Source organism: Neoarius graeffei, chromosome 12, assembly GCF_027579695.1.
Source record: "Neoarius graeffei isolate fNeoGra1 chromosome 12, fNeoGra1.pri, whole genome shotgun sequence".
Classification (NCBI taxonomy): domain Eukaryota; kingdom Metazoa; phylum Chordata; class Actinopteri; order Siluriformes; family Ariidae; genus Neoarius; species Neoarius graeffei.
The window spans coordinates 9,557,689-9,803,072 of NC_083580.1; the positions used below are offsets into that span (position 1 = coordinate 9,557,689).

Consider the following 245,384-nt stretch of genomic DNA (forward strand, 5'->3'; position numbering starts at 1 on the left):
ATTTTCTGGTCCACAACTCAGTGACACTGTATTTTTCGTCTCCGTCTCTATCCATCACGTGAAATAGTTTAGATTAATGATTTGGTTAAGGACACGTGAACTTGGCATTTTTTCTAGTAATAGGCATGTAATGTAAAAATGACATGTAGCAATTATGACAAACGTCTATTTCTTCAGGATGATTCATGTGCATCTGTATCGTACATACAGCAGTTATTATAGGCAGGGACAGGGTGTGTGCGAGATGTTTCCGGCTTCTTATATACTCGGGTTCACTTCAGATGTACCACTGATATTTTAATATCTGTTATTTTAAAAAAGGATCAAACATTCAGCTTGCATTGCTGCACTTCAGTCTTATTTAATTTCATTTTACAAGAGTAAAATGTGAATAACAATAAGGAACAAAAGGTGAAGTAAGAAAGAAAGAACAACTTTATTCATCATCACACATTTGTGAAATTCCTCCCTGCACTTAACCCATCTGAAGCAGTGAACACACACATGAGCAGTGGCGATCCTAGAGTGATTTACTCCCTGGGCGAAACCCCCTGCTGGCCCCCCCTGGCCCAACCCGACACCCACCTCCCACCCACCACCTAAGAAAACACTAACTTCGTCTAGAACACACACACAACCCCATACACAAACTCACAACAGCTATTTTCAAGAACAAATTTCCAGTTTTAATGACTAGTGCAATAAAAAATACAAAGATAAACAATAAAAGAAACAATAAACAAAAAGACTCAATGACTTTGCATTACAGCTATCCACAGCTATTTAAGAAAGCACAACTGCACTAGGGCGGCACGGTGGTGTAGTGGTTAGCGCTGTCGCCTCACAGCAAGAAGGTCCTGGGTTCGAGTAACCGGGGCCGGCGAGGGCCTTTCTGTGTGGAGTTTGCATGTTCTCCCCGTGTCCGCGTGGGTTTCCTCCGGGTGCTCCGGTTTCCCCCACAGTCCAAAGACATGCAGGTTAGGTTAACTGGTGACTCTAAATTGACCGTAGGTGTGAATGTGAGTGTGAATGGTTGTCTGTGTCTATGTGTCAGCCCTGTGATGACCTGGCGACTTGTCCAGGGTGTACCCCGCCTTTCGCCCGTAGTCAGCTGGGATAGGCTCCAGCTTGCCTGCGACCCTGTAGAAGGATAAAGCGGCTAGAGATAATGAGATGAGATGAGACAACTGCACTACAGCACCACCCGATGGTCAAAATATTGCACACGTCAGTCAGTTTTACCAACAGAGTGCACAATGAATTACCATAGAGTACCATTCACCATTATTATTAACAAGAAGACTTAAACCTCCATTAAAGTCGCACCATATAAATAACAAAAGAAACAGTTAAACAGTTAAACAATCACAATTACAGAATAACATGAAGTGACAAAAGATCTAAAAATACTATACATTAAAGTGGCAAAAATGGTAAAACGCAATCATGTATCATAAATAAATGAACTAACGACAGAGAAGAGGTAAATCCTATACATATTACTGTACACATAAGAAGAAATAAACACTATTGTGTATCATAAATAACAAGAAGTAACAAATGAAGAAGTTAACACTCTTTAAAGTGGCAAAAATGGCAAACCACTATAATTTGTCATAAATAACAAGACGTGCAAAAGAAGTAAAAGGAAAACAGTCTATATACATTTAAGTGGCAATTATATGCAGGATGCAAAAGTGAAAGCACAACCTAAAAGTTGGCTTTTCTGGCCTTCCTGGATGCAAATTCTTCCACAATGTCTTCATATGAGATTTGTTCCCCTAAGGCGTGGTTTATGCTGATCACAGCAAGGCCACTGAACCGTTCCTGTGACATTCAGTGCGTTTACATGCACATAGAGAGAATCGAATTTCTGCCATTGCTCGACTGAAATCGAAGTTCCAAATGCCATATATACACCTTAATTCGGCTGAAATTGAACCGAACTTGATTTCTTGGAATCGAGCTACATGACCTAGATTATGTGATTTCTGCCGAGCTACTTTGTGCATGTAAACCCTATCGAGCTACGTATTCGAGCTACTTACTTCAGCGCTGCCCCTTCCGGAAGTGACGAGTGACGAGACCACAAGCGGGAAACACAACAGCCTCGGTCGGCATGACAACGAATCATGACAACGGCATGAATCTTTTTTCTTTTTGTGGCATTGTTTGCACTGTTAAAATTTAGCTCACTTACTGTATCACCAAATACATCTGTACAGCTGTTGCATAGCTGTGAATTGTGTACATAAACAAGTCATTGTATTTGTGTGTGTGTGTGTGTGTGTGTGTGTATATATATACAGTGGGGCAAAAAAGTATTTAGTCAGCCACCAACTGTGCAAGTTCTCCCACTTAAAAAGATGAGAGAGGCCTGTAATTTTCATCATAGGTACACTTCAACTATGAGAGACAGAATGGGGGGAAAGAATCCAGGAAATCACATTGTAGGATTTTTAATGAATTAATTGGTAAATTCCTCGGTAAAATAAGTATTTGGTCACCTACAAACAAGCAAGATTTCTGGCTCTCACAGACCTGTAACTTCTTCTTTAAGAGGCTCCTCTGTCCTCCACTCGTTACCTGTATTAATGGCACCTGTTTGAACTCGTTATCAGTATAAAAGACACCTGTCCACAACCTCAAACAGTCACACTCCAAACTCCACTATGGCCAAGACCAAAGAGCTGTCAAAGGACACCAGAAACAAAATTGTAGACCTGCACCAGGCTGGGAAGACTGAATCTGCAATAGGTAAGCAGCTTGGTGTGAAGAAATCAACTGTGGGAGCAATTATTAGAAAATGGAAGACATACAAGACCACTGATAATCTCCCCCAATCTGGGGCTCCACGCAAGATCTCACCCCGTGTGGTCAAAATGATCACAAGAACGGTGAGCAAAAATCCCAGAACCACACGGGGGGACCTAGTGAATAACCTGCAGAGAGCTGGGACCAGAGTAACAAAGGCTACCATCAGTAACACACTACGCCGCCAGGGACTCAAATCCTGCAGTGCTAGATGTGTCCCCCTGCTTAAGCCAGTACATGTCCAGGCCCATCTGAAGTTTGCTAGAGAGCATTTGGATGATCCAGAAGAGGATTGGGAGAATGTCATATGGTCAGATGAAACCAAAATATAAAACTTTTTGGTAAAAACTCAACTTGTGTTTGGAGGAGAAAGAATGCTGAGTTGCATCCAAAGAATACCATACCTACTGTGAAGCATGGGGGTGGAAACATCATGCTTTGGGGCTGTTTTTCTGCAAAGGGACCAGGACGACTGATCCGTGTAAAGGAAAGAATGAATGGGGCCATGTATCGTGAGATTTTGAGTGAAAACCTCCTTCCATCAGCAAGGGCATTGAAGATGAAACATGGCTGGGTCTTTCAGCATGACAATGATCCCAAACACACTGCCCGGGCAACGAAGGAGTGGCTTTGTAAGAAGCATTTCAAGGTCCTGGAGTGGCCTAGCCAGTCTCCAGATCTCAACCCCATAGAAAATCTTTGGAGGGAGTTGAAAGTCCGTGTTGCCCAGCGACAGCCCCAAAACATCACTGCTCTAGAGGAGATCTGCATGGAGGAATGGGCCAAAATACCAGCAACAGTGTGTGAAAACCTTGTGAAGACTTACAGAAAATGTTTGGCCTCTGTCATTGCCAACAAAGGGTATATAACAAAGTATTGAGATGAACTTTTGCTATTGACCAAATACTTATTTTCCACCATAATTTGCAAATAAATTCTTTAAAAATCAGACAATGTGATTTTCTGGATTTTTTTTTCTCATTTTGTCTCTCATAGTTGAGGTATACCTATGATGAAAATTACAGGCCTCTCATCTTTTTAAGTGGGAGAACTTGCACAATTGGTGACTGACTAAATACTTTTTTGCCCCACTGTGTGTGTGTGTGTGTGTATATATATATATATATATATATATATATATATATATATATATATATATATATATGTATGTATGTCCAACATCTGAAGAATGTCAATAAAAACAAAACAATTGAACTTTGTGTGTTTATTAAGATATAATTTAAATTGTAAGCAAAAAAAAAAAATTTTTTTGTAAGCAAAAAATGGACTTTAGAAAAATATACAATTGTGCAAAATAAGTTGTCTTACAAAACAGTGGTCTGCGCAGGACAGTTTGTAGCCATACAGTCTGTTAGAGCAAGCCTAACAGCTTGAGCACGGAACTTGTGAACACAGAACTGCCAGTGTTGACAGATTGGGCGGTTTTAAGTGCATTTTGGCGGATTTGAACATGTTTAGGGCTGGAAAACGTCAGCAGTATCTGGCAACACTGCTGATAACTTTGTTTATACTCTTGAATAGCTCTTCTTCATGACGACAACCGGAAGTGTACCAACACGATGGGGCGTGTAGTGCCACCTGTGGCTCGGGTGCACAATGTACCTCACAGAATAGCTCGATTTCCTTGTGTGCATGTAGAATTGGATTTCTCTGGCACCCATGCTGGGACCCTTAGCTCGATTACCGACAGTAGCTCGATTTGGATGTGCATGTAAACGCACTGATTGTTGACCTTAGGTAAGTCTTGATCAGTTTTAGCTTTGAGAAGCTCCTCTCTGCCTGAGCCACAGTGACAGGCAGAGTGGCAGCAATTCTGAGTCCAGTCCAGAAATTGGGATAGATCTCTGATAGCTCCTTCTCGTGCATGAATGTGATCAGCTCAAGGGGGGTCACAGTTGCTGACGGCAAGTCAGGAAAGTTCCTGATCTCCTGCACGAGCTCTTTGCTGTTCAAATCAAAGTGCCCTCCAAAATGTAAGGTGGTGGCTAGTGCCTCACACTTGCCTGCCAGCACCTCATTTGACAGATTTTCAAAAGCTGTTAAAACGCCAAATCTGTTTCCCACATTTTCCAATGTGGAAAATCTTTCTTTAATGGCTGCCAGGGCTGCATCCACAACCACATTGAAAAAGCCGTTTTGAAGTTGTTTGGATTGTTCTGCTTTTCTGTTCTCTCCTCTTTCTCGCGCGCACACGCACACACAAAAGCGTTTGCTCAATGTAATGTAATGTGGTCTGCACATTTGAGAGGCGTCTTGAGTTTGTGTCCTATGCATTGTGGCACCATATTTGGTTTGTTATTTAAATTATACGGGGTTTTGTGCCCACAGCAAACGTGACACATGATGGCTTTTGCTGCATGTTACACTTGTGTGTGTAACACTGCTGCAAACCCTTAATTACAATTGAGCTACAAGAACTGACCAACTTCAGGTATTGACGCCTCTTGTTATGATGACGTCACCTGCGCAACTTTGGTATTGGGCTTCCCCATCCAAAATGTTCACCCCCCCGCCCGTCTTGTTTTTGTTTTTTTTGGGGACCGTTTTTTTTTTCGCGCCCGCGCTCGTGCCGCCCCCCCGCGATGCCGCCACCCCCCCCGCGATGCCCGGTCAGACCGCCCCCAGGACCTCCCCTACACATGAGCAATGAGCACACACACATACCCAGAGCAGTGGGCAGCCATGCTAACAGCGCCCGGGGAGCAGTTGAGAGTTAGGTGCCTCGCTCAAGGGCACCTCAGCCCAAGGCCGTCCCATATTAACCTAACCGCATGTCTTTGGGCTGTGGGGGAAACGGAGCACCCTGAGGAAACCCATGCAGAACATGCAAACTCCACACAGAAAGGCCCCCACCGGCCGCTGGGCTTGAACCCAGAACCTTCTTGTTGTGAGGCGACCGTGCTAACCATTTACACCACCGTGTAATCACATTTTCTGTCGTGACTCCTGATTCATTATAAATCACAAACATCAAGTCATTTTCATAAGTGTTACCTAATACTGTATTTCCTTAATGTTGGGGTTTTTTTTTTTGTACATAATGCCCCAAAACACTTCTTTATAGAAGCTTTCATAATGATATTATATCTCATTATCTCTAGCCGCTTTATCCTTCTACAGGGTCGCAGGCAAGCTGGAGCCTATCCCAGCTGACTACGGGCGAAAGGCGGGGTACACCCTGGACAAGTCGCCAGGTCATCACAGGGCTGACACATAGACACAGACAACCATTCACACTCACATTCACACCTACGGTCAATTTAGAGTCACCAGTTAACCTAACCTGCATGTCTTTGGACTGTGGGGGAAACCGGAGCACCCGGAGGAAACCCACGCGGACATGGGGAGAACATGCAAACTCCACACAGAAAGGCCCTCGCCGGCCCCAGGGCTCGAACCCGGACCTTCTTGCTGTGAGGCGACAGTGCTAACCACTACACCACCGTGCCGACCATGATATATTTTTGACATTAAAATAGATGCAAAAATGTAAGGAGAAAAAAAATCAATTGCCATTCTTTATAAATTAGAATTGTTTGATGACACCAATTCCTTTTCTTTTCCTTTATTTCTCCAATACTTTGATGTATTTATTTATTTAAAAAAAGCCAGTGATTTTGAATGTTTTGTACACTTGTATATCTAAGGATGTAAAAAAAAAACCAAAAAAAAAACTTACTTTTGTACAAATGTTACATAAAACCTTTTAGATTTTCCTTTAAACCTCACCCCTGGCTTCTGTGCCAGAGCCATAATCCTGCGAAATTACGATAATTTTAGAGTGGATTATCATACCATGAAAATTTAAAACTGTAAAAACTCCAACTTGGCATCTGACAATACATCTTTTGAATTAAAAGTGCAATAGCTGATTTTTTTAAAAAAATTATTATTCCTTACTTATAGAAATAACCTGGAAGATACAGTTTGTAGAATCTCATTCATTATCTCTAGCCGCTTTATCCTGTTCTACAGGGTCGCAGGCAAGCTGGAGCCTATCCCAGCTGACTACGGGCGAAAGGCGAATGTGAGTGTGAATGGTTGTCTGTGTCTATGTGTCAGCCCTGTGATGACCTGGCGACTTGTTTGTAGAATATGATTTTAAAAAATTCCAATGGCTTAAGCAGTGGCCTTAGCAAAAATGTATTAAGTAGCTGAGAAACTCCATTTGGAAAACTAACCTCAGGTCTGAAATGCTTCTGGTTTGTGATTGGATTGGCCTTCTGTCCGTCATTTCATACACATTATATGGGTCGACTAAAATTCTATAGGCGGAGCTTCATGAACAATCTGAATAATTCAATTACTGCAGGAATCATTGTGGGAACCATTCAAACGCAGGGCTGCGTTAACCCTTGCCGAGGCCCTGGGCAGACACCCCCCCGAGGCCCCACCCCCGCCTGTTGTCAACTGCGCTCAGCAAATTCACCCCCTCAGACGTGCCAGTCTAACTAGACACAGAAACTTAAATAATGACAGTGGCACAATTAGAAATACTATTGAACGATAAAACTTTATATCCATCAACACCTATTTAATCGAGAAAAAGCAATGGTGAAATAGGCAATTGCATGGTGAAAAAATCCATCAGACATCACGGTTAACAAGTCTGGTTAACTAAAGTTGAGCCTCAAGAAGCCTTTGAATGAGTGAGTCAATGAACAACACGTCAAGAACATAACCTAGGCCTACAACAGTTTCTTTAGTATTCAGAACAAGAACATTCATTTGGTATATAACCGTTCGTTTTCATTTTGGAATCCAGGCGACTTTTAACTTGTGAAAACAAAGAGCGATAACAAAGAAAAATATCTTGCTTCTCAGAAATAAATCTCAAAATGTTAGGCTATGTGAAACATTTCATCCTTTCACACACGTAATGTCCCAAACAGCAGTGGCACACAGCTTTGCGCATTCAGTTTGACAGCCATGGGTCAACTTACAAGGGCACTTTCCTACTTTTCTGGAAAGCGAAGTCATTAATTAAATCATTGAACTCAAACTGGCGTAGCGTGTGAAGACATGGTGGACAGTGATCATATTGACAGTGACGGGTGATTTATGTGACGGGACAAGGTGGGCTTCCTTATGGGTGGCGAAATGCATAAAAAAATGTTATCAATATGATCAAAACTTCTGAAAATATCGTTTCATATTTTCCAATCCAGGGGCGGCACGGTGGTGTAGTGGTTAGCGCTGTTGCCTCACAGCAAGAAGGTCCGGGTTCGAGCCCCGTGGCCGGCGAGGGCCTTTCTGTGCGGAGTTTGCATGTTCTCCTCGTGTCCGCGTGGGTTTCCTCCGGGTGCTCCGGTTTCCCCCACAGTCCAAAGACATGCAGGTTAGGTTAACTGGTGACTCTAAATTGACCGTAGGTGTGAATGTGAGTGTGAATGGTTGTCTGTGTCTATGTGTCAGCCCTGTGATGACCTGGCGACTTGTCCAGGGTGTACCCCGCCTCTCGCCCGTAGTCAGCTGGGATAGGCTCCAGCTTGCCTGCGACCCTGTAGAACAGGATAAAGCGGCTACAGATAATGAGATGAGATGAGATGAGATGAGATGAGATTTTCCGATCTCGCTACCTCCGAGGCCCCCTAGTGGCCAAGGCCCTGGGCAGCTGCCCATGAAGCCCATTAGGATAACGCATCCTTGTTCAAACGTCAAACCCACCTAACTGTTGAAAAAAATAAGACTAATCTTACTTAATGTACTTTTAAGCACTTTCTGGTTGAGAGACAGATAGGTCTACTTACTAAGTGATATGAGGGTACTTCAAAAAGTTCTCGACCTTGCCCAGAAAACGTCACAGGTGAAAGATTGTTCTTGCATTATTTTTCAACATAGTCTCCTTTAACTTCAATGTACTCGGTCCACTGATGTTCAAGCTTCGCTATCCCTTTGCGGAAGGTCACATATTGAGCCTCCAGAATCTCCTTAAAGTGCCATTCCACCATTGGATGTATTCTTTGGCATAAAATACAATATATTTTATGACAACATGACTAGACAGAGAAATCTTTTAGCTTCAAAATGATATATCAAACATAATTTTTTGACAATGACAAGTATATTAATTTTGCGACCAAAGTCACCTACCCTTTTAATTTCCACGCGGTAGTGAAACGTGATGTCATTGGCAGGTTCCCCTTCTTGTGTACCACGTGTCGGTCTATTTTTAGACCAGGAAACCCCCAAAGTGAGAGAGTCATTTCTCCTCGTATATGGGGGCCAAAAAAATTGTGAAAAATTGAGTTAATCTTTCAGTTAGCTAGATTTATTGGTATTAGCTAGATTTATTGGTATTATTTTTATTGCGTTCTATCCGCCATTGCTGATAATATGTGCCACGTCACACGGTACACAAAAAGGGGAACCTGCCGATGACATCACGCGCGGAAATTAAAAGGGTAGGTGACTTTGGTCGCAAAATTAATATACTTGTCGTTGTCAAAAAATTATGTTTGATATATCATTTTGAAGCTAAAAGATTTCTCTATCTAGTGATACCATTTATATATGTTGTCAAAATATATTGTATTTTATGCCAAAGAATACATCCAATGGTGGAATGGCACTTTAACAGCATGGATGACTTCATCACTTCTTTATCACTCTGAAAATGGCGACCACGCGAGTGGGATTTCAGTTTGGGAAACAGATAGGAGTCAGGCGATGCCAGGTCGGGTGAGGAAGGTGCATGGGGCAACAGTTCAAAGCCACATTTGGCTGCTTCTACCACTGCCACCTGTACTGTGTGGATGGGCACATTGTCCTGGAGCAATACCACACCAGCTCAAAGCTTTCCTCTCCTTCCTTCTTTCAGTTGTCACAATTCTGATGCAAGTAGTCCCCATCAATGGTTTGACCCTTTTTCAAGAATTCGGTCATGAGCACTCCCTCACTGTCCCAAAACACAGAAGCCATCACCTTGCAAACAGATGCCACTTGCTTGAACTTCTTGGGAAGCAGAGAACTGGTGTGTTTCCACTGTTTCCTATGATTCTTTGATTCAGGATCAAAGTGGTCTCATCCTGGGTCACAAAGCTCCTCAGGAATTTGGCTAGATCAGCCTGAAAATGAGCCAAAAGTGTCTGTGAAATTTCCAATCTCTTCAACAGATCTGATCTGGTGTCAACATTCGGGGCACCCACCTTGCAGACAGTTTGCTCATCCCCAAGATGTCAGTCAAAACAGTGTGAACTGAGCCAACACTGATGTCCTTGGTTTCCGCTATGTGTTGGATAGTAACACGTCTACCATTCATGACCATGCGGTGAATGGCCTCCACTTGATCTGATTTTGGGTGTCTCAACTGTGCTCTGTGATCTTCAGTGCTCTCCGTGCCCCACTTGAAATCAGTAACCCACGTCTTTACTGCTGAATAGCAAGGGGAGTCCTCACTAAATTTGTTGACCGTTTCTTGGTGGATTCCCTTGGGGGTCATTCCTTTCCTATGCAGATACTTGATCACAGCTCTGGCTTCTTTTTTGCCCATTTTTTGGTTTCCCTCTCACCTACTGATTTTCAAAGAGTGTCACCTTCAAAGAAATTATTACATACATTTGAGTTTTTTGTGGACAGTGATATAAGGCTTTATAGTATACAGTTATGCCCAAAAATGGGAGTTATGCCCATTGTTTCCGGGTGAGGCTGAGAACTTTAAGTACCTCATATATAAAATCAGTCTGGCATCTCCCTCACTGCTCTAAACAGATCAGTTTATTCATCATTTCAACCTGAACAAAAAGCTGAGGTCATTTATTTTTCCATTCTTGGAGATTGAAGCAAATTTTGGAAGTTCCTTGGCCAGTCTGGAAGGTTTGGGATCCCTACTTGTATATCGATGAAACTATTAAATAATCAGCAGTGTAAGACGTTGTAGTAAATATGAATGAATTATTTGTCCTGTCTTTGGTCATGATATCATCTTGTTTTTTTTCCCCTCAGTTCATTCCTTCATTCACTCACACAAATGCAGTCACTTAAGCACCATCTGCTGGACGACTGCATAAAGAAAACTATAATCCTGTGTATTTCCTGAATCTTAAATACTGAATAAAGTTCAAAATACTATTATTTACACCACAGTGAAGTTGAATTCTTGAATCTAATTTGTCAAAACAAGTTCATTAGTTTTCTGTCATAGCGGTTCTGATAGTGTCCAGTTGCAGGTTTATATTAATACGCACCTTCTAGTAAATTATCAATTCTATAGTAACAAGTCATTCATTGGGACCTGTGATGAGTGAATAAAAATATGTTATTTAACAAAGGAACATGTATAATCCTCATCTCATTATCTCTAGCCGCTTTATCCTGTTCTACAGGGTCGCAGGCAAGCTGGAGCCTATCCCAGCTGACTACGGGCGAAAGGCGGGGTACACCCTGGACAAGTCGCCAGGTCATCGCAGGGCTGACACATAGACACAGACAACCATTCACACTCACACCTACGGTCAATTTAGAGTCACCAGTTAACCTAACCTGCATGTCTTTGGACTGTGGGGGAAACCGGAGCACCCGGAGGAAACCCACGTGGGCACGGGGAGAGCATGCAAACTCCACACAGAAAGGCCCTCGCCGGCCACAGGGCTCGAACCCGGACCTTCTTGCTGTGAGGTGACAGCGCTAACCACTACACCACCGTGCCGCCCATGTATAATCCTTGATACGAATATTTGTTTTCATTAGGAAATGTTTCTGTCATACTGATGGAAGGAATGTAATACAGTAATTGCAAAATTCCTGTAGTAAAAGTTGAATGAACCACTTCACAATGTGCTTTTGTGAGAAAATAATAAACTTTGGGGTCATCATCCTTACAGTCATAGCTTAATGTTACTAAGAAGATGTCAGGTCTGCCTGGAGAGAAGAATCATGGTGCAAAACATTCTTCATGAACTAGAAATATACCACAGAACATTTTAATTTATTTATTTTATTTATTTTTTTGACAATATAAAAGCATAACTTGAAAGGAATGGTTTAACACTGGCTAGGACTGTTAATAACTCGTGTCTTCGTTATTTGAAGGAATGGATTTAAAAAAGTTTTCAATAGTCATGGCCTAATCTTTTATTTCCTGAAAGGCCTAAAGTCCAGTTTGCACGTCAGTCTTATTTCATTTGATGTCATTCTCAGGAAATAAAACATGAATGGCTGTGAGTAACAAAAGGTGAAGTGGATACTTTTGCTCTCATTACTCCTGATCCATTGTGAGCGCAAACCCAAGAATCTGTCAGGCTGCAAAGACAATTGCAAACGCAAGTTGACTTTATTACAACATATCAAATCCAAAGAATTGGACATTCTTTGTTAATTATACTTCTCTGATGATCCCAAATTCCTTTTCTTTTCCAATATTACTCTTTTTTTAATTTCTCAAATAGCCTGCTATTCTAATGTGTTGCCTTTGATACTTAAAATAATTACATATAATATATAGAATGAGCGTTTTACTGGGAAATACGCCATTTGTATTTTTCATATGAGCTACATCCGGGACACGGAGAACCAAAACTGTGACATAGTTCTCTATATGTCACTCATGAGGAAATCAATTAATTGTTTTGATAAATTTTGGGGGGCGGCACGGTGGTGTAGTGGTTAGTGCTGTCGCCTCACAGCAAGAAGGTCCGGGTTCGAGCCCCGTGGCTGGTGAGGGCCTTTCTGTGTGGAGTTTGCATGTTCTCCGCGTGGGTTTCCTCCGGGTGCTCCGGTTTCCCCCACAGTCCAAAGACATACAGGTTAGGTTAACTGGTGACTCTAAATTGACCGTAGGTGTGAATGTGAGTGTGAATGGTTGTCTGTGTCTATGTGTCAGCCCTGTGATGACCTGGCGACTTGTCCAGGGTGTACCCCGCCTTTCGCCCGTAGTCAGCTGGGATAGGCTCCAGCTTGCCTGCGACCCTGTAGAAGAATAAAGCGACTAGAGATGATGAGATAAATTTGGGTACTTTTTGTTTGTGAATGTGTCTATATAATAAAAAGAAAATCACATGTTTACTCGAGGATATGAAGTTTATGTTATGTTGAAAAATATATCATTAATATATACATTCACCACTCAAAGAAAAACTTCATATCTTTGTGCAATATCCTCTATTTATAAATCCATCCATCCATTATCCATAACCGCTTATCCTGTGCAGGGTTGGGGGCAAGCTGGAGCCTATCCCAGCTGACTATGGGCGAGAGGCAGGGTACACCCTGGACAAGCAGCCAGATCATCGCAGGGCTGACATATAGAGACAAACAACCATTCACACCTATGGTCAATTTAAAGCTACTCATTAACCTAACCTGCACGTCTTTGGACTGGTAGGGGGGGACCGGAGCACCCGGAGGAAACCCACACAGACACGGGGAGAACATGCAAACTTCACACAGAAAGGCCCCCGTCGGCCACTGGGCTTGAACCCAGAACCTTCTTGCTGTGAGGCGACAGTGCTAACCACTACACCACCATGCCGCCACTTTCAAAATCAAAATTGAAAAACACTTCATACCTTTATTCAACGTTTGTTAATTAGAATGGTGTTTAATCAACACAACCAAAACTACATTAATTCCAATATTCATCTCATTATCTCTAGCCGCTTTATCCTTCTACAGGGTCGCAGGCAAGCTGGAGCCTATCCCAGCTGACTACAGGCGAAAGGCGGGGTACACCCTGGACAAGTCGCCAGGTTATCACAGGGCTGACACATAGACACAGACAACCATTCACACTCACATTCACACCTACGGTCAATTTAGAGTCACCAGTTAACCTAACCTGCATGTCTTTGGACTGTGGGGGAAACCGGAGCACCCGGAGGAAACCCACGCGGACACGGGGAGAACATGCAAACTCCACACAGAGAGGCCCTCGCCGGCCCCGGGGCTCGAACCCAGGACCTTCTTGCTGTGAGGCGACAGTGCTAACCACTACACCACCGTGCCACCCACAGTCATTATTAATAATATTATTCTCATAGTCAGATAATAATGGTCAAAATTGTCCAAACATGATTCTTTTAGTGAATCTTTTAATTTTTTATTTGTTATTTGACATTTACATTCACCGGCCACTTTAATAGGAAGTTGTTCTTGATTCTAAGATGCCTGTTCTTGGCTGCAGGAATGGAACCCAATGTCATCTTCTGCTGTTGCATGTTGAGATGCTTTTCTGCTCACCACGGTTGTAAAGAGTGATTATATGAGTTACTATATCCTTCCTGGCAGCTCAAACCAATCTGGCCATTTTCCTCTGACCTCTCTTATCAACATAGTGTTTGCTTCCACCCACAGAACTGTCGCTCACTCAATGTTTTTTGTTTTTCGCACCATTCTGTGTAAACTCTAGTGATTGTTGTGTGTGAAAACCCCAGGAGCTCAGCAGTTTCTGAAATACTCAAACTGGCACCAACACCCATGCCACAGTGAAAGTTACAGAAATCACAATTCTGATGTTTGAAGTGAACATTAACTGAAGCTCTTGATTTGTATCTGCATAATTTTATGCATTGGGCTGCTGCCAAGGGATTCGCTGATTATATAATCGCATAAAACAGCAAGTAGATGGGTCTTCGTAATAAAGTGGCTGGTGAGTGTATATCTTCACTTTACAGTTTTTCTCACTTGCTAAAACACTAAACCCTATTGTCTGAACCAAATGCTCAGTTACCTGAACCCACTGATTGAATCAGTCACTCTTTTGGCAAAACCATAAGCACTTTTCACCTGTTTAGACACAACTTGCCAACACATTTTCATTGTGATGCACCCGTGCTGCATAATGGTGAGCACAGGTGACAGGTGACAAAAGTCAAACACAATTAAAGCACAGGTGTCACCACTTGAACACAACTAAAAATTGATCACACATTTGGCTAATGATGTGAGGGAACATATAAGCCAGTTCAGAGAGCACTGGTTTGTGAGGCCCTACAATGGATAAAAATCTGAGAGGAAGTTGAGGTGGTTGGCAAAGACAAAGAACAGTAATATCTGATGAAATCAGAGCTACTGTGGTTGACCATGTTCTTGTCCATGGTATGAGCATGAGGGAGGCTGGAGAAAGGGTACAACCAAACATCAGTAGATTCACTGTGTCCACCATAATCTGAAGATTTAGAGAAGAGAACAGGTAATTACCTTTTTTGACATTGTAGTACAGTATGTAAATGCTGATAGCAATTACTGTATGATATACTATATACTGTACCACAGTATACTTTAAGTATATGTTTCAGTACATCACTGTACCAATGTACTGTAGTATTGTAATGGAGGGTTGGTCTAACTGTTTGTAGGCCTAGTATTCCATGTATATTTTCTGTAACTGCATGTTCTCTTTTTGTAGAATTGAAAGACTGCCACATGGGGGTGGGAGGACAGGTATGTTCTCCCCACACCAAGAGACCCTAATTGTTGATGTGGTCCATAAGAACAACGCTGTTAAACTGAGTGAAATTGAGCAGAAGATCATTGAGGACCATGTAAATTTTGAGGGTATCAACATTGTCAACCTCTCTACTGTTGATCATGTCCTCAAGTGCAACAGGCTGCGCATGAAACAGCTGTACAGAGTGCCCTCTGATTGCAACTCAGAGTCAAAGAGCAAAGATTCCAGTATGTACAGGTTGGTATATATCCAGACACAATGTTGATTACTCTAAGTAGTGATTTACTGTAGTGGCCTAAATCACTTTTTCTGCATCACTTACAAAACTATATCTATTTCTACCGAGGGTTTTTCAACTGGATGCAATGGAAAGACCCCATGAATACATCTACATGGATTAAGCTGGGTTTAATCTCACCAAAAGGAGAAGGAGAGGCCGTAATGTGATTGGCCATTGTTGGTGTCCCTGGGCAGTGTGGTGGCAATGTCACATTATGTGCTGCCATCAGCAATCATGGGGTTGTCCACCATCATGCCAACCTGGGGCCCTACAACATGCACCAGCTCCTCATTTTCCTCAATCACGTGTGAGATGCTCCGTTAGGGCAGCAGGATGAGCATCCCATCTATGTTTGGGACAATGTGAGTTTTCACAGAGCCCTCCAGGTTAGAGAGTGGTTCAATATGAACCAAGGTTTTATCAATCTTTGCCTTCCACTGTACTCCCCTTTCCTAAATCCCATTGAGGAATTCTTCTCCTCATGGCGGTGGAAGGTATATGAACGCCAACCTTACACCAGGGTAAAGCTCCTGCAAGCCATGGAACTTGCCTGTGGTGACATAGGTGTGGAGGCATGCCAAGCCTGGATACGGCATGCCAGTTTTTTTTTTTCCCCCGTTGCCTGGCCAGACAAAATGTGGCCTGTGATGTGGATGAAATCCTGTGGCCTGACCCAGTACGGAGACATGATGCTGTGGCTGAGTAATGCACTTTTATTTGTATATTTTTGTACTTTATTTTTACATGGGCTTACTGTACATAAGTGGCAAATGCACAAGATTTCTGCTTGTGCATTTACATGTAGCACTTGTAAAAACAAGATTTCTGTTTTTTGTCTTTTTGTACAAGTGCTAAATGCACAGTTTTGTTTTGCAACATGCATTTAGCCTACAGTGAACATTTATTTCTCCAGCTTCATGTCCTGAGCATTGTGTCTTCTATTTTTCTATGTAGTGTTTAGTTACTGCTCAGTGTTTTTAACTTTGACTCAGGCATGATTTGACAACATAGTTCAGTTTTGAGCACAGATTGAAATGATGTAATGCTGCTTGAGTGCCAAATCAACACAAATTAATAAGAAAAGGTCTAGGGTCAGCCATCAGGTTCCCAGTTCATTAAAAAGAGGAAAGAAGAGGAGGAGAAAGGTGCATAAGATAAAAGTATGGAGCTATGTAATCTCTTTATGAATATATTATGGTATGGTAGCAGATTTGAATAACTTCACACAAATGTTTTCACTTACTGACAGAGTTTATCCTTCTTACCATTATAGCTCACAAATGACTTTCTGTCAGTACAAGGCTGATTAAACCATTCCCCCCTGTACTTCATGGCAACACACATTTCTGTTCCATTGTAGTTATCAGGTTCCCAGTACCATCCTCTGAACTCTCTCTCCCCTTCCTGGTAGAAACTGTCATCATCCAGAGACCATCTCCAGCTGTCCATCTCATCATGCAATACAATCCAGGCTAAACCTGAGTAGCTGCCATTTACTGTGTTAAGGAGTGTTCATTTCCTCAATGTTATCAATGGTAGCCACGTCATTTAATTCTCTCGGCAGTATCTCTGTGCTTCAGTCCAGGTCTTCTCCTCATTAACAAAGTGATACTGACGAGAGGATCCTGATGGTATTGCTAGGATAAGGAAAACAAAATGCAAGTTACAGTGTTTGCTCATGGTGGTGTAGTGGTTAGCGCTGTTGCCTCACAGCAAGAAGGTCTGGGTTTGAGCCCCGTGGCTGGCGAGGGCCTTTCTGTGTGGAGTTTGCATGTTCTCCCCGTGTCCGGGTGCTCCGGTTTCCCCCACAGTCCAAAGACATGCAGGTTAGGTTAACTGGTGACTCTAAGGCCCTGTCCACACGGCAACGGATTCAGGTAAATCTGATAAAATTGTTTGTTTCGGCCTGGTGTCCACACGGCACCGGCGTTTTGGGTGCCCCAAAATGAAATCTTTTGAGAACGGGTTCCAGAGTGGAAAAATCTGGCAACGGCGCCATTGCGAAGTCGTCTGGATGAGTAGAACGGATTTGTTTATGATGACGTCACAACCACATGACTGTCAGTGCTTCACGCTGGGTAGAAGTGTAACGAGCTCGATGCGAGTTGTCAACAAATCCTATAACTTGGTTCATGAAACGCACTTACAAAATATTTTCACTGCTTTCCAAAAACAATCCTGCCAGCAAAAATAGGGGAAAAAAAAGGAGCGATCTCACCTCTTCAGATGTTGGTTTAAGTCCGACAATACGTTCCTCAAAAAGGGTGTAGAAGAACAAAGTAATCCATCAACATGTAGCATTCAATTTATTCCGGACCATTAAAGAATTCTGGAGGATATCAGAATGTTGGCATACCGGCTTCCATCTACCCCCATTCATTCCTCTTTCCGCGTCTTTCATTTTACGCTACTGATTAATAACCAAAACTTTATGTGGCTGATGCTACAGAAGAAGGGGTTTATGCGCATGTGTCTACTTCTATTGTTCTGGTGTCTCCGATGGGACCGTCTTACAGCGCACGTAGAGGTGTGGCATGTGTATTGCATCGTTTTCAGCAAGCGTTGCGTTGCCATATGTACCTGATATTTTACTGATCCGTTGCCCATGTGGACGCGATATTTAAAAAAAAAAATCTCGTTGCCGTTGTCGTGTGGATGTAGCCTAAATTGACCGTAGGTGTGAATGGTTGTCTGTGTCTGTTTCAGCCCTGTGATGACCTGGCGACTTGTCCAGGGTGTACCCCGCCCATGGGCGTAGTTTATGGTGTGGACATGTCCATACCACTTTTGAAATTACCTAAAAATGTCCCCACCACTTCTTCCCAAATCGCACAAATACTGTAGCTTTACGCAATGCTCAAGTAGACCTATTTTCACGAACAGCCTCCGAGTCATATCCCCAAAGAGTATTTTGGGAAACAGCGATTGATTGGTACTTTCCCTATTTGGTCCCACCTATGTGTAGTCCTGGGATGTTTGTTTTACCATAGCGGAATAATTTGAAAGGAAACACACAACGCATGAGTAGGAGACAGTTAACTGTGACCGGTTGTTCAGGAGGAGGTATGAAATCAATTACCAACGTTTCCTGCAGAGATCTAAGGCTTAAGTAGGCTATCTATGGCATTCTAGACCTTGAACTAATCTATTTTAGCGAAAAACAACTGTAACGTAGATGCTACGTTAAATGCCACACTGAAATGCGCTTGTGTTATTGCTGGTCACGTGGTCAACTTGCAATATAACGTTATTTCAGCAGGCAGATGGATTAGCATCATGGACACTGGGACAAAAAAAAGAGATACAAGGTCTTATTTCTTGAATGTAAGTACTAGGCTATCTAGACAGCTATGCTAAGCCTTGGTAACTTGATGGAGAAAATACTTCATATGATAATTCATGTAAGCTTATTAGCTAGGTAGCCTACCTTATTTTCGAAATTTGCATAGCATTATGTGAATTCCGGGGCGGCACGGTGGTGTAGTGGTTAGCGCTGTCGCCTCACAGCAAGAAGGTCCTGGGTTCGAGCCCCAGGGCCGGCGAGGGCCTTTCTGTGTGGAGTTTGCATGTTCTCCCCGTGTCCGCGTGGGTTTCCTCCGGGTGCTCCGGTTTCCCCCACAGTCCAAAGACATGCAGGTTAGGTTAACTGGTGACTCTAAATTGACCGTAGGTGTGAATGTGAGTGTGACTGGTTGTCTGTGTCTATGTGTCAGCCCTGTGATGACCTGGCGACTTGTCCAGGGTGTACTCCGCCTTTCGCCTGTAGTCAGCTGGGATAGGCTCCAACTTGCCCGCGACCCTGTAGAACAGGATAAAGCGGCTAGAGATAATGAGATGAGATGAGAACTAAAAGGAGAGAGCCAGAAGGTAACACAGGCATGAGGGAGCCCCAGGACATAAAGCAGCAGCCACTACACCGTCAACAAACTCGAGTGAGCAAGCGAGTGGGGACTGACAGCATCCATACATCCCAGTTTACCAAAACACTCTATGTCTGAGGACTCTCCAGATCTACTCCTTTAACTCATAAACACCATTAACAAAAGGCTTGTGTTAGGACTGGGACTGTTTTGGCCTCTAGAGTCCACTGTTATTTCCTTTTCTGGCCATGTTTGTTTTGGGCCTCTAGAGGTCACCACTGTGTTCTGTGTTTTTTGTTTGTCTTATTGCCTGTTTCCTGCCCCGCCCTGTCCTTAATTAGTTTGTGTATTTATACCCCTGAGTTCAGTCCTCTTGTCATGGAGTCTTTGTGCTGTTATGTTTAGCTCCAGTTACCTCTGTTCTGATTTTCTCGCCCGTGTCTTTGTACTTTGCTTTCTTTTGGACTTTTTGTTTACCATTTTGGATCCTCTGAGTGTTTGTATTTTTGCCTCTTCTTTTCTGGTTTTTTGGCTGTTTGTTTCTTTGAACTTTTGTTTTTTCTCTGGTTATCTTCTGAGCATTTGGATTATACTTTTGTTTTTGCCTTGGATTGTTAATAGTGTAAAAATTGTAAATAAACCTTTTGATACTTTTTCTACTTCTGCCTCACGCCTCTGCATTTGAGTCATCCTAGTGGGGGTTTGCTGGATTATCACACCAGCGAACCAGGTTTGAATCCCAGCAAAACCCTAACAGCTTGACTAAACAGATTTGTTTTCAGCCTAGACTTAAATGCACACTGCATGATTTTAGCCCGTTTCTCAGTCAGCAATTATTTGGGGTGATTACTTGCTGCATACTCTCATGATGACTGCTTATGTAGTGTGCACAGTACACAATCTTCTCCCCTACAGCACCAAAGAAATGATTGCAAGGGCTCCTCTCAATCATACACTACATAAATGGTGAGGAGATGTACTCAATACTGCATGCATAGAAAGGCTGTAAGGTCTCTCTTTTCTCACATTAGGCTACTAAAGCATGTCTAACCCAAAACCTGTTGTGATTGTGAGGAAGGACTAATCACATTGGACAAATGAAACACAAGAAAAAAATATCTTCAAATAAGTTTAGCATCCTAAAGTGACCTTCATGAAACATTAAGGTTAGAACTAACAAAGTTATGCAGACACAAATCAAGAGCTTCAGTTAATGTTCATTTCAAACATCAGAATGGGAAAAATTGTGATCTCAATGTGTGACTTTCAAGGCAAGTTTATTTGTATAGCGCATTTCATACACACAGGCAATTCAATGTGCTTCACAAAAAATAAAAGCATGGGTGTTGATGCCAGTTTGAGTATTTCAGAAACTGCTGAGCTCCTGGGGTTTTCACACACAACAGTCTTGAGAGTTTACACAGAATGGTGCGAAAAACAAAAAACATTGAGGTGAGCGACAGTTCTGTGAGTGGAAACAAACACCTTGTTGATAAGAGAGGTCAGAGCAGGGGCAATTTCTCAGAGACAACAAGGGAAGCCGAGCTTCCCCTAAAATTCTCTCCCCAAACTGCGGCATCTATGACGTTGAATTCTCATTAAAACAATAACTTGCATTACATAATATATGCCCAAGATTGTATTTACGTTCATAACTATCCTGTAACTTATTTGAGTGATGTCTGACGAACTTGCAGTTCGCTACGAGAATCACCTTTGCTGCCAGGCTGTAACCAGCATTGCCAGATACTGCTGACGTTTTCCAGCCAAAATATGTTCAAAACCCACCAAAATGCACTTAAAACCGCCCAATCTGGCAACACTGGCTGTAACCTCTCTTACTTCAATGGGCTCTATGGACTGGCAGCTGGGTATCCGTTGCAGTCTATGAGAGGGCTCTGAACAGCCAATTTCGGGTAGTTGTTATTGGTTAAAATCGACAAAATCGTCACTTCCAGGGAAGCCGGGCTTCTCTGGGACTAACGAGACAGTGGGCGGGGCAAGAAGCCGGGCTGATGAAGGATTATTTGAGGTAGTGTTTGAAAGACATGAGGAGGGCGGGCTCTGTACTTCGGCGTTGGTGAGGAACACGGTAAGTGCATGATCAGTCAGTCCCTAGCGGATGTCGAGAAAGTGTAGTCTTGCGCCAAAGTGCTGTCCGAATTTCTTTTCATATAAACGTTTCTTCTCATTGATGTCTCTGTACATTACTCTGTAAATAAATGTAAATATTACTCGTTGTGCTCCGTTAACTTTCATCCATTCTATCAGTTTGATCATTCGTGAATTCACTTGTTTATTTCATTTGTAGTTCAATCTGGTTGTAGGCTAGCTTGAGCCTTATTGGGATCTGCAGTGCTAGCTGCTAACAGAAATTGGTGAAGTCTCTGGAAAGCACAACCAGCTAGTATGACAGGGTCACAGACCATTTTCTGGAAAAGGAGCGGAGGGCAGAATTTGTGTATAAATAGTGTGCATCATATAATGTTCATGAATCTGAAGTGTGTATATTGTTCAGTAATGTTAAGAGAATGGTGGGCTCTGTGTTATAGGTTATACCTGGGTATAATATTCAAGGTTCTGTGTGTTGCATAGCCTACCTGGTTATGAATTTCCAGACTGTGTTGCAGAAGATGTTCAAGGATGTGTTGCACAGCTGGTTGTTGTGTTAAAGACTCTGTGTTGCATATCAGGGTATGATGTTCAAGGCTCTTGGTTGAATAGCCAGTGATTTTTGGATGTTTGATATTTTTGATTAAGGATATGAGGCACTAGCCTGGCAAGCCAAACTATAACATGAAATGTACAAGCAAAAATACTTTCTGCCACTAGGTAGGGTTGTCTAGTTCACTATGCTAATGGGGCACACCTTTCTATGCTTTGATATCCGGCCTACAGGTTTTACGATGAATGCGTAAAATGGGCTTCCCCTGTTTTAAAAACCAGCAGCCGCCACTGGGTCAGAGGAAAATGGCCAGATTGGTTCGAGGTGTCGGGAAGGATATAGCAATTCATAGCAACTCTTTACAACTGTGGTGAGCAGAAAAGCATCTCAGCATGCAACAGCAGAAGACCACGTTGGGTTCCACTCCTGCAGCCAAGAACAGGAATCTTAGAATCAAGGACAAGTTCCTATTAAAGTGGCCAGTGAGTGTATCATATGCGCTCACTGGCCACTTTGTTAGATCCACTCACCCGCCTGCTGTTTTATACCATTATCTAATCAGCCAATCTCTTGATAGCAGCACAATGCATAAAATCATGCAGTCATGCACACAGATGGAGCATGTCCATCAGATATATCACTTTGGCTTTTTCTACTTTCCTGAATACATTCCACATTCCTTCAGTGCATGTGTTAACTGATAAGGGTGCCACAGTCTGCATCTGACTTATCATATCTTTCTTGTTTGCAATGCAGGTATAAGGAAGCCTTTTCTCATAGAACAAAGAAACGATTTGACGTTACTTTATTTTTGTTCAAGGCTTGAGCAAAAATTGCTTTCCAGCAACCAGTAACACTATGTATTTTGTTTGAAAAAACAACATTTTCAGGAAAGAAAATATGTCTTGTAGTTGCATTTGAACCAAAAGACAAAATTATGGCTTTAGTTTAATCTTACTATGATTTATTACATTAGCAATTTGTAGTTTGCCATCACTAACCTGCCTACACAATATACATCTTTCATATTGGCTGGCGTTGAGTGGTATATCAGATATATTCCATTCAGCTAGCATGATATCGAACAAGTTGAAGACGAGTTCAAGATCATGCTAGCTGAATGGAATATATATGATAGACCACGAAAAAAGCCACCCAATATTATTATTATTATTATTATACATTCATATTAGCATACTTGAAGGCCAACGCTAATTTACCTAACAGCACCAATGCTAACAGCTAGTTGGTGCAGTTAGCATCAGGGGTTAAATTGGGCCGGGGCTGTCCGGGGCTGAGCCCCGGCACATAAGCTCGGAGTGGATGGCATATGATCACGCACACATCAAAAGCAACAAACGATTTTCAGTTCTGAATAATTAAATATCGTTTTATTAATCAATAAACCCATGACTTTTATGAGATAGATCATAGTTTTCCTGATAACAAGACGACCTGTCAAAGCTATTTAGAACAGAACTTGCGATCAGAGATTCTGGTTTCTGGAACACTGCGTGGGTTGCCAATTCCGCTTTTTATAAGCGACTTTGGGGTTTCTTTTTTTGTGAGCTCGCTTTAAAAAAAAATCAGAAGTCGTGGTTTGCGGGTTTTTGGGCTTGTATTTCAGCGTTGTGACTTGTTTATAATTTTCTCCGTACACCGTCTCCCCTTTTACCTGCATACGATCCTATTGTTTAGCAAAACACATACTGTCTAAAAATAAAAACACAACATATTTAGATCAGTATTATTTTTTCCCCTCTTCAGTATTATTTGATATTTTGTTTTTAATAATAAAAAATATGATAATGATTATGTTCACTGTATTGTTAATATTATTAGTGTTTTATTATTTATTGTTAATATTTAATTTAATGTTAATTTATTATTATTTATTGTTAATATTATTAGTGTATTATTAGTGTAATTATTATTGTTATTATGTATTCAATTATTTATTTGGCATGTGGTGCTTTTTGTATTGTCTAGAACATACATAAGATGAGCATATTATAGCAGCAAAATAGAAGCACAATCATTTGAATGCAGCAAAAGTTTTGCTGCATTCAAATGATTGTGCTTCTATTTTGCTGCTATAATATGCTCATCTTATGTATGTTCTAGACAATACAAAAAGCACCACATGCCAAATAAATAATTGAATACATAATAATAACAATAATAATAAATTCTTCCAATGTTATAGTGTTGTTTGTATTTGGTTGCATTCACTGCATGAATATATTTGATTGACAATTTGACTGACAGTGTTTTGGCATATTTAACATTTATCCTCCAAAATAAATCAACTGTTTTGGTTTAAGATTGTGCAAGCCTTCAAATTTTCTCACTGAACATTTCTCCTTCACATTTTTCACCTGTAGGCATGTGACAAGATTTAACATGATATTGCTCAACCTACCTCTGTAAAGTCAGCTAACAACTTATTAAAATGCACCAGAATTCAGCAAATAACATGTATGATAATAAAAAACTTCTGGGGGAGGACCCCCAGACCCCCCACTAATCATTTCCTTCAAACCAATGTACAACAACCTGTACAATCTGTTACATTGGCCAACCAATCTACATTCAAACTGCCATAATGTGTAGGGGGGCACTACAAGACACACATAGGCCTACAACACACAGATAAGGTGTATATCTCTGTGCAATATGATATGGTTATCAAATTAGAGGGTTATTTTCCAAAAAGTATATTGGGGCAGGGCGGCAGGGGCGGGTACGAGGCAGAGCTCCCCCACATAACCAATCCCAATTTAACCCCTGGTTAGCATGGCAGTGCAGTCACCTTCCAGCCAGTGTAGCATTTCAGTAGTGTTAGCAAAGGCCAGTGGTAGCTTACCCACGAGTTGGTGCTGTTAGCGCGGCAGTGGAGTCACTTTCCAGCCGGTGTAGCGTTCAGCAGTAGTGCTAGTGAAGGCCAACACTGGCGCAGTCAAACCAATGCTATCGAGAGCTAATAGCGCAGGCTAACGACTGAGAAACTAAGATTTCTGTCTCCAGACTCTTCTTCCACACAGTATTTTTCACCCATACTTAAGTATTCATTTCCCTCTGTAATTTACTTATTTTTAAAATCAACATTGACAACTACACACAACGGAGCGACCTGGCAGCCAAAATTCTCTCAAAATCTTCCACTTTTAATGAACCAAACCTGGCGGCCATGTTTGTTTACAAATTGTCACAGTCGCTCACTAGCGTGGAAGTTTTACATCTCTGGCATGTCTCTTTTTCAGTTTTTTGATGTCCGTTGGTACATTTTTCTCTTGTAAATATGCGTCAGGAATATCTAATGAAGTCTTAGTAGTCTTTCGGGTGTTCAGCATGTCTTTAGTTTCAGTTTTCAGTTTATTTATTTAGTGTTTAATTATAGCATAGCTAATACTGGATTAGCCTCGTCTTTTCTCTTTTCCGACGGACAAAGAAACGGTTCTGCGCATGCGCAGCAGAAAAGTTTTTTTTTTTTATCTTCGCATGAGCTCCAACATGTGACGTCATGTTGTCTTGACAACGTGCGATATTGTAACAATACTGCATGCTCATTCTCCATTGGGTAGAGTGACGTAATTCATGTAGGATAAGCGATATGCTAAGAATATTGCATGCTATCAAACCAAATGAATGAAACCACCTAGAAGGGAATAGAATACATGTTTTTATTCCATGGAAAAAGTGTCTTGTATGTATAATAACCTGTCTTACTTGATGCTTTTACAAAAAAGTCATTTGCTTTGTGATAATGCTAAGCATGTGCATTGACTCAAATACTGGCAGCTCAACATACAGGTATGCTATACTGTAGATTCAAAGTACAAATAGTAGTGCCTCTAAGCCGATTCATTTTTATGGAACTACCAAACACCATATTGCTGTTGTTGGTTTTATTCTTTGTGGTGATTATGTGAAAAAACTGGGAGTCTTAGTGATACAGTAGGTAGCATTGCGTCCTCACAGCTCCTGGGTTCATGGTTTGATCTGAAGCTTGGGTTACTCTCTGTCTGGCATTTTGCATGTGCTCAGCATATTCAAAACCATACCAGTAGGTGAACTGATGAAATACCACATCACACCTGGTTTTCCAAGCATAAGCTCTGATTGTAATTTACTCGCAGTTACTTCACAAGTCTGTGGCATTAAACAAGAAATTAAATAGAAACCAATCGCTACAAAATGGAATGTAATTTTTAGCTAAAATCTATTTATAAAGTACTAATTCACAATACTACACTGTGTAATAGCAACCTGGGTTGAATGTTTATCCAGTAGTTCAGAGCTTAGCTGTCAGCCTCTCACAGTACTCAAATGCTTTGGCTCCAACGGCTTGATCTCGAGCCGCTGGAGCTGGGAGGACAAGGGAGCAGTCGCTGTCAAAATATTTTCCAGAGATCCCTTTGGTCTCCTCCGCCACTGCACAGTATATTGTACTGACAGCACCTTCTTCAGCAGACTAGAGAGAAGAAATATGAACACAAACATACAGCATCTGACTCAATGTAAATCTTTGTTCTTTGGCTCCGAGTGTAATCCACTGTTATATGACTGAGAGTTACAAGCTGAAGCAGTTTAAACTTTACCTTAAAGAAGAATATTCCCACCATGTTGAAGATTAATCGAACAATCCAGTTATAGTGTCTCATAACTTCAGTCATAACAATACCTGGGTGGAGCGAGTTTGCTGTCACACCTAAAAATCATGAAGAAGAAGAAGAAGAAAGTAAAGAAAGTTTAAGACTTAAATTCATTTAAGGGTTAGATCACTTAATTACAGAGACGTCTTAAAACATGAAGACACTCAACATTTTTACTAATCAGAATAAAAATTCTTACTCTATCAAACAGATAATTTTGCAAAATTTGCAAATTTATCTGCCAATACAACAAGACTATATCAAGCTTGAAATTAGTAAAAAAATGTCCAGAAATATGTTTAATCATCATATATTTGGTTTTATAATATAAAATAGTAGATAAATTGGACGATAGTTAAACTAGAAGGGCACTCGGTAGAACGCATATCTCCGCCAAGCCACGTATTATCAACATCAAAATCAAGTCACTTGGACCTTGGATAATACCAAAGCTGTCCACCAAATTCCATCCAAATCCATTAACTACTTTTTGAGTTACGTTGAGAAAAGACAAAAAAAAAATTCCTGGATCCACATTTATACATATTCGGATTTGCATCAAAATCTAATCACTTGTTCTTTGGCCCATGGGCCACCTTTCCTCAAAATTTCATCAAATCCATTCAGTACTTTTTGAGTTACGTCGGGAACAGGCAAACAAACAAACGGAAGCAAAACCATAATCTCCTCCAACAAAGCTAGCAGAGGCAATAAGATCATTTCACTTGCCAAGATGTTATCTTTTTTGAAGTGTAAAGCTTTTTATATATATTAACAAGATCAATAACATATTGGATTATTTCACAAATGGGGCATGCCACCACAAAATGAGTCCAGTGTTGCAAAAGTTCATTCCAAGATATTGCGATTTGAAAAGAGAATAGCATTGAATAATGATCCACATTATTCACATTATTCTAATTTTGCCGTAATACATTCCTTAATCTATAATGTATCCGATAGTGTAATTGTAGCGGTTCGCTATGAATGAGTGGAGCACAGAGGACGGCAGGACAGAGATCAGGTTGATACACTTTTATTGTCACACTTTTCAGTCTAACAACTATGTTTTACGTTTACAGACACCCACACACACTCGGCGTCTGGATCCGGGGAGAGACCCTCTGCTCTCGCTCTCCCTCCTTAAATAGGGCGCGGTCACTGGGAAGACACACACAAACACAGGTTAATTGCCGTCAGGTGTAGTGATTCTGCCACTTACCTTCCCTGACTCCGCCCTCCTGTCTCAGACCGGCGCTTGACCACGCCCCGCTACCACATACCCCCACCGCCTGACTCAGGCCGGGCGGCCGTCCGGCCCGCAGCCGACTCCCCCCCCCAACGGGAGAGGAAGTCCGCCACGACCATCTGCGCCCCCGGCCTGTGGACCACCTTAAAATTGAAGGGTTGGAGTGCCAGATACCAACGGGTGATCTGCGCGTTGGCATCTTTCATGCGGTGGAGCCACTGGAGGGACGCGTGGTCCGAACAGAGGGTGAAAGGGCGCCCCAGCAGGTAGTAATGGAGGGCGAGGACCGCCCACTTGATCGCCAGACACTCCTTTTCAATGGTGCTGTAGCGCCCCTCATGCACTGACAGCTTCCTACTGATGTAGAGGATGGGGCGGTCCTCCCCCTCCACCTCCTGGGACAAAACTGCCCCCAGCCCTCTGTCTGACGCATCGGTCTGCAACACAAAGGGAAGAGAAAAGTCAGGGGAGTGTAAAAGTGGCCCCCCACACAGTGCAGCCTTTACCTCAGAAAAAGCCCGCTGGCATTGCTCCGTCCACTGGACCGGATCTGGTGCCCCCTTTTTAGTGAGATCAGTTAGCGGGCTGGTGATGTCCGAATAATTAGGTACAAACCTACGGTAATAGCCAGCCAGCCCCAGGAACTGTCTCACCCCCTTTTTGGTCTTGGGCCTCGGGCAGGCCGCAATCGCTGCCGTCTTATTAATTTGGGGACGCACCTGCCCATTGCCCAAGTGGAAGCCCAGATACCGTACTTCCACCTGCCCAATCGCACACTTCTTTGGGTTGGCTGTGAGCCCCGCTCGCCTCAGCGACCTAAGGACGGCCCTCAGATGTTCAAGGTGCCTCGGCCAGTCATTACTATAGATGATGATATCATCTAGATAAGCGGCCGCATAAGTGGCGTGGGGGCGGAGGACTCTGTCCATCAGCCGCTGAAACGTAGCGGGCGCCCCAAACAGCCCAAACGGAAGGGTGACGAATTGGTGTAAACCAAACGGTGTGGAAAAGGCCGTTTTCTCTCGAGATAGGGGAGTCAAGGGGATCTGCCAATATCCCTTCGTCAAATCCAGTGTCGAATAAAAGTGAGCAGTGCCGAGTCGATCAAGCAACTCATCAATACGAGGCATTGGGTACGCGTCGAATTTAGACACCGCGTTGACTTTTCTGTAGTCCACACAGAACCGGACCGACCCATCGGCCTTGGGTACCAAGATCACCGGGCTGCTCCAGTCACTGTGGGACTCCTCGACGATGCCCATTTCGAGCATGGTCTCAAGTTCTTCCCGAACCACCTTTTTTTTGTGTTCGGGTAGTCTGTAAGGGCGGCTACGCACTACTACCCACGGGGGCATCTCTATGTGGTGCTCTATGAGGTTAGTGCGACTGGGCAGGGGCGAGAACACATCCGAAAACTCGGTCTGCAACTGGGCGACCTCCGTGAGCTGGGTCGGGGAGAGGTGGCCTCCACAGGGGACCAGAGGGGTACGTGATGTCAATGCCCCTTTTTGAACCTCCGGCCCCAGCTCCGCCTTCTCCGGAACCACCGACACCAATGCCACAGGGACCGCCTCCTTCCAGAGTTTAAGCAGATTGAGGTGGTAAATTTGTAGCGCCCCACCCCTGTCCGTTCGCCTCACCTCGTAGTCGACGTCCCCGACTCGCCGTGTGACCTCAAAGGGTCCTTGCCACTTGGCGATCAATTTGGAGCTCGATGTGGGCAACAGTACGAGTACTTTATCTCCCGGTGTGAACTCCCTAAGGCGCGTACCCTTGTTGTACAGGCGGGCTTGCCCTTCCTGGGCCTGCCGCAAATTCTCCTGGGTTAGGTGGGTGAGCGTGTGGAGTTTTGCGCGCAGGTCCATAACGTATTGAATTTCGTTTTTACTTTGGGAAGGTTCCTCCTCCCAATTTTCCCGCAGCACGTCTAGGGTGCCGCGCGGCTTACGCCCATATAATAATTCGAACGGGGAGAACCCCGTGGAGGCTTGGGGAACCTCTCGCACTGAGAACAACAAGGGCTCGAACCACTTATCCCAATTATGTGCGTCCTCACTTACAAATTTTTTAATGATATTTTTGAGGGTGCGATTGAACCGTTCCACTAAACCGTCCATTTGTGGGTGAATCACACTGGTGCGGATCAGCTTAATCCCCAATAAACCATACAGTTCGCGCAGTGTCCGTGACATAAATGTAGTGCCTTGATCAGTCAGAATCTCTTTCGGGATTCTGACTCGGGAGATGACGCGGAAGAGCGCCTCCGCAATACTGCGTGCTGAGATATTGCGCAGAGGCACTGCTTCCGGGTATCGCGTTGCATAGTCCACCAGAACTAATATAAAGCGGTACCCCCGTGCTGACCGATCTAATGGCCCGACGAGATCCATTCCAATTCTCTCAAACGGGATCTCGATCAATGGAAGAGGGCGCAAAGGCACTTTTGGAATGGCCGCTGGATTTACTAACTGGCATTCGCGGCATGCTGTACACCACCTCCGAACATCGCCGCGAATCCCCGGCCAGTAGAAACGGGCCATTATTCGGGCTAGTGACTTATCCTGCCCTAAGTGTCCAGCCATGGAATTAAAGTGAGCCGCCTGGAATACCAATTCCCGGCGGCTCTTCGGAATTAAAAGCTGCGTGACTCGCTCTTTAGTTTGAGTGTCCTGCGTCACTCGGTATAACCTATCCTTCATAATCGCGAAGTAGGGGAAGGACGGGGTGGCGTTCGGCTGGAGCGTTTGACCATCGATTACTCTTACTTGGTCAAACGCATGTCGCAGAGTCTCGTCTCGCGACTGCTCTAATGGGAAATCTGTGAGGGATTCCCCAAGAGAGAGAGGAGGGGCCGGCGGCTCCTCACTCTGATGCGGAGATGATGTAGACGGCTCTGTGACAGCTGCTCCCGCCAAAGCGACACCGGGACCTCCCCCCGTTAAATGGCAGGACCCACTCTTGACTAAGTGCGTCATTAAATCCCGAAATCCTGGCCGATCAGTCCCCAAAATTAAAGAGTGGGTAAGGCGAGGATTAACCGCCGCCTTCACTATAACTTTTTCCCCTCTGAAAAAAATGTGGACCGACACCAAAGGGTAGTTGTGAACGTCCCCGTGCACACACAACACCTTCAACCCCTGTGCTCCCCCCAGTGCCTCGTTTTGAACCAGGCTTTGGTGAATTGAGGTCTGATTACAGCCCGAATCCACCAACGCCTGATATGTATCCCCTTGGATACTCACCGGTATGCGATACGCTCCGGCCCAATCGAGGGCGGCCTCTGGCGCGTCAGGGATCCGAACCACCGCGCCCACTTCCATCACCGTGCACTGCTGTTGCAGGTGGCCCGGTCCCCGCAGCGCCAGCAAACTGGCCCGGGCTTTCCCGCTGCACCGGTGTTCTGGGGCTCACTCACCTGAGGGGGGGGGAGAGACAGACACAGAAGGGAGAAACGGGAGGGCACCATGGGTGCGGCGGGCCGGCTGGGGTGGTGCCGGCCCCCGCGGTGGGGGAATGGGGCGAGGACGGGACACAGGAGGAGGGGGAGAGAGAGAGAGAGAAGAGGAGAGAAGAGAAGATGCCATCTGCTGTCCTGCCGCCGGAACAGCCGCCAAATGGTCCTCTGCCAGCTCGACTGCCTGATCCAGCGACGCCAGGCGGTGGCACTGGACCCACTCCGCAGTTCCTGCTGGCAAGCGAGCAATGAATTGTTCCAGCACCACCTGGTCGATGATCCCCTCGGCGTCACGGTTGTCGGCCCTCAACCACCGCCAGCAGGTGTCCCGGAGCTGCTGGCCAAACGCGAACAGCCGGCCGACTTCCTCCAAGCGCAACGCGCGGAAGCGCTGGTGCTACTGTTCTGGGGTGCGCCCCACGCGCTGGAGGACGGCCCGGCGGAGGTCCGCGTAGGCCAGCCGGTGGTCGGCGGGGAGCTGTAGCGCAGCCAGCTGTGCCTCTCCCGTTAGCAGGGGGAGGAGGCGCGCCGTGCACTGCTCCATCGGCCACTCCAAGGCTTCTGCGACTTGCTCAAAGAGCGTGATGAACGCCTCGGGGTCGTCCTGTGGGCCCATCTTGGTGACGGTGAGGGGCGACGGGCCCGCGGTAGGAGCGCTGGTGGACCCCGCCGATGCGAGGAGGTGCCGGAACGCCTTTCGGTCTTCTTGCTGGGCCAGCACCAGGGCCTCGAAGCGTCGCTCTTGTTCCTTTCGGAGGGTGACAAGCGCCTGGTGCTGGCTTTGCTGGGCCATGGCGAGGGCGTGGACCAGGTCGGCGAACGGGGAGGACTCCATGGGGCTGATCGGCTGGTGCTCCACGTCCCGGGTTTCGGCACCACTGTAGTGGTTCGCTATGAATGAGTGGAGCACAGAGGACGGCAGGACAGAGATCAGGTTGATACACTTTTATTGTCACACTTTTCAGTCTAACAACTATGTTTTACGTTTACAGACACCCACACACACTCGGCGTCTGGATCCGGGGAGAGACCCTCTGCTCTCGCTCTCCCTCCTTAAATAGGGCGCGGTCACTGGGAAGACACACACAAACACAGGTTAATTGCCGTCAGGTGTAGTGATTCTGCCACTTACCTTCCCTGACTCCGCCCTCCTGTCACAGACCGGCACTTGACCACGCCCCCACTGCCACAGTACTAAAAAATGTTTTCATTTGTCCTGTCTTTCAGGATTTGAACAATATGGCCAGCTTTCTCACTGATGCCCTGTGCAATGGATATAATTTAAACAGTACAGGATCCAGGGAAATAACAAATAGTTCAGTCATCGGGATTCATATAGAGGAACTTGAATCTATGGTCTTAACACACTTGCCTCGGCACAAAATGATCTCCTGGCAAATAAAAATATCTTGAATATAGTCCAATTTACCTAGTATTTTCTTTTATAAGATTACAATAAGCCAAAGATATGTAGGATTACTAAACCTATTGTCACAAACATGGCCATCCCAAACTCTCATTCACTCTCTATGAAGCAAAACACTGTATGCAACTGCCACAATAAAATTATAACATTTAAACCGAAATAGCAGACTTTTATAAATGTTAAAGGCTCTGATTGCAAAGTTGAATTCTGGGTAAAATGTTCTATTTCTATTGCTGCTGGAGTTTCGAGATGTTTTACTGCTGCACACACACACACACACACACACACACACACACACACCCCATGTATCCTGTGTGTGAATGTTTTGCTGAGATAAAAGGCGTCCCGGATTTTATGATTCTGGAGATTGTCGAAGCAAGTGAGCAACACTATTATGTGAGCACCGTGGGGCGTTTGACCTACTTTTAACCAAAACAAGTTGGTGTGGACAAACATGGCGGACTCGGCTCTCCCGCCAGTGGAAAAGAAAAGGAAAGCCTGCCTAGTGAGTGCAACTGCAAGATAAAGCAAGGTTAGATGATATCATTTTTCTGGACAGATAACTAAATCATTCTAGCTAGCACTTAGCTATCTTAGCTTTAGGGCCTCTGCATGCTCTTGCGACAAGGCTTTCGCAGATAGCTTTTCGCAGACAGTTGTAATTTATCGTTGAGCGAGGAGTAATAGGCGTGCGCGATGTTATTTACCGCCACAACACAAGGGGGCGCGAAGTCGCGAAATCGCTAGGAGTAGTTGGTGGGTGTGGTTAGTGGAGTGTTTATCCTCCGGTTACTTATAATGACTAGAACTGGAGTCGTATAGATGTACGTACTTCCTCACTTCCTCGATCAACCGCTCTTCGTGCTGCTCCATCTTCGCTCATGTTTTTAAAAATGGCGGTAGTGAAAACAAACCAAACCGGGAAAGTAGGGAAGCGGAAGTGCGTGTACAGCGTATGTAGAGTGGACCAATCAGAGCCCTCTTGTCTGCGATGCTGTCTGCGAGGCTTCTGCGGTGGTCACAATTTTTGGGAGGTGCGCGCAGAGCGTCTGCGAAGGGGGGGCTACGAAGACGCCATCTGCGACGCCATCTGCGAAGACTGCGTTGTCAGCATAAATTGGCCTTTAGAATGCATGGGCTCGACTCCACAGTAGCGAGTATGTAGTTATACACCGAATGTTTTGATCTTGCAGAGAAAAAAATGAGAACACAAAAGCAGTAACGGAGAAAAAATATATTTGTTTTTTATTTCACGGATCGATTTGTGAATGTCAACCACAAATTACATCCCTGCAACTCAAAACCCTCTGAGGTCGATACAGATTTACAATGTTTTCCACAGCATGCAGAATTAGTTCATAATTAGTTCCATAATTATGCTAATTAGTTCAAGCTCTTCATGTTGGGCTGTTTCCGTATAGCCATACTGTTTACTTCAGGTAGGATATTCGGTCCCAAAATGGTGAAAAGCGACCCTCAGCGCATCAAAATGATCACATCTTGTCCGCATGATATTGTTCTCGTGAGACATGGGAAAATGCCATGTACAATAAAAAAAATAAAAAAATTTCAGATGACTTTGCAGTCAGCACCTTTACCTTCCTTGCTTATGTACAAATACGAAAATAAAGTTCATTTCCGGTTTTATAACTCTTACACATTCCTATCGGGAAACAGTGTTATTGAAGAAAAAATATCTACATTTAGTCACAGATGTCATCTTCAAAATGCATTAAGGGTGTGATTCTAACATGTGTGCAAGTCATAAAAAGTGCACAGCTACGTGGTTTTCAGTCTATGCGGTTTCTCCCCTTCACTTATATCAATGACTTATGTGGCATGAAGGGAGTCAAGTGCATCAGGCAAAGCAAAACCAAAATCTGGGCGTGCCTTATGTAAATACCATGCATTCTAACCTTGACATATGTGCTTTTCAATGTATGCACTTCTGAGGGCTGTAGTAAATCAAGCCAAGTGGCCAAACACTATATTTACCCTTTTAAGTCCGAGATAGACTATTTTAAATATTATTATACATGTACAAAAAGTTAAATTCCTAAATTTGTGTGTCATTTGTTTTAAACTACAGTAACATTAATTGTAACTTTATGATACAATGTTAAACAGAAAAACCTGTTTTACACCACTTGGTGAACAAACCTGGTAAACAGTTAGCTTCATTAGAATAAAACAGAAATATCAATTATGAATCAAGAGCTTCAGTTAATGTTCACAATGTTCATACATCAGAATGGGAAAAATTGTGATCTCACAGTGAAGTGTGACTTTCTTTCGCCGTGGCATGGGTGTTGGTTTGAGCCAGATGGACTGCTGGTTTGAGTATTTCAGAAACTGTTGATCTCCTGGGGTTTTCACACACAACTGTCTCGAGAGGTTACACAGAATGGTGCGAAAAACAAAAAACAATGAGTTGAGTGAGCGACAATTCTGTGGGTGGAAACAAACGCCTTGTTGAGAAGAGAGGTCAGAGGAAAATGGACAGATTGGTTCGAGCTGCCAGGAAGGATGTAGTAACTCACAGCAACTCTTTACATTCGTGGTGAGCAGAAAAGCATCCTATTAAAGTGGCCAGTGAGTGTATATATTTTTGCAAACAAGTCTTATGTCTTGCACTTCCTGTAGTAACAAACAACCGAAAATGCACCAACATGGGCTCTTGGATAGCTAAATATAAATACTATAGGTGTATTATTATAGAAATATAACAGCCAATTTAGTATTTCTCGCAGTGAGTTTGGCTACTTATTGCACTTTGTATTTGTGATTCCCATTCCATTCCCAACCTTCGTCATGGCAAGCTACAGATTTGAGCCAATATATTGGGAACCACATGCCTTTACCCCAGTGGCGGCTGGCCCATAGCAGAGACTCAGATTGTTTTGCAGGTCAAGGGGCCCATAGGGCCCCTCCTGGGAAAAAACAGGGGCCCATTTCTACAATGGGGGGCCCAGTGATTATCCTTCAGTTGAAGCGAACCTAGTGAGCGAAGCAAGCCCTGGGGCAGCCCAGGGGCTGTTTTTTTCTTCTCAATTCTGTTTTTTTTTGGTATTAGAAGCCATATGAAGCAATGTAGATGACAAAAATCAATGCTTCAACCAAATATATTGAGATACTGTTTAATCAGTGGCAATATTTTGGAATTCAACCACAGGCCACTATATATCACATCTATATTATCTCCTCCTTGTAAATTATAGCACAAGAATGGGTTTGTTTTTTGCATGCTGTGACGGTCTAATTCTTCTTGTCTCTAATCATCTCTACTTCTAATTTCAGAGAATCAGATGGGATGCTGAATCTTCAATCTTGGGTTCAAATTCAGGCTATGAAGTTTGAAAATTAATAATGTCTGATACTAATGATACAACAGTTGATTAAATCATCAGAATCAGGATGTGTGTATATGTGTCTATGATTGTTCTGCATGCTGTTCAGTATTTTGTGATGATAGAAAATAAAACAATTGAACCCAATCTCTGAACATTTCTTTAATGTTTAACAACCATAGTAACAACTTATACAAGTAATGATCAGATCATCTGACATCTTAGTTTTGATTGATTCAATTTCTGGTGTGTTGCTGCCTGCAGTACACTGTAGTAGTAGTAGTAGTAGTGGTTGCTGTTGTAGTAGTTGATGTTGCAGTAGTAGTAGTTGTTGTAAATCTAGTATGACTAATTACCTTGGGTATCAGGGGTATCAGTTTTTTTCAGGTGAATGTACTCTCTTTCTGCCGAAGAATGACAAAATAGATGTATTTTTCTTTTTTTTCTTATCCATGTTTTCTTGTCTCTTTCGAATATTCGTACATAGACCGTAAGACGCCATCTAGCGAAAGACTTGGATCAGGTTTTACTCGCTTGGGACGCTACAAACGGGGCGGCGTAAATACACGAACGGGTCTGACATATATTCAATATGGCGGCGGTCAAAACAAATTCATCCGATGTTGAAATCTGTTGAGTATCCAGATAATTATGTTGGAAGTTGCATATTTGTGCAAGATTTTCGATATTGAGACCATGAAGTCAAGTAATACGCCACGAAACGTTCCAAATAGGGTATAAAATGCTCGCATCCATATTGGCCCCTGCCCCTCTCGACAATGCGTTCATTATTCGAAATAGTGCGTCTTAGACGCAGGCGCGCCAACAATCTGAGTCTCTGCCATAGGGGGCGCTCGGGCACCGCCCTCCCAGATGTGGAGGGGGGGGGAATATATATATATATTTTTACAAATTTTATCATCAATGTCAGTTTTACTTAAAAGTGTGTGCCTACATGCAATCTGAATTATTTAAACATTTCCACCAACTGACTCTCATTCAACAGTGAATTTCCACCGACAGACTCGTATCATTTCTCTTCTTGGGCGCTCGTCAAAACGCCCCAGAAGTGCAGCGAAATAGCCAATTGTGTATGGTTGCTAGGGAAAAATAATAAATATTTGGCCAATCAGCATCGCCGAATTTAATGGTTTTGGGGCGCTGGAAATTTCACCCCTGCTACAGAAAATGTGGGAAAGTTTTGGATTGCTATGGTGATAAACTTGAGGTCTCAGGTCAGTCAGTCAGAGAGATGATGGCGACGACGACAGTTGAGGGGCAGCTTCCACCAAATTCGATGAGATCTTTGTTGAACTACCCTTTCGCAAGAAGGACGATGGTGGAAAAAATCCGTGTTAAGGAGCTGGGACCCGACAAGCCCGAAATAAACATCACCCAGCCAACCAAGGAGAAAGTTAAAGCCTACAACAGGACTTTTTGCAGGAGTTGGTTCCAGGGTAAGTCGTGGCTGACAGGCTATGGAACAGCCAATGCACTTTTTTGTTTCCCCTGCATCCTTTTCAAAAGTGACAGGTGTGATTTGACGTGGACACAGTCTGGATAAACTGACTTAAAGCACTTCTCCGAACGCATCAAGAAGCATGAAAGATCAAGAGTTCACATGGAAAACTGCGTAAAGATAGCTGTGCCCGGAAGGATTAGCATAGCGACGCAGCTACACGATGGGCACCGCATTGCTGTAAGAAGGCACAATGAAGAGGTAGATAAAAACCGTCATATTTTATCTAAGATCATCGATTGTGTTAAATTTTGTGGTGCTTTTGAACTATCAATGCGGGGACATCTTTCTTGTCATAGTTTGTATTCACAACAAGAGTGTCAGCACTGTGTTTCACTCCCTCTCTCTCTCTCGTTTCACAGAAATACACCTAGCTCAGAACACACACACACACACACCTCATTTCATAGTCACGCTCTCACACAGAAATCTTACACTCACCTTAGAATTAGACACACACACCACCTCTCTCTCTTTTCATACAATCACTCAGTCCCACACTCACCTTAGGCCAAGTTTACATTAGACCGTATCTGTCTCGTTTTCTTCGCGGATGCACTGTCCGTTTACATTAAAACGCCTGGAAACGCCGGGAAACGGGAATCCGCCAGGGTCCACGTATTCAATCCAGATCGTGTCTGGTCCGGTGCTGTGTAAACATTGAGATACGCGGATACGCTGTGCTGAGCTCTAGCTGGCGTCATCATTGGACAACGTCACTGTGACACCCACCTTCCTGATTCGCTGGCGTTGGTCATGTGACGCGACTGCTGAAAAACGGTGCGGACTTCCGCCTTGTATCACCTTTCATTAAAGAGTATAAAAGTATGAAAATACTGCAAATACTGATGCAAATACTGCCCATTGTGTAGTTATGATTGTCTTTAGGCTTGCCATCCTTCCACTTGCAAGTGGTAAGTGACGCGCATACCCGATATGCACTGAGAGCACACACACAGCGGCTCAGTCCCAAATCACTGCTCGTGCGCTCCACTCGCGCGCTCTGTGAGCTGCGCAGGGCCGGAGTGCGCACCCTCCAGAGGGCACTCGCTGTTCAGGGCGGAGTGATTTGGAGCGCAGGATGCCTGCGGAGCCGAGCGTATCCGTGTATTGGCGTTGCTGTGTGCACGCTAATCGTGTATTGGCGTTGCTGTGTGCACGCTAATCGTTTTAAAAACGTTAATCTGATGATCCGCTGATACGGTCTAATGTAAACCCCACCTTAGAAACCCCCCCCCCCCCCCCACTCATTCACACACACACACACACTGCTTTGTATAGATTCAGCTGAAATCATACCCTTGCTGTAAACTTCTCTCAAGAACTTGAGTATTGTATTTGATACCGTTCCTTTCCAAAGCATAAATGGAGCCTAATATAGCTGTAAATTGTTAATTTACTTTATCTGTGAAACTGTTGATTTTGAGAAGGAAATTAAATTATTATTGTGGAATTGTTGTCATTTTCTGACTGTTCATTTGAATGCTTATACTGGACTCAGCAGGGAAATCTATTGGCACACCAGCCCCAACAAGAATTATTTTCACCAGCCGCCACTGCTTTACCCACAGCTTGATTTTCTTTCTGACTTTCCAGAATCCCAGGGCAACACTTACGGTACTTCCTGGTCCTCACCGACAGCTTTTGTTGTTTCCTGCATCTGATTCTTTTGCTTAAGTTGCCCACGACTTTTGAAACAGCTGAGCTCATTTTTAATCAGGTGTTCAGGAGTTTTGGCATTCCTGAAGATATTATGAGTGACTGAAGGGTCTATTTACATCAAAACCTTCATGGAGAAGCTAGGAGTATCCATAAGTCTCACCTCTGGCCATCATGCCCAGTGTGAAACAGGAAATTGGTCGCTTCCTGATAAAATTCTGCACCGACAATTAAGCTGACTGGCTCTGCATCATCGTAAGGACAGAATATGTCCAAAACTCCCTCTGGCAATCTGCTTCACTTCCTTTCAGTGTTTACTTGGATTCCAGCCTCCCCTGTTTCCATGGAATGCCAGCAAAAGAGAGTGGGAAACCGGGTGCTCCGGTTTCCCCCACAATCCAAAGACATGCAGTTAGGTTGACGTGGGGTGGCCTTGGGCTGAGGTGCCCTTGAGCAAGGTACCTGACCCCTGACTGCTCCCCGGGTGCTGTGTGTGGCTGCCCACTGCTCTGGGTGTGTGCGTGCGTGTGTTTACTGCTTCAGATGGGTTAAATGCACAGGATGAATTTCACTGTGCTTGAAGTGTGCATGTGACAAAGTTTTCTTTTCTTTTTCTTTTCAAAAGGGCTCGGTCACATCAGTACCAGAGTCTGATTCAGGCTCCTGTCACAATGCCTGTCACAAGCTATGAATCCTGACTACTCTTATGCCCACATTCCCCATATTACTCATTACACATACCAGAACTCAATCATTTCACAATCATGTAGCCACAGAACAAACGGACATTCAATTCTCTCCCTCAGTGTGAAGTACTGTGTGTGTCTAGTGTTCTATTCCTGTTATTGCCAACCCTGGTTCACTGCTTATCTGGTTTTCAAGTCAAGTTTCAAGTCAAGTTTATTTGTATAGCGCTTTTAACAATAAACATTGTCGCAAAGCAGCCTTACAGAATTTGAACGACTTAAAACATGAGCTAATTTTATCCCTAATCTAATCTTTTCTGTTTATTGCCTCGCCTAGTTCACATTGTTTGTTCATTGCCTGAATACTGCATGTTCATTTATTCTGATTTTCTGCTGGCGATTTGGATCTGGCAGATTCTATCGTAACTGGCTCCATTAACCACTTGCCCACAAAATAAGAAATTTTTTTGTCCTTTTTTCAGTGAGGTAATATTTTCAAGATTGAAAATATGGTATTTGGTCTTCTAAAACAGCACGTCATTTAAAAATACACTGAGTATATCAATAAAAGATTTTTAAAGAATAAAGTTCTATTTCTTTGACATATCTGACAGACATAACTCCCATTTTAAAAATCACTTTCATTATCCCTGTTGCTATCGTCAGTGAATTTCTGTCAGATGACCTGACGATAGACTCAGCCATTATGGATCTTTGGTAGTTATCGTGTGGAAGCAGGCTTTATAATTTTTGGGTGTCAACAGATAGAGTTGAAATAGATTAACAGCGAAAAAACTATTTCGTTCACGAGAGAAGCCCACAGTTATTTTTAAAAAATGCTATCGTCAGTCTGTCAGTCAAATGCACCTGACGATAGCAAAATTCAAGCCCTCACCACGCACATGTTGACTGACGCAAAGAGGAAATTCTACTGCGCATGATTTTTGTGACAGCAGACATTTACTTCCGGGCAAGACTTGGAGTTCTTGGAGACAGCTAGATTTCATCAAATAAGGGCCCGTTTACACGAGGACACTGTCGGGTAAAAACGACTAAATATTTTATCAGAAGTGCCTTTCGTTTACACGAGGACGGCGTTTCCAAGGCTGAAAAACGGATAAAATTGAAAACGCCTTCCAAAGTGGATAAGTTAAAAACGGCCCCCGTTGCGTATCCGTCTAAACTACCCAATACGCGAAACTCCGCTCGGATCTGCTCACGTCGGGTACGCGTTTACGTCATACATATGTCATATACTGCACATGCCAGCCCGGGAAGTAAGAAAGTAAGTAAAAAAGTAAGAGCATGTCTGATTACATCGATCCAACGGACCTTCAAGCTGCTCTGTGTTTTAATGCAGTAGATGTGTTTTCCTGCTCACCTGCCCAGCTGGAGCTCCTCAGTTTGGTGTCGCCAAGTTACACACACACGCACGCGCGCGCCGCCTATTCAAGCCGCTCGTGAAACCATAAACCCGAGACTGAAAACAAAACTAGCAGCCAAACGGGTTTATTTTGCTGAGATGGACACTGCCTTTTCTCTTCACCGAAACAAGAGTGAGTGTTACTTAATAAAGGCAGATTAAAAGAGTTTCGGTTTGCTCCTGCTCCTCCCTCGAGCACTACAGTACCTCAGCCGGTGTTCTGAAATTTCTTCCTACCTATAATTTCTTCCTACCCGGTGTTCTGTAAAGTTATCCTAGCAAGTTCTCATACAGACCGTTTTATTATTCAAAACAAGTCATTACAAATTATTTGACTCGGCCAAAGACTCGACCAATACGCACAAAACATAAAAATCGGCAAATGCGTGAAATTCTCACCGATTTTCTATCAGCCCAGCTGATCGGTGGGACAAAACTGTTGAATTTTCCTACCCTCCTGGATTTCGCGCATGCGTAGTAGGCTTGGTAGGATAACTTGACAGAACAGCGGCGCAGATGTGCAGATCAGACAAGACGGAAGACGTTGCGCATGCGTGCAGACATAGCGGAGACATTTATGCGTCACCGTATAGACGCAGATTTCCTCCTTGAAAACGGTCGTGTAGACGCGGAAAAAAGTGAGAACAAAAACGGACTTTTGCGTTTTTGTTTTATACCGTCCCCGTGTAAAGTGGGCCTAAATCAAGGTAAGATTTTCAGTCAGCTATCCTGACGATAGAAATTTTTGACGATAGAAACATTGAGAATATATTTGTGCATTCATATTTAAATTTTTCTGGAGGAAAACTATCGTAAGTTGAGATAAATCAGAGCCACTTGCGACCCTTTCAGCCGACAGGCCATTTCAATGTGTTATTTCCCCGCGAAAGTGACACAGTCGTGTCTATCGTCACTGTTCTGACAATTATTGTTGATATTTCAATTTGGAAAATAAATTTTCTTTTTTATTTCAATATTTTATTTTATTATTTGATTCAAGTGATGAGGTATTTAATATTATTACTAAATTTGTCAGATTAATAATGTAAGAAACAGTTTTGTTGCTATTGTCATCTAGAGTGTCTGTCAGAATATGATGGTAGACGTTAGTTTGTCTGTCAGATTTTGATGATAGAAACCGATGTGTTTCTATTGTCATTTAGCATGTCTGTCATGTCAGGCTTTTATTAATTAGTTACCAGGACTACTGTCCTAAAATTTACTGTGAATGTCCAAGACCCCAAATGCTACTAGAAAAACTTAATAGAATGATCAAAATAATCAGTTCAGCAATTTAAGGAGATGGGACTTAACTGGCCTCTGTTATGGTAGAATCTGCCATCTGTTTGCCAGCTTTCATAAAGCTGTATTTTACTGACACTTGCATGTTGTATCCGCATCAAGCAGAAAGTACTCTGGTTTTAGCAGCAGAGTTATTTTTATTTTTCATTTAAGTCCTTATGTCTAGGAAGAAACAAAAACATCTGCCAAGAGAATAAGAAACTGTAAAGCTTGAAACATTAAAAAACATTGAAAAACAGAATACTATTACATTTGATTGATAATTTCATTACAAGAAATACTGCATTAGACAAATCTGCCCATATTCAAGATATGTTTTTTTTTTAATGGGTAATACAGCAGCAGCTACAATTATCGACACCTTAACGATCTTTTGGCCGTTGCAAAAGTAGAAAAGTCTTTCAATACGTAAACTGTGCATGAATAATTACTCAAACTTCCACTGGACAAAAGTGAGTTGATTCCTACCCGCAATCATCTTTTCTCACCTTCTCTTTTAGACCCTGCATTTCGCTTGTGGGAGAGAAATGGCATACAGACGTTCAACGAATTATACACAGGCAGAGTTTTTGGTAGCTTCACAGATCTATCAGCTTCACATGATTTGCCCAAAACACATTTATTTAGATAATTTTCTAATTAGGCATTGTGTCTTAAATATTTTTTCTGATTTCCCCTCTTGTTTCCCAAATTTATCAAGGTCTTCTGTCATTTAACACAGCACTGCTCTAAAAGCTGTGCTGTCTGGGAGCCAGAGCTGGGCCTAGAGTTTGAGGAAGACTTCTTGGAGAGAGCCATTAATGCAGGGGTGGGCAAACTTTTTGGCTCAGGGGCCACATTGACTTTTGAAATTTGCCAGGCGGGCCGGGCCAGCACCAAATTCATACATATCGAACATAAACCGGAAAAGCTTTAGTGTTATTGTAAGGCCTTCACTGACAGAGACCCAAATGCAGATCAGATTAACATTTATTTTAGTTCTCAGTCAACAAAGGCAGAGCAGAAAAATGTTTGCAGTTCAATAGATTGGCACTGGATCCATCCAGAAAAGTAACACACACACACGTGACAGTAAGAAAAGTAGCACACTTAATTCTTAAATTACATCTTTGAGCTGCCAGGATGAGTAGGATGCCAGTGTATTTGTATATTTGTATCATTTTATACATAGAGTAGAGTGGGGGAAAAAGCCCCCGTGGGGTTATACGCCCCCGGCCTGTTTTACCCAAAATAACCACCAGATGGCGCAAAGTTACATTTCTATTGTTGCTATGGACTGGCTTGACAACGGGGATATACAAATATCCACTGTGGATCGCATATCAGCAACGCAGCGGAGAGAAATCAAATTTCATGGTAAGTGATATAATTTTCAGATATCAGTAAAACTGTATTTAGATAGCTGCTATTTCGTCAGATATCACAGCTGTGTATGTGGTATGAGTAGACAAGTCAGTACGTTAAAAAAAATACATTAGGTATAAAAAGTTGAATCACATTTTGAAAGTAAGACCCTTTTTTGTAAAAGTGTAGTCTGTGGGGTAAAACGCCCCCTTAATGGCGGGGTAAATGGCCCCCAAGGGGCATCGTTTCCTTTTATCATAATTACTGTATTTCATACATTTCTGAATAGCAGATACATAGTTTTTAATAACATCTCGCTTACCTGGTTGAGTAAAGCAAGTAATTTGAACTTAATATTAAAAATAACTGAAATTAAAATGCAAAATATAATAAAATAATGCATCTATTCATTAATTCAGGGATATTTTCTTGTTTCTTTCACATTATAGGCTTAAGTAAACACTTTTGCTATCCAAACAGATTTTTTTGAGTGAGGGGGCCTATTGCCCCACCTCAGGGGGCCTTTTACCCCACTGGGGGGGTAAAAGGCCCCCTTGGCACAATGTTTGTTTTTGTTAAAAAAAAATTAAGTATTAACTTTAGGCAAACTTTAGGTGGCATTATTGTTCATGTCACTGTTGTCAAAACTATGATTAAAACACATGGTTCATTTCAACTTGGAGAAAAACTGAATTTTCCTTAAGGGGGGCTTTTCCCCCCCACTCTACAACTAAATTACATATCAGTACATATCATTTTTGTACATTTCACTGAACTCGTAGATTTACACCTGAGTGTTTTTTTTTAACCATCCACTTCCAGCCTGCCAGTACAACCAACCACCATTAGTAGGAGAGGTACCACACCATTCCAAAATGTTTGCAGTTCAACAGTTTGGGTACCACACCATGCCAACATGTTTGCAGTTCAATGATTTGGCACTGGATCCATCCAGCCCACAAAATCAAACAAAACAGCTCAAGAAAGCAAAAAACTCCAAACTGGTTTTCAGGTTCAAAGCCACTCACTGAAATATTTCCAGTCCTCAAAAAAATCAAAACACAGGTTCCAAACAGGTTTTCATATTCCAAAAGGCCATTCATAGATCAGAATAACCTCCACAGGCAAAAGTCCAGGAACAGATATAAGCAGAAGCAAGGTCAGCTGCTCATAATACACCTATAATAGCAGACAGGGACATAAATGAGAGGCGGAGCAGACACCCAAAAGCACATGGTACTTAAAAACAAACACCAGCACTACAGCAGCCACCCACGACAACCAAAATTACTAAGAGTTATACTTTTTATATTATGTCTGTAAACATGTGATTACCATCTTATTACAGCTCCAACATAGTTTTAAAAAGAGAAAGTGTTAATACTCACATTCACTCAGCAACCGCTGAGCTGTATTCGTTCGTTCTTGCGCTGACTGGTTGTTAGCATAATTAGCATGCTTGGAGGAAAAGTGCCGTTTGATGTTACATTCCTTTAAAACTGCAACGGTTACTTTGCAAATAAGGCATACAGCCTTTGATCGGACTTCAGCAAAAAAATATTTAGTTGTCCATTCTTTATTGAACACCCTGCACTCACTGTCCATTTTTCTTTTTTTAGGACCACTCATTGTAAAGTTTTATCCTGTGTTCTCGAGATCATCAGTGGCACGGGCACCAGAATGACTTCCATGGCACGCGCTGCACCACTCTGCAAATGTAATCTTGCGTGAATACGACTGACTGGAAAGACGGATCTGTTAGGGTTTTGCTGGGATTCGAACCTGGTTCGTTGGTGTGATGATCCAGCAAACCCCCACTAGGCCACCAGGGGAATGACTCAAATGCAGAGGCGTGAGGCGGAAGTAGAAAAAGTAACAAAAGGTTTATTTATACTATGTACACTATATACAATCCAGGGCAAAACAAAAAAAACAAAACAAAAACAAAGAGTATAATTCAAAAAGAAAAAGGCAAAAATGCAAAAGCTCAGAAGATCCACAAAACACAGTACAAAGGAAACTGGAGATAAACATAACAGCACAAAGACTCCGTGACAAGAGGACTGAACTCAGGGGTATAAATACACAAACTAATTAAGGACACAGGTGAAGATAATCAGGACAAACAGGCAATTAACAAAAAAACACAAAACACAGGAACAGTGGCGGCCTCTAGAGGCCAAAATAAACATGACACAAAAAGGAAATAACAGCGGCCTCTAGAGGCCAAAACAGTCCTAGTCCTAACAGGACCCCCCCCTCTAGGAGCATCTCCTGACGTTCCCAGGGCGATCCGGATGGGCCGAATGGAAGTCCCGACACAGTTCTTTATCTAGGACATCCCGAGCAGGAACCCAGCAGCGCTCCTCAGGACCATAGCCCTCCCAGTCCACCAGATATTGCAACCCGCCGCGGACCCGGCGGGAGTCAAGCAGGCGATGCACAGTGAACACAGTCTGCCCCTGGAAGATGCGGGGGGGTGGGGGGTTCCTAGGGGCAGGGGCATACGTAGACGTCAGTACAGGCCGCAACAGGGAAACATGGAAAGTGGGGTTGATCCTCAGAGTCCGGGGCAACTGGAGCCGGTAGGAGACAGGGTTCACCCTGCGCACCACCTTGAAGGGGCCAATGTAGCGAGGAGCAAGCTTGCGGTTCTCCACCCGCAGCGGAAGGTCCTTAGTGGACAGCCAAACCCGCTGCCCAGGGCGGAAAGTGTGTGCAGGTCTTCTGTGGCGGTTGGCCTGAGTCTGGTTGGTTCTGGAGGTCTGTATGAGGGTCTTCCTGACCTTGCTCCAGGTCTTGCGACACCGTCTCACATATTGGTTGACCGAGGGCACCCCCGCGTCCTCCTCCTGGTCCGGGAACAGAGGTGGCTGGAACCCGAATTGGCACTGGAATGGCGACAGCTTGGTGGCCGATGACTGCAGGGTGTTGTGGGCGTACTCTGCCCATGGCAGCCAGGTGCTCCACGATGTCGGGTTATCCATAGCCAGGCCTCGCAGGGTGGTTTCCAGGTCCTGGTTGAGCCTCTCCGTCTGACCATTGGACTGTGGGTGAAACCCAGAGGAGAGGCTGGCAGTGGCTCCGATGACCTTGCAGAACCCGTGCCACACTCGGGAGGAGAACTGGGGCCCCCGGTCTGAGACGATGTCCTGTGGAAGACCAAAGACTCGGAAGACATGATTAAATATAAGTTTCGCTGTTTCAAGAGCAGAGGGGAGTTTGCACAGAGGTATGAAGCGGCAGGCCTTGGAGAATCTGTCAACAATGACCAAAATGACCATGTTACCTTGTGACTCAGGGAGACCCGTGATGAAGTCGACTGCCACGTGGGACCAGGCACGCCGGGGAATGGTCAGAGGATGCAGGAGACCCTGAGGACGCTGTCGTGGGTTCTTGGTTCTGGTGCAAACCTCACAGGACAGGACAAATGACCTTACTTCCTGCTCCATGTTAGGCCACCAGAAGCGTCTTTTCAGGAAGTCCAGGGTCCTCCGAGCTCCCGGGTGGGCGGTGAGAGGGGAAGAGTGACCCCACTGGAGAACCTTGGCCCGGGCTTGATGTGGGACGTACAAGAGGCCCGGTGGGGAGGAAGAACGGCGGCCCTGCTCTTGCTGAATACCTCCTTGAGATCCCAGTACTCTGTGGGAACTTGAGATAACTCGGTGAGATCAGGGGGCTCGGCAGGAGACACAGAAGAGCTAGAGAGAAGACAAGAGGCATGGCATGCAGGGCCCCATTCCACAACCTGGCTTGTTACCCAGTCTATGCGAGGGTTGTGGCGAGTAAGCCAAGGAAGGCCTAGAATAACTGGGAACTCAGGTGAAGGAATCAGGTGCAGGGATATTTCTTCCTTGTGACCTTGAGACTGGAGGAAGACTGGAGAAGTAACTTGGGTGACTCTTCCATCACCTAACGCTTGGCCATCGAGGGCAGACACAGACAGAGGGACTTCAAGAGGTGCAGTAGGTATATTGATGCTTTGGGCGAAGTGAATATCCATAAAGTTCCCAGCCGCCCCTGAGTCTATCAAAGCTTGACAAGAGTGGACAGACTCACCCCAGGAGATGGAGACCGGGATGTAGATTCCTTGGCCAGGGAGTCCGGGAGAGAGGGTAGGCCCCGTCACAACCCTCCCTCGGCTGGACGGGGCGGTCCTTTTCCCAAGAGTTCGGGACATGATGCTCGGAAGTGACCAGGCTTGCCACAGTAGATGCAGCACTTATCCCTCCTTCTGCGCTCCCTCTCAGATGCGGAGAGGCGAGTACGACCCACTTGCATGGGTTCTGGACAGTCACTGAAGGAGGTAGATGGTTTCCAGGTAGAGGTAGGGAGGCTGGGGGGGCTCAAGGCTTGGTGGCGTTCTCTCATCCTGTTGTCCAGACGAACAGCATGTGAGATGAGGGTTTCGAGGTCACTTGGGCATCCAATAGAGGCCAGACCGTCCTTGATAGGGTCAGACAGACCATGGTGGAAGGCTGACACCAGGGCAGTCTCGTTCCATCCACTTACTGCTGCGAGCGTTCGGAACGAGATGGCGTAATCTGCGACGCTTCCTCCTTGCCGGATGGACATGAGCTTTCGGGCTGCGTCGGTACTGATGTCTGTCTGATCGAAGACCCGAAGCATCTCTTCAGAAAACAGCTGGAAGTCAAAGCACTCAGGTCCCTGTCTCTGCCAGATAGCAGTAGCCCAGGCTCGCGCCTTACCAGCTAATAAGGTTATCACAAAGGCAATCTTGCGGCGATCCGTAGTGTAGGTGGTAGGCTGAAGCTCAAAGGTGAGTTGACACTGGGTAAGGAACTCTCGGCACTCACTGTGCTTGCCGTCATACCTCTGTGGTGCAGGAAGGCTGGGTTCACAAGGTGAAGAAGGCAGCATGGCAGGAGGCACTGGAGCTGGATCAGGAGCAGGATCAGGATGAGGAGATGCAGGCAGAGATGTCAGCTGTGCCAGGGTTTTCCCAATTTGCTGAAGCAGTTCCTCGTGGCAAGCAAGGGCCTCACGTTGGCTGGTGAGCGTACGTCCATGAGCGTCCATGGTCGCTCCGAAGTGTGTCAAAGCTGCCATAATTCCCTGAAGGTTGGCCGGGTAGACAGTTGAAGCAGCCTCTGCTGAGTCGGTCATGACGGAGTCTTTCTGTTAGGGTTTTGCTGGGATTCGAACCTGGTTCGTTGGTGTGATGATCCAGCAAACCCCCACTAGGCCACCAGGGGAATGACTCAAATGCAGAGGCGTGAGGCGGAAGTAGAAAAAGTAACAAAAGGTTTATTTATACTATGTACACTATATACAATCCAGGGCAAAAAAAACAAAAAAAAACAGTATAATTCAAAAAGAAAAAGGCAAAAATGCAAAAGCTCAGAAGATCCACAAAACACAGTACAAAGGAAACTGGAGATAAACATAACAGCACAAAGACTCCGTGACAAGAGGACTGAACTCAGGGGTATAAATACACAAACTAATTAAGGACACAGGTGAAGATAATCAGGACAAACAGGCAATTAACAAAAAAACACAAAACACAGGAACAGTGGCGGCCTCTAGAGGCCAAAATAAACATGACACAAAAAGGAAATAACAGCGGCCTCTAGAGGCCAAAACAGTCCTAGTCCTAACAGGATCTCTAGAACACCTGTCTGCTCAATCGCGTTTATATGATTGTCTTCCGCGGGCTGGATTAAAAACGCCAACGGGCCGGATGTGGCCCGCAGGCCGTAGTTTGCCCACCTCGGCATTAACGGAATACGTCATTCTTCATCGTGTGCCCATTTGGGCTTGATTCAATTTAAAATTGTGCAAAGATTGCATCTGTCGAGTTCAAGGCTATCAAAAATATACCCTGACATTGAGGACACCTGTGTGAAGTGTGGAGGCACACCTTGTCACTTGACTCATATGTTTGTGTTATGCCCCAAACTTGAATATTACTGGAAATTAATATTATTAAGGTGTGGAGAGGGTCCACACCTTCCGGTTTCTCGGCGTCCTCATCTCCGCCGACATCTCCTGGTCAGAAAACATTACAGCAGTCATTAAGAAGGCTCAGCAGCAGTTACACTTCCTGAGAGTCCTCAGGAAGCACAACCTAAACTCCAACCTACTGCTGACCTTCTACCGCTCATCCATCGACAGCCTGCTGACGTACTGTATCACAGTATGGTACGGCAGCTGCACTGCTGTAGACAGGGTGAGGCTCCAGAGAGTAGTAAAGGCAGCACAGAAGATCATCGTCTGCCCTCTCCCCTCCCTGATGGACATTTACACCTCCCGCTGCCTCAGCAGAGCTAAGAACATTATCAAGGACAGCTCCCACCCTGGCTTTGATCTGTTTGACCTGTTGCCCTCAGGGAGGCGCTACAGGTGCATCAGGACAAAAACAAATAGATTCAAAAACAGCTTCTTTCCAAAAGCCATAACCGCCCTGAACTTGGATATGCTCTGACTTTATAGTCTAACCCCTCTGTGCAATACTTCATAATGTGCAATACTTTATAAGGTGACTCTCTCTGTGCAATACTTTATAACAGACATGTGGACTCGAGTCATGTGACTTGGACTTGAGTCAGACTCGAGTCACCATTTTGATGACTTGAGACTTGAAATCCCTAGATGAGGAATGACTTGCAACTCGACTCGGACTTGCACGCTGTTGACTCGAGACTTGACTTGGACTTGACAGTTTTAGCTTGCAGTGACTTGGCGTATCAGGTATAAATATTCTTCCCTCGATTTTGAATCCAAGTACACTCGTTATTATTTGAATGCGGTGTAGCTCCTTGTCCTAGGCTACGGCAGCTCAATCCACTAGCACTAGGTGTCACTCAAGCACTTCAACTGGTTCAAATGAAAAACCAAACTGTGATGGGCAACGAGGACGCTGAATGATGAACGGACGGATAAAAACATGATTCCCTGCGTAATTTCCTTTGGATTTAAAGAATACTCCAATACAGATGGCAAACGCATTGCTACGTGCAGAACATGTGGAGCCACAATTTCGGACAGCCAGTCAACCACATCAAACTTCGCTCGTCACCTGAGGCTGCATAAGGACAAGTAAGTAACAAAGCTAGGCTACAGCTAGCAAGAATCTGTACAGGCTAGTTGGTGGCTAGAAGTGGAATGTGTTAATATATTAACGCTGTCAAGGATTTGTTTTGCTTTGCTGAATATAAAATAGTGAAGTAGATTTTTTATTGGATTGCTTTTGTGTTCAGTCTAGTGTTAGATTATGTGGGCTAGGCTACCAGTTAACACACATTGGGAAGGCATAGCCAGAAGGTGGTGATTTGGTCAGAGCAGAGAACATTTACAAGATTGTTATAAAGGCTCTGGTCAGAACGACACAGACTTATGATAAGAACCGGACAGCAAAGGATAAAACGTGAATCAAATAAACAGTTACCCAGGCTGCAAACTAAGTATGTAAAACAGAAGTTCGCTCTTTGCAATGGGAAAGTCAGTGCTTGTCACGAAAGGCATTTAAACCACTGAGACGAGATGACTAGCAATGCAAGTTAAACCAGGCGTTTAACTGTTTGCTACGTACTGCACCAAGTCGTGGACGCTGTGCGATGTGTGTTATTAGTGCTGGGATTACGTGTCAGAGACATTCAATTCTATTCTCTTCCTCTCTCTGGTGTCATGTAGGCAATGTGAATAATGGGCCATTTGGGCTATGTAAAATTTAAGCTCAGCTGACGTTTTATAGCGCAGTACATCCCGACAGATTGGAGTGTAGCCTACTCCGACGCGAAGCATTATCCCACAGTCTTACCCAAACGACAGGGCACACAATGCCTCTATAGCATGGCTTTACCAGTGCATTTATTAGTCTCTGGTGAGAAACCAAATTCGCCAAAAGCACGCAACTTGGATCTGGAGGATTCCGCTGAACATTCTGAAATTCACAACTGTTTATTCTACTTTATTATACGGCTCTCTAGAATGTTGCCAGGGTTTCATTCTCACATTCTGGCCAGAGCCCTAGAGGACTCTGATTCTGGCTACATCGTCACAATGTTCTGTGTTTACTGAGGCTACCGGTATTTTAGCGAGTGTTTAGTGAATGCATTGTGGTCTAGCTAAACTGCTTAAGGGAACATCCTGGCTGGCTTGTATTAAACATTATACTGTTTACAAACAAATATGTTCAGATTAAATGAACTCAGACTTTGATATTGAAAATGATAAAAACATGTTAATGTCTACATGATTAAAAACAGAAAACAAGTAGGCCTACTAATTTTACTTTTTTTTTTCTTGTTTAGATTTGCAGAATATCTGAAGAACAAGATCATCCCAAGTGAGACAGAGCAGCCGTCCATTTCTGGATTCCTTACTGCAAAAGACAGACAGTACAATGCTACCCACCCACAACAAAAAGCCATCACAAATTCAATACTAACAGATTTGGTCATTGGATGCAACATCCCTCTCTCAGCAGTGGAGAACAGATATTTCCGGAATTTTTTGTCAGTTAGTTGGTCTCTCTCACACACACAAACGTACTCAAGCCACGTTGTATTGTGTTAAAGGCATGTCATGTTGTATGTTGGGACAGTGCCTAACTTCAGAAGGAAAACCATTCTTTGATTCTAAAAGTACACAGATCATCTGTTAGCTTGGACTTTGAGTTTCATGTCTTAAAATGCACATGAAAAGCATTTTTATGTGAAAAATGACATGAATGAAATGAAAAGAAAATGATTTTTGTTACACAGTACCAGTACTAGTTTTGTTTAGAATTTTGTTTTAATTTCTCACTAATTTTCCAATAAAAAAATTAAGGAAATGGTCATACTTTCACTCATTCTCACACCCTTAGCCTCAGATGTACACTGACTCACTCAAACTAAACTCACTGAAAATTTAGGATGCTTTACTAACGTTAACTAACTAATCATTGTCTCCTCTGAGATTCTTTGATTGTCTTGGGGCACAAGCTCCAAAACATTTTAAAATGGAAAAGAATAGGTGTACTGTAGTTACTTGTGCTGACTCTATGAATCATTGACATTACATTACATTTAGCAGACATTTTTATCCAAGGTGACTGGCAAAGGAGGACATACACTGCAGTGTGGAGAGGTAATACATTTGCGATCAAAAATGTGTTGATTGCCTGTAGAATAAATGGTGACTTGTTAGGGACTTGGAAAAAAATGAGACTTGGACTTGGACTCGACTTGGCTTGGGTAGGACTTGGACTTGGACTTGACTTGGTCAAAAGTGCCTTGACTTGTGACTTGACTCGGACTTGAGTGGTAGGACTTGAGACTTACTTGTGACTTGCACATTAGTGACTTTGTCCCACCTCTGCTTTATAATGTGCAATACCTCACTCCATAATGTGAAACACAACACATACACCTCAGGACTGTGCACCTTACCTTACCCCCCTTACACCCTCTTTTTTTTTTCTCTACACGCTGTTTGCACTGTTATTGGAGTTGCTTTTAATCTCATTGTACATGTGTATAGTGACAATAAAGGCATTCTATCCTATTCTATTCTAACTCCATCTTTAAAATCCTCTCAGAAATATTAGGAATCACTCTGGAACCATGCCCTCTTGTATCGATATTTGGTGTTTCACCCAGCCCACATGTCCTCAGCAAGACCCATGCAAATGTTGTGGCCTTCGCCACCCTACTGGCTAGGCATAAAATTCTACTTAACTGGAAATCACCACGGCCCCCTCTTCTATCTGTCTGGTTGAAAGACCTCATGTTTTTCTTAAAATTAGAGAAAGTCAAATTCACTCTACGTGCGGACACAAGTAGATTCTTCAAGCACTGGAGTCCTTTTATAGAATACTTTACTGACATAAGCCTCGGTCACAACCGGCCGTACGTGCTCCTACGGCCGGTCTACGTGCAAAAAACGCAAGAAACGCACGGAGGGCGCACGTGAAACGCACGGAGGGCGCGCGTGTGATGTGCTGATTTTCGAGCCGTAGACTGGCCGCAGACTGGCTGCAGAGGTTCTTTGTCATGTCAAACAAACTCTATGGGCGCTTACGTTTTTTTCAGGTTGCAAGACAAACTTACGGCCAACGTGCGTCTTTCTCCATGAACAAAAAAAACGCAGCGATTTGGGAAACGCCAAAAATCGCACGGCCAAAAAATCATACGTCCGGTTGTGACCTAGGCTTTACAAACACTCCCATGATCTAGTATGTTTAAGACTACTTACCAACCCACCAACTTTTAACTGTTCTCCTTTTATACTTAGGATATACAAGTATATCTAATCTCCTCAATGGTACTGTAAAGTCTTCCTATTCATCACTTTAGGGCCTCTATTACTCTCTTGTTATGATGTTATCACAAATACACCATAACTGTGATTGTTATGCAGATAACCACCAAGGATCTGGCCACCGGTGTTCCCCCCCCCCTTTTATTTTTGGGTGTGTATTTATTCTTTACAGTTTATTTGTCTTGTTTTTGCTTTGTTCTCATTTTTTTGTTCGCCTTTACTGTTAATGTTTTAGATGTCCTTGCTTGTGATTTGTGCGCCTGTGATTTATTTGTATGCCTGTTTTGTGAAGGGATGGGGATGGTTGGGTGGGTGGGCGCGAGGGGGTGGGGTGGTGGGAGTTTGTGCTCTTTGACTTTCATACGAATATTTGTACTGTAAAATTTTACATTTGTGCTTTAAAAATGAATAAATAAATCTTGACCAAAAAAAAAAAAAGTTGATTACTGATTACTTGGCGTATCAGATCATGTGACACCGTTCCACAATTATCGACACCTTTGTCCACAGTTATAGACACCCAGATGATTATTTATATTAAAAAAATAATTGGTATGTGGTATTAACAAAACATAGTTTTTATTTAAAATTTGACATATTTTGTACTAAATATAAGTCTTTTATATAAATACTGTATGTCCCTGAGGGAACCCCCCCCCCCAAAGGGATCAATAAAGTTTTATCCAATCTAATCTACAACCCCAATTCCAAAAAAGTTGGGACAAAGTACAAATTGTAAATAAAAATGGAATGCAATGATGTGGAAGTTTCAAAATTCCATATTTTATTCAGAATGGCACATAGATGACATGTAGTCAGCTGGGATAGGCTCCAGCTTGCCTGCGACCCTGTAGAACAGGATAAAGCGGTTAGAGATAATGAGATGAGATGAGACATAGATGAGAAAATGTATCACTTAAAGAGAAAAATTAGGTGAATTTAAATTTCATGACAACAACACATTTCAAAAAAGTTGGGACAAGGCCATGTTTACCACTGTGAGACATCCCCTTTTCTCTTTACAACAGTCTGTAAACGTCTGGGGACTGAGGAGACAAGTTGCTCAAGTTTAGGGATAGGAATGTTAACCCATTCTTGTCTAATGTAGGATTCTAGTTGCTCAACTGTCTTAGGTCTTTTTTGTCATATCTTCCGTTTTATGATGCGCCAAATGTTTTCTGTGGGTGAAAGATCTGGACTGCAGGCTGGCCAGTTCAGTACCCGGACCCTTCTTCTACGCAGCCATGATGCTGTAATTGATGCAGTATGTGGTTTGGCATTGTCATGTTGGAAAATGCAAGGTCTTCCCTGAAAGAGACGTCGTCTGGATGGGAGCATATGTTGCTCTAGAACCTGGATATACCTTTCAGCATTGATGGTGTCTTTCCAGATGTGTAAGCTGCCCATGCCACACGCACTAATGCAACCCCATACCATCAGAGATGCAGGCTTCTGAACTGAGCGCTGATAACAACTTGGGTCGTCCTTCTCCTCTTTAGTCCAAATGACACAGCATCCCTGATTTCCATAAAGAACTTCAAATTTTGATTCGTCTGACCACAGAACAGTTTTCCACTTTGCCACAGTCCACTTTAAATGAGCCTTGGCCCAGCCAGAGAAGACGTCTGCGCTTCTGGATCATGTTTAGATACGGCTTCTTCTTTGAACTATAGCGTTTTAGCTGGCAACGGCGGATGGCATGGTGAATTGTGTTCACAGATAATGTTCTCTGGAAATATTCCTGAGCCCATTTTGTGATTTCCAATACAGAAGCATGCCTGTATGTGATGCAGTGCCGTCTAAGGGCCCGAAGATCACGGGCACCCAGTATGGTTTTCCGGCCTTGACCCTTACGCACAGAGATTCTTCCAGATTCTCTGAATCTTTTGATGATATTATGCACTGTAGATGATGATATGTTCAAAGTCTTTGCAATTTTACACTGTCGAACTCCTTTCTGATATTGCTCCACTATTTGTCAGCGCAGAATTAGGGGGATTGGTGATCCTCTTCCCATCTTTACTTCTGAGAGCCGCTGCCACTCCAAGATGCTCTTTTTATACCCAGTTATGTTAATGACCTATTGCCAATTGACCTAATGAGTTGCAATTTGGTCCTCCAGCTGTTCCTTTTTTGTACATTTAACTTTTCCAGCCTCTTATTGCCCCTGTCCCAACTTTTTTGAGATGTGTTGCTGTCATGAAATTTCAAAATGTCTCACTTTCGACATTTGATATGTTGTCTATGTTCTATTGTGAATACAATATCAGTTTTTGAGATTTGTAAATTATTGCATTCTGTTTTTATTTACAATTTGTACTTTGTCCCAACTTTTTTGGAATCAGGGTTGTAATCTAATATCTTTTATATAAATATATCGATGTTGGTGCTTATGTAAATGAGGAACGAATTCTAATGTTTGTAAACAAATTAACTGATCATCTTTACCCTGTGTCAAAAAATCATTTAGTTCCACTTTCTAAGTGTTTTCATAGATCACATTTTGTTAATCATTCATTGTTGCATTAATTTCTAGTTTTATAGTTTACCAATAAATATGTCATTAGGCAGTTGACATTGTAACCACATGAAAATCCAGGTCCAAGGTCGCAGGTCGCATTCCTTGAACCAAAATATAAAATGTCTGCTGATCTTGTAATATGTGGTAGATATTTACAACAAACTGCAAAGAAATATTTTCTGAATGGAATAGAAAAATCTGAATATTTCAAGCATGTCATTTTTTATATGCTAGGAATTTAATTCTGGTCTAATTCTATTTATTGCACTAGGGTTCCGAATACTCTATAAACATCCCATTCTGTTATGAATCAGAAAAAAATTATTATATATCACAGCACTTTTATTTTTTTAAAGTACTTCTTCTACTTCAACAATGTTACACATAGATCGATCCATAACAGTTGTAAATGTGGCTTAATTCCACAGGGTGTCCATAATGGTGGACACCGGTGAAAGTGATCATTATCGACACCTCACGTGACTTCTCAAATGTGCGTTTAGATACAAAATGCCGACTGTCAAATGAAAGAGTAAGAAACTAAGTAGGTTTTGACAAGAATATCATGAAGTATTGGTACATTTGATAAGTAAAACCATGCCCATTATCTTTCCACCATGCTTATCTGTGATGATAGCGTCCGGGTTTTTCTCAAATTGCTGATCATGCTAAAAAAAATTCCATCTCAGGTAACGAGCTGTATCATCAGACGACAAGCTCAAAGGGTGAAGGGGGTCTTCTGGTTGATTAATTAACCAGTAATAACTTTTGTAACTGAAACTCACCTTCGTAAAATTGTTTTTTATTGGTAAATCTGAAAAGATGTTGATAATTATGGACTGTCGATAATTGTAGCCACCGCTCTACTTATTTTAAAATAATATAGTAGCAAGGAAAGGGATGTAGTTGTTTATGTAAATGCTTTTATAACTGGTGCACACTGTAAAATATAATAAGTTGACTTTAAAAAAATATGCAAAGTCGTTGCCTCAAAAAAAGTCATTTATGTTGATTTAGATACATTAGATTGGGTTAACTTATTTTTTGTGAGTTTGCAGTACTCAAATTAACTTAGATTAGTTTGATTACATTAACTTATTTATTTTGAGTTTGCAGTACTCACATAAACTTATATTAATTTGATTACATTAACTTATTTATTGTGAGTTTGCAGTACTCATCTTATATAATTTTGATTACATTAACTTGTACTGTAAACTTAAAATAAATAAGTTAATGTAATCAAAATTATATAAGATGAGTACTGCAAACTCACATTAAATAAGTTAATGTAATCAAATTAATATAAGTTTATGTGAGTACTGCAAACTCAAAATAAATAAGTTAATGTAATCAAACTAATCTAAGTTAATTTGAGTACTGCAAACTCACAAAAAATAAGTTAACCCAATCTAATTTATCTAAATCAACATAAATGACTTTTTTTGAGGCAACGACTTTGCATATTTTTTTTAAGTAAAGTCAACTTATTATATTTTACAGTGCATCCATCAAAATGGTCTGATACTTGACTCGCGTTTAGTCTGCAGTGTTGTTCTGTACCTGTTCCCTGTAGCCTTTGTGCCAACTCATTGGTCCAGAGAATATTGTGGAGCTTTGTGTGGTTGTACACCGAGTCCATGCTGTATGTCAAATTCTCGCCATGGAAATGCGAGAAGTCTACTTTGCCGTTCTTGTGGTTAGCTGAAGAGACATTCACGATGCGAGCTGGAGCTGATTTCTTCAAGAGATCTGGCAAAGCAATAAAGAGAAATGCACACCACTAAAACATCTGAGTCAGTCCTCAAACACAGATGTGAGACAGATGTTTTTGAGGACTGACTCAGATCTTTACGGCCAGATTCAAATTGTAATCAGCATGCAAATAGTTTCTTTCTTTGGGCGATTAATCAGTGGAATAGGCTTCCAGGAGATATTGTTAATATAGAGGATAACACAAAATTTAAGGCCGCTTTACGTGATCACCTCATTGAAAATGGAAGGTGGTTTTAGGAAATTTTAAATTAGATATATATTATTTATAGCCTTGAACTTTAATTTAATTTATTTATTTTATTAATTCATTTTACAAGTTTTATATTACTTGTATTTATATGTTTTATTTATATTAATGTGATGCATTTAATACGCTTTATCAGTTAATAAAGTAGAAGTAATAGATGTAAGGTCTGACCTAGAAGGAGATTGGTGAGCAGGAAAGGTCCGATGTGGTTGGTAGCAAAAGACACTTCCAATCCGTCAGCAGTGATTCCCTTGGGTAGGCCTACACACAAGTCGTTTGTCTTAATTATGTATTATTATTACACACACACACACACAGTACCAGTCAAAAGTTTGGACACACCGTCTAGTCCAGGGGTCTCCAACTTTTCTGGGACTGAGGGCTACCCGAAGGATGAGAAACTATATGGAGGGCTAGTCATTCAAAATAATTTACTGAAAATAAATGAAAGGCTTAACATCCCTTTAAAATAAGACTATGTAGGATTATGTGCTTTTAATTAACAACAATCAAGGAATAGAAACTGGCATTTTAACATGAACATTTTAATTATGAATAATCATAATCTCAACATATCAATACTGTTAGGAATTACCAACTTTTTTCTTGCAAATTCCAAAGTTTAATTATGCTAACCCTTATTAGCTAATGCTAATAAGTTAATAATGATAATAATGAACATATTCTGTTGTATTTTGTTGTTTCTTGTCATCTCATGTTGGGAAAGTACATTTGCCCTCTTTTAGAATTCTTTTAGAATTATATAAACAAAAAGTCATTCTGATATTCCCACTGCAATTAATAGCTGTTACATAAAAACAAGTCTGGAAATGCCAAAGGCACAATAAAAGGCTATAATTTTCAACACACAACAGTTCTGTGAAAATTAAAACGATTCAAAATCCACTCCTTAGAAAACTGCGCTGCAACAGTAATATAACACTCGCACTTCTAACACAGCATACAAGTTGAAACTCGTAACTGCAGATTCATAACATTCAAGAACTCATTCTCTTAGCATTCTCTTAATATTCTTTTCTTTTCTAAGTTTTAAAATGCATTTCATGCATTGATTTTTGCATGCGAATGGTTCCTAGTGGGAAGCTGGACACTGCATTGAGTCCACCAGCGCACTGTAGTCAGGGCTGTAGCTTGACACAGCAACTCTGATTGAATCTTCAAGGTGTAGATCAGTTAAGCAAGTTCTGTGTTTGTTTTTAATGAAATTCATGTTAGATAAAGCTGACTCACAGAGATACGTCGGACCAAACAGACACGCAACTTTCAAGGCTACTGTGTGCACACCTTTGTATTTTTCTGAGTCCACAAGATACCAGAAGTTTGAGGATCCCTGATGGGCTTTGAGAGTAATGTCATTTTGCAACATAATGATTTCCATTTCACTCTCATCAGCATTCAAGTTGAATACTTCACCTAGTTGTTCGGAAATGTATGTGATGTCACATTGCATGAAAGGATTCGCAATGAATGCAACACAAGGCTGCAGTTTATCAAAGTCATGAAATCTTTCTTCAAACTCTTGCCCAAGCTGAGATACATTACCGTTCAAAAGTTTGGGGTCACCCAGACAATTTTGTGTTTTCCATGAAAAGTCACACTTTTATTTACCACCATAAGTTGTAAAATGAATAGAAAATATAGTCAAGACATTTTTCTGGCCATTTTGAGCATTTAATCGACCCCACAAATGTGATGCTCCAGAAACTCAATCTGCTCAAAGGAAGGTCAGTTTTATAGCTTCTCTAAAGAGCTCAACTGTTTTCAGCTGTGCTAACATGATTGTACAAGGGTTTTCTAATCATCCATTAGCCTTCTGAGGCAATGAGCAAACACATTGTACCATTAGAACACTGGAGTGATAGTTGCTGGAAATGGGCCTCTATACACCTATGGAGATATTGCACCAAAAACCAGACATTTGCAGCTAGAATAGTCATTTACCACATTAGCAATGTATAGAGTGTATTTCTGATTAGTTTAAAGTGATATTCATTGAGAAGAACAGTGCTTTTCTTTCAAAAATAAGGAAATTTCAAAGTGACCCCAAACTTTTGAACGGTAGTGTATTAGCTGGGTGTACTTTTCTACAGCCCCGTCTAAGGCTACAGACGTAGGGGCATTTCCATTCAAAACTGACTGCACAGGTGGAAAGTGCACGGATTTCTTACTTTGCAAATGCACAGAGAAAATGTTCAACTTTGCTCTGAATGCGTTCACAGCACTGATCATGTCCGATACAATCTTACCTTTGCCTTGCAGTTCACAGTTCAAGTGATTCAGTTTCCCTGTGATGTCTGTCAGAAAGGCAAGGTCAAGCACCCACTCAGTGTCCTGGAGCAAAGTAGTGTCCTGCCCTCTGGATTCCATGAACTCTTTGATTTTGTCCAGAAGTGACAAAAAACGCTGCTGAACTCTACCCCTGCTGAGCCATCGTGTCTCTGTGTGCAGCAAGAGGTCACCGTACTCAACTGACCTCTCCTCCAGAAGAAGTTTGAATGCCCGGTGTTGTGTGGCATTCGCACGGATACTGTTGACAATCTTCACTACCAGAGTCATGACGTGATCAAAACCCATCACTTTGGCACAAATTGCCTGCTGATGGATGATACAGTGGTAACTGAGGAAATGGGGAAAATCTGGATCGCTTCTTCTAAGACCAGAATGACGGCCAGTCATCACGGCGGCGCCGTTGGTAGTTACCGATACCAACTTTTGAAGTGGGATGTTTTTCTCTGTAAAATAGCGCTTTATAGCCTCGTAGATGTCAACAGCCCTTGTTGTGGTTTTCAGGGGCAGCAAAGTAAGCATCTCCTCCTTCACAATGAAATCACTGAACACCATTCTGACGAAGACCATCAGCTGCGCCGTGCTGGTTTTATCCACCGACTTGTCACATTGGATGCTAAAGTACCTGCATGTACTCATGTCACCATTCAGCTGTTCCACCAAGTTAGTGGACATTGCTGATACTCTCCTGGCGATGGTGTTGGCACTTAGCTGAACATCCACAATGGCAGTGAGGATCTCCTTCTCATACTTGTGATCTTTAAACAAAGTGTCTGCAACCACTGGCATCACCCCTTTGAGCACCTCTCTGTCCGAAAATGCCTTTTTGTGCTTAGCCAGGTAGTGTGCTGCTCTGAAGGAAGCTTCCGTAGCCGCTTTTGATTGCTTTGCCGGCTTGGTGAAAAAAAGATTGTTGTCTGCCCAAAGCTGTCTTGAAGTCACGAGTCTTTTGAGCACATAATGGGCTGCCTGGAGGGTAGCTAGCATCAAACGTTCTGTGGCATGTACAACCCCGATTCCAAAAAAGTTGGGACAAAGTACAAATTGTAAATAAAAACGGAATGCAATAATTTACAAATCTCAAAAACTGATATTGTATTCACAATAGAACATAGACAACATATCAAATGTCGAAAGTGAGACATTTTGAAATTTCATGCCAAATATTGGCTGATTTGAAATTTCATGACAGCAACACATCTCAAAAAAGTTGGGACGGGGCAATAAGAAGCTGGAAAAGTTAAAGGTACAAAAAAGGAACAGCTGGAGGACCAAATTGCAACTCTTTAGGTCAATTGGCAATAGGTCATTAACATGACTGGGTATAAAAAGAGCATCTTGGAGTGGCAGAGGCTCTCAGAAGTAAAGATGGGAAGAGGATCACCAATCCCCCTAATTCTGCGCCGACAAATAGTGGAGCAATATCAGTAAGGAGTTCGACAGTGTAAAATTGCAAAGAGTTTGAACATATCATCATCTACAGTACAGTGCATAATATCATCAAAAGATTCAGAGAATCTGGAAGAATCTCTGTGCGTAAGGGTCAAGGCCGGAAAACCATACTGGGTGCCCGTGATCTTCGGGCCCTTAGACGGCACTGCATCACATACAGGCATGCTTCTGTATTGGAAATCACAAAATGGGCTCAGGAATATTTCCAGAGAACATTATCTGTGAACACAATTCACCGTGCCATCCGCCGTTGCCAGCTAAAACTGTATAGTTCAAAGAAGAAGCCGTATCTAAACATGATCCAGAAGTGCAGACGTCTTCTCTGGGCCAAGGCTCATTTAAAATGGACTGTGGCAAAGTGGAAAACTGTTCTGTGGTCAGACGAATCAAAATTTGAAGTTCTTTATGGAAATCAGGGACGCCGTGTCATTCAGACTAAAGAGGAGAAGGATGACCCAAGTTGTTATCAGTACTCAGTTCAGAAGCCTGCATCTCTGATGGTATGGGGTTGTATTAGTGCGTGTGGCATGGGCAGCTTACACATCTGGAAAGACACCATCAATGCTGAAAGGTATATCCAGGTTCTAGAGCAACATATGCTCCCATCCAGACGACGTCTCTTTCAGGGAAGACCTTGCATTTTCCAACATGACAATGCCAAACCACATACTGCATCAATTACAGCATCATGGCTGCGTAGAAGAAGGGTCCGGGTACTGAACTGGCCAGCCTGCAGTCCAGATCTTTCACCCACAGAAAACATTTGGCGCATCATAAAACGGAAGATATGACAAAAAAGACCTAAGACAGTTGAGCAACTAGAATCCTACATTAGACAAGAATGGGTTAACATTCCTATCCCTAAACTTGAGCAACTTGTCTCCTCAGTCCCCAGACGTTTACAGACTGTTGTAAAGAGAAAAGGGGATGTCTCACAGTGGTAAACATGGCCTTGTCCCAACTTTTTTGAGATGTGTTGTTGTCATGAAATTTAAAATCACCTAATTTTTCTCTTTAAATGATACATTTTCTCAGTTTAAACATTTGATATGTCATCTATGTTCTATTCTGAATAAAATATGGAATTTTGAAACTTCCACATCATTGCATTCCATTTTTATTTACAATTTGTACTTTGCCCCAACTTTTTTGGAATCAGGGTTGTAGAAAAATGTCGTCTTCCACATCGTGTCTCTTAGCCAAGGCTACGGCAGCTCCACAGATCAGACACACACTACATTCACCAACTTGAGTAAAGAAGAACTCTTTCTCCCATTCATACTGAAAGTGGTAAGTCTTCTTTTTCTTGCTCTCTGACATCACCTTTAAACACTTTTACAAAACTACCTTTTACAGAAAATTTACAACTTATCGCACTGCGTTGATCACTATCCATTGGCGGGCTAATGACTGAGGACTGAACGCAAAGGGGAGTTGGCGCGGTGGCATAGTAGGCTAAACTTTGACCCGGCAAAGAAAATTATCTACATTAGGCTTCTATTTTAATATAAAAAATGTTAGGGGGATTTTTAGAATATATTTCTGGATTAAACTTCAAGGCGTCTTAAAACATGAAAACAATAAAAATATATATTTTTATTTTTAAAGATTACCAAATATGATTTGAACAGTGCAGTAGTCACTGGCTATTTTTAGAACATCCATCACGGGCGCCTCCCAGGCTCCCGGCGGGCTACCTGGTGCCTGCGGGCACCATGTTGGCGAGGCCAAGTCTAGTCACCTTCCAGGTGACTACATCATGAAGCTGTTTAAGACAATGCCAATAGTGTGCAGAGCGCCATCAAGGTAAACGGTGGATACTGTGAAGAATCTAAACTATCAAACTTTTTTGTTTATGACATTATCCAGATGCTATTTCATATACCTATGTCATAAAAACTATGAATGAATAAGTGTGTCCAAACTTTTCACTGGTACTGTACAAACAATGATCGAGGAGTTGAAACAGATAAAATATCTACAGATTTCCAAGTTGGAAAACACATAGTATTGTACATTGTTTACCTGAAGCCCCTGCGTTATTGACTAGTATATGAAGCTCTTTCTCTCCCTCAAGGATCTGAGCAGCAAACTTGCGGACCGATTCGAGGGAGGAGGTGTCGATGATTCGCAGGTGCACGTTCTGATTGCCACTGCGCTGACGAATCTCTTTCAGCGCTGCCATCCCGCGAGCCTCATTCCTACATGCTAGGATCACCCTTGCCCCGCGACAAGCAAAGTCCAAGGCAATGAATTTTCCTATCCCTGGGAGAGAGATATACACAGAGAGAGAAAAAAAATCAGTGTAGACTGGTTAGACAAAATGACAAAAATGATTATCTCTACTATATAATAAATAAATGAATATTTTCAAGCAACTCTGAACCCTATAAAATGCTGAAATCAGAAACCAATTCTATTATGTTCTAATTCTCTAATCTGGCCAAAAAAAAACAAAAGAAGAAGAAATCGTGCTTTCCACTGAGTCAGTTGGTCCTGTAAAGCCAGTATCTCACTGGGCTGCGACAGCTTGCGAACGTCATTCGCGAGAGAGTTTCAAAAGTGTCTTGAAACATTCGCGGGGCTTCTAAATTTCCTCGCATGAGTCGCTGCATTTTGAACATGTTCAAAAAATTTGCGTGACAAAATTTTTCTCAAAATAGCCACAAATGCATCGCTGGTGTCGCAAAGCTGTCACGAACCCTTCTCAAGTCAGTTTCCGTGAGGCTTCCTCTACTTCCCTGCCTGCCGAGGGAAAGCCAGGCTGTGACAGCCTGCGACTAGTTGGAGACACAACAACTGCAGTAAAATATGTGAATATCAATTCAGTGTGATTCCAAGTGAAAACTGTTGCTAATTCGCATATTTTATCGCAATTGTAGTCTCTCCAACTAGTTGCAGGCTGTCGCAGCCCAGTGAGATACTACCCTAAGACTCACAGTGCTAAAAACTGAATGTTGAAATGAGCACCAAAAACAGGAAGTGTGTAAATACTAGAAAAGCTAAACATTGTTGAGACATAATGACTTCTTAAGAATATTTCAGTGCAAGCTGTACAAACATATCTAACCCTCTGACCTATTTAATCAGTGCAAGCTGTACAAACATATCTAACCCTCTGACCTATTTAATCAGTGTCCTGATTAAGTAGGTCAGAGAATCATTTTAATTTTTTGTATTTTTTTGCTACAACAGCTAATAACACAGAATAACACAGCTTCCTTGTACAAATAGGACCACAGATGTGCATATCTGGGTTCATGGGTGGGTCAGTACTTTATTAAGCTACAAATAAACCACAGCCACCTATAAATAAAGATCATATCAGTCTTCACCAGTAATTATGGTAGAGTTAATTAGGTACTACAATGTAGATATCGTAGCATGTTTCAAAAACCCTATGTATCATAAAGCATTAGGAATACACTCATGCTTCAGTACTGATTCATTGCATGGCAGTAACATGTATCACACGGTATTGAAGCTTTTCCCTGCTTTTTGGGAGATTTGCCATTTTATATGAAAGCCCAGTGGAGAAAACCCACCCTTACCAGTACATCCATCCACCTTTATCACATTTATTGATGGCAATGAACTCATCAGTATCTTTCTGCCAGGGGCCCAACACACAAGGACATCTCAAACCTTGATAAGCCATGTCCGTTGTTTTGAAGCAAAATGTAAATGCAACACAAGCATTGCCTTAATCTTGTTCTTCAATCATTTTTAAATCAGATTCCAGACGCACATTTAATTTTAGCTTGCACTTGGACCACAGTAGTGATTGTGTCATGAGCTATTGCTGTATGTGACACTTTCATCCTCTTATTATCTGAACAATGCACTGCTTAGGGTTAGTGTACCACTGATGTATGTATGTATGTATGTATGTATGTATGTATGTATCCTAGAGGGTACAGAATACCCAGAATCAGTGGCGGCTGGTAGTCTTTCAAACAGGGGAGGCTGGTCGGTTATGATATTTCCAGATTTTAAAAGAAAAAACACATCAATTTTGCCCATACTCTTGCCTCTGATCTGGCTGATTGTTGGCAGGGTCACAAACTGTGAAATAACAGGTTCTTTTGGCCCATTAGCCTACTGTCCAATATACATGATGGTGGTGTTGGGGGGGTATATTTTAACATTTTATATTTTAAAATTGTGGCATGTTATTTAAAAATTGACCTCGGCTGTGTTTTTGTTTAAAAATATTTTCCAAATTGTAGCGGTGTTTAATTCATATCCAGAAAAACATATATTCCAATATAATATACTCAGCATAAACATTTTAAATAGATTCTATATTTTTGGTCCATCCATGACATATTACTAAAGTAGCCTATTTACTGTTGTTGATGTGGGTCACTTGCTGTTAGCCAATTCACTTTCTCGTACCAGGAGAGCTGAAAGGAACGAGTATTATTCCCTACCTTTTTCACCAAGTCAATTTGAGGCGTTGGTCTACCCTGCTCTTTAATTTTAATTTTTTCCTCGAAAGGAAGACTGGCAAATGGCCTCGCCAAAATTAAATCAGCAATGCTTGGCATCCGTGCGCAGCTTTCTTGCTAGCTGACTAGCCCCCTCAAGTTCAAGTTCAATCACTCAAATAAACGACATTTCTGGAACTAAGATAGCAAACTTGACAACACTATATTTACACTTTATTTACAATGAAAATATATACAAACTAAAAAAGCTGGTAGAAACCGTATGTAATGAATGAAATCGAAATGTAAGCCGATCTCTTATAATACACCACAGCACTTGCGAATCCTCATGGGACTGAACTGATGTTGCCAGATACTGCTGACGTTATCCAGCCCAAAATATGTTCAAAACCCGCCAAAATGCACTTAAAACCGCCCAATCTGGCAACACTGTGCTGCCTGTCTATAGGTGAAACGAGCTGTCAATCAAAGAAAATATCCGGCAGCTTTCACCAATCTCCTCGCGGAAACTGCCATGTCCCTCCCATGTGAGGCTCGGAGTCTGTGGGCGGGCATTTTCGCAGTATTTGTCCAATAACCGTCTTGCATTTTTTTTTAAAGATTTTTTTTGGGCTTTTTTCACCTTTATTGGATAGGACAGTGTAGAGACAGGACAGGAAATGAGCGGGAGAGAGAGACGGGGAGGGATCGGGAAATGACCTCAGGTCGGAATCGAACCCAGGTCCCCGGATTTATGATACTGCGCCTTAGCCACCTGAGCCACGACACCTCACCGTCTTGCATTTTGAGATTGAAAAGCACATAGCTCCCAAATGCCATTGAAGTCCATTGAGGCTGGGAGTCCGTGAGACTCCGTGGGCGGGCATTTTCGCAGTATTTGTCCAATAATCGTCTTGCATTTTGAGAGCACATAGCTCCCAATCCACTGAGGCTGGGCTGCATCGCGCTGTCACGAGGGGGAAAACTCACGCACACATTAGGCAAACTGGGGAAAGTTATAACGGAATGATTTCGTACTGTAGTTGGGTTGAGCACATATTTTTCTATGATTCTGGATCTGAAATAGCAACGTTATAAGGTCGGCTATAACATAAGCCTAGCGCAATTCATCCTACATGATGTTCGTCATTTTTAGAGGAGGCTGAGCCTCCCTCGTTGTCTTAGAGCAATCGCCCATGCCCAGAATGCACTGGGTAGAGTATAGCTAGTGAATACCAGTGAACACTCAGAAATAAAGCTACAAAAGTGTGCTGTTTTTTGTCACATGGTATCATTAAGGTGTGTACCTTTTGTACGTACAGTATATTTACCTGGAAACCTTTACAAAAAAATAAATACATGATTAGACAGTAAGGACCATAAATCCTAATGAAAAAGGTACACAGCATGCATTTTATTTTATATATACACGGCACCACTTTGAACAGTTTTTGAAAAGTATCTTTGTTATTATTATTATTATAGGCATAGAAACACTTTTGCTACTAATACTATTACAATTACTACCATTACTGCTACTATTATTACCATTACTACGACTACTACTAGAGTGGTGGCTATAATTATCAACAGTCCATAATTATCGACACCTTTTCAGATTTACCAATAAAAAACAAATTTTACAAAGGTGAGTTTCAGTTACAACAGTTATTGTATTATTGTAACGCCCTGTACAAGAAAGGCCAGAGCAGACTCCACCTGCTGTGGAGACTCAGGGCCTTTGGAGTACAGAGTCCACTTCTGGACTCTTTTTATGACTCTGTGGTGGCATCAGCCATATTCTATGGAGTTGTCTGTTGGGGAAGCAGTATCACAACAGCAGAGTGGAAAAAACTCAACAAACTGATTAGGAAGGCAGGATCTGTCCTGGGCTGTGCACTGGACTCAGTGGATGTAGTGGGGGAGAGGAGGATGTTGGCCAAGTTGTCATCCTTAATGGCGAATACCTCCCATCCACTGCAGGAGACAGTAGCAGCATTGGGCAGCTCCTTCAGTGACCGGCTCCTCCATCTGCGGTGTGTTAAGGAGAGATATAGCAGCTCCTTCCTCCCTATTGCTGTGAGACTGTACATCCGGCACCTCACCAAGCACAGCACCAGACACTCCTCACAATAATGAACAATACTGTCCAGATCATTTCTACATCCATAGAAACCCCTCTGAACATATACTGTGTGCACTGACTATCAGCATCAGTACTTTACAGCAAACTGCTAGCTACACATGGTTAAAATGGCTCTTGTGCAATATACCGACTTACTTGTGCAATACTATCTGGGTAATACTGGTAATAATACCTGTGCAATACCACCTTTGTAATACATTTATGTTAACTATATATCTGCAAACCGGGCGGCACGGTGGTGTAGTGGTTAGCGCTGTCGCCTCACAGCAAGAAGGTCCTGGGTTCGAGCCCCGGGGCCGGCGAGGGCCTTTCTGTGTGGAGTTTGCATGTTCTCCCCGTGTCCGCGTGGGTTTCCTCCGGGTGCTCCGGTTTCCCCCACAGTCCAAAGACATGCAGGTTAGGTTAACTGGTGACTCTAAATTGACCGTAGGTGTGAATGTGAGTGTGAATGGTTGTCTGTGTCTATGTGTCAGCCCTGTGATGACCTGGCGACTTGTCCAGGGTGTACCCCGCCTTTCGCCCGTAGTCAGCTGGGATAGGCTCCAGCTTGCCTGCGACCCTGTAGAAGGATAAAGCGGCTAGAGATAATGAGATGAGATGAGATATATCTGCAAACCTGTTAATTTATGCAAATTTGTTAATTTTTTTATCTCTAAATTTGTAGTTTATTTATTTTATATATATATATATATATATATATATATATATATATATATATATATATATATCCTTTTTTGTATGCTTAGTACTTTTGCACTACTCCTTCACTGCCTTATTTTTTTCTCTTTATATATTTTGCTGCTGTAACAATGTAAATTTCCCCTTGTGGGATAATAAAAGGCTATCTCATCTTATCTTATCGGTTAATTAATCAACCAGAAGACCTGCCTCACCCTTTGATCTTGTCGTCTGACGACACAGCTCATTACCTGAGGTGGAATTTTTTTTTTTAGCACGATCAGCAATTTGAGGAAAACCCGGACGTTATTATCGCAGGTAAGCATGGTGGGAAAATAATGGCCATGTTTTTAATGATCAAATTCACCGATATTTCATAATCTCCTTGTCGAAACCGACTTTGTTTCTCACTGTTTCATTTGACAGTCGCCATTTTGTATCTAAACGCGCATTTGAGAAGTCAAGTAAGGTGTCGATAATAGTGATCACTTTCACCGGTATCCACCATTATCAACACCCTGTAGAATTAAGTGACATTTACAACTGTTATGGATCGATCTTTGTGTAACATTGTTGAAGTAGATGAAATACTTAAAAAAATAAAAGTGCTATGATTTATAATTTTTTTTCCTGATTCATAACAGAATGGGATGTTTATAGAGTATTTGGAATCCTATCTGTGAAGAAACTCAGTCATCCAGGTACATAGTAATCTGTGGTTGGTTGAAGAGAGCAACTGGACTTGCTTGAAGATTCTTGAAAACGTTTCATCTCTCATCCTAAAGGCATCCTCAGTTCTGTTTGACTAATAGGGAGTATCCAGTATTTATCCTCTCATGGATCATCATAGAATCCGAATCAGAATGCTGATGGCTGCATTGTAGGTGGCTGATAAAAGATATCATAGACAACCACCTCTGTTCAATGATGGCTAAGATGTCTGCCAGTTTTCTGGAAGTCCTCTCATACTCCCGCACCAGTTGAAAGGATCTCATCCCAAAGCACATAGAAACATATCTGTGAAGAAACTCAGTTATCCAGGTACATAGTAATCTGTGGTTGGCTGAAGAGAGCAACTGGACTTGCTTGAAGATTCTTGAAAACGTTTCGCCTCTCATCCTAAAGGCATCCTCAGTTCTGTCTGACGTCTATGTGTCAGCCCTGTGATGAACTGGCGAATTGTCCAGGGTGTACCCCGCCTTTCGCCTGTAGTCAGCTGGGATAGGCTCCAGCTTGCCTGTGACCCTGTGGAACAGGATAAAGCGGCTAGAGATAATGAGATGAGATGAGATAGGGAGTATCTAGTATTTATCCTCTCATGGATCATCATAGAATCAGAATGCTGATGGCTGCATTGTAGGTGGCTGATAAAAGATGTCATAGACACCCACTTCTGTCCAGTTGCTCTCTTCAACCAACCACAGATTACTATGTACCTGGATGACTGAGTTTCTTCACAGATATGTTTCTACGCACTTTGGGATGAGATCCCTTCGACTGGTGCGGGAGTATGAGAGGACTTCCAGAAAACTGGCAGACATCTTAGCCATCATTGAACAGAGGTGGGTGTCTGACATCTTTTATCAGCCACCTACAATGCAGCCATCAGCATTCTGATTCGGATTCTATGATGATCCATGAGAGGATAAATACTGGATACTCCCTATTAGTCAGACAGAACTGAGGATGCCTTTAGGATGAGAGGCGAAATGTTTTCAAGAATCTTCAAGCAAGTCCAGTTGCTTTCTTCAACCAACCACAGATTTGGAATCCTAGTGCAATAAATAGACCAGAATTAAATTCCTAGCATATAAAAAACGACATACTTGAAATATTCAGATTTTTCTATTCCATTCAGAAATTTTTTTTTGCAGTTTGTTGTAAATATCTACCACATATTACAAGATGAGTAGACATTTTATATTTTGGTTCAAGGAATGACATGTGACCGTTGACCTGGATTTTTATGTGGTTACAATGTCAAGTGCCTGCTGATATTTATTGGTAAACTACAAAACTAGAAATGAATACAAACAACAACAACAACAACAACAACAATGAATGATTAACAAAATGTGATCTACGAAAATACTTCAAAAGTGGGTAGAAAGTAAGTGGAACAAAAAGTTTTTTGACACAGATTAAACATTCAGTTCATTTGTTTACAAACATTAGAATTCGTTCCTCATTTACATAAGCACCGGCATCGATATATTTATATAAAAAATATTTTGTATTAAATATAAGTCTATGTCAAACAAATTTTGAATAAAAACTATGTTTTGTTAACTTAAAGGTGGGGTACGAGATTTTGGAATAACGGTTCCCGCAAGCCATATTTTGAAAAGAAACACGCCCGCCCTCGCCATGCTCCCACCCCCCGCGTCTCCACCCCTCCTCCCCCTTATAAAGCCTGAGAAAATCAGCCTTTATAATGGGTGTCTATTGCGTTACACACCAGTGGAGCTCGTTAAAGGTGGGGTATGAGATTTTTTTCAGGAGTATTTTTTACCATATTGCTTGAAAAGCTCCTCACACCCATGTTGCAAGCAGTACAATAGAAGGTTTGACCCAAAAACGAAATATTTTAATTCAGTCTACAGTGTAAAATAAAGGAAAAATGCCATCCAATCATATCGAGGTACCACCTCAAAATGATTGGATACTGACACGCCAATCAGGCTGAAGCCCGCAAGCAGCCCATCCCTTCTGTGTGTGTGTGTATGTGTGAGAGAGCGAGCAGCCCCTCCCCAAACCCGCGCGCTGCGATCAGAGTGTCACACAGAGCGCAGGATTTTCTCAGTGCGCTCCATACAAACAATGGGGATTTACATGAAAACGGAAGGAGATATTCACGAAATTCTTTCGCAGTGAGTGCCACGAGGCTCTCCTGAACACTCTGATGTAATTTTTTTTGTCTGTAGTGTAAAAAATGAGGTCACTAGAGCGAGTTAAAAATGAGTGACTTTTCTGCCAAGTTTATAATGGCAGTCTATGAAGCTGCGCGGCTGTCCTCTCCTCACTTTCAGGCTTCTAATTCAAAAACTGCAAGTCCTATCATGTAGGTAGACACATTGTGTGAATCAGGACAAGTGTGGCTACTACTTTTGAGAAAATTATGTGTGTGGAGTGAAAATTGGGGCTGAAAACACAGTTTAAATGAGAAAGTTTGAGCTATTTTTCCAAGCTCTCTACACTCTAACTTAACGAGCTCCACTGGTGTGTAACGCAATAGACACCCATTATAAAGGCTGACTTTCTCAGGCTTTATAAGGGGGAGGAGGGGTGGAGACGTGGGGGGTGGGAGCATGGCGAGGGCGGGCGCGTTTCTTTTCAAAATATGGCTTGCGGGAACCGTTATTCCAAAATCTCGTACCCCACCTTTAATACCACATACCAATTCTCATCTCATCTCATTATCTCTAGCCGCTTTATCCTTCTACAGGGTCGCAGGCAAGCTGGAGCCTATCCCAGCTGACTACGGGCGAAAGGCGGGGTACACCCTGGACAAGTCGCCAGGTCATCACAGGGCTGACACATAGACACAGACAACCATTCACACCTATGGTCAATTTAGAGTCACCAGTTAACCTAACCTGCATGTCTTTGGACTGTGGGGGAAACCGGAGCACCCGGAGGAAACCCACGCGGACACGGGGAGAACATGCAAACTCCACACAGAAAGGCCCTCGCCGGCCCCGGGGCTCGAACCCAGGACCTTCTTGCTGTGAGGCGACAGCGCTAACCACTACACCACCGTGCCGCCCCCACATACCAATTATTTTTTTTAATATAAATAATCATCTGGGCAAGCCTCTGTAAAGGATCATCATGTTGTCGTCGTGCGGAGGCTGAGTACTCTAAGGACCCAAAGGCGAAGCTAGCAATGATTCAATCACGCTAGACTGGCAGAGGCGAAGAGGAAACAAAGAATGATCCAAAACCGGTGTCTGAACTAGGCTTGCCTACTCCCGGATGCACACCTCTAATTCATGAATAGAAGAAAAAGGAAATACCATACTGGCTCGGTCGTCGCCCAGGATAATAAGGACCGCGGCCCTGCAGCAGGGAATCCTGTGGGACCGATAAGTGAGTTAGGTCCCCACCACAAACGAGAAGAAGCCATCTTACTAGGAAGCATTATTAAGATCTTGACAGTAAATGTTGAAGGACTCTCGATGGCTAAATGTGAATACCTGTTTAGACTGCTTCATGAACATGACATAGATATCCTAACTCTGCAAGAGACACATGTCAGAGAGAATGCTCCACCCTCAAAATTCTCAATTCCAGGGTACTCAATAATAACAAAGGAAGACCATGTACAATATGGGACAATAATATATGCAAAAAACCCTACAATAATAGAAGTCATAGAATCCTGCATACATGATGAGAATATACACAAGTCCATCATTAAAATAAGGGAGGTAACAATTGCAAACATATACAAACCCCCACAATCCTCATGGCCTGAACCCCCACTACCAAGCCTACAGCATCCAGCTGTAGTTCTTGGCGACTTTAATAGCCACCACCATGAGTGGGGCTACCAGACCTGCAATGAAGCAGGAGAAGCGGTTGTGAGGTGGGCAAATGATAGTAATATGCACCTAATCTTCAACCCAACAGATCGTGGCACTTTTCTCTCTGCCCGATGGCAGAGAGAATACAACCCTGACCTCGTCTTTGTAAGCAAAGACCAGAACCAATCACCTCTTCCCATCAGGAGAGAAGTACTGACAGACTTCCCAAACAGCCAGCATCGCCCAATCCTTGTAACAATAGGCAGGACAATACCAATTATAAGTTCACTACCAAAAGCGAGATGGAACTTTAGAAAAGCTGACTGGGAGACATATTCAACCTACATAGATAGACTATGTAAAAAAATGCCAGCAACAGCCAACAACATATCATGCTTCAATAAACTTATCCTAAAGAGCGCAAAACTTAACATCCCCTGTGGATACAGGAAAAACTATATACCCTGCTTTTCAGAGAGGAGCAATGAGCTCCTCTTGGAATATGAGAGAACCCAGGACCCCGACACTGCTGACAAGCTACTCAGCTCATTGGAAGAGGGTAGAAGAGCTAGATGGGTGGAAGCTACGGAGAACCTGGATTTCAGACACTCCAGCAGACATGCCTGGAACATGATCAAGAAACTTGACTCAAATAACTCCCAGAAAAAAGCTTCAAAACCCCCAATTAGTGCTGATGAAATAGCTGCTGAAATAAAACAAAGGAGCAAACGCCAATCAAACTACCCTTTCGAAACCAACATACGTAAAAAATACCAGCACAACTTCAGAAACAGCCCTAACAGAACTGAACTTGCCAGAGACATTACAGTTTCAGAGTTCACAACTGCAATAAAACAAATAAAAAATGGCAAAGCTGCTGGAATAGATGGCGTGTACCCAGACATGCTGACCCACCTCGGAAAAAGTGCAATAGCCTGGATGGCAACAGCCCTATCATCTATTCTGGCTGGCAGGGACCTCCCTACTCCCTGGAAACAAGCAAAAATAATAGCCCTCCTAAAGCCAGGAAAACAGGCTGATATTCCAAGTAGCTACCGGCCTATTGCCCTCTTGTGCTGCGGATTCAAACTACTCGAAAGAGTGCTTCTTGCTAGACTACAGCCTGTCCTAAATGCACATATTCCACCAGAACAAGCAGGTTTCAGAACCCAGCGCAACACAGTAGAACAAGTCCTAGCTCTCACCTCCTACATTGAATCAGGATATGAAAACAAACAGAAAATTGGTGCCATCTTTGTAGACCTGTCAGCCGCCTATGATAGTGTAGCATGAGGGGCTCATGTTCAAGCTGTCGTCATATGTAAAATGTAGAGCCACACTGAGGCTGCTTCACAAAATGACAGGAAACCGTAGCCACTTTGTATGTATCGCTGACCAGATGAGCAAACCCAAACAAATACAGAACGGAGTCCCCCAGGGTTCAGTGCTTGCACCTACTCTTTTTAACATTTATATAAGTGACATGCCACCCACAGAATCCCTAAAATTTGGATACGCAGATGACCTAGCTATTGCCACACAGGCACGTTCATTTGAAATATTAGAAAATACCCTAACAAGAGACGTGGAAACACTATACATCTTTTTTAACAAATGGTACCTGAAAATGAATGTCACAAAGACTGTTAGTTCTGTATTTCACTTAAACACTCACCTAGCAAATCAGAAGCTGCAAGTCCGTGATAACATTGGAGGAAATATTTTGCCTTCAGACTTAACCCCAAAATACCTGGGGGTTACTTTAGATCGAGCGCTAACATTTAGACAACATTGCGAGGCCACAGCACAGAAACTCAAAAAGTGATGTGCAATAATAAGAAAACTAGCTGGTACCAACTGGGGAGCATCACAGTCTGTCTTGCGGACTTCAGCTCTTGCACTGTGCTACAGTGTTGCTGAGTACTGTGCTCCAGTCTGGAGCCGCTGCTCCCATACCAACAAAACAGATGTTCAGCTGAACTCAGCCATGAGAATAATCACAGGTTCCATCAAAGCCACACCTACAGCCTGGCTCCCTGTGATGGCATCAATCGCCCCTCCACACCTGCGCAGGGAACAAGCAACCCAGCGCCAACATGAGCGTATACAACTGCTGGACGAATCTACCCCGGTGAGAAGGGTACTTGGCTCTGCCCTTAACACCAACAGACTAAAATCACGAAAACAATTCTTCAAAACAAGTAATCCAAATTTCAACATAAATGAATCCTGGAAAAGAGACTGGGATTCGAACATACCACGGGGAGGAGAAATAATTACAAACCCAACAGACCCACTCCCAGGCTTTTCAGCCCTCTCAAGACGTGAGTGGGTCCAATCCAATAGAATTTTATCAAAAAGTGGACGAACCGCTGTGAACCTCTATCAATGGGGGTATCCTGACACTCCAACATGTTCAAAATGCCAACAGGCACCACAAGACATGGACCACCTGGTCCTTCACTGCCCACAAACAGCTATACCTGGAGGTTACAATTCAATTTATGAAGCGGGTCCAATATTCCAACAATGGTGCACTAACATAGAGGTGTGAAATAAACCATACGAAACTACTATCTGGGCAAGGGCGTAGGTTTGGTATTAACATTGGTGGGGACATAAACCCAATGCTAACCCCTAGTGGCGCCAACTTCAGGTCAACATTAGAGGGTTACAACATTTTGCTCCATGGTGTTCCACCAAAAGAGTATCCATCATCTCTCCAAAATCCAGACTTTTAAATTTTGAAGTTCATAACTGTAGTAATTCATGAATAATAATAATTCAAAGATTCTTTTTTGTCAATTCACTATATATCCAGGACATATAGGAGACTCGAAATGCCGTTTCTCAAAGAACTAGAGACCAGAGGTTTAAGCTGTGACACGTGGAAAGTGGGGTGAGTACGTCACATAGTGAGTGGTAATGCCAGTCTGATGGAACATGGATTGATTACCTTGCTGATGAGGAAGGGTCCCTAGGTATCTGGGGGCCAGCTTGTGGGAGACGGTTCTGAGTGGCAGATGGCGTGTGGAGAGCATGACTCGCTGCCCCACCCGGTAGGTGGGTGCCTTAGAGCAGCGTTTGTTGGCCTGCCTCTTGGATGCTAGGGCGGAGCGAATGAGTCTTCTCTGGGCCAATGCCCACGTCCTCCTGCAGCGGCGTATGAAGGTCTGGGCTGAGGGTACGGCGACCTCCTCCTCTTGGTTGGGGAAGAGTGGTGGTTGGTAACCTAGGGAGCATTGGAAGGAAAAGAGACCTGTGGCAGATGAAGGGAGAGTGTTGTGAGCGTACTCGACCCAAGGTAAGTACTTACTCCAAGAACCAGCATCCCTGGACGCCATGCACCTGAGTACCACCTCCAAATCTTGATTCGCCCGTTCCACCTGGCCGTTGGTTTGAGGATGGAACCCTGAGGAGAGACTACAGGAGGCCCCAATGAGTTTGCAGAAGGCCCTCCAGAACTGCGCAGTGAACTGAGAACCCCGGTCAGAGACGATATCAGTGGGGAGTCCATGTAGGTGGCAAATGTGAAGGATGAGTAATTCGGCAGTTTCTTTAGTTGTGGGAAGCTTGGGCAGAGGGATGAAATGGACTGTCTTGGAGAAACGGTCAATAACTGTGAGGATGCATGTGTTCCCACCTGAGTTGGGGAGTCTTGTGATGAAGTCCAGGGCAATGTGAGACCAGGGTCGATGAGGAAGCGGGAGGGGTCTTAGCAGGCCGGCAGGGGGTCGATTGGCTGTCTTGTTCTGGGCACATGTGTTGCAGGCTGCCACGAACTCCTGGACGTCTTCCTTGATGGATGGCCACCAGAAGCGCTATTGGATGAGTGCCAGGGTTCGAGCAGCTCCCGGGTGACAAGCCAACTTAGAGCCATGACCCCACTGCAGCACCTGGGTTCGCACAGAACAGGGAACAAACAGATGGTTAGGTGGTATGTTGCTTGAATTACCTTCTCTGGGGTCCTGCTCCAGGGCCTTCTGCACCAATGTCTCTACCTCAAGTAGGGCGGCCCCCACCAGACAGCATGGAGGGAGGATGGTTTCGGGCATACTAGACTCCTCCTGGTGGGCAGAGAATATCCTGGACAGGGCATCGGGTTTGCCGTTCTTGGAGCCTGGGCGGTAGGAGAGCATGAAACGGAACTGGGAGAAGAAGAGAGACCATCAGGCTTGTCATGAGTTAAGGCGTTTGGCGGACTTGAGGTATTCTAGGTTTTTTTGGTCGGTCCAAACAAGGAAGGGAAGATCTGACCCCTCGAGCCAGTGCCTCCACTCCTCCAGGGCTAGCTTGACAGCCAACAGCTCTCTGTCGCCGATGTCATAATTTCGTTCAGCAGGGGACAGCCGGCAAGAGAAGGAGCAGGGGTGGATCTTATTATCGTTGGCCCTCTGGGAGAAAATGGCTCCGACCCCGGACTCGGAAGCGTCAACCTCCACGATGAACTGTTTGGTCGGATCGGATATGGTGAGAATGGGTGCTGTGGTGAACTTGTGCTTGAACATGGAGAAGGCTTTCTCTGCTTCCTCCCCCCACTTGAACAAGGTCTTAATCGAGGTCAAGGCAGTGAGAGGTCCGGCCACCATGCTGAAAGCACGGATGAAGTGCCTGCAGAAATTGGCGAATCCCAGGAAACACTAGAGCTCTCGTCGTGAGGATGGGGTGGGCCAGTCAGCGACTGCCTCAAGCTTGAGGGGGTCCATCTGGATCCTAACCGGGGAGATGATGAACCCCAGAAACGAGACAGAGCTCTGGTAGAATTTGCACTTTTCCGTCTTGACAAACAGCTTATTTTCTGGCAGGCGCTGGAGGACCTGCCAGACATGGCCCCCATGTTCCTCCAGGGAGTGAGAGAAAATCAGGATGTCATCCAGGTACACGAAAACGAAGATATTAAGAAAGTCCCTTAGGACATCGTTGACGAGTGCCTGGAAGACTACGGGCACGTTGGTCAGGCCGAAAGGGACCATGAGGTAATCGTAGTGGCCAGTGGTTGGTGTTAAAGGCCATCTTCCACTCGTCCCCCTCCCTGATCCTGACAAGATTGCGTAAGTCCAACTTGGTAAATATCTTGGCTCCCTGGAGTAGTTCAAAGGCCGTGGCCATGAGCGGTAGTGGGTAGCGGTTCTTGACTGTGATGGCGTTGAGACCTCGATAGTCAATGCAGGGGTGGAGCGACTTGTCCTTCTTTTCCACGAAGAAGAATCCCACCCCTGCTGGGGAGGAGGAAGGGCGGATGATTCCAGCTGCCAGAGACTCAGAGATGTACTTCTCCATAGCTTGCCTTTCGATGGGCGAGAGAGAGTAGAGTCGCCCTTTGGGTGGCACCGTCCCGGGCAGGAGGTCGATTCTGCAGTCATAGGGTCTTTGAGGAGAGAGGAACACTGCTTGGGTCTTGCTGAAGACGAGTCTTAAGTCCAGGTATTCCGGAGGCACGTGAGAGAGGTCGGGAAACTCGCTGGCTGAAGGCTGCGGTGGTTTGGCGGGAGGCAGAGCGGAGTTCAGGCAGAAAGTTAGGCAGGAATGGCTCCAGCCTAGGATGGTGTTATCGGCCCAGTTTAGGTGGGGGTTGTGCTGCGTTAACCAGGGTAATCCTAGGATGATGGGTACGTGGGGGTTGTTCATGACGTGGAGTTGGATGGTTTCAGAGTGGTTGCTGGAAATCCTCAGGGTGAGCGGGACGGTAAGGTGGGTGATGGTGGTCAAGCCGGTGCCATTGAGTGTGTCAGGACTGTGAGAGGGATGTCGAGGGCGAGTAGAGGGATTCCCAAATGCTTGGCGGTGGAGGAGCAGATCAGGTTCCTGTCCACCCCTGAGTCGATGAGGGCCTGGAGATGGTGATGCTGGTTGTCGTGAATGATGATGACAGGGAGTAACGGTCGATCAGCGGGGGACTGGTTCCGAGCGTTGCCCACCAGGGCCCCTCGATTCGCTGGTGGTCTCGTTCCTTTTAGCGGGCAGGCTCGGCAGATGTGTCCTCACTGACCGCAGTAGAAACAGGCCCCTGTGCTCCGCCGGCACTGTTGTTCCTCCGCTGACACCCGTACCCGGTCTACCTGCATGGGTTCGATGGACGAGGCGGGAGGTGGAGAAGAGGTGAAGCTGGGGTGGGTCTTCTCTCTCCTCCGTTGCTGGAACCGGGCGTCGATACAGTTGGCAAGGTCCGTGAGACTGGAGAGGTCCGACAGCAGTTCCTGCGATACCAGTTCATCCTTAATGGTGTCGGACAGGCCATTCAGGAACGCGTTGACCTGGGCACTCTCATTCCAGCCGCACGACACCACCAATGTCCGGAACTTGATGCCGTAGTCCAAGGTAGACCGGGACCCCTGCCGCAGCTCCATGAGTTCCCTAGCCGCCTCCCGGCCAGACAGAGAACAGTTGAAAGTTCACCCCATCTCCTCAGAGAAATCTTTGAAACTGGAGCAACAGGGAGCATCGGTGTCCCAGACCGCTGTTCCCCACTCCCTGGACTTGCCGGTGAAGAGCGTGATGATATATGCCACCCGGGAGTGTTCTGTGGGGAAGGTCAGAGGTTGCAGCTCCATGATCAATGAGCATTGAGACAGGAACGATCTGCAAGTACCTGGCTCTCCATCGTAGGGCTGAGGTGCTGGGAGTCTCAGTTCGCGGAGAAAGGCAGTGGCAGGAGCTGAAGTTGGAGACAGCTGGGCAGGGATAGGCACGGCTTGATAGCGCTGCATCTGTGTGGTGAGGAGGTCGAGTGAGTTGGACAGGGTGGCGAGGTTCTGGGTGATCTGCTGGAGGTCTTGTTGATGGGTCCCGAGGAGAGTCCCTTGCTCCTGGATGGCCGTTCTCAGATGGGTGAGTTCCACTGGATCCATGTTTGGCCAGAACATACTGTTAGGGGTGGTGGAGGTGTGGTGAGACAGGATCCAAAAGCAGAACACAGACCGTTATCCAATAAATAAGGTGATTTAATCCAGGGAAAAAGGGCGTGGCAAAAAGGTAAACAAACAGGACAAAAAAAAACAAATGGCAAAAATAGTCCGGGAAAAAAGAGACAAAAAAACTTGACAAAGACATGAGACAGGTAAGGACAAAAAACACTAGTGCAAAAAACCATGAACAAGAACAAATGTGACCCCTCACCGAATCCAGGGACGCATGTCGGCTGAAACGAATCCGAGATAATCGCAAAAGAAGCATTTTTTTTTTTAAATTTGTGATTTTCGTTTTTTTCCATCATGTACAAGTTGAGATCTTGAAGAATGCAATCAGTATTTCAGATAATAGATTGTTTTGTTGGAAAAGCATACATTTTTTGTTGCAAATTGTCTCGTTTTTGTCAGGACTGTAGCTTGCTGGGGGGTGTGGGTAAATTACCATATGGGCCATTCACATGATGATTTAAGTCTTTTTTTTTTTCACCAATCAGCTGTATGATACAAGCTGAGCTCGTGGCTACTTAAGCTGCATACAGGCATGTAATTTCACTATGGAATGAGCAAGCTAAACAGAGCGCAGAGGAGCTGAAACACCACGAAGCAAACAGATGCACAGTATTTACATCGGAGATAACCATTTCTAGCAAAAAAAACGCAACCTCGTTTTCCAGATTGAATGGAATACTTGAATGATCGGATGATACACGGACCGTTCTAGGACTACATTCCATCGGAGGCATTGATGTGTGCAAGGCGACGTTTCTCTTTCTGATGGGGTAAGTTTATTAATCTAAGGCTGTGTGGTTATTTTTGCATGTAACAGAATGTTGTGGTTTGGTTAAGCCTAGGTCACAACCGGACGTACGATTTTCTAGCCGTGCGATTTTTGGCGTTTCCCAAATCGCTGCGGTTTTTTTTGTTCATGGAGAAAGATGCGCGTTGGCCGTAAGTTTGTCTTGCAACCTGAAAAAAACGTAAGCACCCGTAGAGTTTGTTTGACATGACAAAGAACCTCTGCGGCCAGTCTGCGGCCAGTCTACGGCTCGAAAATCAGCATGTAACACGCGCGCTCTCGTGCGTTTCACGAGCGCCCTCCGTGCGTTTCTTGCGTTTTTTGCATGTAGACCGGCCGTAGGAGCACGTACAGCCGGTTGTGACCGAGGCTTTACATGAAACTAGCGTTGTGTTAGTTGTTATCATCGTGCTATCTTTCTTACGGTGTGAGTAATTTTTCAACCACAAAACGTTAAAGTATACTTTAGGACTTATTTTTGTACTTCATAATTGTTTTGGGCATACTTTGCATGTAAGGAAAATTGACGTGGTGATCTTTGTTTACATGAAAGTAGCATCGTGCTAGCTCGTAGGGGGTAGAGCTTTCCTTAATGTCATGCAGATGAGCACCATTATGTGCCCGCCCTACACCCAGAGTAACTGAGATGGAAAACTTTGAGGGCGATTTTCTCCCTTTTCTGTTTTAAGAGGTATACACTTTCAAAAGGCCACACATTCTTCAAATATTGTCAGGTCTCCACATGGAAGGCATCATTGGAAAGCTTAGAAACTGTACTTTCTGAATCTGTCAATAACTCAAAATGCCCCCGGGCGGACATGTGTCCCTGGATTCCGTTATCTGACACAAATGCTAGTGCAAAAAACCATGAACAAAAAAAAAACCTTAGTGCAAAAAAACAAGAACCAGAAAAACAGCTAGAGCAAAAACCATGAGACGCAAAAAGGCACAGAAACGGCTAGAGTAGCAAACGAGACGTTCTGGCAAAGTCAGAGTCTGAGAATGGCGTATTTATAGGCAGCGGTGAAAACCAGGAAGTGAATACAGGTGAGGTGGAATTCCCGTCCCGGATCCGAATCGGTGCTGGTGTGAGAGCGCCGTAATCTCCGGAGTGGATGTCCGGGGCGGAGCATGACAGTAAAATGTATTTTTTTCAATTCAGAACACGCTTAATGACTTCTGTAATGTTAAATGAAATGAATGACAGACAAGGAGACTGGTTAATAAAGACATATGAACTTTAGTTATAGTGCATTATACTTTCCTTTCCATTATACCTATACTTTTATACTACATTATTCATTCAAGCCTATATCTAAACTACTGCAATATTCACAATATTCACACTTTCAACCCAAACCCATCCAGTCCAGCCCTTGCCCTTACATAAAAGAGCCAAATACATACGATTTAATAATGTTTTTGTGACCTTAATGAACACCAGTTGTTGTCAATATCAAGTCAGATTGTTATTTACATGCCACACAAACTTAGAAAACAGTCATATTCGTATGTTGTCGTTGTTACACACTGAATACAAACTGTTGTTAACTGATTCATTTTACAAGTTAATCTAACGTTACATTCCTCAAGGACAGCTTGCTAGCTAGCAGCCGGTCACTGCACTGCAACCGCACTTGCTAATTGACATGGTAGCCTAACTGCTTGCTGTTTTCATGACCACACCCCCAGAGCGAATATTCATGAGTGAATTTTGCGTGGTGTTTCGCCCAGTGGAAACCTACAGTACGGAGCGTGATTTTTTTTTTCTTCAATCAGAAATATTGGTAGGGACATATCAGCCATCGTTTGATATTGGTAGGGATACATCCATACCCAATTCTACACCTATGGGTGGGGTACACCCTGGACAAGTCGCCAGGTTATCGCAGGGCTGACACATAGACACAAACAACCATTCACACTTACATTCACACCTACGGTCAGTTTAGAGCCACCGATTAGCCTAACCTGCATGTCTTTGGATTGTGGGGGAAACCGGAGCACCCAGAGGAAACCCAAGCAGACATGGGGAAAACATGCAAACTCCACACAGAAAGGCCCTCGCCGGCCGCTGGGCTCAAACCCAGGACCACTTTGCTGTGAGGTGACAGTGCTAACCACTACACCACCATGCCGCCAAAAACAAAATGTCATCTACGAAAATACTTCAAAAGTGAGTAGAAAGTGGAACAAAAAGATTTTCTGACACAGTTTAAACATTATCAGTTCATTTGTTTACAAACATTAGAATTAGTTCCTCATTTACGTAAGCACCGACATCGATATATTTATATAAAAGATATTCTGTACGAAATATGTCTATGTAAAACAAATTTTAAATAAAAACTATGTTTTGTTAACTTAATACCACATACCGATTATTTTTTTTAATATAAATAATCATCTGGGTGTCGATAATTGTGGACAAAGGTGTCGATAATTGTGGACAAAGGTGTTGATAACTGTGGACAAAGGTGTCGATAATTATGGACAAAGGGGTTGATAACTGTGGACAAAGGTGTCGATAATTGTGGACAAAGGTGTTGATAATTGTGGAATGATCTCGATAACTGTGGACAAAGGTGTCGATAATTGTGGAACGGTGTTGATAACTGTGGACAAAGGTGTCAATAACTGTGGAATGGTGTCAATAACTGCGGACAAAGGTGTCGATACTTGTAGAACGGTTTAATGTAATCTGAAACGCTCAGTAATTGGGAATCAACTCTTTTTTTCCCCAGTGTAAGCTGGGACAAAGTACAAATTACAAAGTACAAATTGTAAATAAAAACGGAATGCAACAATTTACAAATCTCAAAACCTGATATTTTATTCACAATAGAACATAGACAACATATCAAATGTCGAAAGTGAGACATTTTGAAATTTCATGCCAAATATTGGCTCATGCACAGTTTACGCATTGAAAGTCTTTTCTACTTTTGCAATGGCCAAAGGATCGTTAAGGTGTCGATAATTGTAGCTGCTGCTCCTATTACTCTTACTATTACTCCAAATACTATTAAAATTACTCCTACTACTCCTGATGCACAGGTGATTATAATACTTTTACTATTACTCCAAATACTATTAAAATTACTCGTACTACTCCTACTGCACAGGTGATTATAATACTCTTACTATTACTCCAAATACTATTAAAATTACTCGTACTACTCCTACTGCACAGGTGATTATAATACTCTTACTATTACTCCAAATACTATTAAAATTACTCGTACTACTCCTGATGCACAGGTGATTATAATACTCTTACTATTAAGATTCAAGATTTTTATTTGTCATATACACAATAACAGACACAGCGGTTTATTATTGGGTAATGAAATTCTTATTTTGCAACTGCCCGACCAAACTACGCTTACCAAAATAAAAAGAAATATATATATATAAAATATGAAATATAAAATATAAAGTGCATATGGAATGCAAAATATAAAGGTAGAGTGAAAAATGAAGATAACATTTTAAAAAAAAGGAGAGGCAAACAAACAAACAATGTGCAAACAGAGACATAGATATACTGTGCAATGTCTTAAAAAAAAGGAGAGGCAAACAAACAATGTGCAAACATAGAGGTAGATATACTGTGCAATGTCTTGTGCAAAATTGCTAATATAATCCATGGCTCAAAGCCTGATGGAAATATAGAGGTAGATGGTGATTATGATCCGTGGTTCAAAAGCCTGATGGAAATATAGAGGTAGATGGTGATTATAATCCTTGGTTCAAAAGCCGGATGGCCTGGGGGTAAAAACTGTTACTATTACTCCAAATACTATGAAAATTACTCCTACTACTCCAGATGCACAGGTGATTATAATACTCTTACTATTACTCCAAATACTATTAAAATTACTCCTACTACTCCTGATGCACAGGTGATTATAATACTCTTACTATTAAAATTCAAGATTTTTATTTGTCATATACACAATAACATACACAGCGGTTTATTATTGGGTAATGAAATTCTTATTTTGCAACTGCCCGACCAAACTATGCATACCAAATAAAAAAAAAAAAATATATATATATATATATATATATATATATATATATATATATATATATATATATATATATAAAATATGAAATATAAAATATAAAGTGCATATGGAATGCAAAATATAAAGGTAGAGTGAAAAATGAAGATAACATTTAAAAAAAAAGGAGAGGCAAACAAACAAACATTGTGCAAACACAGAGGTAGATATACTGTGCAATGATTTAAAAAAAAGGAGAGGCAAACAAACAAACATTGTGCAAACACAGAGGTAGATATACTGTGCAATGTCTTGTGCAAAATTGCTAATATAATCCGTGGCTCAAAGCCTGATGGAAATATAGAGGTAGATGGTGATTATGATCCGTGGTTCAAAAGCCTGATGGAAATATAGAGGCAGATGGTGATTATAATCCTTGGTTCAAAAGCCTGATGGGCTGGGGGTAAAAACTGTTACTATTACTCCAAATACTATTAAAAATATAGCTGCAAGCAGCAATGCGGGGCCAAGCAGCCACATGCTAAGAGATTGATGTTATGTTGGAGAGATGGTCATAACTTGTGCTGACCTTGAAATTTTTAAATGACCTTCAATGGGGCATCCAACAGTGTGATCAGGCATTGGAATTTTGTTTCTAACCAAAACACAACATGAGATAAGAGCCAAAACACATTTTTACAAATTATAGCGCCCCCTATTGGTCAATTTGCACCAAATTTGGTCAGACCCTTCTGGAGGGGTGTGGCTTTATGTCGTTAAGTTTGGTTGAGATATGTCAAAGGACTGCCGAGATATGAGCTCACTTCCTGTTTGGCATCTTCGCCACTAAATTTGATTGGCTGCTGTGCAGTGACAGTTTAATCAATCGCTCCAAAAAATAGACCCTATATGCAGCATAGTCTGAAGATGGTCCATGTCAATTTTCATGAAAAACGGTCAAAAAAAATGTAGAAGTAGCATTTTATTCAATTTTAATAAATCCAAAATGGCGGAAAATCTACCCAGGCGGAAAATGACGTCATAGGGTGCATTGGAATCGGCTTGGCCCAAGGATTCCAGGGATACCAAGTTTTTGAGAATCGGGTGTACGGTTCAAAAGTTATGAGCAAAAATGTGTAAAACTTTGACCAGTTGGTGGCGCTAGCGAGTTTGAGGTGGCAACATGAAATTTACTGAGAAGAATCATGAAACTGTCCAGAATCAGTGTGCTAATTTCATAACTTTTTACCATACGGTTCTATAGGCTGCCATAGACATCCTATACGGAAGATGCTTGAAATAATAATAATAAGAGGAAGAACCATAGAAACACTAGAGGTGCCTGCAGCTCCGCTGCTTGGCCCCTAATTACTCCTACTACTCCAGATGCACAGGTGATTATAATACTCTTACTATTACTCCAAATACTATTAAAATTACTCATACTACTCCTGATGCACAGGTGATTATAATACTCTTACTCCAAATACTATTAAAATTACTCGTACTACTCCTGATGCACAGGTGATTATAATACTCTTACTATTAAGATTCAAGATTTTTATTTGTAATATACACAATAACAGACACAGCGGTTTATTACTGGGTAATGAAATTCTTATTTTGCAACTGCCCGACCAAACTACGCATACCAAAAAATATATATATATATATATATATATATATATATATATATATATATATATATATATATATATATATATATTAGTGCTGTCAAAGTTAACGCGATAATAACGCGTTAACGCGATCTCAGTTTAACGCGATTAAAAAAAAAAATAGTGCCGTTAACCCAAATTCTAATTTGGCCCTGCGAGTCACCCGTAGTTCCTGCTGAGGCTTGTCGCGCGCTGCGTTTAACTGTACCAACAGGTTTACCATCCAAACGAGATCACATGGGATTACCTTTCACAAGTGAGACTGGAAAAATACTTTTCAATACTTTTCCTTCAGTCTTCAGGTTCCCAGCTCATCTCCACCGGGTAGATGTATAGATATAAGCAGTGAGCATTAGATAATACAGTGCCACACTATGATGAACGTTTTTGAACGTATGATGAATGTTTTTATTTTTGTTATCTGTTTTTTTCTTCTTTTATGGCAAATACTTCTCTTCAAAAGAAACTAATGAAGAGTAAAATAAAACATTTTTTTTATTTTCACAGTGATATGCACTTTATTTTTCATCTCTTGGTTTTCTCATCTAATATGGAAGTTGTGGATGTCAGTGGCTGTGACAAGACGTGTTATGCTCTGCAATTAAAAAAAAAAAAAAACATTGGTACAAAGCAAGCCCATTCACTTTTTTATGCTGATAAGAGAATTCCAATAGTTTTTCATGTGACAAAAATGTGCGATTAAATTGCGATTAATCGCGAGTTAACTATGACAGTCGTGACATTAATCGCGATTAAATATTTTAATCGCTTGACAGCACTAATATATATATATATATATATATATATATATATATATATATATATATATATATATACATATATATATATATATATATTAGTGCTGTCAAGCGATTAAAATATTTAATTAATTAATTAAATTAATATGTAACAAAAATGTGCGATTAAATTGCGATTAATCGCGAGTTAACTATGACAGTCGCGACATTAATCACGATTAAATATTTTAATCGCTTGACAGCACTTATATATATATTATATATATATATTTTTTAATCGCGTTAAATTGAGATCGCGTTAACTTTGACAGCACTAATATATATATATATATATATATATATATATATATATATATATATATATATATATATAAATAATATGAAATATATAAAATATAAAGTGCATATGGAATGCAAAATATAAAGGTAGAGTGAAAAATGAAAATAACATTTAAAAAAAAGGAGAGGCAAACAAACAAACAATGTGTAAACATAGAGGTAGATATACTGTGCAATGTCTTGTGCAAAATTGCTAATATAATCCGTGGCTCAAAGCCTGATGGAAATATAGAGGTAGATGGTGATTATGATCCGTGGTTCAAAAGCCTGATGGAAATATAGAGGTAGATGGTGATTATAATCCTTGGTTCAAAAGCCTGATGGCCTGGGGGTAAAAACTGTTACTATTACTCCAAATACTATTAAAATTACTCCTACTACTCCAGATGCACAGGTGATTATAATACTCTTACTATTACTCCAAATACTATTAAAATTACTCGTACTACTCCTGATGCACAGGTGATTATAATACTCTTACCATTACTCCAAATACTATTAAAATTACTCGTACTTCTCCTGATGCACAGGTGATTATAATACTCTTACTATTACTTCAAATACCATTAAAATTACTCGTGCTACTCCTGATGCACAGGTGATTATAATACTCTCACTATTACTCCAAATACTATTAAAATTACTCGCGCTACTCCTGATGCACAGGTGATTATAATACTCTTGCTATTACTTCAAATACTATTAAAATTACTCGTGCTACTCCTGATGCACAGGTGATTATAATACTCTCACTATTACTCCAAACACTATTAAAATTACTCGTGCTACTCCTGATGCAAAGGTGATTATAATACTCTTACTATTACTCCAAATACCATTAAAATTACTCATACTGCCCCTGATGCACAGGTGATTATAATACTCTTACCATTACTCCAAATACTATTAAAATTACTCGGACTACTCCTGATGCACAGGTGATTATAATACTCTTACTATTACTCCAAACACTATTAAAATTACTCGTGCTACTCCTGATGCAAAGGTGATTATAATACTCTTACTATTACTCCAAATACCATTAAAATTACTCGTGCTACTCCTGATGCACAGGTGATTATAATACTCTTACTATTACTCCAAATACTATTAAAATTACTCGTGCTACTCCTGATGCAAAGGTGATTATAATACTCTTACTATTACTCCAAATACCATTAAAATTACTCATGCTACTCCTGATGCAAAGGTGATTATAATACTCTTACTATTACTCCAAACACTATTAAAATTACTCGGACTACTCCTGATGCACAGGTGATTATAATACTCTTACTATTACTCCAAACACTATTAAAATTACTCGTGCTACTCCTGATGCAAAGGTGATTATAATACTCTTACTATTACGCCAAACACTATTAAAATTACTCGTGCTACTCCTGATGCAAAGGTGATTATAATACTCTTACTATTACTCCAAACACTATTAAAATTACTCGTGCTACTCCTGATGCACAGGTGATTACAATACTCTTACTATTACTCCAAATACCATTAAAATTACTCGTGCTACTCCTGATGCACAGGTGATTATAATACTCTTACTATTACTCCAAACACTATTAAAATTACTCGTGCTACTCCTGATGCAAAGGTGATTATAATACTCTTACTATTACTCCAAACACTATTAAAATTACTCGTGCTACTCCTGATGCAAAGGTGATTATAATACTCTTACTATTACTCCAAACACTATTAAAATTACTCGTGCTACTCCTGATGCACAGGTGATTACAATACTCTTACTATTACTCCAAACACTATTAAAATTACTCGTGCTACTCCTGATGCACAGGTGATTACAATACTCTTACTATTACTCCAAATACTATTAAAATTACTCGGACTACTCCTGATGCACAGGTGATTGTAAGGGTACCTGTGTTCGCTCCAGTGACGATAGCTGTTTTGCCCGTGAGCCGCACGAGACAAGCACGCGGGTCCCACCTGCCCCTGCGCTGCGCTCGCGTCACCGCTGCCAGCACGAGCGCGCAAACCATCCACAGGGGATGTGAAGTGAAGTCGGAGATCTCCCAAGACATTGAGCAGCCTGGATGAGAAACCTTTATTCGTCACTGATGTGTTTCTCCCCTGGATGGTGTGTTTCTCCCCTGGAAGTGTCGAGTTTGGCACGAAGAAACCGTTTTTGTAGCACACACTGCGAATCCCGCATGCACTTTTGGACGTAGATCACCGAATTATAAAGCAAAGTCCAAAAGCTGAGTCAACTCATTGAATCGGTTCTTTTTCGTGGAGTCGACTCTCACAGCTGAAGAATCTCATCTCATCTCATCTCATTATCTCTAGCCGCTTTATCCTTCTACAGGGTCGCAGGCAAGCTGGAGCCTATCCCAGCTGACTACGGGCGAGAGGCGGGGTACACCCTGGACAAGTCGCCAGGTCATCACAGGGCTGACACATAGACACAGACAACCATTCACACTCACATTCACACCTACGCTCAATTTAGAGTCACCAGTTAACCTAACCTGCATGTCTTTGGACTGTGGGGGAAACCGGAGCACCCGGAGGAAACCCACGCGGACACGGGGAGAACATGCAAACTCCACACAGAAAGGCCCTCGCCGGCCATGGGGCTCGAACCCAGGACCTTCTTGCTGTGAGGCGACAGCGCTAACCACTACACCACCGTGCCGCCGTCATAATATAGAAGTCGTCATAATTTACACAAGAACACGTCTAAATGGCATAATTAGGGCCCGAGCACCGTTCGGTGCGAAGACCCTATTGTTTTTCGAAGGATTATTATTATTATTATTATTACAACCCAGGAGTTTGCATGTTCTCCCCGTGTTCGCGTGGGTTTCCTCCGGGTGCTCCGGTTTCCCCCACAGTCCAAAGACATGCAGGTTAGGTTAACTGGTGACTCTAAATTGACCGTAGGTGTGAATGTGAGTGTGAATGGTTGTCTGTGTCTATGTGTCAGCCCTGCGATGACCTGGCGACTTGTCCAGGGTGTACCCCGCTTTTCACCCGTAGTCAGCTGGGATAGGATCCAGCTTGCCTGCGACCCTGTAGAACAGGATAAAGCGGCTAGAGATAATGAGATGAGATGAGATTATTACAACCCCGATTCCCAAAAAAGTTGGGACAAAGTACAAATTGTAAATAAATACGGAATGCAATGATGTGGAAGTTTCAAAATTCCATATTTTATTCAGAATAGAACATAGATGACATATCAAATGTTTAGACTGAGAAAATGTATCATTTAAAGAGAAAAATTAGTTGATTTTAAATTTCATGACAACAACACGTCTCAAAAAAGTTGGGACAAGGCCATGTTTACCACTGTGAGACATCCCCTTTTCTCTTTACAACAGTCTGTAAACGTCTGGGGACTGAGGAGACAAGTTGCTCAAGTTTAGGGATAGGAATGTTAACCCATTCTTGTCTAATGTAGGATTCTAGTTGCTCAACTGTCTTAGGTCTTTTTTGTCGTATCTTCCGTTTTATGATGCGCCAAATGTTTTCTGTGGGTGAAAGATCTGGACTGAAGGCTGGCCAGTTCAGTACCCGGACCCTTCTTCTACGCAGCCATGATGCTGTAATTGATGCAGTATGTGGTTTGGCATTGTCATGTTGGAAAATGCAAGGTCTTCCCTGAAAGAGACGTCGTCTGGATGGGAGCATATGTTGCTCTAGAACCTGGATATACCTTTCAGCATTGATGGTGTCTTTCCAGATGTGTAAGCTGCCCATGCCACATGCACTAATGCAACCCCATACCATCAGAGATGCAGGCTTCTGAACTGAGCGCTGATAACAACTTGGGTCGTCCTTCTCCTCTTTAGTCCGAATGACACAGCGTCCCTGATTTCCATAAAGAACTTCAAATTTTGATTCGTCTGACCACAGAACAGTTTTCTACTTTGCCACAGTCCATTTTAAATGAGCCTTGGCCCAGAGAAGACGTCTGCGCTTCTGGATCATGCTTAGATACGGCTTCTTCTTTGAACTATAGAGTTTTAGCTGGCAACGGCGGATGGCACGGTGAATTGTGTTCACAGATAATGTTCTCTGGAAACATTCCTGAGCCCATTTTGTGATTTCCAGTACAGAAGCATGCCTGTATGTGATGCAGTGCCGTCTAAGGGCCCGAAGATCACGGGCACCCAGTATGGTTTTCTGGCCTTGACCCTTACGCACAGAGATTCTTCCAGATTCTCCAAATCTTTTGATGATATTATGCACTGTAGATGATGATATGTTCAAACTCTTTGCAATTTTACACTGTCGAACTCCTTTCTGATATTGCTCCACTATTTGTCGGCGCATAATTAGGGGGATTGGTGATCCTCTTCCCATATTTACTTCTGAGAGCCGCTGCCACTCCAAGATGCTCTTTTTATACCCAGTCATGTTAATGACCTATTGCCAATTGACCTAATGAGTTGCAATTTGGTCCTCCAGCTGTTCCTTTTTTGTACCTTTAACTTTTCCAGCCTCTTATTGCCCCTGTCCCAACTTTTTTGAGATGTGTTGCTGTCATGAAATTTCGAATGAGCCAATATTTGGCATGAAATTTCAAAATGTCTCACTTTCGACATTTGATATGTTGTCTATGTTCTATTGTGAATACAATATCAGTTTTTGAGATTTGTAAATTATTGCATTCCGTTTTTATTTACAATTTGTACTTTGTCCCAACTTTTTTGGAATCGGGGTTGTATTTTTCTGTTGCACTTGGCTTTATCTGAGGCATTTCCCATGCACGAAAACTCATGAAATTTGATACACACATCAGTCATTGTAACCGCTTCTCAGCCAGACGTTTGGCCCCTGGCATGGCCCAGGGACTTCATAGCGCCCCCTAACTGAAACAAAACTCTTCAGAACTTATGACTAGAACCTTACTCAGAACCCTTAGATCCATGGGTGCAGATCCCGGGGGGGACATGACCCCCCCCAATTTCTGAAAAACATGAATTGTCCCCCCCCAATAAAATTCCCCTAAATTATTAAAAATTGTACAAACAAATGTATTTTCAGACAAATGATTCCCTGTGCAGTACTTTTTGAATGATGTGGCAAGCCTCTACGAAGTTGTGATTTATGGTTGCATGGTATGAGTTGCATACGGGCAAAAAAAAAAAAAAATCACTTTTGTGTCCCCCCCAATCCTGACATCGGATCTGCACCCCTGCTTAGATCAGTACAAAAATGACATGAATCATGATAGTTGTCCTAGCAACCTCATAAGATCTTACTAGAGGAGATGCCTGTCAAGCAAAACATTCAAAACCTTTCAAACTATGGGTTTCATACCATGAATGGTCTTGCCATACTTTGAATTGTATGGCTAGAGCAATTCAGCATTATTAGGGCCCGAGCACCGTTCGGTGAAAAGACCCTATTGTTTTTCGAAGGATTATTATTATTATTATTAATTTATTTAATTAATTATTATTTATTTTTCTGTCGCGCTTGGCTTTTCTCTCTCTCTCTCTCTCTCTCTCTCTCTCTCTCCCTCTGACAGACACACAAACACACACACATACACAATAATAGTGACCTGCCATCATTGTGCATTCTGTTGCAGACATATGAAAACTGCATGTACACACACACACACTGCAGACACAGGAAAGCTAAGATGACTTAAGAATACAGCGTGAGATACAGATAAGGAGGAGACACATGTATAGTTTTGTACATATATAAATGTACATTTTCACACCACAGAAACACACACCCTCGCGCACCGACAGCTTCCGGCTGATGTACAGCACGGGACATTCCTCCCCCTCCACCTCCTGGGACAGAACCACCCCCAGCTCTCTGTCCGATGCATCCGTCTACAAAATAAAGGGGAGAGAAAAGTCAGGGGAGTGTAACAGTGGTCCCCCACACAGTGCAGCCTTGACCTCAGAGAAAGCCGGCTGGCATTGCTCCGTCCACTGGACCGGATCTGGTGCTCCCTTTTTAGTGAGATCAGTCAGCGGGCTGGTGACGTCTGAATAATTAGGTATAAACCTACGATAGTAGCCAGCCAGCCCCAGGAACTGTCTCACCCCTTTTTTGGTCTTGGGCAGGCCGCAATCGCTGCTGTCTTATTAATTTGGAGATGCACCTGCCCATTGCCCAAGTGGAAACCCAGATACCGTACTTCCACCTGCCCAATCGCACACTTCTTCAGGTTGGCTGTGAGACCCGCTTGCCTCGGCAACCTAAGGACGGCCCTTAGGTGTTCTAGGTGCCGCGGCCAGTCATTACTGTAATTAATGATATCGTCTAGGTAGGCGGCCGCATAGGTGGCGTGGGGGCAGAGGACCCTGTCCATAAGCCGCTGGAACGTAGCGGGCGCCCCAAACAGCCCAAAAGGAAGTGTGATGAACTGGTGTAAGCCAAATGGTGTGGAAAAGGCCGTTTTCTCTCGGGATAGAGGAGTCAAGGGGATCTGCCAATATTCCTTTGTCAAATCCAGTGTTGAATAAAAACGAACCGTGCCTAGTCGATTGAGCAACTCATCAATACGAGGCATTGGGTACGCGTCAAATTTAGACACCGCGTTGACTTTCCTATAGTCCACACAGAACCGGACCGACCCGTTGGCCTTGGGAACCAAGACCACCGGTCTGCTCCAGTCACTGTGGGACTCCTCGACAATGCCCATTTCAAGCATGGCCTCGAGTTCTTCCCGAACCACCTTTTTTTTGTGTTCGGGCGGTCGGTAAGGGCGGCTGTGCACTACTACCCCCGGGGGCGTCTCAATATGGTGTTCTATGAGGTGGGTGCGGCTGGGCAGGGGCGAGAACACGTCAGAAAATTCTGTCTTCAACTGGGTGACCTCCGTGAGCTGGGTCAGGGAGAGGTGGTCTCCATAGGAGACCGAAGTGGTGGGCGATGTCAATTTTCTTTTTGGAACCTCCGGCCCCAGCTCCGCCTTCTCCAGAACCACAGACACCAATGCCACGGGGACCTCCTCGTTCCAACATTTTAGCAGATTGAGGTGGTAAATCTGTAACGCCCCACCCCGTCTGTTCGCCTCACCTCATAGTCAACGTCCCCGACTCGCCGTGCGACCTCAAAGGGTCCTTGCCACCTGGCGATCAATTTGGAGCTCGACGTGGGCAACAACACGAGTACCTTATCTCCCGGTGTGAACTCCCTAAGGCGCGTGCCCCTGCCGTACAGACGGACTTCATGTTCTTGGGCCTGCCGCAAATTCTCCTGGGTTAGGTGAATTTACCTGATACATATCAGGTATCGCATACCTGATACATATCTCCTTGGATACCCACCGGTATGTGATACGCTCCGGCCTGATCGAGGGCAGTCCCTGGCGCGTTGGGGATCTGGACCATCGCACCCACCTCCATCGCCGAGCACTGATGCTGGAGGTGCCCCGGTTCCCCGCAGCGCCAGCATACCAGCCCAGGCTCTCCCTCTGCACCGGTGTTCCGGACATCACTGTAGGTATCATGCCGCCATCTTGGTCTAAGAACTACAACTACCAGGCAACTTCCGCGTTGACTACGTCACGCATGGGCGGGACCACGCGCATCATTCCTCAGGTTTCACATAAGAGACTTGGAAAACTTCATTTTTCTTTGTCTCTAAGTTCTGATCCCGAACGGAACGGACCTAAGAAGAGACACTCGCCATCAGACGTCTGAACCGCGCGTTTCCTCCTTTATCTAACTCTGATTAAGTTAGATTTCAGAAACACGCGATCATCAACTCAAGCGAGTTATTAACCGGTTTACAAGTATTACTTGTCTTTTAAACGTGTACGCGGCTGCGAGCAAAAGGCAGTTTTCTAAAGAGCTCTTCTCTTTTCTTTCTTTTAAATCCGTGCACGGTGTTGAACAAAGACTTTTCGTCTTATCAACTGCGAAGCTTCTCCAAAGAACCTCTCCAAGCTCCAGTGAACATCTGATTCGTCAGAGACTTTCCTCTCACTGAAGCGCAATCTTACGCCTCGAATTTCTGCAGACAAAGGCGAGACTTTTTGCAGTAAGAAAAGGCACTGGGAAATAATATTAGTCTTAGTAATTAATTCACTAAGTGTGCACACTGTGCATTATTATTGATTTTCTATTATTTGGTACTATTGATTTTCTATTATTTGGTACTATTGATTTTAATTTGGTTAATCAATAAGTCTTGCACTTTCTCTCTCCTAACATTCTGATTTTCAATTAACTCACTCGTATCGTGACCTCATTAAGATTTCAGAATGTTTTGCCTCTAAAAAGGGCCTTTGCATGCTTAGGAAGAACCCCTCCTCCTTCCCCTTTGTTCCAAGAGGTCCTGTATCTCAGATTAGAATTAAATATCATAAGTTCTAAGTTTAATTCAACCTTGATAGCAATTCTCCTGTTTACATTTAAAGCCATATAAACTACAGATGACTGTTTGAATGTATTTTAACCATTAATTTCTGGTTTTTGACACACATAGTTTACTAGGCTTGAAGAAAGCACACGGTGTAGCTAGCCTTTCTTTGTCTAGTTAGTATACCTAGCTAATCACTGGGCTATACACACACACACACACACACACACACACGTGCTCACTAAACTTTGAGGATCCCCTCCTCCAAGATTGCAGATAAGACACCCTGGTCCGTCTTGGCACGAACGGGGGCACACACATACACACACACACATATCAAGATTGCAGATAACAACATAGCTCACAAGTTAAAACTGCTTACACACACACACACAGAGACCTACTCTGTTATAAAGATTTCATTCTGTTGGCATTCAATTATTAAATTCTTACTTTCCTTTTTTTATTGATTTCCCTTTTTATCTTGTTTATAATAAACTCCATTAATATTGAAATCGTGTATGGTGTCAATCTACTGTTTCAATATGCTGAAGTCGCACACATCGTCAAAGAATTCTTAAGGTGTATGAATAATTAATTAGATGCAGTTTGGTAAGTGATAAAATTTGAATTATCAAATTTTAAACGGGGCGGCACGGTGGTGTAGCGGTTAGCGCTGTCGCCTCACAGCAAGAAGGTCCTGGGTTCGAGCCCCGGGGCCGGCGAGGGCCTTTCTGTGTGGAGTTTGCATGTTCTCCCCGTGTCTGCGTGGGTTTCCTCCGGGTGCTCCGGTTTCCCCCACAGTCCAAAGACATGCAGGTTAGGTTAACTGGTGACTCTAAATTGACCGTAGGTGTGAATGTGAGTGTGAATGGTTGTCTGTGTCTATGTGTCAGCCCTGTGATGACCTGGCGACTTGTCCAGGGTGTACCCCGCCTTTCGCCCGTAGTCAGCTGGGATAGGCTCCAGCTTGCCTGCGACCCTGTAGAAGGATAAAGCGGCTAGAGATAATGAGATGAGATGAGAAATTTTAAACGATTCTTCACTTGATTCACTAAATGATTCACTTGATTCACTAAATGATTCATTGAACGATTCACTGACTCGATTCACTGAATGATTCACTTCAACCAATTCAAATGAGACTGATTCTATGGTATGATTCAATTCAAATGAGTCAAATTAAACGATTCAATAGGATTGATTCATTTTAACTATTAACCTTCAAATTTAATGAGACTGATTTCATTTAATTATTAAAGATTGATCATTTGATACCAATCTACATATTCATAATCATTAATTACACCAACATCACTCACCTGAGGGGGAGAAGACACAGACAAGGAAGTAGGAAACGGTAGGGCACCGCGGGTGCGGTGGGCCAGCTGGGGTGGAGCCGGCCCCCGCCTCGGTGGTGGAGGAATGGGGTGAAGACGGGGAGCAGAGGGAGAGAGAGAGAGAGAGAGAGAGAGAGAGAGAAGAGAGGGGAGAAGAGGAGACACGCTGTCCTACCGTTGGAATGTCCACCATATGGTCCTCCGCCAGCTCGATTGCCTGATCCAGCGACGCCGGGCGATGGCACTGGACCCACTCCGCTGTTCCTTCCAGAAGTCGGGCGATGAATTGTTCCAGCGCCACCAGGTCGACGATTCCCTCGGCGTCGCGGTTGCCGGCCCTCAGCCACCGCCGGCAGGTGTCCCAGAGTTGCTGGCCAAACGTAAACGGCTGGCCGACCTCCTCTAGGCGCAGCGTGCGAAAGCGTTGCCGTTGCTGTTCCGGGGTGCGACCAACACGTTGGAGGATGGCCCTGCGGAGGTTCGCGTAGACCAGCCAGCTGTCGGTGGGGAGCTGCAGTGCGACCAGCTGCGCCTCACCCGTTAGCAGAGGGAGGAGGCATGCCGCGCGCTGTTCCACCGGCCAACCCCACGCCCCTGCTGCCTGCTCAAAGAGAGCAAGGAAGGCTTCAGGGTCATCATGCGGACCCATCTTCATTAGAGTGAGGTGGGGAGGGTCAGCGGCGGCGGTGGTGGTGGACCCCGCTGACGCAAGCAGGTGCCAGAACCCCTGGCGATCTTCCTGCTACGCCAGCACCAGGGCTTCGAACCGTTGTTCCTGCTCCTTCCGGAGGGCGATCAGCGCCTGGTGCTGGCTCTGCTGGGCCGTGGTGAGGGCATGGACCAGGTCCGTAAAGGGGGAGGACTCCATGGGGCTGTTCTCTTCTGCACACCGAATCCCGGGTTTCAGCATCACTGTAAAATCTGAGCAGGTGGGTGGAGCACAGAAGCACGGCAGGCCAGAACTGAGTTCTTATAAAACTCTTTATTTTTTCGCTTTTCAGCGTTCAACATTCACTCTCCCAGCCACACATGCACGCACACGAGTGTTCGGGTTGGGGGAGAGCTACCTTTCTCTGCTCTCCCTCTTCTCTTATAGGGCGCGGTCACTGGGGAAGACACACAAACACAGGTTAATTCCCATCAGGTGCAGTGATTCTACCACTTACTTTCCCTGGCTCCGCCCTCCATTCACAGACCAACGCTTGACCACACCCCCACTGCCACACTTGAAAAATAAAAAAAATATATGTTCTTACCATCAAATACTTTCATTCCATATCTTGTTGCTTTTTTATTTTGGGGGGTTTTGTTTTCGAATACAGTTTTTATTTCACCCTCGGTTGGTTGAGCAACACGCTCTGCCATTTTGTGTTTCTCTACTCAGGGTATAAGAGCTGATATCCTAGTAGTAGAGTAGCCAATCACAGCACGTGATTTCTCATATCCAGTGATTGTGGATAGAATAAGCAGTATTACGAATGACTTGTACTTGTGAAATATTTTGTGTCGAAATAGTTATTTCTTAAAATACTAATATAATTAATTACTTTTTTATATATCAAAATCTACAAAATTTGACAGAGAATTTTACAGTACATCTGAGAGCTGTTAAAGGAAAAACCAACAGTGTTTTTTTCCCTCCCACAAGTTCTTAGTCCAACACATGCCTCCAGAACAGTATCAGTGCACCACAGTCCAGGTTCAATAAATCTCTGGAACTACACTGGAGTGATAAACACCATTTCTCTGAAACATACAGTATTTCTTTAGTTGGTATTTTGATGATAATATTGGAGAGCTCTGTCTAACATTTCACCTCAGAATCTCCCATCAGCTTTCAAATGGGTTGGGATTTGGTGAGTGTGAAGGCTATGACATATGTTTTCATCATTCTCATTCCTGCCCTTTGGATAGGGGCAAAAGCACACAAACAGTGCAACTGTATAAGAACTGGACCCTTGATACAGAAGACAAGAATACACAAATTATAGTGTGACTTGTAGACGGAATTGTGTACGCATTAACCTGATATTCATTACTGTCATTACTGTTATAACTGTTTATGAACTCAAAGAGGAACTGATTGATTTGGACGGCAGCTTTCTTTGGGGAAAAATATAACATTCATACTAGATACTTACATAATCCTAATATTTGATTTGGTTGACCCCTTATGATAATAGACTACTGTGATTAGGGCTGTAATATTGACCAGAGTTAGCACAAAAAAGTCAAAACAGGAATGTTTTTGCTTACATATCCAAAAAGTCCCCATATTTCTCAACACTAATCAACATGAACAAAAACTGAACTAAATACAGAAACTAGTCTATTATTGTAAATAATACTAATAGAATAGTCAACTAAAAGATTGTTCAAATAAATGTTTGTCACACTTAGTTATTGAGTAACACTGAAACTTTAGTTTGAACAAACTTCAAAGTACATAGATTTCACATCAATTCAAAGCTATGATGCAATTTATTTATTTAACAGCATATTGAACTTTTTAACTGAACATTTAAAGGACACATGGGCTGGGAATAACTGCAATGCTTTAAAAATACACCACTCTGCCAATACCCAGTCCTACTGCTACCCAGAAGGCTATAGGGCTGTTTTGGGGGCGGGGTCAAGAGACATTCTGAACAGCGAATGACATAAACGCATAGGGCACATGCACAGCATCTGCCATGTTTTACAGCAGGAACACACAATAGTTAGAGTTAGAGTCTAATAATTATAATAATAAGAGAATGCAAGAAAAAGTGGAAGAAGAACACACAAGTATACTGGAGGAGGGTATGGTTGAGGAGCCAAACAAAGCCAGAAGATTAATCCCACGCTGGATTGAGAAGAAGTATGTTCGAGTTGGCCTCGCAGAAATTCTCAGCACATTTGTCATGATGGTACGATGACTCAATTCATATCAAATACACATTTCATAAAACCACATGACCATTCCACCATCTGCCATATCATTGTAATTGAGTTTTTAGATATAATTAGACTATTTAAGTTTTGCATTTTGAAAGGAATTCATTTGGAACAGTGAAAGAACATTTCCACGTAGACATGAAGTCACATTCACATACAGCCGCATGCACATCATGGGTTCTGTCAAAATCCTATTTTTAGAAGCAAAAAGGAATCCAAAGGATCTGATGTTCCCCCGACAGACATTTACATGTTACTCCACAGATGTCTGTGTGTGTGTGTGTGTGTGTGTGTGTGTGTGTGTGTGTGTGTGTGTGTGTGTCTGTCAGAAGAATGTAGTTCATCTTTACATACAAAATACTATCTATGGGTGAAAAAAGTATTCAGAAATTATGCTTAAATGAAAGTATAGAAAATGAATCAAAGTCCAAGCTGTGCAGTGTGTCCCGGAATGTGCAAAAACAGGTCACATGATGAAAGAAAGAAAGATAGATAGACAGACTGATTGACTGATTCCAAGCTGGGAAATTGTTTATTTCATCAGACAAAACGCCTATAATGTCTCAACACAGGTATATCATGACAGGACAAAAAGGGATGTGAAATGGAAAGAAATAGAGGATAACTTACACTTTCCAGGTGTGTAGCTATCTAATTAGCATGCAAATGTTCTGTTCACACAGTTTATTTGCTATTAGGACAATATGACATTTTTTGACAATGTGACTATGTTTATGTTTTCCATTTGAAGAACTAAAGTTATCAGACATGCGAAAAGAAAAACACACACTGTACAACATAAACTAGAATTTAAACAAAGAATATACAATATACAGATAAAAATGCAACAATTAAAAAAATATATATATCTATATATAGTGGGGCAAAAAAGTATTTAGTCAGTCACCAATTGTGCAAGTTCCACTTAAAAAGATGAGAGAGGCCTGTAATTTTCATCATAGGTCTACCTCAACTATGAGAAACAAAATGAGAAAAAAAAAATCCAGAAAATCACATTGTCTGATTTTTAAAGAATTTATTTGCAAATTATGGTGGAAAATAAGTATTTGGTCAATAGCAAAAGTTCATCTCAATACTTTGTTATATACCCATTGTTGGCAATGACAGAGGCCAAACATTTTCTGTAAGTCTTCACAAGGTTTTCACACACTGTTGCTGGTATTTTGGCCCATTCCTCCATGCAGATCTCCTCTAGAGCAGTGATGTTTTGGGGCTGTCGCTGGGCAACACGGACTTTCAACTCCCTCCAAAGATTTTCTATGGGGTTGAGATCTGGAGACTGGCTAGGCCACTCCAGGACCTTGAAATGCTTCTTACAAAGCCACTCCTTTGTTGCCCGGGCGGTGTGTTTGGGATCATTGTCATGCTGAAAGACCCAGCCATGTTTCATCTTCAATGCCCTTGCTGATGGAAGGAGGTTTTCACTCAAAATCTCACGATACATGGCCCCATTCATTCTTTCCTTTACACGGATCAGTCGTCCTGGTCCCTTTGCAGAAAAACAGCCCCAAAGCATGATGTTTCCACCCCCATGCTTCACAGTAGGTATGGTGTTCTTTGGATGCAACTCAGCATTCTTTCTCCTCCAAACACGACAAGTTGAGTTTTTACCAAAAAGTTCTATTTTGGTTTCATCTGACCAAATGACATTCTCCCAATCCTCTTCTGGATCATCCAAATGCTCTCTAGCAAACTTCAGACGGGCCTGGACATGTACTGGCTTAAGCAGGGGGACACATTTGGCACTGCAGGATTTGAGTCCTTGGCGGCGTAGTGTGTTACTGATGGTAGCCTTTGTTACTCTGGTCCCAGCTCTCTGCAGGTCATTCACTAGGTCCCCCCGTGTGGTTCTGGGATTTTTGCTCACCGTTCTTGTGATCATTTTGACCACACGGGGTGAGATCTTGCGTGGAGCCCCAGATCGAGGGAGATTATCAGTGGTCTTGTATGTCTTCCATTTTCTAATAATTGCTCCCACAGTTGATTTCTTCACACCAAGCTGCTTACCTATTGCAGATTCAGTCTTCCCAGCCTGGTGCAGGTCTACAATTTTGTTTCTGGTGTCCTTTGACAGCTCTTTGGTCTTGGCCATAGTGGAGTTTGGAGTGTGACTGTTTGTTTGAGGTTGTGGACAGGTGTCTTATACTGATAACGAGTTCAAACAGGTGCCATTAATACAGGTAACGAGTCGAGGACAGAGGAGCCTCTTAAAGAAGTTGTTACAGGTCTGTGAGAACCAGAAATCTTGCTTGTTTGTAGGTGACCAAATACTTATTTTACCGAGGAATTTACCAATTAATCAGTGGCGGCTGGTAGTCTTTCAAACAGGGGAGGCTGGTCGGTTACGACATTTCCAGATTTTAAAAGAAAAAACACATCAATTTTGCCCATACTCTTGCCTCTGATCTGGCTGATTGTTGGCAGCGTCACAAACTGTGAAATAACAGGTTCTTTTGGCCCATTAGCCTACTGTGCATTATACATGATGGTGGTGTTGGGGGGGGTATATTTTAACATTTTATATTTTAAAATTGTGGCATGTTGTTTAAAAATTGATCATTATTGAAAGCAGCTCTTTGTCAGGAACCTCAGCAGTAGAGCTGGGTGCCACACATATCATTCAATGACACTTTCCTTATATTTTACTTATTTTGACTGAGAAATGTTTTATTGACAATTTTGATAACCCTTCACTTTTAATCCAGGTCTGTAGTATGAAATGTTCTCGGCTGTGTTTTTGTTTAAAAATGTTTTCCAAATTGTAGCTGTGTTTAATTCATATCCAGAAAAATATATATTCCAATATAATATACTCAGCATAAACATTTTAAATAGATTCTATATTTTTGGTCCATCCATGACATATTACTAAAGTAGCCTATTTACTGTTGTTGATGTGGGTCACTTGCTGTTAGCCAATTCACTTTCTCGTACCAGGAGAGCTGAAAGGAACGAGTATTATTCCCTACCTTTTTCACCAAGTCAATTTGAGGCGTTGGTCTACCCTGCTCTTTAATTTTAATTTTTTCCTCGAAAGGAAGACTGGCAAATGGCTTCGCCAAAATTAAATCAGCAATGCTTGGCATCCGTGCGCAGCTTTCTTGCTAGCTGACTAGCCCCCTCAAGTTCAAGTTCAGTCACTCAAATAAATGAAATTTCTGGAACTAAGATAGCAAACTTGACAACACCATATTTACACTTTATTTACAATGATAATATATACAAACTAAAAAAGCTGGTAGAAACCGTATGTAATGAATTAAATCGAAATGTAAGCTGATCTCTTAGATTACACCACAGCACTTCCGATTCCGCATGCGACTGAACTGAAATTCACCGCTGCCTGTCTATAGTTGAAACGAGCTGTCAATCAAAGAAAATATCCGGCTGCTTTCACCAATCACCAGTCTCCTCGCGGAAAGCTTTGCCATGTCCCTCCCATGTGAGGCTTGGAGTCCGTGGGCGGGCATTTTCGCAGTATTTGTCCAATAACCGTCTTGCATTTTGATACTGAAAGCGCATCGCTCCCAAATGCCATTGAAGTGCACTGAGGCTGGGAGTCCGTGGGCGGGCGTTTTCGCAGTATTTGTCCAATAATCGTCTTGCATTTTGATACTGAAAGCGCATAGCTCCCAAATGCCATTGAAGTCCACTGAGGCTGCGCTGCATCGCGCTGTCACGAGGGGGAAGAACTCACGCGCACATTAGGCGAACTGGGGAAAGTTATAACGGAATGATTTCGCACTGTAGTTGGGTTGAGCACATATATTTCTATGATTCTGGATCTGAAATAGCAATGTTATAAGGTCGGCTATAGCATACTGCAAGCCTAGCGCAATTCATCCTACACGATGTTCGTCATTTTTAGAGGAGGCTGAGCCTCCATTGTTGTCTTAGAGCAGGGGTTCTCAACCTTTTGCAACCTGGGCCCCACCAAAGCTGGTTCATTGCAGCTGGGGGCCCCTCTTCTCGCCCCGCCCCCACCCCCCCCAAACACACTCACCCACAGTGACGCCACCCAACCTACAGTACCTTATATCGACCGATAGATAGATAGATAGATAGATAGATAGATAGATAGATAGATAGATAGATAGCCCTGGGCTAGATTATTATTATTATTATTATTATTATTATTATTATTATTATCATCATTATTATTATTATTATTATTAGTAGTAGTAGTAGTAGTAGCAGCAGTAGTAGCATTATCCATTCCATAGAAATACATAGGCCTATTATCATTATTAGGCTATTGTTATAATTGGCAGTAGCACCACATTTCTAATCTGCTTTCGGGCATTATTATAATTATAATTATTATAATAATAATAATAATTATTATTATTATGGCCTATTATCATTACTAAGCTGTTGGCAGTAGTACAAGACTTATGTTCTTTCAGGCATTATTATTATTATTAGGCCTATTATTATTATTATTATTATTATTATTATTATTATTATTATTATTGCTGTTGTTGGTTGTTGATATTATTATTATTATTATTATGCTATTATTATTAATAGGCATCATCATTATTATTATTATTATTATTATTATTATTATTATTATTAGTGTTTTTATTAGGTATTTTATTAGGCTTATCATTAGCTGGCTATTGATATCATTGGGAATTGGGACCAGGCGTGAATTTAGGTTTTACTTTTTACTGTGCCTTTGTGATCTGCATTTGCGTTAATGCGAGACCTGAGCCTGCTTTGCCTTACAAAGATCCTCGATTCTTGGCGAAATGTTTGACAAGCACAGTCTCAAGTCATCCTCAATTTGCGCACGATTGCGATATTTCGTTTTGAGCGCAGTCATTTTTGAAAATCCTGGCTCACACAAGTAGGTCGATGCGAATGGGATGAGCAGTTTCAAGGCTACGTCACACAGTTGCAGGTACTCCTGCATCAATGCTGCCCAGAATGTCGAAAGAGGGCATGAGGTGAAGACTGCCTTAAGTCTACTGTCACTCTTCAGCTCAATAAGCTGTTCCTGCATGTCAACTGGAAGTTCGTCAGCAGTACACACAAATGGATCTCGAACCCACGCAAAAGAGCGATAATCCTCTGTGAAGTATGCCGCAAACTGTTTTCTCATTACCGACAGGTGCTCTGACGCTGCTTGAAAGACAGATGAGAAATCGTGGGAAGTGCCTGCATTACTGATAAAGTCTGCAAGGCTTGGGAACATATCACAGTTCCCCCGACTGATGCGGCCACACACACAAGATTTTATGATAGATTGATGATAGATTTTATAATAGTATTGATTTGTATGTAATAGTCCAATGTCCTGCATTTTGACATGGGTAAATGTGTTGCATCTGCTTAGCTACTATAGCCTGTTAGCCCCAGATTTTTTTTTTCCTCCATACATGAAGCCTACTCGCGACCCCCCTGGAGTACCTCCGCGCCCCACCAGGGGGGCGCGCCCCCCCAGTTGAGAACCACCGTCTTAGAGCAATCGCCCATGATATGCAGTTAAAGCGAGATGGCCTTTCAATTTCATAAAATCGGTGAAATTTAGTTCCTTCTTGTCAGTAAACCTGCTGAAACTGTCCAAACTACAAACATGGACTACACTCCCCAAAACTCACAGCACCCTCTATCTCCAGACTATTGAATTCAGCTGTCACTCATCATCCTAATTAGTCCCCCTGCCTATATAAACTCTCTCACACGCTACTCCAATGTGAAGTATTGTTCTGCTCTCATCAGGTCATACCAAGCCTTGTTGTTTCTGACGGACTCGCGTTATTCTGACTCTTGCTTCTCTCTTTCCTGTTTACGCTCTTTGTCTTTTCCCCTGAACGTTGTTTGCCGATCGCCCGACCCTCACGTGTTCTACGACTTTGATTCTCGTCTCATATTTTGGCTCCGTCGCTGTTTGCTCCTTGTTACTCTTCTGCACATACATCTGTAAGTGCCTGCATCGTGACATCTCTGAAATTTGGTTATTGTGAGATGTTTATTTCTGTAATATCTCACAAAATATCAGGCCATTGTGTGGCTGGGAAGTTATTTAATTTGAGGGGATTTCCGAGCAAATAATGTGCACGAAATTGCTCGCTTCGTGCAATCAAGCAGACAGAGGAAGTCTGCGCAGGTTTACCTTTGACTGTGCACTGACAGTTACATCATTCTGTGGCTAAACGAACAGCTGATCACACCGAGCACTCGCTGACCGCTGATTATTTATTAGTTTGGTCCTGCATTTCCTTTCCTTCACAACATAATGTCTTTTTCTTCTCGCTTCCCATTACTGTAGTCGGTCTTTCACGTTTCATTCGCACACTCACATCCTCCATCTTTCTGTCCCGTTTCAAATTTGTATCCCACAATGCCTTGCGTGAACGGGGAAAGCCCACCGTGTGATGTATGATGTAGTATCTTGAATTGAGTCAGGGTGAAGCAGGAAAAAATAGCAGAGAATTTAGGGCCATATGGCGCTAAATTCATTAATTGTTCTATAAAAAAAAAAGAAAAATTGGAAGAAGTCTGTGATTTGTATTCAGTAGCTCTCGGTCGACTAAACAAAAATAATTGAGTGTCGGGGAAAATTCTTTTCATGACCTCATCTCATCTCATTATCTCTAGCCGCTTTATCCTTCTACAGGGTCGCAGGCAAGCTGGAGCCTATCCCAGCTGACTATGGGCGAAAGGCGGGGTACACCCTGGACAAGTCGCCAGGTCATCACAGGGCTGACACATAGACACAGACAACCATTCACACTCACATTCACACCTACGGTCAATTTAGAGTCACCAGTTAACCTAACCTGCATGTCTTTGGACTGTGGGGGAAACCGGAGCACCCGGAGGAAACCCACGCAGACATGGGGAGAACATGCAAACTCCACACAGAAAGGCCCTCGCCGGTCAATTTAGAGTCACCAGTTAACCTAACCTGCATGTCTTTGGACTGTGGGGGAAACCGGAGCACCCGGAGGAAACCCACGCGGACATGGGGAGAACATGCAAACTCCACACAGAAAGGCCCTCGCCGGCCCCGGGGCTTGAACCCAGGACCTTCTTGCTGTGAGGCGACAGCGCTAACCACTACACCACCGCGCCGCCCCCTTTTCATGACCTACACTTGAAAAATCTGAAAGGTAGTCTAGCTTTAATGTTGACAAATTAGTGAAATTTACCTCAGCATGCTTTTTCAAACAAATGCACTCTGGGTAGGCTAAGGAGATGCCTTGTTTTATATATATAAAAAAACTTTACTTATATCAACATGCTACAGTAAATTATTTTACTGAGGTATGGCCAGGGACGCGCATCTTCAAGTTCCACACTGCAGTCTGGTGGCTTATCCATCATCAAACTCACATGAATAGCTGTATCGCTAAGTACACTGTGTAGGATTACATAAGGCCACCGGAGATGATGAACTGGCATGATTCTTGATAGATACTTCTGTCTATATTTATGAACCTTATGACTGGATACTAAACTGTCCCAAAGTTGAAGACTCGTCTGTAGTGGAAAATCTGCCGACTCTAACAAAGCGCTGACACTAGAAAAGCTTGACCATATCAACGATTAGACATTTGTCTTTATTAAATAAAACACAAACACATGAGTTGCTACTATAGAAATATAGGCTATCCCTTATCTTTAATACACTTAGCCTGTCATAAGCTTGAAAATTTTACACACTAGTATGCAATCTCGGCTGTATGCTGGTTTCTTGAGGAGATGCAAACTTTTGAACACCATGACACTGAGCTTTTTCAAAGCCAGATCACTGGATTGATAAATGTTTCTCACATTATGTCTTTAAAATGTATTAGAGATTAATTTTTAAAGGTTAGTAGAGAGTAAATATGGTTTGTAGATGGCAATTTCTAAATCCAGCCACTGGGGGTGCATAAGCGTACTTTTGGTGCCGGTCCCAGGCCCGGATAAATTGGAGAGGGTTGCGTCAGAAAGGGCATCTCACGGTAGTGAGACCAGCTATGATGTATGGATTGGAGACTGTACCCTTAATGAAGAGACAGGAGGCAAAGTTGGAGGTAGCGGAGTTGAGGATGTTAAGGTTTGCGATGGGAGGTTGGACAGGATAAGGAACGAGCACATCAGAGGGACAGCGCATGTGGAGAGCTTGGGAATTAAGCTAAGAGAGATGAGACTGAGATGGTATGGGCACATCCTGAGAAGAGATGCAGAGCATGTTGGAAGGAGAATGTTGAGGATGGAGCTGCCAGGCACACGAAAACGAGGAAGGCCAAAGAGGAGATATATGGATGTGGTGAGAGAGGACATGAAAGTGTCAGGTGTGGTAGAGAAGGATGCGGAAGACAGGGAGCAATGGAGACAAAAGATCCGCTGTGGCGACCCCTAATTGGAAGCAGCCAAAAGAAGAAGAAGAAGAAAGAAGATGGCAATTTCTGACAAATGGCCTCAATGTGGAAAATATTTGGTTCTTGGTTGTATTTGGGTATAATTAACAGTTATTCAACGAAATCGAGTCGTATATGAGCTGATAGCCGATGAGGCGCGTAGCACTGAGTTGGCTATAAGCCGTGTATGACAAGATTGAATGTAATAACTGTTTTATTCTATCCACATTCACTGGATTTTGAGAAACAGAACATTTTTTTATTTCTTGCAAATTCAATAAATAAAATCTTTATACAAAATGTCTGACAAAATCATTTCCGCTTAGAATGTAAACAAACCGGCGAAATGACAGGGTCAATTTGTGAAAAATGCTAAAATAATAATTCTTGAAAAATAAAAGATACATTCTTACCATCAAATACTTTTATTCAATATTTTGTTGCTTTTTTTTTGTATTTTTGGGGTTTTGTTTTCGAGTAGAGTTTTTATTTTGTCCTCGGTTGATTCAGCAACACGTGCTGCCATTTTGTTTTTCTCTACTCACGGTATATGAGCTGATAGCCTAGTAGTAGAGTAGCCAATCAGAGCACGCGATTGCTCATATCCAGTGAATGTGGATAGAATAAAAAGTGTTAGATATTTTCCAGAAAGGTAGAAGTCAGGCTCACAAAACTAAACAAGAGTGCTCTGAGAGCAAAATATCCCCTGCTGGCAACTATGCCATAACTCTGGTAAAATGCGACTTAACTGAACGAAATTGCAATATGTGTATTACCGACATATACCAAAAAATCCTGTCAAGTTTCGTGAAATTCCTCCAAAAATTGTGAGAGTTTTTGATTTTCAGAAAGTGAGTACCCTTCCTGGGACAGATGGATGGACATCGCCACAACATTATCTCCCTTCAGGCCTTTCAATCAGCGGGGATAAAAACTTTTTGCCAAATTACATGAAATTCCTCCAAACATTGTGAGGGAAGTTGATTTCAGAAAGCAAGCACACCTTGAAGAAATTGCCAAAGTACAAGTTTGTTAATAATCAAGGGCATAACTCTGGTAAAATGTGCCCAAATTAAATGAAATTTCAACATGCGTATAACTGTCATATAACAAAGCCTTTTGCCAAGTTTTGGTGAAATTCCTCCACAAATTGTGAGAGGAGTTCATTTCAGAAGAACCTACATCCTCATGAAATTGTCAAAGTACAAGTTATTTAATCAATGGTCAAAACTCTGGTAACATTTTCACAAACAAAATTAAATCGCAATATGCATATTACCGTCATATAACAAGGCCTTTTGCCAAGCTTTGAGAAATTTGTCCAAAAATTGTGAGAGGAGTTGATGTCAGAAGGCAAGCGCACCTTCATGAAATTGTGAAAGTACAAGGTTGTTAATCAAGGGCCAGAACTCTGGTAAAATGCGACCGAATTGAACAAAATTACAATATGCGTACTACTGATATATATCAAAGCATCCTGCAAGTGGCAAGTTTTGTGAACTTCCTCCAAAAATTGTGAGAGGAGTCGATTTCAGAAGGCGAGTAACCTTCCTGGGACGGACGGACAGTGCCATGACATAATCCCCTTCGGGCCTTTCAGCCAGCGAGGGATAATGACCATTAAATAAATAAAAAATATATATATTTTTAGTCACACACATGCTGCACTGTATACAAGCTCTTTAAATATCTGGTCTTGGTTAATAATCTGCAGAACTTTTAAATTCAACGTCATATATTAATGCCTATGATGTATATTCAGAGACCTAAAAATCAGTAGATGGCTGATGTCTAGTTTATCTGTTGCCTGTACCTTGAACTGCATTTGTTTTGACACCGGTTATCTTCTGGTGATATGGACGTTTGCCCTCAACTCTGAGAATTTTTGTTTATTTTTCAGGTGTTTGGTATAGGTTCTGTTGCTCAGGTAATCACAGGAGAGGGTGCTTTTGGAGAGTTCCTGAGCATTAATCTGGGTTTCGGGCTTGGTGTAGCAATGGGGGTGCATGTTGGTGGGAAAGTTTCAGGTAAGCTGCTGAAACATGTATCTGCATGTATTTATCTGTCGAGATGTTTTTCTTTTTTTATAATCTGTGGAAGTAATCAGTGACTTTTGGAACTCTGTTCCAAGTCTGATAAGATTATAAGATCACATCAGTCCCTGCCACCCAAGTACCTGCACTTAGGTTTACCTCTTACTAGGGTTGAATTCTTTCTTGTGCACATTTTGTTAAAAGCGTCTGCCACATGATAAATATATTTATATACAACCCCGATTCCAAAAAAGTTGGGACAAAGTACAAATTGTAAATAAAAACGGAATGCAATAATTTACAAATCTCAAAAACTGATATTGTATTCACAATAGAACATAGACAACATATCAAATGTCGAAAGTGAGACATTTTGAAATTTCATGCCAAATATTGGCTCATTTGAAATTTCATGACAGCAACACATCTCAAAAAAGTTGGGACAGGGGCAATAAGAGGCTGGAAAAGTTAAAGGTACAAAAAAGGAACAGCTGGAGGACCAAATTGCAACTCATTAGGTCAATTGGCAATAGGTCATTAACATGACTGGGTATAAAAAGAGCATCTTGGAGTGGCAGCGGCTCTCAGAAGTAAAGATGGGAAGAGGATCACCAATCCCCCTAATTCTGCGCCGACAAATAGTGGAGCAATATCAGAAAGGAGTCCGACAGTGTAAAATTGCAAAGAGTTTGAACATATCATCATCTACAGTGCATAATATCATCAAAAGATTCAGAGAATCTGGAAGAATCTCTGTGTGTAAGGGTCAAGGCTGGAAAACCATACTGGGTGCCCGTGATCTTCGGGCCCTTAGACGGCACTGCATCACATACAGGCATGCTTCTGTACTGGAAATCACAAAATGGGCTCAGGAATATTTCCAGAGAACATTGTCTGTGAACACAATTCACCGTGCCATCCGCCGTTGTCAGCTAACACTCTATAGTTCAAAGAAGAAGCCATATCTAAACATGATCCAGAAGTGCAGACGTCTTCTCTGGGCCAAGGCTCATTTAAAATGGACTGTGGCAAAGTGGAAAACTGTTCTGTGGTCAGACGAATCAAAATTTGAAGTTCTTTATGGAAATCAGGGACGCCGCGTCATTCGGACTAAAGAGGAGAAGGACAACCCAAGTTGTTATCAGTGCTCAGTTCAGAAGCCTGCATCTCTGATGGTATGGGGTTGCATTAGTGCGTGTGGCATGGGCAGCTTACACATCTGGAAAGACACCATCAATGCTGAAAGGTATATCCAGGTTCTAGAGCAACATATGCTCCCATCCAGACGACGTCTCTTTCAGGGAAGACCTTGCATTTTCCAACATGACAATGCCAAACCACATACTGCATCAATTACAGCATCATGGCTGCGTAGAAGAAGGGTCCGGGTATTGAACTGGCCAGCCTGCAGTCCAGATCTTTCACCCACAGAAAACATTTGGCGCATCATAAAACGAAAGATACGACAAAAAAGAACTAAGACGGTTGAGCAACTAGAATCCTACATTAGACAAGAATGGGTTAACATTCCTATCCCTAAACTTGAGCAACTTGTCTCCTCAGTCCCCAGACGTTTACAGACTGTTGTAAAGAGAAAAGGGGATGTCTCACAGTGGTAAACATGGCCTTGTCCCAACTTGTTTGAGATGTGTTGTTGTCATGAAATTTAAAATCACCTAATTTTTCTCTTTAAATGATACATTTTCTCAGTTTAAACATTTGATATGTCATCTATGTTCTATTCTGAATAAAATATGGAATTTTGAAACTTCCACATCATTGCATTCCGTTTTTATTTACAATTTGTACTTTGTCCCAACTTTTTTGGAATCGGGGTTGTACTAGTCAGTAAGGTTCTCAAGTTTTCTCATGTCCAAATAAAATGTTTCGGTAACACTAAATCTACATATCATCAGCATGAGCCCATCATGACAACAGACATGAACCTAGATAAATGAGGAATAAAACACGATGGCGTGGGCTGCTGTAGGAAAACAATCAACAACAAAGTGATGTGGTGTGATGCGGCTGCGGCCCGTCCTGAAGCACGGTTACCATTATCACCCTAAAGTTAATTAATTTGGAATAACAAGTCCCAAAATGTTTTATTTCTCTTATACCAGAGCAGTTTTCCAGTCCTACTAATTTACGTCCTGCACCAGCCTCTCTTTCACCTGAAGTTAATAAGACAAAAAAATGTGGCTTATGTTGGAAAGTTCATGATATGATCTTTTCTTGGAAAAAACCCAACAACTTAATCCAGATGTTGAAGAAAGCATTGTTAACTGACACCTAAAGCTAGGTTGACCTTTCGATTTCATAAAATTGGTGAAATTTAGTTCCCTTTGAAATTTGGTCATTGTGATAGACTGGTACCAAAATCCAGAATTGTGACACCCAAAGGCATTTTTGAGACAAAGTCGGCAAACAGTCTTATTTTGTCAATTTGGGTGTGCTGAATTCAAATCTGCAATATGCAGAGCTCTATCTGACCTCTGTTGACCTCTAGAGGTCATTGAACTTTGGGCCTGTAAACGTCTCAGCTGAACCCAGTTTCTCAGCTTTCTAAGGAATGAAATGTACTAAAATGATTAATGAAGTTAGCAAATGGCCTTGTTTGTTAAATGTTTGGGTGCTGAATTCATTTTTCATTTGTAAAACGACATATGACCTCTGATAACCTCAAGGTCATTAAACTTGGCCTATAGGCCTATGCATTTAACGGCATTTTTAAACTGACTTTACTCCCCCAAAAAGAATATGAACAGACAAAAAACAAATAGAAAGGAACAAATACAACATTAAATGCCAGTCCATGTACATGTGACTTACTTTTCACAATGAGAATGCCTAGGCGATCACCTTACATAACATTGCATTACATTTAGTGGTTATTGTTTATACAAAGCTACTGAAAAAAGGACAGATTCAGCAGCATACAAAATGTGGGGGCATACAGGGTATACAGGTTAATCAGGGTTAGTATATATGAGAGTTTTTTTCCTTGTTGCTTGTTTTTTGTTTTGTTTTGAACGGGGTAAAGCCTTTACAAAAAGCAAACAACAAATGCTGTTAAATGCATAGGCCTATAGGCCAAGTTTAATGACCTTGAGGTTATCAGAGGTCATATGTCGTTTTACAAATGAAAAATGAATTCAGCACCCAAACATTTAACAAACAAGGCCATTTGCTAACTTCATTAATCATTTTAGTACATTTCATTCCTTAGAAAGCTGAGAAACTGGGTTCAGCTGAGACGTTTACAGGCCCAAAGTTCAATGACCTCTAGAGGTCAACAGAGGTCAGATAGAGCTCGGCATATTGCAGATTTGAATTCGGCACAACCAAATTGACAAAATAAGACTGTTTGCCGACTTTGTCTCAAAAATGCCTTTAACTCCTTAAATAAGCACTTTTTTGAATTTTGGTACCAGTCTATGATAGATGTTTATTTCTGCAATATCTCACAAAATATCAGGCCATTCCGTGGCTCTGAAGTTATTTAATTTCAGGGGATTCCTGAGCAAATAACGTGCATGAAATCGCTCGCTTCGTGCAGTCAAGCAGACAGAGGAAGTCCGTGTACGCATGCACAGGTTTACCTTGACCATGCACTGACCGTTACATCACTCTGTCGCTAAACGAACAGCTGATCACACCGAGGTGCTCGCTGACCACTGATATTTATTAGTTTGGTCCTGCGTTTCCTTTCCTTCGCAACATAACGTCTTTTCTTCTCGCTTTCCCTTACTGTAGTCGGTCTTTCATGTTTAATTCTCACACTCACGTCCTCCATTTTTCTCTCCTGTTTCACATTTGTATCCCACAATGCCTTGTGCGAACAGGGAAAGCCCACCACGTGATGCATGACGTAGTATCTTGAATTGGGTCATGGTGAAGCAGGAAAAAAACAGCGGAGAATTTAGGGCCACATGGCCCTAAATTCATTCATTGTTCTATTTAAAAAAACCTAATAAAATTGGAAGTCTGGGATTCAAATTCAGTAGCTTTTGGTCCACTAAATAAAAAACAATTGGGTGTCTAACCTACAACTGAAAAATCTGAAAGGCAGTCTACCTTTAATAAATGTGTATTTGGGTTTATGTCAGGGATGGTCTCAAGACCACTTTTTGAAGGTCTTGGTCTCATCTCAGAATCAACTGCATTTTTACTCAGTGTCGGACATAAAGGACTCTGTATTTTATTTCAAGGCCGGTCAAAACCACAACTGTGGGGATTTCACGAAATCGCCTGTGTATTGTCTGATTTATTTGTTAACACCATTGCTGTGATTGGATGAAAATCTTCCTGCTTCAAATGCAACCAATAATGTGACTCATTGCTAATTTGAAAATTTTCTTCCTGTTAATGGCCGTCACCCCTCCCCCACCCCCTTTCACACCCAAAGGTCTGGTCCTGGTCTTGACTTGATCTCAACCCCTCAAAGTCTTGGTCTCGATACACTTTGGTGTTGGTCATGACTTGGTCTCGGTTTAGGTGGTCTTGACTACAACACTAATGTACAGTATGTGTCAAGTAGATCTATGAATGCGATCCCTAAGTAAAGTATTGCAGAAGAAAATATGACTTTTTAGATTTATGATAAATATTTAGCATTGCCAGTTGCTGAAAATTTTACTGTTTATCTTTTAAAATCTCCAAATCATCAGTGGTCTTGTATGTCTTCCATTTTCTAATAATTGCTCCCACAGTTGATTTCTTCACACCAAGCTGCTTACCTATTGCAGATTCAGTCTTCCCAGCCTGGTGCAGGTCTACAATTTTGTTTCTGGTGTCCTTTGACAGCTCTTTGGTCTTGGCCATAGTGGAGTTTGGAGTGTGACTGTTTGTTTGAGGTTGTGGACAGGTGTCTTATACTGATAACGAGTTCAAACAGGTGCCATTAATACAGGTAACGAGTCGAGGACAGAGGAGCCTCTTAAAGAAGTTGTTACAGGTCTGTGAGAACCAGAAATCTTGCTTGTTTGTAGGTGACCAAATACTTATTTTACCGAGGAATTTACCAATTAATCAGTGGCGGCTGGTAGTCTTTCAAACAGGGGAGGCTGGTCGGTTACGACATTTCCAGATTTTAAAAGAAAAAACACATCAATTTTGCCCATACTCTTGCCTCTGATCTGGCTGATTGTTGGCAGCGTCACAAACTGTGAAATAACAGGTTCTTTTGGCCCATTAGCCTACTGTGCATTATACATGATGGTGGTGTTGGGGGGGGTATATTTTAACATTTTATATTTTAAAATTGTGGCATGTTGTTTAAAAATTGATCATTATTGAAAGCAGCTCTTTGTCAGGAACCTCAGCAGTAGAGCTGGGTGCCACACATATCATTCAATGACACTTTCCTTATATTTTACTTATTTTGACTGAGAAATGTTTTATTGACAATTTTGATAACCCTTCACTTTTAATCCAGGTCTGTAGTATGAAATGTTCTCGGCTGTGTTTTTGTTTAAAAATGTTTTCCAAATTGTAGCTGTGTTTAATTCATATCCAGAAAAATATATATTCCAATATAATATACTCAGCATAAACATTTTAAATAGATTCTATATTTTTGGTCCATCCATGACATATTACTAAAGTAGCCTATTTACTGTTGTTGATGTGGGTCACTTGCTGTTAGCCAATTCACTTTCTCGTACCAGGAGAGCTGAAAGGAACGAGTATTATTCCCTACCTTTTTCACCAAGTCAATTTGAGGCGTTGGTCTACCCTGCTCTTTAATTTTAATTTTTTCCTCGAAAGGAAGACTGGCAAATGGCTTCGCCAAAATTAAATCAGCAATGCTTGGCATCCGTGCGCAGCTTTCTTGCTAGCTGACTAGCCCCCTCAAGTTCAAGTTCAGTCACTCAAATAAATGAAATTTCTGGAACTAAGATAGCAAACTTGACAACACCATATTTACACTTTATTTACAATGATAATATATACAAACTAAAAAAGCTGGTAGAAACCGTATGTAATGAATTAAATCGAAATGTAAGCTGATCTCTTAGATTACACCACAGCACTTCCGATTCCGCATGCGACTGAACTGAAATTCACCGCTGCCTGTCTATAGTTGAAACGAGCTGTCAATCAAAGAAAATATCCGGCTGCTTTCACCAATCACCAGTCTCCTCGCGGAAAGCTTTGCCATGTCCCTCCCATGTGAGGCTTGGAGTCCGTGGGCGGGCATTTTCGCAGTATTTGTCCAATAACCGTCTTGCATTTTGATACTGAAAGCGCATCGCTCCCAAATGCCATTGAAGTGCACTGAGGCTGGGAGTCCGTGGGCGGGCGTTTTCGCAGTATTTGTCCAATAATCGTCTTGCATTTTGATACTGAAAGCGCATAGCTCCCAAATGCCATTGAAGTCCACTGAGGCTGCGCTGCATCGCGCTGTCACGAGGGGGAAGAACTCACGCGCACATTAGGCGAACTGGGGAAAGTTATAACGGAATGATTTCGCACTGTAGTTGGGTTGAGCACATATATTTCTATGATTCTGGATCTGAAATAGCAATGTTATAAGGTCGGCTATAGCATACTGTAAGCCTAGCGCAATTCATCCTACACGATGTTCGTCATTTTTAGAGGAGGCTGAGCCTCCATTGTTGTCTTAGAGCAATCGCCCATGATATGCAGTTAAAGCGAGATGGCCTTTCAATTTCATAAAATCGGTGAAATTTAGTTCCTTCTTGTCAGTAAACCTGCTGAAACTGTCCAAACTACAAACATGGACTACACTCCCCAAAACTCACAGCACCCTCTATCTCCAGACTATTGAATTCAGCTGTCACTCATCATCCTAATTAGTCCCCCTGCCTATATAAACTCTCTCACACGCTACTCCAATGTGAAGTATTGTTCTGCTCTCATCAGGTCATACCAAGCCTTGTTGTTTCTGACGGACTCGCGTTATTCTGACTCTTGCTTCTCTCTTTCCTGTTTACGCTCTTTGTCTTTTCCCCTGAACGTTGTTTGCCGATCGCCCGACCCTCACGTGTTCTACGACTTTGATTCTCGTCTCATATTTTGGCTCCGTCGCTGTTTGCTCCTTGTTACTCTTCTGCACATACATCTGTAAGTGCCTGCATCGTGACATCTCTGAAATTTGGTTATTGTGAGATGTTTATTTCTGTAATATCTCACAAAATATCAGGCCATTGTGTGGCTGGGAAGTTATTTAATTTGAGGGGATTTCCGAGCAAATAATGTGCACGAAATTGCTCGCTTCGTGCAATCAAGCAGACAGAGGAAGTCTGCGCAGGTTTACCTTTGACTGTGCACTGACAGTTACATCATTCTGTGGCTAAACGAACAGCTGATCACACCGAGCACTCGCTGACCGCTGATTATTTATTAGTTTGGTCCTGCATTTCCTTTCCTTCACAACATAATGTCTTTTTCTTCTCGCTTCCCATTACTGTAGTCGGTCTTTCACGTTTCATTCGCACACTCACATCCTCCATCTTTCTGTCCCGTTTCAAATTTGTATCCCACAATGCCTTGCGTGAACGGGGAAAGCCCACCGTGTGATGTATGATGTAGTATCTTGAATTGAGTCAGGGTGAAGCAGGAAAAAATAGCAGAGAATTTAGGGCCATATGGCGCTAAATTCATTAATTGTTCTATAAAAAAAAAAGAAAAATTGGAAGAAGTCTGTGATTTGTATTCAGTAGCTCTCGGTCGACTAAACAAAAATAATTGAGTGTCGGGGAAAATTCTTTTCATGACCTCATCTCATCTCATTATCTCTAGCCGCTTTATCCTTCTACAGGGTCGCAGGCAAGCTGGAGCCTATCCCAGCTGACTATGGGCGAAAGGCGGGGTACACCCTGGACAAGTCGCCAGGTCATCACAGGGCTGACACATAGACACAGACAACCATTCACACTCACATTCACACCTACGGTCAATTTAGAGTCACCAGTTAACCTAACCTGCATGTCTTTGGACTGTGGGGGAAACCGGAGCACCCGGAGGAAACCCACGCAGACATGGGGAGAACATGCAAACTCCACACAGAAAGGCCCTCGCCGGTCAATTTAGAGTCACCAGTTAACCTAACCTGCATGTCTTTGGACTGTGGGGGAAACCGGAGCACCCGGAGGAAACCCACGCGGACATGGGGAGAACATGCAAACTCCACACAGAAAGGCCCTCGCCGGCCCCGGGGCTTGAACCCAGGACCTTCTTGCTGTGAGGCGACAGCGCTAACCACTACACCACCGCGCCGCCCCCTTTTCATGACCTACACTTGAAAAATCTGAAAGGTAGTCTAGCTTTAATGTTGACAAATTAGTGAAATTTACCTCAGCATGCTTTTTCAAACAAATGCACTCTGGGTAGGCTAAGGAGATGCCTTGTTTTATATATATAAAAAAACTTTACTTATATCAACATGCTACAGTAAATTATTTTACTGAGGTATGGCCAGGGACGCGCATCTTCAAGTTCCACACTGCAGTCTGGTGGCTTATCCATCATCAAACTCACATGAATAGCTGTATCGCTAAGTACACTGTGTAGGATTACATAAGGCCACCGGAGATGATGAACTGGCATGATTCTTGATAGATACTTCTGTCTATATTTATGAACCTTATGACTGGATACTAAACTGTCCCAAAGTTGAAGACTCGTCTGTAGTGGAAAATCTGCCGACTCTAACAAAGCGCTGACACTAGAAAAGCTTGACCATATCAACGATTAGACATTTGTCTTTATTAAATAAAACACAAACACATGAGTTGCTACTATAGAAATATAGGCTATCCCTTATCTTTAATACACTTAGCCTGTCATAAGCTTGAAAATTTTACACACTAGTATGCAATCTCGGCTGTATGCTGGTTTCTTGAGGAGATGCAAACTTTTGAACACCATGACACTGAGCTTTTTCAAAGCCAGATCACTGGATTGATAAATGTTTCTCACATTATGTCTTTAAAATGTATTAGAGATTAATTTTTAAAGGTTAGTAGAGAGTAAATATGGTTTGTAGATGGCAATTTCTAAATCCAGCCACTGGGGGTGCATAAGCGTACTTTTGGTGCCGGTCCCAGGCCCGGATAAATTGGAGAGGGTTGCGTCAGAAAGGGCATCTCACGGTAGTGAGACCAGCTATGATGTATGGATTGGAGACTGTACCCTTAATGAAGAGACAGGAGGCAAAGTTGGAGGTAGCGGAGTTGAGGATGTTAAGGTTTGCGATGGGAGGTTGGACAGGATAAGGAACGAGCACATCAGAGGGACAGCGCATGTGGAGAGCTTGGGAATTAAGCTAAGAGAGATGAGACTGAGATGGTATGGGCACATCCTGAGAAGAGATGCAGAGCATGTTGGAAGGAGAATGTTGAGGATGGAGCTGCCAGGCACACGAAAACGAGGAAGGCCAAAGAGGAGATATATGGATGTGGTGAGAGAGGACATGAAAGTGTCAGGTGTGGTAGAGAAGGATGCGGAAGACAGGGAGCAATGGAGACAAAAGATCCGCTGTGGCGACCCCTAATTGGAAGCAGCCAAAAGAAGAAGAAGAAGAAAGAAGATGGCAATTTCTGACAAATGGCCTCAATGTGGAAAATATTTGGTTCTTGGTTGTATTTGGGTATAATTAACAGTTATTCAACGAAATCGAGTCGTATATGAGCTGATAGCCGATGAGGCGCGTAGCACTGAGTTGGCTATAAGCCGTGTATGACAAGATTGAATGTAATAACTGTTTTATTCTATCCACATTCACTGGATTTTGAGAAACAGAACATTTTTTTATTTCTTGCAAATTCAATAAATAAAATCTTTATACAAAATGTCTGACAAAATCATTTCCGCTTAGAATGTAAACAAACCGGCGAAATGACAGGGTCAATTTGTGAAAAATGCTAAAATAATAATTCTTGAAAAATAAAAGATACATTCTTACCATCAAATACTTTTATTCAATATTTTGTTGCTTTTTTTTTGTATTTTTGGGGTTTTGTTTTCGAGTAGAGTTTTTATTTTGTCCTCGGTTGATTCAGCAACACGTGCTGCCATTTTGTTTTTCTCTACTCACGGTATATGAGCTGATAGCCTAGTAGTAGAGTAGCCAATCAGAGCACGCGATTGCTCATATCCAGTGAATGTGGATAGAATAAAAAGTGTTAGATATTTTCCAGAAAGGTAGAAGTCAGGCTCACAAAACTAAACAAGAGTGCTCTGAGAGCAAAATATCCCCTGCTGGCAACTATGCCATAACTCTGGTAAAATGCGACTTAACTGAACGAAATTGCAATATGTGTATTACCGACATATACCAAAAAATCCTGTCAAGTTTCGTGAAATTCCTCCAAAAATTGTGAGAGTTTTTGATTTTCAGAAAGTGAGTACCCTTCCTGGGACAGATGGATGGACATCGCCACAACATTATCTCCCTTCAGGCCTTTCAATCAGCGGGGATAAAAACTTTTTGCCAAATTACATGAAATTCCTCCAAACATTGTGAGGGAAGTTGATTTCAGAAAGCAAGCACACCTTGAAGAAATTGCCAAAGTACAAGTTTGTTAATAATCAAGGGCATAACTCTGGTAAAATGTGCCCAAATTAAATGAAATTTCAACATGCGTATAACTGTCATATAACAAAGCCTTTTGCCAAGTTTTGGTGAAATTCCTCCACAAATTGTGAGAGGAGTTCATTTCAGAAGAACCTACATCCTCATGAAATTGTCAAAGTACAAGTTATTTAATCAATGGTCAAAACTCTGGTAACATTTTCACAAACAAAATTAAATCGCAATATGCATATTACCGTCATATAACAAGGCCTTTTGCCAAGCTTTGAGAAATTTGTCCAAAAATTGTGAGAGGAGTTGATGTCAGAAGGCAAGCGCACCTTCATGAAATTGTGAAAGTACAAGGTTGTTAATCAAGGGCCAGAACTCTGGTAAAATGCGACCGAATTGAACAAAATTACAATATGCGTACTACTGATATATATCAAAGCATCCTGCAAGTGGCAAGTTTTGTGAACTTCCTCCAAAAATTGTGAGAGGAGTCGATTTCAGAAGGCGAGTAACCTTCCTGGGACGGACGGACAGTGCCATGACATAATCCCCTTCGGGCCTTTCAGCCAGCGAGGGATAATGACCATTAAATAAATAAAAAATATATATATTTTTAGTCACACACATGCTGCACTGTATACAAGCTCTTTAAATATCTGGTCTTGGTTAATAATCTGCAGAACTTTTAAATTCAACGTCATATATTAATGCCTATGATGTATATTCAGAGACCTAAAAATCAGTAGATGGCTGATGTCTAGTTTATCTGTTGCCTGTACCTTGAACTGCATTTGTTTTGACACCGGTTATCTTCTGGTGATATGGACGTTTGCCCTCAACTCTGAGAATTTTTGTTTATTTTTCAGGTGTTTGGTATAGGTTCTGTTGCTCAGGTAATCACAGGAGAGGGTGCTTTTGGAGAGTTCCTGAGCATTAATCTGGGTTTCGGGCTTGGTGTAGCAATGGGGGTGCATGTTGGTGGGAAAGTTTCAGGTAAGCTGCTGAAACATGTATCTGCATGTATTTATCTGTCGAGATGTTTTTCTTTTTTTATAATCTGTGGAAGTAATCAGTGACTTTTGGAACTCTGTTCCAAGTCTGATAAGATTATAAGATCACATCAGTCCCTGCCACCCAAGTACCTGCACTTAGGTTTACCTCTTACTAGGGTTGAATTCTTTCTTGTGCACATTTTGTTAAAAGCGTCTGCCACATGATAAATATATTTATATACAACCCCGATTCCAAAAAAGTTGGGACAAAGTACAAATTGTAAATAAAAACGGAATGCAATAATTTACAAATCTCAAAAACTGATATTGTATTCACAATAGAACATAGACAACATATCAAATGTCGAAAGTGAGACATTTTGAAATTTCATGCCAAATATTGGCTCATTTGAAATTTCATGACAGCAACACATCTCAAAAAAGTTGGGACAGGGGCAATAAGAGGCTGGAAAAGTTAAAGGTACAAAAAAGGAACAGCTGGAGGACCAAATTGCAACTCATTAGGTCAATTGGCAATAGGTCATTAACATGACTGGGTATAAAAAGAGCATCTTGGAGTGGCAGCGGCTCTCAGAAGTAAAGATGGGAAGAGGATCACCAATCCCCCTAATTCTGCGCCGACAAATAGTGGAGCAATATCAGAAAGGAGTCCGACAGTGTAAAATTGCAAAGAGTTTGAACATATCATCATCTACAGTGCATAATATCATCAAAAGATTCAGAGAATCTGGAAGAATCTCTGTGTGTAAGGGTCAAGGCTGGAAAACCATACTGGGTGCCCGTGATCTTCGGGCCCTTAGACGGCACTGCATCACATACAGGCATGCTTCTGTACTGGAAATCACAAAATGGGCTCAGGAATATTTCCAGAGAACATTGTCTGTGAACACAATTCACCGTGCCATCCGCCGTTGTCAGCTAACACTCTATAGTTCAAAGAAGAAGCCATATCTAAACATGATCCAGAAGTGCAGACGTCTTCTCTGGGCCAAGGCTCATTTAAAATGGACTGTGGCAAAGTGGAAAACTGTTCTGTGGTCAGACGAATCAAAATTTGAAGTTCTTTATGGAAATCAGGGACGCCGCGTCATTCGGACTAAAGAGGAGAAGGACAACCCAAGTTGTTATCAGCGCTCAGTTCAGAAGCCTGCATCTCTGATGGTATGGGGTTGCATTAGTGCGTGTGGCATGGGCAGCTTACACATCTGGAAAGACACCATCAATGCTGAAAGGTATATCCAGGTTCTAGAGCAACATATGCTCCCATCCAGACGACGTCTCTTTCAGGGAAGACCTTGCATTTTCCAACATGACAATGCCAAACCACATACTGCATCAATTACAGCATCATGGCTGCGTAGAAGAAGGGTCCGGGTATTGAACTGGCCAGCCTGCAGTCCAGATCTTTCACCCACAGAAAACATTTGGCGCATCATAAAACGAAAGATACGACAAAAAAGACCTAAGACGGTTGAGCAACTAGAATCCTACATTAGACAAGAATGGGTTAACATTCCTATCCCTAAACTTGAGCAACTTGTCTCCTCAGTCCCCAGACGTTTACAGACTGTTGTAAAGAGAAAAGGGGATGTCTCACAGTGGTAAACATGGCCTTGTCCCAACTTGTTTGAGATGTGTTGTTGTCATGAAATTTAAAATCACCTAATTTTTCTCTTTAAATGATACATTTTCTCAGTTTAAACATTTGATATGTCATCTATGTTCTATTCTGAATAAAATATGGAATTTTGAAACTTCCACATCATTGCATTCCGTTTTTATTTACAATTTGTACTTTGTCCCAACTTTTTTGGAATCGGGGTTGTACTAGTCAGTAAGGTTCTCAAGTTTTCTCATGTCCAAATAAAATGTTTCGGTAACACTAAATCTACATATCATCAGCATGAGCCCATCATGACAACAGACATGAACCTAGATAAATGAGGAATAAAACACGATGGCGTGGGCTGCTGTAGGAAAACAATCAACAACAAAGTGATGTGGTGTGATGCGGCTGCGGCCCGTCCTGAAGCACGGTTACCATTATCACCCTAAAGTTAATTAATTTGGAATAACAAGTCCCAAAATGTTTTATTTCTCTTATACCAGAGCAGTTTTCCAGTCCTACTAATTTACGTCCTGCACCAGCCTCTCTTTCACCTGAAGTTAATAAGACAAAAAAATGTGGCTTATGTTGGAAAGTTCATGATATGATCTTTTCTTGGAAAAAACCCAACAACTTAATCCAGATGTTGAAGAAAGCATTGTTAACTGACACCTAAAGCTAGGTTGACCTTTCGATTTCATAAAATTGGTGAAATTTAGTTCCCTTTGAAATTTGGTCATTGTGATAGACTGGTACCAAAATCCAGAATTGTGACACCCAAAGGCATTTTTGAGACAAAGTCGGCAAACAGTCTTATTTTGTCAATTTGGGTGTGCTGAATTCAAATCTGCAATATGCAGAGCTCTATCTGACCTCTGTTGACCTCTAGAGGTCATTGAACTTTGGGCCTGTAAACGTCTCAGCTGAACCCAGTTTCTCAGCTTTCTAAGGAATGAAATGTACTAAAATGATTAATGAAGTTAGCAAATGGCCTTGTTTGTTAAATGTTTGGGTGCTGAATTCATTTTTCATTTGTAAAACGACATATGACCTCTGATAACCTCAAGGTCATTAAACTTGGCCTATAGGCCTATGCATTTAACGGCATTTTTAAACTGACTTTACTCCCCCAAAAAGAATATGAACAGACAAAAAACAAATAGAAAGGAACAAATACAACATTAAATGCCAGTCCATGTACATGTGACTTACTTTTCACAATGAGAATGCCTAGGCGATCACCTTACATAACATTGCATTACATTTAGTGGTTATTGTTTATACAAAGCTACTGAAAAAAGGACAGATTCAGCAGCATACAAAATGTGGGGGCATACAGGGTATACAGGTTAATCAGGGTTAGTATATATGAGAGTTTTTTTCCTTGTTGCTTGTTTTTTGTTTTGTTTTGAACGGGGTAAAGCCTTTACAAAAAGCAAACAACAAATGCTGTTAAATGCATAGGCCTATAGGCCAAGTTTAATGACCTTGAGGTTATCAGAGGTCATATGTCGTTTTACAAATGAAAAATGAATTCAGCACCCAAACATTTAACAAACAAGGCCATTTGCTAACTTCATTAATCATTTTAGTACATTTCATTCCTTAGAAAGCTGAGAAACTGGGTTCAGCTGAGACGTTTACAGGCCCAAAGTTCAATGACCTCTAGAGGTCAACAGAGGTCAGATAGAGCTCGGCATATTGCAGATTTGAATTCGGCACAACCAAATTGACAAAATAAGACTGTTTGCCGACTTTGTCTCAAAAATGCCTTTAACTCCTTAAATAAGCACTTTTTTGAATTTTGGTACCAGTCTATGATAGATGTTTATTTCTGCAATATCTCACAAAATATCAGGCCATTCCGTGGCTCTGAAGTTATTTAATTTCAGGGGATTCCTGAGCAAATAACGTGCATGAAATCGCTCGCTTCGTGCAGTCAAGCAGACAGAGGAAGTCCGTGTACGCATGCACAGGTTTACCTTGACCATGCACTGACCGTTACATCACTCTGTCGCTAAACGAACAGCTGATCACACCGAGGTGCTCGCTGACCACTGATATTTATTAGTTTGGTCCTGCGTTTCCTTTCCTTCGCAACATAACGTCTTTTCTTCTCGCTTTCCCTTACTGTAGTCGGTCTTTCATGTTTAATTCTCACACTCACGTCCTCCATTTTTCTCTCCTGTTTCACATTTGTATCCCACAATGCCTTGTGCGAACAGGGAAAGCCCACCACGTGATGCATGACGTAGTATCTTGAATTGGGTCATGGTGAAGCAGGAAAAAAACAGCGGAGAATTTAGGGCCACATGGCCCTAAATTCATTCATTGTTCTATTTAAAAAAACCTAATAAAATTGGAAGTCTGGGATTCAAATTCAGTAGCTTTTGGTCCACTAAATAAAAAACAATTGGGTGTCTAACCTACAACTGAAAAATCTGAAAGGCAGTCTACCTTTAATAAATGTGTATTTGGGTTTATGTCAGGGATGGTCTCAAGACCACTTTTTGAAGGTCTTGGTCTCATCTCAGAATCAACTGCATTTTTACTCAGTGTCGGACATAAAGGACTCTGTATTTTATTTCAAGGCCGGTCAAAACCACAACTGTGGGGATTTCACGAAATCGCCTGTGTATTGTCTGATTTATTTGTTAACACCATTGCTGTGATTGGATGAAAATCTTCCTGCTTCAAATGCAACCAATAATGTGACTCATTGCTAATTTGAAAATTTTCTTCCTGTTAATGGCCGTCACCCCTCCCCCACCCCCTTTCACACCCAAAGGTCTGGTCCTGGTCTTGACTTGATCTCAACCCCTCAAAGTCTTGGTCTCGATACACTTTGGTGTTGGTCATGACTTGGTCTCGGTTTAGGTGGTCTTGACTACAACACTAATGTACAGTATGTGTCAAGTAGATCTATGAATGCGATCCCTAAGTAAAGTATTGCAGAAGAAAATATGACTTTTTAGATTTATGATAAATATTTAGCATTGCCAGTTGCTGAAAATTTTACTGTTTATCTTTTAAAATCTCCAAAGAAGTGGTTCATGAATAAGCATTTTTGTCTTCTGATCTTGTCACTCAGGTGCTCACATGAACGCAGCAGTATCATTTACTATGTGCGTAACTGGTGACCTGAGCTGGAAGATGCTTCCATTGTATATAGCTGCACAATTTCTGGGCTCCTTTATGGCTGCGGCAACAGTTTTCATCCTGTACTATGGTGAATGTACATGCACATTCAGATTTAAAACTAGAAAATATTTAAATGACCACTACAACATTTCAACTTGTTTACAGATGCCATACACCACTACTGCAGTGGAAACTTTACGGTGTCTGGCCCCAAGGCAACAGCAGGAATCTTTGCCACTTATCCAGCTCCTTATCTCTCAATCCAAATTGGATTTTTGGACCAGGTAAGACATTTTGTAATAAGTGAAAAACCTGTCTTATTTTGTCATGGAGAGATAACAAACTCTTCAACAAAAAGAGAAAAAAAGTTGGGTCATGACCACACTGTGAAACAGAAGGTCATTGTGACTTTAGAATTGGAGCATACCAGTATTTCTGTCTACCTCATTCAGGTGCTTGGCACTGCCATGCTGTTGTTATGTCTGCTGGCTCTGGGAGATAAGAAGAACCAGCCTGCCCCAAGTAATGGAAAGCCTCTGATTATTGGCGTGCTTGTATTGCTGATTGGAGTTTCCTTTGGCAGCAACAGTGGCTATGCCATCAATCCCACCCGGGACTTCGGGCCAAGACTCTTTACAGCAATCGCAGGATGGGGATTAGATGTATTCAGGTAAATAGAATGCACAATAGATTTTGATTAGGATAGAAAGGATAGTAAAGAACTCAGACCGTCTTGTCCAGAAATTAAACTGAAGCAATTCAGGTTCTGTAAAATAAAAAGCCCAGACAAAGAATATACTATACATAAGATCCCAGATAAATGCATGTAGTTAGTAGGGAAGTGGTGAACAATTTTCAAAGAATATTTATTCGTTCATCATTCACTCATCTTCAATATTATTTTGGTGGATGCAGAGCCTATACCCGTGAGATGGAAGGACACCCTGGTTGGGTGGTCCGTCATAGAGCACCATGCATAGCCCTAGGGGCAAGTTTGTAGAGCCAATCCACCTACCAGCATGATTTTGGGAGGTGAAAGGAAACCCATGCAGCCGTGGAAAATTTCTCAGACCTACATATAAACCCTTAAAGAGTACATTTAACAGTTATTCCATGAAATCGAGTCGTACATGAGCTGATAACTGACGAGGCACATAGTGCCGAGTCAGCTATAAGCTATGTACAATGAGATTGACTGGAATAACTGTTTTATTTTATCCACATTCACTGGATTTTGAGAAACAGAGCATTTTTATTTTTAGCAAATTCAATAAATAAAAACTTCATACAAAACGTCCAACAAAATCATTTCCACTTAGAGTGTAAACAAGCCGGCGAAATGACAGTAGCAATTTGTGAAAAATGTGATAATTCTTGAAAAAAAAAAAAGATATGTTCTTACCATCAAATACTTTTATTCCATATTTTGTTGCATGTTTTGTATTTTGGGGGGTTTTGTTTTTGAGTAGTTTGTATTTCATCCTCAGTTGGTTCAACAACATGCTCCGCCATTTTGTTTTTCTCTACTCACGGTATATGAGCTGATAGCCTAGTAGTAGAGTAGCCAATCAGAGCCTGCGATTGCTCATATCCATTGAATGTAGATACTGTGTTTCCGCTATGTACAATTGGCTGCAGCAGGCCGCCGCACCTTCAGGAATACCCCTAGGAGCTATATGTATTCGACTACATTATCTGTTGCTTGCCCAGTCTTTGCGTTTGGGGCGAAGCGCAGTTCCACTGGCCGAGCTAGCAGTTACTTGATTGGTTTCCACGGGTCGCCGTGGGCTCTGATTGGACAACGTTCCGCCTGGAGCAGCGTAGCCAAGCCAACCTGAGGTAAACTAACTGCTACGCGGCTGTCACTTCAGCTGTCAAATTGGGAAAGGTAAGTGTTGGCAACAATTCTTGAAAAGTAGACAGCAGATGTTATGTTGCCTTATATTTCCAGTGTTACTTGAAATTATGTTTCGTTATGTCACATAATTACGTTATGTAAAACTATGTTAGGCCACGTTATGTTACATACTGAGTACTGACTACTGCTGAGACGTCTCGTTTGGCCTCCCGGTCTTCTGTGGTAGATTAGTCCGTTCACAAACTGAGGGGACGAATATCCACATGTAAACAACTACATAGATCTTCTAGATAGATTATCGTTTGGCATTTTCCAGATATAGTTCGTGAGAAATGTAAGGGCAGTTTTTTCGATTTCATTACAGCCTATCGCCAGAGCGCTAGTTTTTATTTGAGCTTAATTAAGTCGACTGATAACATCAACGCGATATCTTTCAATTGCAGATGAGCTTGTTGAAGTATTTTGCCAAAAAAAGAAAGGTGACAGATGAAGAAATTGGGCAGGTAAGATTCATTCGTGCAAAATAAAAGTCATTCGAGCTAGGGATGGGCATTCGATTACGTTTTCTTCGCCGATTGTCGGGAGAATTAACGATGAATAATTGAATAATAATTAACATCTTTATATTAAAGTAATCATAATTATTGCTATAATTTATCCCATTAGATTCCATGGCGGCCGGCGTCGGCCGTATTGTATCCCATAGCGGCCGGCGTCGGTGTTTTAATAGGCTATATAGGTGAACGGATGACGCCATCATCCCATTTACAGATAAGCCTAAATACTCTTAAGATCAATATTTCAGACCCTCTTCGATTTATTTTCATAATAAAAACACGTCTTTGTAATCAATTATTTTTAGATATTTTAGTTTTACTATAGATCTTGCGGTTTGCGAGCCGTCCTTGGATACAAACCACGGGTTCTATCTGATAGCCTATACACTAAATATCGAAACTTCAGACCCTCTTCGGTGTGTTTTTAGAACCAAAGCCATAACGTTTGTATTTAACTATCTTAGTTTTACTATGAGATGTTCCAGCTCCTTCTTGTCCGTAGTCTAACACCGAGTCGATAGTTGGAATTGAGATGAACCGCCACCGTCATTTTACAAGGCTCCGGTGCGCGCTGTTCAAATGGTAGGCTACATCATTTTTGTTGTGGATGAATTGTATTTATACGCTCCATTATAGTGATGACAGTAAACTTGGACATTTAAAAATGGTCCCACGCCACACTTCGCCGTGCTGCTTCATGTTGATTTTTAAGCGATTGACCTACGCTACGGAAGCTCGTAGGTAACTGAAGCCAGGGTACGGCCAAATGTTTGTCCGTGACAGACAGCGAAATTCATTGCTTGAAGACTTGCACTACGCACAACGCAACAACCTATAGGCTATTCATTTCTGTCGATGAACATGAACATCATTCTTCTTAACGAAATTCTTAATGGTCAATTATCGATTAATCTAGGCTATTGGTTATGTGATGTCCATCCCTAATTCGAGCATACACTGTTGCAGAAAGTACAACACCGACGCGAGTTTTTAAACACAGCCCTTTTTCCGAACGTCAGTGGATGTGTGTGATCATCTGCGAAATGCCATATCAGATCAGAAATGATCAAAACCACGTTAATTTCAAAACGTCCATGTAAATGTTTTGAAAATATGAACATTTTAGGCAGGTAGCAGTAATCAAGCAGGAGAGCAAAGCAGACTGCCAGAACAGGAAAGAGAATGTGAAAAGAGGGAAGAGAGAGAGGAGAGCAGCCAAAAGAAGGGCAAACACAGGGCCATGGGCTGGGACCCTACATGGGTTGACAAGCCCAGATACAAACCTTGGCTTTACCACACTGACCATGGCAAGTATTCTGTGGCTACTTTAATATCAACCAATTCTGCCACTCATAGTCTTTGTTGTGTTAATTAGCAATAACAAAAACTAACACTGGTCTTTACCAACAGGAATGTTCTGTCGCTTATGTCGCCAGCATAAGCAGACACCAAAAACTGGCTCTCCAAAGAGGCCTTTTATTGAAGTGGGGTGCCTTGCCACCGCACCTTCAAACATTTTCTAGGGGAAACACTGAGATAGAATAAGACCTGTTATTTAGTTAATTTGAAAGATATAGACTGTTATTAATTCAGCTTTGAACATATTTTTTCAGGTGTTGTCAAGGTTCTACAAGCATACAGTTAGTAAATCACAATCTATATGTCCACCCAAAAAAAAGAGAGGAAACTTCAATTATATTATGATTGTCTTAAATGAACTTTTACAATGGTACAGTGGTGAAGCAGGTAGCATTGTCACCTCACAACTCCAGGGTCCTTCTGTTTGATTCTGAACTTGGGTTTGGAGTTTCACACATTGTCCAGGTTCTCCAATTTCCTCCATAAAATGTGCCGCTAGGTGGATTGGCTATAATAAAATGGCCTCCAAGTGTGTGCATGGTGTGCTGCAATGGACTACCATCCCATCCAGGGTGTACTTCCAGCTTAGGCCCAGTGTTCTGGGATAGCTTCTGGATCCACTGTGACCCTGATGATGAGGAAATCATGAGGTGACCTTGATATGAGGAAAGAATGAATGTTTTTGCTTTTTTCTTTTTCACAGGGCAGGCAACTGCTGGTGGTGGGTGCCCTTGGTGGCACCATTAGTAGGTGGAGTGACTGGAGCTATGACGTATAAAATATTTGTGGAGGTGTTCCATCCCATGCCGATGGATGAAAAACCTGAAGACAGTGAACCATCAGAATGCATACCACTGGATCAGCGCAAAACAGACAATGCAGACGAGTGTGTTGTGTGAACTGTTAACAAGTCATGCACCACTGGAACAATGAAGATGAGACAGGAGCTAGAAAAAAACTGTGTCTTCACAGTGAGGCCAGTGTAATAGCAAAGTGAGTGAAAGGAAAAAAAAAAAAAATCAGCTTCTGACCGTTTCAGTGGACGGATTGGAACTGTTTTTGGATCTTCTGAACAATAAAGTGCAAAAACTCTAGAAACATTAGCCAAAACCACTGGGAATAAACAAGAATGAAGGAACTTTTTTTTTTACTCTCTTAAAGATTTTATATTTAAATGCATTTGAATAACAAGCCTATAATTTCATGACACCACGTGAAACTACGTGTTCACATGGAAGAATGACAAAACTGCATCACATTCTTAAAATCACAAGGGGCAATATTTATTTTTTTTAATTTTTAATCATTTCAGATTATTTTTGAAATATATTTAGCACATTAAATGTTGTTTGTCACTGATGTTAAATTGATGTTCAGAGATGTCCACAAGCGCCGGCGACTGGCGGTTTTCTCCACCTATACAGACGGTCTGTACCAGCTACTCGATCCCAGAAAAAAAAAACCTTGCCTTTCAATGTTTGAGCAATTTAGATCATCTTTGCTGCCCATAATTTGCTGCAAATCCAATTATTCCACCACAACATTATCTTTGATTCGAGTCTAGCATGACCAGAAGCGATGCCATATTTGTTAATCGATTCTCACGCTCCGATTGGCTGAGCCGGACCACGTGACCACGCCGTAGCGTATGTAATGTTACACTATGTAGTTATGTTACAGAGCCAGGCAGTGTACTACAGAAGATAACTGAGAAAGCCAAGCATATGTACAACTAGAGGGAAAGTACATACATGTTTTGCAAGCACTTTACAAGGAAATGGTTGCTAATTTATTAGCTGAGAATGTGCTAGACGCCACCAGAAGGCATGTAAATTTCAAAATTTTCGGCTTTGCTGCCGCAAATTCTAAAGCCCCTTACTACTATTTTTTTTTAAGCTGGCTACTTCAGATTTTCTGGAGAACCCTGATATTACAGAGAAACTGTAACCCCCCCCCCCAAGCCTTCCGTCTTGAAGACTTGTCAGAAAACTGTTATAAAGCAATGACAAACATCATCTTAACATTTATGCGTTCTTTCTTATAAAGCACATCCACTGATTAGCACGCTTTGGTTACTTGGTACATCCACCATACAAGTCCTTGTGAAAGAGTAGTAATTATATAAACAATAATGTACATAGAAGGGGCACATTATAAACCTTTGATTTAAATTACAACAATAACTACTGCCAGAGCTGCTGTACACCTTCTGCCCAATCAGAATTGAGAATTCAACAGTTCTGTAGTATACACTCGTCAAAAGTTTACTCAGTTTAGTCTACATAAAGGAAGACCACTTGTAGTGTATTGGGCTAATCATCATTCATTACACTGACAGAACCTGATGCTTCTCGCTTTGCATAAACCTGAACTTGGCTGTCCAAATAAAACATTCTATCCCCAGTGGCCATGGGATTGCCTCTTCATGCTTTGCCTGCCCTTGAACCTCGACCTTTTGCAGGACCTCCACCTGATGGAGTCTGGCTAGGCTGCTTCTTCTTGGGAGCAGGGGGTTTGGTTTTGCCACGGAAAGCCTTGTCTGGATCCAGCTTGTTCAGGAACGTTTCACCAAGTGTGTCGAGATGGGAGCTACCACGGAACGTAACGGGCTGATAAAGAGATGCCCATTGCTGCAGCAAAGCGAGAGAATTCAAGAATGATCACTGCGCTGAGTTGCAGTCACAGAATTACAGACCACGACAACTGGGACACTCAACTTTATAAAACCTTTTGTTTGTAAATCCTTTTTTGGAAAATGATTTAAAAATGTGCAAAGTGGTCAAAGTCTAAAAATAGTCAATGTATTTTTTTCCCTTAAACAGCATCATCAGCAAATGTCAGGAAAAATGTAAATAAATAAATAAAAATGATTATCTCAAGCTGTATTATACAGTATGTAGGCTATAAATGGATTGTGGTCAGAAGTTTACGTACATGGACATGAATATCATCATGGATGTAAATTTCACAGCGATATTTGGCTTTCAATGATTTCTTTAAACTGTTCTTTTTCTGTTGCAAAATGATTACATGAAATACACATTTAATAAAAAAAAAAAGAATTTGGTGCACAAGTTTTAATTTATTTTGGGTTTTCTAAAAGTCAATACAAGGTCAAAATCTTACCTACACCCACTTACAGTATTAATTTAGCGGTGTTCCAAAATATCTTTTAACTTGCCAAGGCCAAGGTCACTTAACTTCCTGTTAGAGATCATGATTGACTGCAGCTGGTAGCTTCTCTGGGCCAACATAAAAGTGGTTTGTTTGACAGCACTCATTGGATTGACCAACACACAGTACAAAAGGAAAGTCCAAGGAGCTCAGTGCAGATCTGAGAATGAGGATGTCTCTTGGAACCATTTCTAGACAACTGTAGATTCCAAGACCATCAGTTCAAGCAACTGCATGCAAGTACAAGTTATTAGGAGGTGTAGCCACTTTGCTTGAAGAAGATACAAACTGTCACCCTCAGCTTAGACAAAATTGGTTCAGATGATCAGGAACAACCCAGGAATCACCAAGGCACAGGCCTGCCATAAACTGAAAGCTGGTGGAACACTGTCTACAGTCAAACGGGTTTGTTTCTACAGTCAAGAAAGATGCCCTGTTCCAAAATTGACACCTACAAGCTTGACTAAAATTTGCAGCTGACCACATGGACAAAGAAAAATCCTTCTGGAGGAATGCTGTGTGACAGATGAAGTCAGATGAGACAAAGGTTGAGATGCTTGGCCATAATTACCAAAGGTACAGAGGAACACTGCACCAATTGTTCAGCATGGTGGTGGTAGCATCATGCTCTGGGGCTGTTTTGCTGCCAGTGGAACTGGTGCATTGCACAAAGTGGATGGAATAATGAAGTTCAAACAGGACAACCCTAAACACACATCAAAGCTGGTTGCAGAATGGATAAAGCAGGCTACCATGAAGCTTCAAACAAGTCCTGACCTGAACCTACTGAAAATATGTGGATTGTGCTTAAAGGTCAGGTCTGTTCCAGGAAACACAAATTTAATTGAAGTCTACCAATTCTGCCAAGAGTGGTCAAATATCTAATCAGAATTATGCCAGATGCTTGCTGATGGCTATCAAGAGCATCTGCTTCATATCTGTGTGTAAACTTCTGACCACAAGTGTAGCTCTTAGTGGCAAGAAAACAATACAGAATGCTTTTTCATTAGTCACTCAATGTGTTTCACATTAAGAAACACAGTAAGAGAGTGCGTAGGAAATCTGATTTCACATTATTTGGAAGTGTTACTACATGAAAATTTTTATCTTGTTGCACTGGTTTTCTGTTTTCTTGATAAGGATAAATTGTAGGCACTTCTATGCCTTTTTTCTGTTGTCTAACACAAGGAGTATAGTTCTTATTAGTAAAGAGAGAATCTAATGCAAAACAGTGATTAACGCAAGATGGTGACGTTTTAAAGAAATCTGCAAATGAGAAGCAAAAGTAGCATTTAGCTTACAGAGGAAAAAAAAAATATAGGGTTAATAAGACCTACTCTTACCTTGGCTTGTGGACTGGGCCCATATGGGGTAAAGGCATACTGCCACTCTGGCAGCCCTAGATGTGTTATCATGAGCCTGTAGTATGCAGTGAAGGAGGAAGTAAGAAAGTGCCAGTATAGAGACCGGTCCAGGAACCATATTTCGCTCTGTTCAGTCACGGTGTCTAGACATAACCAATCATTAGGACGTACAATAAAGAACAGAACAAAAAAAATGACAGAATAAGTGATTTATACATTATATCCATCGTGAAGCAGTTTCGCTCAAATTTGTGACTAAGCAGAGGAGACAATCCTCTCCTAGCCACCCTGGTCTGTTCGTCCCCGTTGTATGACCCAACAGGTAAACAACCCCCACCTCGAGAAGGTAGACCAGGACCCTTACCCATGCCTCAGAAGTCGGTCATACCCCTCACATTCTTGCCATTACCAGGAGGTTGCTACCAGGGATGGTATCCTTGTGTGGTCCACCATACTTTTACATATGGCAAGAGACTATAGGCTTTGGACAACAACAAGAACAATATCTAGGAGGAGACTATCCCTGGTAGCAACTTGCTGGTAACGGCAAGAGTGCGAGGGGTATGACCGACTTATGAGGCATGGGTAAGCGTCCTGGTCTACCTTCTCTGGTGGGGGCCGTTTACTTGTTGGGTCACACGACAGGGATGAACAGACCAGGATGCTTACCCATGCCTCACAAGTCGGTCATACCCCTCACACTCTTGCCGCAGCAAGTTGCTACCAAGGATGGTCTCCTCCTAGATATTGTTCTTGTTGTTGTCCAAAGTCTATAGTCTCTTGCCAAATCTAAAAATATGGTGGACTACACAAGGAGGAGACCATTCTTGGTCGTAACTTGCTGGTAACGGCAAGAGAGTGTGAGAGGTATGACCGACTTGTGAGGCATGGGTAAGCATCCTGGTCTGTTCATCTCTGTTGTGTGACCCAACAGGTAAACAACCCCCACCACGAGAAGGTAGAGCAGGATGCTTACTCATTCCTCACAAGTCAGTCATACCCCTCGCACTCTTGCCATTACCAGCAAGTCGCTACCAGGGATGGTCTCCCTCCTCCTTGACATTGTTCTTGTTGTTCAAAACCTATAGTCTCTTGCCATATGTAAAAGTATAGTGGACTACACAAGGAGGAGACCATCCCTGGAAGCAACTTGCTGGTAATGGCGAGAATGCGAGGGGTATGACCGACTTGTGACGCATGGGTAAGCGTCCTGGTCATGCCCCTTGCACTCTTGCTGTTACCAGCAAGTCGCTACCAGGGATGGTCTCCTCCTTGTGTGGTCCAACATACTTTTACATTTGGCAAGAGACTATAGATTTTGGACAACAACAAGAACAATATCTAGGAGGAACTCAATCTAGATCATGCACTGACGAAGTAGAGATCTGCATTGAAAAAGCGTTAGGAGCCTTCCAATCTCTCAATAAAATTTGGTCCTCCAAGGATGCATGTTGCTCACCAAAAATAGAGCTATACAAAACACTAGCACTATCTATCCTGCTGTATGGTGCAGAAACATAGACACTAAGAAAGGTAGATGAAAACAGACTACATGCTTTTGAGATGACCTACGTCAAAAAAAAAAATCATGGGGGTCAAATCAAGGAAATCCCTGAATACTGAAGAGACAGTTACTGGTAGAGTTGCTAATAAAAGACTGAAATATTTTGGCCATGTCAACCGAACGCTACCAACTAGGTACCCAAAACTAGCGATGCTTAGCAGTATACATGGCAACCGGCCTAGAGGAAGACCAGCAAAGAAGTGGATGGATTGTTTCAAGGTAGACTGTGCCATCAGAAACCTTGACTCCCTTACCCAAGCTACAAGGCTAATTCAAGATAGGAAGACCTGGAAAGCCATCGTGAAGCGGAAGCCATCACACATCCCAGCGATAGTGTGAACAGCTTAGCAAGTATGCACATGGCAGCGGGGGCATGGCCAAGCGGTGGTTTGTGAATGGAGGGCGGAGCCAGGAAAGGTAAGTGGCAAAGTCAGTACACCTGTTGTCAATTAATGTTGTGTGTGTTTTGCAGTGATGACAGAGCATAGAAAAGGAGGGAGAGAGCAAAGAGAGGGGATCTCTCCTGACCAGAGCACACGGTGTGTCTGTGAGCAAGCGAATGAGATTAGTAAAGCTGAAAAGCAAGCCCAAAGTGCAAAATAAAATCTGCGTTAACATCATTTCCTGCCTGCCACACTTTGCACCCACATCAGGGAGTTACTACAATATATCAAACCGCCTCACAGGGATCCCAGCAGTAATTGAAAAAAAATAGAGGAATGTAAGAAACTATCAGCAGGGGTCAAAGGGGCTGCAAGCCCCCTGAAGCTGTTGAGATTTTAACATTTAAAGATGCTATAGAACACATTTTTTACATAGATTTAACATAGAAAAGCAACAGAATTTAACACTAATGTGTATCTATTTGATGCCATATTTTGTAATCAATGACATAATGACCCTAGGTAAGAGGCCAATAAGAGCTCATCACTGTGATGTCCAGCAGGACCTGAACATGCTAAGTTTTGATAATTATATTGCTTTGTCAAATATTAACTTGATCTATAAATGCCTGCATGGCCAAGCCCCTCAAGTGCTCTGCGACCTTATCCAACCAATGCAGGTTGTTGGGCGGTCCACCAGGGGTGCTGTAGCAGGGAACTGTAGGATACCCCACCGTAAAACATCCTTTGGTCAGTCCTCATTCCTAATTAAAGGACTACATTTATGGAATAGTTTGCCCCCTGAAATCAAGGCCATTCATAATCATGGGTGGTTCAGGAGTCAGATGAAGGAGTTCCTAAAAAGCAACCAGGTATGTAGCCATGTGTGAATATGCATGTGTGTGTGTGTTGGGTGAGTAGGGTGGGGGGTGGGGGATGTCGATTTTGTGTGTGTGTGTGTGTGTGTGTGTGTGTGGTGATCTTAAAGTGGGGTTTACATTAGACCGTATCAGCGGATCATCAGATTAACGTTTTTAAAACGATTAGCATGCACACAGCAACGCCAATACACGATTCGCGTGCACACAGCAACGCCAATACACGGATACGCTCGGCTCCGCAGGCATCCTGCGCTCCAAATCACTCCGCCCTGAACAGCGAGTGCCCTCTGGAGGGTGCGCACTCCCGCCCTGCGCAGCTCACAGAGCGCGCGAGTGAAGTGCACAAGCAGTGATTCGGGACTGAGTCGCTGTGTGTGTGATCTCAGTGCATATCGGGCATGCGTGTCACTTACCACTTGCAAGTGGAAGGATGGCAAGCCTAAAGACAATCATAACTACACAATGGGCAGTATTTGCATCAGTATTTGCAGTATTTTCATACTTTTATACTCTTTAATGAAAGGTGATACAGTACAAGGCGGAAGTCCGCGCCGTTTTTCAGCAGTCGCGTCACATGACCAACGCCAGCGAATCAGGAAGGTGGATGTCACAGTGACGTTGTCCAATGACGACGCCAGCTAGAGCTCAGCACAGCGTATCCGCGTATCTCAATGTTTACACAGCACCGGACCAGACACAATCTGGATTGAATACGTGGACCCTGGCGGATTCCCGTTTCCCGGCATTTCCAGGCGTTTTAATGTAAACGGACAGTGCATTCGCGAAGAAAACGAGACAGATACGGTCTAATGTAAACTTGGCCTAAGTGTGCTGGTGGGTTGGGGGCTGTTAATTTTGTGTGTGTTTGAATTAGTGGGTGTGCGTGTGTGTTCGTGACAGTGTGTTTATTATGTAGAGCAGGTGTAAAGAAAGGTAGGTAATGTCTGACCATTTTTATTAATTTTACTAATTTTATATTTAGTGTATGAATGGATATGTGGATGGACATTGACATATGGTTAGTTATGTATATGTATATTGGCTGTATTTTAGATTGAATGAATGGCCTGGATGAATGGATAGGCTGCTTTTTAAAATAAATAGTTTTTTATATATTATTTTAAAAGCCCTTCTAGGGACGGGCATTGGAAATTAGCCTATGGCTATAAATGCTATGATGCCTACTGTTAGGCTGTTGCACAGCCTGCATGATATGTATCTGTCCCTATCAAATAAACCATAACTAAACATAAGTGGCAAAAAAAATTGTTATTTATAAAAATTAGATGAAAATGTAGCTTTGAAGAATATACTTCTTCTAACCCGGACACTGTTCCGCTATCTCTTTTATGGATGATATCTTTTTTCCACGACATATTCAGGGCTGTGAAATTGTAAATAAGAAATCTGAGGAAAGGGGGGGGTCTGGGGGGCATAGCCCCCCAGCATAAGCCGGGGGTCTGGGGCCCGCAGGGCCCCAGACACCAAGCCATTTTAGGTGTTATATGGTGTATTCTGAACATTTCCTGCAAGTAAAAAATTGATCTCAACAAGTAAATATTTGACTAGTCTTGGTCTTCATTTTGCCATATAAAATACCTATCAACAGTTTTCTCTTTTAAAATGAAAGATCCATGTAAAATACCTTGAAATATCTAATAAGTGCCTATGTATTTTATCTCTTAATCAAAATAAAAGTTAAAAAAAATTGTAAATAACAATTTAAAGAAATGTTAATAAAAGAAAACTTTGATAGGCCTTTCAAAATGCCTGTAAAAAAAAGAACACGCTGTATAGACAATTCATAAAAAAAAAAAGAACTTTGGAGGCAGAAATTAAATATAAAAAATACAAGAATAAATTAACCAGCATTATGAGGACATGTAAGAAGGAATATTATAATAAATTATTAGATAGTAATAAAAATAATATGAAGGGGCTATGGAATGTACTGAATAGTATTATTAGGAATAGAGCTAAAAACAAAAACACAAGCTACCCTGATCATTATATTGAGAATGACAGATCAATAAATAATATGGAGGAAGTGGTAAATGGTTTTAATAGATTCTTTGTAAATGTGGGATCAGATTTGGCAGAAAAGATTCAAGATACAGACACACCTGGAGGGGCAGAGGCTGCTCGATGGGAGAGAAATCCTAAATCTATATTCCTTGGTGCAGCTGGCATAAAAGAGGTCATAGACATTGTAAGGAGAAGTAAAAGTAAAACCTCCACTGACTGGAATGATATGAGTTTAATAAAAAAAGTTATTGAAGAAATTGCAGAACCATTTACTCACATATGTAATATGTCTTTTCAATCTGGTAAATTTCCAAACAACATGAAAATAGCTAAAGTTATACCTTTATATAAATGTGGAGATAGACACCATTACACCAATTACAGGCCAGTTTCTTTACTCTCTCAGTTCTCCAAGATCCTCGAAAAACTGTTCACAGCAAAACTAGACAATTTCATTGAAAAATATAAACTTTTAGCTGACAGTCAATACGGATTCTGGAAAGACAGATCAACAACCCTGGCATTAATGGAACTTATCGAGAAAATCACAAATGGTATAGACAATAAAAAACATGTTATGGGAATTTTCATAGATCTAAAGAAAGCATTTGATACAATAAATCACGACATTCTATTCAAAAAATTAGAGAGGTATGGTATCAGAGGGGTTGGTTTGGACTGGGTGAGGAGCTTAAGTAACAGGCAACAATTTGTAAAAATTGGAGATCACACATCTGAGTATTTGCCCATAACATGTGGAGTACCGCAAGGGTCTGTCTTAGGTCCTAAACTGTTTATATTGTACATTAATGATTTATGTAATGTATCAAGTATAATGAAATGCATATTATTTGCTGATGATACAAACATCTTTTGCGCCGGGGACAATGCACAGCAGCTTATGGAAACAATCACAACCGAAATGAATAAATTAAAAAGGTGGTTTAACGTAAACAAATTGTCATTGAATTTGAGTAAAACAAAGATTATGTTATTTGGAAAATATAAGTCGAACCCTCAAGTTGAATTGAAAACTGACAACATAACCATAGAAAGAGTGTATGAAATAAAATTTCTGGGTGTGATTGTTGATCATAAAGTCTGCTGGAAACCGCATATTAATCATGTTAAAGCAAAAATAGCAAAGATTACTGCAATTTTGGGGAAATCAAGACACATTCTGGACTATAAATCACTACATACTCTGTATAATGCACTCATACTTCCATATTTGAGCTACTGTGTGGAGATATGGGGTAATACCTACAAATCTAACCTGCAGCCGTTATGCACATTACAAAAAAGAGCAATAAGAATCGTCAATAATACGGGATATCTTGAGCATACAAACGCATTATTCGTAAAAGCACACACTCTGAAATTCACGGATCTGGTTAAACACAAGACTGCACAAATTATGTATAAAGCAAGACATAACCTTCTTCCGGGTGAGGTACAAAATACGTTTATGGAAAGGCAGGGTGGGTATAACCTGAGAGGGGAAATGAATTTTAAGAGAGTAAATGTTAGAACAACTCTGAAAAGTATGTGCATAACAATCTGTGGGGTGAAATTGTGGAATGGTCTGGATAATGAGCTCAAAAATAGCACCAACATAAAACTGTTTAAAAAATTATATAAAAACATGTTAATAAAAATATATGAGAATGAGGACAGGCAGACTATATAGGTGATGATGAAATTGAGAGTAAGTCTGTGACTGGTCTTCTTGTATTTAGTGTATAGTTATATATGTGTATATATGTATGTACTGTATATATGTATTGTATGTGTGTCTATATGCATAACATAAGTATCTGTATATATATGATTTGATTTGGTCGATATTATACCATGTCGGTATGTTTTGATATGTTGGTATGTTTTCTTTTTTGTTTATTGCTTTTGTTTTCTTTTGTATATATAGTTTATTATGGTGGAAAGTGACATTTGATTAGTGGTGGTATAGAGGGTTAGGATTGGATAAGTTATTACTTCTTCCTAATCCTTTCTGAACATTATGTTATTGCCTTTTGGCTACGCTATTCTGTTTGTTTATGATGATGTTTTGATTATTGTATTTTTTATTTAAATTTTTATTTTTATATCTTTCTTCTTTATTGTTCAGAATAAAGTAATCAATCAATCAATCAATCAAAATGACTTTGTGAAAAATCATGCTCAATATTTAAGTGAGAGATACCTGTTGTCTTCCAAATTACACTTAATTCTTGTATTATGTCCTGGCTTTTTCCAAGAATCTGTCACAATGCAGGGTTAGATCTTAAGGTTTTTCTGCACTAGCCAGCCGGGCTAGTGGCTTGCAAATTGCACTAGCCCGCAGAGTGTTGCACTAGCCCGCTATTTTAAGCCCAATTCCTGTGACAATTGAAAGAATTTTAAATACTAAACAATGAACAAGTTGAAACAACAGAAGCTCCCAATTCAGTACAATGTGGCATGTATTTCAGTTCTAAAAACTGACTGATTTGGAGTCATCTTGAATTTTCATACTCACAAGGTTATGCTTCATTCACTCAGAATCGCTGGCCATATGGATAGGCCAGTTAAAAACTATGCTGTCTTGCAAATTCAGTGCAAATCTCCTCTTACTCACATCTCAAAACTTTTCAAACATGGCTGACATCAGCCCCCACTGCCCTGCCACCTACTCTTATAGAATATTAAATGTGCTGAATGGTGGTGCCACCTTGTGGTAGGTCTGGCAAATTAGGCACTCATCATGGTACACAGTTACAACCTGTGTCAATGAACTGTGACAGTAATGTTCAGCAACAATGCATTACACCATGTACAATAAATAGAATGAGCTAAAAGATTTTGTATCAGATTTTGCGTGATTCAAGATGGCCACACCCATGTCAAGTTATTGCACTAGCCAACACGGGCTAGTAGCAGAGATTTTGCACTAGCCACGGGCTAGTGCTAAGATCTAACCCTGCAATGTCTCTTGTCTACAGAGCAAAAGTTTAAAAAAAACTAATGTTTCTTATCTAATATATTATTTACAACTTTTCTTTTACTTCTGGCTCCTTCTATTCCTCTTTGCATCACTCCCAGCTATTTCTTTCAATTCATCTTTCAGTAAGGCTATTAGTTATTAGTTCTATAGTATTTGCATTCCTCTATTAAAGCTATTTACAAAATGTTCATAGTCTGTCAAACAGCATCTAATGAAAGTCTTTTAATTTTCTTTTCTTTAACACATCTCTTTCAGTTTTGCAAACTTGTTCTTTTTCACCTTTTCCTTCAGTCTGTCTGTGTGTTCTTTTCTAGCCCTCTTTGCATCTCTCTCAAACACCTCCTTAGCTTTCCTTTTTGATGGCATCTTAACTCTGTCTGATCTTGCACCCTGTAAGTACAAAATTCACGTACGCGGTGCCAGGTCACGCAATAGCTATTTTTAGTTCTGTCATGCACTCCTGAGCAGTGTTGCCAGATACTGCTGACGTTTTCCAGCCCAAAATATGTTCAAAACCCACCAAAATGCACTTGAAACCGCCCAATCTGGCAACACTGCTCCTGAGTCGCAGTCAAGACGTGTTCCACGCTCAGCTGGCATAAAACTCCGCGAGTCCGGCTGTATTGAGCCGCCGGTCTCGTGCAAGGCGATTAAAACCGACTAGACCCCCTCAATGATTTTTAATGCAAAAATGGACGTTTTGTGAAGATGATATTTTTCGCGACAGAATCCGTGGAAATTTCACAGCCCTGCATATTGAATTAAGTTCAACGCATTACAAACAAAAGCACGAACGGAGTTAAAACACATTTTCTAGCAAATGGGCGCAGCCATATTGTTTTCTCGTTCTATCACGTACAGTCTCGCGGTATTTACATCAATTTAACCCTTTGATGCAAAACATGGGTCAAAAGTGACCCAGCTGAGTTTTTATCTTCTATATCTTTGCAATAAATTAATTCCATCATTCAGTATTCAAGGTATTCCTCAATTAACTTGTTTTTGATCATCATACATCCTTATTTTATTTTTTCCTTTCTTACTTTTTGAATAAAAACCCTTTTTGTATCACTACCCTTCTAATGCACAACATGGGTCAGAAACGACCTGCATTCATTTTCCAGGTTATTTCATGTATGGCTGAGTGTTTCTATGATATACTTTTGAAATAAATTCATTTTGTCATTTACTTTTCCAAATATGCAGTAAATATCTTGTTTTTGTTTAGCACAAATCATCATTTTTATTTTTCCTTTCTTAAGTTATGAACAAGCACAGCTTTTGTAATTCTACATCAAGTTTACACACAGGGGTCAGAACCGACCCGCATGCATTTACTCCAGCGTTTGGTGGGAACTGTGAATTGTGCTTGTGTCAGACATTTCACAGCTCAGCACAGCGCCCTTTGCCCATCTAATACATGTAATGGCCCTTTTCCACTACCCTTTTTCAGCTCACTTCAGCCCGACACGGCTCGCGTTTCGACTACCAAAAACCAGCACGACTCAGCTCGTTTCAGCCCTGCTTAGCCCCTAAAACTCGCACCGTTTTGGAGTGGGGCTGAAGCGAGCCAAACCGTGCCGACTGAGGTTGGGGGCGTGAGCAGACACTCCCCTGTGCACTGATTGGTGAGGAGGAGTGTCCTCACATGCCCACACACGCCCCGCGAGCGCGCTGGGATCTGTAAACACTGCAAACCCGGAAGGAGAATAATTATGAATTACGAGAATTTCTGAAGCCTTATGCGCCTCGCCTCATCTATGTGCTCTTGCCAGTATCTGTCCGCGTTGTCGGTGACAACAAGCCACAGCACCAAGACCAGCAAACACTAACGACACCATGTCCTCCATGTTTATTGTTTACTATTCGGGTCGTGAGACTACCACTTAAAAGCTCACTGAATCAGTGACATACAGAGCATCGTGCACGAGTTCGCGGAGCGCAAGGCTCGCCGTATGCCCTTCAAATAATGCGCGCAGTAGGCTATTGATGTTTTATTATGAGCCATGTACAGTATGTCGCCGAATGTTTTTTTTGTTTCTGAGTTACATGTTCGTTTGAAGGACTTAATGTACAAAATAACATAGTTGCACCCCGGAGTGTTGAAATTGGTAAACACAGTGCATTCAGTGAGGTTTGCACCGCCCTCCTTTTATTTCTGACTCTTCCTGTCACCGTTGCAACCTCTGAGCGCTCATTCGTATGCCCTTCAAATAATGTGCGCAGTATAGGCTATTGATGTTTTATTATGAGCCATGTACAGTATCCTAATGTTTTTTGTTTCTGAGTTACATGTTCGTTTGAAGGACTTGATGTACTAAATAACATAGTTGCACCCGGTAGTGTTGAAATTGGTAAACACCGCAGTTGCGGACATTTTGTAGCCTAAAATGATGTTATGATAAGCTTTAATAAAGGGCCCGGTCATTTGCCCCGCCCCCGGCCCGGCTCTGACTTGTTCCGCCACTGTCACTGATGTCACTGTTTGCGCTGCTTAACGACATCACATGACGTCCACCCACTTTCGCTAACTCCACCCAATGTGTCCACCCACTTCCAGCCAGCACGGTTCAGCGCGGTTGTAGTCGAAATGCAACTCCAACAGCCCCGCTCAGCCCGACTCAGCTCGACTCGGCACGGCACGGCTCAGCCGCGTTTGTAGTGGAAAAGCGGCATAAGTCATGTTTTTCAATTGTTCTAACATTACCTTAGAAAAAAATTGATTATGTTTAGGTTACCTTGAGAGTGAGTAGATTACTTGTCAGAAAGTTACAAGTAATTACTATTAGCTACCGAGCTGTTGACATATTCTACTTTAGTTAGCTAATTTTATTGTAGTTGGCTTAGCTAACTACATAGTTAATAAATAAATAAATAACTGGCCCCATTCACTGCTAAAGTAATTACTTGAAACAAATTATTATTATAGTATTAAGACATTTAATTTTAAATCAGGGCGGCACGGTGGTGTAGTGGTTAGCGCTGTCGCCTCACAGCAAGAAGGTCCAGGTTCAAGCCCCGTGGCCAGCGAGGGCCTTTCTGTGCAGAGTTTGCATGTTCTCCCCGTGTCCGCGTGGGTTTCCTCCGGGTGCTCCGGTTTCCCCCACAGTCCAAAGACATGCAGGTTAGGTTAACTGGTGACTCTAAATTGACCGTAGGTGTGAATGTGAGTGTGAATGGTTGTCTGTGTCTGTGTGTCAGCCCTGTGATGACCTGGCGACTTGTCCAGGGTGTACCCCGCCTCTCGCCCGTAGTCAGCTGGGATAGGCTCCAGCTTGCCTGCGACCCTGTAGAACAGGATAAAGCGGCTAGAGATAATGAGATGAGAATTTTAAATCACACTTGGATGACCCATGTGTAGTAATATAAAAAGTATTTTTGTTCATAAAGTAGGAAAGAAAAAATTAAATTAATGATTTGTGGTAATTAAAAACAAGATATTTAAAGAATACTTGGAATATTCAATCATAAAATAAATTGATTTCAAAAGATAGAGCAAAGAAAAACTCAGTCAGCATGAAATAACCTGGAAAATGAATGCGGGTCATTTTTGACCCATGTTGTGCATTAGAAGGGGTGTGCATATATTTTGCATCAAAGGGTTAACTTCCGAGTGTTCCCGAATGTCAACGAGAACAAACGAAGCTGACAAAAACATCGCTAAACAAGCAAACCAAATCAGAATGTATTCTGCTGGTCATTTTACTTAAACAAACATGTTTTTAACGGATATACAAGAGATTTAAAAAAAAACCACCACTTTGGCTAGAAAAATAGCGGAATTCCGCTAAATATCGGACGTCTGGGATCCCTGGCCTCATTTCTTACACTTGTTCTGTATTAGACTTCATATGAATGATCACGGGCGGCACGGTGGTGTAGTGGTTAGCGCTGTCGCCTCACAGCAAGAAGGTCCGGGTTCGAGCCCCGTGGCCGGCGAGGGCCTTTCTGTGTGGAGTTTGCATGTTCTCCCCGTGTCCGCGTGGGTTTCCTCCGGGTGCTCCGGTTTCCCCCACAGTCCAAAGACATGCAGGTTAGGTTAACTGGTGACTCTAAATTGAGCGTAGGTGTGAATGTGAGTGTGAATGGTTGTCAGTGTCTACGTGTCAGCCCTGTGATGACCTGGCGACTTGTCCAGGGTGTACCCCGCCTTTCGCCCGTAGTCAGCTGGGATAGGCTCCAGCTTGCCTGCGACCCTGTAGAACAGGATAAAGCGGCTAGAGATAATGAGAACGAGATGAGATGGATGATCACCTGGAGTGCAGTCTTTGTAAACAAGACAGACCCTGCCGTTTCCACTGCAGGGGTCAAGCTCAAAGAGTCGGCTCCGCGAGTCAAAGTAAGGCTCTTCTCGTTTCTCTGATCCTAGAGAATTACCAAAAAAGGATTTAAGATATTGTTATATGGTTTACAGTAATAATAATGCACTGTAAAAAATGCTTTATGTAACACGCTGGCATCAAATATCCTGAATATTTGAATAACCTCACCTCCTAATTCATCCTTGAAGTCAAGGTCAGCTAACGTGGGTGCACTAGGGAGGGAGTAAATGTTGGACTGCACCAGCAGACGAAGTTTCGCTAAACTGTTGATTACCATGCAGCCAATAGGGACTGGCTCATCTGGAAAGCATTTTTTTTTTTTTTGCTCAGATGTGCAACATAAAATAGTAAGGCCAAAGTCTGTTAATAAACAAGAGACACCACAGTCCTGCCAACTTGCAGTCTATTGGCTCACAAGATCAGGGTTTGTGAGTTCAGAGGTAAAAGTTAACCAAGATAACCTAGAAGTCGGCACAATGTAAACAGAACCACTACCAGAAGCACATAGGCATCTTTCAGCTTCTACGTCCTTTCCCCTTCAGTGAATGTGCTTCTTTTGTATTCGTTTTTGGTTCAGCAACTGCAGTTTTGTCTGAATATACAGAATAGCATGGTTTGCATTGCTGTACCAAGGAATTAGATATGTTATGGCTAAAGTGTAAATGTTGGCTCCTCTGGAGTCCTTGAAATGTAAATGATCACTAAGGAAAAAAGTGGCACAGTTGGTATCAATCCTGAGCTCCTGGTAGCAATACTATTTGTGTGGGGTTTCTGTGCACGTTCTCGCCACATTCATGTAGGCTTCCTAACTGATTTAGCAAATCAAAAGTAATGGTGGTAGACAAACTGGTGTCCTATCCAGGTGTATTCTCGCCTTGTGCTCACCATTTCCAGGATTGTCCCCGAATCCATCGTGATCCTGACTGAGGCAAAACATTTACTGATGATGCAAAAACGAATGAAAATACGACGGAACTCACTTTCCAGCTTGGAGCTCCAGGTAAGACTGAAGCCATCTGTGGTGAGGTAGAAGTCTCTCAGGTCTTCTGGCAAAATGCAGTTGTTTTTCTGAAGGACACAGAAGCACATACACTCACCGGCCACTTTATTAGGAATGCCCATCCATCCACCCACCCGCTGTTTGATGCAGTTATCTAATCAACCAATCCCTTGACAGCAGCACAAGGCATAAAATCATGCAGACACAACTGAAGAGCTTCAGTTAACGTTCACTTCAAACATCAGAATGGGAAAAATTGTGATCGCAAAGTGTGACCTTCACTGTCGCATGGGTGTTGGTGCCAGTTTGAGTATTTCAGAAACTGCTTGATCTCCTGGGGTTTTCACACACAACAGTCTCGAGAGTTTACACAGGATGGTGCGAAAAACAAACAAACAAAAAAAAAACACTGAGTGAGTAAGCGACAGTTATATGGGTGTAAACGCCTTGTTGATAAGAGAGGTCAGAAGAAAATGGCCAGATTGGTTCAAGCTGGGGTGTCACGGTGGTGTAGTGGTTAGCGCTGTCGCCTCACAGCAAGAAGGTCCGGGTTCGAGCCCCGTGGCTGGCGAGGGCCTTTCTGTGTGGAGTGTGCATGTTCTCCCCGTGTCCGCGTGGGTTTCCTCCGGGTGCTCCGGTTTCCCCCACAGTCCAAAGACATGCAGGTTAGGTTAACTGGTGACTCTAAATTGAGCGTAGGTGTGAATGTGAGTGTGAATGGTTGTCTGTGTCTATGTGTCAGCCCTGTGATGACCTGGCGACTTGTCCAGGGTGTACCCCGCCTTTCGCCCTTAGTCAGTTGGGATAGGATCCAGCTTGCCTGCAACCCTGTAGAAGGATAAAGTGGCTAGAGATAATGAGATGAGATGGTTCAAGCTGCCAGGAAGGATATAGTATCTCATAGCAACTCTTTACAACCGTGGTGAGCAGAAAAGCATCTCAGCATGCAACAGCAGAAGACCACATTGGGTTCCACTCCTGCCAGCCAAGAACAAGTTCCTATTAAAGTGGCCAGTGAGTGTAGATATCTCTGATGTAAATCTTGTCTATTCATTAGCAGAAATATGCCTTTTTCCTACAGTATACCTGCTCCCATGACAAGAGGCATCGCTTCTCTGCAGGTTCTCTCTCAACAAACTGCACATCTGATACACCTGGAAGACTTTCTGGGGATGCAATTAAAAAAATGTATTTAAGAAATAATTTTAATGAGAAATAAGGAGACTAAATCAGCAATTCTGCATATATTCTGATGCTTTCCATGCCTAATACCCCTCATTGAGCTCATGCAATGCTTGATAACTATGTGATGAGGTGCTTAGCAAGAAAAACAAAACTAAAATATGCAGTATATAATTAAAACAGTCATAATCCCTACGCACCTAAAATCCGGGTTATCCCAAGGGTAAGTCTTTCCGAAAACCTCTTGAATGTATTTTCATCCTTTGCATCCTCCATTCCCACCTGCATGTGTGTTTTTCTTTAAACCCACCCAATTCTGGTAAACCCCGCCTTCTGCACTTGACTCGGATTGGCCAGTAGACCCGGTAGTTGTGAGTTGATCCCAAAAAGAGTCGATTCTCCGATAGCAGGCATTGGGAATCGAAGCTCGTCTCAACTCCAAAGCCTAGGAGTCGATTCCCAACGGTGAAATAGATTCAGCTCATAAAAATGGTGAAGTAGGATTTTTATTTGGCATTAAAACGTGATATTTTACTTTTGTTCGATTATGGTTTTATTTTAGAAATCAAGGAAAATATCAGCTGGATGACATAAACAAATGAATCGTCAAACAAAGCTAATGCTAATAATAGTGTATGACGTTCGCGTTAACACTACTTTTTCATTCAAATAATAATAAAACTATCATCATAATGGTGTATTTACTTAATTAATTGTGCAATTTATTTATTTATTTATTTATTCATTCATTGATTTATTTTCCTGTCCTATTGTGTAGAATCGATTCCTAACATTCAGAATCGAAATCTGAGTCGACTCCAACATTTGAACAACTCTCACGTATGTAATGTTACTTGTCTGAACACGGGTGTGATTAGTAATGCAAGTCACATCAACGGACAGTAACTAAAAACACAGAAATACTGAATGTCTATTGGTCAGTAAAATGATAGACTGCTCATTTAACGAATGATAAAATCCGTGCGCGGTTAAACCTGAAGGAATGAACCAATCACAATCACGGAAGGCAAAAAAAGGAGGTGCTTTTTAAGTTCCCCCTGGAAGTGGCGGTTTGTTTCAATATGGCGGCGGATGCTGCGGGAGAAACGGGTGCTACTGGGATTTATTGGATTAACGACAGTATCCTTTTGCGTTGTTTACGTTGTTGTCGTTTTTTTGTTCGCATGTTGTTTAAGGTTTAAGGATGTTGCTTATTATTATAGATATATTTAGGTGTCGCTGGCTAAATGGTTCCTGACTGAAGAGTGAAGACAGCAGTAGTAAATTGTGTACATTATTATTACTATTATTATTATTATTATACAATATTTTGAGATGTATTTTTGCTTTAGTGACCTGCATATGGATTAGTGTCACTTTTGTTTCTTCTGGCATTGTTACCTACAGTACTGTGCAAAAGTCTTAGGCACCCTGTTTTTTCCCCCCATTCAAACTTTGCTATTTTATGACTTCTACATTATCGAGTCAGTACAAAAACATTTTAGAGTTCCAAACGTTCATTTTTCAGCACAAAATTAAATGTTACAGAAAAAAAAGTTTGTATCTGAGTAGCATATTACAACCCCGATGCCAAAAAAGTTGGGACAGGGGCAATAAGAAGCTGGAAAAGTTAAAGGTACAAAAAAGGAACAGCTGGAGGACCAAATTGCAACTCATTAGGTCAATTGGCAATAGGTCATTAACATGACTTGGTATAAAAAGAGCATCTTGGAGTGGCAGCGGCTCTCAGAAGTAAAGATGGGAAGAGGATCACCAATCCCCCTAATTCTGCGCCGACAAATAGTGGAGCAATATCAGAAAGGAGTTCGACAGTGTAAAATTGCAAAGAGTTTGAACATATCATCATCTACAGTGCATAATATCATCAAAAGATTCAGAGAATCTGGAAGAATCTCTGTGTGTAAGGGTCAAGGCCGGAAAACCATACTGGGTGCCCGTGATCTTCGGGCCCTTAGACGGCACTGCATCACATACAGGCATGCTTCTGTATTGGAAATCACAAAATGGGCTCAGGAATATTTCCAGAGAACATTATCTGTGAACACAATTCACCGCGCCATCCGCTGTTGCCAGCTAAAACTCTATAGTTCAAAGAAGAAGCCATATCTAAACATGATCCAGAAGCGCAGACGTCTTCTCTGGGCCAAGGCTCATTTAAAATGGACTGTGGCAAAGTGGAAAACTGTTCTGTGGTCAGACGAATCAAAATTTGAAGTTCTTTATGGAAATCAGGGACGCCGTGTCATTCGGACTAAAGAAGAGAAGGACAGCCCAAGTTGTTATCAGCGCTCAGTTCAGAAGCCTGCATCTCTGATGGTATGGGGTTGCATTAGTGTGTGTGGCATGGGCAGCTTACACATCTGGAAAGACACCGTCAATGCTGAAAGGTATATCCAGGTTCTAGAGCAACATATGCTCCCATCCAGACGACGTCTCTTTCAGGGAAGACCTTGCATTTTCCAACATGACAATGCCAAACCACATACTGCATCATGGCTGCGTAGAAGAAGGGTCCGGGTACTGAACTGGCCAGCCTGCAGTCCAGATCTTTCACCCACAGAAAACATTTGGCGCATCATAAAACGGAAGATACGACAAAAAAGACCTAAGACAGTTGAGCAACTAGAATCCTACATTAGACAAGAATGGGTTAACATTCCTATCCCTAAACTTGAGCAACTTGTCTCCTCAGTCCCCAGACGTTTACAGACTGTTGTAAAGAGAAAAGGGGATGCCTCACAGTGGTAAACATGGCCTTGTCCCAACTTTTTTGAGATGTGTTGCTGTCATGAAATTTAAAATCACCTAATTTTTCTCTTTAAATGATACATTTTCTCAGTTTAAACATTTGATATGTCATCTATGTTCTATTCTGAATAAAATATGGAATTTTGAAACTTCCACATCATTGCATTCCGTTTTTATTTACAATTTGTACTTTGTCCCAACTTTTTTGGAATCGGGGTTGTACATATTATTCTATCCACATTCACTGGATATGAGCAATCGTGCGCTCTGATTGGCTCCTCTACTACTAGGTTATCAACTCGTATACTGTGAGTAGAGAAAAAACAAAATGGCGGAGCGTGTTGCTGAACCAACGGAGAACGAAATAAAAACTCTACTTGAAAACAAAACCCCAAAAGTACAAAAAAGCAACAAAATATGAAATAAAAGTATTTGATGGTAAGAAGTGTGTATGTTATTTACCAGCTGGGAGGTCCGTATGGTGAAATACCGTGACCAAGGTCTTGAAAGTACTGAGCGAGGCCCTCTGGGCCGAGGTCACGGTATTTCACCATACAGACCGACCTTAAGCTGGTAAATAATTATATTTATTTTCTTTACCAAATTCTAACAGAAAACCGAGGCGAGCCGCCATTTTGAATCCTCATTCACGGCTGTAATGCACATTGCTTCCTCCTCGGTATACAAGTTCACTTCCATGGCAGGAAAAAAACTACATTTTGCCGCCTATGTAGTCCCCTATTTATACAAATAGGAGTCATTCAGGATTCAGCCATGTTTTTGCTCGGTGTTAGCAAATTACAGGTTTTTAGTTTTCTCCTGAAATGTTTTCTTTTATTTCTTCTTCCTCAGGGTCGTAAAACTCGCTTTCGCTGTGAAGACTGTCGTTATCGCTGTCCATGCTGTAAAATTAATGCTATTCTCCTGAGAAATGCTGACAAAAATTTATAAGATTTTTGATAATCTTATAAAAAAAAAAGATAAATGTTGACAAAAAAATCTACTGTTTGTTGTGAACGAGCGAGTCACCAGAGGTCTGTAACCAGGGTCTGTAACTGGGGTCCATACCATAGGATACGGACCCACTCGCCAGCCAATCAGAGCGCAGGATTTGATGAAAACCGGACTGTGAAAAAAAAAAAGTTGTTTTTATTTTTCATGAATTCTTATCGCATTTTTCACAAATTGCTCCTGTCATTTCACCGTTTTGTTTACATACTAAGCGGAAGTGATTTTGTCGGACGTTTTGTGTGAAGTTTTTATTTATCGAATTTGCAAAAAATAAAAATGCTTGTTTCTCAAAATCCAGTGAATGTGGATAGAATAAAACAGTTATTCCACTCAATCTCGTCGTACATGACTTATAGCCAACTCGGTGCTACGGGCCTCATCGGCTATCGGCTCACGTACGACGAGATTGAATGGAATAACTGTTCAAGACACCACTTTTCAGATTAAAAAAGAAAACATAATGAAGGCTGCTGGGTTTTGGTGCAAAATGAAGAAGTGAGTGTGACAGTCAAAGTGTCCAGAAGAACTGGGGCTGGTTCTGTAAGATGCTCAGTAAAACCTACAGCTCATTTCCTTATAAAATTGCACTCATTGGACCTCAGACTACCATTTTTTTTTCTAAGCAAAGGGTCGTCTCATACCAAATATTGACTTTGTTTCATTTATTATGGCGTACTGCTTACTGTTTATAATATTATTTTAATGTTGAAACATTTCATTTCATTATTTCTAAGCCATTTTTGGTCTCCGGCATTTCTTTACGTGTGCCTAGGACTTTTGAAAAGGACTGTGTATCATTTATTTATTCTACATTTAGCAGAATTTTCCACCCTGACAATTCCGTTATTGGTATATTTAATATAATACAGTTGTGCTCATAAGTTTACATACCCTGGCAGAATTTTTGCTTTCTTGGCCTTTTTTCAGAGAATATGAATGATAACACAAAAACTTTTTTCCCCACTCATGGTTAGTGGTTGAGTGAAGCCATTTATTGATAAACAACTGTGTTTTCTATTTTTAAATCATAATGACAACAAAAAACATCCAAATGACCCTGATCAAAAGTTTACATACCCCAGTTCTTAATACCGTGTATTGCCCCCTCGAACATCAATGACAGCCTGAAGTCTTTTGTGGTAGTTGTGGATGAGGCTCTTTATTTTCTCAGATGGTAAAGCTGCCCATTCTTCTTGGCAAAAAGCCTCCAGTTCCTGTAAATTCCTGGGCTGTCTTGCATGAACTGCGCGCTTGAGATCTCCCCAGAGTGGCTCAATGATATTGAGGTCAGGAGACTGAGATGGACACTCCAGAACCTTCACTTTGTTCTGCTGTAGCCAATGACAGGTCGACTTGGCCTTGTGTTTTGGATCGTTGTCATGTTGGAACGTCCAAGTACGTCCCATGCACAGCTTCCGGGCTGATGAGTGCAAATTTGCCTCCAGTATTTGCTGATAACGTGCTGCATTCATCTTTCCTTCAACTTTGACCAAGTTTCCTGTGCCTTTGTAGCTCACACATCCCCAAAACATCAGCGATCCACCTCCATGCTTGACAGTAGGAATGGTGTTCCTTTCATCATAGGCCTTGTTGACACCTCTCCAAATGTAACGTTTATGGTTGTGGCCAAAAAGTTCAATTTTGGTCTCATCACTCCAAATTACCTTGTTCCAGAAGTTTTGAGGCTTGTGTCTGTGCTGTTTGGCGTAAATTTTTGTTGGTCTACCTGACTGTGGTTTGGTTTTAACGGAGCCCCTGATTTTCCATTTGTTAATCACAGTTTGAACACTGCTGACTGGCATTATCAGTTCCTTGGATATCTTTCTGTATCCCTTTCCTGATTTATACAGTTCAACTAGCTTTTCCCGTAGATCCATTGACAATTCTTTTGCTTTCCCCATGACTCAGAATCCAGAACCGTCAGTGGCTGGATGAAAGATGCGAGAGTCTGTCTGGCTCCCAGAAACTCACTCAGCTTTTATGCGCACACACTGATTACAAGCAAACAGATCACAGGTGAGGACGTTACCTTTAGTAGCCATTCAACCCCATTTGTGTCAACTTCTGTGCACGTTATCAGGCCAAAATCACCAGGGTATGTGAACTTTTGATCAGGGTCATTTGGGTAGTTTCTGTTGTCATTATGATTTAAAAAGAGAAAACACAGTCGTTTGACAATAAATGGTTTCACCCAACCACTAAGCATGAGTGGAAAAGATGTTTTTGTGTTGTCATTCATATTCTCTGAAAAATGGTCAAAGAATCATAGATTCTGCCAGGGTATGTAAACTTATGAGCACAACTGTATGTAAGTTATACGCTAAGGAAAATGTTTATCTGAATGTCTTGCTATCTCCGCAACAACAACAGCCACCTTTTGAATACAGAAATTGAGAAAATCTTGCTTAACCCCGATCAGCTTCAGAAGACGAGCAGCCTGTAGTGCGTGTTCCAGGTGAGATGTTGAATGAAGCATTTAATTAAAATAGCAGAAATCTGTGCCACAAGATGTTCACATCATTAAACATGGATAAAGTGTACAACGTGTCGCTGTTTAATGAACACATTCAATCACTGGTGAATTGCCGTGATATATAAGAAGCATAAAACTGTTTGCGGCATGCATTTATAGAAAACTTCTCAGTTGTAGAAGGAACTCAGCTTTATGTTGGGCCACGTCACACCATTTCATCGTTGGTTATTTTCCTGTAACTGTACACCCTAAAGTGTTTTATTCCTTACATAATCTTGCATAAGTGTTTTGTCTGGTAGGAAGAGCTCAGATTTATTGCTTATTCATCAGAACAGGTTTTTTTTTTTTTTGGCCACTTTTCCAGGAGTCAGTAAAAAGATGGGACTGAAGTCTGTCTCTGTGAGCAGTAATGAAAAGAAGGCCAAAGGGAAACCTGCCTTGGACGTTAAAGGGAGGACTGGGAAAAAAACGGGCCGAATTACAGATTTACCCGTGGCGAGGGCGTCTTTTCAAAAAATCTCAGAATTTTCGTCCAAGTCCAAAACTCCACCTCAGGTCTCAGAACCATCACAGACTCAAGTGTGTAAGCATTTGTTTTACACTCCCAGGTGGAACATAAGAAAACTCACCCTTTCTTTCTTTCTTTCTTTCTTTCTTTCTTTCTTTCTTTCTTTCTTTCTTTTTGACAGGATGTCTCTCACAGATTACACGTCAAAAGCAAGGCTTCGTTGAAGGACCTTTGTCCAGAAGACAAGCGTCGCATCGCCAACCTGATTGAAGAGCTGGCAAAGTACAAGTGCTTCTCATACACATCTCTTATGCCCCTTTTCCACCAAATCAGTTCCAGGGCTGGTTCGGGGCCAGTGATTAGTTTGGAACCAGGTTTTCTGTTTCCACTGACAAAGAACTGGCTCTGGGGCCAGAAAAACCGGTTCCAGGCTAGCACCAACTCTCTGCTGGGCCAGAGGAAAGGACCGCTTACGTCAGCGGGGGGGGCGGAGTTGTTAAGACCAACAACAATAACAAGACCGCGAAAGATCGTCATTTTTAAGCGACGAGAAGCAGCAGCTGTACAAACGCGAAGTCAGCCGTTATTAGTATTATTATTGTTGTTGCTGCTGCTGCTTCTTCCGTGTTGTTTTTGCTTCGATATTTGCGCCAAGGTTTATGCAAACGTAGCGACATAACTGACGTATACAGCGACGTAATGACGTGTCTTCCTTTAGCACCGCGAGCTATGGAAAAGCAAACTGGTTCTCAGCTGGTTTGCAAGTTGAACAAGTTGTGAACCAGCACCAGCACCGGCCCCGAACCAGCCCTGGAACTGATTTGGTGGAAAAGGGGTAACAGTGCATTTCACACACTGGTTGTGTAACGTGTGTACATCAGAATTCACGTCACTTAAAACACATGGGTATTAAAGTACCAAAGGGCATCGGTTATAAAATCAGCGGATTTTTATAGATGATGAATGGACCTTAATGCATGTGATATCTTTCAAATGAGGGAAGAAGTGTGATCTTATTTCCCCCGTCATGCTGAATATATGAATTTCTTACTCTTGCTCTTGATCTTCTCTGCTAATTAGCTAAATTAACAAACTTGGACTGTTGTAACAGAGAATATTGTAGATAACCGAAAACGGTGTTTTGATCTAAATTGCCGTTTTGGTTTCTCTAACTAAAGTGTGTGTTTGGTATGTTTTTGACCTCATCGTAAAAAGTTATCATTTTAATCTGAAAGAAAATAAAGGAAAAATCAGAGATTACATGGTAGAATTGTTTTAAATGTAGTAGAGGTGTAAAACTATGGGGTGCGTTACAGGAAAACAATAAAACGACGGTGGTTGACAAACTACGGATAGGTCACGGACTACAGATTATGGAAATATAATTAAAAAAAAAGATACAAAATACATATGTTATTTACCAGCTGGGAGGTCCGTATGGTGAAATACCGTGACCGAGGTCTTGAAAGTACTGAGCGAGGCCCTCTGGGCCGAGGTCAGTATTCAAGGCCGAGGTCACGGTATTTCACCATACGGACCAACCTTAAGCTGGTAAATAATATATTTATTTTTTTCTTTACCAAATTCTAACAGAAAACGAGAGCGCCCGAAAGGGAAAACCGAGCCGAGCCGCCATTTTGAATCCTCATTCACGGCTGTAATGCAAATTGCTTCCTCCCCGGTATACAAGTGCACTTCCATGGCAGGAAAAAAACTACATTTTGCCGCCTATGTAATCCTCTATTTATACAAAATTGAGTCATTCAGGATTCAGCCATGTTTTTGCTCGGCATTAGCAACAGTTACAGGTTTTTAGCTTTCTCCTGAAATGTTTTCTTTTATTTCTTCTTCCTCAGGGTAGTAAAACTCGCTTTCGCTGTGAAGACTGTCGTTATCGCTATCCATGCTGTAAAATGAATGCTAGTCTCCTGAGAAATGCTGGCAAAAATTTATAAGATTTTTGATAATCTTATAAATAAATTTTATTAGAAAAAAAGATAAATGTTGACAAAAAACGCTACTATGTTTGTTGTTGTGAATGACTGAGTCACCAGAGGTCCGTAACTGGGGTCCGTATCATAGGATGCAGACCCGCTCGCCAGCCAATCAGAGCGCAGGATTTGATGGAAACCGGACCGCGAAAAAAATGAGTGGTTATGGATTTTAATATGGATGCTAGTAATTTGATATCACGGATTGGTGAGGGAGTTCATGCAGATGATGCATCACGGATGGTTAATTTTACGGACGTTGCTGCGAGTCTATGGAAAGTCACAAAGATTGTCTCCAGTTATCGAAAATGAATCAACATCTGACCAATCAGATTCAAGCATTCACTGTGGTATAACACTGATTTATGGTTTAATGCTAGGAGTTTGAAGGTGTCTTCTTTTCTAAGTATTGTGTCCCTTTTGTCCACCTGCAGAGTAAGTGAAGAGAAAGAGGAGTCTGTGCAGAGGCTCAAAGATAAACAGGAGACATTTGAGAAAAAGATCCAACAGCTGGAAGATCAGAATCAACTCATCGTACAGGAAAGAGAAAGTATCCTTTTTTTTGTTATTCAGGTTTATATAAGTGCTGGAAGGAGAATGAAAGTTCTTGTGTTTTTTTTTTCCTCTTTTATCTGCTAACCTGCTGGCTTTTACATGGTGTTGACCATCTTGTACACTAGAGGGCAGTGTCACATAATAAATAAGAATGAACAGAACTCAGAACGCGGACTTGCGCTTCACTAGAGCAGAAAGTGGATGAATAGAAGAAGCAAAATACAAACTTTTTTAAACTTTTTTTTCTAAGAATCGTAGCTAATCCAAAATTTTACCTCGATTGGAAATTATGAACTAGGTTAAAAAATTTTAACCCAGGTCAAAAAAAAATCACCTAGGTTGATTTTTTTTTGTTACCTGTAACATATGCATGGATGAAGTTTGGCGGGGTTTTTTTTAACAGTGATACAAGACATCATATTTTGAACTAGTCTCGCTGACTTTAAGCTGACTTTGCTGATATAAAAGCAGAATACGTGTTACTGTCTTTGATTAGATGTGTAATATACAGTATAGGCATGTCACGATATATCATGCGATGATCAACCGTGATACACATTTACGATGATTCGAATCAATGAAATACAAAATGGATTGAGATTATTATCAGGCTGCGTAATCTCTTAGTTTTCCTAGCTGTAATTCTGTTGTTTAAAGAGCAAAGGGCATAATAACATACAGTACCGAGAATACACATGACTTCAGTTTAGGCGGAAGAAACACCGCTCTAATGTCGTGAAAATGTAAAAAAAAAAAAAATTTAAATGGGAAATGGCTGATGTGCAATTGACTGTACAAATAGATTTAACAAGAAATCCGAGCTCTCTTTTTACAGACTGTGGAAAGCGAAAGAAAAGAGAAGCAAATGGAGGAAGTACAAATGTTCATAAAAGTTTATTAGAAAAAGCCTATTTCAGGGATGAGAGTTTTCCGTTTTTCGGCGGATTCCCGCTTTTTCTGAGCAAAAATCGATATTATGCCAAATCCGTTGAGATTTTTTTTTCATTGAGGGGGGTTGGGGTATGTTCCTTCGTGATACTCAAGCATACGACGATGTTACATGTTTACATTTTCGCCATCTTTAGTCTCGCTAAGTCTCGCGGTAGAATACGTGTTATCTACAGTGTAATTGGCCAAAACATCGCTGGCGAGAGCATGATAGCCAATCATAACAGTTCTTACAAGAGCGTGGGAGAGAACAAAAGCCAATCATAACAGTTCTTACAAAAGTACCCGCATCTGTTCTATTTTATCGAAACTTGCACATGTTCATCGTCGCTGCGCTTCAAAAATACGTTTCTCTTTCGTATCGGCTTTTTTACTCAAAATGCCGAATACAATTGACAAGCGAGACGAAGCGAAGGTACGTGAAATCGATGCTGGTATAAAAAACAGAGAGAGGACTGACAAGCCCTTGTCTTTGGCCAAAAAGCTGAAGAAGTCGTCGAAATGATTAAATGAAAATGAGAAGTGACTGTGAACTATAAATAATTGTATAAAGTGTATATAGACATTAATTATCCCATAAACTTAGCATTCGTTTGATTTAATACATTGAACATGTATATGATGGTCAGTAAATCTGAATTAACGCTGGCAGTTTTGAAAACTTAAATATTTCAAAAGACTTTGAAATCATATGCAACTAATGAGGACATAGGGTGACTGACCTTTTCTCCCTAAGAAATTTTATTTAATATATGAACATTTTGAAAATTAATAAAACTTACGTTTAATGTGAATTTAGTTTGTCATTTTTTGTTGATCATAAATTATAACCATACCCTTGAATGTAGAATGTGATTTTATTTTGAATTCAAACAATACTCCTATTGATTTGAAACATATTTTCATGTAAATATATAAAAAAGACAACAGATTTTTTTTTATCTACTACAGCTCAGATTGCAGGAAAAGTGGTTTGTAAGGCCTTATTTTTCAAAATTTTCCTGGGGGGGGTATCCCTCCCAGACCCCCGGCTTCGGGCGCCATCTTGTTTTCTGCTTTTTTGGTGACCACCCACTCTCATCCCTGCTATTTGTTATTAACGTATTTCATTTTAAATAAAAAGAATATTTTATTTAATAGGCTGTTAGATTTTACTCCAGCCTTTACAAGTGTGGGCAAATATTGTTGGTTATTAAGAAAATGAAGCAATAGGTTTTTTTTTTTTTTTAATTGAACAAAATTAATATTTAGGTTGATAAAGAATAGGAAAATAAATGTTGCTTTTTTTGTTTGTAATAAAATTTTCAGGTTTTTTTTTCCTCTCCAAAAATATTGTGGGAAAATCCGACTGTGAACCAAATATCGTGAATCGAATCAAATCGTGACTCATTACATGCCTAGTAAATTACAGTGCTACCACAACAGTTGGTGGCTGAAAATGTTCCCTTCAGCTGGTACTAAAGATACAGGCTTGCTTTTAAAACAGAATTTGAAGTACATGACTAACCCAGCTCTTGAATGAAATGCAATACAATCGACTCTCGTTTTATTCTTGCTCGTTTTATTTTATTTTATTTTAATTGCTAGACAATGTGTGCTATAGCTGTGACTTTACACCAGGGGGCAGTGTTGTTTAACGAAAATTACATCCCTTGGGTATATTTTCAGTCTGCAAAAACTGCATTTTAAGCACAGGACAACAATCCAAACTTCTCTTCGGGATGTTCTCCATATTTAAATGAAGCGTTAGTGCAAGACGTTGATGCTATGTGCAGTATAATAGGCTAAAACGTTTGTTCATGTGCTCTATGAATATTTGTAGGCTTTGAGATAAGGTTAACCGATTTACTTCTTTCACATTGAAAGCTGTGGACTAGCAGGAATGCGAGGGCTTGTTTCCTCTCTGTGACAGCTCATCATTCAGTCTAGTAGTTTCCAGCATCTGGTATTTGGCAGCTCCACCGTATTTTGCCGTTTTGACGTGGGTCAGAGAATGTTGAAGCGTCAATTTCACTCAACAACATGAAATATGAGGGGTAATCACCAGCTGGTAAATTGCCCTACTGGCACCAGAGCTCAGAAATTAGGAGCGCGCAACTCAATTAAGTGCACTTTAGCTGCACGTCCTGGCATTTACACTAAACCTCAAACCCCATTAAAAAGAGATTTTACTCTAAGACAAACTGTACGAGGGTCTCCTGTGGTGACGGGCTGTCTGAAGGTACCGCAGAGACTCTGGATTTCCGGGTCGTTCGAAAAGGTTACGGGGAGGCGAAAGGCAAACTCGTTTAAGGAGACTTGTGTTGAATAATCTCCAGAACAATCAGCAGGATCTTATCTGCCAAGACCAATGTTATCATAGGGATTGTTTTATCTTTGGATTTAAAAAATAAATAAATAATGAAACTCTGATGTAGGATGAAATTCGAGGCTGAATGAACGCGTGGAATGAAGTTCGAATTTTTATCACTTCGTCTTTGGTGTCCTACGCTGCAGATCTGAGCGGTAGATTCCATTACAGAGAGAAACGCCTTGTTCCTCTATAAACAAGTTTACATCAAGCGCCATAGAAGACACAAAAGGGAAATAGAAAGCATTCATCAATACCATTAATCTTCTTTAAGTTTGGGTGGCAGCGCGTTGAATAGCATTGATGGATGGGAATACTAAAGCCACTTTTGTAATAGTTTGTTTGCTTGGTTATGAGTTTGTTGATTCTGTGGTTCTTTGGGGCAAGAACCCATGAATTAGCTTTCCATCACAAAGCCATTACTCAAGAGTTTTTCATGAGTAATTACTTTTCCACATGTTCTGATAACTGGAAATGACAAACTCCATATTTGTAATAAGTGAAATATAGCTGTCCTGTTAATCAATTTGCATCACAGCTTAAACACACACACACACACACGCTTGGTGGCTAGGCTTGCTTGGAACTGAGCTGTTAAAATATTCTCTTCAGCAGGATTTTGTTCCACCTTGAGGCGGATTTCATTATTTCATTTCTGCACAGGCTGACAGGGGAGTGAATCATGTTGACAGTGCCTGTCTGAAATATCGAATGCGAACTGTGTGTTTTTGGACGGGGGAGGAGATGCCATCGGCCGAGCTTTTTCCTCCCCTGATGTCGGGTCCGTGAAGCTCACCGCGATTGGCAGGTGACCGGTGGAGTTGCCACGGTGTGCTACGTGAGAGAATCTTATCAGTCGCGCTCCACTCACCTCCAGTTGTTGAGAGTTCCTGCTGTGCGCGCGCGCATGTTTACACCCCGCCTGCCTATCGAAAAATCCAAAGACTCCTCAGGAAGTGGGATAGCGCGCGTATGTGACGTGCTGCATTAACGAGATGAGCTGTGAGCACTCAACCAGCTTTCTATCCCGTTTCAAAACAAGAGCTGTGCTTATCTGTGGGCTGTCAGTTATACCTAGCGCTGTATATCTGTACAACTCGGAATATGTGGATGTGTATACTATATTTTATTCTATCCACATTCACTGGATATGAGCAATCGCATGCTCTGATTGGCTACTCTACTACTAGGCTATCAGCTCGTATACCGTGAGTAGAGAAAAACAAAATGGCAGAGCGTGTTGCTGAATTAACCAAAGTCGAAATAAAAACTACTCAGAAACAAAACCCCAAAAATTATCAAGTATTTAAAAGAAACACAGATAGCTAAAAGAATATAGTGGGTTTTTTTTTTTCCTTGCCCCCAATATCACCTGTTCCTCACTCCAGCCCAGTTGGTGGCAGTAGTGCACCTTTAAAGTGCATATTCTGGACCAATTTCGTGTTTTTTTTTTTTTTTTTTTTTTTAATATGAAAGTATGTCCCTTTACACACTCATCCAGAAGGGTAATTTTGCACAAGGCCATCTGTCTACAGCAGAAAAAAATAAAATAACAAAACACGTCTGGAAAAATCCCAAGAGAATCTGGAGCCAGATTCATGACGTCACCTGCAGAAGCGCCAGCAGGCTGCGCGAGCTTTGCACGGTTTCAGTGCACAGCCTGTGTAGACCAAGCGCTCCCATTTCTCTCTCATTGTCCGGTCTTTTGGAAAACGATGAGTACTAATCCCATCAAGATTGGTGTTGCTACACCCTCCTACGATACATCTGTTAACCATTTTAATAATTACGCAATAACGTTGAAGAAATTTGCAGAAAACCACCAGGTCGTTTTCTCATAAACAAACCAGCGCTGACGTAGGATTCAGAGGGAGGCGTCCCGCACGCGACGTCACGAAAATCAATGTTTGCCGGGAAATCCAAATGCCAGGTTTTTTCAGAGGCGGACCAATTCGCCTCAAATGGTTTAATTTCAACTGAATTTTTCTGGTATTGCGCAAGGTAAAAAAAAATTGCAGAGAATGCAGAATGTGACAGATATTTGACCAAAGTTTAACATAAAATAGGAGAATTACATTGATCTTGCTCCTGAATTTACCCGTGATATGCACTTTAAGTTACCGTCAAAAAACCCAAAAGAAGAAGAAAACCCTAAAGAAATAAAAATGCAACAAAATATGGAATAAAAGTATTTGATGGGAAGAACGTATCTTTTTTTTTTCCCCCCAAGAATTATTATAATTATAGCATATTTCACAAATTGCTCCCGTCATTTCACCGGTTTGTTTACAGTCTAAGCGGAAATGATTTTGTCAGATGTTTTGTATAAAGTTTTTATTTATCGAATTTGCAAAAAATAAAAAAATGCTCCGTTTCTCAAAATCCAGTGAATGTGGATATAATAAAACAGTTATTCCACTCAATCTCGTCATACATGGCTTATAGCCAACTCGGTGCTACGGGCCTCATCGGCTATCAGCTCATGTACAACTCGATTTCATGGAATAACTGTTAAATATTATATTAAAGTGTCCTGTATTATACTATACCATTCCTCAGTATTATGAAACATTTGAAAAGTGTTTCTATGCATTCTAGGAAAACAGTTCTATGACAAAAGCCAAACACAAAATGGCGTTGCATTTGAAAGTCTGAATTTGATTATTTTCCAAAACCCACACATCCCATAGTGTTTTATTCCTCTTACACCACAGCAATTTGTGTTTATAGTTTATACAGTTAATAGTTACATCTGTGTGACAAGTTAGTTGCTGTTGTTGCTTACGTTGTAACAGCAGCGTTATAGCGTATAGGCGGCCCTTCACCAGCCTCACCAGTGATTGTAATATCATGAAAAAAATGCAGCATGTCATGAAACTACAAAGCTCAGGCTACATCCACACGACAACGGCAACGAGATTTTTTTTTTTAAATATCGCGTCCACATGGGCAACGGATCAGTAAAATATCAGGTACATATGGCAACGCAACGCTTGCTGAAAACGATGCAATACACATGCCACACCTCTACGTGCGCTGTAAGACGGTCCCTTCGGAGACACCAGAACAATAGAAGAAGTAGACGCATGCGCATAAACCCCTTCTTCTGTAGCATCAGCCACATAAAGTTTTGATTATTAATCAGTAGCGTAAAACGAAAGACGCGGAAAGAGGAATGAATGGGGGTAGATGGAAGCCGGTGCGCCAACATTCTGATATCCTCCAGAATTCTTTAATGGTCCGGAATGAATTGAATGCTACACGTTGATGGATTAATTTGTTCTTCTACGCCCTTTTTGAGGAATGTATTGTCGTACTTAAACCAACATCTGAAGAGGTGAGATCGCTCCTTTTTTTTTTTTCCTATTTTTGCTGGCGGGATTGTTTTTGTTTTTGGAAAGCGCACGGGTGGTGCGCGGTTTTGGTTACACTGCTTTCGCAGTGTTTGGACTAAAGACTCTGCCCTAAGGGCTATTCTCTCTCTCTTTCTCTCTCTCTCTCTCTCTCTCTCTCTCTCACTTTGCACCATTACACAAATATTCACAGTGAAAATATTTCGTAAGCGCGTTTCATGAACCAAGTTGTAGGATTTGTTGACAACTCGCATCGAGTTCGTTACACTTCTACCCGGCGTGAAGCACTGACAGTCATGTGGTTGTGACATCATCATAAACAAATCCGTTCTACTCATCCAGACGACTTCGCAACGGCGCCGTTGCCAGATTTTTCCACTCTGCAACCCGTTCTCAAAAGATTTCGTTTTGGGGCACCCAAAACGCCGGTGCCGTGTGGACGCCAGGCCGAAACGATAAACAATTTTATCAGATTTACCTGAATCCGTTGCCGTGTGGACAGAGCCTCAGACTCCTGTGGCCTGAAGACACTTCCATGGTGCAGTATTTTTTGTTACAAAGTACTGACACTGGAGACAACTTCCATGAATGTTAACGGTCTCTGACAGAAAGCGTCACCATATCAATGAGTATATAATTGTCTTTGCTAAATAGCAAGGCGGTTTTTAATTTTTAGATAATTAGGTTTAAATTATGCAAAGTGTCTGGTACAGTGAATAATACGTTATCGTTTCCACGTAACAGTTTAATCAACACCTTCTGAACACTCAGGTTTCAGAAATCAACAACGGCACCTATTTATAGCAGCTATATCAGTAGTGTTGGAGGATCTACACCAGCATTTGTGTCGTTTTAAAAAAGAAAACAGACCCAGCTTCAAGGACCACGGCTCTAAGCTGTAAATGCAGTTGAGGCTTCGGGCTTATAAAACATATGCTGTAAAGTTAAAAGGCAGAACCGCTGAAAGCTGAATTTGCACGCGTGTGTGTGGGCTGGCGACAGAGGGAAAGAAGCTGAGCTGGCGATGTCACGCCGTCATTAGATGGCCCACTCGGCGTGACGGCGGTTCTGCTCCACATCGGTTCTGTTCTAGCTGCTACAATGTGTGTGCCAGCTTCCTGTCTCCGAGCTTGGCACTGTGCCTTGCCCTGGCCAGCCACACGCAGATGGAGGAGTCTGTGAAGCCTTCGCCTTGAAGAAACTGGTGTCATTCCCCCAGCAGCAAGCCTGTTTCTCTGCTCTTTTTCTCACTCGCTGCACTTTTCACCAAGTTACAATAGCGCAGGCTTTTGTCTGTTGCCCCAAGCCATAATAGACTCCTTTTGTCATTTATATAAGTTAATGTGTGTCATTTACAGCACGGCAATTGGGTTTATTTATGGAAAGATTTCCATGCTGCACATTAGGACTTTAATGAGTTCTTGCAATATATTGTATATAAATTATTATATTTAAATTATAATCCTCATCCATGAGAATGAGGTTTCGTTTTGGCTGATCAAATCTTCAACGTGTTAAACGCCCTAGACAGTCGGTGTGTCCAAACCGTAAACAAAAGTCCTGCCTTCTTTCTTTGTTCCTTGCAATTTATGCACTTGTCTCTCCTTATCAATGTTTGGTGAACAAAACCTCACTGGAGGAAAGCGGATTGGTTTGTGTGGCTGGAAGTGAGCACAGTACTGGAGTTATTCAGTGTGTATTGCCCCTTGACCTGCGCGTCAGGCTTGCAGCAACAGTACAAGGAGTGCCAGGAGCTGCTGGGACTCTATCAGAAGTACCTTTCCCAACAACAGGAGAAACTCAACCAGTCCATCTCCCAGCTGAATCACTCAAGCTCCCAGTGCAAGGTAAGCTCTGTGTGCGAATGTGATATGAAGTGCCTCGGATTTTGATTATTATTATTTTCCTCCAAGTCTAGTCAGTTCCCACCCACTATTGCATGGGGCGGGGGGTTGATATGCTTGTCTCACATGCATCTCGAGGCATGTGAAACCAGTCGCTGCATCCTTTCAAACTGCTGCTCATCAGGCATGTAACGATATATCGTGTGATGACAAATCGTGATGCAAATTTATGACTATTCAGAATCACGCAATAGAAAATGAGTCGCGATTATCAGCAGCAGCAGCAGGGCTCGAAATTCATATATTTTTTTTCACCAGCCAGCCGGACTAGTTACCTTCCAAAGTAACTCGCCAAACAGAAAATCAACTCGCCAAAAATAACACAAAAGAGAGTAGTTACCATTGTTCATGACTAATGTGCATTTATTTCAAGACCCAAGTATTTTGATACTGTTTTTTTTTTTTTTTTGCACACTTTACAAATTGGCATTTGCTGTTCCATGTCCTCCTCGCGATATCCAAAAAAAAGCCAGATGACTGACCCCTTACTAGTTCTTTTAGGAACCAATTCGTCCGCTTCCATTTTTAATTTGTCACTGAAATTGACCGATCTTACATGGTAGCCTATGCAACACCAGCGATTGCACGAACTGAGTCAGCGCTGTAAACCGAAACTAGGAAATCTTCCTGCAAGTTCCTTTCAGCACCGAGATGTTGCCCGGGATTGGTTGGCGAGTGCGTGATGTTGTTTTTTTTTTTTTACCCTTAGGCAGCCTCTCACGTTACTGCCTGAGGGACAGGGAGAAAACCACCGGAAAATGTTTTTAAACAAACGCAACAAACACGAAACAAACGCAATTCGGCAGATGACCATAAAATACTCTATAGTTACGATATAATAATTATATGTATCTCACACAGAATTTTCGGAGATATATCGAGTATATTCGATATATCGCACAGCCCTAGTCTGAATCTTCGCTTCATATATATTTTTTATTTTCAACTAGCCAGCCGGGCTGCCTAGTGACAGGAATTACCCGCCAAATGACAAATTAAGTCGCCTCGGGTGACCGGACCACCGCGAATTTTGAAATCTGAGTTTTTCCTAGCTGTAATTGCATTGTTTAGACAGCAGATGGTGCAATAACATACATTATTATATGGTACAAGCTACTTCCAGTAAAATCATGCGCTCTGATTGGCTCCTTGGTGGGAAGTATTTTCCTGTAATGCCTGTGGGTGATTACGGACTTTCTTTCCAAAGCGCCGGCTTTCAATGTTGCAAAAAACAAAGAAAACGACAAAAAAGACTCATCTGAAATCAAAACGTAATCAAAAATGGCTGAAACACAAGACAGATGAGTCATCGAGTTATTCAAGAAATAAGCAACAAAGAGCATTCAGAAACCGCTAACTGCGAATAGAAATTCAGTTTTGAAACCGCTAGCCATTTATTCTGCATACGTGACTCAACTAACGTGACTGAAAGCAGTGTCACGTCTCATTATAATGGCCGTCTGTTTTTAATCTTAGAAATAAAAAAGCCATCTAACAGACTCCTTATTAACCTCGCTTCCTCTGTCTTTATGGGAAAACATCGTACCTCGGTCTTTTTTGTATGGACGGCTCGGTCCATACTGTCAAGCCCTTGGTCTGATGTTTTCCCGTAAAGACCGAGCAAGCGAGATTTATAAGGAGTTAATAGTGGGAGTATATGTGACCTTCACCCTAGGCAGAAGTAACACAGCTTGAATGCTGTGAAAACACACATGGACACAAAAACAACCAAAAATGGGAAAAAGCTGTGTGATTTAAAGAGGAACTGAAGTCATTTTAAAACTTGCTTTATTTCTTAATTAACGTGTTATTCAATTACGTTTTCGGTTTTATTAACCTTATATCGTGACTCATATTGGCATATCATATTACACTTATTGGCCTTTTCGGTTTTTAGCCATGTTGAATGTAGTTCGTTTGGTCCACAGCAGGCGTCGCTTATCCGTGCGATCTTCACAAGACTTGTGCGAGACTTCAAACGTGAAGTGTCCGCGCCGCCATTTTGAAAACTGTTTACACAGCGGCCAGATCGCCATATCATTCCAGTTTAGATTAATTTTGAGATTTGCCAGCTTCATCAGTGATAGAGATTATTCCATATGACTTCAAACCAACGTGGAGTAGAGCAGAGTTGGAAAGACAACAGGATAAGGACCAGTCTGTCACGCTGGTATTTACGTCATTACTGTCGCACAATTAAAACATGCCAGATCAGGCGGCTGGTAGGTTTTCAAAATAATAAATACATGCACGTATTTTTGTGATCAATCCATATTATACTGAGCGCATTTCCCACAGAATCCTCACTAAGGTTTCAGACAGCGCTACAAAATGGCGTCCACGCTATATAGTGCCCTGTATAGTGAGTAGGGAGCGATTTCGTACACAGGGAAAACTTCCGGCTTGATTACGTCAGCATTCAAAGGAGGGCGCGCGCATCTTTTGACAACGTTGGCAGATGTCGGTCACTTTGATTTCCGCTGTACGTTTTACTTCCATCCTACGATGTCTCGCACAGGTCTCAGCGAATCTCGTTTACGGCCATTGCTTTGACATATGGACTGATATATTACAGAGCGTATTTCAAACACTCATAACTTGCTATAGCAGCGGCAAAATAGCGATCAAAAATGCATTCCTACATTTTATAAAATGAGAAATAGTATTTCGGTAATAAAAAATTTGCCTTCAGTTCCCCTTTAACAAGAAATCAGAGCGCGCTCTCTTTTTTTTTAAATTAATTTATTTTTTTTAACAGGCTGCTGAAACCTAAAGAAAAGAGAAGCAAGTGGAGGTCGAACAAATGTTTTATAAAAGTTTAATAGGAAAAGGCCTGTTTGTTATAAATATTTTCATTTTTAATTAAAGGAATATTTTAGTTAATGGATATTAAGTATATTTGACTCAACCTTTAAAAATCTGGGTGAATGAATATCGTTGGTTATTAAGAAAACGAAACAAAAGTTTTTTTTTTTTTTTATTATTTTTATTTAACGAAAGGAACATTTTAAGTGGATAAACAATAGGAAAATAAATGTTGCTTTTTTTTGGTAATAATAGCTTCATTTGAATTTTCTTTTTCAAAAATATTCCAATATCATGAATTGAATTGAATCGAATCACGAATTGGGTGACTTGTTACATGCCTACTGCTCATGAAACAGCCACAGACTTTTGTTTTACAGTACATGTCCTGTATTCAAATGTATGTCTAATTCCCCCCCCCCTTGTGCTCATAAGCAGTTTCTCCCTTTATGCAGTCTTTAAAAAAAAAAATATTTATTTTTGGTCAGCATTTATGGTACATACTATATCAATGTATACACAGATAGAAAGCGCATAATGAGTTACAGGATAGTTAGAAAATGGGACAATAGCACATTATAACGCACTATAGTGACTCGCTGAAATCATATTGAGCAGTAGATTTAGAGTACAAGAGTCCTCTTAGCTGCTGCTTCTTCTTCTTCCACCACCACTGTCGTAAGAACAAAAGTCGTTTGTCCTTTGACCTTGGCTGTGAGTAATGCATGTTTTCATGCTCCATGACCTCCTCTTGAATTAGTCAGCAGCCCACTTCTGTCCGCGCAGAGGCGGACACTTCCCCTTTGCCCTGGGTGTTTATCTCTTGTTTGGATGACCTTGGGTTACTGCACATGCTGGTAGATAATCCATCCAACACATCCTCAACCGCTCCCTACAGTACAGTATGTTTATGCTCCATTATTATGAAGTCAGTGGCCATCTCACAGTCTCTCCTCTCTCCACAGATAACCAGCAGTGAGAGAACATTAAACAGAGCCTGTATTGGAAGAGGGAGAGGTGCTGCTCTCGACGGATCTTATTTGGACCCTATTAATTCGGGAAGAACAGGGTCAGCAGGTTGTGCTCACTCAATTTTAGCTGGCGCCTGTTCTGGGCCATCTTCCATGCCCTCATGCTGTATTGTGCACGACAGAGGAAGCCATGAAGAAGACACAGACAGTGTCCACAAGTGTACAGGGGGTGGTTGGAGCGAGCCAGTATGTGATCCATACCCTAAAAGGGATCAGGTGGCCAACGATGCCACCAAGCCAAGAGACTCATGGCACGGGTCGGGACTGAAAAATGGAACCGGGTGCTGCGCAGAGCCTAGTGAGGCGGTGCTCTACATTGGCAGGGAGGACTGGGTGGAGAAGCGCCAGCGTTTGCTGGTTCAGAAGAAGCAGTTGGAGGTGGAGAGAGAAAGGCTGCAGGCTCGACTTGCTGAGCAAGAAGAAAGGCTGTTAAAGCAGAACCAGGAGCTCAGACAGTCCCGTCTCAACCACAGCAAGTATGGCAAATTCTGTGGTAAAGTTTTCGAATGTCTTCACTTTTTTTTTTTCCCCCTTCTGGTAACACAGCAGCACCATCTGCTTTCAGGTTCCAGCAAGAATTAGAGCAGTCCTTTAATGAAATCCGATTTAATGAAGCACCTCAACCCAGCGTCACTGCAGAGCTACATAGGTAATATGCACTGAATTTCTATTCATTAAAAATAGCTCTTAAGTGACACCAATACTAAATTCAAGTGCTGTTTCAATAGGGATTTCAGTGCGTGTGTGCGCGCGCAGCAGGGAGCTTGTGTATTACCAGGCTGTCTTTTCTAGAAACAGATCTCTCTATATCTCTCTCGCTTGTTCTTCATTTGATCCTGCAGCGAAAGAGAAGAGGGTGGTCTTCAAGCCTTGAAGGGAAGTGTCAGACAGCCTTTAAATGAAGTTCATCCACAGGAACACAACCTTCAACAAGCTGAAGCCAGACTTTCGAATGGTAGGATGTGCAAATGCATTTGTGTTGAGAAACAGATTGTAATCATTCACAGATACTCATGAATGAATGTTTGAACTGATGCACTTGAAATATTTTTCCCATCAACATCTCTCCACAGTTGCTAAGAAGGATGTTGCCACCTCTCCTGTACATTCCCAAAACTTCCAGAAGCCTTCTCTACACCGGGTGTTTCCCGTCAGCCATCCCAGAACCCCCGAGTCATCAAAGTAAGCTAAGTTGGTCTTAAAGCGTATGTAATAACTTACTGTAATGCTTTAAAATGAACATGTATCATTAGTAACGACCAAAATGAATTAATAAAGCAGGGGGGAAAATAAATATATGTTATTTACCAGCTGGGAGGTCCGTATCGTGAAATACTGTGACTGAGGGCTTGAAAGAGGGCCGAGGTCAGTATTCAAGGCCGAGGTCACGGTGTTTCACCATACGGACCGACCTTAAGCTGGTAAATAATATATTTATTTTTTTCTTTACCAAATTCTAACAGAAAACGAGAGCGCCCGAAAGGGAAAACCGAGCCAAGCCGCCATTTTGAATCCTCATTCATGGCTGTAATACAAATGGATTCCTCCTCGGTATACAAGTGCACTTCCATGGCAGGAAAAAAGCTACATTTTGCTGCCTATGTAGTCCCCTATTTATACAAAATTGAGTCATTCGGGATTCAGCCATGTTTTTGCTCGGCGTTAGCAACAGTTACAGGTTTTTAGCTTTCTCCTGAAATGTTTTCTTTTATTTTGTCTTCCTCAGGGTAGTAAAACTCGCTTTCGCTGTGAACACTGTCGTTATCGCTGTCCTCGTCTTCTTCCGCTTTATCCGGGACCGGGTCGCGGAGGCAGCAGTCTAAGCAGGGAAGCCCAAACTTTCCTTTCCCCAGACACCTTGGCCAGCTCCTAGGGAAGAACACCGAGGCGTTCCCAGGCCAGCCGAGAGACATAGTCCCTCCAGCGTGTCCTGGGTCTTCCCCGGGGCCTCCTCCCGGGGGGACATGCCTGGAACACCTTCCCAGGGAGGCGTCCAGGAGGCATCCGAAAAAGATGCCCGAGCCACCTCAGCTGATTCCTCTCGATGTGGAGGAGCAGCGGCTCTACTCTGAGCTCCTCCTGAGTGACTGTGCTTCTCACCCTGTCTCTAAAGGCCTCTGCATGCTCTTGCGACAAGGCTTTCGCAGATAGCTTTTCGCAGACAGTTGTAATTTATTGTTGAGCGGGGGAATAGGCGTGCGGGATGTTATTCACCGGCACAACGCAAGGGGGCGCGAAGTCGCTAGGAGTAGTTGGTGGGTGTGGTTAGTGGAGTGTTTATCCTCCGGTTACTTATAATGACTAGAACGTTTTTTTAATATAATGACTAGAACTGGAGTCGCATAGACGTACGTACTTCCTCAATCAACCGCTCTTCATGCTGCTCCATCTTCGCTCGTGTTTTTAAAAATGCCGGTCGTGAAAACAAAACAAACTGGGAAAGTAGGGAAGCAGAAGTGCGTGTACAGCGGGTAGAGTGGACCAATCAGAGCCCTCTTGTCTGCGGCGCTGTCTGCGAGGCTTCTGCGGTGGTCACAATTTTTGGGAGGTGCGCGCAGAGCGTCTGCGAAGGTGGGGGGGCTACGCAGACACTGTCTGCGACACCGTCTGTGAGGACTGGGTTGTCAGCATAAATTGGCCTTAAGGGAGCGTCCAGCCACCCTGCGAAGGAAACTCATTTCGGCCGCTTGTATCCGCGATCTTGTTCTTTCGGTCATTACCCAAAGCTCATGACCATAGGTGAGAGTTGGAACGTAGATCGACCGGTAAATTGAGAGCTTCGCCTTTTGGCTCAGCTCCTTCTTCACCACAACGGACCGGTAAAGCGACCGCATCACTGCGAAGGCTGCACCGATCCGCCTATCGATCTCGCGCTCCATCCTTCCCTCACTCGTGAACAAGATCCCGAGATACTTAAACTCCTCCACTTGAGGCAGGACTTCTCCACCAACCTGGAGAGGACAAGCCACCCTTTTCCGGTCGAGAACCATGGCCTCGGACTTGGAGGTGCTGATTCTCATCCCAGCCGCTTCACACTCGACTGCAAACCGCCCCAGTGCATGCTGAAGGTCCTGGTTTGAAGAAGCCAACAGGACAACATCATCCGCAAAAAGCAGAGATGAAATCCTGTGGTTCCCAAACAGGATTCCTTCCGGCCCCTGGCTGCGCCTAGAAATTCTGTCCATAAAAATTATGAACAGAACCGGTGACAAAGGGCAGCCCTGCCAGAGTCCAACATGCACTGGGAACAGGTCTGACTTACTGCCGGCAATGCGAACCAGACTCCTGCTCTGTTCGTACAGGGACTGGACAGCCCTTAGCAAAGAGCCCCGAACCCCATACTCCCGAAGCACCCCCCACAGAATACCACGGGGGACACGGTCGAATGCCTTCTCCAGATCCACAAAGCACATGTGGACTGGTTGGGCAAACTCCCATGAACCCTCGAGCACCCTATGAAGGGTATAGAGCTGGTCCAGTGTTCCGTGACCAGGACGAAAACCGCATTGTTCCTCCTGGATCCGAGGTTCGACTATTGGTCAAATTCTCCTCTCCAGTACCCTGGAGTAAACCTTCCCTGGGAGGCTGAGAAGTGTGATTCCCCTATAATTGGAGCACACTCTCCGATCCCCTTTCTTAAAAAGAGGGACCACCACCCCAGTCTGCCACTCCAGAGGCACTGTCCCCGACCGCCACGCGATGTTGTAGAGGCGTGTCAACCAAGACAGCCCCACAACATCCAGAGACTTGAGATACTCAGGGCGGATCTCATCCACCCCCAGTGCCTTGCCACCGAGGAGCTTGCAAACCACCTCAGTGACTTCAGCTTGTGTAATGGACGAGTCCACCTCTGAGTCGTCAGCCTCAGTCTCCTCAGTGGAAGACATAACGGTGGGATTGAGGAGATCCTCAAAGTATTCCTTCCACCGCCCGACAATGTCCCCAGTCGAGGTCAACAGCTCCCCACCCGCACTGTAAACAGTGTTGGCAGAGTACTGCTTTCCCCTCCTGAGGCGCCGGACGGTTTGCCAGAATTTCTTCGAGGCCAACCGATAGTCCTTCTCCATGGCCTCCCCGAACTCCTCCCAGTTCCGAGTTTTTGCCTCCGCAACTGCCCGAGCTGCAGCACGCCTGGCCTGCCGATACCCATCAGCTGCCTCAGGAGTCCTGGAGGTCAACATGGCCCAATAGGACTCCTTCTTCAGCTTGACGGCATCCCTTACTTCTGGTGTCCACCACCGGGTTCGGGGATTGCCGCCACGAGGATTGCACAGGGATTGCACGGGGATTGCAGCTCCGAACAGCTGCGTCCACAGTGGAGGTAGAGAACATGGTCCACTCAGACTCAATGTCCCCCGCCTCCCTCGGAAGCTGGGAAAAGCTCTCCCGGAGGTGGGAGTTAAAGACCTCCCCAACAGAGTGCTCAGCCAGACGTTCCCAGCAGACCCTCACCATACATTTGGGCCTGCCAGGTCTGTCCAGCTTCCTCCTCCGCCAGCGGATCCAACTCACCACCAGGTGGTGATCAGTTGACAGCTCAGCCCCTCTCTTCACCCGAGTGTCCAAGACATAGGGCCGGAGATCAGATGAAACGACTACAAAGTCTATCATCGACCTCCGACCTAAGGTGTCCTGGTGCCACGTGCACTTATGGACACCCCTATGCTCGAACATGGTGTTCGTTATGGACAAACCGTGACTAGCACAGAAGTCCAATAACAAAACACCACTCGGGTTCAGATCGGGGAGGCCGTTCCTCCCAACCACGCCCCTCCAGGTGTCACTGTCGTCGCCCACGTGAGCACTGAAGTCCCCCAGTAGCACAATGGAGTCCTCAGTCTGAGCACCCCTCAGTACCTCTCCCAGGGACTCCAAGAAGGCCGGATACTCTATACTGCTATTTGGGCCGTAGGCACAAACAACAGCAAGAGCCCTCTCCCCAATCCGAAGGCGCAGAGAGGTGACCCTCTCGTTCACTGGGGTAAACTCCAACACATGGCGGCTGAGCTGGGGAGCTATAAGCAAGCCCACACCAGCCCGCCGCCGCTCACCACGGGCGACTCCAGAGAAGTGGAGAGTCCAGCCCCTCTCGAGGAGCTGGGTTCCAGAGCCCAAGCTGTGCGTGGAGGTGAGCCCGACTATCTCTAGCCGGTACCTCTCAACCTCCCGCACAAGCTCAGGCTCTTTCCCCCCCAGCGAAGTGACATTCCATGTCCCAACAGCCAGCCGCTGTGTCCGGGGATCAGGTCGTCGAGGCCCCTGCCTTCGACTGCCACCCGATCCACACTGCACCAGTCCCCTACTGCTACCTCTGTGGGTGGTGAACCCACAGGAGGTCGGGCCCACGTCACCTCTTCGGGCTGAGCCCGGCCGGGCCCCATGGGCAAAGGCCCGGCCACCAAGCGCTCGCATACGAGCCCCAACCCCGGGCCTGGCTCCAGGGTGGGGCCCCGGCTGCGTCATACCGGGCGACGTCATGGTCCTCGGTTTTTTCTCCATAGGGGTTTTGGTGAACTGCTCTTGGTCTGGCCTGTCACCTAGGACCTGTCTGCCTTGGGAAACCCTGACAGGGTCATAATGCCCCCGACAACATAGCTCCTAGGATCATTCAAGCACACAAACCCCTCCACCACAATAAGGTGGCAGTTATCGCTGTCCATGCTGTAAAATTAATGCTATTCTCCTGAGAAATGTGAAAATAAACGTTGACAAAAATTGCTACTATGTTTGTTGTTGTGAACGAGCGAGTTGCCAGAGGTCCGTAACCGGGGTCCGTACCGTAGGATACGGACCTGCTCGCCAGCCAATCAGAGTGCAGGATTTGATCGAAACCGGACCACGAAAAAAAAAAAATTTTATCAAGCACAAAACTATTGATAAATCGCGGATCCTGGAAAAAGGCAGCCTTGCTCTAGGGCTAATCTCGCATGACGTCACACGTGGAACCCCGGTTATCTGGGTCATTTCAGTTCATCTAACTCCGTGCTTATGTACTCGCTGAAATTGGATATTGTTGTTGGAATCTTACAAAAATAAGGATGGGAAAGCGCCTAGTTGTGTTTGGATGTTCAAATCCATAGACGACAGGACATTCGGTTCACAAATTTCTAAGAAATTACACTAATCTAAAGTGACAGTGGGTGAGGTTTACGCAAACGAAGCAGGCAGATTTCGTGTTGCCTACTAATAATAAATCTGATTCATCAAGTGTTCACCACCACTAGAACGACTACATGGGAATGACTGGAGCGAAAAACAAATCCATTGATTTAATAAATAACATTTGATTATCTGACATTTGGTCAATTCCCCTATTATCACCCACTTCGTATTTTCTTTCAGTAATTACACTGAATAAGTGTACGTTTTATTTAAAGATTATATTTCTGCATTTATTGAGGTACATGTAAATATTTTCCCTATATTCTGCAATGGCCAGCTTGGAATAAAAATCCACAAACCAATCTGTGTTTCTAATTCTCTCTGGCTGGTAGTGCGCTATCGGCAGTGAGTGGGACTATCGTGAACTGGCAGTTTCTCATCTTGGGGGCTGGAAAAGATAACCATTTACTCCAGAATATCCTTGATAATCATCTGCCGCTTCAGCCGACATATAAGAATCCCAATCACTATCAGAATTCTCTCCAAAACGTGATTCCATATCGAGACTGGTCTAACCACTGCTGCGCACATGAACAAAATTGATACCTGGATTGTTACACGTGTGACGTCACGAACGCCTTCGGGATCTTCCGGTTCAGTCTCGGCAGATTCCGTGAAAATCGGCTGATTTTATTGATTTTCCATTAATTTATGGCCCTTTGGATCAGCTCTGGTTTGAAAACACATGGTCAGTCAACATCATGATTGTTGCTTTGTACAAGAAAGGGAAAAAAAGAAGTGGAGTTTAGAGGCATTAATTTCACTTTAAGCAACTTGCATACCCGACACCTTTCCAGGTTAAATCCTTAAACATTCTGCGCAGTCAAACCCAATTGGTGTTGAAAGAACGGATCACATCCTTTTTGTACTATATTATTATATATTTACACTTCATTCTGCCCATCACACACCCAGAGAAATCCAATAAGCTTTGATTTTTAAACGAGCTTCACTTCCAGTATGCCATGAAGCCTTTTTTTCCCTCCATCTGACATTATAGGATGTCTGATTTTTCACTCAGTAATGGACAGGACTGTCCTTTACTGAAGCTTCATTACAAGGGTGAACAAGTCCTAAAACCATTAGTCAGCCCAGGTAAGTAAAAGCCCCAGTGTGCTCCAGTGATCAGGCGAAAAATGTATCTATCTCAAGAAAAAGCTACGTTTTTGCTTAATATGTTTAACCACAAAGTTATACGTTTTACAGCTTTATGCTACAACCTATTTCACAATCAGTTTAATCAGGATTTCTACATGCCTGCTCTTTTTTTATATTATTATTATTATTATTTTAATTTTTTTAAAAGATATTCATACTACAACCCCAATTCCAAAAACGTTGGGACAAAGTACAAATTGTAAATAAAAACAGAATGCAATGATGTGGAAGTTTCAAAATTCCATATTTTATTCAGAATAGAACATAGATGACATATCAAATGTTTAAACTGAGAAAATGTATCATTTAAAGAGAAAAATAAGGTGATTTTAAATTTCATGGCAACAACACATCTCAAAGTTGGGACAAGGCCATGTTTACCACTGTGAGACATCCCCTTTTCTCTTTACAACAGTCTGTAAACGTCTGGGGACTGAGGAGACAAGTTGCTCAAGTTTAGGGATAGGAATGTTAACCCATTCTTGTCTAATGTAGGATTCTAGTTGCTCAACTGTCTTAGGTCTTTTTTGTCGTATCTTCCGTTTTATGATGCGCCAAATATTTTCTATGGGTGAAAGATCTGGACTGCAGGCTGGCCAGTTCAGTACCCGGACCCTTCTTCTACGCAGCCGTGATGCTGTAATTGATGCAGTATGTGGTTTAGCATTGTCATGTTGGAAAATGCAAGGTCTTCCCTGAAAGAGACGTCGTCTGGATGGGAGCATATGTTGCTCTAGAACCTGGATATACCTTTCAGCATTGATGGTGTCTTTCCAGATGTGTAAGCTGCCCATGCCACTAATGCAACCCCATACCATAAGAGATGCAGGCTTCTGAACTGAGCGCTGATAACAACTTGGGTCATCCTTCTCCTCTTTAGTCCAAATGACACGGCGTCCCTGATTTCCATAAAGAACTTCAAATTTTGATTCGTCTGACCACAGAACAGTTTTCCACTTTGCCACAGTCCATTTTAAATGAGCCTTGGCCCAGGGAAGACGTCTGCGCTTCTGGGTCATGTTTAGATACGGCTTCTTCTTTGAACTATAGAGTTTTAGCTGGCAACGGCGGATGGCACAGTGAATTGTGTTCACAGATAATGTTCTCTGGAAATATTCCTGAGCCCATTTTGTGATTTCCAATACAGAAGCATGCCTGTATGCGATGCAGTGCCGTCTAAGGGCCCGAAGATCACGGGCACCCAGTATGGTTTTCCGGCCTTGACCCTTACACACAGAGATTCTTCCAAATTCTCTGAATCTTTTGATGATATTATGCACTGTAGATGATGATATGTTCAAACTCTTTGCAATTTTACACTGTCGAACTCCTTTCTGATATTGCTCCACTATTTGTCGGCGCAGAATTAGGGGGATTGGTGATCCTCTTCCCATCTTTACTTCTGAGAGCCGCTGCCACTCCAAGATGCTCTTTTTATACCCAGTCATGTTAATGACCTATTGCCAATTGGACCTAATGAGTTGCAGTTTGGTCCTCCAGCTGTTCCTTTTTTGTACCTTTAACTTTTCCAGCCTCTTATTGCCCCTGTCCCAACTTTTTTGAGATGTGTTGCTGTCATGAAATTTCAAATGAGCCAATATTTGGCATGAAATTTCAAACTGTCTCACTTTCGACATTTGATATGTTGTCTATGTTCTATTGTGAATACAATATCAGTTTTTGAGATTTGTAAATTATTGCATTCCATTTTTATTTACAATTTGTACTTTGTCCCAACTTTTTTGGAATCGTGGTTGTAAATATACACTTTTGTTAGCTCCTCCAGGCTGAATGAGCTTATGCAATCACGCATCGTCCATCGTTGTCTGTCCACAATTGACAAAAATCGCTACTCTTCTTACAGGATTGATCAGATTTCGATCAAACTCGCATACAATGTTCCCCATTTGGGCGTGCATAAGCGTTGTCAAGATGGTGGTGCCACCTGTCATATTTACGATTTTATGGGCGTCTGAAATTTTTGTGTGACTCATCACGTTAAACACTACTCTTCGTAAACTGCTGGGCCGTTTTCACTGAAACTCACCCAGAAGACTCTAAAGACATTACCAGAGTTGTTCACCAGGTGGCGCCACCTACCATGGCTGAGGCTACGCAGGGGTCACGTGCAGTTTCACGAAAATCGCTACTCCTCCTACAGGAGTAGTCATATTTTGATCAAACTCTTGGAATGTTCCTAAGGTTGGTATGTATAAAAATTGTCAAGATGGTGGCGCCACCTGTCATATTTAACATTTTATGGGCGTTTTGAAAATTTTGGGGTGACTCGTCACACCAAACACACCTAGCAGTTCATAAACTGCTAGAACGTTTTCACTGAAACTCGCCCAGAAGACTCTAAAGACGTATACCAGCAAGAATTGTTCACCAGGTGGCGCCACCTACCATGGATGCAGCCTCACAGGGGTCATATGCAGTTTCCCAAAAATCGCTACTCCTCCCATAGGATTGATCGGATTTCAAACACACACACAACAACAGTGGCTGGTATGAGCTCCAGCGTCATTGAGGCTTTTTTTTAATGAAAGTTATCATTGAGAACATTTTTTTTCCTGTGAGGCAAAAGTAATCACTAGTGAGACCATCCTTAAAAAAAAAAATCAGTTTCCTGTCCACTGGGTGAGCAAAAAAATTTTCACTCGGGAGGGAGGGATTTTTTTTTTTTTTTACTATATGGATGGATAAGAAATCACAATGCTGTGTTTGCTTTTTCTTTCAGTACTTTTTTTATTACAAAAGCAGACACATTTAATAAAATATGACAGTTTAATCAACTGAAACTTGTACAAAAACTTTGTTAGCATTTTAAATGCTGAGTGCAACATTTGCAACACTTTTTTAAAAAGGTACTTAAAATGTCCGACACACGGACTTTTTGTAGTTCTAAATAGACTGTTAAGCCTAGTTCGGATGAAATTACACTATTAAAATGATCACTGAATGAGTTGTTTTTCTGATTTTGTTGTTCGCTAGAATACCATTTTGCGATTTCACACTTAAGCAAATGTTTGAAAACTCCGGATCTCCTTCCTTCATGGTGGCTGCCATTTTTTTGTGCCGTACGGCGCATGCGCAGAGCTGATTCAATTCTATATTCTGCGCGGAATGCAGGGCTTTCCACAAGCGCCGGCTGCCGGCCATACAGCCGACTACACAATTAAATCCAGCCGGCTACTTTAATGACTATTTTTGTAGCCCACAGGCTCTGAATATTAATTTTCGATTTTAATACAATTAAATGTTTATCTAACGGACTGACAATAATGTCAAACTGAACCGTACTCATTTGTGATTCGCGCTGTTTGTACTGATAATAACCACAAATTCCCCGCCGTCTTCGCTGATCAAGGGAGAGTAACTCATCCGCGGCCCCGACATGCAGTGTGTGTGTGTGTGTGTGTGTGTATGTGTGTGTGCGTGCACTTGGCGGAGGCAGTAGTGTGTCGGGGCCGTTGGAGGGAACAGAAGCAGAGATAACACTTATTTTGTCTCCGGTAAACCAGTCTTCTCTCGTTCAATTACGTGCTGGCATCAAAAGACACCGTTGGTTGTAAATGAACCCAAACTGAGTGGTTGGAGTGTATTTTCATACACAAATGGAGAAATGTTCGCTGAGTGTTTAATTGTGTCGCCCCACTGCAGACCGTTGTCGTTGTTAATTCATAGCATGCTCAGCTGCGTGAATGTGTCATGCACCGAAAATAAGAGATTTACAAGCCAGGAACGCCTCATGATGCAATACGCAAGAAAAGAAAGAAGATTTACTGCCATTTTACTTTGAGTAAAATGAATAAATAAATGGTCTGTGGAAAATACATTTACACTACGTTCAGACTGCAACCTGAAACGACCCATATCCGTTTTGTTGTGAAATCCGATTTTTTTGTTAGGCCGTTCACATTGCCAATTATATGAGACTTGTATGCGATCTCCAATATGAACGGAAAACGACCCAAAAGTGTCCCGCATGCGCAAATTGACACGTAATAAGCACATCTACGTAATACGTAAACAAAAAAAAGCGCACTCTTCAAGTTTAATGATTTTCTTTTTTGTTTGTTTGTTTAATTATCTGGTTAGTGTTAAAGTGTGAGGTCTCGTGTGTGTTTTTGTTTCTGAACTGAAATGAAAATGTGTAGCCTGGTAACGAGGGTTGACTCCTTAATGTCTATATAAGTGCACTACATGTTACTAGGAAGTAATGGATTTTTAAACTCTATATAGTGCACTCGAGCTTCAGTAGGCAGTCATTTGGGATACGGCCGCTGTATTACCAAACTCTTAATTCAGGCTTAATAATTTGCACATATTTATTTCGTCATATTAATAAACTTTTTCTACATTTTTATAAATATTTATTTAGACTGTTTATAGCCAGCTGAATTCTGCAACTTCTCTCAGCGCTGGCTCAAGGTGCAGAAACACCAGTGCAGTTTGCGATGGAGATGAGGCGAGACCTGGCGATGTGGTTTTTGTGGCGGCGGCGGAACTCACACAATAATCTGATTAATGTGGGCAGCAGATTAATGAGACCGAAGGTGTCAAATTACTGGAAATTTCCAGAAAAATCTTATCTTGTAATACAGGATGGTTTAAGTTATAAATCGGTTATAGAAACTGTTTTATTTAATCAGGCTAACAGATCAACATCCAGGTCCCGACCAAATCCACCATTAGCTTGATCAATTCTATAAAAGTCTATTTAAATTCTGAAAACTGTACAAATGTTGTTGTTTTCCACCAAAGAGGCGGGATTAGCCAACGCAGAATAGTGACATTTGTCTCTTGTTGATGACGTGTAGGTCGCATGAATGCGACCTGTCCGGTCAGACTGCAGTCGCATGTGAAAATATCGGATTTAGGACCACATATCCAAGCGGCCTGGGTCGCATGTGAAAAAATCGGATCTGTGTCGTTCAGATTGTCAATAACAAATCGGATACAGGTCGCATATGGGCAAAAAAATCGGATATGGGTCGTTTCAGGGTGCAGTCTGAACGTAGTCTTAATCCTGGGAACTGCGTGCACAGGAGTTTTTGTGTTTACTCCCTCCCGGCTGGCTAGTATGAGCCTTAGTGGAAAGCCCTGGGAATGCGTAAATGTCAAGTTCGATTAGATTTACGAACCCCCCAAAAAATGTCGAAAAACCGGCGTTAAAAAAAAAATTTTCAACCGCACAAACGGCACTCACCTGGCCGGTGGACCGGAAACAGAACATTTTTTAATAATGGCCTGATTGCTAGCATATCTGTCCAACAACAACAAAAACCCCCAAAACTAAAACCCTTGATATGTAATTGTAATGCTTCTGGTGCCTAGGCTACTGATTTGATTTGTCCACCTAGACAATATAAAAAATATTGGAGAGAATGTGGTTTGTTGAATTTTTTTTTTTTTACTTTCATTCAAAATGTGGTCTTGAACCCAATATGCAGTTTACCCCCATCTTGTAAAGGCTCATCAAATGAAACAGAGTAAATAGTAAATTACAGCATTTTCCCTAGCGTGGTGACTTTGAAATGACTCTGAAATGGAAATGCAGTCTTACGTGTCTGCTGGTGTGCCGTGTTCCAATAATAACCAGCCTACGGGACAGCAGGGAGCAACAAATTAGCTTACTTGTTGCTTCACTACAATTATTTCAGCTTCTTTTAGCACATGTTCTTTCGCAACACAGCTGCAGCCCTGTTTTTTTTTTTTTTATACTTTTATACCTTGAATTGCAGCTGATATTATTGTGTTGCACAAGACTGTCAGGTTCTTTCACGTATTTAACGTATGGAGTAGCTGCTTTGAGGATTGGTCACTTTGAATAACATTGAAGCAAAGGTAAGGGTTAAGGTTAAAAGAAAGTCTGTGTAATTAGAGGCCTCGTATTTGTAGGTAATGTGTGTTGACGTAGCAGAATAAGTCATTGATGTAAATCATCAGGCAGAGAGACGTTAGATCAGAGCGAGAAGTAATGACATCTCATCTCATTCTCGTTATCTCTAGCCACTTTATCCTTCTACAGGGTCGCAGGCAAGCTGGAACCTATCCCAGCTGACTACGGGCGAAAGGCGGGGTACACCCTGGACAAGTCGCCAGGTCATCACAGGGCTGACACATAGACACAGACAACCATTCACACTCACATTCACACCTACGGTCAATTTAGAGTCACCAGTTAACCTAACCTGCATGTCTTTTGGACTGTGGGGGAAACCAGAGCACCCGGAGGAAACCCACGCGGACACGGGGAGAACATGCAAACTCCACACAGAAAGGCCCTCGCCGGCCACGGGGCTCGAACCCGGACCTTCTTGCTGTGAGGCGACAGCGCTAACCACTACACCACCGTGCCGCCCAAGTAATGACATTTTAAGAAGTATTTGATTGTGAACACTGAATGTTGAAAGATTTCCTGTATCTCATCTGTTCAGAGACCATGGCTCTAGTTAAAAGTGGTCACTAGTCTGAAATAAAATGTTTGTTATTCCATGAAATCGAATCGTACTTGAGCTGATAGGCGATGAGGTGCATAGTGCCGAGATTGAATGGAATAACTGTTTTATTCTATCCACATTCACTGGATTTTAAGAAACGGAGCATTTTTATTTTTGACTTTTGCAAATTCAATAAATAAAAACTTTTTATATAAAACGGCCGACAAAATCATTTACACTTAGGCAGATTCTTAAAAACCTATCAATACCTGCACGAGCTGACTTTCGTGTTTTTTTTTTTTTGTAGAAAGTGCCATCTTGCTGTAGTGCCGAGTTATAGACTAGCTTTAGATATTTATTTAACTCTTCCTTGGACGTTTCAGTGATGTAATTTTAGAAACAAATCTTAATGCTTAAAGATGAAGAAGGTAAACAAACTGGCGAAGTGACAGGAGCAACTTGTGGAAAAATGCGATAATAGTCTCATCTCATCTCATTATCTCTAGCCGCTTTATCCTGTTCTACAGGGTCGCAGGCAAGCTGGAGCCTATCCCAGCTGACTACGGGCGAAAGGCGGGGTACACCCTGGACAAGTCGCCAGGTCATCACAGGGCTGACACATAGACACAGACAACCATTCACACTCACATTCACACCTACGGTCAATTTAGAGTCACCAGTTAACCTAACCTGCATGTCTTTGGACTGTGGGGGAAACCGGAACACCCGGAGGAAACCCACGCGGACACGGGGAGAACATGCAAACTCCACACAGAAAGGCCCTCGCCGGACACGGGGCTCCAACCCGGACCTTCTTGCTGTGAGGCGACAGCGCTAACCACTACACCACCGTGCCGCCCTGCGATAATAGTACTTGAGAAAAAAAAAAAGATGCGCTCTTACCATCAAATACTTTTATTCCATATTTTGTTGCCCTTTTTTTTTGGGGGGGGGTTCGAGTAGAGTTTTTATGTCGTCCTCGGTTAGTTCAGCGAAACGCTCCGCCATTTTGTTTTTCTCTACTCACGGTATATGAGCTGATATCCTAGTAGTAGAGTAGCCAATCAGAGCGCACGACTGCTCATATCCAGTGAATGTGAATAGAATACAACCTCTTATTCATAGCCATAAACACATTGTTAATGGTTCAGCATTAAAGTTATGTTGCACCACTCAGTCATGCCAGTTGCTTATCTGAACCTTTATAAGCCTGGAATTTTCTGTACAAATTTTAGAACCAGTATATATTTTTATTCCTCTTCCTTATTTTTGTTTCTTAGTCTCATAAATATCATTTCATACATATTGCTGCTTTATACATGATTGCAGATTGTGGTTGAAATGTGGCTTTGCATGAGCAACACATTTCATTTCCTTTCATTTCTACTCATCACTTTCACCATTCAGCAGCAGAGCGGTTCTTATTTTGACATAAAAGTGGCGCCTGACAGGAGCAGCACTCAATAAGTCCAATAAAAAGACCCATCCGAATAAATGCAATTTAACAAGCGTGGTTTTTGGATTGAGTGAAAAGCGGAGGGAAGGAGGACAGCGATTCTGTCTGAACAGCACAGCAGGGCTCCGTTCCTCACTGCAAAGAGACGAGAGCGGCGCGCCGTGTAAAAGTGTAAAAGTATTAATTGTGTTTGGGGAAATGTTGCTTCTCTGATGGAGCTGTTTTTATTCTAATGAAAAGAACACGGGGTGATGTATGGATGAACGAAAGGAAACAAAAAAAAGGGGGAAAAAGTGCTTTAGTCTGAATGAGGCGTATGAGGTAGTGGAGGAACTAAATGAAGATTTTTGCCGGCTAGCGTTCAGGCTGACAGGAGCCAAGCTGAGTCCCATTAGCTGGCATAGCAGGCCTCAGCAGCAGGTGTAATTGAACAGAGTTCTCCAGCCCGGGCCACGAATGCACAGCCTCCCCCCGCTTAATGAGAAAGAGAGAGGCAGAGAATGAATCACTGAACACTAGCATGAGACACACTCTGAGAAAGGAAAGGAAATTCATTACTGTTTCCCTTTAACGTGGAAAGGTAATTAATGTGACAGCATGTCTTTTTTTTTTTCTCCCCCTCCATCCCTTCTTAGTATGGCGTCCTCTCTCTGAAAAATGTGAAATATTTGTAAGTCATTTGTAAAGAGTTCTCGCTATTTTATGAATATACTGTCTCGCGAGCTAATTGCCTTCTCATTTCAGAAGTATGTATTGTGAATATTTCACGTTAACACAAGCCCAAATCTTTTCTTTTAATAAGCGGACCTCCGCATTATCTTATCGACGAGCAGTAAATCAGCCTCGTTTGCATATGGTCGAGAATTATATGGATGGTATAGCCTATGAATAAAAAAGCTAGGGGGGGAGGAGGGATTCTCATTGTCCTCATCTTGCAGACGAGCCTGATCAGCAGGATCCTTGAATCCCGAGTGGTTACTTCACATTAAAATTCTCATTTCTTTGTAATGAAACTGATCTAAAACCCAGGAGTGCAGTATATGGACGATCTGACGATTGGGGAAAATGCAACCTGAAATCCAACTTCAGTCCCAAAAGCTTTAACTTTCTATCCAACGGGTTTAGAAGAAGTGCTAGATGGACGAGGCTGATTAATTTGCCCCCCACACACACACTTTCTAATCCTGATGAGGGCTCAGAATCTATTGACATGACAGTGCTTAAGCTAACAAGCTGTGTGGAAAGTAAGTTTATTTATGGTCAGTAAATATTTTATTGTACTCTACTGTCCTGGGGCTTCTTTTGCATTATTTAATTGTGAATCTGATTTGAGGGAATCGATGAAGCTTGTCATTTTAAGGGTTTTGTTTTATGGAGGTTTGTACAGGGAAAAGAACAAGGAGTCCAAGCTCCAGCTCATTTATTAACTGAATTAATAAGCTTTAAATAAATTAGCGCTGATGTGAATTCATGAATATTTTAAATATTGCTATTAAAATGAATGATAGCTTTGAAGCAGCTAGCAGTGCGTGCATTTTAAACTGAATTGCAGCGATTTTAATATTTAATTTTTTTCATATTATTCAATGCGTAAACACTTATTTAATTTGAATAGAAATGGAAATGACTTCAGATTTGTGTCTGAGCGCATCTGTACCGTAAGTGCCATTAAAATTAGGGGTTATGACAAGCCAACAACGCCAGTGTTTACTGATTGTACAAAAGTTAGTGATCAGGTTATATACGGTTATAAGGAATATACAGTGCGATAGATTTCACTTTATCAACATGAGACACGATTATAAATTACATTAGCTGCTAAAACTACACTCATCATGTATTGTTTTACCTAACGGGCATATCCGACGCTCACTGGCCATCTGAGTTTCCAGATCTGTCTTTGCTTAACTCCTTGAATATTTTCTATCGTGAGTACGATCATTTAAAAAGCTTATAATTTCTGCTTTCCAAAGAAATTTATCTCGTTAAGATCTGTTCGGTACTTTGGGAGTAACGGCAGGTTAAAGTTGGTACAACAGAGTAAAAACTCTCCGTTCGCGGGACGTCAGGAAACTGCCGGTGCGTTTCTTTTTGAGTCACGGGAAAGCACTCAGGCTTTCTCTCTCTCCTGATCGATTTCTGACTGGATTACTCGTGAATATCAATCAGATCACTTTTATAGGGATGTTCTCTCGCTCTCACTGTTTCTGATGAAGTGTTCAGCAAAATTTTCCGCCTGCTAGTTTTGATGTTATGCTTCGCGGGAGGCTTTGAAGTGAGTTTTCATAGCTTTACCTACTTATTTTTTTCAAATCAAACTGATTTCATGTAAATAAACAACTACAGGGTGTCTCAAAAAAATGTACTCACACTTTGAATGGCGAGAAAACCTTTATTTATGAACATAGAGTGAAATGGAATAGCTTCGAATACAGAAGACAAATGTAACTGAAGAATCATGTTCGCAAATGTTCAAATCGATGACCATTATTGTCCAGACAACGCTGATAACATGCACCAAGGGATTCGCAAACGTCACGAAACAGGTCATTAGGAATATCGCGACATTGTCTTTCAATTTCCAATTTCAATGCATCAATTGTTCTTGGTTTGGTGCGATAATTTCCTGCCATGCTGTGATTAATTAATTACACCTGCAACACAAAAAAGGCAGCATGTTAGGGACAGTTAAAGTGTGAGTACATTTTTTTGAGACACCCTGTATTTTAGAATATACACTACCGTTCAAAAGTTTGGGGTCACTTTGAAATGTCCTTATTTTTGAAAGAAAAGCACTGTTCTTTTCAATGAAGATCACTTTAAACTAATCAGAAATCCACTCTATACATTGCTAATGTGGTAAATGACTATTCTAGCTAAATTCTACTAAATGTCTGGTTTTTGGTGCAATACGATATCTCCATAGGTGTATAGAGGCCCATTTCCAGCAACTATCACTCCAGTGTTCTAATGGTACAATGTGTTTGCTCATTGCCTCAGAAGGCTAATGGATGATTAGAAAACCCTTGTACAATCATGTTAGCACAGCTGAAAACAGTTGAGCTCTTTAGAGAAGCTATAAAACTGACCTTCCTTTGAGCAGATTGAGTTTCTGGAGCATCACATTTGTGGGGTCGATTAAATGCTCAAAATGGCCAGAAAAATCTCTTGACTATATTTTGTATTCATTTTACAACTTATGGTGGTAAATAAAAGTGTGACTTTTCCTGGAAAACACAAAATTGTCTGGGTGACCCCAAACTTTTGAACGGTAGTGTAACTAGAGTTGTTTTGGTGAAAAATATTGAGATTTTAGTGGTCAGAATGATATTTTAAAAAGCCAGAAGTCAGAAACGCGAGTGTCAGTTTCAGTTCAGTTAATGTGAATCGTTTATTGGATGTGGCTCTCACGTTTTTTTCGAGGTTCGCCTTGAAAGCTGTGAATATTAATCGAAATGATCATTTATATTCTTTCATATAAACACTAGTAGGCCCTACTTTTGAGAAATACAAAGGCCTACAGAGTACAAAGGGGATTAGAAATAATCTTTTATTACTTTAATTTGATCGAGAATGGTAGCTGTGAATGACATTCACTGCTTATTTGTGCATATTTTATCATTTAATATGGATTTGTCCTTCTTTGTGATGTATAAATGAGATAAGATCAGCTTTATATTGCACAAATAAAGCCATTCGGTGAAACTTTGAAGAAGAGTGTGTACCAATTTAACGTTTACCTAATTAGCATAACTAAATTTTCAAACTTTTGTATTTAGTATGCAACCATTTATGTGCCTGTTAATTTCCATGTAAATATCTTGAAAAATAGAAAAGTTATTAAGAAAAAACATTTGATCTCATTGGTTAACGAGGCCCGTTTTGGACCATGTGACCCTCGGACAGAATATTACGGCAGTTTTCTAAAAGTTGAGCCGTTTCTTCAGTGTTTGATTTGTAATATCTCAAGAACGGATAAACACATTTTAATTCTGTAAAAAGTACGATGTTCTGAATTCACTGAGAGCCGTTTGGATTGAATTTGAATTTTCACCTGATATGCCTACTGACAGAAACAGTGCTGTAGTGTAAAGTCTCAAATCCAGTTGTTAAGAAGGTGTTGATTGATTTTCCATAGCAGCAGCTCAGACTGTAGTTCCAGTATATTCCATAGGTTTATATTAATACACTCGTTCAAATACATTATCATTTCTGTAGTAACAGCACAGGGATTTGTATGGTGTGTGCACCGTGTACATGGACTAAAACATGTATTTGTTGATGCACTGGTCTCTTTTTTTTTTCTTTTTTTAAAAGCTTTTTGAAGGAGTCTCTAGTGTCACGATGTACCATTTTAGAGGTTCACTTTGTCGTTTTCACCCTGCACCCAGTGTGCACCCTGAAGTACACTTTATTTTTGGTTTGGAGTGTGTTATTCTACTTGTACTAATGCGATTTGCCAATTACATTGTTTAATTTATTGATGAGTGGCACACAGTCATGTAGCGATTCACCCAATTCACAATTCGATTAGGTTCACAATTTGATTTTCCCACAATATTTTTTTGAAAAAAAAAAAATGAAGCAAATTTTATTACCAAAAAAAATTGCACGGTTTATTTTTCTATTCTTTATCAACTTAAATATCCCTTTTGTTAAGTAAAAAACCCTTTTGTTTCATTTTCTTAATAACGAACAATAATTATACACAGTTGTAAAGGTTGGAGTAAAATATAATAGCTTATTAACTAAAATATTCCTTTTACTAAAAGTGAATAAAGTTAATAACAGACTTTTTCTTAATTTTTTTTTCATCTACTTCTTGTTTCTTTATCTTTCAGCAGTCTGTACAAAGAGAGTTCGGATTTCTTGTTCAATCTGTTTGTACAGTCAATCACCCAACAGCTCTTTCCCGTTTTAGATGTTTGGGGTTTTTTGTGTGTTTTCATAGCATTTAGAGCTGTGTTACTTCCGCCTCAGGTGAATTCAATAGCAGGAATGCACATGTACGTTATTGTGCCTTCTTGGTGTCTAAACAATGCAATTATAGCTAGAGTAAACTCAGATTATGCAGCCTGATGATAATCGTGATTCAATTCGAATTGTCAGAAATTTTTATCGTGATTTCTGATCGCATGATATATTGTTACAAGCCAAGCCACATCATGCAGCTATAGCTGTGATAAATAGTCACTTAGATACCTGAGCTGGGGAAATTTGGCTGTGACAAAGCACTTATAACTAAGTTTCCTTCCATAAATGTTAAATAAATATCTGCTAACCCCCCCCAAAACATTCCCGCATCAATTATATCTTCTCATTGATTGATTGATTATACATTTTACTTAGTTAAACATTGTTTTCGAAATCCATTCATTATTAAACTTAGATTATGTTGATTGTCTTCTGTACAAGTCCTAGTGGGATGAGCTGCTACTATAGAACGAGTGTATAAACACATTGGCTGTGTCTGAAATCACTCACTCACTCCCTACTCACTATCTAGGAAATTTTATAGAGAGGACTATATAGTGAGCTCATTGGTAAAATGCAAAACACTTTCGAACACTACTCCATCGCGCCGTTATTTACGTCATTACTGTCACACAATTAAAACGTGCCAGATCATTCGGCTGGTGGGTTTTCAAAATAATAAATACACGCATGCATTTTTGTGATAAATGCATATTATACTGAGCGTATTTCCCACATTAATCAATACAAAGTACTTTGTGTCTGCTGCATCTTTCAGTTCTTTTAAATCAAGGCTGAATACTTTTTCTTCTTCGCCGCTGCCTTTCATTAAATCAAATTTGAGGCTTTTGATTAATTCCTCGCTCTGCACTCTAACTTTTATTCTCGTGTTTTATCGGTCTTGTTCTATTTTAGCTTTTTTCTCTTCTCTTTAATTGTACTTGAATGTCCGTTTGTCTTTCTTCCTCCGTCCGTTCACCCCAACACATTTTTTTTCCCCCTCTCTCTCTTTCAGCATGACCGTGATGCACGATATTGCTTGATTAGTGACCATCGGTTGTGCATTACTTTTCACAATGCATTGTGGGATACTATGAGTCCACTATATAGGGTGTAATAATTCTCACTATACATTCGGACAGCACTACAAAATGGCAAACTCACTATATAGTCCACTATGCAGTGAGTGATTTCGGACACAGGGACTGTTCCTGTTACAGCTGTCTGAAAATAATGTGCACCTTCTGACCAATCAGATTCAAGCTTTCAACCAAGCTCTGGTATATAATAAATAAAGTGTATAATACGCTGTTGGTTAACAAATGAAAAAAATGTTAGGAGGTCCTATAAATTTATAAAAAAAAAAAAATTATAGGAGGTCCTTTAATTTTATCTTGGTGAAAAGGCTGAGCGTGGTCGAGATTGTGGGTGTGTAATGAGAGTTTTCCTGCCTATAGGCTCTGCATTTACTTTGTCTGCCCTCTCTTTTTGCTTTCTGTTGATTAGGATGAAATTGGCATGCATTTTTGCCAGTTTAGGATATTTTTTTTTTCTTTAAAAAAAAAAATTATTATTATGTTTGGCCTCCAAATGAAAGGAGCACTCGAGCGTCTCGGACGTTTTTAATGAGAACGGTAAAATAACTGGGTGTGAGGACGAGGAAGCTAATAAACACACTTTTGTTTGGCTTTAGTGAAGCAGAGCTGAAACCCCATCACAGCGTCAATCCGAATTAGAGCATTTGGATGAACGATTTCCAGTCGCCTCCCCGGATAAACCTATAGGGTTTGGGATTAGCAGGACTGTCTCTTAAGTGACATCAATATCTCATGTTCACTTCCCAGTGCCTCTTCTGAAAAGCAGTGAAAGGGTTTGGAAGATATGAGTGCCAGAGACATTAGCATTCTTTCCAGAGATATCCTCCTAACCCTGACTTCCCAACCCCTCCCTGCTCAAACTATACCCCTCTTGCCTTGTTATAGATTGTGACCGGCGGTAAGTGATGCATTATTCATACCGGCAATGTCGTCTGTTGATGGATGGCTGTTTGAGAGGCCTGTCCGTTAAATAAATCAACACATAAAAATGCAAATTCTCACATTTCGAGAGGGAACGTGGCCAAAGTCCTACTCTAGCAGCCACCCCCACTCCCTCCCCCCCTCCTTTTTGGCACTTGGTTGCATTCTCGCCGTATAGTTTCCCGAAATGTAGATGTATTCTCATGCTCGTGGTGGTGGGTTTTTTTAAATTATTTAATTGGCGATCTATTTATGGAACGACAGAATGTAAGTGTATATCTGAATGTAGGTGAGATTGTTGTTGTTATTATGGTGATGAGTTACAGTAAGGCTGTCTTTTGGACAAGATCACTGACTAAGGCCATGTACACACACAGCCGGGTATTTTTAAAACCGAACATCCCCCCCCCCCCCCCCCCCCCGTTTATAAAAATGTTTTATCCACACCACCTCGTCTTCGAAAAAAATCCCTTCCACACATAACCGAACATCTGCGTTTTCAATCACATTCATAAGCATTCCAAACCTGTAGATGGCATTATTTCCCCAAATCCTACCCCCTAATCACATCAGAATAGCCCTCTGTTGGCGTCACTTCCGCCTAAACATAAAACATCGCGCCAAGCTCATTCGTCTGGACAGACTCGGAGACAGAATTGCTTCTAAACACAATTTTGGAGTATAAACTTCAAAAGACGCAAGAAAACGTTGATTGGGAATCTTGTCAAACCAAAGATTAGTTGGGCTTCTAAAATTAAACATGTAAATAGCACCTGCACAATAATTAACGCTTTCAAGGCACTACTCCGATCCATTACTCTTTGTCCATGCTTAATCTGGCTTCTGCAGTAAACAAAGGTCGCACGTGTGACATCAGGGCAGATTTGTTGTCATTTTTTTGGCGCAGATTGTGACGTTCTAAAACGCAAAACTCCAGTTATCTCTGTCTACACGAAAAGGCATACACGGAGTTTTCAAAAATCTTCACTTTGCCCGGAGTTTTTTTTTTTAAATATTCGTTTTTGATGTGTTTTCATGTGGATGACAGGCCAAAACGTAGAAAAATATCTTCGATTTAGCAGATACCCGGCTACGTGTGGATGGGGTCTAACTGTCGAAAAGAAAGATTTAAACCAGGCATAAAGAGCTTTCTAACAACAAGTAGTAGTGATCCATTCTTAGATTAAAGCCACGTAGCAATAAGGAGCTGACTGCATTCTGTAATGTTGCTTTATATTGTTTTTATAAACAGTTTTCTATAGGGTTCAGTATTGTGGTGTGTATCCTGTATCGCAACAATATCTTCAAGCATCATGTGTCGTGTGCACTCTGAATTGAGGTCAGAAATAGGGTAAAATGGTACATTTAACCCTTTGGTGACTGACCCCTTGAAAATGGTTCCTCCAGGAACGATGACGTTTCAGTTGTCAAGACAACGGAAAAACTAAAATACAAAAACAGAAAGATACATCACAATGCTCTTGTGCACAAAACAAAATGCTCTTGTATTTTAGTTTTTCCATTGTCTTGACAACTGAAACGTTTAAAAACGTTTAATGGTTCCTGGAGGAACCATTTTCAAGGGGTCAGTCACCAAAGGGTTTAAAAAAAAAATCCCTCTAATCTGATTGGTTAGAACAGCTATGATAAAAGTGGAAGTCAAATCACAGGTTTATATTAATGCATTAGATCATCATCATCATTATAGTCCTTCGCTCATCTGACCACAAGGCCGATGAGTTATTGCCATGTCGTGGCGTCCGTCCGTCGTCCACAATTCAGTTAAATCGTATCTCCTCTGTCAATTCTCCACGAATTTCCATTCCAATTGTTTTTTGTTTGAAAGAACTCATCACTCCACGCAAAACTCGGTCGTTGTTTTGTCAAATTTTGTGTTAACAAGTTAGTAATTAGGCCAAATGAACTAATTTTCCAGGCCCCTCATTTGAATTCTGTCTCCTCTCTTATTTGTCATCCGATTTCAGTTCTGATCGATGTTTTGGGTCGATCTTCCCTTGAGGAACAAAACTTGGCCGTTTTGTTTGATTTTCCTGTTGTAAACAAATTGTTTACACTTTGTTTATTTTCAATTAAATCATATCTCCTCCCTCAGTTCTCAAATGATTCCAGTTCTGATTGTTGTATCTGAAAGAACTCAACCTTCTGCACAACACTTGGTCATTGCATTGTCATCTTTTTGCTAATGAACTGCTAATTAAAGGGGAACAGAGGGCAATATATAGAGTAAATATAACAATAAAACACACATTAACGAACCTTATTCAAGACTTACAAAAGTTTTTTGTTCTAAGGTTGGAAAGTTATAGTGTTTTTGAAAGTAGCTCGAGCAAACTATTTCCGCAGTTTGAACAGCCCGCCATGATATTAATTTTATCCAATCAGAATGCACGTTCATTTTCTCTGCGTAACACTCATGACGTATGTACGTGCCCAGTTGTGTTGGCTCATTGAGGTTGGGACTAGCACGTGTGAATCGGAAAGTAGGATGAATTGTAAGTGATCGGCTACACAATGCCACAGTGTGTTGCTTTCGGGTGTAATAACAGGACCGATGGAAAGCATAACGATCCTCCAGACGTGTCTTTTGCGGGATCTCTTCGTACGATTCGACAGAGCTGTCGCTTTCACTTGATGCGCCCGACGCCATGATTACACGCTTCTCTCCTAGTGCAGTGGGTAGGGCTGATGTCACGGTCTTTTAAAAATGGCGACTCTTGTGCCGTTTAGCGTACCGACTATTATATTTACAATTACCAAGATATTTCGTTGTTTTCTAGTATATAAATTTGATAGAATACTTAAGAATACGTTACTTTGTCACATCAGCAACTGTATATATTATATTTGGTACCCCTTTAAGTCACCTCAACGAGTTTTCGGACTTTTCACTTGAATTGTGTCTCTTCTCCCAGTCCTCACTCGATTTCAGTTCTGATCGAAGTTCTGGGTCGATTTCCGATGAGGAACAGAACTCGGCCGTTTTGTTTTTTGATTTTCCTGTTGTAAACAGTTGGTTTACAACTTTTTGTTTATTTTCAGTTAAATCATATCTCCTCCCTCAGTTCTCGAATGATTTCAGTTCTGATTGTTGTCTTTGAAAGAACTAGTCGTTCTGTACAAAACTTGGTCACTGTATTGTTAATTTTTTGCTGACAGATTAGTCATTGGGTCAACTTAATACATCTTCTCCTGACTAGAATTGTATCTCCTCTCATTTATCATGCGAATTCAGTTCTGATCGATGTTTTGGGTCGATCTTCCCTCAGGGAACAAAATTTAGTCCTTTTGTTGATTTTCCTGTTGTAAGCAATTTGTCATGGAGGTTGGTCCTCTCTCACATTTCAGTTCTGTTTGATGTTTTGGTCGTCATGGTCATCTTGTGCAAGGCAACTGGATATTCCTTTGGATCGTAGAGATCTTGATCAACAACTTAACGCCAGGTTTTCTGAGGGCAGCCACGAACCTTGGAAGCATTCACTTCCTGGCACTGGACACGTTTCAACCAGTTGCTTTCATCACGTCTCTCTACGTGGCCAAACCAACGTAACCGACAGTGTTGTACCTCGTTTTCAATCGAGTCAACGCCAACAAGACTCCTCAGTTCATCTGTTGTTGATCATTATAATTGTTGTATCATTTTTTAATATAGTAACAGGTAAATAACAGGAACGTGAATGGAAGAGGCTTCACATAACAAAAAAAATAAAATAATAATTTTACAATAACAAAAACAGATTTAAAAATATTCCCGATTTTCTCCCACCCCCATCAGGCAGCGCTTCCCTTTCACACGACAGCTCCCAATCAGGCAGGCTGAAGACTATAACATGCTTCCTTTCTCAGAGGAAGCACATGAAGCCAGCTGACAGCATCTTTTCAAATTGCTGCTCATGCAACATCAGGGGGTGGCGTAACACGCACTGAGGAAAGCGCTATCCGCCTACTTCTGCATACATGAGCTCGGCCAATTTTGTTATCTTGGACTCCCAGGATTTGAACTTGCCATATCCAGATGATCAGGCGAACACTTTTCTGGTGCGGCCTAATATTACCGTATTTTCTGGACTATAGAGCGCACCTGTATATAAGCCGCATCCGCTCTATTTTTTAAAAAAAAGATATACAAGCCGCACCGGGCTATAAGCCGCAGATATCTATGTTGAAAAATTAGATATTTACTGCATGTACAGAACGATTTTGTACTGTAAATGTACATGTATGTACCTGAACAGATTCTTTCCGAACAGTGCCTTTTAACACGGCAGCAACTTTGCTGATTAAAACGGAACAGAACCAAGAGAAAATAACCGGTATTTATTTACCTTCATTTCTCCTGTGTTTGAAACCACAAGTCACTTTAATCATCTTTGCTGGATTTGAAAATAATTACCAGTTAGTAATTTGTCATGCGTGTTCTATCTGCTAAAGATCTGCTAATTCTTCTTTGCATTGATTTTTCGTCTATCTTATTTTTGATTCTACTTCCGGTTAGAGCGCCCCTAGCGGTGGAAGAAAAATCCACAGAATAGCCGCACCTTTGTATAAGCCGCATGGTTCAAAACCTAGGAAAAAAGTAGCGGCTTATAGTCCAGAAAATACGGTATGTTATGTAACAAAGAAAAAAGTTTTCAGAACGTAAACTTTAACATTTACAGAAGGAGTCTCCAGCATCAGTGCTTTGTCGTCGTCGCCATCGTCATCGTCACTGCCAAACCTGATCCGGGCTTGAGGCGAACCATGTTTGGTTGACTTGGCTAGAATTGCAGCATCATATGGGCAATTTAGAGTAGCCAGTTAACCTAACTGCATATCTTTGGGGGAAACCGGAGCATCCGGAGGAAACCCACACACATGCAAACTCCACACAGAAAGGCCCCCATCAACCACTGGGCTCGAACCCAGAACCTTCTTGCTGTGAGGCGACAATGCTAACCACTACACCACCGTGCTGCCCTCTCAGTGCTTTGTAACGATATCCTTTTTTGGAACAGTCCGTATATTTTCTGTTTTCCACCACAGGAAAGTCTTCAGGACACAGAACGTTGTGCTTTCTGGTTCCTTTTTTTTTTTTCTCTTCTCTCGCTGACTGAACTGACAATCGCATCATCAGTTTTTCTTTGGCTAATCAGACACAAAGTGCACCACCACTCTTGACAGAGCAGTTAGGAGCCTTGCTCAAGGGAACTTCAGCCAGTCCTACTGGTCCAGGGAATCGAACCAACAACCTTTTGGTCCCAAAACTGCTTCTCTAACCATTAGGCTTCCTCATGGCTTTTGGTCTGTAGTAATGAACTTTAATTATTAACCAGTTCACTACTTTTTCACCTCGTCAGTTATTTTTGTAAACAGACATGAACCTGGACAAACATACTCAAGCTTGTAGTTTCCCAGTGGCCTTGCTAATGAATTTATGCTGTGTCCACCCTTAAGAATGTGGTCAGTTATTTTCTTCAACAGAGTAGAGCTGATATAAGACATGAATAACTTGGGGGCTTGCTTTTCTTTTTTCTCTTCTTTTTTTTTTTAATCCACACATAATAATGTAAATTTATGCTGCTTAAGATTAGCTGACAATTATATGAACATCATATTAAGAGCGTTGTCTAAGAATTGCTCTTTAATACATGTTGATGTCGTGTACTCATCTGACTCTCTATTCTTACTGAATAATTTATCAACCCCCCCCCCCCCCCCCCCCCCGACTGACACATGGAATCTCATTTAGTCTAATCTTTTGTTTATTTTATTTATGCATTGTCTCTTCTGAGGAAGGCAGTATCTCCTTCACATTCTGTCCACGTGCAGTTTCTCTGTTTCAGTACCCTCGACTTTACCATTCACTGCTATTCAACAAAACGATTAGCTTATACAAAAGATCCCAGAATTAAGCTAATGGAACATTCCTGAGGTATACGAGTTAGCTTTGTAATACAGATATTTACACTTTTTAATCAAGCTTTTGTAACTTTTCTCTCTCTCTTGCAGGTTGGATCCCTCTCTGATTGAACTCTTGGATATTTTTAGTCCGATTTGTAACACAGAGAGAAGCAGAGTCAGCTCGTCTACACACAGAAGTCTCACTGGCCCTCGTCAGCCTCTCAGTGCCATTCGGACCTGGCGCAGCTCTGGGCTTTCTCCCCAAGGCCAAACACAGGCCGAGCTGCAGGAGAGTCAGATTCTGGAGGACATCTTCTTCATCTGCTAAAAAAAAATTCTTCACTCCAAGCTGTAACGAGAGCCCAAACGCCTGTTAGTGATTTACAGGGAGCTTAATCGCTAACCATAAAACAACTATTTAATTTCTAATTTCATTACTGGATTTCTAATTATTTGTTCAAATGTTGGTCTGGGGCGGCACGGTGGTGTAGTGGTTAGCGCTGTCGCCTTACAGCAAGAAGGTCCGGGTTCGAGCCCCGTGGCCGGCGAGGGCCTTTCTGTGCGGAGTTTGCATGTTCTCCCCGTGTCCGCGTGGGTTTCCTCCGGGTGCTCCGGTTTCCCCCACAGTCCAAAGACATGCAGGTTAGGTTAACTGGTGACTCTAAATTGACCGTAGGTGTGAATGTGAGTGTGAATGGTTGTCTGTGTCTATGTGTCAGCCCTGTGATGACCTGGCGACTTGTCCAGGGTGTACCCCACCTTTCGCCCGTAGTCAGCTGGGATAGGCTCCAGCTTGCCTGCGACCCTGTAGAACAGGATAAAGCGGCTAGAGATAATGAGATGAGATGAAATGTTGGTCTCAAATGACTTTATGATGCCTTTGTATTACTGCCTTAATTGTAAACTTGTGCCAAAGTAATCGTGGGTTTTATTATTTGTAAAATACTCTTTTTAATCTAATGATAATAAACTTGTATTTATTCATTGTTGTTTCTGTGCCTTAAGTCTGTTCAAATAACAGCAGTGTACACGTCATGACTCCATAATACAACTATAAATCTTGTATATTTGTTTGTGTGTCATATATATATGGACAAGTGTTTTATGGGGAAATACGCTACTCGTATTTTTCATATGAACTACATTTGAGGTAACATGTTTTCCAATATCCTCACTTGTAAGGAAATTGAATTGTTTTGATAAAATTGGGTACATTTTGTTTGTGAATGTGTCTCTATAACAAAAAGAAAATCACACGCTGACTTGCAGATATGAAGTTTATCTTCTCGTCTTGAAAAACTGGCATTTTTCATATGAAATACATCACAGATCTGAGTTGTGTGTGTGTATGTATGTGTGTATATATATATATATATATATATATATATATATATATATAGTGCATCTCAAAAAATTAGAATACCATGAAAAAGTTCCTTTTTTTCATAATTTAATTCAAAAAGGTAAACTTTCATATATTCTATATTCATTACATGTAAAGTGAAATATTTAAAGCCTTTTTTGTTTTAATTTTGATGATTATGGCTTATAGCTCATGAAAATCAGAAATCCAGTATCTCAAATTATTAGAATATTCCCTAAGATCAATCAAAAAAAGGATTTACAATACAGAAATGTCCAACTTCTGAAAAGTATATTCATTTATACACTCAATACTTGGTTGGGGCTCCTTTACCATGAATTACTGTATCAATGCGGTGTGGCATGGAGGTGATCAGCCTGTGGCACTGCTGAGGTGTTATTGAAGCCCAGGTTGCTTTGATAGTGGCCTTCAGCGTATCTGTATTTTTGGGTCGGGTGTTTCTCATCTTCCTCTTGACGATACCCCATAGATTCTCTATGGGGTTCAGGTCAGGCAAGTTGGCTGGCCAATCAAACACAGTAATATGGTCAGCAAACCATTTGGTAGTAGTTTTGGCACTGTGGGTAGGTGCTAAGTCCTGCTGGAAAAGGAAATCAGCATCTCCAAAAAGCTCGTCAGCAGATGGAAGCATGAAGTGCTCTAAAATCTCCTGGTAGATGGCTGTGTTGACTTTGGACTTGATAAAATACAGTGGACCAACACCAGCAGATGACATGACACCCCAAATCATCACAGACTGTGGAAACTTCACACTGGGCTTCAAACACCTTGGATTCTGTGCCTCTCCACTCTTCCTCCAGACTCTAGAACTGTGATTTCCAAATTAAATGCAAAATGTACTTTCATCTGAAAAGAGGACTTTGGACCACTGAGCAACAGTCCATTTCTTTCTCTCCTTAGCCCAGATAAGACACTTCTGACATTGTCTCTGGCTCAGGAGTAGCTTGATATTAGGAATGCGAAAGTTGTATCCCCTTTCTTGAAGATGTCTGTTCGTGATGGGTCTTGATACACTGACACCAGCCTCAGTCCACTCCTTGTGAAGCTCTCCCAAGTTCTTGAATCAACTTTTCTTGACAATCCTCTCAAGACTGCGGCCATCCCTGTTGCTTGCGCACCTTTTCCAGCCACCCTTTTCAGCAATGACCTTTTGTGGCTTACCCTCCTTGTGGAGGGCATCAGTGATCATCTTCTGGACAACAGTCAAGTCAGCAGTCTTCCCCATGATTGTGGTTGTGTGTACTGAACTAGACCGAGAGATACACTGTGTTCATACTGTTTTACTCAAACTCGAAATGAACTATTCTAATATTTTGAGATGGGTTTTATGTTTTTGTACTGTATGCCATACTGATTAAAATTAAAATAGAAAAATGCTTGAAACATTTTAGTTTACGTGTAATGAGTCTATAATATATAACATTTTCACTTTCTTAAATAACTGATGGAAAATATTGAACTTTTTAACAATATTCTAATTTTTTGAGATGCACTAGTGCAGGGGTTTTCAAAGTGTGGGAGAGTCAGCCCCCCCTCAGAGAGCAAATAAACAACAGCGCCCCTTACAATTTTTGTTGTTGCTATACTTAGTGTTCCATTCGTATTTTTAAAAAATGGTTGCTGTACACATTTTTATTTTTTTCTTTTACACATTTTAAAAATCTGTGCTTTTTTAAAACCTCTTTTTTTTTTTACACATTTTAAACATCTGTGCTTTTTTAAAAGATTTTTACACATTTTAAACGTCTGTGCTTTTTTTCAAACATCTTGTTTTACACATTTTAAACATCTCATACGGTAGCATCATTAGCTAGCACCTCTTGGCAGACAACACACTGTGGCAGTGGAGCATCTTCAGATCCAGTCCATGAAAATCCAAACTTTAAATAATCGTGGTCATACTTCCTTCTTTTTTTGCTTGGCCCAGACTCTGTCTCCTCACTCACTGTAGCTTTAGGTACTAAAAATCGATCCATTTTGTCTCTGGCAAAGGCTAGCTGAAGTTCGCTAAATGTCCGCAATAGTAACTTATTCTGGTTTATTTTTCCTCACGTTGCGCCCGCCCCCGAAGAACTCTGGCGCCCCCTAGGGGAGGCGCGCCCCACACTTTGAAAAGCCCTGCACTAGTGTATATATTATACATATAAAATGTGTGTATATATATATGTGTGTGTGTGTGTGTTATTTACCAGCTGGGCGGTCCGTATGGTGAAATACCGTGACCGAGGTCTTGAAAATACTGAGCGAGGCCCTCTGGGCCGAGGTCAGTATTCAAGGCCGAGGTCACGGTAGTTCACCATATGGACCGACCTTAAGCTGGTAAATATTTTTTTTTCTTTACCAAATTCTAACAGAAAACGAGAGCGCCCGAAAGGGAAAACCGAGCCGAGCCACCATTTTGAATCCTCATTCACGGCTGTAATGCAAATGGCTTCCTTCTCGGTATACAAGTGCACTTCCATGGCAGGAAAAAAACTACATTTTGCTGCCTATGTAGTCCTCTATTTATACAAAATTGAGTCATTCAGGATTCAGCCATGTTTTTGCTCGGCGTTAGCAACAGTTACAGGTTTTTAGCTTTCTCCTGAAATGTTTTCTTTTATTTCTTCTTCCTCAGGGTCGTAAAACTCGCTTTCGCTGTGAACACTGTCGTTATCACTATCCATGATGTAAAATTAATGCTATTCTCCTGAGAAATGCTGGCAAAAATTTAAGATTTTTGATAAAAATCTTATAAATAAATCTTATAAAAAAGATAAATGTTGACAAAAATTGCTACTATGTTTGTTGTTGTGAACGAGCGAGTCGCCAGAGGTCCGTAACTGGGGTCCGTACCATAGGATACGCACCCGCTCGCCAGCCAATCAGAGCGCAGGATTTTATGGAAACTGGACTGCGAAAAAAAAATTCTCAATATTTCACGCCGATGACATCACTCCCAGTGTTTTCCTGCTGACTAGATAGACGTGTGTTGTCAAAATGGTGAACCGGTTCAAAATTCAAATTCTTCTGATTTTAACTTGCGTGTGGTTGCGTTCATATAATATAAAGAACATTACATGGTGGCACGAAGATATGAAGTTTATCTTCTCATGTTGAAAAATATTTCACTCGTTCACTTTGCTCACTCATGAAATATATATTCACTCCTCGAAGATAAACTTCATATTCTTCGCGACACTGTGTAATATCCTCTATATTTACATCAGAAGAGCTCACACTATACCATTAGGCACAAATGGCCAATTTCATACAGTTTCATCATGAAAAACCTAAATAGTAAGAGAATCAGTCATGTTATTAGCCCTTATTAAAAACAAGCCTAATCTTTATTCATCAGCTTCATTTTTGGTGTGTGTATATGATTAAACTCGTGTCTGTGGGTATAATTGTGGGTAACTTTTTAACAGGCTGAGAAATGCTTCTCTGCCTTGAAATATGCATAGTTCCATATAATTAGTATGCAAAAAGCAGTATGTAGGGTCTCCAAATACTCAGTAGGCATTTAAAAGTAGTTGAATGGGGAAAATAGAAAGAAGATGGCTGTCCAAAGTGAAGCCGGTTGTTGTAATGGTGTAGAAATGTATCAGGAATTGTTTAAACGTTTCTACTGTTGCAGAAATGTGTGTGCGTGTATATATTTTAAATTTTACCAGATGTGTGAAATTACTGTATTTCATACATCATCTATGAACATCCGGGTCAGAGGACGTCTGAATTGTGTCCTTAGTATTCGCTTGCTTACTTGTCGAATGTTCTACAGTTACGGTCTTGGACTCACTACTTAACCATCATTAGTACATACTGAGAATGCAGATGCAGCCCTTGCCAACTAGTCAACTAATACATCCACTAGTTACCTCCATGGGAATGCTGACTAGTTGGGGATAAAACAGTGATGCAGAAAGTAAAGAAAACTTTCTAGACACCTGACCACAACACTCATGCTCTTTGAACATTCTAGATTTCATTTCATTTCACTGTTCTAATAAACGCCACTCTTCTGGGAAGGCTTTCCACTAGATTTTGGGGCGTGGCTGTGGAGATTTGTGTTCATTCGGTTATAAGGTCAGGTAACTGAGATAGTCCTGGGTATGACTTTAAACTGCAACCAGTGGTGAGTCTCAGGTCCAGGAGGATTTGAGTATTGGGGAAAGTGGAGTTACCCCTTAATCACCATTGCTCCCAGGTCCGCTCTGACCCAGAGTGCTAGCACCTGCCTGGGTTCCAGCTGTGGGTTAAATAGTACATCACCAATAAGGCGCTGGCAGCAGGGCGCTTTTCGGTGCAATGTGGCAGATGAACCCAATAGAGTCAATGGCGCACCACCAGATGGCCAATGAATGGCATCACTCAGCAAGTCAGTTGTCACTGCGGGGCAACTTCCATACCTGTCGGGTCTGTGGCACTTTTGTGGACCACTTGGCATCAGGTCTGGAGGTCCAGAGAGACAACATGATGGGGCCATGACATCGATTGTCTTACCTTACCGTGCAAGGCGTTTTGTTAGGAGAGGAGAATAGCATGTGAAAGCTCATGAGGCAAGGCATTTCCATGGTGCTGCCGCTGTGGGCGACTCTGTCGCTCTGGTGCTGGCCTCGCATGGACAGCCAACGACAAGGTGAGGAGGCCTGGGGTGCAGTCAGCATTCCAGTTCATCCCAAAGGTGTTCAGTGGGGTTGAAGTTCCTAGTTCTTCTACTCCAAACTTGGCAAACAGTGTCTTCATGCAGTGTGCTTTGTGCACAGAGGCATTGTCGTGCTGGAACACGTTTGGTGTCTTAATTCCAGTGAAGGGAAATTGTCATGCTACAGAATATAAAAACATTCTAGACAATTGTGTGGGGAAGAAACGTATGTGAGTGTGATGGTCAGGTGTCTACAAACCTTTGGCCATATTGCTTATTTCAGAATAGATGAAGCCAATTCTACAGTGTATTAATGGACAATGGACCAAAGGAGAACTGAAGGCAAATTTTTTATTATTAAAATTCTATTTATCTCATTTTATTAAATATCGGAATGCATTTTTGAGAGCTATTTTGTCGCTGCTATAGCAAGTTATGAGTGTTTGAAATATGCTCTGTAATATATCAGTCCATATGTCAAAGCAATGGCTGTAAACGAGATTCGTTGAGATCTGTGCGAGACATCGTAGGACGGAAGTAAAACGTACAGCGGAAATCAAAGTGACCAACATCTGCCAACGTTGTCAAAAGACGCGCGCACCCTCTTTCAAACGCTGACGTAATCAAGCCGGAAGTTTTGTTTGTTTTGATAACAATCAGGAAAGTTTGAGAAAAGTCGGCAGTAATCGTCATTTAAACTCGTTTTTGTGCAATATTTCGTTTGGAAAACAGTTTTCAAAATGGTGGCACTGACACCTGGCTGACACTTCTTCACGTTTCGAAGTCTCGCACAAGTCTCGTGAAGATCGCGCAGATAAGCGACGCCTGCCGTGGACCAAACGAACTAAATTCAACACGGCTAAAAACCGAACAGGCCGATAAGTATAATATTTAATTGCAATTAGTTGCCAGTACGAGTCATGATAGAAGGTTACTAAAATAATTGAATAACACGTTAATTAATAAATAAAGTTTAAAAATGACTTCAGTTCTCCTTTAATGGACACGACACATTGATATCACTTCACATGAAGTATCAAGATGCGTGAGACTTTTTAAAAACCCGCTCTTGCTTGGCTGATGAATAAAAATGAGAAGTTGTGCAACCACTATAGTGCGTGTAATAAAATCAGTTCAAATAAAAACTGAATTTTGATGGATAATTAAACAAGTGTTTCATCTCTTTAGTGATTGTCACCGATGAATCATGCACAATAAGACCAGGAGCTTGAACTCACAAGTTAAAAAAAGACCAGTTTTGATTTCTAGTTACCTTGAAAAGAGACTCACTTAAGTAAAGAGCTTTGATTCACAGACACGTCCTTTCGGAAACCCCTTTTGGAGTGCATTAATTGTGCCGCGTAAAATGGTAATAATGCTTCTCTATTGCCAAATTGCACTGCTCATATTTTCATATTATATTTCAAATAATTCTGTTTACGTTATAGCACTTAAGATGCACTTACAAAGTGTTTGCATTTCATTATAATGTGTACCGGAGCGTGCTGAAATGTTCCACCCCTGTCTCAGAACAGATATGACCTTTGTCCTTGTGTAATGTAAAACATATTTATCATGCTCGCACAATAACAGTTGGCCTGGATGACAGATTTACGCATTAAACATTTATAGACTGGTTTTAGTTTCATCTCGTTTGAGTTGATCAAAAGTTTTGCAGCCTTACTTGTGAAAGTGTTTGTGTATTATCTTGATTTGAAGTGGGTGCAGTCAACAATCAGCAATGCCATCAAGCCATAAAATGAACAAACAGATAAAACAGCACATAAAAAGGCTCGTACACAGCAGGAAATCGGGGAGGCATAACGCTGGTTTATTCTAGACTGTGCTTTATTATCGGGCTAAGCGGAGACGCATCATTCAGTAAAATTACAAAACGAGAATCCAGGGAGCAGAAGGAATGCGCAGTTCAGAGGTACAGCAGGAGCAGTTAAAGCACTCTGACTGCTAATAGCTCTCTCTCATTGGGATGGACTTGGCAATCATTCACACCGAAAACCCAGCACCCTCAAGTGTGCTCAAAATTCTGACAACTTCCTTTCCTGTCTTTCTTTCTTTCTTTCTTTCTTTTAATTAACCATTTGTTGCTTGCCATTTGCTATGCCCTTGGATGAATTTTGGATGGAGGTCAAGAAGATAGCAAGCGCTGAGATACCAAGGAAAGGCTGAGGAGACAGATGGGTTCGAATCCTGCAGGAATCTCACACAGGAGTCATAAGAACTCAAACGAGCCACAGCAATTTACTGGATTTCATGCAAACGAAGTCCAAGGGTGGAAAAGTACAGGGAAAAAATACACTTAAGTAAAAAAGAATTGGGTTTGTTTTCCAAGGTGCTCAGAATGATATATAATATGTCGATGTATTTCTAAATATTTTCAAGAAAATAACTGGTAACGATGACCAGTTGTAGTATCCGTCACAAATGCCGTGTTGAATTCTTGAATCTGATTGGTCAGACCAGAAGGTGTTGGTTAATTTTCTATAGCAGCAGCTCAGACATTCGTCCCAACTGCAAGGCAATCACTAACACATTCATTTTTATTTAACGAAGAAAAACAGCCATTGATATGGAGATGCTTATTTAAAGCTAGACAGCCTTTCGATTTCATAAAATCGGTGAAATTTAGTTCCCTTTGAAATTTGGTCATTGTGATATATGTTTATTTCTCTAATATCTAAAAAAAAAACAACCCAGGCCATTCTGTGGCTGGGAAATTATTTACAGTGGGGCAAAAAAGTATTTAGTCAGCCACCAATTGTGCAAGTTCTCCCACTTTAAAAGATGAGAGAGGCCTGTAATTTTCATCATAGGTACACTTCAACTATGAGAGACAGAATGGGGGGAAAGAATCCAGGAAATCACATTGTAGGATTTTTAATGAATTAATTGGTAAATTCCTCGGTAAAATTAGTATTTGGTCACCTACAAACAAGCAAGATTTCTGGCTCTCACAGACCTGTAACTTCTTCTTTAAGAGGCTCCTCTGTCCTCCACTCGTTACCTGTATTAATGACACCTGGTTTGAACTCGTTATCAGTATAAAAGACACCTGTCCACAACCTCAAACAGTCACACTCCAAACTCCACTATGGCCAAGACCAAAGAGCTGTCAAAGGACACCAGAAACAAAATTGTAGACCTGCACCAGGCTGGGAAGACTGAATCTGCAATAGGTAAGCAGTTTGGTGTGAAGAAATCAACTGTGGGAGCAATTATTAGAAAATGGAAGACATACAAGACCACTGATAATCTCCCTCGATCTGGGGCTCCACGCAAGATCTCACCCTGTGGGGTCAAAATGATCACAAGAACGGTGAGCAAAAATCCCAGAACCACATGGGGGGACCTAGTGAATGACCTGCAGAGAGCTGGGACCAAAGTAACAAAGGCTACCATCAGTAACACACTACACCGCCAGGGACTCAAATCCTGCAGTGCCACACGTGTCCCCCTGCTTAAGCCAGTACATGTCCAGGCCCATCTGAAGTTTGCTAGAGAGCATTTGGATGATCCAGAAGAGGATTGGGAGAATGTCATATGGTCAGATGAAACCAAAATAGAACTTTTTGGTAAAAACTCAACTTGTCGTGTTTGGAGGAGAAAGAATGCTGAGTTACATCCAAAGAACACCATTCCTACTGTGAAGCATGGGGGTGGAAACATCATGCTTTGGGGCTGTTTTTCTGCAAAGGGACCAGGACGACTGATCCGTGTAAAGGAAAGAATGAATGGGGCCATGTATCGTGAGATTTTGAATGAAAACCTCCTTCCATCAGCAAGGGCATTGAAGATGAAACGTGGCTGGGTCTTTCAGCATGACAATGATCCCAAACACACCGCCCGGGCAACGAAGAAGTGGCTTTGTAAGAAGCATTTCAAGGTCCTGGAGTGGCCTAGCCAGTCTCCAGATCTCAAGCCCATAGAAAATCTTTGGAGGGAGTTGAAAGTCCGTGTTGCCCAGCGACAGCCCCAAAACATCACTGCTCTAGAGGAGATCTGCATGGAGGATGGGCCAAAATACCAGCAACAGTGTGTGAAAACCTTGTGAAGACTTACAGAAAACGTTTGACCTCTGTCATTGCCAACAAAGAGTATATAACAAAGTATTGAGATGAACTTTTGTTATTGACCAAATACTTATTTTCCACCATAATTTGCAAATAAATTCTTTAAAAATCAGACATTGTGATTTTCTGGATTTTTTTTCTCATTTTGTCTCTCATAGTTGAGGTATACCTATGATGAAAATTACAGGCCTCTCTCATCTTTTTAAGTGGGAGAACTTGCACAATTGGTGACTGACTAAATACTTTTTTGCCCCACTGTAAACTGAGGGGATTAAAGCAAATAATGTGCATGAAATCGCTCGCTTCGCGCAGTCAAGCAGACAGAGAAAGCCCGTGTGTGCATGCGCAGGTTTACCTTCTTTTGGGTTTTACGGCAGCTGGCATCCACAGTGTTGCATTACTGACATCTACAGGTTTACCTTTGACCGTGCACGGACAGTTCCGTCATTGTGTTGCTAAACGAACAGCTGATCACACCGAGGTGCTCGCTGAGCGCCGATATTTATTAGTTTGGTCCTGCGTTTCCTTTCCTTCGTATAGAACATAACATTTTCTTCTCTCTTTCTTTCTGTTACTGTAGTCGGTCTTTCACGTTTCATTCGCACACTCACGTCCTCCATTTTTCTCTCATGTTTCAAATTTATATCCCACAATGTCTTGTGCGAACAGGGAAAGCCCACCATGTGATGCATGACGTAGTATCTTGTATTGGGTCATGGTGAAGCAGGAAAAAATAGCGGAGAATTTAGGGCCACGTGGCCCTAAATTAATTAATTGTTCTATTAAAAAAAAACGAATAAAATTGGAAGTCTGTGATTTGAATTTTGGTCCACTAAACAAAAATAATTGGGTGTCGGGGAAAATTCTTTTTATGACCTACACTTGAAAAATCTGAAAGGCAGTCTAGCTTTAACATTTATTGAAGGAGCCTCCAGTGTCAGAGGCTCTAGCGTTTTTTAAGCCCCATGAAAGTCTTCAAATCATGTTAACAAGCTGTGATCTTGTTTCATTAACTTCATGGAGAAGAATGTCAGTGATACAGGAACTAACTTGTTTTGTTTATCGTGGCTGTATCCACTAGAAATGGATAATGGATTTTGGCAAAGAAAAATATATTAGAGTAACGATCTTTGAGATTTATAGCAAGTCATTTGGAGGGTAGTCTATTTCCATTTTTCTCAGCGAATGCAGAAATCCACTAAAATGATGTGTATATCCAAATACTTAAGCACTTTTCCACCCTGATGGTGTTAGAAAAGCTTTAAACGCAACCCCAGGTGGCTCGTGTGATTTCTTATGAATTTGGAACCGTGAGTGTTTGGGAATTAGTGCAGGTTTTCAGTGAGGGAAGAAAAGCGCACAGCAGATTGCAGAACATCGTAATGGATCAGAACAATGCAACATCAGACATTATTATTGTCTTCTACATTTCCAAGAAAAGATGAGAAGTCGCTCGATCCTGGCGGCCATTTTCCCCACTGGGCCACACAATCGTTTTCAGACTCAGGTGCCCCCCAAATCCCGTCCCCCCTTTTAACCTTTTAACCATGCCAAGTTTCACTCTTGTATTCATGTAATTTGAAGTTTCGTAATCATTCAGTCCTTGTAGATAGAAGTAAAAGTCCTATAAAATATGCAAACCTATATACAGAGAAAAAACAGAGCAAAAAAAAATTTACAGTATATTCAGTAGTTTATGTATATATTTATATATAATAAAATAATAACACTTCTGCTCTGTTTCTTGGTAGTTTATCAACCATACATTTTTAAAATCATGTAAACAGTTGTAGCTGAAACGTTGCATGAGTGGAAATCGCAAAGCAGGAAGTGAGACAGTGAGACATCGAGTGAGACAGACAGACATGTGACGTGCGACGTTCGGAGACGGAACGAGGTATGGATTAACAGCAGAATGAGCACTTCATGACACAACTGCTTGAACATCGTAGCGAGCTTTCTTAGTGTACCTGAACAGCTTAGCTTTCGAAGAGGTCCGGATGGTGTGATGCGACATTCTTTCGAACGAAGTCTTTTTCAAAATAATGAACTCGCTGCCTCAAGTGAGTTCTGAAATCCTTTACAACTTGTATCATACAGCAATTCAGTCAAAAGCATGAAAAAAGCAAGGCGCTGACCTTGGAAGGATGATCTGCTAGGAATTCGAAACATAGCCCCTCCCCCACCCCTTGAAACGCAAAAACAACCATAGCAAAATACATCTCAGCTCTTCGAAACAACACTTGTAAACACGCTGTGGATGGAGATGCTGCGATTATTATTATTTTTTTTAATTTTAGCTTTGCAAAACATGTGCGTAATGCCCGCGTAATCGGAACCCTAAGCAAAAGATTTTGTATTTTGCGAGTTGCATTGCAACAGATCAGCTTTCCAGACGCATGTAAGAAGCTGAAGGCTGCGAAAAACAGCAGTGCCTCTGGTGAATTTGACATCATTTTCATCATTATCATTATCATCGTTGTTATTATTGTTATTCTTATTATTCATCGTCGTCTTAAATGGCGGCTAGCAGTGTTCGGAGCACAGTGCTAATGTTCGAGGCAACCGGGTGACGCCGCGCACCTGTACCTGCTGCCAACCCGACGCTACATGCACTGACCGCTGACGCAGGAGATCCGAAGTGTCACGGTTCAAATTAAAGCTGGCGCAATACTGCTATATAACGTGTGTTTGTGTGTGTGTGTTTGGGTTCGCAAAGGTACACGAGAGGGCCGAGAGGCAGATATGTCTAAGATAACACAACGTTCCGTCCTAGCTCCTGTGGAAACAATCCTGAATCTCTTGAAGCCTGATTCTCTTGAAACTCTCCAACAAGAGGAGGCCTTTTTGCATTTTGTAGCATATACACATATATACATCAATCTCTAAGCACACACTCCTTCATATATATATATATATATATATATATATATATATTAGTGTGTGTGTGTGTGTGTGTGTGTGTGTTTGTTTGTTGGCATACACGGTTCTCAGAAAGAGGAATGCCTGCAGTTCGAGAGCTGCCAGATATGAGTCTCTTCCCGTTAGTTAAATTCCAAGCCGAGCGATGCTTCAAATTCCAGCTGAAATCTACAAAAAAATTACAGTTCGACATATCGGATAGCTGGTTCTATATATATATATACACACATATAAAATATATGCATATAAATACATATAGGTCTGGGGGGGTTAATATGATATGTATCCATATATACGCTGGAGATGTGCATATATATATGAATACATCTTTTTTTTCATGTTTTGCAATACATATACATATTAAATGTACGCTAAATAGAAACGGGTTTGTTATATCTCAAACCTGCAATGTTTTTTTTCTTTCTTTTCACTACAAGGTCAGGATGTTGAGATTAAAAAAGATAAGGCTGCGGTACGGAACAACCCTTCCCATGTAGCCTTCATCCCGAATGAGAAGAGGAAAAAAAAATAGATATATATATTTTTTTCCATTTGTAAACTAGCGAAGTGTGAGCAGCCTCCTCAGGGCGTCTTGTATGATTTTGCCAGTATTCAAAAGCATATCAGCAATCTACTGTATATGTATGCATTTATACATATAATCTTATATATTCTATGTATACATCTTTTTTTTTTCGTAAATACAACTCTTAAACCGATTGGCACAGCAAAGGAGATGCAGTGGTCTGAGTATGTTACAGCTACAAGTCTTTGTTTTTTTTTTTTTGTTTTTTTTTGTGTGGGTTTTTTTTTTTTTTGAATCAATAAAAAGGTTTGGTCTTTTTGGTCCCTACACAACTAAGGAATGACGGATTAAGTCTCCCAGAGGAGTGCGGCCGCAGTTCTTCATGGCAGCTCTCGCCTCTGGAAACGGACAGGCACTCCGAGATAAAGATGGCCATCCACAACCACAACCACACCGAGCTTGTTTCCTGAAGCGTCGCATCCTTCCGAAATGTTTTTTTTTTCAAATTCTTTTCTAAAATGATTCTCTTAAAAAAAAAAGTTTCTCAGTCCCTTATTACACAATATCCCCCTCCCGCTTAAAAGTTTGCATTTTCAAAAGTGTTTCGTTTTTGTTTTGCCTCGTTCGCAGAGTCACTTTCGATGCTCTTCTTCTTTTTTTTTCTTGATATTTTCTGTGATTCTAAATGAATAAGGGTTCCTATCAGGCAGGCTGTGGAGACTCAGAAAGGGAGTCCGATATGCTTGTGGAACATGGCGGCTCTCTTGAGTTTCCACCGAAAGGTCCACTGAGCGTTTGCGGTGATGATGTGTCGTACGCTGTGGCATCACCGCATGTCCAACACACCCCTCAGTCTCATGTCCACACCCCACAGCCACGTTGAGCTTGTCCTTTTGTGTCTCTTTTGTGTGTTAGTCATGTTATCAACATGGGTTCCCTCTCTATAAAACCTAGAGAAAAAAAGGAAACAGGAGAAGAAGAAATCAATCACGTATTCTTTCAAAGCCAAGAAAGGGAAACTTTTAAAAAGGAAACGAGTTCTATTGGTGGAGAAGCAGGCTGTGAGGTCGAATTCAGCACTGGAGCAGGATGAAGCGCCTCGGTCTGAGTCGTAGGATGATGATTTGAGACACAGGGAGCCAGTGAAAATGACACTAAGGGAGATATACCACAGGGAGGACTAATCCCATCACCGCTACCACCCTCCACAGAACACTGAGAAATATTTCAATGGCCAAGTGTCTGCTCCATAAAGTATGGAGTGCTGTTATAGATAAATAAATAATGCGTGACAGGGTATTGTAATGAAACGGACCTACTGTTACCATCCTGAAATGGATTATTTTTCAATAACAGCAAGTGATTTATTCCTATTATACCACAACGCAAACATTTTTTTTTTAAAGAGCAACACATTGCACATTTTATTAGTTTATAGTTACATTTAATATCGTAGGATGTCTGTACAACAAATTACTTCGTTTTATCAGTTACGTTATAGCACCTATAAATATTTCTCCTCAACAGCCTTTCTTTTCCTTTCTTCTTCTCTTGAAGTGCAAAAATACAGCTTGTCACGTGGCCGAGAAAACAAAGCCCATCATCCTGAACATCCCTGTATCTGAACATTTAAATTAAATCTATACCTCAGACTGATACTGGAGACTCCTTTTCTAAATATTAAACAAACACCTTAACAATGAATATACAGTACTGTGCAAAAGTCTTAGGTATCCTATTATTATTATTATTATTTTCAAACAAACTTTGTTATAGATTTCTATTTAATGATTTCTACGACGGGGCGGCACGGTGGTGTAGTGGTTAGCGCTGTCGCCTCACAGCAAGAAGGTCCGGGTTCGAGCCCCGTGGCCGGCGAGGGCCTTTCTGTGCGGAGTTTGCATGTTCTCCCCGTGTCCGTGTGGGTTTCCTCCGGGTGCTCCGGTTTCCCCCACAGTCCAAAGACATGCAGGTTAGGTTAACTGGTGACTCTAAATTGGCTGTAGGTGTGAATGTGAGTGTGAATGGTTGTTTGTGTCTATGTGTCAGCCCTGTGATGACCTGGCGACTTGTCCAGGGTGTACCCCGCCTTTCGCCCGTAGTCAGCTGGGATAGGCTCCAGCTTGCCTGCGACCCTGTAGAACAGGATAAAGCGGCTAGAGATAATGAGATGAGATAAGATTTCTAGGACTTCTATCGAGTCGGTACAAAAACATTTTAGAGTTCCAAACGTTTGTTCGTTTTCCAGCACAAAATTAAATGTAACAGGGAAAAAAAAAAGTTTGTATCTGAGCGGCATATTCCATAAGAGAGAACTTTTCAGATTAAAAAAGAAAACATAATGAAGGCTGCTGGGTTTTGGTGCAAAATGAAGAAGCGAGTGTGACAGTCAAAGTGTAAAGAAGAACTGGGGCTGGTTGTGGAAGATGCTCAGTAAAACCTACAGCTCATTTCCGCATAAAACTGCACTCACTAGACCTCAGGCTACTGGTTTTCTTTAAAGTAAAGGGTCGTCTCACAGCAAATGCTAACTTTGTTTCATTTATTATGGCTTACCTATTAAGGTTTATAGGTTTTTTTTAACATTGAAGCATTTAATTTCATTATTTTAAAGCCATTTTTGCTCTATAGTGCAACCCCTGGCAAAAAGTATGGAATCACCAGTCTTGGATGAGCACTCATTCAGACGTTTTATTCTGTAGAACAAACTGAGATCACAAACATGATACAATAATAAAGTCATTCCAAAGTGCAACTTCTTGGCCTTCAGAAACACTAAAATAAACAAAGAAAATACATTGTGATAGTCAGCAAATGTTACTTTTATAGACCAAGCACAGGGAAAAAAATATGGACTCACTCAATTCTGAGGGAAAAAATATGGAATCACTCAATTTTCAGGTAGAAAATAAGGACTCACCCAGTCAATTTCCTTTCCCTAAATTGACACCTGCCTCAGATTAGATCTGCTCGTTAGTCTGCAGTTAGAAACAGCGCAGTTATCACACCTTGGCGGGCTGCTGGACCAAGTGGATTGGCAAGAATCATGGCTCCAACAAGAGAGATGTCTCTTGAAACAAAAGAGAGGATTGTCAAACTTCTTAAAGAAGGTAACTCTTCACGCATGGTTGCCAAAGATGTGGGCTGTTCACAGTCAGCTGTATCTAAGATATGGACCAAGTACAAACAGCATGGGAAGGTTTTGAAAGCCAAGCGTACTGGTAGACCAAGGAAGACATCAAAGCGTCAAGACAAAAAACTTAAGGCCATATGTCTTGAAAACCAAAAAAGTACAACAAAACAAATGAAGCATAAAGGGGAGGAAGCTGGAGTCAATGTACAAGTATGTGACCGAACCATGAGAAATCGCCTAAAGGAAATGGGATTTTCATCTAGGAAAGCTAAAAGAAAACCATCATTGACACCTAAACAGAAAAGAACAAGACTACAATGGGCTAAGGAGAAGCAATCATGGACTGTGGATGACTGGATGAAAGTTCTCTTCAGTGATGAATCACGAATCTGCATTGGACAAGGTGATGATGCCGGAACTTTTGTTTGGTGCCGTTCCAGTGAGATTTATGAAGAGGACTGCCTGAAGAAAACATCCAAATTTCCACAATCCTTGATGATATGGGGCTGCATGTCAGGCAAAGGCACTGGGGAGACAGCTGTGGTTACTTCTTCAATAAATGCACAGGTTTACATTGACATTTTGGACAGTTTTCTTATCCCTTCAATTAAAAAGATGTTTGGGGATGATGAAATAATTTTCCAAGATGACAATGCATCGTGCCATAGAGCAAAAACTGTGAAAGCATTCCTTGGTGAAAGACACGTCCAGTCAATGTCATGGCCTGCAAATAGTCCAGATCTCAACCCAATAGAAAACTTGTGGTGGAAATTGAAAAAAATGGTCCACGACAAGGCTCCGGCCTGCAAAGCTGATCTGGCAACTGCAATCAAAGAGAGTTGGCACCAGATTGATGAAGAATACTGTTTGTCACTCATCAAGTCCATGCCTAAGAGACTGCAAGCCGTTATAAAAGCCAGAGGTGGTGCAACTAAGTACTAGTGATGTGTTTTGAATGTTTTGTTTGTCTGTTTTTCATGATTCCATATTTTTTTCCTCAGAATTGAGTGATTCCATATTTTTTTTCCCTGTGCTTGGTCTATAAAAGTAACATTTACTGACTTCCACAATGCTTTTTCTTCATTTCTTTTAGTGTTTCTGAAGGCCAAGAAGGTGCACTTTGGAATGACTTTATTATTGTATCATGTTTGTGATCTGAGTTTGTTCTACAGAATAAAACGTGTGAATGAGTGCTCATCCAAGACTGGTGATTCCATACTTTTTGCCAGGGGTTGTATTTCTTTACATATACCTCAGACTTTTGCACAGTACAGTTTGGTCCAACACTCAGTTGACTGCAAATACCAAAGTGCGCGTGTTCGAAGCCTGTGTATTCTCCTATATGGCAGTGAGTCCTGGACAACGTATGCCAGGCAGGAAAAAAAAAAGGCCGAACAGTTTCCACCTCCACTGTCTTAGACGTATCCTGAACATTTTGTGGCAGGACAAGCTCACTAACACAGAAGCCCGCCAATGCGCTGGCATTCCAAGCCTGTACACCCTACTTAGCCAGAGGCGCCTCAGGTGGCTAGGTCACATTGCGCTGTATGGACCCAGGGTGTATGCCAAAGGGTGTTCTACCGTATATGGGGAACTGCGTGAAGGATCATGTCCAGTTGGAAGACCACACTTTTGCTTCAAAGATGTGTGTAAGAAAGACTTCAAGCTGGCAGGAATCGATACGAATAACTGGGAAAACACGGCAGACTCGCGTCAAGCCTGGAGGGCCGTGGTCAAAAACGGCATGCAAAAGGCAGAGCATGACAGGAACAACCAACTCGTTGTGAAACGAGCAAAGAGGAAAGCTAGAGCGGCTGTTCTCAGAGAAGCATCAGGCTTCATATGCAGCTGCTGCGGGAAGGAACGTCACTCTAGAATTGGCCTAATTGCTGGGTTTCAGTCACGTGACTTTTCTTAGCGGTTTTACCGGAAGTGAAATAGCTGGTGGTCTAAATGGCTGCCGTAGTGCAAACAACTAGCGATAACTTATCAGAGTATGCTCATAATCTAGAAGCCACTGCTCGCTTTAGATCTATTCAGAAGATTGCTATGTGCAATGGAATCGACCCCTACAGTCTGGGAAAGAAGGATTTGTCATACGATCTCAAAAACTACCCTTCAGTCAAGTTCCCTGACATCTCAAACTATCTGGTGTTGCAGACGTCCTTCTACACCGCAAAACAGATGAAAGCGTGGAAGAGTATGGAGGCTTACAACTTTTTTGCATGTGGCTGAGTAAAGGACCTTGGGATCAAGTCGCTGCCGAATGAATCCTGTATTGTTTTTGCCCGTGTATGTTTTTTTAAGCTTTTCGTTCACGTCTTTACAACGAAGCGCTGCAAGTTGAAGTGTAAACAAACAACAGTTGGCTTGATTCTCACTTGTGTTGGCTCTTATCTCTCAGGTAAATCATTCACAAAGATCATCAGAAACCCCTTTAAAGACCTGGATCTTAGTTAAACAAGACGGAGAAGTGATCACGGCGCATTGTAACTGTACGGCTGGGGAAGAAATTTGTCGTGCCCTTCATGCATATGGACTTTGTGAGGAGTAAACAAAGAAACAGCTGGGGACTTTAGCGCTTCATGACTAAAAAAAAATACCGTAAAATAACGACACATAGCAAGAAAAGTACTTGGAAAACACTAAGGCCAGAGCTGAGAGGGAGATACAAACCTTTCACCAAGTGATCACTGCAAACTCGAGCGTGCTTCGATTCGGCTCCCTTCGATTTCAGTGAGAGGTTCAAAAACCACCTTTCTCCACGTCTTTTTGTGAAATCCTGTGTTCGTTCACCCTTTTTTATTAGTTCACGGGGAACCCTGAAGAAACTTTTATCAGTTTCACGGTTTGAATGATTCGAACAACCTAAAACAGCGCAAGCGTAAGGCATTTTTCATGCGAGCAATGCACCTTCTCCGTACAAACGCTTTGTCAACTGAGCTTTGGTAGACCGCCAGCTAAAGTTTTGAATAACTAATGAGGCGGATGTGACGTCACATGAAACCCAGCAATATACTAGAACTCAGTGCTATTAGAACTCCATCATGTTATAGCCGAAGGTCTAACAGTGAACGATTATTACAGCCACCAGGAGTTAGAACACTCACTACACTGGGTGACTGTGCTTTTGTATCTGCGGCACCCAAACTCATCTCATCTCATTATCTCTAGCCGCTTCATCCTGTTCTACAGGGTCGCAGGCAAGCTGGAGCCTATCCCAGCTGACTACGGGCGAAAGGCGGAGTACACCCTGGACAAGTCGCCAGGTCATCACAGGGCTGACACATAGACACAGACAACCATTCACACTCACATTCACACTTACGGTCAATTTAGAGCCACCAGTTAACCTAACCTGCATGTCTTTGGACTGTGGGGGAAACCGGAGCACCCGGAGGAAACCCACGCGGACACGGGGAGAACATGCAAACTCCGCACAGAAAGGCCCTCGCCGGCCACGGGGCTCGAACCCAGACCTTCTTGCTGTGCGGCGACAGCGTTAACCACTACACCACCATGCCGCCCGGCACCCAAACGATGGAACAAATTACCTCGGGAGCTTTGTAACGCAGGATCTGTAGATATTTTTAAGAAATTACTGAAGACTTATCTTTTTAAAGAGGCTTTTCATCATTAATGTTTATATTTAGATGGTTTTGTTAATTTATTTCATTATCATGTTTTGAAATAATTTTTGGTTGGTTTTAGGTTTTCCTTTGAAGCAATTTTGGGGTTAAATTTTGTGTAATGTTGTTGTATATGTATGCTTAATTATTACAATGTGCATGTGAACATAATATAAGTGATAATAAGCATAAACTTAACATCCCACATGGTTTTTAAACACGAAAAGGAAAATGACCTTTATTTTGCAATTTACCTACAAAAAAAATACAATTTTAAGACGTTAGTACTATAATGTGGGTGTCTGACGCAACCTACAAATTGACAACAATCCAAAACAAAAAGCAAACTTGATGTCGTCGAACTTGACGCCGTGTCCACGACCATCAAATCTAGTTCTTCTTGTTACTAATTTGTTTACCAGAACTACCATAAAAAGATATGTCAGACATGAAGACACAAAGCTACTGAAGAAAAAAAAAACATTTCCAACATTTGACCTTGCTGTGACCTTGGCCGTGTTTGGGTCAAGTCTTGAAACGACCCTTTCTTTAGTCTACAGATCTGATTTTAAGATGGTAGCGGATAACGTCAGACATACCCTAAGAGCATTTGGTTTACTTTTCATAACGTCTTTGAATATCTTCTTGTTATAAATGTTCTTCTTGATTCTTTTCCTAAGTGGCTGTAACTTTTTTACACATTACTGCATGAGTGCGTCTGTAGGTCTGACCTGTTGTTCCCCCAGTGCTACAGTGGCCTTCACCTCCAGGGTGAGGGACATCGGGGGCGGGGCTAATAAGGGCGGTTGGCATCCTTTGGCCTTTTGAGCTGCACTTTGAGTCTCTTCATGCCGATCTGGAAGCCATTCATGGATTGGATGGCAGCCTGGGCACTGGCTGGGTTATCGAAGCTCACAAAGCCTGAAGACAAGGAGACATGGTGCAAGCGAGGGAGGGAGGGAGGGAGAGAGACAGAAAGGACAGCAGGTTAAGACATGCCTGTTGAGTGAGACGAGATTGAAGAGGTGGAATGGTTCAGATGATCCAAATGAGATCCAAGGCAAACAAAAGGCAGAGAGAGGCTGTGAAAGAGACACCCATGACGGCATAAAGATGAAACAGTGAAAGGAGCATCGACCACAGTTATTCGAGTCACATGACCTCAGGAGAATGTTAACATTTAACAGCTATGCACAAAACCAGTCCATACAGCACAACAGCATACACACTGATATCAATATCCAACGACACAGGAACATGCAAACCTATAGAACGATGTGCAATTAAAACCAAATCATTCAGAAAGGAGAGTTATTTATGTCTCGCTTGGACAGAATGTCTTCCAAACTATAACCCAGGTGCTCTACGCCAGCGTTTCTCAACCTTTTTTCAGTCACGGCACCCTTCAGAAGTATGCAAATTCTCAAGACACCCCCATATAAAATATACGCAGTCACGCTGATCATATGCTGACCCCGGCAGTGACGTTGTGACATGGGAAAGGGGCCCGTGAGACAAATTTTGATGATGCATGAGGCGGCAATGATCTGCATTAGTGTAACTATCATTTTTTGGAATTTGAATTCATTTTATTTATTTCAATGTTAGAAAATATAATTTTTTGACGGCACCCCTAACAAAGGCGGCACGGTGGTGTAGTGGTTAGCGCTGTCGCCTCACAGCAAGAAGGTCCGGGTTCGAGCCCCGTGGCCGGCGAGGGCCTTTCTGTGCGGAGTTTGCATGTTCTCCCCGTGTCCGCATGGGTTTCCTCCGGGTGCTCCGGTTTCCCCCACAGTCCAAAGACATGCAGGTTAGGTTAACTGGTGACTCTAAATTGACCGTAGGTGTGAATGTGAGTGTGAATGGTTGTCTGTGTCTATGTGTCAGCCCTGTGATGACCTGGCGACTTGTCCAGGGTGTACCCCGCCTTTCGCCCGTAGTCAGCTGGGATAGGCTCCAGCTTGCCTGCGACCCTGTAGAACAGGATAAAGCGGCTAGAGATAATGAGATGAGATGAGACCCCTAACAAAGCCAGACGGCACCCCAGGGTGCCACGGCACCCCGGTTGAGAAAGGCTGCTCTACACAGTATCAACTGCTTAAGCATGAGAAACTGGGACATATTCGATGTTTAAAACAGAAGAAATGTCTGTTTTTTCCCCCCAACATTAATTCTGATGTTTAGTAACTGCTTTGATGTTTGATTCCATGATTTGGGTGATATTTAGTCCTTGAATTTTCTTAAAATTCTTTTAAAAAAAAAGTAACACTAAGAAATCATGTACTAAACTGAGACCAATGTCATTAACTAGGATATATATATTATTATTCTATCCACATTCACTGGAGATGAGTAATCACGCGCTCTGATTGGCTACTCTACTTCTAGCTCATATCCTGTGAGTAGAGAAAAACAAAATGGCGGAGCGTGTTGCTGAATCAACCGAGGACAAAATAAAAACTCTACTCGCGAACAAAACCCCAAAAAATAAAAAAAAAGCAACAAAATATGGAATAAAAGTATTTGATGGTAAGAACGTCTCTTTTCTATTTTTTAAGAATTATTATTACAGCATTTTTCACAAATTGTTACTGTCATTTCGCCAGTTTGTTTACATTCTAAGCGGAAATGATTTTGTCGGATGTTTTGTATGAAGTTTTTATTCATCATATTTGCAAAAAAATAAAAATAAAAATGCTCTGTTTCTCAAAATCCAGTGAATGTGGATAGAATAAAAGAGTTATTCCACTCAATCTCGTCGTACATGGCTTATAGACAGCTCAGCGCTACATACCTCGTAGCTCATGTACGACTTGAGTTCATGAATAACTGTTAAATGTCATGAGAACATTAGGATCATTCTTATGACTTATTTCATGATTTCTTCAAATCAGTAATTTACTTTCAACCTATAATCTGGGTGGCAGTGTTGAACTTCCAAAGTAAGCTGGTTAATCAATCTCACAATATCGCTGAAAATAAATAAAAATGAATTTGAGCTCTTTTCTCTTGATCTTCAGAAAATGTGAATAATGCAACGTTGTCGTGGAATATTCCAAATATTTCATAGGGCTGAATGTGTTCAGGTAACAGAGTTGAATGAAAGTGAACTAAAGTTTTTAAAGTTATTTTTCGTAACATGTAATGTAAAAAGATGTTTCGAGCAAGAGATGTCATACTGGTTTGCAAATGAATGCAACAAAAAGTATTTTAATGATTGTATCGAAAGCCAAAGTGCAGATAGAGTGCACGTGACAAGCAAAAAAATGTTTTTCTCAGATATACGTATTAAGTTATTTATCTGAACCATGCACACTGATTGATTGTCGCGAAGGACATTTTGACTATATTTAAAATGTCTTACATTTATTTTCCATCCATATTTATAAATGTAATATCAGTAGGACACAAATAGCACCCCGATTGTGGAATTACCCTGATATGGCCTTCAATATGACATGATGTGTTAGCTGTGCTCAGCTTTATGAAGAAACTCCGCAGTTGGTGCAGTATGTATTTCAGAGTAAGGGAGGTACAACTCAGAATAAATCAGAATTCTGACAGAGATGTACCTCAGCACCTTGGCATGGTTAAGAGCTGTGCACAGCAGCTCTGCCGTGAAAGTAGCAGCACAGCCAGGGAACTGATAGATTTATTGGAAGCACCCACACGTTAAAGTGTTTACATTTTTGGCAAGATCAGAGCAAAAGTCTTAGGCTAAGATTAAAGATGTCTGGCATTATCATTCTGGGCCAAGCATCCTACAGATGATTAAGCTATACTGCAGAGATCTCAGCTTATGAGAAGTTTGGGATGGTAGGTATAGGTTTGGGAGTTTGAGTGTCATACTTCCAGTGTTACATTTTGGGTTGGGAATTTAAGATGTTGGGTTTGGGATTTGGGTGACAGGCTTTGGGTTTGGGACTAGGGTGCTAGGATTAAGGTTTGGCCATTGGGGTCTTGGGTTTTGGTTTTGGGATGGGGGGTTTAATATTTGCCATTGGGGTGGTGGGTTTAAGGTTTTGCATTGGGGTGCTGGATTTAGTGTTTGAGATTGGGTTGACAGGGCGGCACGGTGGTGTAGTGGTTAGCGCTGTCGCCTCACAGCAAGAAGGTCCGGGTTCGAGCCCCGTGGCCGGCGAGGGCCTTTCTGTGCGGAGTTTGCATGTTCTCCCCGTGTCCGCGTGGGTTTCCTCCGGGTGCTCCGGTTTCCCAAAGTTTCTCACAGTCCAAAGACATGCAGGTTAGGTTAACTGGTGACTCTAAATTGACTGTAGGTGTGAATGTGAGTGTGAATGGTTGTCTGTGTCTATGTGTCAGCCCTGTGATGACCTGGCGACTTGTCCAGGGTGTACCCCGCCTTTCGCCCATAGTCAGCTGGGATAGGCTCCAGCTTGCCTGCGACCCTGTAGAACAGGATAAAGCGGCTAGAGATAATGAGATGAGATGAGATTGGGTTGACAGGTTTGGGGTATGAGATTGTGATGCTGGAATTAAGGTTTGGCATTGGGGTGTTGGGTTTAGGGTTTGGGGTGGAGGTGCAGGGTTTGGCCTTGGGGTGTTGGGTTTAGGGTTTGGCATTGGGATGTTTAGGTTGAAGGTTTGGCCTTGGGGTGTTGGGGTTACGGTTTGGGATGGTGGGATTAAGTTTTGGCCTTGGGGTGTTGGGTTTAGGGTTTGGGATTGTAGGTTTAAGGTTTGGCCTTAGGGTGTTGGGGTGAGGGTTTGGAATTGTAGGTTTAAGGTTTGGCCTTGGGGCATTGGAGTTAAGGTTTGGGATTGTAGGTTTAAGGTTTGGCCTTGGGGCATTGGAGTTAAGGTTTGGGATGTTGGGTTTAAGGTTTGGCCTCGGGGTGTTGAGGTTAGGGTTTGGGATTGTGGGTTTATGGTTTGGCCTTAGGGCATTGGGGCTAAGGTTTGGGATGTTGGGTTTATGGTTTGGCCTTGGGTTGTTGGGGTTAAAGTGCATATTCTGGACCATTTTTTTTTTTAATATATGAAAGTATGTCCCTTTACACGCTCATCCAGAAGGGTAATTTTGCACAAGGCCATCTGTCTACAGCAGAAAAAAATAAAATAACGAAATGCGTCTGGAAAAATCCCAAGGGAGTCTGGAGCCAGATTCGTGACGTTACCTGCGGAAGTGCCAGCAGGCTGTGCGAGCTTGCACAGTTTCAGTGCACAGCCTGTGTAGACCAAGCGTTCCCATTTCTCTCTCATTGTCCGGTCTTTTGGAAAACAATGAGTACTAATCCCATCAAGATTGGTGTTGCTACACCCTCCTACGATACATCTGTTAACCATTTTAAAAATTACGTGATAACGTTGAAGAAATTTGCAGAAACCCACCAGGTCATTTTCTCATAAACAAACCAGTGCTGACGTAGGATTCAGAGGGAGGTGTCCCGCATGTGATGTCATGAAAATCAATGTTTCCCAGGAAATCCAAATGCCAAGGTTTTTTCAGAGGCAGACCAATTCGCCTCAAATGGCTTGATTTCAACTGAATTTTTCTGGTATTGCACAAGGTAAAAAAAATTGCACAAAATGCAAAATGTGACAGATATTTGACCAAAGTTTAATATAAAATAGGAGAATTACATTGATCTTGCTCCTGAATTTACCCATGATATGCACTTTAAGGTTTGAGATGTTGGGTTTAAGGTTTGGCCTTGGGGTGTTGGGGTTAGGGATCGTGAGTTTATGGTTTGGCCTTGGGGTGTTGGGGTTAAAGTTTGGGATGTTGGGTTTAAGGTTTGGCCTTGGGGTGTTGGCTTTAGGGATTGGTAGTAGATTTTAATTTACAACTGCTGAAGTGTTGAATACTAAAAAAAAGGGCAAAATAAAAAAATAACAGGTTTAGTATTGTGTTAGATTTGGGGGGTTGAGGTCTTTAGGAGCTGAGATATTTTTTGTTAGATGTTAGGTTTAGGGTTTGCATGTTGGGTTTTGGAGTTAAGGTGGAAGATTTGTTTGTAGGTTTGTGGTTTCAATTTTTGGTTTTGTGGTTTAGATTTGTGTTCTTGAGTGTGTGGCTTTAGAGTTTAACTTGGGGTTGTTGGATTTGTGAGTTCAGGTTTTAGTTTTGGTGTTGGGTTCATAGTTTAAGGTTTTAGGTTTGGAGTGTTGGATTTGTGGTTGGATGTTGAGTGTGGGGTTGAGATTTGGTGGATATGGTTTTAATTTTGGGGTTTAGGTTTGAAATTTGGAAACTATAAAGTACTTCTGTGACTGGATAAGGACAGATGATAACTGCTACAACTGTTGTGTGAAACACCTGCATTATCTGAGTGATTAAACAATATTTTCTTAAAAACAAGACTTTTGGGATATTCCTGATTCTTAAAAGAATTGCAGTAATCTAAGTTATGAATAGGATGATAGCAAAAATGTCAACCAATTGGGAGTTTTACATTAAGCAAAATATAAACATGTCCAAAGAAACACGTTTTGACTTTTTATATTTAAAACAGACATAATTTGGAAGTGTTTTGTCTAAATTCAGTACTCAGCAGAACAAGTTTATAAATCACAAAAAGAAAGACAGCTCGACAATTTATTATGCATGTAATAGAAGCCTATATGTAGTTTCTCACTGAAATAAAACACTGCCTTCATTGCTACTGCATCATTATAAAGCTAAAAGCGTCCTCTAGTTCCGTAGTTTTCTGTTAATTTAGCTTCGTCAGCATTTCAGCCCCGAACGTCTCAGCAAAGATTCCTACTAACTATAGGGCTTTATATAAAGCTCAAATCAAATAGTGCTGTATTCGTTCATGCATATACTGACTCTGATAAGTGAATCGGCCAATGGAGCTGGAGATAATATTCATTTGAATATAGATACTCATTTTTGTTACAAGTAGGGCACATCAAAACATCTCGCACCCCTCAGCAAATTTCCTCTTTCCAGTCGAGTGTTCCTCACTGATCACTGAGTAAAATCCACTACACTGTCTCCTCCTCTCGTGTGTCTTTTTCTTTCCTTCTTCTTTTTTTTTTTTTAACGCCTCGCCTCTATTTTCTAAAAGCTTAACTGTGGTACAGAAATGAAGTCAAAACATTAGTAGTGAGAGAATAAGAATGATAGTAATCTTTGCAGGTGTTTTATCATTTTTACCCACCAAAGCATTTACTTTGGTTTGTCGCCCGATCCACAAACACTTTGGAGGAGATGACATTACCGAAAGGCAGGAACATCTGCATGAGCTCGCCATCCCCAAACTCCTGAGGGAGGTGGTAGATGAACAGGTTACAGCCTTCCGGCCCTGCAGAGTGCCACAGAGATGGAGGGAGACGGACAGGCAGACGTGAAGGCGGGAAAGAGAGGTTTGAAGAGAGACAAAAGGTGAGCGGGATAAAGCAAGGATTGGAAGAAAAGACAGAATATATTGACATGAGGAGAATGAAGAGGAGGTGAGGGCAGAGAAAAAGACATAAAAGGAGAAATTAGAATAAGCAGCCTGGATAGCAGGCAGAGTGAAAGAAACAGAGAGAGAGAGAGAGAGAGAGAGAGAGAACTTGAAAAAGATGAGACTACAAGTTCTATCAGTTTTCTTTCTGAAACACATTTGCTACAATCTTGAAATAACAAGAAACGGCTATATAACTCGATTCATCAGTACAATTCAATATGAAGAATATTTTCACTTTTCCTTCAACACAGTTAGACAGGTTTTATTCTCTTAACCGGAGAAGTGATGAATTGCTTCAGGACAGTATGGATAATATTAGCTTCTGATATTCCACAAAACAAGAGCATCTTTCACTACAGCAGCCACTGGAGGGAGGCATAGCCACAGGCATCTTCATAACTGTGTAACATCATCAAATCCGCATGATTCCCATTCACTAAACAAATATTCTGTTTATATTAACGCAGAGCATGTTCAGTTTTATTATTACAATCATTGCCATGCTTGAGCTTTCACACCAAGCATCACAATCGTAGCAGAATGTAAAGACTGATTTTACCTCAAGCTGGCCTAGTGGTTAGCGCGTCCGCCTCTCGACTGGGAGATCGCGAGTTCTACTCGTGGTCAGGTCATACCATCATAAAAATAGTACCTACTAGCGTCTGGCAAGGCACGCTGCGATACAGATGCGAGTTGGGAAGTCAAACTCTCGCGGTTACCAGAGGACTAGGCCCCCACTGTAACCCTAGTCGTATAGGCGAGAGGCCAAGGGCTATCGAAATGGAGATCACCGCCTTAGAGTACTGGGACAGGAAGACCAGATTCTGGCGTGAGAAGGACTTTGAAAGACTGATTTACGAGTTCCAAAAGACCACTCAGGACTTCACTACTGCGGTCAAACCCAGTACATGTCCATGTATTTTTAGCCGGGCTGTCAAAGTTAATGCGATAATAACGCGTTAACACACATTCCTTTTAACGCCACTAATTTTTTTTGACGTGCGATTAACGCATGCACGTTCTGTGCCCCTCCTCCATAGTTTGGGAAATCAGGAAGTGACATAGCACGAGCGAGCGATGTAGCGAGTAGTTGGTTGGCGTAAGTCGTGATAAAGTGCACTTCTCAACTTATATTGTTGCATTCTGTTTACGTAAAACATCCATCCGTCCATTATCCGTAACCGTTTATCCTGTGCAGGATAGGCAAGCTGGAGCCTATCCCAGCTGACTACTGTATGGGCGAGAGGCGGGGTACACCCTGGACAAGTCACCAGAGCATCGCAGGGCTGACACATAGAGACAAACAACCATTCACACTCACATTCACACCTATGGTCAATTTAGAGCCACCAATTAACCTAACCTGCATGTCTTTGGACTGTGGGGGAAACCGGAGCACCCGGAGGAAACCCACGCGGACACGGGGAGAACATGCAAACTCCGCACAGAAAGGCCCTCGCCGGCCACGGGGCTCGAACCCAGAACCTTCTTGCTGTGAGGCAACAGTGCTAACCACTACACCACCATGCCGCCTACATAAAATATGTATTTTAAAATTTTTATATGCTTTTGATGTTCCAGAGGAGAGAAAAGAAAACGTGTTAAGGTCCAGGTGTGTGTGTGTATGTAAGCTTGTAGGCTGCACACTGGAGTGACAGTGAGAGAGTTTGTTTTATTCTGAGAAATGTGTGAGTGATGTAAAAGTGTTTATAAATGCACTTTTTGCTCATGAATGTACTGGATATTTACCAGTGAGTTACTGCATTTTGCTGGAAAACACCTTTATGAGCTGTGTGCCTGGACAAATGTATTTATTTGGGTTTTGTATTTTTATTTTCTTTATTTAAAGATAGCCACTACTGTTGTCCAGAGTTTGTTGAGTTTATTTTATTGTATAGTTTGAGGCTGGAAGTTAAGGACAGAACATGAAGAAAATTACTATTCTTCGTTTGCACGTGATGTCATAGCTACCGGTAATTATGCATGAGGCTTTGAACCAGAAGTGGGCCACGTTGGAGGATATATACAAACTCACGCGGTGCACATTTACTATAGAAGATATGCTCGAGAAGTTCTTATGCTCAAGAATTCCTTTTGTTTCTTGACTATGCCGACTCTTTGTGCTGCAGTTGGATGCAGGCGCAACTCTATTCGAGACAAGGGGACTTATAAGTTATTTAGAATTCCAGCAATTATAAATAATCAAGAAGAAAAAAAACAAGAGAGTTGTCCACAGAGCGTAGCCGTCAATGGCTGTCCAACATAAACCGGGCTGAGAAAGCAAAAACCACCACATGAGTCTGCAGTAAACATTTTATCAACGGTAAATGCTACGAACTAGTTATTAATGAAAGATCACAATATATAAGAAATACTGGATCATTTAATAGCCTCGAGTGTGTGAGCCGACAATCAAAGGCTTCTACGATTATTTCATTTTAAAAAGAGCTATATATAATTTTTGACGACACTGCTTTTATTTTGCTTTTTCTTTTCATTCGGGAAACCAGCTGATCTGTACAACTTTACGGATCCAGACTGGGCTCCAACACACAATATGGGCCACAACAAAATCAAATATGGTACTAAAGCGGTAGATTGAAATGCTAGACGTACAGAGCGCAAAAAGAAGCGCAAAATTATTGAAGAATCTTCTCAAACGATCACAGAGTCAAGCCAACAAGATTCATGTCAATCCCATATATATGAGAGAGAGAGATAGATAGATAGATAGATAGATAGATAGATAGATAGATAGATAGATAGATAGATATGGGATTGACATGTTGCAAACGAAGAATATTATTTTGTTCACATTGAATTGTTCTAAACCCTCAAAATTATAATGTTAACGCTGCTTTATTTTTTAAATGTGGTGGGGGAATGAAATACCCACAAAAATAATTTTTGCCATGTCCAGCCTTATCCTTCCTGAACTGGCCACATACATTTACATAAAGCAAGCACTTCCACTCCCCAAAAACTTGAAAAGTATCCCTTTAAAGGAGAACTGAAGGCAAATTTTTTATTATCAAAATTCTATTTCTCATCTCATCTCATTATCTCTAGCTGCTTTATCCTTCTACAGGGTCGCAGGCAAGCTGGAGCCTATCCCAGCTGACTACGGGCGAAAGGCGGGGTACACCCTGGACAAGTCGCCAGGTCATCACAGGGCTGACACATAGACCCAGACAACCATTCACACTCACATTCACACCTACGGTCAATTTAGAGCCACCAGTTAACCTAACCTGCATGTCTTTGGACTGTGGGGGAAACCGGAGCACCCGGAGGAAACCCACGGGGAGAACATGCAAACTCCGCACAGAAAGGCCCTCGCCGGCTACGGGACTCGAACCCGGACCTTCTTGCTGTGAGGCGACAGCGCTAACCACTACACCACCGTGCCGCCCCCAAAGTACAAATTGTAAATAAAAACGGAATGCAATGATGTGGAAGTTTCAAAATTCCGTATTTTATTCAGAATAGAACATAGATGGCATATCAAATGTTTAAACTGAGAAAATGTATCATTTAAAGAGAAAAATTAGGTGATTTTAAATTTCATGACAACAACACATCTCAAAAAAATTGGGACAAGGCCATGTTTACCACTGTGAGACATCCCCTTTTCTCTTTACAACAGTCTGTAAACGTCTGGGGACTGAGGAGACAAGTTGTTCAAGTTTAGGGATAGGAATGTTAACCCATTCTTGTCTAATGTAGGATTCTAGTTGCTCAACCGTCTTAGGTCTTTTTTGTCGTATCTTCCGTTTTATGATGTGCCAAATGTTTTCTATGGGTGAAAGATCTGGACTGCAGGCTGGCCAGTTCAGTACCCGGACCCTTCTTCTACGCAGCCATGATGCTGTAATTGATGCAGTATGTGGTTTGGCATTGTCATGTTGGAAAATGCAAGGTCTTCCCTGAAAGAGACGTCGTCTGGATGGGAGCATCTGTTGCTCTAGAACCTGGATATACCTTTCAGCATTGATGGTGTCTTTCCAGATGTGTAAGCTGCCCATGCCACACGCACTAATGCAACCCCATACCATCAGAGATGCAGGCTTCTGAACTGAGCGCTGATAACAACTTGGGTCGTCCTTCTCCTCTTTAGTCCGAATGACACGGCGTCCCTGATTTCCATAAAGAACTTCAAATTTTGATTCGTCTGACCACAGAACAGTCTTCCACTTTGCCACAGTCCATTTTAAATGAGCCTTGGCCCAGAGAAGATGTCTGCGCTTCTGGATCATGTTTAGATACGGCTTCTTCTTTGAACTACAGAGTTTTACAGTAGTTTTACAGTACTAATGAGTTGCAATTTGGTCCTCCATCTGTTCCTTTTTTGTACCTTTAACTTTTCCAGCCTCTTATTGCCCCGTCCCAACTTTTTTGAGATGTGTTGCTGTCATGAAATTTCAAATGAGCCAATATTTGGCATGAAATTTCAAAATGTCTCACTTTCGACATTTGATATGTTGTCTATATTCTATTGTGAATACAATATCAGTTTTTGAGATTTGTAAATTATTGCATTACATTTTTATTTACAATTTGTACTTTGTCCCAACTTTTTTGGAATCAGGGTTGTAAAACGTACAGCGGAAATCAAAGTGACCAATATCTGCCAACGTTGTCAAAAGATGTGCGCAAGCCGGAAGTTTTGTTTGTTTTGATAGCAATCAGGAAAGTTTGAAAAAAGTAGGCAGTAATCGTCATTTAAACTCGTTTCTGTGCAATATTTCGTTTGGAAAACAGTTTTCAAAATGGTGGCACTGACACCTGGCTGACACTTCTTCACGCTTCGAAGTCTCGCACAAGTCTCGTGAAGATCGCGCGGATAAGCGACGCCTACCGTGGACCAAATGAACTAAATTCAACATGGCTAAAAACCGAACAGGCCGATAAGTATAATATTTAAGGTTACTAAAACCGAAAACGTAATTGAATAACACGTTAATTAAGAAATAAAGCAAGTTTAAAAATGACTTCAGTTCTCCTTTAAGGTACATTTAGAACAGATAAAAAAAAAAGTGTGATTAATTTGCGCTTAGTCACGAGTTAACTATGGACAATAATGCGATTAATCGCGATTAAATATTTTACTCGATTCACAGCCCTAATTTTGAGTGCACACTCTTAGGAGTTTTCTGACAGCTATGATTTCTTAGGCCAAATCCGGAAATGAGGTAACTGATCTCATGGATATTGTATGCCTTCAACAAAATAAAGTCTTAAAATAGTGATTAAAATTTTAAGGCTAGAATACGTTAGCGTAACCCTTGCTAAAATTAGCTGGAAACTACAACCAGTGTTTTTATCGAGTAAAAAATGGCAGCGCATGAAAGCTTTAGAGTTGAAATAATGCGACTTTTAATCCAATCCTTCCAAATCCTTCCATATGAACCTATTCCTAATTGGTTTCCATGCTACTTGGCAAGACACTGAAATGCCACACTGCTCGCAACACACATAATGTGATAAAATGTCGACGAAAGCGTATTGCGATCAGGTTTAGAAACACCACTTGATTCTAATCCGGTTCAATTTGCAATCCCGAAACAAATGTCAGCAACGACAACGTCATGTTGAAATCATGCCACTGCAAGCCGAGCATTTGAGTTCCTAGCGACAGAAATCCACAGGACAGGTTGTCTCACCTTCTCTCTGCTGCTGTGGGATTATAGGAGGAGGCTGAGGAAAGGCCTGGCTGATCTGTCCGTATGCAGCTGGGTAGGCTGCTGAGACACACACACATATGCCGATGTGTCAGAACTTACATTTACACACGCCATCTGTCACGAACACACTGGCGCATATACGTACACTTCCACTACGGCTAACACTTGTTGAGTACAAGCATGCATGAATGCACAGAGCAGCCTCTCTTGCAGAGTGACAGACCTGCATATTGCTGGACTCCCGCATACGCCTGCTGAAGAGGATCAGCTGCTGTGGGACTCTGAGCTGCAGAGAGAGAGAGAGAGAGGTAATGAGAGAGGCTGTATACAGGTCAGGATGTAAAAGCTTCTATGGAGGGCACAGACCAAATTTGTGCAGGCATGCAAACTTGGAGTCAGTGTTGCCAACACTTTTCAGGGGAAAGTTGCTGAGGCATGCTCAAAAAGTCATCATTTGCACTTTCAGTGAATTGCCATGATCATTTGAATACATTCTCAGAAAATAAAGTACATTATTGGACCGTTAGACGTACAACAGCTTGTTACTGGGGCAGTACCTTCTAAAGTACTTATTTGTACCCTTTATATACTGTTTAGGAACATGTATGTACCTTTTTGGCCCTGAATAGGTACACATATACCCCTTTTCCACCAAATCAGTTCCAGGGCTGGTTCGGGGCCAGTGCTGGTGCTGGTTCACAACTCGTTCAACTTGCGAGCCAGCTGAGAACCAGTTTGCTTTTCCATAGCTCGCGGTGCTAAGGGAAGACACATCATTACGTTGCTGTATATGTCAGTTACGTCGCTACGTTTGCATAAACCTTGGCGCGAATATCGAAGCAAAAACAACACGGAAGAAACAGCAGCAGCAACAACAATAATAATAATAATAATGGCTGACTTCGCGTTTGTACAGCTGCTGCTTCTCGTCGCTTAAAAATGGCGATCTTTCGTGGTCTTGTTATTGTTGTTGGTCTTAACAACTCCGCCCCCCCGCTGACGTAAGCGATTCTTTCCTCTGGCCCAGCAAAGAGTTGGTGCTAGCCTGGAACCGGTTTTTCTGGCCCCAGAGCCAGTTCTTTGTCAGTGGAAACAGAAAACCCGGTTCCAAACTAAGCACTGGCCCCAAACCAGCCCTGGAACTGCTTTGGTGGAAAAGGGGCAATAGTTACCTTGAGGTCCATTAGAGGGGGTCCATTAGTGTAGATTGCACCCTGGGAACAGAAATGGACTCCTACTGTACCCCTATTTCTGACAAATGTGTTCCATGAAGAAGGAAAATTTGTACAATTTGCCAAGAAGAGAGTTTAAAACAAAGGATCAAGTACAACAGCATGCGGGTGGGACAAACAATGGTGAGCAGTGATTGGGAAATGGGATTGGTCATTGGGAAACCATAATGATCAGTGATTGTTCACTGGGTTTTACACACTGCAGGGTTCTAACTAGACTAGTGGCACCAGGCATAACGGCTGGGGGTTGAAGCTCACAGGTCGGAGATGCATTCTCGTGCACTTCCTGGCACTTATAGGCCTCCCTGAAAGCCACTCTTTTTTGGTAACATTAATGAGAGGTTTGGGTTTTTGCCAAATGTTGCTGTGATTTTGTTTTTCACTGAAAACTTATTATAATTAATATTCAACTCTACTGGTGACAAATTTCTGGAATAAGAATAAAACAACCAGTTGATGTTCACCAAGTGTCAGCTTTATTTTGAGCTTCAGCCATTCAATTACAATACAGGACTATCCAGGTCTAACTCGGGGACCGGTACGTGTTGCGTGCATGGCGTGTAAGCGCCTCTTAACACGGATGGCACTTTACCATGAACACGGCGTAAGGAAGGAGGTAAACCGGACTAGCATGATCAGTGACAATCTCCACACGGAACTACTCGGGCAGCTGTGTACTGGGCGCTTATGTGGACAGGGAGTGGAGTATGTCCCAATGTAGAACATTCGCATGGCGGCGTGTCGTCGCCATTGCGTCAGGATAACGAGAGAAAATTAAACAAAAGACCACATTTTCAAGATGGACAAGTCTTTTTATTAGTGTAGTGGCAACTTTTACAGGCATGTCAGCAATATTGTGGGTGTAGCGGTAAGGAAACATTGTGTATCAGCCCGATGCGCTGAAAAGGCTGAGTTAGAACCCTGCACTGTGATGAACCTGCTGTCTCCACTTTTTTTTAATCACTAGTCAAGCTTGTAGTACTTGAGTCTGACTCGTGCCCTAATTTTAAGGACTTGTGACTCAACTTGGACACGAGCACTGATGACTTGGACTCGGACTCGTGCATTAACTGCATTCGGACTCGTAAATTGGAGATGAAGACTCTGATTTTTTCTTAATTTTTTGTAGCATGCCATAATAATTTAGCATAAGATATTTATATCTACATTAATTTTTATACTAATTTCGTGCAAGAGTGTCACACCTGTGCGCCTTGGCGCGTGCATCAGATAGACTCTCGGGCACGCTCCGGACAGCGCGCACACCAAGCGAACTCTCACACATGCCGTAAACAACTTGCACCTGTACAGGATTAAGGCGCAATCAGCGCACCGATATAAAAACTTTGAAAACGCATTTACTTTGCGAAGTATTGAGTTGCGTTGCTGACACATTACCGAGCCTTATTTCCTTGTTTGGTTTCCTGATCCCTGATTTCCTGTTTCTCGTTTTTGATTCTGCCGAGTCTACAATAGCCTGTTTGTGCCTTGCCTGTTTCACCGTTTTACGATTTTGCCTGCCGTTTACCTGTCTTCACTTATATTAATAAACACACCTTCTGCACTTACATCTGTCTCCCAACCATCTCTGACAGAATACTTCACACTCCCTGACAAAGAGAATGCACATTCATCTGTTCATGCGTCATGTTCAGGAACAAACTAATGTTAATGGGGCTAAAACAGCCACCGTCAAATGGTGCGGTTGGAGTCTGGCTCTTGGATCAATAGTGGACTCAACTCGAAATTTTCTTTAATGACTTGGACTTAACTCGGACTTGAACACCGGGGACTCGAGACTGGACTTGAGGTTTAGTGACTCGACTACAACACTGTCTCTAGGCTCTTTTGTGAAATAAAGTTGCTCAAAGGGTCCAGAAAGTCACCAAATCTAGCAACGAAGTCAGTAAGTTGGCAGCACTACATGGAGTCAGTGAGTTCACACACATCCCCTCCCCACAATTCCATAACCAAACAATTAAGCTGTAGGAAGGAGCTTGAGCTTTGGCAAAGTTTCCTCAATGTGAGGGAGAGCTGGACTGGCAGCCAGATTGAGCATGGAGAACAATATACATCTACACCTCCACACTGCACATCAATCCATCCAGAGCTCCTGCGGCAATATACACACTGCTCTATCACTCTTGAGTGAGCACGACACAACGTGGCTGAAACCGCAGTATCCACTTCCTCAGCTTTTAAGTAAAGCTCGATTTGCCTGGTTTCAAGATTTGGGAATGTGCACTGACATATGAGCTCAGGGAAGTGGTTTTAAAGCATGCTGATCACATCAGTTCTCGCTTTTACCTTGACAAATTGAAAGGTGTCAAATCCCACAATGCCTTGCATGCATGCACAGCCTACTATAAGCAGTGACTATGCAGTAATGAGCCAAATGCTATCAAGTGACACGGATGCACTTCAGACAGAAACTAGTGCTACAGCGACAACGTACAAACACCCATAGACACAAAAGACATCACACTACGACAAAACAAGACAGACAACACTCAAACGGGTTTAAAAAAAAAACAAAAAAAAACACGAAGGCATTCGGGTACCTTCAGATAGAGAAGAGAGGAAACAGCTTCCCTGTACCCCAAAACAACTCCGCTGAGCGACGCCCAAGCCGCCCTTCTCCGAGTCTTCCCTAAAAACCACCTCCTGCAACACTGAGACACAGCCAGGAAACACAGGTTGGATTTCCGCCTCATTGAAACGCCACATGCACACTTTACATCACATCTTGCTGCATTGGTGTACAGCTCCACTAAGACTGTAGTTCATGTATAAATTTGGGAAAGAACAACTCTGAGAGCTCACACATAGAGAATAAAGCCAGGAAGTGATGAAGAATGAAAATAAACAGTGTATTTTATTATGCGAGCTGAAGTAAAAGTAATTATCCAAAATGATATCAAGTAAAATAGAAAGAAAATTCATTATAAAAGTAGGACTCTCATTTTAAATGAAGCAAGTAGCGAGCAAAAAAACAACAAAAAAAAAACCAACAAAAAAAAAAACAAGTTAATGAAAGGGATAAATATAGTTTTATGATCCAGTTCTCTCTTCGTTTCTGTTTTTTTTTCCCACTCATGAAAATAATTGTTTTCTTAAAAAAAAGGGGTGGGTAGGGGGCTATAACTACATGAACAAATGTTAGAAGGATACATATTATTCCTAATTAATTATTTACAACCCCGATTCCAAAAAAGTTGGGACAAAGTACAAATTGTACATAAAAATGGAATGCAATGATGTGGAAGTTTCAAAATTCCATATTTTATTCAGAATAGAACATAGATGACATATCAAATGTTTAAACTGAGAAAATGTATCATTTAAAGAGAAAAATGAGGTGATTTTAAATTTCATGACAACAACACGTCTCAAAAAAGTTGGGACAAGGCCATGTTTACCACTGTGAGACATCCCCTTTTCTCTTTACAACAGTCTGTAAACGTCTGGGGACTGAGGAGACAAGTTGCTCAAGTTTAGGGATAGGAATGTTAACCCATTCTTGTCTAATGGAGGATTCTAGTTGCTCAACTGTCTTAGGTCTTTTTTGTCGTATCTTCCGTTTTATGATGCGCCAAATGTTTTCTATGGGTGAAAGATCTGGACTGCAGGCTGGCCAGTTCAGTACCCGGACCCTTCTTCTACGCAGCCATGATGCTGTAATTGATGCAGTATGTGGTTTGGCATTGTCATGTTGGAAAATGCAAGGTCTTCCCTGAAAGAGACATCGTCTGGATGGGAGCATATGTTGCTCTAGAACCTGGATATACCTTTCAGCATTGATGATGTCTTTCCAGATGTGTAAGCTGCCCATGCCACACGCACTAATGCAACCCCATACCATCAGAGATGCAGGCTTCTGAACTGAGCGCTGATAACAACTTGAGTCGTCCTTCTCCTCTTTAGTCCGAATGACACGGCGTCCCTGATTTCCATAAAAAACTTCAAATTTTGATTCGTCTGACCACAGAACAGTTTTCCACTTTGCCACAGTCCATTTTAAATGAGCCTTGGCCCAGAGAAGACGTCTGCGCTTCTGGATCATGTTTAGATACCGGTACGGCTTCTTCTTTGACCTATAGAGTTTTAGCTGGCAACGGCGGATGGCACGGTGAATTGTGTTCACAGATAATGTTCTCTGGAAATATTCCTGAGCCCATTTTGTGATTTCCAATACAGAAGCATGCCTGTATGCGATGCAGGGCCCGAAGATCATGGGCACCCAGTATGGTTTTCAGGCCTTGACCCTTACGCACAGAGATTCTTCCAGATTCTCTGAATCTTTTGATGATATTATGCACTGTAGATGATGATATGTTCAAACTCTTTGCAATTTTACACTGTCGAACTCCTTTCTGATATTGCTCCACTATTTGTTGGCGCAGAATTAGGGGGATTGGTGATCCTCTTCCCATCTTTACTTCTGAGAACCGCTGCCACTCCAAGATGCTCTTTTTATACCCAGTCATGTTAATGAGCTATTGCCAATTGACCTAATGAGTTGCAATTTGGTCCTCCAGCTGTTCCTTTTTTGTACCTTTAACTTTTCCAGCCTCTTATTGCCCCTGTCCCAACTTTTTTGAGATGTGTTGCTGTCATGAAATTTCAAATGAGCTAATATTTGGCATGAAATTTCAAAATGTCTCACTTTCGACATTTGATATGTTGTCTATGTTCTATTGTGAATACAATATCAGTTTTTGAGATTTGTAAATTATTGCATTCCATTTTTATTTACAATTTGTACTTTGTCCCAACTTTTTTGGAATTGGGGTTGTAATATAACTCCTAAAAATGCAATATAATTTACAGTATAAACATGCAACAAGTCTGATAGTTTCTGCATTTCAGGCTTCTGTGTATATTTTTTAGCTTAGAAATTATCCCTGCCTTACGGCAGCATATTCAGGCCATTATAGGTGTAAAAAAAAAAAAATATATATATATATATTCTGTCCACATTCACTGGATATGAGCAACCGCGTGCTCTGATTGGCTACTCTACTACTAGGCTATCGGCTCATATACCATGAGTAGAGAAAAACAAAATGGTGGAGTGCATCAAGTCAGATATATCACTTTGTTAGCAAGTATTTAAAAGAAACAGAAATAACTAAAAAAATAGTTTTTCCCCCCCAATATCTCCTGTTCCACACTCCAGCCCAGTCGGTGGCGGTAATGCACCTTTAAGTTGGTTTGCCAACCACCAAAAAAAACCCCAAAAGACGAAGAAGAAAATGGCAGTGCTTGTTGCTGAACCAACCGAGGACAAAATAAAAACTCTACTCTCAAATAAAACCCCAAAAATACAAAAAAAGCAACAAAATATGGAATAAAAGTATTTGATGGTAAGAACGTATACATTTTTTTTATTTTTCAAGAATTATTATTATCATCATCGCATTTTTCACAAATTGCTCCTGTCATTTCGCCGGTTTGTTTATGTTCTAAGCGGAAATGATTTTGTCGGACGTTTTGTATAAAGTTTTTATTTATTGAATTTGTGGAAAATAAAAATAAAAATGCTCTGTTTTTCAAAATCCAGTGAATGTGGATAGAATAAAACAGTTATTCCACTCAAGCTCATCGTACATGGCTTATAGACAACTCAGTGCTACGCGCCTCGTCGGCTATCAGCTCATGTACGACTCGATTGTGTGGAATAACTGTTAAATGGAGCTGAAGGAGGGGGTAACATTCTGAGAAAAAACTCAGAATTTCCAAGACTAAAAGTCATAAATTTACAAGGAGAAACTCGGATACTCTGAGATTATAAAGTCATACATTTATAAGAAAAAAATTAAGAAATTCAGAGATTAAAAAGTCACAAATTTACGAGAAAAAACTTGGATATTCCCAAAGACAGCAATCACATGCGTCCTGGCTGCAGTGCATTCTGGGAAATGTAGTTGAAAGTCTCTTAGCGCTTTATTCTTTATGATCGTAAAGCAAAGACTGCGTTTCCTGTAAGTCTCGGCTCAACCTTGCAAAGTGAAGTGATCTGGTTCCTTGACAGAAAAAAACATCATTTTTCAGAGGTTTTTTTTCTCGCAAATATATGACTTTATAAATTTACGACTTTATGACTCTTTTTTTTTATCATTAGTTATATAGTTCTATGACCTATTCTTGGTACACACCTATAATAGAGTTTACATATCTATTAGAGTTTCGCCTCCGATAGCCTCAAAACGTTGCGTTACAATTTACTTTTTGTCCCAAACGTCCTGTTTCTCTGGAAGCCTAATTTCTACTACATCGATTATCTACAGTATGTGCACACGTTACATAAAAGAACGGTACCTGGATATGGGTGGATCCCGTTGGTGAACACAGCCTCGGCAGGTGGCTGGCCGTTGGCTTGAGGAGGGGGCAGTCCCGTGAAACCGTTCACACTGATTGGAGAGGGGATGCTGGTCACCGTGGGAGCGGTAATCCCTGGGGGTGTGCTCCCTCCTGAGGGCGGAGCCAGCAACAAACATGAACAAGGCTCATGGTTGAACACCATTTATTCTCCGAACAAACTCTCTTTCTTCTAACGAGTTCAGTGCAGCCTTACTTTCAAAATACCTCCGTTTAGTAATGAGCAAACAGAAATAACCGCTGTGGAATAATATTCACACACACTAATTAAACAAACCGGTGATAAAATCCTGGTAATAACAGCAGTGTCCTACACAGAGCTAGAATTAACATTTATTTCATAATTAAAAAGACATTTCATCTTTAAAAGCAAAAGTAGTTCTGCTTTATGGTAATTGGTTCATTAAGAAGCAGAAGTTAATTGGGCACAAGGTAAAAAAAAAGTGCTCTATATTTGCATTATAATGAACAAGGATGATGATAAATAAATTAATAAATAAATAGATGAGTTTACACATTATATTGAATATTTGGATAAAACAGGTTGTGTTTGTGTGAGAGTGTGTGTAGGGGTGTGTGGACTCACCTGACGTAGGGGTCATGGGGGCTCCTGGCAGACCATTGATGGTGGCCATGTGCTGCATCTGAGCTGCAGCGAACGCAGCCATAGGACTGAGATACGCTCCCTGTCCTACAGACGCCATCAGTGCTGCCTGCTGCTGCACCTAGTGGACACCAGAGGTGGACAGTAACGAAGTACATTTACTTGAGTACTGTACACTTTTTGAGTATCTGTACTTTACTTGAGTATTATATTTTTTGGAAACTTATGACTTATCTTCACTACATTTGAAAGGCAAACATCGTACTTTTTACTCCACTACATTTCTGTCAAGGTCCTCGTTACTATGAAGCAGCATTGAAAGTGGATGTTTTTTTTTTTCTTTTCTTTTCTAAAACGTGATTGTTTTTTTCACAAGTGACACTGAGACAGCCGATCAGTAATCACTAGAGTTACGTCACGTCCATAGACTGTATAAAATCAAGTTCAATGATTTCTCCGCAGCATTATTTGAACACGATCAGTTGATGGCAGAATGGAAGGAGGCGGTTCTTCTGGGGAATGCACACACTCATGGCCCATGAACCCATGTTTCAGTTTTCTGAAAGGATTAAAGATTAATTTTGTTTTAAATGTTTGCTTTGTTTGCCAAAACCGAACCACATCACAGCCTACAAAAACTCGCCATCCAACCTGTGGAAGCATATTGAGGTATATAAACGTTTTATTCCAAGAGAAAGCCTGCAACGAAGTTGTCTGTGCTTTTAGAGCTAGCGATAACGCTGCAATAGCTATACAGTCTGGTTAGTCAAATGACTTTCTATGGATTTGCCCATCAAGTTGCCATCGCCTTGCCTACGGCTAACATTTATACATAGCTAGTTAACTTGGACACTGTTAGTTAGCATGTAAACACAGAGTTCTGCTAACATTAATAACGCTAACTTATCTGAAGTCCTTTCAGAAATATGTTTCAGCATAATCTTGCCAAATAAACAGAATGCAGAAATCTTTCTTTTCTAGTAGCGTTAGCTACCCAATATGATTTCGAGTTTGAAAAGAGTTTGCTAGCATGTCAGGTGGAGTTTCACTGACTAGCTACACTACCGTTCAAAAGTTTGGGGTCACCCAGACAATTTTGTGTTTTCCATGAAAAGTCACACTTTTATTTACCACCATAAGTTGTAAAATGAATAGAAAATATAGTCAAGACATTTTTCTGGCCATTTTGAGCATTTAATCGACCCCACAAATGTGATGCTCCAGAAACTCAATCTGCTCAAAGGAAGGTCAGTTTTATAGCTTCTCTAAAGAGCTCAACTGTTTTCAGCTGTGCTAACATGATTGTACAAGGGTTTTCTAATCATCCATTAGCCTTCTGAGGCAATGAGCAAACACATTGTACCATTAGAACACTGGAGTGAGAGTTGCTGGAAATGGGCCTCTATACACCTATGGAGATATTGCACCAAAAACCAGACATTTGCAGCTAGAATAGTCATTTACCACATTAGCAATGTATAGAGTGGATTTCTGATTAGTTTAAAGTGATCTTCATTGAAAAGAGCAGTGCTTTTCTTTCAAAAATAAGGACATTTCAAAGTGACCCCAAACTTTTGAACGGTAGTGTAGCTTAACGTTAAACCACCATGATGGCACAGCATGCGTTCATTTTGTGAATTCACATTTCTGTCTTTGGCAACAGCATTAGTTATTGTAAGTAGACCCCGAAGCCGTTTGTTTTCAGGATAATGGCTGGCTGATGAAATTATTGGCTGGCTAGCTGACTCAGCCAAAACCTTAATGGCTGCTGCAGCCACCAAAATGTTTATGGCTACAAATGGCTGATACTGGACGTCACTGTGTGGCATATATCCGGGCGAACGGATCAAACAAATGGGGGGAATAAATAGCAAATTACCACAGGTCCCCTGGTCTCTTACTTCATTGTAAATATAAATCTAGCAAGATTGTAGTTCAATGCTAATAATAAGCTAATCTGGATTGTTCGAGGAAGGCATCTAGCTATCTACTCTCACTAGCAATGACCAGTGAAGGACTGGCAGCTATCTTACTATGATGAAAGTAGAGTGGTGGAGTACTTTTTTTTTTTATCAATCTCGAAGTATGTGAATAGGGTTGCCACATCTGAGTTGTAAAAAACCGGGACACATCGGTCGGCGGCCGCGCCTGCGCGCACGTACGAGCGCGGGGGTTGAGGGCTGCGGACACGCACATCTACAATGCCTTATGCCTTATGTGAATGTCACACACACATCACATTATCTCTAGCCGCTTTATCCTTCTACAGGGTCGCAGGCAAGCTGGAGCCTATCCCAGCTGACTACGGGCGAAAGGCGGGGTACACCCTGGACAAGTCGCCAGGTCATCACAGGGCTGACACATAGACACAGACAACCATTCACACTCACATTCACACCTACGGTCAATTTAGAGTCACCAGTTAACCTAACCTGCATGTCTTTGGACTGTGGGGGAAACCGGAGCACCCGGAGGAAACCCACGCGGACACGGGGAGAACATGCAAACTCCGCACAGAAAGGCCCTCGCCGGCCCCGGGGCTCGAACCCAGGACCTTCTTGCTGTGAGGCGACAGCGCTAACCACTACACCACCGTGCCGCCCCCTTATGTGAATGTTCACGTTTAAAAATAAAACAGTTCAACTGGTGCAGTTAGGCGTTTAATTAAAATTCATTTTGTCTTCTTCACCCTTAAATGGGCACTACCACAAATATTATTACAAAAATAATTTCATATAGGAATGATCTTATTTGGACGCCAATATTTTTTTTAACAATATATTTTTTTCTTTTTGACAGGTACCGGATCTTCTACTTCATTCTGTCCGACTCCCTCATCGTCTGTCTCTCCTCCCATTCCGTTTCCAAATCAAAATAATACAAATATAATCAATATAATTTCTCTCAGTCTGATTCGTTGTTGTTTTAGCCTTTTCTCTGGAGAACTGAACTTTAAAAGTTAGACTACCGTATCATACCAAATAGCCCTAATCCTTTGTTTTAATCACAAGAGAGAGGTGCTATGTTATTGGGACAACTGA

At 41.8% G+C, this 245,384-nt stretch overlaps 5 protein-coding genes across 7 annotated transcripts in view; 2 read left to right on the forward strand and 3 right to left on the reverse strand.

The window, feature by feature from the left end:
- Positions 1-25,694: 25,694 nt before the first annotated feature.
- Positions 25,695-91,234, reverse strand: zgc:64106 (uncharacterized protein LOC393348 homolog). Its single transcript, XM_060935503.1, has 6 exons — positions 90,835-91,234; positions 64,687-64,926; positions 59,074-59,163; positions 58,443-58,631; positions 26,627-26,736; positions 25,695-26,499 (listed from the first exon to the last, which is right to left on the reverse strand). Exons 1-6 carry the CDS (start codon positions 90,995-90,997, stop codon positions 26,320-26,322), a joined length of 972 nt encoding a protein of 323 aa, XP_060791486.1. The 5' UTR covers positions 90,998-91,234; the 3' UTR covers positions 25,695-26,319.
- Positions 91,235-111,818: 20,584 nt separating this feature from the next.
- Positions 111,819-134,803, forward strand: aqp7 (aquaporin 7). Of its 2 annotated transcripts, XM_060935506.1 has the most exons (6): positions 111,819-111,938; positions 123,363-123,489; positions 128,207-128,344; positions 128,422-128,540; positions 128,709-128,926; positions 132,734-134,803. In XM_060935506.1, the coding sequence occupies exons 1-6, from the start codon at positions 111,918-111,920 to the stop codon at positions 132,927-132,929; spliced, it is 819 nt and encodes a 272-aa protein (XP_060791489.1). In that variant the 5' UTR covers positions 111,819-111,917; the 3' UTR covers positions 132,930-134,803. The 2 variants fall into 2 exon arrangements, with proteins under 2 accessions (XP_060791489.1, XP_060791490.1); XM_060935507.1 differs by lacking the exon at positions 128,207-128,344.
- tpgs2 (tubulin polyglutamylase complex subunit 2) lies at positions 133,309-151,189 on the reverse strand. 2 transcript variants are annotated; one of them, XM_060935504.1, is made up of 7 exons: positions 151,109-151,189; positions 150,813-150,892; positions 149,707-149,794; positions 148,895-149,026; positions 148,659-148,769; positions 136,548-136,711; positions 133,309-134,660 (listed from the first exon to the last, which is right to left on the reverse strand). In XM_060935504.1, the coding sequence occupies exons 1-7, from the start codon at positions 151,182-151,184 to the stop codon at positions 134,454-134,456; spliced, it is 858 nt and encodes a 285-aa protein (XP_060791487.1). In that variant the 5' UTR covers positions 151,185-151,189; the 3' UTR covers positions 133,309-134,453. The 2 variants fall into 2 exon arrangements, with proteins under 2 accessions (XP_060791487.1, XP_060791488.1); XM_060935505.1 differs by lacking the exon at positions 148,895-149,026.
- Positions 151,190-151,965: 776 nt separating this feature from the next.
- On the forward strand, positions 151,966-201,303 carry kiaa1328 (KIAA1328 ortholog). Its single transcript, XM_060935508.1, has 11 exons — positions 151,966-152,048; positions 157,108-157,143; positions 157,526-157,716; positions 157,851-157,951; positions 160,095-160,210; positions 168,589-168,713; positions 172,541-173,082; positions 173,172-173,255; positions 173,449-173,561; positions 173,680-173,788; positions 200,827-201,303. Exons 1-11 carry the CDS (start codon positions 151,991-151,993, stop codon positions 201,044-201,046), a joined length of 1,695 nt encoding a protein of 564 aa, XP_060791491.1. The 5' UTR covers positions 151,966-151,990; the 3' UTR covers positions 201,047-201,303.
- A 13,830-nt stretch (positions 201,304-215,133) lies between these two features.
- The window catches only part of celf4 (CUGBP, Elav-like family member 4), a 199,623-nt gene continuing 169,372 nt past the window's right edge, over positions 215,134-245,384 (reverse strand). Inside the window, exons 7-14 of the mRNA XM_060935509.1 lie at positions 242,326-242,464; positions 241,680-241,832; positions 237,920-238,030; positions 234,350-234,412; positions 234,106-234,183; positions 228,152-228,295; positions 221,759-221,948; positions 215,134-215,215 (exon numbers count right to left, since the gene is read on the reverse strand). Coding sequence (XP_060791492.1) covers positions 221,821-221,948; positions 228,152-228,295; positions 234,106-234,183; positions 234,350-234,412; positions 237,920-238,030; positions 241,680-241,832; positions 242,326-242,464 — 816 coding nt within the window. The 3' untranslated portion in view covers positions 215,134-215,215; positions 221,759-221,820. The remainder of the gene's footprint in view (positions 215,216-221,758; positions 221,949-228,151; positions 228,296-234,105; positions 234,184-234,349; positions 234,413-237,919; positions 238,031-241,679; positions 241,833-242,325; positions 242,465-245,384) is intronic.

Bases quoted from the DNA above. Each gene is read 5' to 3' on its own strand.
- zgc:64106 (XM_060935503.1), bottom strand. From the start codon at position 90,997: ATGTCTTGGGAGATCTCCGACTTCACTTCACATCCCCTGTGGATGGTT. The intron at 58,632-59,073 runs GTCAGACCTTAC...TTGCTTTGCCAG, and splicing joins GCTCACCAATCTCCTTCTAG to ATCTCTTGAAGAAATCAGCT. The intron at 26,737-58,442 runs GTACAGAACAAC...CATGATTTTTAG, and splicing joins ACAAAGGCTACAGGGAACAG to GTGTGACAGCAAACTCGCTC.
- aqp7 (XM_060935506.1), top strand. From the start codon at position 111,918: ATGTTGGTGGGAAAGTTTCAG. The intron at 111,939-123,362 runs GTAAGCTGCTGA...TTTATTTTTCAG, and splicing joins TGTTGGTGGGAAAGTTTCAG to GTGTTTGGTATAGGTTCTGT. The intron at 128,345-128,421 runs GTGAATGTACAT...ACTTGTTTACAG, and splicing joins AGTTTTCATCCTGTACTATG to ATGCCATACACCACTACTGC.
- kiaa1328 (XM_060935508.1), top strand. From the start codon at position 151,991: ATGGCGGCGGATGCTGCGGGAGAAACGGGTGCTACTGGGATTTATTGG. The intron at 157,144-157,525 runs GTGAGATGTTGA...CCACTTTTCCAG, and splicing joins GCCTGTAGTGCGTGTTCCAG to GAGTCAGTAAAAAGATGGGA. The intron at 168,714-172,540 runs GTAAGCTCTGTG...CTCTCTCCACAG, and splicing joins ACTCAAGCTCCCAGTGCAAG to ATAACCAGCAGTGAGAGAAC.
- tpgs2 (XM_060935504.1), bottom strand. From the start codon at position 151,184: ATGGAGGATGCAAAGGATGAAAATACATTCAAGAGGTTTTCGGAAAGA. The intron at 149,027-149,706 runs GTGAGTTCCGTC...AATGCTTTCCAG, and splicing joins CTGGAGCTCCAAGCTGGAAA to ATGAGCCAGTCCCTATTGGC. The intron at 134,661-136,547 runs GTAAGAGTAGGT...GCTTTGCTGCAG, and splicing joins GGCCCAGTCCACAAGCCAAG to CAATGGGCATCTCTTTATCA.